At 40.5% G+C, this 288,358-nt stretch overlaps 3 protein-coding genes and 1 long non-coding RNA gene across 7 annotated transcripts in view; 3 read left to right on the top strand and 1 right to left on the bottom strand.

The window, feature by feature from the left end:
* LOC127574111 (myosin regulatory light chain 2, smooth muscle minor isoform) overlaps positions 1-2,046 on the top strand; it is a 13,159-nt gene extending 11,113 nt beyond the window's left edge. Inside the window, exons 4-5 of the mRNA XM_052022800.1 lie at positions 148-309; positions 1,089-2,046. Coding sequence (XP_051878760.1) covers positions 148-309; positions 1,089-1,261 — 335 coding nt within the window. The 3' untranslated portion in view covers positions 1,262-2,046. The remainder of the gene's footprint in view (positions 1-147; positions 310-1,088) is intronic.
* A 50,618-nt stretch (positions 2,047-52,664) lies between these two features.
* On the top strand, positions 52,665-67,676 carry LOC127574177 (homeobox protein AKR-like). The gene is given in 4 exon segments (XM_052022959.1): positions 52,665-52,849; positions 53,101-53,236; positions 53,238-53,318; positions 64,094-67,676. Coding segments are annotated over 4 exon segments (921 nt in total). The 5' UTR covers positions 52,665-52,715; the 3' UTR covers positions 64,664-67,676.
* Positions 67,677-93,459: 25,783 nt separating this feature from the next.
* dlgap1a (discs, large (Drosophila) homolog-associated protein 1a) lies at positions 93,460-254,864 on the bottom strand. Of its 4 annotated transcripts, XM_052022957.1 has the most exons (12): positions 253,908-254,864; positions 231,474-231,688; positions 218,697-218,874; positions 218,362-218,606; positions 159,215-159,240; positions 141,725-142,089; positions 136,926-136,934; positions 136,638-136,723; positions 127,724-128,142; positions 104,980-105,071; positions 104,556-104,708; positions 93,460-93,803 (listed from the first exon to the last, which is right to left on the bottom strand). In XM_052022957.1, exons 1-12 carry the CDS (start codon positions 254,862-254,864, stop codon positions 93,588-93,590), a joined length of 2,961 nt encoding a protein of 986 aa, XP_051878917.1. In that variant the 3' UTR covers positions 93,460-93,587. The 4 variants fall into 4 exon arrangements, with proteins under 4 accessions (XP_051878917.1, XP_051878915.1, XP_051878918.1 ...); XM_052022955.1 differs by lacking the exon at positions 136,926-136,934; XM_052022958.1 differs by lacking the exons at positions 136,926-136,934; positions 159,215-159,240 and adding an exon at positions 102,271-102,276 and having other exon boundaries at positions 218,366-218,606.
* Positions 98,280-105,959, top strand: LOC127574178 (uncharacterized). The gene is made up of 3 exons (XR_007956883.1): positions 98,280-98,312; positions 104,998-105,093; positions 105,939-105,959. It is a non-coding gene; the product is annotated as an uncharacterized LOC127574178 (long non-coding RNA).
* Positions 254,865-288,358: the final 33,494 nt, after the last annotated feature.

Genomic DNA, 288,358 nt, shown 5'->3' with positions numbered 1-288,358 from the left:
TTTTACCAACAATGCTTTAAAGCTCAGTGCGGTCTGGTCTTGCCATCCTTTCCTGATACAAATTCAGTGATTTCCATTAATTTATCATTATGAATGAACTGTTCCTTGTATTTATAATGTAACCGTGAATATCTAAATTTCTTGCAGGGAAGAACCCAACTGATGAATACCTAGAGGCAATGATGAATGAAGCCCCAGGGCCCATCAATTTCACCATGTTCTTGACAATGTTTGGTGAAAAACTGAATGGGACAGACCCTGAAGATGTAATCAGAAATGCCTTTGCATGCTTTGATGAAGAAGGAACAGGTATTATAGGAAAACCATTGAGAAACTGCTGCCTTAGCCTTTTCTATTCTTTAAGAATGGCAGAATTGTTGGATTCCTGTGCCTTCACAGTTGCAAATTCCCCTGAAGCATCCCTTTGAAGTAGACATGAGATGTCAGAAACCCAAGACCCCTACTTAATTCCCAGCAGATCTGGGATGGACAGTTCTAGGAATATGTTCTTTTACATGTGTGTTCTCCTTCTAAGGCTTGTTTCCTGACACACCCACTTTAAGTGTTGGAAATGTTCTGAGTCTCTTCATTCAGGGGTAGATACAAGAGCTCATGAGCCAAATTTTAGTTATGCCACACTGCTGTTCATGGAACGGTACAGGCAAGAGGATCTGGCCACAGTGAAAGTAAAGGGGATATGTAAGCTTTGTAAGAAGTTAAGAATGTTGAGGTAACTTTTAGATAGCATTTTTTGTAAATTTCTGTTCATAATTTCCTAGAACACAATGTTATTTCACCCCATCCATCCTTTCTTAGATATCTGAATAAGAAAGATGAAATAGGTAAGATTTACTGCCATTTCCTGTATCCAAACTTTGCAAAATGCTGTTTTTGTACTGCGCTACTAGAAGCAATTTGAATGCCTTAAGGTTTTTTTTCTTTGAAGAGCGTGATTCTTCGTGCACTCAGTTTTGCATCTGAGGTTAATAACTTTTGAGCGTGTTTGAAAGCACTTTGCAAATTATTCTGCTAATAATGCTCTGAGGAAAAACTAATTTGCTTTGTATTGCTGCAACTTTCTTTTACAGGCTATATCCAGGAAGACTACCTGAGAGATCTGCTGACAACAATGGGGGATCGATTTACTGATGAGGACGTTGATGAACTTTTCCGTGAAGCACCAATTGATAGCAAGAGCAACTTCAATTATATTGAGTTTACCCGCATACTGAAGCATGGTGCTAAAGACAAAGATGACTAAAGAAATGTAAAGCTCCTACTCATTATTTTACTTAGCAAAATTTACACCTATTGGAACATATTGCATGCCTTCCAAAATACTGCTTTTTTCATATTTATATTTTTCCAGTCATGTTGGCACACTTTGCACATATTTGGAGTAAGTGCAAGATAAGTGGCAGGGAACAAAGTATAGAAACGGATCACAAATGAAATGCCTTGTCTGAATTCCTGATACTTTTTTTTAAACTAAAATCTTTTTAAATTGTCATCTTAGTGTGGTTTGCAGGACAATAGGAAGGGAAAAATGTACCACACTCTCGGTATATAATCTGATCAAAATAGTTCAGTTTAAAAAAAACTACTCTTAGGCTAATTTAATGAGGATATGTCCTGTAAAAGGGCAGCTTTTGTATTGGAGATCATGGTATAGTGTGAGAGCACTCAATATGCAAGTTTGAGTATGTTGTCTTGTTTGGTTTAGATGGCTGTTCTTGAAGCTAAATTTGCTGAAAAATTGTCATCTAATCAGTCTGGTATTTTGCAATACTTGATTACTGTAAAGGGTATAAAGTGGAAACTATATCTTGGTATTATGAAAAAAATTATCCAAAGGACAAAACTTCAATTTAATGTTCAGATTTTATTCAGTTTTTTTTCTGTTCTATCTTAAGTAGCACCAAGTATCCTGAGTGACTGCAGATTGGTGTAGAACTGTTTTGCCTTATTCTTGATTGTACTTGCAGTTCAGATTTGAGTGTCCTTGTCAAAGATCTGACTTGAAAATAAAAGAGAAAAAGTACTAAATGTGGGTTTAAATTATTTAATTTTTATAGCTCTTAAAGATTAGAGTCAACCTTAAAGAAAATATTGTCGAGATAAAATTTAGGCATGGGCATGGATTTGGTGTATTTATGCTTTCCTGCAAGCATTAATTTCTCACATTACTGATGGTGGTATAAATGCACTGCAAGACACAACAGAACACTCAGATTCCTAAATTAAGTGGAATTGGCTTGATCTTAGCCAGGATGTGATAAATGCCACAATTGATTCTGGCAGTATGCACCAGTAAAGCAGAACCACCAAGGTCCTTGCACAGTAGTTAAGATCTGAAACTGACTGCTTGTAAACATGGCTTTCAAAAGGGAATTGGAGAGGTAGTTGGAAAAGAATTTGCAAGGCTTGGGACTGATAAGATTGCTCAGTACTATATTTGAAACATGACAGGAGCCAAAAATTGACAGCCAGCTTTATGCCATGGCAATACTGATTTATTATAACCCACTTTTTTCTGTATTTCCAGCTACTGAATCCTTCCTGAATTAATTTGTCAATTCATTTGACTGCGCTTTTATATTTTCACCAAGTACAACAAAATGGTTTTTCAGGAAGGACGTGGTACTTAATGACAGATTAGCAGAGTTACAGATTCAGTCTATATTTCATGCTCTCAATTATAGGTTTTATATGCTCACCAGCAATAATGTGGCATTCTAGAGAACAAAAAAATCAGCATGCTTCATAAAGTTTACAGATATGCCCAATGAAGCCCACTAGTGGATTATTGAAATAAAGGCTGCAGGGTTGGAAAGTGCAACGAACACACAAATGAGGTAATTCTGTATAAATCTTCTCAATTTGAAGAGTTACTACCGATGTTGTGAACATTTTTATCTTGGATTTTTGAAATGTTTGGTAGAATTAAAATGATCACATGAACTAAATTTGTTTGACTTCCCTAGTACAGAATGGAGTTTAAGGTGCAATAAATATTAAAATATTGTACAAAATATGGGGCTGGTCTTTTTATGCTCTGGGGCTATATTTATACAGTAAACCTAGAGATAGTCCTGGACAATGAAATGATGGGGGCAGGGGGAGGAAATGGTACCTTTTGGTTTCATAATCTATCAATTTACACTACTGTGGTGCATTAGTAGATTGTCAAGTTCTTCACTAGCAGTTTCCAAACCTATTATCTCTACTGAAAATGGCAGGGAAGCAGTACCAGTCTCAAACTCTCCAAATTGCATTTCATGCTGAAAAGGCAAAAAAAACATGATGGGTTCCATTTGCTGGATTGATGTGCTGTTGGGAAGATGCAGGCCTGGAATTACTCTGTCATGACTTCAGCAGTTGAGGATGGCTCACCATTGCTTTCATGCATTAAAAGCTGATCTTTGCATTCAAGGGGTAAAAACACATTAAAGGTGGTGATTCTTGCTGGTGAGGAATGGGTTTTAGTTCCTCTGTTCTCCAATCACCCATGCTGCTGCAAACCAAGAAAGTGAATAACTGAAGGCTGTTTCGCTCCAATAAATCAGAGGTACAGAGGGCCACTGAGACCAGCACAAGTGGCCAACACAAGTGCAGTGACTATTTGGTATATCAAGGGCAGCAGAATATGCTTGAGAGGCTAGATGCCCCACTTCTATGATGCTAATACATCATTGGTCAGTATAATTTAGCGATAGCTTCAATCAGCAGGAGAGCAGAGGACACCTCTGTAGTTGAGCTGCAGGCCACGTCATTTGCATGCTGTAACATGCTCTTTTCCAACCTCTGTTGCTGTAAGAAATTAAGTAGGAGGAAAAAGTGCAACATCCCCACTGACTCCTGGGAACTCCTAGTCCATGACTGCTCAAAGTGGAGAAGTAACAATTGGAGTGCACTGTGAACCTTGAGCTCATATTAAGAGTACACCACCTCTCGAGCTACTCGTGCACCTGCCCTTTTGAACTTTCCCTTGCCCCATATATAAATCTGCAGGTTTTATGTTGGCTTATCAGTCGCTTCAAAACCCACAGAACTGGAACGGCAAGTCATCCTCAATCCCAAGTGACTGCCTGAGAAGGAGGGCAGCATAATTTATTAATCTTTTAAAATTCCTTTTATTTAAAGAATTTTCAGTTTTTACCATACATTGAATCTTTCAGGTAGGTGAATGTTTTTTTTAAATTCTAGCCTACTATTTCAACCTATAACATCTGATTCCTGCAGTGTAAAATTAATTCATCTAAATCAGACTAGCTTGTTAGGGTATTACAGAAGGGTGAACTGGGTGGGTGGCATCTGCTGGGTTACAGGTGGGGCAGGAGGTTGTTGGCTTGTGAGGTGGTGTGCTGCTGCTTGCATTTACCCTGCACTTTTGTGAACTCCCGATATGAGGTTTTCAGTGCTATTCCAAAGGCAACTTCTCTGGCATCAATTGAAAATATGTGCATGAAAACAGGATCAAGGACTTTATCTCTGGGGTTAAATAAACCATGGACATTCACTTGGCAGGCTCCTACTCAAGGATAGGGAACTGGAAGGATCAGTTCATACAGAGAATTTTGCATCAAAGGGTATCAACATCTGTTGATAGGTAATGTCTGGTTGGGGGAGGGTGCAATGTGGGAATGGGTTAGTAAATTTGTGGACATTTGCAGAAGTAATTTTTTTTAAAAAGGTATTATAACGTCGTAATATCAGTATGTACATACATTCTTAGTGTAATCTCTTGCTGTATACACCTGTTTCTGGCACTAGGTGTCACCAAAGAAAGTAAAGGACACTACAGTACAAACAAAAAGAAAGTGAAGATGTTAAACCTGAAACAAGGAAAATGCTGTAAATTAACATCAATAAGTTGGTATCTGTAAAGGCTGGAGCAGTGGGTGTTTCAGTTTTAGACATGGTATCCCAGCTAAATGTTTCTGGTATTCTCCATTCTTGTATCCTATTACAGTAATGCGCTGTAAACGTAAGCAAATAACCATTCCCTTGGAGTGTTTGCAGAGCTGCTATTGGAATGTTCAAATAGTTCATGCAGAGTGAGCAATGAATGTCCTACAATTCTCAGGAAGTTACTTTTACCCACTATCTCTCTGCTGTTAGATGGATTTCTTTGTTTCACTGAACATATTCAAAACTTTGATTTCCAGCATCCTCAGTATTCTGCCTTTGCATTGAAAACACTTGTTGTAGCTTGCTGTTGGCTTTATTTTGATAATGCTCCTGTAATGTGCTTAGGACTTTTTTTTACACGGTTAAACTTAAAATCTTTTAAAGTCAAAGTACACAAAACCAGTGCTTGTATGTCTAGCCAGAGTTCCAACCATAAAGTTTGCTAACATTTGTATTTATCTGTTAACCTACCCCCTCTCCTAACTTCCCACACCTAGTCAGTTGCTGGGGGTGTTGGGATGATGTTCCCAGACATTTGACCAATTCACCACTCAATACCCACTAGCTATGATTGCTCAGGCACCATAAGAATACTCAACGTGTGCAAGAAAAGACCTCCACAAACTTGCCCCTGCAGCACAATTCCACCCTCTGATGATAAATGTTCATGGCAAGACCCTGGAAAACATGGATGACTTCTCATATCTCAGGGGCTACCTCTGAATGAAGGCAGACATCAATAATGTACTTCATATCATCTTCAGTACACCAGCACATGGTTAACTAAGGAAAAGGGTATTTGACTATCAATACCACAGACCAAGCCCAAATCTCATGGCAGTAGTGATCCTTGCTCTCTATGGTTTGGGTGCTGTATTACCTACAATGGGCATTTCAAGGTACTGAGAAGATACCACAGACTCCCCACAAATTCCTTCAAATCCAATTGAAATGTATGTGAATCAGCATCTTCTCCCAGGGCAACATCTTAAGCATTGCAAAATGAAATTAGAAATTGCATGAAATAAAAGAAATAGACACTTCCAACAGCCAATTTTTTGTCAGGATTGTTTTCTCTGGAGTGTTAGAGGCTGAGGGGAGACCTGATAGAAGTTTATAAAATTATGAGAGGTGTAGATAGGGTAGATGGTGTTTTTACAAGGATGGAAATGTCAAATAATACGTTTAAGGTGAGGGGGAACGTTTAAAGGAGATTTACAAGGTGGATTTTTACATAGAGAGTGGTAAGTACCAGGAATGTGCTGCCTGCGGTAGGGTGGTGGTGGAGTGTGGAAGCAGATACGTTTAAGAGAGATTTAGAAAGGCACATGAACAGGCAGGGGATGGAGGGATATGAATCATGTGCAGGCAGATGGGATTAGTTTAATTTGGCATCATGGTCAGTGCAGACATCATGGGCTGAAGGGGCTGTTCCAGTGCAGTACTGTTATATGTACTTTGATACATAAAAATACTGAACCTAATTGGTGCAGATTTAATGTAGTGGGATGGCAAGAAAATGCATATTATGGTATAAAATTTTACAATCACAAAGGGTGCAAGCCTTACTGCCTGTGGGAGTGATTCTAATCTTCAGAACTAATGGGAAGCTTTTCAAATTCCCACACCTGCAGTCTAGAACCAAGGTTACCCAACCCTCAGTAGTTGAACTGCAGTATGCAGACAATGTTTATGGTTGTGCATGCTTTGAGGCCGAACTCCAAGCCATCATCACAGCTTTCACTGAAGCATACAAGAGGATGGGACTTAGACTCAACATCTACAAGACAAAGGTCATCCAGCAATCTGTCCTTGAGTCACAACGCTGCCCTCCAACAATAAGCATTCATGAGAAGACCCTGGAAAACATGGACCACCTGCCAAGCCTTGATCGCCACCTCGATGCTAAAGCAAACATCAATGCTGAAATTCACCATCATCTTTTGGGCCCCAGCACCAGCTGGTTAAGCTTGATTAAGGAAAAGAACAATTGAAAATTGAGACCTCAGACCTGGTACAAAACTTGTGGTCTACTGGACAGTAGTGATTCCTGCTCTTCTATGTAATCCTGAGATCTGCACTACCTAGAACAGGCATATTGAGGCACTGAAAAAAAAATTATTAATGCTTGAATTGTGACTGCTCAAAATAGAGTCTGGGAAGGCACTGAGCACCCAAATCTCCACGATGGGTGCATTGCAGAGGCCGTGGACAAAGAATGTAAGAAGTGCACAGCATCCCAAACAGCTCCTTCCACCATCACCTGGTGGTTACACACCCAAAATACTGGAGGAACTCAGCAGGTCAGGTAGCATCTATGGAGGGAAATAAACAGTCGACGTTTCAGGTCAAGGCCCTTCATCAGTCCTGATGAAGGATGTTGACCCAAAACATCAACTGTTTATTTCCGTTCATAGGTGCTGCCTGTTCTGCTGGGTTCCTCCGGCATTTTGTGTGTGTTGCTTCAGATTCCAGCATCTGCAGAATCTCTTATGTCATCTGGTGGTTAGTAAGTTTGCAGATGACAGTGAAGAAGGTTATCAAAAATTACAGAATCTTGATCAACTGGGTAAGTGGGCCAAGGAATGCAAATGGAGTTTTGCTTTTTGCATTTTGGTATTGCATTTTGGAAAGTCAAATCAAAGTAGGACATTCACAGTAAACGGTAAGGCACTGGGGAGTGTTGTAGAACAGAGGGACATTGGAGTTCAGGTACGTGGTTCCCTGAAAGTGGAGTTGCAGATGGACAGGGTGGAAAAGAAGGCTTTTGGCATGCTCGCCTTAATCAGTCAGGGAAGCCGGGAGGTTACGTTGCAGTTGTACAAGGTGCTGGTGAGTCCACACTTGGAGTATTGTGTTCAGTTTTAGTCACCCTGCTATAGGAAAGATGACACTAAACTGGAAAGCATGCAGAAAAGATGTACAAGGATATTGCCAAGACTTGAGGGACTGAGGTTATAGGGAGAGGTTGGACAACTTAGTACTTTTTTCCTTGGAGTATAGGAGACTGAGAGGTGATCTTATAGAGTTGAATAAAATCATGAGGGGAATAGATAGGGTGAATGCACTCAGTCTTTTTCCCAGGGTCAAGAACTAGAGAGCATAGGTTTAAGATGAGAAGGGAAAGATGTAATAGAAACCTAAAGGGCAATTTTTTTTTAACAGAGTGTGGTACGTATATGGAATGAGCTGCCAGTGGAAGTGGTTGAAGCAGGTATAATAACAACTTTTAAAATACAGTTGGACAGGTACATTGACAGGAAAGGTTTAGAAGGTTATAGGCAAATGAGCAAAGTAGCTTGGATGGGCATCTTGGCCAGCATGGACCAGTTGAGCAAAAGCGCCTGTTTCTGTGCTGTATGACTCGGCGACCTGCCCCAACTGTGCAGAGTTTATTGCTCCCACACAGTACCCACAGAACTGGAGAGGAGAGACCCCAAGGACTGCTTGAGAAGAAGGTTGTGAACATAAAGAATCAAAACTCAAATTACAGGCTGGAGTGTGGGTGGGAATTTAAAACGAGCCAAGGGAAAAATCTCATGCTTTTTTAGGGGTGCCCCCATGTGTTGGTAAATAATACAAATGGTTCATTCAAATTCATACAGAAGTGCTTACATATTCAAACTTCTATCATTGTAATTTAATAATATTTTACAAAAAGGCAAATGTTTTTGCCATTAGCTTGATACTCACAAAAAAAACTCATAAAACTGCCCCTTAAGGGAAATCTCCCGCTGAAACTGCCTGATGGAAGAGAATGTGTAATCTGTGCAAGTCCTTGTTCTTTACACTAGGTTCTGGCTGTCACCTTCCAACGGCACTTTATTAAAACTTATTCTCATTAATTAGCAACTCCTTTCTAATAGGAAGTACTTGGATGCTGGGTGTGCCTGGTTTTGAATTGTCATTATTCTGTGGTGATGGTAGGGTTTATAGATTTAAATATTAGAATATAGCCTGAAGAGATAACTAAAAGTTGTTAAATCCTACTTTTCCATTATATAAATATTGTCCTGCTTTCATTTAATATTGTGCAGAAAAAAACAAAATATTGGGAGATTTCACTTGTGTCTTAAGTGCAGCACACCAATAAACTTGTTTGTAAGGGAAAACATTTATGATTTTTCTTAAAAAAACAGTTTTTTTATTTACACAGTAAAAAAACAAACTGCTGGAGTAACAGTGAGTCAGGCAGCATATGTGGACGGTTGACGTTTCGGGTGGACCTGGACTCTATAAGTGGTGCACAATGAAACTAATCTGCCCAAAAGTCTGACTAGAACATAAGTGGTAAGATAAAAAAAGTTAAAACTTAAGGCCCAGAATAAACAGTGACAGATATTCAAACATCTGGTCCATAACACTCACCAGGAATTTATTTCAAATTAGAAAGTGGGATTCTATAAGAAAGAAGCACAATCTGTGGTTAATGAAGGAGGTCAAGGATAATGTTACATTGAAAAGTAGGGCATGTGAAGGATGGTGGTAGGCCAGAGAACTGAAAGGTTTTTTAGGATCTAATAATGAAAGACTAGAAAGCCCATAAAAAGGAAGAAAATTGTTTCTGAGAGAGAACTTGCCTATAATATCAAAACACACCAGTAAGAATTTTCTATGGATATATAAATAGGAAGCAGATGGCCAAGGTAGTTGTGGGACCTCCAGAGAATGGGGCTGGTGAATTAATAACAGGAAACAAAGAAATGGTAGATATATTAAGTCAAATTTTTATATCGGTATTCAGGTCACTGCAAATAAGATAACAAAGAAGATATAGCTAATTTAGGAAAGCTAAATATAATCAAACCTAGTCAATGTGTTTGAAATATTTGCTCAAATTCTTTGAGGATGTGACGGGGGAACCTGTAGATGTAGTAAATTCTTTGAGGATGTGACAGGGGGAACCTGTAGATGTAGTATATTTAGATTTCCAAAAGGCATTTGACAAGGTGCCACATAAGAGGCTGCTGCATAAATAAGACCAACGTATTGGAGGAAGTGTGTTAGCGTGGATTGAAAACTGTTGGAATAAGTGGGTCCATTTCAGTCTAGAGGGATGTAACCAGTGGATTATCCCAGGGATCAGTTCTTTTTAGTATTTATATTCATGACTTTGAAGAAGGAATGAAATGTAAAGTTTCCAAGTTTTCCAGTGATACAAAAATAGTTGGAAGAGCCTATTATGAACATGCAATGGGATATAGATAGATTGAGTGACTGGGCAAAAACCTGGCAAATGGAGTTTAATCTACGGAAATGTGAGGTCATGCGCTTAAGTAAAGGGAATCAAAAACTGGATTATTGTCTAAATGGAGATAGACTGCAAGAGGGTGAAGTTCAGAGGAATCTAAGTATTCTAGTGCATGAACCTAAGGAGATTTGACAGGGTAGGTGTTAAGATGTTTTGACGTGGGAAAATCATCAACAAATTTCAAAATAAGGAGCCAGTCATTTAAAACAGAGGTGCATGGAAATTTCTTCCTTCAGAGGGTTGGAGAATATCCCCTTAATGTGGTGGAGGCCAGATCATTTAATATTTTTAAGTTAGAGATAGAAAAATATTTGAAAGATACTTAAGGACTTAAGAAATTAAGAATTGCGAGGAACTGGCACACATGTGGAGTTGAGGCCAGCATAGATCAGCCATGATCATGAAGAAGAAAAACACCATGATGCTGGAGGAACTCAGCAGGCCAGGCAGCATCCATTGAGAGAAGCATATGGTCAACGTTTTGGGTCAGGACCCTTCTTCAGGACTGAAGATAGGAAAAGGGGAAGCCCAATATATAGGAGGGGAAAGCAGAGCAGTGATAGGTGGACAAAAGAGGTGAGGAGGGGTGGGCACAAGGTGGTGATAGGTAGATGCAGGTAAGAGATAGTGATAGGAAGATGCGGGGGAGGAAGGGAGAGCTGATATATTGGGGGATGGGTCAAAGGTAAGGAGAGAAAGGAAAGAAAAGGGGTAGAAAAAAGAGAGAGAGGGTAGGAAAGGGAAGGAAGAAGAGAAGAAGCGTGGTGGGGGGGCGGGGGGTGGGGAAGGAGGGTGGGGATACTTAAAGTGGGAGAATTTGATGTTCATGCCATTAGGCTGCAAGGTTTCCAAGATGAAAATGAGGTGCTGTTCCTCCAGTTTGCACTTGGAGTTCCCCTGGCAGTGGAGGAGGCTGAGAAACTGACATATCTGTGATGAAGGGGGAGCTGAAGTGACTGACAATGGGAGATGCAGGTCATGGTTACAGACGGAGCGCAGGTGTTCTGCGAAGCGGTCATCTAGTCTGTGTTTGGTCTCGCCAATGTAGAGGAGGCCACACTTGGAACACCAAATGGAGTAGATGATATTAAGAGAAGTGCAGGTGAATCTCTGTCTCACCTGAAAGGACTGTTTGGGTCCCTGGATGGAGGTAGTGTAGGGGGAGGTGTTGCAGTTATGGTGGTGGCATTGGAAAGTTCCCGGGGGGGGAGGGGGGGGCGGGGGGAAGGAAGTGAACTAGGGAGTCGTGGAGAGAGACCGGTCCCTGTGAAGGGCAGAAAGGGGTGGGGAGAGGAAGAAATGCTTGGTAGTGGGGTCCCGTTGGAAGTGGAAGAAGTGGCAGAGAATGTTGTGTTGGATACATAGGCTGGAGGGATAAAATGTGAGGACAAGGGGGACCCTATCCCTGTTGGGTCTGGGAGGGGTGGGGGTGAGAGCGGAGGGGTGGGGGTGAGAGCAGAGGTGCGGAAAATGGCAAAGATAAGAGTCCGAGCTTTCTCGGCCGCAGTCAGGGGAAGTACTGGTTAGAAAAAAAGTTGGACATCTTGGATGTCCTGGAGTGGAAAACCTCATCATGGAAGCAGATGCAGCGGAGGCAGAGACATTGAGAAAAAGGGATAGCATCCTTGCAAGAGACAGGGCGGGAGGAGCTATAATCGAGGTAGCTGTGGGCATCAGTGGGTTTGTAGAAGATATCGGTGGATATGGAATCTCCTGAGATGGAGATGGAAAGATCAAGGAAGGGGAGAGAGGTGTCAGAGATAGTCCAAGTGAATTGGAGCACCGAATGCAGTAGATTATATTAAGAGAGGTGCAGGTGAATCTCTGTCTCACCTGAAAGGACTGTTTGGGCCCCTGGATGAAGGTGAAGGAGGTGGCGTAGGGGCAGGTGTTGCACTTATGGCAGGGGGGCAGTGGAAAGTTCCCGGGGTGGGCTCCGAGTTCCGCCAGCATCATAGTGTTTTTTCATCTGGACTCCAGCATCTGCAGTCCTTTGTTTCTCAGCCATGATCATATTGAATGAATGGACAGGCTTGAGGGGCCTGGTGGCCTGCTCTTTCTCCTATTTTCTTGTGTCCTTGTGAATTTATTATTCACAATGGTGATGCTATTGGCATTCAACTGTTAACTGGAATATGTTTGTACACAGTTAAATATTGGACTTCACCTGAAAGTTGAAGGTTTCTTCTTATGATATTCTGCTTCTCCACACGATGAGCTGATGCAGCCTCCTCAAGTGTAATGAGCAAAATTCCGTGAATTGATAAAACTTTCCTTGTTCAATGCTTATTTTGACTGCAAAGAAACCCTGCAAGTGTGTCATTTTTCCTAACCTGATTAAAGAATTTAGCTACATAATCCAGGATCTGAATAGTCTCAATGCAATGCTCCAACTGTTCCTCTTCAGCCAGCTTCAAGGCTTCATCCACAGGTTTCTTCTCCCACTGGTACAAAAGTACGTGGCTCCAGCTCAACCTGCTTTGAAAATATGAAAATTTTCAAAAGTTTGAAAATTCTCCTTGTGACTACATCAGTTTCCTGCAGCTGCTCTGGTTTTCTCCCACATCCCAAAGAAGTGTAGGTTGGTAGGGAAAGATGTAGGGGTTGGTACTGTAAATTCCCCCAGCATGTAGTCGAGTGGTAGGATCTGGGGGGATTTGGTAGGAATGTGGGAGAATAGGTTAAGTAGAAATTCGTGGAGGAAAGGGATTGCTCTGTGAGTTGACATCAAGTCAATGGGCTGAAATGGCATCTTTCTATATCATAAGGAAATATGAAAATATTGATGTGTAGTGCCGTGATACTCCTGTTCCTCAGCATGGAACAAGTGCAAAGTCTTGTTCAATGATTAGGAGCAGAAGCAGGCTATTTGGCCCCTGGAGGCCTGTTCTGTTTTAATCAAGATTGGTATTGGTTTATTATTGTCACATGTACCGAGGTACAGTGAAAAACTTGTCTTGCATACTGTTCGTACAGATCAATTCATTACACAGTGCAGATACATTGAGTTAGTACAGAGTGCATTGAGGTAGTACAGGGTAAAAACATAACAGAAAACAGAGTAACATGTCACAGCTACAGAGGACGTGCATTGCAAGTAGACAATAAGGTGCAAGGTCAAGCAAGGTAGATTGTGAGGTCAAGAGTCCATCTTATCATATAAGGGAACCGTTCAATAGTCTATCACAGTAGGATAGAAGCTGTGCTTGAGCCTGGTGGTATGTGCCCTCAGACTCCTGTATCTTCTGCCTAATGGAGAAGCAAGAAGTAGAGAATGACCTGGGTGGGTGGAGTCTTTGATTATGCTGCTGCTTCACCAAAGCAGCGAGAGACAGAGTCCATGGAGGGGAGGCTGGTTTCTGTGATGCATTAGGCTGTGTCCACAACTCTCTGCAGTTTCTTGCGGTGCGGGCTGAGCAGTTGCCATACCAAGCCGTGATACATCCAGATAGGATGCTTTCTATGGTGCATCGATAAAAATTGGTGAGTGTCAAAAGGGATATGCCAAATTTCTTTAGCCTCCTGAGGAAGTAGAGGCGGGTGATGAGCTTTCTTGTCCGTGACGTCTACGCTTTTGGACCAGGACAGGCTATTGGTGATGTTCACTCCTAGGAACTTGAAGCTCTCAACCCTCTTGACCCTCAGCACTGTTGATGTAGACAAGTGCATGTACACTGTCCCCTTTCCTGAAGTCAATGACCAGCTCTTTTGTTTTGCTGACACTGAGGGATAGGTTGTTGTCATGACACCATTCCACTAAGCTCTCTATCTCCTTCCTGTACTCCAACTCATCGCTGTTTGAGATACGGCCTACAACGGTGGTATCATCTGCAAACTTGTAGATGGAGTTAGAGCAGAATCTGACCACGCAGTCATGAATATATAGGGAGTAGAGTAGAGGGCTGAGGACGCAGCCTTGTGGATCACCAGTGTTGAGAATAATTGTGCTGGAGGAGTTGCTGCCTATCCTCACTGATTGCGGTCTGTTGGTTAGAAAGTCAAGGATCCAGTTACAGAGGGAGGTGTTGAGTCCCAGGTCTCGGAGTTTGGTGATGAGTTTGCTTGGAATTATAGTATTGAAAGCAGAGCTGTAGTCAATAAACAACAGTCTAACGTAGGTGTCTTTACTATCCATATGCTCCAGAGCTGAGTGTAGGGCCAGGGAGATGGCATCCACTGTAGACCTATTTCGGCGATAGGCGAATTGCAGTGGGTCAAGATTGTCTGGGAGGCTGGAGTTAATGTGTGCCATGACCAACTTCTCAAAGCATTTCATGATGGTGGATGTCAGAGCCACTGGTTGGTAGTCATTGAGGCATGTTACCTCGTTTTTCTTTGGTTACTGGGCTGATAGTGGTCTTCTTGAAACAGATGGGAACCTCAGACTGAAGCAAGGAGAGTTTAAATATGTCTGCAAATACCCCCGCCAGCTAATCAGCACAAGATCTGAGCATTCAGCCAGGGACACCATCTGGGCCAAATGCTTTCCTTGTGTTCACTCTCCGGAAGACTGATCTTATGTCCTCGACGGTGACCATTGGTTCAGTTGCATTGGAGACTGCAGGGTGGTTGCTGACAATCCACCTCCCTTCTGTTCAAAACGCACATGGACTGCGTTAAGCTCATCAGGAAGGGATGTGCTGTTGTTAGCTATGCAGCCTGACCATTTTTTATGGCTGATCTTGTATCTCAATGCTATTTTCCTGCATTGTCCCCATACTCCTTAATTCGTTTAATATCCAGAAATCTGTTGATCTCTGTTTTGAATGAACTCATTGGTAAATTGGTTTATTATTATTGTCACATATACCAAGGTACAGTGAAAAACTTTGTTTTGCATGCCATCCATACAGGTCATTTCATCACATCAGTATATTGATGTAGTACAAAGGACAACCAATAACAGAATACAGAAAATAGTGTTACAGTTACAATAAAAGAGAAAGTGCAGTGCAGGCAGACAATAAGGTCATAGGCATGACGAGGTAGATTGTGAGGTCAAGAGTCCATCTTATTGTATGAGAGGTCCATTCAACAGTCTTATAACAGCGAGATAGAAACTGCCCTTGAGCCTGGTGGTATGTGTTTTCACACTCTTGTATATTCTGCCCAATGGAAGGGGAGAGAAGAGATTGTCTCTGGGGTGAGAGGGGTCTTTGATTATGTTCGCTGCTTTACCGAGGCAGTAAGAGGTGTAGACCGAGTCAATGGGAATATAATTGACTTTGACATCCTTGCAATAGTGGGAAAAAAATCAGCCTGGATTTCCAATATTGACTGCTGTCCCAAGATAAGCTTGCACCATATATGAAAAGATAAGGACTGGATAGGATTCAGGTGTCACTATTCATCATCAAATCATGCTTGGGTAAAATACTACAGAAAGAATGATGTATGCTTAAACAATATTTTCCACATCTCTTTCAGATTTTCACAAAGTGCTTCACAGCAAACAAAATACTGTTGAAGTGCAACCATTGTTGTAAACACTGCAACTAATTTGTGTACAGCAAGTCCCCACAAGCAGCAATATGATAATAACCAGATAATCTCCTTGGCATACTGATTGAAGGACACATTTTAGCCAGGACACCAAGGAAAACTTCCTTGCTCGCTTTGAAATTTTATTGTGGGATCTTTTATGTGCATCTGAAAGAGCAGGGTGGACTTGGTTTTATACCTTCTCCAAAAATAAAATCTCACTCAATACTCCATTGAAGTGCCAGCATAAAGTTGTGTCCTTAAGTTTCTGGAGGGGGAATTGAGCTTGTAAGATGCCTACAAAATAAAACAATGCAAGGAGTTAATGAAATCAGGAGAGATCTGCAATAGAAAATATTGATGGGATTGAGATCTACAAAACGTGGCAACATTTGGATGCTACAGACAGGTAACTATTATTCATGGGTGGATGCTACAATCCCTTCATCCACAGGGCTGCAGATTTAAGCCAGATCTTGCTATAGAGTCAACCCAGAAGTATATGTCCAGACTGACATAAAGGGGTTGAACCCACAACACCATGGCTGAAAATGTGTATCTATTCCAGTGCCCTCTTGGCTTGTCACTTATCCTCTATTATCCATCAAATCCAGCTCATTCAACACTCTGCTACTAGTATTCTAATTTACACCAATTTTCCTGTCCACAGTAACTTGCCAGTACACCAAGGTGTCAAATCCCTTCATAATCTCATCCGTCTCTTTCTCTTTAACTTTCCTGCAGTCCACTTATTCTCTAACAACTCTGCTTTCTTTCAATTTCAGCCAATTTGCTTTGGAACTCTCCCCAACCCACAAACTCCCCTCACCATCCCCTTTACCTTTCTAAGCCTAAAATCTGAAAATCTGTTCCCAATCCTTTTTGCCTCTCCCCTTCTTACTGGACCCTTTAAGAAATCACCTTGATTAGGCCTCTGGGCCATTTATTTTAACGCTTTCCTGAACTCAATATAAATTTTTGTAATAATTACACACCTATACAGCACTTCAGGATGTCTCACAATGTTAACAATGTAATATAAATGCAAATTATTGTTTGTTGAATTACACAGAAATTACAACGTAGAAACAGGAAGTTCAACCCAACAAAGTCTGCTGCTGTTTATCCTTCATATCAGCAGTGATCCTAATCCCATGCAACAATATCCTTTTATCCTTCAGCTTCTATCTAATCTATTCTTAAATGTTGACAATCACTGCTTCAATCACTAACTCCAGTTGTGCATTCCACATCCTCTGTGTTAAAAAAAGTTTTTCTTGCTTCCTGTCCCAAATCTCTTACATTTAGTCATATCTATGTTGCCTTGCTTTAAATCTCTAAATGTCTGGAAACTGTTCCTCTCTACTGAGTCACCAGTGTCAGACTGAATGCATGCTCAAAAGAAAATTAGGGAGGAAAGAATAATGCAGTTTATTTTCTGAAGTTGATTGTGGTCTATTGGGACATGGTCTGTGAGCCACTATTGTAGAGCTGATAAATACCACATTAAATGAACTTTAGGAGACACCACAATCTTCAGAACATCTGTAAACTCTTTTTGAACACTATTAGTAACTACCAAATATGCTTACATCACACATACAATTACATCATTTTGTTGTATGTGTATATAACTCTCCTACAAATCTGTTCACAAATATATTGTACTGCTCACACTTTCTGTAAACTATTTTGCATGTGTACCGGAATTACAAGTTCACTTTGTTGACTGGCATTTTCTCAAGTTTAGAACTTCTTTACTGTGTTTGGGTTTCCGACTTTGTAGATGTAGCTTTTTTTTAATCTGAAGAATGTGTGACATCCTGGCTCAGTTCACTGCTGACTTGTGCTTCCTCTTCAGTGGTTGGTTTCATGTCCACTACTAGAATAAATTCATTATCATATATTTTTTCAGTATGTTCTGGTGCATCTCTAACTGCAATTATTTGGCCAGTGTGGATACTTCTGTCCTTTCCTCCAATTTGAACAAGGTGATATTTATATGGAAGACTTGGAATATCTCACCAATATCTCACATACTTAGGCACGTAAGATCAGTCTTCCGGAGAGTGAACACGAGGAAAGCGCCTGGCCCAGATGGTGTTCCTGGCTGTGTGATCAGATCTTGTGTTGATCAGCTGGCAGAAGTATTTGTGGACATATTTAACCCCTCCCTGCTTCAATCTCAGGTTCCCACCTGTTTTAAGAAGACCACTATCATCCTGGTTCCGAAGAAAAGCAAGATAACGTGCCTCAATGACTACCGACCAGTGGCTCTGACATCCACCGTCATGAAATGCTTTGAGAGGTTGGTCATGGCACGCATCAACTCCAGCCTCCCAGACAATCTTGACCAACTGCAATTCGCCTATCGCCGAAACAGGTCTACAGCGGACGCCATCTCCCTGGCCCTACACTCAGCTCTGGAGCATCTGGACAGTAAAGACACCTACGTTAGACTATTGTTTATTGACTACAGCTCTGCCTTCAGTACAATAATCCCAAGCAAGCTTGTCACCAAAACACGAGACCTAGGACTCAACACCTCCCTCTGTAACTGGATCCTTGACTTTCTAACAAGCAGACCGCAATCAGTGAGGATAGGCAGCAATACCTCCGGCACAATTATTCTCAACACTGGTGCCCCACAAGGCTGTGGCCTCAGCCCTCTACTCTACTCCCTATACACTCATGACTGCGTGGCCAGATTCTGTTCTAACTCCATCTACAAGTTTGCAGATGATACCACCGTTGTAGGCCGTATCTCAAACAGCGATGAGTTGGAGTACAGGAAGGAGATAGAGAGCTTAGTGGAATGGTGTCATGACAACAACCTTTCCGTCAATGTCAACGAAACAAAAGACTTCAGGAAAGGGGGCGGTGTACATGCACCTGTCTACATCAATGGTGCTGAGGTCGAGAGTGTTGAGAGTTTCAACTTCGTGGGAGTGAACATCAGCAACAGCCTGTCCTGGTCAAATCACGTAGATGCCATGGCCAAGAAAGCTCACCAGTGCCTCTACTTCCTCAGGAAGCTAAAGAAATTTGGTTTGTCCCCTTTGACTCTCACCAACTTTTACCGATGCACCATAGAAAGAATCCTATCAGGATGTATCACGACTTGGTACGGCAACTGCTCTGCCCAAGACCGCAAGAAACTGCAGAGAGTTGTGGACACAGCCCAGTGCATCATGGACACCAGCCTCCCCTCCTTGGACTGTCTTTATCTCTTGCTGTCTTGGTGAAGCAGCCAGCATAATCAAAGACCCCACCCATCCGGGACTCGACTCGACTATGACCTCACGATGTACCTTGTTGTGACCTTGCACCTTATTGCACTGCACTTTCTCTGTAGCTGTGACACTTTACTCTGTACTGTTATTGTTTTTACCTGTACTACATCCATGCACTCTGTACTAACTCAATGTAACTGCACTGCATAATGAATTGACCTGTACGATCGGTATGCAAGACAAGCTTTTCACTGCACCTCGGTACAAGTGACAATAATAAACCAATACCAATACCAATGTTGTACTTGCTGCTCTTAGTAGTCTCACTTTGTTGTGTTGCTTCAGCTGCTTCCGTTTGATACTTCCCAAATGAGATGTTAGGAATTTGCTTTTTGACAGACCATACATATTGAGAGTAAATCTAAAATACTTGTCCAGCAAATAAACCTTCTGGCAATATCTTCCATATCCATATTGTCAGTATGGTTTACATGTAATCCAGCTATATTGTCTTCTCAGCACTGGGGATGTATGTCCCCACCCTCCCACCCAAGATATTCAATCTTTGAGAGTTTGCTCATAGAAAAATTTCAGGTCTTCTGCATTGTCTTAGCAATTTCTGCTGCTGTGCCTAGAAAGTTATCATTCATTAGTTCAAGCTAAAAGTTGTGTTCTTGCTACCTAGGTGAGAACCTTCATATGGCAGATTAGATAATCATTTGTGTCTGTGTTTATTTGGAAGACGGAGAGCCAATTGCGTAGCTGCATTCTAGAAGCTGCCATAGATGGAAGGATCGCTTTATATCTGCTACATAATCTACTGTAAGTGCATTATGAGCTGTGTGTAGTACAACGATGGTGTTGTCTCCTTTTCACTAGGACTCCATTCTTCTCCATCTTGCCTAATTCTTCTAAAACCTGCACAAGTATGACACCAGCCAAGGTTTACATTTTACTGGTTTGAGACTTGTTATGAATAAGTTTCTAGCCAGTAATTCCAGTTGTTTTTAAAGCATCTTTAAAGATTTCTTCTTGTTTGTGAAATGGTGTTTTCAAGTGTGATTTTGCAAAAAAAATACTTGAACACTAAATATACCTCTCCAGTTGATCTTTAGTTTCCTTAATCAATCCTTAGTTAGTCACTCTATATATTTATTGGCTATTGGCAGTTCTAATCATTGACTATTATAATAAGCAATACATTTTATTTGATTCAGAACTTTCAGTACCTATCTCTCAACATTGTACTTTTTATCAAAGTTAGTTGGCTGAATTTATTGCTGTAGGTATCTCTACCATGATAGAACAATCCTCTATTAATATTTTATCTCCATTAAATCTTGAAATTTTACTGCTTCCTGTCATTTCCACTGGTAGGAAAAAGCTGTACAAACCTTGTTCTGCTGTATCCAAATCAACTTCAGTGTTATGCAGACTTCCTCTTTGCATTTTTTTGATGGATAAATTTCCATTCTAGAAACCAAATCACATTTCTAGCTCTGCTCTGGTTATCTGTTTTGAGTTTGGGTTTATATGCCGTTAAATTCTGTCCGTTATTCTAACTAATGTAACACTTTGCCTCCTTCAAGGAACAGATCTGCAGTGAATGGCTGCCATTGAATCTGTAGCAAGGATTGGCATCATTTGTACCCTTGTCATGTAGATTTTGATTCAGCTTTCTGACTACAGTATATGATATGGTCAAGTATTATGCCGGTGTGGACAAAGATTTCCATTGAGGTTGCAATTTTGCAAAACAGGATTAATGTAAAATTCTCTGTCTATAACACAAATCTATCCCACTGCACATCATTTAATAATTCACTAGAGCTGTAATACCTGGATAAATCCTCTATTGCAAAAATTTGTTCATTGACCATTTGTAACTTCTGCTATTTCAAATAGTTATGAATTGAAGTAATCCTCCAATTTCTGCACTACCACAGTGTATAATCATCTTCAGCTTTCTGTGGGACTATCAGATTAATAAATATACAATAGGTTTCAGAGCCAATCTATCTCAATGGCATAGTCTTCTTGTGCTCTCGTATGGCAATATTCTTGTAATGCATTTTCTTTATCAACCTGTATCTCTGAAACATGCTTAGCAGTAAAGAACATTTAAATTCTCTCCATATATGATGTGAAAGGCTCACATGCTCAATTCTACATGGCTAGATTATTGATATATCCTGTTGCACTTGAGCTGCCATTTTGTCCTTTTTCCTATCAAATCAATGACCATTTGCACTCAAGGCTACATAACGATTGTTCAATTCTCTTGTGTTTAATTGTTTCATTACTAATGTCTCTTTGTCTCTTATAGGACTACTGACCAACACTGCTTTTGTTACCTACTACTGCCTGAATACAAAACACAGGTTTACTGACTCATTCTACAACAATGAAAACTTCAACATCTCAGTTGTTTTCTCCTCTCCCTCTGAAAAGAATTTTCGTCTTTTGTCTTCAAAGAGCTTCTTCAAGTGCATCAGTTTTTTCTCCTGGACATAATATGCATTGGTTGTTTTGACTATCCTCATCATCTGTTGTGTTGGGAAGTGGTCTGTGAGCCACTGTTCTAGAGCTTTTGATAACTACATTTTTAGGAGACATTAGGAGCTTCAAAACGTGTTAACTCTTTAATGAAGACTAAGAAGTACTATGTGTACTTATGTTACACAAACAATTACATCACACCCACACATGACTTATTTACATAAGTGCATACTACAATGTTTAACAGGCTTGTTGCTGCATGTATTTAGTTTCTTTAAGTAGCTTTACAGTGGAACAAAGAAAGCCAGAAGCTCTTACGTGAAGTGCACAAATGAGCCAGGTTTGGAGAGCTATTCATGTTATTCATCCACAGCAAATGTTGATCTGCGAATATATTGTTGGGTTAAGGCTGCTACTACCTGTGAACTAATTAAACACAGGCACCACACCATACATTGCACAGAGGAGGCCAGGGAGCACACAGACTGCAACTCCTAACACTCTTGTGAAAGGGTCACTTTCCTACTACAACTCCACTCTTCCAGACCATGATCCCAGATATTATGATGCCTCTTCAGTCCCTGCAGTCCATCTATACTATCTGGCCTGAATCTCTGTTTGCGACCACTCCTCTGTACGCACGTTTCTTTTGGCTGCAGGAGAAGCTGAAATTTGAGCTGGTCAGGTCCAAACTTCTACTGCCTGCTCTCTTGTGTTTTTGCCTGAGTCTCTGGTGCTCTTCTATCATCCTCAGTCATGTTTTTCATAATGCTTTTCCAACAGCTCGATTAGTGATTTTAATGCTAACTTCTCTCCTCTCCTTCACTGATCACCACCAGCTGGCTTTAGATTCTCTGAGCAAGAAATATCAATAGAACTGAAAGCCAGTGAAAGCCAAATACATCACTCACTCCTCCAAAATAATTGTGACTGCTGGGTCAACTGCAAGTTCAAGCCTAAGATTGAAAAATAGTTATCGGATAAGATTATCAAAAGATATTAAACAAAGACCAAGGTAAATAGGATTGATGGTACTAATAAGCCATCAGCTAAACTTAAGGACAGAACAGGCTTATGTTCTTCAACTATCCTACCTCCTAAACCTGTGACCTCTGCACAAAGAAGAATAAGAGCAACAGATGCATTGGAACACCACCACCTGCCATTTCCTATTGAAGTCATACAGCATCCTGATTTGGAAACATGTTACCTTCCCTTCATCATCACTGAATGTAAATCCTGAGGCTCATTACCCAACAGCGCAGTGGGAGTACCTTCATCAGACATCTCTCATAAGCAATATTTTTTTAAAATTTGAATATTTGACCAGCTTGTGTTTCAGATCCCTGAGCAAGGAACCTCTGTCTGAATCCCCAGCGGCGAGAGCAATGCCAACATTTTGCTCTACTCTCCTGATTCTGTGCACAGCTTCTGACTTGGGTTCCTAAGCCAATGTATGGGTTATACAACCCTGCTGCCTCTCTTGCCCTGCTTCAGACCAGACTCAGAAGGCACTACTGAAATTCACTTGCATTGGCATTGGGTGGTGCTGAATCAGATATGGCTGCGAAGCTTTTAGTGGTCAAATAACATACAAGTCCTCATGCATCAATGATGACCATTCGTCAAATACAAAGTGCTCCCAATGACAATAAGTGGAAAGCCAACTTCAAGTCAAATGTTTTCAGAAAATGGGGGAAGAGTTAGTACAAGACTGGCAGCTTAATGTTCCGGGGGTCCTGTGTTTCAGACGAGATAGAGGGGGAGGGATGAAAGGGGAAGAGTGGTATTACTAGTCAGGGAAAGTATCACAGCTGTGCGTAGACTTGGCAGGCCGGAGAGCTCGTCTACAGAGGATAATTGGGTGGAGCTGAGGAATGGGAAAGGTGTGAGCACACTAATAGGGTTGTATTATAGACCGTCCAATAGTCAGAGAGAATTGGAGGAGCAAATCTGTAGAGAGGCAGCAGACCGATGCAAGAAACAAAGTTGAAATAGTGGATTTTAACTTTCCACATATTGACTGGGACTCCCAGACTGTGAAAGGGCTGGATGGCTTGGAGTTTGTCAAATGTGTTCAGGAAAGTTTTCTAAATCAATATATAGAGGTACCAACGAGAGAGAATGCAATACTTGATCTCCTATTAGGGAACCAGACAGGTCAGGTGACAGAAGTACGTGTAGTGAACATTTTGGGTCCAGTGACCATAATGTCATTAGTTTCAAGTTAATTATGGATAAGGATAGATCTGGTCCTCGAGTGGAGGTTCTAAATTGGAGAAAGGCCAATTTTGTAGAAATGAGAAAGGATCTAGGAAGAGTGATCGGGGAAAGTTGTTTGCTGGCAAGGATGTGTTCAGTAAGTGGAAAGCCTTCAAAGGCAAAATTTTGAGAGTGCAGAGTTTGCATGTTCCTCCCAGGATTAAAGGCAAAGTTACCAGGCATAGGGAACCTTGGTTTTCAAGGGATATTGGCGATCTGGTTAAGAAAAAGAGAGAGGTGTATAGCAGATATAGGCAACTAGAACAAATGATGGTACTTGTAGAGTATAGAAAATGTAAGAAAATACTAAGGTAGGAAATCAGGAAGGCAAAAAAGAAGACATGAGGTTGCTCTGGCACATAATGTGAAGGTAAACCTGAAGGGTTTCTACAAGTATATTAAGAGTAAAAGGATAGTAAGGGACAAATTGGTCCCCTAGAAGATCAGAGTGGTCGGCTAGTGTGTGGAGCCTCAGGAGATGGGAGAGATCTTAAACAGTTTGTTTTGCATCAGTATTTACTCAGGAAACTGGCATAGTGCATATGGAAGGAAGGGAAACAAGCAGTAGTGTCATGGAACATATAGAGATTAAAGAGGAGGAGGTGCTTGCTGCCTTACAGCGAAGAAAGGTAGATAAATCCCCTGGGCCTGACATGATATTTCCTCGGACATTGAGAGAGACTGGTGTAGAACTTACAGGGTCCTTGGCAGATATATTTAAAATGTCATAGTCACGGGTGCGGTGCCAGAGGACTGGAGGGTAACTCATATTGTTCCATTGCTTAAAAAAGGCTCTAAAATTAAACCAGGTAATTACAGGCTGGTGAGGCCTGACATCAGTAGCAGGTAAATTATTGAAGAGGTTCTGAGAGATCGGGTATACAAAGCATTAAGGATAGTCAGCATGGCTTTGTGCGTCGGGTACGATTGTGTTTAACGAATCTTGTAGAGTGTTTTTTGAGGAGGTTACCAAGAAAGTAGATGAAGGAAAGGCTGTGGATATTGTATACATGGACTTTAGTAAGGCCTTTGACAAGGTCCCACATGGGAGGTTAGTTCAGAAGGTCAGACACTTGGTATCCATGGAGAGGTTGGTAAACTGGATTCGAATATGGCTGTGTGGGAGGAAAACAGAGTGGTAGTGGATGATTGTTTCTCAGACTGGAGGCCTGTGACTAGTGGTGTGCCTCAGGGATCTGTGCTGGGACCATTGCTGTTTGTTGTCTATATGAATGATCTAGATGATAATGTGGTAAATTGGATCAGCAAGTTTGCTGATGACACTAAGATGGGAGGCGTTGTGGACAGCGAGGAAGGCTTTCAAAGCTTGCAGAGGGATCTGGACCAACTGGAAAAATGGGCCAGAAAATGGCAGATGGAATTTAATGCAGACAAGTGTGAGGTGTTGCATTTTGGAAGGACAACTCAAGGTAGGACATACACAGTAAATGGTAGAGCATTGAGGAGTGTGGAGGAACAAAGGGATCTGGGAGTTCAGATACATAATTCCCTGCAAGTGGCGTCACAGGTAGACAGGGTCGTAAAGAAGGCTTTTGGCCATCCTGGCATTCATAAATCAAAGTATTGAGTATAGGAGTTGGGATGTTATGGTGAGGTATGTATAAGACATTGGTGAGGCCAAATTTGGAATATTATGTGCAGTTCTGGTCACCTAACTATAGGAAGGATATCAGTAAGATTGAAAGAGTGCAAGAAGATTACTAGAATGTTGCCGGGTTGTCAGGAGTTGAGCTTACAGGGAAAGATTGAACAGGTTAGGACTTTATTCCTTGGAGCGCAGAAGAATGAGGGGAGATTTGATAGAGGTTGATGAAATTATGAGAGGTATAGACAGAGTAATGCAAGTAGGCTTCTTTCCATCTAGATTAGGAGAGATAAATACGAGAGGACATGGCTTTAGGGTGAAAGGGGAAAGATTTAGGGGGAACATTAGGGCGAACTTCTTCACACAGAGAGTGGTGGGAGTGTGGAATGAGCTACCATCTGATGAGGTAATGTGGGCTCACTCTTAAGTTTTAAGAATAAATTGGATAGATACATGGACGGGAGAGGTCTGGAGGGTTATGGACTGGGTGCAAGTCAGTGGGACTAGCGGAATAAAGTTTTGGCACAGACTAGAAGGGCCAAATGGCCTGTTTCTGTGCTGTAGTGTTCTATGGTTCTATGGTTCTAAGAAAATACAACTGAAATATTAACCTGCACAATATCAGTAGCTGGCTGTATTTCTTGACCAGCTGGGCTAAAAGGGCCCCAAATTTCCGCATCAGTTGAGTTGCTTCATTGTTCTCATCAGGAGTGGTAGTGGGAGCAGAATCACAAGAATCACAAGACAAAAGGAGCAGAAGTAGGCCATTCGGCCCATCGAGTCTGCTCCATGAACTAATCTAAAACTATTCCTATCTAGCCCCAATTTCCGGCCTTATCCCCACATCCCTTGATACCTTGACTAATTAGATACCTATCAATATCCTCCTTAAATGCCCCCCATGATTGGGCCTCCACAGCTGTATGTGGCAAAGAATTCCATAAATTCACTACTGTCTGGCTAAAGAAATTTCTCCTTATTTCTGTTTTAAACTGGTACCCTTTAATTCTAAGACTGTGCCCTCTAGTCCTGGATCACCCACCAAGGGAAACAGCTTAGCCACATCTACTCTGTCCAGTCCTTTCAACATTCTAAATGTTTCTATGCGGTCCCCTCTCATTCTTCTGTACTCCAGTGAGTACAGTCCAAGTGCCGACAAACGCTCATCGTATGTAAGCCCTTTCATTCCGGGAATCATCCTCGTAAATCTTTTCTGAACCCTCTCCAACCTCAGTACATCCTTCCTGAGATAAGGGGCCCAAAACTGCACACAGTACTCCAAATGAGGCCTCACCAGTGCCCCATAGAGCCTCAGCAACACTTCCTTACTTTTGTACGTTATACCTCTCGAAATGAATGCCAACATAGCATTCGTTTTTTTAACCGCCGATCCGAACTGGTGGTTAACCTTTAGGGTATCCTGCACGAGGACCCCCAAGTCCCTTTGTACTTCTGTACTTTGAATTTTCTCCCCATCTAGATAATAATTTGCCCGTTTATTTCTTTTTCCAAAGTGTACCACGGCACATTTCTCAACATTGAATCTCATCTGCCATTTCTTTGCCCATACTCCTAAACTATCTAAGTCTCTCTGCAACCTTCCTGCTTCTTCAATACTCCCTACTCCTCCACCTATCTTGGTGTCGTCTGCAAACTTAGCCACAAAACCATTAACTCCATAATCCGAATCATTGATGTACAATGTAAAAAGAAGTGGCCCCAACACTGACCCCTGTGGAACACCACTAGTAACCGGTAGCCAACCAGAACAGGATCCCTTTATTCCCACCCTTTGCTTTCTGCCTACCAACCAATGCTCCACCCATTCCAATATCCTACCTGTAATTCCATGAGCTCTCGTTAATCAGCCTCTTGTGCAGCACCTTGTCGAAGGCCTTTTGAAAGTCTAAATACACAACATCCACAACCTCTCCCTTATCCACCCTACCTGAGATTTCCCCAAAAAACTCCAATAGGTTGGTCAAGCAGGATCTTCCCTTCATGAAACCATGCTGGCTTGGACCTACCTTGCCTTGCACCTCTAGGTATTCCATAACCTCATCCTTGAGGATCGATTCCAATAACTTTCCAACCACCGATGTCAGACTGGTAGGTCTGTAATTTCCTTTATGCTGCCTCCCAACTTTCTTATACAGTGGAACTACATTCGCGACCCTCCAGTCCTCCGGAACCATGCCGGAGCCTATTGATACCTGGAAAATTATCACCAATGCCTCTGCAATCTCTAAAGCCACCTCCTTCAGAACCTGAGGGTGCACTTCATCCGTTCCGGGAGACTTATCTGTCTTTAGTCCATTTAGCTTCCCGAGCACCTTCCCTCTAGTAATCTTGACTGAATTCAGTTCTATCCCCTGAGACCCCTGACTATCATGTATATTGCTGATGTCCTCCACAGTGAAGACGGATGCAAAATACTCATTTAGTTCCTCTGCCATCTCTTTGTTATCCATTATAATCTCTCCCGCACCATTTTCAATTGGTCCTATATACCGTGTCTCTCTTTTACTCTTCATATATTTAAAAAAACTCTTAGTATCCTTTTGAATGTTATCTGTCAACCTCCTTTCATAATTCATCTTTCTTTCCTAATGACCTTCTTAGTTTCTTTCTGTAAGTTTTTAAAAGTTTCCCAGTCTTCTGTTTTCCCACTAATTTTTGCTTCCTTGTATGCCCTCCCTTTTGCTTATATTTTAGCCTTAACCTCTCTCGTTATCCACATTTGTGCCATTTTTCCATTCATAACCTTTTTTCTCGGAATATATCTATCCTGCATTTTCTTTATTTCTTGTAGGAATTCCATCCATTTCTGCTCTGCCGTCCCATCAACTAGCTTACTTTTCCAATCAATTTGAGCCAGTTCATCTCTCATGCCACTGTAATTTCCTTTGTTCCACTGAAATATTGATGAACCTGATATCAGCTTCTCCTTTTCAAATTTGAAACTGAACTCAATCATATTGTGATCACTAGTTCCTAATGGTTCCTTTACCTTCAGTCCCCTAATCACCTCTGGTTCGTTACACAGCACCCAATCCAAAACAGCCAATCCCCTGGTGGGCTCATCAACAAGTTGCTCCAAAAAGCCATCCTGTAGACATTCCACAAACAATTGGCCTTAAATGTTCTAAGGCTTCTGATTGTATTTCAGTGCCACATCGATCCTTGGTGAAGATAAGATGCTATTTGACTACTAAATCAAATGGTTTGGCAACAATCATAGTCTGGATTTATGCCTAATAATTGACCTTTTGACTGAGGTACCAGAGTCAGCCAGCTGCTGTGGAAATGGAATAGGAACAAACTAAGAAGAAAAGATACAAATCCACAAAAGTCTATTTTGATCTATCTGATCCCAAGTTCAGATATAGAATGAACAATCTGTTTCCTATATAGCACAATTCATTTGCCTGCCAATTGACCATCTGATTTCCCACTAAAATTACTCGAGTATTGACCTCAATTTATTCTAATCCAAATTTTCAATGCCCTCTGAAGAAGGTATGTCAGCACTGCCTACTTAGAGTCATAGGGTCATAAAGCTATACAGCACAGAAACAGGCCCTTCAGCCCAACTCGTCCGTGCCGACTAAGTTGCCTAACAGAGCCAGTCTCATTTGCCTCTGTTTGCCCCATATTTCTCTAAACCGTTCCTATCCGTGTACCTGTCCAAATGCCTTTTAATGTCATAATTGGGCCTGCCTCTAGCACTTCCTCTGGCAGGTCATACCATATACACCCTCTGTGTGAAAAAGTTGCCCCCAGCTCCCTTTTGAATCTTTCCCCTCACTTTAAACCTATGCCCTCTAGTTTTAGACTCCCTACACTGGGGAAAAGACTTTGGCTAGTCATTTTACCTGTTCCCCTCATGATTTTATAAATCTCTGTAAGGTCCCCCTCAGCTTCCTATGCTCCAGGGAAGAAATGTCCAAGCCTATCCAGCCTCTCCTCATATCCCAAGCCCTCCAGTCACAGTACCATTTCTGTAGATCTTTTTTTGCACCCTGTCCAGTTTAATGACATTCTTCCCATAGCAGGTTGACCTCAACTGCATCCAGTACTCCAAATATGGCCTTACTGATGTCTTGTACAGGTGTAACATGATGTCCCAACTGCTGTACTCAGTATTCTGACTGAAGATGACAAGCATGCTAAGTGCCTTCTTCACCACCCTGTCTACCTTTGTCACCACTTTCAACTATGTACCCGCATCCCTAGGTCTCTCTGTTCTACAATGCTCCCCAGGACCCTACCAATTACTGTGTAAGACCTGCCCTGGTTTGTCTTACCAAAATGCAGTGCTTCACCTTTATCCAAATTAAACTCTATCTGCCATTCCTCGGCCCACTGGTCCAGTTGATCAAGATCCAGTTGTAACCTTAAATAACCTTCTTCACTATCCACTATACCACCAATTTTAGTGATATCTGCAAACTTACTAATCACGCCACCTACACTCTCAACCAAATCACTAATATAAATGATGAAAAGACAGTGGATCCAGGACCGACCCTTAAGACATACCACTGGTCGTAGTCATCCAGTCTGAAAAAAAAACCTCTATTTCCTACCATTAAGCCAATTTTGTATCCAGTTGGCTAGCTTGCTCAGGGGGCCATGTGATCTAACTTTCCAGACTAACCTACTATGTGGTACCTTATCGAAGTCCTTGCTAAAGTCCATGTATACAATATCTACTACACTTCCCTCATCTATCTTCGTGGTCACCTCTTCAAAATACTCCACTGAATTCATGAGACACCATTTCTCATGCACAAAGCTATGCTGACAATCCTCAATCGGTCTCTGCCTTACATATTCTACTTCTTTCAATCTCCATTCTCATATTCATGCTAAAGAATTTCTCAGCCTTAAAGATCTTGGTTAACTTAGTGAGATATCCTGCAGGTTTTCTCTTTTCTAATGCAAACTCTGCTTCTGTAATCTCTTCATCTTGTTCAGGTGTATGGTACTAACATTGAATTGATCATTATTTAATGCACTATTTTTCATTTCTATGGACCTTTCCCATTATAAAGTGACTACACTTGCAAATAATGATCCAGATGGGATGAACAAAGTTTCTAAGTGGCACAGAGTCATATTAGAATGAAATACATTTTGTTCCTAGATCCTTTTTTGTTGATTTCCCATTACTGGATAGACACCAACAACACACAAAAAAAAGCATTTTCTTCATACAACACACACAAAATGCTGGAGGAACTCAGCAGGTCAGGCAGCATCTATGGAGGGAAATGAACAGATGACGTTTTGGGCCAAGACCCTTCTTCATACTTTATCTTGTAGATGAACAAAATTTAATTTCTTGTTCCAATATTTGTATATAGTCATAGAGCACTACAGCACAGATACAGGCACTTCAGCCCAACGAGTCCATGCCGACTATGTTGTCCACCAAGCTAGTCCCCATTTTTGGCATTTGTTCCACAGCCCTCCAGGCCCTTCCCCTCCATGTAGCTATTCAAGTGCTTCTTAAGTGATACTATTGTACCCCCTCAACCATTTCCTCTGGCAGCTCACTCCATATACTCACCATCCTCGGTGTGAAAAATTTGCCCCTCAGGTCCCTTTTAAATCTTTCCCCTCTCACCCTAAATCTACGCCCCCTAGTTCCTCGGACTCCCCTACTCTAGGAAAAAGACTGTTACCATCCACCTTATCTATGTTTCTCATAATGTTAACATTTCTTTAAGGTTGTCCTTCATTCTCCTATGTTCCAAGGAATAAAGACCTAGCCTGACCAATCTCTCCCTATAACTCAGGCCCTCTAGTCTTGGCAACATCCTCGTAAATCTTTTCTGCACTCTTTCCAGTTTAACCATGCCCTTCTATAACAGGGTGACCAAAATGTACACAGTACTCCAAGTGCGGCCTCACCAACAACTTATACAACTGCAACATAACATCCCAACTCTTATACTCAATATGGGTGGAGGCCTGATGAAGGTCAGCGTGCTAAACGCCTTTTTCACCACCCTGTCTACCTGTGATGCCACTTTCAATGAACTATGCACTTGTACTCCTAGGTCCCTCTGTTCCATTGTACTCCTAGGTCCCTCTGTTCCATTACACTCCCTAGTGCCCTACTATTCATTGTATAATTCCTACACTGGTTTGACTTTCCAAAATGCATCACCTCATACTTATCTGTATTGAAATCCATTTGCCTCTCCTAAGCCCACTTCCCTAACCGATCAATACCCCCCTGTAATCTATGATAACCTTCACTATCAACAACACCTCCTAGTTTTGTGTCTTCTGCAAATTTGCCAAACAAGCCTTGTGCATTCACATCCAAATCATTTGTATAAATAATGAATAACAAGGGTCCCAATACCGATCCCTGCAACACACCACTAGTCACCGGTCTCCATTCCGAGAAACAACCTTCAACCACCACCCTCTGTTTCCCACCTCCTAGCCAATTTTGAATCCACTGAACTAGCTCTCCCTGGATTCCATGGGACCTAACCTTCCAGACCAGCCTGCCATGTGGGACCCTGTCGAAGGCCTTGCTAAGTGCAAATAGACAACATCCACCGCCCTACCCTCATCTACCTTTTCAGTTACATCTTCAAAGAACTCCAAAAGATTCATCAAAAACAACTTCCCACACACAAAGCCATGCTGACTCCTCCTAATCAGACTCTGTCTATCCAAATGCTGGTAGATCCTGTCCCTCAGAATTCCCTCCAGTATCTTACCCACCACTGATGTCAGGCTGAACAGCCTGTAGTTCCCTGGCTTGTCCCTGCTACCCCTCTTATAAAACGGAACAACATTAACTACCTTCCAGTCTTCAGGAACTTCACCAGTGGCTAATGATGAAGCAGATATCTCCACAAGGGCCCCTGCAATTTCTTCTATAGCCTCTAGCCTCCCACAAAGTCCAAGAATGCACTCAGTCCAGCCCTGAGAATTTATCCACCTTAATGCGCTGTAAGGCTGCAAGTACCTCCTCCCTGGTAATATGAATGTTCTTCAAAACACCTCCACTTGTTTCCCTTATCTCTTGAGCAAGCTTGATTTTCTCCTCAGTAAAGACTGAGGAGAAATATTTATTAAAAATCCCACCCATCTCCTGTGGTTCAAGGCCTAGGTGGCCCTGCTGATCTCTAAGGGGACCTATGTTTTCCCTAGCCACCCTTTTACTCTTAATATATCAATAGAACCTCTTGGGATTTTCCTTAACCTTACCTGCCAGATCCATCTCATACCGTCTCTTTGCCCTCCTGATTTCCCTCATAAGTGTATTCTTAATCTTTTTATAGTCATCGAGGGATTCGCTTGTCCCCGACCTCCTAAACCCAATGTATGCTTCCTTCTTTTTCTTGACTAGAGCCATTTTAATTCTCCTTATTTTAATGTGGTTATCAAAAAGGACAGGGACAGGTCAGTAATAAAGGTCCTACATTGGGGGAAGATCAATTTTATTAACGTAAGGAAAAACCTGGCAAAGGTAGATTGGGAGCATCTACTTGCAGTTAAGTTTACATCTGCAAATGGGAAGCAATCAAAGGAGAAATAGCAAGAGTTCAGAGCCAATGTGTGCCTGTGAGGGTAAAAACCAGGGGTAACAGTTTAAAGAAACCCAGGATATTGAGGAATATTGAGGACTGGATAAAGAGATAAAAGGAAGCATTTGACAGGTATAGGGAACTAATGACGGGGGATGCCCATCAAGAGTATAAAAGTTGTAGGGAGATGCATAAAAGGAAATTAGGAAGGCTAGGAGGGGTTACAAAAATATCACTGGCAGACAGGATTAACGTAAATCCAAAGGCATTCTATATTAAGGGCAAAAGAATAACCAGGGAAAAAGTAGGGCCCATTAGGGGCAATCTGTGCATAGAGCCATAAAGTGTAGGTGAGGTCCTAAGTGAATACCTTTTTATCGGTATTCACAAAGGAAACAGACTTTGTAGTTGGAGGATTCAGTGAAGGGGTAGGTGAAATTCTGGTGCAGTCTCTATAAATAAAGAGGAGGTACTCAATGCCTTAGTGGGCTTAAAGATGGATAAATCCTCAGGACCAAATGGGATTTATCACATACTGCTGTGGGAGGTAAGGGAAGAGATTGTTGGGGCTCTGGTTGAGATTTTTAAATCTTTGCTGGACACAAATGGGATATCAGATGACTGGAGGACAACAAACATGTGTTCCCCTTTTCAATAAAGGCAGCAGGGAAAAGGCTGGTAACAACAGACCTGTGAGCCTAACAGCAGTGATAGGGAAAATACTGGAAAAAATTCTGAGGAAGAGGATTAATGATCACAAAGAAAGGCAGGGACTAATCAGAAACAACCAACACGGCCCTGTCAAGGGCAAACCCTGTCTGACTAATTTAGTTGAATTCTTTGAAGAGGTAACTAAGTGTAATGATGAGGGCAGGGAATTAGGTGTGATTTATATGGACTTGAGTAAGACATTTAGCAAGGTCCTATATGACAGGATTGATGCAATGTTCGTACCCAAAACATCAACCATCCCTTTGTCTGCACAGATACTGCTTGACCCACTGAGTTCCACCAGCAGTTTGTTTTTCTGGATCCCAAATTGGCTTGGTAATAGGGGTGATGGTAAAGGGTTGTTTTTGTGATCAGATGCCTGTTATTAGTGGTCTCCCACAAGGATTGGTGCTGGGATCCTTGCTGTATGTAATATATGTGAATGACTTGGATGTGGATGGCATGATCAGTAAGTTTGCAGATGCCATGAAGATTGGTGAAGTTGTCGGCAGTGTGAAAGGTAGTCTTAGGCTGCAGAGAGATATTAAAGTGTTGGTGAAATGGGCTGAAAAATAGCAGATGGCATTTAATCCAGACAAATGTGATGTGATACATTTGGGAGCACTAATGAGGCTAGGAAATAAACCATGAATGGTAGGGTCTTAGGGAGTATTGAGGAATAGAGGGACCTTGGAGTACATGTCCATAGATCTTTGAAGGTTGCAACACAGGTTGATAACATGGTTAGGAAGGCATATGGGATACTGGCCTTCATTAATCAGGGCAATAAATACAGAAATAGGAAGGATATACTCCAACTTATTACAACCTGGTTGGACCTCAGCTGGAGTACTGCAGTACTGCATCCAGTTCTGGCCACCCTGCTATAGGAAGGATGTGATAGCGCCGGAGAGGATTCAGAGGAGATTCACTGGGATGTTGGCTGTGATGGAACAGTTCAGTAATGAGGAAAAACTGGAGAAGCTAGGTCTGGTGTCCCTGGAGCAGAAGAGGTTAAGAGAAGACATGATTGAAGTATATAACATTATGATGGATATAGATAGGTTAAAGTGAGGTGAATCCAAAGGCACCTCACCAAAAGTGAGGTGGGTGGTGATGGGGTGAGGGGAAGGGTTGAGATACTCCAAAGGGACCAAATGGATTGAATGACCTGTATCAATAGTAATTTGTATAATCACATAGGAGGTCATCCCAGTGAGGCATGGTAAAGGCATTAATAGCATGAAAGAATTTTTAAATGACTCAAAGGGTTCAATGGCTTGCTGAAAGTTTGCATGAACAATGATATGAGAAAATGTTGGAATCAGAAAAAAAAACTGAAATGTGGGAGGTCTTAATGAAAACAGAAAATGCTTTCAAAACATAATGCTGGTTAGGCCCAAAAATAGAAAATAGGAATCAGGTTTTCCTTGCAATTGGAATGGACTTGAAGATTAATAGAGGAAAAGGATAGCAGATGACAGAAAATCAGATAGAACACCATGATATCAGGTCTCCTGCACAAAGAAATTTACTCTGGGGCTTGCTCTGGAGATGGGTGTGTCCATTACTCACACTGAACCTGATTTAGCGAAAGAGAATGGATCTGAAGGAATAGAATCATCAGTCAGAATTTCCACTGCTTTTTTTCCTCTACCACCAACTAACAGGTGCTCAAGATGTCATGGGCTGTCATGTCAAAGGTAACTTAAGTGAGATAAGCATTTCCTGACCCAGGAATCCTGTGGGATGAGGCTGCTGGGTGTGACTTCTCTCACTGCAGAGTGGAATTGTGCATTTTTGATCTCTGCATCTCAAATGGAAAAAAACTGAAGCAATGTATGAAGCTTAAGCAATAGCTCATAAATTCAAGGCATTTAATCCCATGAAATTTACACAAATTCTTGTTTTGGTTTCCTTCCTTCCTAGGCTGACTGACATTGTCTTAATCTGGTCCCACATTCATAAGTGTGTTATTTAAAACATTTTATAGCTTATAGTCCTTCACCTTGTGCCAGCTGAGACGTAGTGTCTTGTTACTTGATGATTTTCAACTAGAAGGTCATAATTAAAAAGTATGTCTGATATACAAGAACAAGATATTCCTGCAGTTTGAAAACATTTTATGGGATGTGAGCAACAAAACTTGTTTTCTGTTTGATAATTCCCTCAAAGTGTAAATGGTGTTTTAATCTGAAAGGCATTTATATGAACATACTGTGTTATTGAGGGGACAGTGTCCATTCTATTTTGTCTGTGAATTGGTAAGCACAGCATGTGGTCTCAGATCATGAAAACTGCAAGGCTAGAGCGAGCAGTCTAACATTATCGTGTTGACAGGCAGCAAATTCAAATATATGAGACAGTGCTTTTAGCCTAAATTGATGAACAATTAACCATACTTTCAAGAGTGTTTTCAATAGAACAAACCATCGAGGACAGAATCTTCAGTAACAGAACTGTTAGGGCTATACTTCAGAAACAACCAACTACATTTCTTCAGAATTTTTGTCCAGTACTTGCATTCCTTAAGAGCTCTAAATAATCTCTTTTCTGTAGCAGGCAACCATTTCAAGGACAGCCCTTCCATGCTGTGTAGGGGAGTTCTTGGCTGTAAATGAATGATCTGACTGAAGGGGTACTCTTCACCACCATGCTTTTTGTCCATGCAGATGATCAGATGTTTTGTCAGATTAGATGCCAGGTGACATTTGCCCTCCCTTTTTATGTGTGAGCCCCAAAGTTCCAGAAAACTATCCAGCTGTGTATGACATTATAATTAAGATTTGAATGATTTGATTTTTATTTCTATTTCATTCTGGGGGTGTTTTTCACATTTTAGCAAACTCAGTTTTTTGGTTATTTAAAATAATTTTAAAAATGTGTCAACTTTTGGTTTCTATAATAAATTGGATTAAATTGGTAATAAGAGTGCCCAGGCATTCAAAGTCATTGACTGCCCCCTTTTTATTTCACCTTCGCCCCCCCCCACCCCATAATGCCAATGACTAGTAGATTTATTACATATTCACAAACAAATGTGATCAGCCAGTAGCCTATGCATCTTAGGCAGTCCCTCAGAGCTGAGGATAACTTCTTTGCATTCCGGTTCTGAGGTTACTGATGAGGTCTATCTGAGACTTGCAGACACGTCCACAGGTGGGTCAGGAGGTGCTTGATGGGATGGATGGGGTGGGTAACTTTGGTTTACTCTGGGCTTTCGATGCATGGCCTTGAGGTTCTCAGTGCCAACCCAAATGCTCCTTCTCCACTTTGAACAGTCACAGGCCCGGAATTCCTAAGAGTCAGTGGGGATGTTATATTTTTTCAAGGAGGCTTTGTGAACATCCATGAATCTTTTCCTCCACCCACTTGATAATCTCCTCATATGACAGAGCTCAGAATAGTGAGTCTTTTATTTTGGGAGGTTTAGTGTTGAACATGAATTGACCAAAGGAGCTGACAGAGTGTAATTAGGGCCTCAGTGCTGGGGATGTTGGCCTGTAAGAGGACTGTGAAGTTGGCTGGCTTATCCAGCCAGTGGATTTGAAGGATTTGCAGCGACAATGTTGGTGGTCCCTCTCACAGTGCTTGGAAGTGCCTGCTGTAGGTCATCTACATTTCAAAAGGATGTAGGAGAATACAGGAGGATAGAAATCAATGCTACCCAGTGCATTCAATAAGTTCAATTTATTGATCATAATACTTGCATTTTTTAAAGCCATATTCTTAAAATGCATGGTTGATCTTAGAAAATATTTTGCCAACACTGTGTTTAATTGGTGTAAAGAAAAACGCTAAATTTTTCTAAATAGGTCTATGGTGTGTATTTTTTTCTATAATTCCTGACATACAGATACAGCCACTTCCACTAAGCAAGACATTTACCTGTAACCATAATGCTCTGCATAACAGAGACACAAAAGACTGGGGATTCCAGATGAAGGTTCTCAGCCTGAAATTCTGGCTGTGCAGTTCCCTCTACAGAGGCTGCTTGAACCACTGAGTTCCTCCAATAGTTTGTTTTATGGTCTACATAATACAGTTTATAGAGGCTTTACCTTTAAGCCACCTGAACTTCTTGGAAGCTAACATTGTTTAAATCCAATACAACAATATGGCAACAGTCAAGATAATTCATTGCAATATGCAAACAGTTTTGAGTCACTTCTGTTGAGACACAGTTTGATGTATATATATGTTCATTTCCCACTCCATTTTCATAACCTTTGTCATTTTTGGTAATCTTAACTAACTCCTATTATTTTTTAAAGCATGCAGTTTAGCAATGGACTGAGGAAAGTAATTAAAAAATGGAAGGAGCTTCTAATTCATTAGGAAATGGAACAGAATTAGAATGAATCTAGACAGATTATGGAAATAAACAAGAATGCAGAAATGTGTGCATATGTATTTCAAGCAAGACAATATTGAGCTGACAGTAGATTTTGTAGTTTTAAATACTTGCCCACATTTCTGATAATGTGCTCTGTTGTAGATGAACCAAAACTCCTGTTTAGAACAGTTCCCTTTAGTGATGTAATTTTGGAGTTCCTGGCTTACCTGTGATAACTTTATTTCACTCTTCTGCATTCACACTTAAATAGAGCCTTCTTAACTAGTTAACTGAAGTGGCATTCAACTTGGAAATGAGTGTAAACGAGATTTAGGCCTTGTTACAACTGCAAAGATTTCTTGGCAGTCAAGTCTCTAATTTTACCTTTGCATTCCTGCTGAAGTTGAATTTCACCCTCGATGACAGCAGAGAACGGAGAAGGAACATTGTAATTTTAAAAATGTTGAACTGTGAATCTATCTGTGTGTTCTGATGGTTTGAGTAGGCTTAAAAAATTACATAGTTCTATTTAGAGAAGGGCCAAAAATTCTCCCAGTATCTTGGTGAACATTTTTGCCTTTAAATTAATGCCTCCAAAGCAATCCAGTTTGTTTAAATTATTTGCTGCTTGTGGACACATTTGCTTACAAAACAACACTGATTGTACTTTAAAGTTAATTCACAGGCAATGAAGCAATTTGGTGATACCCTGATAAAGGGTGCAATGTTTACAACAAGTTCCAAAGATCCTGCAGAATACAGAAGAGATGGCTCAGGGTTAATCTTATTGATGTCTTTAAGAGGTTAAAGAATATAGACAAGGCGATGATTGTAAATGATTTAATTATCAAATCTGAGAATTAAAATAACTGGTAAAAGATATTCTAAGAAATGTACAAATGACATCATGAGGTGTGACAATTTTTGAATATCAGAATGATGAATGTATCACAATGGTTTTTACTCATTCCTTGCATTCATGTTTTTACAATCCTGCAAGCATTTCCTTTGGCGATATTTTATTATGTAGAAGGTGCATATATAAGTTGTTGTTATTTCCACACATAGTAATCACGTTCCAAATATCACACCAAATCTAATTTGATTCAGTCAAAGTAAAATTGACTTTATCTTTCCTATGGTGTCACCTTGAAGTCAAGGTAAAGCAAATATCATTTGGTGTCCCATTTCAGTCCCAACATGTGAAGCACAGAAGGATGGAGAAGCAATCAAGATCTAATATTAAAGTGTTTACAAGAGTCAAGGACCTTTTCTCTGCACTTCATATACAGCCAGAAATGCAAGATGTGTTTTTCTATTTGAGATTAGCATTTCTTCGTGCACCTGTGCTCAACAACAACTTGCCTAAGAACTCTGGTGTGCTCTAGGTGGGGGGGGCGCGGCAGACATTTCAGTCGTTGATTCTCCACTGAAAATTCATTTGCACCCAAGAAGACTACAATAGGTCCAACTGGGCCGTGTCTGTGCCATGACCAGAAGCTGTTGGGTTGGAGGGCAGCTGCTAATGGGAGGGGACATAGGAACCCTGTAGTTTGGAATGTGTTTTACAGAGTTAATCAGGTCCAGCGGTTGGGGGTGGGGGGGGGGGGGGGTGAAGGCAAATAGAGGCCTGATACTTTGGAGAAAGGAAGGGATGGGTGGGGGACAGCAGAAGGAGGGGCAGGTTTTGAAAGACAGCTGTTTGGAAGTGGTGGGGGGAGAGGGGAAGAGGACAGAAAATGTAACTGAGAGACCTTCAGTTTGCAAGAGGTGTAGATGAAATGTCAGCAGTTTCATTGGGGAAGATCACGGGTCGGGGAAGTGGACAGGGTGATTGGGACCTGAGACTCATATGATCACCAGGTCAGGGCTGGCCTGAAGATTGGGTGCGGTGAACTGACATCAGTGCATGGAAGGGGTGAGGACCTGAAAAATAACACAGTAACCAGTCCGATGTTGTGCTGGGAGACTGTGTTGTTGTAGTATTCCCACAACCGGCACCCAAAGAACAACATGATTCATATTTACCTGCCATTTTCCAAAAGGAACCTTGCACAGGGAATGATATTATGCCACACGTCACTACAACAAAAATCACATCAAGGCATTTTCTGTCCTCTTCACCACCGCCCCCCCCCCCCCCCACACCCCTGCCCCACCACTCCCTCACTACTCCCAAACAGGATGACTCATGCCCAGAAGCACCAGGTCAAATTACCACAGCAACATGAAACAATGGCTGTTATCATGTTTCACTCCAGGCAAAAATTATTAATTCTTAGTTGCATAGTGCAAAAAAAATGTGTAATTGAATTTCTAGGCAACTGAGTCACCTTTTCACAAATTGATGTGTCACTGACCCTGGCTTCATCTCTGGCAGCACTAGTGTTATCTAATTTGTAAACACAGGCACAGAATATTTATTTAAAATAGAAAACTAAAACACTTCTAGATCTGGAATTTTCCATATTGTAAGCTTCTAATTTTGACAACACTGTTAGGCTATAGAATGGAATTGGGACCAGGCAATTTTTTACAAAGTACAATCGAACAAAATATCACTCAGTTCCTTCCACTTTCAAATAATGGAATGGAGTCTGGTCTGAAGCCCACCTTTTCTGCTAAGGAGTTGTGTGTGCAGGCAACAGCAGGCCACAGCCTCTCTGTTCACATGAAGACAGGATTAAGCTGCCATATCTATCACTTCAGGATCAGACCTGGGTTGTGTGTATTCCTTATAAAGGAGAAAGAAGAAAATGATGTGAATGATAAAGGGAAGACCATAGAGGGAGAATTTTACAGAGATGGGGGGAGTTGATGGGAACGTGGGAAGAATAAAATGGATTAGTGTTAGATTAGAGGTGCTTGACGGTTGGTGTGGACCTGAAGAGCTGAAGAGCCTGTTTCCATGCTGTCTGACTCTGTGATTAGGATAGAAAAATACTGTAGAACAGAAGCAATGCATATCTCCAGGCACAGAATAGAGATGAAATATACACAAAACAATAAATCTTAGAAAGAAGTAGAAAGACTAAAAATAGACAAATGTTAAAATGTAAAGAGAAACTAATAAAGATGTTGTAAATGGGCAAATTGGTTATTAAATTGGGAAGCAACTTGATCAGGGAAAAAGTATTTCTGCTAGTTGGTAAATTCAATTAAGTTGGAAGGGAATATCAATTTTGGGAAAAGCCTGTTGACATTCAGATAAAGGAAAGAGAAGAGATAAATTTTGAATATATGACTTAAGCATGAATAGGGTTAAGAGAAAACTATATGTCGTGTTCAAAATACTGACATTAAATGTCAGATTAGACAAAGAATAGCTTCATAGAAATTTACAGCACAGATGTAATCATTTGATCCCCCCCCCCCCCGCCCATGTCTAAGCAATCCAAGACTAAGCCCATTACTTTGGGTCTCACATTATTGCCTTCTGTCTTCCTTTGCATCAAATATTTGTTTACTTTCCTGTTAAAACTTATTGGCTTCTGCCTCAGACATTCCCTATGGCAAAATGTTCCATATTTTTGCTACATAAACACCAAATAAAAAACTTTCTCCTGACTTTTCTCCTCTTCAGAAGATCTCTAAATTGACCAGCCTTTTTTAGGTATGTAACCTCAGGGAAAATATGTTTGTCAGTTGATCTTATTCCTATCAAAATCTACCATCAGCTTTAAAACTTTCATTAAATTGGCTTTGCTCTAAGAAAATAGCCCCAGTGTCTCACAAACATAATTTCACTCTTTATGGATGCACCACAGGAAGAATCCTGTCTGGATGCATCATGGCTTGGTATGGCAACTGCTCTGCCCAGGACCGCAAGAAACGGTGGAGAGTTGTGACCACAGCTCAGTGCGTCACAGAAACCAACCTCCCCTCCATGGACTCTGTCTTTACCTCTCGCTGCCATTGGTGAAGCAGCCAGCATAATCAAAGACCCCCACCCACCCAGGCTATTCTCTCTTCTCCCCTCTCCCATCAGGCGGAAGATACAGGAGCCTGAGGGCACATACCACCAGACTCAAGGACAGCTTCTATACCACTGTTATAAGCCTATTGAATGGTTCCCTTTTACGATGAGATGGACTCTTGACCTCACAATCTACCTTGTTGTGACCTTGCACCTTATTGTCTATTTGTGCTGCACTTCCTCTGTAACTGTGACACTTTACTCTGTATTCTGTTATTGTTTTTACTCTGTACTACCTCCATGCACTGTGTAATGAATTGATTTGTACAAACGGTATGCAAGACAAGTTTTTCACTGTACCCCCGGTACAAGTGACAATAATAAACCAATTCCAATACCAATACCGATACCAAATGCTTTTAGAGAAATCCGAAGGGCAAGTTTTTCACACAGAGGGTGGTGGTTATATGTAATGAGCTGCCGGAAAAAGTGGTAGAAGCATTTGGACACGTACTTGGGTAGGAAAGGAGCAGAGAGATATGGGGTTAATGCTGGCAAATGGGATAAATGTAGATGGGCATTACAGTCACCCTGGATGAATTGGGCAGAAGGGCCCCCTTCTGTGCTATACAAGCTCCATGACTCTAAATGGAATATTTCCAGTAGAGGAATCTAGAACAAGACATGTAGGGGTGAAACTTGCCTTGGTCCCTCACATTAAACATGTACAAGAATATTAACAACCACTTGTATTCATCTCGCACACAGTTTCAACAAAGTCAGAACTGATGAGGGATCATGGACCTGAAAATTAACTCTGTCTCTCTCCACAGAAGCTGCCTGACCTGCTGAGTATTTCCAACATTTTCTGTTTTTATTTCTGGTTTCTTGCATCTGCAGGTTTTTTTTTTGCTTTTGTAAACATTTGGAATTCTCTGTAACCTCAAAAGGCTGCAAAGGCTCAGTCACCAAGTACACTTTGGACTCTAATGAAATCAGAAGATATGAAGATCAGGCAGTAAAGTGGATCTGAGTTATAGGATCAGGCAATACAGAATTAAATGGCACAGCCAACTGGACCTTTCCTGCTTCTCTTTCTTCCACAGAGGAAAAGACATGATTGCAATGAAGGATGAATAGGTCCCATGAACAGACTGCATTCTCTTCACTAGTTCCTATGAAGTGGAGCCATCATGTGAGTTTAGGAATGCCTTGTATTAGATCTTCATCTGAAACAGGAAACAATGCAGTTCCTAGGAGCAGGTAGTCTGGGTATTTTAAAAAACAGACAATAATAGAAATACTCAGGTAGTTTCAGTAGATGAGAAAAAAAAAGGGTAAAACAGAGTTAACATCCTTTTGCAAAAACTCTGAAATATTAAGGACAAGATTTCATAATAGGGAAAGTTGGGGAGAAAATATCAAAAGGAAAAGTCTGTGGTCAAGTGGAAGGCAGAGGAGATTAAATGATGAAAAAGTTTATGGAGCAGATCAGAGGAAGTGGCAATGGGCCAGGGGACGGCACAATAGATTGAAGTGGAGGAGGTGTAAATAGCAAATCTATCATCATCACTAAAGTAAAAACAAAATATGCAGAATGCTGGCTCGCTGAAGTAAAAAGTTCTGGAAATTCTCAGCAGATGAGGTATTACTTGGGATGAAAGGAAGAGCTATTTAGTAATAACCTATTGCCAGATGATTCTGAAGAAAAGACATCAGTGTAAATGATTACTCTCTTCACAAGCACTGCCTGGCATGCAGAGTATTTGCAGAAATTTTGTTTTTCAATTCCAGCATCTGAAATCCAAAAAATAATGAGAGCTGTGATCATGAGCTGTAGGTTTTCAAAGTAGCATTAGTTCAGAATTTTGCATAGTATTTAACTGAAAGATGAAATGCTGTGCCTAGAGCTTTTACTGACCTTCATTGGAATAGCATAGGATGACAAGTACAAAGATCATAGACAATTAAACTCAGGTTCACTCATTTGGACTGGGAAGATGCATTCAATAATGCATTCACCCAAACTGTTTTTGGTCTTCCCACATCAGAGGGGACACATAGCGAACAGCAAACACACTCGAGTAAACTGAAAGAAACACAAAGAAAATGCTGTCATAACTGGAAAGATTGTTTGTGATCCAGTAAAGTGGGAAGCAAAGAGGTGAAAAGACAAGTGTTGTGTCTACCATTGCCCTGAAAGGTGATGAGGGAAAGCATTTGACTATTTTAACTGCATTAGTTTTCACAGCAGAAGATACAACAAATATCCCTTTAATACTGAATAATACAGGAGGATTCACATACCGTCATCATCACTAGTGTTAGCCACACTAATGGGGCTAAAAGCTGATGCATTTAGACTACTGTGAAAAAATTTGCTCCACCTATTAAGGGAAAAATATAGAGCACAAGGGACTGCAGATGTTGGAATCTGCAGCAAAAAAAAACAAACTACGGAGCAACTCAGTGGTCAAGCGGCATTTGAGGAGGGAAAGGATGGTTGATAATTCGGGTCCTGACCCTGCATCAGGACTGAAAGTGTAGAGGGATGATAGCCAGTATAAAGAGTTGAGAGGGAGGGGTGAGGCAGGGGCTAGGTAGGTGGTGGGTAGAACCAGGCGATGATGGGCAGATGGAGGAGGGGAGGGGGGAGGTAGAGACAAGAGGCTGGTAGGTGATAAGTGGAACCAGATAATGGAAGGATGATGGGCAGGTGGAACCAGATGGGGGAGGAGAAGGGAAGGGTAGGCTGAGGTAGAAGAAACCCAGATGGATAGGCGCGTGGGTGATAGGCAGATGGAAATAGGAATGATGAATAAAGGGAGAGAGAACCTAGGTGGACTGGTAGGAGTGGGAAAGCAATACAAGGGTTATGGGTTACTTGAAACTGGAAAACTTAATGTTCATATGATTGGGTTGTAGGCTATCTAAGTGGAATATGAGTTGTTGTTCTTCTAGTTTGCATTTGGCCTCAGTGTGGCAGTGGAGAAGGCTGAGAACAGATGAGTGTGGGAATGGGCAAGGGAGTTGAAATGCCATGCAACTAGAAGCTCAAGATGATTGTTGTAGACAGAGTGCAGGAGCTGCACAAAATGGTCGCCTAGCCTATACTTGGTGTTGCCAATGTAGAGGAGGCCTCATCGAGAGCACCAAGTGCAGTAGATGAGGTTGGAGGAGGAGCAGTTGCAAGGGAAAAATATAATTTCATTGGAGATGTTTCAGAGAAGGTTAACTAGGATGATCCCAGGTTTGAAGGGATTATTCTATGAGAAGAAGTCAAACAGGTAAGGATTCTGTTCATTGGAGTTTAGAAGAATGACAGGCAATCTTATTAAAACATAAAGGATTCTTAGGGGGCTAGAGGATAAGTTCTGAGAGAATGAGTGAGTCCAGAACCAGAAGGCATGGTCTCTGATGAAGAGGCATCCATTTAAGACTTGAATGATGAAGAATCTCTTCTCTCAGAGGTTTGCAAGTCCTTAGAACTCCTTGTCACAGAAACCTGTGGGGGTAGAATCCTTGGGTATACTCAAGGCTGAAATAGATAGATCTCTAATCAATCAAAGAATCAGGGGTGATGAGGACAAGGCAGGAATGTTGATCAGCCATGATCCTACTGAGTGGTAGAGAAGGCTCAAGGGGCTGAATAGCTTCCTGTTCCCATTTCTTATGGGTCTATGTTGGAGATTATTGGAGGATTGCTAGGGGCCAGTTTCTTTGGAATGATAAAAGGAGAGAAGGTGAACTTGCAGGTGGCATTGTGTACAACAATTGGAAATAAAGAGGATGAGCTGACGAATATTAAAACTGCTCATCCATCAGGTAAAGACAACCCTACTGTAGTTCTGGAAGAAAACTGGAAACAGCAATAACCACTGTTGAAGGTCCTGCTACACTAGTAGTGGGGAGCCTTCATTTGAGGGAGAAGAGAACATATGGGAAGCACTTGTGAGGAAGCTGATATCATAAAAGCAAGTACAACGGAAAGGGAGGATTTGGGGAAATGGAATAGAGACCATACAGGAAGGAGAGGAAGAGAAAATATAATTATGGTAGCTCTGACAGTCAGTGGGTTGATCACACAGAATGATTATAGACTATCTTGTGAAGCAGAGATAAATAGTTCATGGGGCAGAGAAATATGAACATGAACCATGTGAATGAGAAGGAGGGGTGGAACTGGAATGTTAAATTCTTGAGTTTTTTTTAGTTCACAAGTGTTATTGTCTGTTTGCTTTCTGAGCGAGAAATTATATGAAGCATTATAGAAAGTCTAACCTGAAAATTTAAAATATCCCATTGTCTTGAAAATAAAACAAATAATCAATGTTATATTTATGGCATGTCATCTCATTTAATTTTGATCTCAATTTTTGTTTTTGAGTTCAAGCAACTTTTATGTGACTAAACTGTACAGCATGTATGATGTCATTACATAACTTGCATACCTAAAGGTTTACTTAACTGATAATATCCATCCTCCCACTCATGGGAAAATGAGTGGAGAGGTTTGTTGTATCACGGGCAAAGTAAACTGGTTGAAGGACATAGGGAGTCACTGCATGCTTATAAAGGTCTTTCACAAAATCCCTACTGACAGTTATACCATCTGCCTTCCTCAGATATTCGTTACTCTTTTATGTCTGCTACGTGATAACATGCAAGACATGATCCTAACTTTGGGTCCAACACAAACCCAATCATAGTACAGACTGGGGTTAACCAAGGCTTTGTTATCTCACAATCCTCTTTTCAATCATCCTTGTTACAATACTCAGCTCAGCTTCAACAAGCTTCCCTACTGGTTGGAGTTGACCTACAGGGTGAACGGAAATCTGTTCAATCTTTGTTATTTCAGCTCTAGGCAAAACTTCAACTATTAATTTACAATGCACGGATGATTCTTGCATATGTGGACATAGGAAGACTGACCTCGAAGTTATTGTTGATTTCCTCACTGAAGTGTATAAAAGAATGGACCTTAGACTAAACAATCACAAAACAAAGATCCTTTACCAACCTGCTCCCACCTTCTTACAACCAAAATCCAGGATGAGATTCTGGAAGAATAGGATCTCTTTCCCAGCCAACATAATCAAAGACCCCTCCCACCCTCGACATTCTCTCTTCTCCCCCTCCCATAGGACAGAAGATACAGAAGTCTGAAAGCATGTCCCACCAGGCTCAAGGACAGCTTCTATCCCGCTGTTATAAGACTTATTGAATAGACCTCTTGTACGATAAGATGGACTCTTGACCTCACAATCTACCTCATCATGACCTTGTGCCATATTGTCTGCTTGCAGTGCACCTTCTCTGTAAATGTAACACTACATAAGCATTCTGTTTGCTTTCCCCTTATACTACCTCAATGTACTCATGTGGTGAAATGATCTGCATGGATATCATGCAAAACAAAGTTTTTCACTATACCTCAGTACATGTGACAGTAATAAACCAATTACCAATTAGCAATTACCTCAGGAGCCTCTTCCCAGTGAATGCACCTCCAATGCACCCACATTCCTTTGGCCAACTGAGAAAACAACAGCAGAGTCCTGAAACAATCACTGTACTCTGAGGTTTGTCACAGCAAGAAATTTCCAGGAGTACAGATTAAACATAATCAAAAATATTCTCGAAGTCTCCTTGAAAAAAGATAACATCCTCACCAGTTTATAGGCACCCCTGGCCTGTGATTGCCTGAAATGTACCATCCACGAAGGCACCAAGTGCCTTGATTTTCTATAGGAGTATTCAGAGGTCATGCAAAACAGTGGAAGGAAGTCACAACATTCCAAACAACCCATTCACCTGCCCCAGCGAGCAATACCTGTGGCAGTCTGTTGATCCCACATAGGAGTCATCAGTCCACAGAACTGGAGGGGAAGCAAATTCTCCTCAATCCTGAGGGAATGTCTAAAGAGAAAGTGTCTAACACTATTGTTGAAATGGGCACTTGTTCTAAAATTCCAGCATTTCATATCACAGCCTATGGTGTTAACAGTGGGAATTCATTTAGTCTGAAGTTAAGGTGAGATAAGATTTAAAATGAAGTTAAGGTAAGATAAGATAAGATCTTAAGGTAAACCTGCTTACTTCTGAAAGGCAGGCATAAGTGGCAGTCCAAGCAATTCCTCAGCTATTCTGCCTAACTGGGTATTTCCAGCATATGTTTTTGGTTCAGATATTCAGCTTTGTTTTCTCACCTCTCTTTTGAACTCATTTGTCTTCTTCTATTCACATCTCCAGACAGATTACCTGCAAATAGCAACCTTTCAACACCCTCTGTCAGTCAGCACCACTATCATTTGCATCATTTAATCTCCCATGGTGTCCTCTCTATCAAACTTTTTATTTGTCCTCTTCACACCTCTCCCTCCATTGCAATTTACAACATCTCCTAACTTTTCCACGTTCTAATGAAAGAGCATTGACCTGAAATGTTAGCTCTGTTTCTCTCCCTTCAGACACTGCCTGACCTGCACTGTTTTTTTTTTCGCTTTTTGCTCTCTGACAATGAACTTCTAATTATGCATTTAGATGACTAACATCTAATTCAGAAATGTATAAAAACTGATGAATGGACAGCATCCAAAGGTCATTATTGCCTAACTCTATCCCCGACCCTCATGCCATCGTACTCTTCCTATTCTATTTTATATGCCTTCATTTATAGGTTTCCTCCTTCCCTGAATCACCACTATGGTTTCCCTTTTTTTAAGAAACAGAAGCAGGAGTAATCTCATGCCTGCTCTGTCATTCAATAAGATTGTGACTGATCCTGTATCTAAGGTCTAGATTGTTGCCAATCATCATATCCTTTGATTCCTATGGGTGTGTAATGTTTTGTGTCAGATCTGAGGTCTTGATCTTAAAATACCCTTTTCCTCCATCAACCAAAGGCCATGCTGGCATATTGAAAGTGATGATGAATTCCATCATTGATGTCGGCCTTTTGCAGAGGGGTAGCTCCTGACATATGGGAAAGTAGTCCATATTTTTCATGGTCTTGCCTTGAATCTTTATTGTCAGAGGGTAGTTTGTGCACCAGAATCAGGTTGGTAAAGGACTTTTGCCTTAGGATGTTGAGTACGAGATCCTAAGAGTACAAGATTCTCTCACATGCTTCAGTGAATGAGCTGATGATGACTCGGAATTTGCTCTCCAACCATGTGCAAATTGTCTGCTGAGGTTCAGGTGTCCTTGGTTTTGGACTGTAGTTGCCATAGACTGAAAAGTTTCCCATTAGCCATGAAGACTCACTCCACACCTGCAAGAAGTTTTCTGGAGGTGAGGTCCAACATTTCCCTGTGAAAGATTGAATAAGATGTGTACGGAATGGAGAAGCAGGCTTGAGGGGCCGATTGGACTAGTCCTGTTCCTGCTACTTTTGCTCTTTATTCATGTTGGATTAGGGACAGGATCTATAGCAATTTTTTTTAGTTGAACATACATACTCACCTAAACACATAAACCAACTGAAAATATCCAAATCAAAATCATCTAATTTAAATCTGGGGATTTCAAGTTTATATAATTTATGCCTTTATGCCATGCCGTGTTTTACCCACTTCTGCTGAATGTTTGAAACTTTTAACCATTTGTCAGGGGACGTTTAAATAAGCAACACCTCGGTTGATGCAATTGGAGTAACAGTAATACGTTAACAGTTCTCATTCTGCCTAAGAATTACTGATGAAGGTGTGACAATTGTTGAAAACAACCTAATTTTCAGAGAACAATAGGATCAAGCACCCCATTGTCGGCTTCTTTGTGGCATTCTCAACACTCACAACCGGTTTTGTATGGGGCAAGATAACGAGGAACTATCCAGGAGCTATTCAATCACAAATGACATGAACTGGTAAATGCAAATAGGTTTTTGTTCGCATCAAGCTGTTTGGCACTGACAGTTATGGTTAAAATTGGATTTTGCCTTTTGTCTCTCTCCTCGTCCGATTTGGACTTTTTTTTGGGGTGCATCCAGTTTCACAAAATCTCAACATCTCATCTTGGAAAAGGCTCAGGAAAACCCTAAAATATTCTGCTCTTGATTAACTTTTAAAAGGAGACAATAAATGAGATTTCCTGAGTTTAAAAATACACCAGATCCCATTGCTGAAGATGTGGACTCGGGAATATTTTAATAGCAAACAGACGAATTCACCTCTTTTCCATGTGGTGCAATGATTGAGCATCGGTTCCATGCATAGTGCAGTATTGGCCCATTAGCACATTTCCAAGATCCTTTACTCCGAAAATTATGGCAACATTTGTGAAATTACATCCGCTATTTTTACTTTAATGATCGGCCAAATGCATCGGTTAAAAAACAAGTTTGGAAACGATTTTGATTAACTCGCAGATCAATGGACCACAAAGCACAATGTCGAGCCAGTGCAACATGTGGAAACAAAAGAGTGGGCAAGTGCGGAAGTGAAGCAAACATGTGCTGTATAAACTTTAAAACATTTTCTTTACAAAAAAAATAAAACAATAGGAGCTGCTTTATCAAGGAGCATCGGCGGCGCTGCCAAGTTTAATATTTAACCCCATCCACTTAAAATAAAACTTAAAAAAATTCTTTTCCCTGCTCAATGGGGGAGTTTGGCCAACCGTCATCTAAGCGTCTCGCTACACTGCCCTCGCCGGATATTAACCAGCGAAGCACAAAGAAACAACAAGCACTTCAATTATGAACAGTTTCATTTGATTTACTTGTAACGAGCTCCAGAAACGACCAACTACCCCCCTCCCCGTGTCAAATTTCGTCTATAAGGAAAACAAAACTTTTCCAAGAAGTACTAAAAAACAAGTCTGGATTGGATTGCAACACAGTATGCAAATAGTAACTTTTTTTTGAATGGGGTTGTGCTGATGTCAGAGAGGAGATTTTGCTCTCTTTTGCACCGCCACAGCCTTAGTTTTGGGGGCGGATCCAGGGCCGAAGCAGCAGCTGTCAGAGAGAGCTGTCAGCTCCCGTGGAGGCAGTCAGCACGGCGAGCCGAGCCGAGCGGAGCCGAGTGCTTCCGAGCGCCAGGTAGCAGCGATGTGTTTACCTTTTGTTTGACTCCTCCAGCAAGCAACACACTGGGGTAGAGCGAGCAGGAGCACCCACCGTCCGCGCACGTCGACACTCAAAAGAAGTTGGCTTTTCTCTATAGTAAAAAAACGATATTTTTTTTCCCTGCATCGCTCCCTGTTTTTAAACTTGGAAACTTGTTGGAAAAGATTGTTTTGATTTATTGGCTGTTTTCCTCCTCCCCACCCCCTGGTTTGCCTGGAGATGACACTTGTGGAACAGGATGAAAGCTAAGAAAGGTAGGTGAAAGTCGTGTTACTTCGTGCACGCTGCTGGCACGTTGTCAAGTCGTGTTCATTTCCTTCTTGAACCATTCCGTCGTCTATCCGGGCTTTTTTTTTGTTATTTAATTCAACATTTTAATTATCTTTTCTTTTGGAAGTTGAGGTATGGAGGGGCTGGCGGTGTAATCGATCAGTTACCGAGAGAGAATTAGGAAATGTGCCTTTTGGAAGGAGGAGGGTGGTGAGAGTTTAAATGCTTTGTTTGGGGTTTCACCTCGTGGAAAAAAAACTTTTTCCTGTGACAAAGCTTGCACTATCAATGAAAAGTTTCACATGACGATGTTCAACCTGGACTGATTAATCGTGTTTCCCCTGTACCGTGATACTCTTTTTTTTAAAAAAAAGTTATAAGTGCAATGGATCCCAGGGGCTTTTGAGCTTTGCAGGTTAGGGGAATTTCCTATCGATTGGAAGGCAGAGTGAGCTCATACAACACTCGGTGATGCATTTCTTTTCCGAAATGAGTCGAAGGCCAAGCATAGAAACAACTTTCAGAAAAATCCCTATTGTACGTGGGCGGTATCTGGGAAATGATTTACAAGGACGGTTATTTTCTGTTAGTCTGCAAAGCCTCCGCTTATTAAACACTCAACCGTGCATAACGTACTTTTGTTTTCCCGGTCCATTTACTCAATTAAAGTCAGTACTTCGAATTTCAAAGGACAAGACTGCGGCAGATTCAGTCACGATTTTGTAAAGTATGTTTAGAATTGTGTGGGATCGGATACATTACATGTATATTGTTTTGTATATTGGTTCCTGAAGTTTTTTTTTGTTATCCTGTTCTGAATATATGTCGGAATGTAAAGCTTTTCACTCCCCCTCCCCTCCTCTTGAACTATAGCCAAGTAAAAGAATGTTTGTGACAGGTCCCAGTGTGCACTATCTTTGCTGTCTGTTTCAGTGGTATTTTGTAAGCAAAACTATCATTTAGGTAACGGGGGGGGGGGGGGGCGGAAAGGGGGCTTTAAAATCCTTTTTAACAAAGAATGCTGAGAGTTTATTTTTCCTTTGTGTTGAAATTTTTTGAATTATTTCTCTCTTAATCGTTTTTACTGCTACAGTACTCTTAAGACTTAACGAGGATAGTGTCCCAAGTCAGGATGGATGTTAGGTACTATTCGAATTCGTGTTTCCATTTAGTGTGACATAAGTTAGCAACACGTGTTTGGCGAGGCCACAATGTTTGATTTTGATTTTCAAAACTGATCAGGTAGAATGTGTAAAATGGAACACATATTATCCCAAGGATAACTCTGTCCCTGGTGTGCCCGTTCCTTTGGGACTTGGTGCTAAGGCAGCATGGAGAAGCACGAGTTATTTTGGAAATTTCTGTTCTTTTGTTCTGGATCAAGCAGATAATGGCTGCTGTAAGCGCTAGGAAAGAGCATGTATCACTTTACAAACTGACAGTCCGATCGGGTTCAATTCAAACTCAGCCAACCAGAGGTTTCCCTGAACGGGGGCCGAGCTTCAGAGGATTTGTTGCTTAATTGAAAAGTCTCGGAGGTTCACGGGGTAGTTTGAGGACAGTGAGGGCCCGCTCATGCTTTATTTAACCATTCCCGTCTCTCAGCCATGAACAGTTCGAGCATGTTGGAGTCTCTAGACGATACCTCCAGGCAATTACATAATTTGTTTTTGTTTTCGAAAACTTGTATTTTCCCAATTCAAAAGCACCGGGCAACGTGTGGATCAGCTCTCTTCCCTTGGTAAGTAATAGGACCCGGTCTAGGAGGCTGTGGTGTTAGATCAGTCATTTTCAGTCAAAATTCGCAGGAATTAAAATGTAGACTATTTTTATGTACAATAACAACGGGCTATCTAACTCCCGACTCTGATTCAAGGAGGCACTGAATGTGTTAAGGGTATACGTGTCGGGGCACTGCTGCAAGGCGGGTTTCTATTGATCTGATTCTCCTCTCATGCCAGCGTGCCATTTTAACACCTTACTTCTTCGCAGCAATGGGGCCGGTGTGCGGCAGCGAACTGATGAAGATGAGAGTCTGGAGGTCCCTCTTGACCTCTCTCATTCAGGGAAGCGGCGGAGACGGGGGAACTTGCCTAAGGAGTCTGTACGGATTCTGAGGGATTGGTTGTTACGAGCATCGCTATAAGGCGTATCCGTCTGAACAGGAGAAAACCCAACTGTCGAGGCAGGCACAGCTATCTGTACTGCAGGTGAGTGAGTCAAAACACTTCCCGAGCTGCAAAAGACATCGGCCAGGATTAACATGTCTGCAATATCTAGTTCTTGTTAGTTCCCCTTTCACCCCCCCCCAATGCTGGAACTGCCATTCTACAAATTGTTGATGTCAGCTGCTCCTAGTGATTGTAGAATTGCGGTATGGGTCTCTGTTAAATAATGCAGTCGGGCGATGTGTTTGTATGCGTTTGAGGACTTTGAATTAAGTGGTACAAATCAAATCAACAAATTTTGCAGTTCTACCTGGAACACTCAAGAAGTATTTGTCTATTATCATCCTGGATTTTTAACTTGTTTGTCTCTTTTAGCTGATAAGCTATTTAATTATATGCTCCAGCCAATGAGTAGTCGAGTATCGCCTCATACTTGAGTGCTCAGTGCAGGGCCAGCTTTACCATGGTCTATACAGGATATGAAACTTGTAGAATCCAGACATGTACGGGCTCAACTTTACAGGGCAGCATAACTAAATGAGGGTTATGGAGGCTGGGGTAGTGTGTGTGGAGGGCAGGGCTGATTGGGTGAAGTCAATGTGCCATCTGTTTTTTTTTAAAAACACATTTGTTCTTGCATTAATTGCTGAGCTGATTCTTAAAAAACTGGGTCTCAATACAGATAAGTGTGAAGTGATGCATTTTGGAAAGTCAAACGTGGTAGGACTTGTACTATGAATGGTAGGGCACTAGGGAGTGTAATGGAACAAGAGGGACCTAGGAGTACAAGTGCATAGTTTGTTGAAAGTGGCATCACAGGTAGACAGGGTGGTGAAAAAGGCATTTGGGATGCTGGCCTTCAGTCAGGGTATTGAATAAAGGAGTTGGGACGTTATGCTGCAGTTGTACAAGTTGTTGGTGAGGCTGCAATTGGAGTACTGTGTATAGTTTTGGTCGCCCTGTTATAGGAAAGACATGGTAATCTGGAAAGAGTACAGAAAAGATTTAAAAGGATGTTGCCAGGACTAGAGGGCTTGAGTTGTAGGGAGAGGTTGGCCAGGCTAGGTCTTTATTCCTTGGAACATAGGAGAATGAGGGGTGACCTTGTAGAACTTTATAAAATCCTTTCTCCAGGGTAGGGGAGTCCAAAGCAAGGGGGCACAGATTTGGGGTGAGAGGGGAAAGATTTAAGACAGACCTGAGGGGCAACTTTTTCACACAGAGGGTGGTGAGTATATGGAACAAGCTGCCAGAGGAAGTGGTTGAGGCAGGTACAATGGTATCATTTAAGTAGCATTTGGATGGGTACATGGAGGGGTGGGGCTTAAAGGGATATGGGCCAAACAAAGGAAATTGGGACTAGCTGAGTTAGCACCATGTTGGCATGGACTCATTGGGCCGAAAGGCCTGTATCTGTGCTGTATTACTCCTTGACTAATTGGAGTGGGCTGCCTTTTGAAGCACCAGGTTGTGTGGTGACTTGGGGGGGGTGGGTGTGTGGGGCAGAGTATCTGGTAAGAGTTTGAGGATGTTGGCTAAATGACACCGATGGTTGTATGGTCCATATCGGATTGGTTAGTAAAAGGGAAGCCTGCTGGCTATGAATTTATGATGTTGCTGCACTTGAGCTAGTGGAAGTTGCCGAGCTGGGAGATGCAGTCAAAGTGAGCATTGTAAGCTACTGCAGTGACACTCTGTCAATGATGGAGTAAGTGGTTCCTGACTCCAGTGCCAATTAAGCAGATTTTCTTCCTGAAGGGTGTGGAGTATCTTGTGAACTGCTGCAATTACAACCAGATGCAACCCTTCTGATTTGGCTCCCCTTTGAGTTTTTTTTTCATATTTCCTTTACAGCATTTTTAAAAAAAAGGCAGTTTGGCCCATCATATCTATGCTGGCTCACAAAGCAACCCCATTCCCTCATTAATTTTCCCAGCAACCTATTTACCCATCTCTTCTCCCCTCCCCATCATTTCTATCATCTACCTTCATATCCTATCACTTACCTCCAAACTAGGGGCAATTTCAAGTGGTCAATTAATCTATCAACCTGCCACATCTTTGGAATGTGAAAGGAAACTGAAGTGCCCAGGGAAACCTATGCAGTCACTAGGCGAATGTCTAAACTCCACACAGGTAGCACCCAAGGCCAGAATTGAACCCAGGTCTCTGGAGCTGTGAGGCAATAGTGTCAGTAGCTTTGTGGATTATACAGAGGCAGTGGTGTGTAGGACCTGAGATGCCAGCTAGAAACAACCTAGACAATGTTCATTGAACAAGTCCCATCAACATTGAAGCAAGGACGAAGCTGCAGCGTTGACATAACTTGTTCGATACTAAGTGATTGACTTCTGCTCATTCACATTGGATATTGATGTTGAGGGCAAGTAACAAAGAATGTGCTGTTGAAGATTGTGGGCAAGTACTTTCACCTTTGAAGGTATAGTGGCTTCTTGGGGGGAAATTAAATCCAAGAATTGTTTGGCACAGAAGGTGTCCAATTGGCCATCAACTATGTGCCAGCCTTTTTTTTAGAGCAATTCAGTTAGTCTCTAACACCCCTCCCCCCCCCCCCCACCCCCCCCCCCCCCCATTTCCACATAGCTCAGCAGATTATCTTCTGTCATATTTTTCAAAAAAATCTTTGAAGTCCTGATGACTCCATTCCACCACTTAAAAGCAGTGAGTTCCAGATCATAATTACTGATTTATTTTTTGTTTTTGCTCATATACTCCAAATCTTGTGTGTTGCTCTGAATCTGTGTCCCTTGGTCTTTGAGTCATTGAACAATGGGAGCTGATTCTCTCCGTCAAATCTCCTTTTTTAACCTTTTTTGCTTCAAGAACAACTTTAGCTTTTCCAGTCTGAGGATGTAACAGAAATCCATCATCCATGGACTCATTATTATGTATTTGTTGCACCCATATATATAATGATCTTTGAATCCTTTCTAGAGTGTGGTGAGTTGAATTGGATATGAGCTCTAATTGTGGCCTAACCAGTTTTACAAGGATCCATGTAACTTACCTGCTTTTGTACACCATACCTAAGAGTCTGAGTATTACCACTTTCTTAAAATGTCCTGCCACTGTCAAATATTTGTGCATTCATATCCTCTGGTCTCTATATCCCTGCTCGTCCTTTAAAACCATTCCACTTTGACTATGTTGTTTCTCATTCTATTGTCTGACAATATCTATTGGATTGCATTTCTCTCTATTAAATTTAACCTGCCATTTTGTGTCCATTCTGCCCTCCTTGCATTCTATTAACTGTCCCTCTCACTGTATGCTACACCCATTTGAGGAAATTTGCCAGTTCTATTCGTACTTATAAGTAATTCCAGACCTAGTAATGTCGTTGAATCTTTATCTGGCTTTTGAAAATGGCTTAGCAAGCCACTAAATTTAGGGGTCAAGCAGGGAGGGGATGGACAATAAATTCCTGCTTTGTCAGTGATAGAAATAAACTACATTGTGATCATAAAATCTGGATAAGTTGTAATACTGAAATCAAATTCTTTTCATACCACTCTACCTTTTTGAAAACAATCCTCAAATCCTACCAATAACACAGTAGGTCTCCTAAAGAACTCCCATAAATAGAAATTGGAGATTCTGTGTACTTAGAGGTGTTGCAGGAGGCTACAGCAATATTTCCATTGATTTATTACCTATAACACAACATTCCTATGATGGTGCCTTGGATTGTTTTCATTATCCAACGAAATAATTAACCCAAGGTCAGTTAGGTGATATATTGATGAAGAAAAGTTTGTAGGAAATGGGTAGGACTTGAGGATTGTTTTTAAGAAGGTGGAGTGGTATGAAAAGATTTTGAGCAGTCGAGTTCATGTCCTCAGCAGTTAATGGCAGACCAATTACATTAGAGGGTGATTAAGACCACAATTAGAGGAGTAGAGAGATTTTGGAGGGTGATGGGGCTGGATGAGATTATTGAGATGGGGAAAGGGAAAACCCTGGTGAAAACTGAAAACCAGGATGAGAATTTTAAATTAAGATGGTATATTAGACTAGAATTGGAGTGGGTTGGTGAGCACAGGTGATGTGTAAATGGAATTTGTGTAATTTTTGAAAGCCACAATATTGGTGAGTTGTATTAGTGTCATAGAATATAAGTATCTAGTTTTAGGCCATTGAGATGCAGGATGAATATGTAGGTGAATACTACTAGTATGGTGATCAGATGTAATTATTCCCAGTTATCAGTGCATGGTAAAAGATCTTTAGTATATTTGTTATTCATTTAGTATTATTCTATCCAGAATGTTTCACAGATCCATTTACTAATGTGACAGTGGGCCACAGCTTCACTTCAGACTTGTTTCAGTATTCTTGTGCACCTTGTCCAAACTTTTGCACAGGTATAATCAAATGAGCCCTGTATCCTTTTTCAGCTGCCAGAATTGCTGGGCAACAATTTTGGCCTGTGCTCTTCAGCTGCAACCTGAAAGTGGCCCTCCAAGCAAAACTTGGGCACCACTGACCTACATTGTGTGCAAGTAATATTCCTTCACACTTCCCAGGCCCATCTTTGTAAACCTTAAACTTCAAAGTAGATTTCCCACTTTAAGAGTGAGCATTTTGAGCACAATTATACTCAAAATTGCACTTGTTTTCCAAATTGAAATCATGCTCTAGTTTCCACTCATTTTACATATTACTAAAAACAATCTGCTTTGGCCCTATGTAGTCATGTTGCTTTTTAGAACAGTAATTTGATATTTAAATACCTTTGATATAATTTCCATAATGACAACTTGTGTAGTGAGGCAACTTTCTAGGGTGCATCAAAGGAGTGTAATGGGTGGCTGAAAGTTTGGTTTAAGAGAAGTCTTGAGGACTGCCTTTGAGAAAGAGTTGGGGATAAGCAGAGGCTGTTATAACGAGTTTTCTATTAGATAGGACCTAAATGGCTGTGGGTAAGTTTAAGCAGTGATAGGCACAAAAAGTCCATTGGAAGAATATTCCTGGAACATTGATGGATCAATCGGTGTGAGGCCCAGGGGGAGGCAAGGCTATGAAGTTGATCTTCAAGGACCATAAACTGAAGCTGGAGAATATGGGCAGGTACAAAAAGAATGACAAAACCTCTTCCCCATTAGCAATGCATGTGAATCTCTAGTGCTTGAAATATCACGAAGGTCTTTCTGCATGATGCTGAAAGAACACTGCTGGGTTTTGAATGGTAGAACAGTGCAAGCAACTTCAAAATTACAGGATGTAATAGTTACCCTGATGTGTGGTTCAGCTTTGGTACCCTCAATGGAGAAAGAATTTCGTGTGGGGGTGAGCTGAGATGCTGGAGGTTAATATTACACTGAAGATTAAAGTTCAAGCTGTATCTGAGAACACCAGCATTGAAGCAGTATAAACAGACAGGCAGCTGTGGTGCCTGGCACTGTGGCAATCTGGTCTGGTTTTATTAATATAGCAAAGAATAAATTCTTTCCAAAAACGTCCTTAACCACCTGTGTGTAACCTGACTTTAAATCATTTTTGAAAGAAAAAAACTATGTAGAGCCAAACCTATTATGAGAATTGGTTGATCTGAATAGGTCAGTTCAATTTTTTTCTTTGTCTGCTTTACTGAAAATGAGCTACCAAGAAGTTCAATGCCTTCCTGTACGTGAAAGACACAGTTGATCAAAATGCAGAGCCTTATGTAAGCATACAAGTATAAGCATGAGTAGACCATTGGCCCCTCTTGGACTTTATTTTGCTGGCATGACTTTTTTACTTTTGCCACCACTTACCTGCACCAACCCAGTATCCTTGGATTCGCCCTTTTAAACCCTCTGATCACCAGTACCTTTCAGTCTCTCAAATTGCCTCCTGCCAAATTGGATGACCTTGCATCTATTTCCATCTGCCTTATCCTTTCAGTTAGAGTCAGAGAGGAATACAGCATGGATACAGGCCCTTTGGCCTAGCCAGTTCTGGCCAACCACTGTCCCCCATGAAGTTGTCTTGCATCCTCCTCTCAACTTGCATTGCCACTTAGCTTTGCATCATTATTGAAAATAGAGATATTATGCCTGGACCCGTGATACAAGTCAGCCACACTGATTGTGAGAAGTGGGCCCCCAGTACTGATCCCCATAAAACTCCACTAATGATGGCCTACCAATCTAAAATTGACCTGTTTCTGTCTTTATTGTTTTGTATTTAATTAGCCAATCCTTCTCTACCCTCCAATTCCATGTGCTCTTGTGCAGCATTTTATCAAAGGCCTTTTTGAAAGTCCAATACAACATATCCACTGGTTCTCCCTATGTATTCTGTAATTGCAACCTAAAAAATTGATTTGTCAAACATGGACTGCCCTTTTGTGAATCCATGTTGACTGTCCAATTTTATAATTTTCTAAGTGTCCTGTTACCACTATCTTAACAAATTAATGCATTTCCCTACTACTAATATCAGTTAACTGGTCTGTAGATTTCCCCGTTTTCTCTCTCCCTTCCTTTCTTAAATAATAGATTGACATTTGTTTATTTGTTACATTCTATGTACTGTAACACTCTGAACCTAAAATTAGTATTTCCTGCAATGTTAACTTGAGTGCTGCCCACATTAGATCAAAAACAGCTTGTTCTAAATTTATCTGAGGTCTGCTGCTTTTTTGTACAATTTTAGTACAACAAAATAAAGATAGAATACCTACTCTGTAACTTTTCTCTAGAAAAGGCTGTCTAGGTGCGCCATTCCTACGCACTTTGAACATCACCAATTACTTTTGCATTTAACAGTTCTTTTGTATGTGAGCTTCGATAGAGAGAGAAAAGCTTGCAACTGTTCTATTGTGAGAGAGCATCAGAGCTGAAAACTTGTCTTTGCATAGCATGCGTGTGTATATGTGAGGGCTTGAGCCAGTTTTACCTGTCAGTCCCTGTGGCCAGTTTTACTGCCCTGGTGTAGTTCCACCTGTAATTAACTGGTTGTTCACAGACTTGATTCAAAGATTGCAAAATCCTCTAGTGATCAGTTTTCAACTAGGTAAATTTAACCATTGAGTTGATGGAGACACATTTATTGAATATGCATTCTCTATTTTGGTGAGTGGAGAAGTGAGGTGAAAAATATAGTGCTCTAGATATTTACAAGAAGATGAACTTCTTTGGTCTGGTTTGGGGAGTAGTCTATTGCAGGAAATGATGGCTTTAAATTCAGCCATGCACAGCCAGAAACAACTTGGAAGCATTGTGATACTGCTTTATGGTATAATTGTGTCCCTCAAGCACAAAAAGGCATTTAAATTACTTGATAGTGAACAAACACTTCTGCAGTCTGTGACTGGATGGAGAAGATGTTTTAACATTTCGGTGTTTTTGAGTTTGGTGTGTGGTGACTTCAACTGGGTTTGTTTTTGATGCATTGAATGCAGTAGTAAAATTTGAATTGAACACATGTTGCTCACTGATTGATAAAGAGCAATTTGGGTTATCTCTAGGCATTGTAACACTGATGCGGTGCACTCAGTGTGACAGCAGTGCTGCTATGTTGCAGTGACTGCGGGTGATGTTATAAATAAATAATTACTTGCCTCCTGTTCCTACAGGGTCCTAAGAGTAGGGTGTAACAAACAAAAGCCTCTTTCATTAGATCTTCCAATGGGGACGAGTATACTAATTCCATAAAGAGGGGCAGTTGATCCATGAAGGTCAAAGATCTCTGCTTGAGCATTGCTGTTACTGAGCAGATCCCCTGTCCCAGGACTCCCTCCATCCCCAAATCAAGTACCAGATTAAGTGTGTCCAATTAGAAGAGTTCAAGGAAAAGCAGTTTAGATTTAATTGCTGAAGCTATCAAAGCAGACAAAAAGAGGGAAAACATTTTTTTTCCCCTTGTGTCATACTGAAACGTGGTGGTGCTGAGAGCAAAATATGGATTTTATTATGGAGCCTTCCATTGAACTAAATGTTCCTAATGCCTGCTCAAAACCATTCTCTGTAACTCAGGTGGATTCTTTGTGTAAAGATGTCAGTTTCTAGGCATTTTAAACCTCCCATTTATCATCCACACTAGACTATGTATAATTTGTTAGGCTGGTTGCTATGTAGAGTAATCTCATTCTGAGTTTCTATACCAAGCACTCTACATGGTCATACAGAAACAGGTCCTTCAGTCCCCTGAGTCCATGCTGGTCATCAAACACTATTAATATTTTTTCCTGCACATTCCCATCAGCTCTTCCCAGACTGTGAACCTGCATATCTTTGGGATGTGTGAGAAAGCACACACATAGTCACGGAGAAGGCGCTAAACTCCTCACAGATAACACTGGAGGTCAGGAGTGAACCCAGGTCACTGAGCTGTGAGGCAGCACTGCCATGAGCTATGCACTGTGCTGCTGGTATAACTCTAGAGTGTTAGCTGATACATCTGAGAGACAGCAGATATTTTCAGCAGGAGAGTATGAAACCATTTTGATGATATTAAAATACAAAACATGGATTTTCTTGAGTCTTTAGCTTGTGTATTACAATACAAATATTCTGCTGAATATCTGCTCTTTTTTGGTTTCTAAGTGGAGTAATGCTTCATGTGATTATGGACTTTTACAAAAAAAAATCAGCATTTGCTAAAATTTAGTTGGATTATGTAAACTTAATGACCTTAAAACACATTTAGTACATTGTGCCTATGCTGGCTTTTTGAAAGTGATTTAATTTTCCTTAAGTCTCTACTGAAATATTAAAAAAATGGATCTTCATACTGGGAAATAGAACTTACTATTCAAGAATCAAAATATTCCTTGGTCTAGTTTAATGCACTGAAATGTGGGTTGAAGTACATGAAGCAACAATGTGGCTTAGTCGCTGATACACGGATGCAGCAGTTTTTGCTTCCCATGCCAGACATCCAAACTTGATTTGAACATAGAACAGTACAGTACAATACAGGCCCTTTGGCCCACAATGTTGTGCTGACCGTTAAACCTCACCTAAGACTATCTAACCCCTCCCTCCCACATATCCCTCTATTTTAAATTCCTCCATATGCTTATCTAGTAATCTCTTGAATTTGACCAATGTACCTGCCTCCACCACTGCCCCAGGCAGCGCATTCCATGCCCCAACCACTCTCTGGGTAAAAAAAACCTTCCTCTATCTCCCTTGAACTTCCCACCCATTACTTTAAAGCCATGTCCTCTTGTATTGAGCATTGGTGCCCTGGGAAAGAGGTGCTGGCTGTCCACTCTGCCTATTCCTCTTAATATTTTATACACCTCTATCATGTCTCCTCTCATCCTCCTCCTCTCCAAAGAGTAAAGCCCTAGCTCCCTTAGTCTCTCCTCATAATGCATGCCCTCTAAACCAGGCAGCATCCTGGTAAATCTCCTCTGCACCCTTTCCAACGCTTCCACATCCTTCCCATAATGAGGTGATCAGAACTGGACACAGTACCACAGTGTGGCCTAACCAGAGCTTTGTAGAGCTGAATCATTACCTCACGGCTCTTAAACTCGATCCCACAACTTATGAAAGCTATCACTCCATAAGCTTTCTTAACTACCCTATCCACATGTGAGGCAACTTTCAGGGATCTGTGGATATGAATCCCCAGATCCCTCTGCTCCTCAACACTACCCAGAATCCTACCATTAACCTTGTACTCCACCTTGGAGTTTGTCCTTCCAAAGTGTACCACCTCACACTTCTCCAGATTGAACTCCATCTGCCACTTGTCCAGCCCAGCTCTGTATCCTATCAGTGTCCCTCTGCAATCTTTGACACTCCGCTACGCCATCCACCACACCACCAACCTTTGTTGTCTGCAAATTTGCCAATACACCCTTCTACCCCTCATTTGTGTAAGAGTGTTTCTGGAGGTGAGAAAGGCCATCTTTTTGCTAGATGAGAAATGGTCAGAAAGACTGTTGCGCCATTCATATTTATATTTCAAGATTGCAATCATGCCCTAAGTTACTGACGTGGAAGTTCCCTGTATCAGAAAGTTTTCTACGAGCAGGCTGTTCTGTCATAAGGCTAGAACTTTGGTCTAAGGCCTCCAGTGGCCCTGACAGGATGGGACTGAAAATGGATGCAGCACCTGGAAATAGAGACTTTGACAGTTTTGTTTATCTTGTAACATTTGTGCCTTGGGCTGGGCTGCATTAAACTGTTTCTATATTAAAATGTGGTATCGGCTTGATGGCTGAATTTAAGATCTGAGTTGTACCTCAGTTTGTTTTCATAATGGGATAAGAAATAATTGCACACAGTGGGTAGGGAAAGTAATGCTTCAAGAAAGTGAACTTTGGAGGTTGGGTTAAAACATGAGATCCAGTTATGAAAAAACAGACTTGTTGGTCAGGCAGCATCTGTGGAAAGAAACGGAATTATTGATTTAGCTGCTGAGTGTTCCCAGCAATTTTTGTTTTTTATTTCAGATTTCCAGCATCTGTAGTTTATTTGATTTTTATGTTCTCTGACTTGATCCCTTGCGAGTTTGGATTTCCAAATTTACTTCTTTAATGGATTGAAAAGGTTTAGAGGGATATGGGCCAAACATGGGAAAATGGTACTAGCTTAGATGGGAATCTTGGTTGGCATGGGACCAGTTGGCCGACGGGCCTGTTTCTGTGCTCTGACTCTAAAGTGTTTATCTGTTTACAAGGAAGTAGCTTGGCAGATTGAAAATGAATATAATGTTACAAGAAGCATTATGTTCATTTGTTTATGGTTTTCATATTAGATTTTTGGATATGTTTTTGGTGTGCTGCACTTTTGATGGCCTCTTGTTGTGGAGTTAAGTTGTACACAACCTGATTATCCTCTGCTGCATTCCAGGTCTGTAACTGGTTCATTAATGCACGCCGCAGACTGCTGCCAGATATGCTGAGGAAGGATGGCAAAGATCCCAATAACTTCACTATCTCTCGTCGTGGGAGTAAGAGCATGGAGCATACCCACGTTCAGACGTCGGTGACATCAAGCAGTTTTGTCCCAGACCTTGACGAAAGATCATTTGGATCCACAAGCTCCTGCCCAGATAATGGGGAGACCTCTCCATGTAGCACCTCTTCTGCAGGAGCATTCCTGCCAAGACCTTCAGTCATATGCCACACTACCGTCTCGACACCGAATGATGTGCCTTTACACTACTGCCCACCTACCGGCATAGAGGGAATGTCTAAAATGGATCTTTTGTCAAGTGCAGGCTTGGTGAATACCAATCCTGGATGCTCCAAAGATGCTGTTCAAATTGGGTCAAACCCACCCCACCAGAGTGGACTATTTAACACTCCTCCACCCACTCCTCCGGATCTCAATTCAAGATTTCAGTGGCTTCAGCTGCTGGTGGATGTTGCGCTGAAACGAGCTGCGGAAATGGAATCCCAGTCCAAGCCAATGGCTTAGATCCTACCCATTCTGGCTGTCAAACTGACCTGAGGGAAGAAGAACACTACAGGAAAAGCTTGTTCCATATGGAAAAACAGATGCTTTATGCAGCATGATGCCTTCTTATTTGCACAAGGGAATCCCAAAACTTGGCTTCCTATCACAGAATTGTCTTAACAAATTGCTCACATGGAGACTGATGAACTCATGACTACTATAGATAGATAAATCTTTGTTTTGTAGTTGTTGATAATGTGAGAATTTCCCATGATTATGTGATTCTTTACTTTCAGTCTGTGCAATATTTAGATATACAGAGCTGCCTTATCACTCTTTATCATTCCTGCATGGAAAAATGATGTGGCTCGTGCATTGTTTAGAATAAGTTTTTTTTATATAATTATGTATTGTCACTGGGGCTTGTTTCTAAACTGAGTTTTGATTATTCCTTCAGTCTTTATTTCAGTGTAAGGCAATCGACCATGGACCTGGGGAACAGAACTTTATTGGTCTGCAGCAACTGCTTGTTGTGCAGACTTTTTTTTGTCTTTTCAGATTCCAGTAGTCACAGCAGAACCTGCACACAGGCATTCCTTACTCCTGCAACATTGCTTTACTTGTGGCTCCCATTCATTGGTGTGGTGCTGTTTTATGGCTGCCATACTTGCCCAACTGTAAGGCTACATCTGCACAAGAAGAGATGACCAATGGAGAGGGTGAGACCAGAACCAGCCCAGAATGTTTTGGGTCCCTGATCACCAATATTTTGTGTTTTATGGCTGGCCTGGCTAAACTCTAAATTTAGCACAAGTCTTGAATGTACATCACCTGCATTGATTAATTTGGTTTTGCTTGTGTGTTTAGTGGCACTGAACCAGATGTCTGGGTCAGCCCTCCAATAATGATGCAGTTGCTGTACCTTCCTGGAATATTGCCTTTAAGACTGGTATTGTGAGGTCTGGATGATTTGTTAATGGAGCTTGTGTATTGTCAGTTTGTCATCTTCCATTGTTCAATGTCTTGAGATATTCGAATGCAGGGTGGAGATGTTTGAAAGTCATCTATGATGGCTGTGCCATTGTGCGTTCTAAATTTTCTAGCTTGTAACTCATCAAGTTGAGACTGACTTTTAAGTGAAGGATGTTTTGTTTCTAAAACTGCTGTTACATAATTGAGGTTCCAAGAGGCCTTTCCTAAACTCCTGTTATGATATGCTGTTTACTTGAGTTATGGTGGGAGCATGGGAGAAGCTGTGCAGAACATCAGGACAAAAGTTTAAATATATCACCTAAATTTGCTAGGAGGCTTAGACTAGTGAATATATTATTTAGCCATCCCGGTGCCGGTTTTGGTTTCTGTCAGCCTGACAATGCACCTTATCCCAAAGACCAGGCCCTGTTGCATTCAGATTCCTCCTCCAGTTTTGCAGTACTGCTGGGTCCCCAACATGAAGCCCTGCTAATAATATTCACCAAATTCTTTTTAAAAATACTAAACTTAACTGCTGACCCTCTAGTTATTGGAGAAAAGCCTTTCTTCTAGGCTAAATCCCAGAAGCAGAAATAATGTACTCTGCAATGCCATTATTTAGAGGATGGTGGGATACAAAAGAAAACAAAACAAGACTTGGAAATTGTAGAGTATTCTTGTTTCAATGGCTAGTTTTTTTTAAAATCACAACATTGAGCCCTGGATGAAGGTCTTTCAGCTGAATTTTGTGATTTCCTTTTAGCTGAAGAGCATTTAAGATTATTTAAACTGTTGTCATTTCCTTCTCCCTTACCTCCAATATATATTTTACTCAGTTAGTATTTCTTGTACTCCTATACACTTTTCTATATTCTGAGCAGGTAAATGCATGAATTGTGATGCTTTTGATTTTGCTAACTCTTGCATTTAAGAGCTGGTAAAATAGTAAAACTAATGTAAACTTTCTTCAGGTAGTACTGTGCATTGGAGAAAGGATTATGATATTTTGCATAGGTTGGAGATTTTTCATATGAAGCATGTTCATGCAAATTGGCCCCTGTTCCACTTTTGACACAACTATCAAGTTATGGGAATGAGGCTACAGAGGTCCTAAGGTTGCTTGAGGATTCATGTAGTCGGGTGAGAACCCCCTTCTTTACTAAAAGTAGGAGCAACAATTGAAGCATTTCTTTCATTTGCCTGTGGGCTGCTGCTAAAATTTGCAGCAGGAGTTGGTCCACCTCCCTCATCTTCATCCCCACTACCATAGTGCCAGTGCTGGAATTGTACCCTACCTCTTGAGGATGTATCCTGTAGTTTGTTTTCTTGAGGTCCTAATGTGGTGGGCTGGGTTCAGTCAAAGATCCAGCTGTAGATTCTGAAACTGACTTTTAAAAAAGGAATCCGGTCTCCATATCTGTACCTCCTAAAGAATCATGAACAGTATGTATGGGATGCAGTCTTAATTCTGTGACTTTTTTTTTGTATAATTTATTATACCAGTGATGCTGAAGTCCTGACATGCTGTTAATGATTGACATTTGAAAGGCAGCTGAATTAACACACTGTAAAAATGACAGTCTCTGAAGCGGTCCTAATTTGAATTTCATTGCTGGTGTAATTCAATTCACATCTTTTTATAGTTGGTTGTCAATACTGTGTGGAAGTATATTTCCTGATGAAAATTAATCATAAATCTGTAACTTTTTAAAAAAAAAAGTAGAGTGTCCTACTTTTAATCTAGATATTATTTTTAACCCTTCAACCTAGAAGGTATTTGTACAGTTTTCATCACTGATCATCTGAAATTGTGAAAAATGAGTGTAGACTGTACTATATGAACCTGGTCCATTTTGCATTGATGTTTTGCCTTATTGACGAATCAGGATGCAAAGGCCTGTAAAGACTGACTAAAGCTGCAGTATTCCTCTTTGCCTTGCCACTGGATTCTGCAGGCAGGGTTCTTCTCACTTCCTAATTACAAGGTGGGGGCATCAGAATGCAGTTTCACAATGTACCCAATTTTGATTTAAAAATAATAAATTACTTTATTCCTTCCTAATTGTTTCATTTTTTTCTCTATAATGGAGGACTTTATTGCTTTTGGGAGAAGCTGAGTGGAAGGGGCTCTGACCAATAATAACAGGGATGAAGATGGATGGCGACACGGTAGCGTAGCAGCTAGTGCGACGCTATTACAGTGCCAGCGATCGGGGTTTGATTCCCGTTGCTGTCTGTACGTTCTCCCGTGTCTGCGTGGGTTTCTTCCGGGTGCTCCGGTTTCCTCCCACATTGCAAAGATGTACGGGTAGGTTAATTGGGTTTAAAATGGGCAGCGTGGACTTGTTGGACCAGAAGGGCCTGTTACCACGCTGTAAATAAAACTTTTTTAAAAAATGACCTAAACTAGCAAGTGGAGTGCACTGATCAAATATGCAATGGGTGGTTTGACACAAAGTACAGTTGTAATGAGTTCATGTTGGGAGTGTTCCAGTATATTGTGGTCAACATCACACCTCATCAAATAATCCCAGTTTGTTTGGAATTTAAATTATCTAAGCAGTGTTCCGATATTACTGCTGATCGACTTTGTTATAAAGGTGGGGGGGGGGGGGGTGGTTTCAGTATAAATTGGGACTTAATCTGGTTTCTGTACTAAATTACGATGATAGTAAATAATAATCTACAAGGTGGCCTTGAAATGAGAGATGTTGAGAATATAACTGGATGATGAGTGTTATGGGTTATTAGTAGGATGCACATCAATGGATCTTAAAGCACTTTCATCCCTGACTTAAATTGGTGTAGCAATCTTATTAACATGAACAATTTGTACTTGTATACACCTGTAATGCAGGAATTACCTTGTGCATTCACGGACTGGAGCTAAAAGATCTGTCATCCTTGCTTAGTTACAGACGTTGGTGTACAAAGGTGCTCTTTTCTGAGCTAAATAAACATAGAATAGGCCATTTGGCCTTTTTGATCCTGCTCTGTCATATCAATTTGATCATGTTTGATTATCTAATGCTATATTCCTACTCTCTCCCCATACTGTTTGATGTCTTTTACATTTAGAAGTGAATCTACCTCCTTAAATATATTCAATGATTTTGTCTCTACAACCCTTTTGTGGTAAGAAAATCCATGGGCTCACGTTCCTCCTTGGATATGAAATTTCTCATTTCATCCAAAATCTTCATAATCTGAAACTGATTCCATGTTCTAGACACTCTAGCCAAGGGGAACATCCCACATCCAGCCTATCTAACTATGTCAGAATTTAGTAAGTTTCAATTGGATCTCTTTTCATTCTTTAAAACTCCAATACAAACCTAGTTGCTTTAATCTCTTGTATGGCAGTCCTGCCATCCAATGAATTAGTCAACATAGGGAAAGTTCCAAGTGTGGCCCTGATGTACCTATCTTTAATTGAATTAGCATTAGGGCTTTTTACATTTGGCCTCTGACTGTTAGTTGGGGGAGAAGATAATCTGCCAGGATCCTGACATGAAAAATCTTGCTGTGTTAAAATGTGAATAATGACCACATGGTTGTGGAAATCAATGGTCATCAGTGCCCATGGAACCAAAGTGGAATGTGGAGCCCTGTTGCCCAGTTTTACGTAAAGGTTGTTCCTCCCCACTTGAAGTAAGAGCATATTCAGCTATTCAATATGCAGCAAAAAACAAACTGCTGGAGCAATTCAGCAGGTCAGGCAGCATCAGTAGAGGGAAATGGGCGGTCAATACTTTGGGTCAAGACTCTTTATCTGGATTTTTGCCTTGTGAACACAGCATCTCTAATTTTAAAGCTTCTTACTGAGGATATTTTTACAATAAGATCCACAACTGCAGGACTCTGATTCACTGTACAATGCATTGGACTCTGATTCACTGTACAGTGTATCAGATCATCAAACCACATCCCACATGATAAATATGAGATTTGATTGACTCATGCCACTGTTTCTTGGTCAAATGGATTCATGGCACTGTTGATGAGACCAATCCTTGCTTGCTTAATATTTGCATATTATCAGCAACAATTAGGTCATCCTTGTATGATTAGGGTTTTTATTGTTAAAGGAAACTGCCCCAAAGCAAATTCAAAGTTTCTGTGTCTGTACTTGGTAATGGTTTCATAATTGGAGTACAATGCAGGCTGTATTCTCAAAGCTGAATCAAATTGCTTTATTAGTAGAAAGTGTTGCCAATACTTCATGAGGGTCAATGTACAGCAGTCAATTCAATCATTGACTTATCTGTAGTAAATACAAGTCCTAGGATTGCATCCAGACCTAGATCATTGGATATCATAACAACAACCTCTTTCTTGCTGTGCACTATAGAATCTGAGCATCACAAAGACTGATTGCATAGAGAAGCAGGATGGTTGGCAGAGATTACTTCAAAACTGTTCTTTAAGAAGGAGCTTAATCTGTTTTGGGAAAGAGGGAATATCCTACTGCTGGGTCACCTTCCACAAAACCTGTATGTTAAATATGCAGATATGATTTCTTCAAATGAAAGCCAACAAGTGTAATCTGCAACTGCTAATGAAGCCCAAATGAAAAATAGAACAAAGCTGATATTTGCAATGAGAAACTGTTCCCCAGGGAATTAAGATTTAAAGCATCTCCTAAAAGTTTAAGGTGCTGCTAAATTTGAATTGTAGAAGATGTGGTGAAAGAACCTGCTGGGGTACTGCTGAATTTGGTTAAATCTGCCATCCACAAGCAGTGGTTGTATTTGGTGAGCAGTCTGCTTCTGGCTGTTTGCCCATGTTTTGATTACATAACCCTGAAGTGCAAGGTGATAATGTTTGGTCACTGGGCAATTGATGAAGAAAACATCATTTGGACTGCTGAAATTAACTAACTATTTTAATGTCTTTTATTTTACTTTTACCTGAAATCTGATCTCTCGTAAGTGAGCTGACTACAAAAGTGCCCCTTGGCAGATCAGTCGCTGTGTTCCAGTGATTCACTCCACAAATAAAGAAGGTGACGACACTCACCTTCTGGAGTTATATGAAGGCTGGTCAGTTGGACAAAGAAGTGAAGGGTAACCTGCACTTTTGGAGTATTTGCCCTGGGACATAGAAGAGATGGAAAGGAAAATAAATAAGAATTTGAATGAATGATGTTAGCTGTGGTTCAGTTGATAATACCTCACTTCTAGGTCAAAAGGTCATCTCAGGTCTCACTCTTGAGGGATAGATAATGCACCGAGAAAAGCTTATGAAATAATGCTTGATGTTTTGTGTGCATTTAAAGCTGAGCGGGCGTTGGCTAAAGCCACATCAACAAAGCATCTTTGACAGTGCAGCATTCCCTCGGTGTTGTACACAAGTGTCAAACTAATGAATGTACTAAGGTGTTCATGGCTGAATGTGAACCCATAACCTGAGCCAGAGACAAGATTACTGCCACTAAACCTAGGGTAACACCTTGTATTTCATACATGTTTGCTATTTAAGACTTGCTAGATTGCTCTGCTATTCATCTCTGGAGGCATTGCAGCTGAACATCAATCACGAACTACCATGTGTTTTTTGGCAGCAGTTACTGAACAGTTTTCTGACAGGGAATCCTGGGTGATTTCCCACCCCCCCTCCCCCGCCCATCTTCTCCCAGGGGTACTGAAGCCTCTTGTTGAGGCATTAATGATGCTCCACTTGAGATCAGCTGATTTTGCACAGACTGCTGATCAGACCTGGAACATTCTGATCTGTGTCATTTGGCTGAACACTTGATAAACCCAAGCGAGACAGAGGGAAGTTTTTTTTGTGGTTTAGTGACTTGGCAACCAATATAGTTTATAATTTTCCTTCAACTCTTCTGAATGAATTGTTTTGTGTTAAAGCATCATTCCATGTGTGCCCCACATTTTCTTACCCAAAGTAGCCATCGTTCTCAAGAGATGAGGAAGTCCAGCACCTATCGCCATTGGTTGGCACAAATGTATGCATGTTTTTGTGTCTACAATAAACACTAAGATCGAGAACAAATGGTCTGGCTGATAACTACAAAAGATAAGTCTTGAGTAAATTGTATCCTGTTTCAGTTCACATGAACTTGCTAGTTTGTGAAGTTACTTTATTTGTACCACTCAGCCTAGCTGCTTCCTATATCTAATCTCTTTCAAATAGAGTTGTATTAATGCTGTTCATTCAGCTTCTTGATGTGCCATTATAAATTCAATTTAATGTGAAACACAAATGTATTTCCAATCTGTGTAGGTGAACACTGTCAGACTTTAGAACTGTAAACAGTAACAGTCATCTGTTTTATTTTTCAACCCATGTGCAGTTTGGAACTATAAATATTTATTACAGGCAGTATCATGAGTCTTGTATTTATTCCCTTATCAAGGCTTGCAGGTGAAGAGTGGTAAATGAGAAAGGCACCTGAGATATAAATTGTATTCATTGACATAATCTTAATCCCAGAGCCATTAATGTTCCTTTTATTAGAAAAAAAACATTGAGCTTCTTGAATTAACATTAGCATGATGTTCAGTGTGAAAATGAGGCATACAGTATCAGTTCTGATCTCTGGTCCATGCTGTGTTAGTTGATCTCAGTTGTGATAATAACTATAGTCATGCTTACTATCTCTAAACTATAACTGATCCCACTACTAAATGGTATCCAGTTATCTCATTTGGAAGGTGCATATTTGTAGACGTCATATGAGAACAAGACTAGGGTCAATGCAACACCACCTTATAGTTGAAAGGGCTCTAGGTATTCTCAAGGCTCATATTTCTAAAAATGTGTACGTGGCAGATGGGTGATGATACATGAAGCTTAAGGATATCCCTCCACAGGTGAATAGTATAGCAGGGATTGTAAAGGGCTTTGCTTTCACACAAATACCAAGTGGAAAATACAAAATGTCACCCTTAGTTTATTGGTATTAATTTCACCTCTGATTCAGTGAAATGGTTGTCTCATAAAACCTCATGGGGGTGCTGAAGCATAGTTAAGTTAGGGAATTGTACACAGAGGCCTGGATATTGAGCTTGAATCTCACCACAGTCACGAGGGAATTTAAGTCCAAATAAAAAGCTGTAATAATAATGGTGACCATGAAACCATTGCAATGTCATTAAAAACTCATTTGGTTCACTGATATCCTTCAGAGATATTAATGAACTAAATCAGTTATAGATAGACAATCTTTGCCATATGGTCTATACACAAGTCCAGTTAAACTCTCAGGCTTCCTGAACTGATCCAGCAGACCACCAAGTCCAAACCCAGTTTGGTTTGGACAATAAAATACTGGTCTTGGCAGCAAGATTCCACCTCTGGTGATTTACTGAAAACAGAATAAAGAAATGTATGCAACAGACTTCAGTGGCTATGTATGAAAGGAGGAGAAAGTACTGGAAGAAAAAATACTGTAGCTAACTATAGAAAAGGAAATGTGTATCAATGAGGGTATAATGATATAAAGGCAGTTGCATTATATGTCCATCCTGACAGTGGAGAGCCACACTCTCAAGGGAGACTGAAGTGAAATGAGACTATTTTATATGGAGAGATCTACAATATACTGCCTGAAAGAGACAGTAGAGGAAGGAGATTCAAGAGCAACTCCTTAAAAGGAATTAAATAAATATTTGATCTTAGGAAATTGCAGGACAATGGGGAAAAGTGTAGGGGAGTGCCACTAATTTGATAGTCCTTTCAAAAACTATGGACCTAAAGACCTCATTTTGAGCTATATGCTTCTGTAATGCTAAAACAACAGGAAAGGTTGTTCAGTGTTTTCAAATATATTAATAAGAATGTTTTCTTGATTTGGGGAGTAAACGTACTTCCTTTGATGGTACAGAGCATGGAGGACCTTACACCAGTGCATTTGAATTGAGAGCAGGAATCCTGGCTGATTCTCCCCTCCCTAGCCCAAGGGTGCTGCAGTTATTTGCAGTTTCTTTCTTGCTGGCAGACTGAGAAAATAGCTGAAGTTCCTTTTATGTTGCAGAATGTATCTGACCTTGTAGTTCTCATGCCTGGGGCTGCACTCCCGATTGAAAACATTTGGACCCAGAGAGAACCACATGCTTCTGCAAAATAAAGATGGGAAGTCATTCTCATGCATTTGTGCTTGCATTTTACTATGGAGCCCAGCAAGTACATCTGGAAACTGGCACCTGAGGTCAGGTTTAAAGGAAGGTGATAAGTGACATGATGAGATCACTTCTCTAAAACAACAATGAAAAAGAAAGACATTATTATGAAGAGGTGGGATAGAATCTGTCATTTAATACACACTGTTCCTGGTGTTTCTTTCAAATCTTAGCCTCTTTAGCATCTCTGGGATATAATTTTAGATGATTATAAGAAAGATTTACAAAACGTGCACAATATTTATTGCTCAACTGCTTTGAGAATGGATTGAAATTGCCCTTATAAAAAGTTGTTAATACCATGGTTTAATGCCATGTTGTGTTACTTGAAGCCTTAATTATTTTTTTCTGGAAATGTATCATTTTACAGTAGCAGGTGCCACTGTAAGTTACTGGTACACACTAGTTTCTGGGTGGATTTCAGAGTGCTGGCAATACTAAATCAGCAGCATATGAAAAGTTGCAATGTGAGCTCGCAATCATAGATTATGACTCCACAATGATGGAGTAAGACTGCTACTTGGTTATAGAAAAAGTCCAAGGATTCAGCCAGACTGAAGAAACAAAGGGACTTGCATTTACCTGATGTCTTTCATGTCCTGAAGTATCGGGCTGCAGCTTGTGTTAAAATCTCATGTGGGGCTTGAACTCGTGAAGAGTAGTGCCACTGAACCAGAATAGTAGTCTATAGTATCCAGCCTTGCTTGGGAAATACTTTATGCTTCAAAAAACAAGATACTGGAGGAACTCAGTGGGTCAGGCAGCATCAATGGAGGGAAATAGACAGTTGATGTTTAAGTTTAAGACTCTTCATCTGGACTGAAAGATAGAGGGGAGAAGACCAGCATAAGAGGGTGGAGGGAAGGGATGGAGCAAGAGCTGGCACGTGACAGGTGGATCCAGGTGAGGAGAGCAGATGGAGGAGGGGAGAGTGGAAATAGCGACAGAAGGTGATAGGAGGAGGCAACAAAGTACTGAAGATGATGGAGTCCGATAGGAGAGGAAGGTGGGGCATGGGATTGTGAAGGAGATGGGGAGGGCAGATGGGAACAGTGGGGGAGGGAACCGGTGGAAGGAGTGTGTGGGTGATAGGCAGATAGAGTGGGTGGAGGAGGGGAAAGAGGGTGATGGGGCTGGGGTGATCGAAGGAAAACTTGGGTAGTTCAGGAGGAGAGAAAAAAAGGGAAAGGGGGAGCAGTTAACGGGATGTTGGAGAATTCAATGTTCATGCCGTCGGGTTGAAGACTACCCAGGTGGAATTTTTTTGCTCCAGGCTCCAGAATCTGCAGTCTCTTGTGTCTCCAATTGTTTATGCTTGATGGTCAAAAGCACTGGACGATCATGTCTGGCAGGTTTTGCATTTTGTTGACCCTCAGATCCTTCAGGTCACAGGCTCCAGCCACGGCTATAACAACAGTACAGTTTCCATTTAAGCAGCACCTATAAAAGGCTATGGAGAAAATCTGATGTGTTCCAGGGTGGAAATTGAAATAAAAGTTGTTCAGCAGAGCTAAACAAGTGTGCATAAGAATAATAGTTGCCAACTGAATACACCTCTACACATTGGCTTCCATTGATTGAATGAAACTGAATGTGGGGAGGATGGTACAACTAGTGGCTGATATTCTCCCACCTGTTCAGTAATTTCTCCTTTGTATGCTTTTTTTAAAGCACTCCTCCACCCACGAATTAATTTATCCAGGATTTGTTGTATTGGCTTTGTTAGCTCAATTATACTCGCGAATCAGCTAACATGACTCTAAATTTAAGCCACCTTACTTCAATAAAAAATCATGAACTATTAAACCAACAAAGCTAAACAATACTTTTGTACTTATCAAATACATAAGAGCAACATACTCAAGGGAGGTCTCCATTTTCCCATATGTTTAGGGTCCTCGGTGAGTAAGAACTGCTATGTTGCCTGTTTATAGGTCTTTACGGAGAAGAGTTCAGCCAGAAATTCCCATTGGTTTGGTAATTTTCATGAATTACCAGAAACTGGGTCAAATTCAGTGAAGTCCCAGGATGAAATCACTATTTGAGATGCTGATAAGCAATGCAACTTGAAGCCCATTTGGCAGATTTGCTGAATTATAAATAGAGCAGTCGAGCCATGCAGATCAGAGGGTCCCAGATCTAATCCCTTGGACCATGACAAGTTAACTAAACTCTACCGTGACAACAGTTGAGATTCTATAGTTGGTGTTAGTAACACTAGTGTACAGGATGAACTTTAGTCACGGTCCCACTCTTGTGAGCTAACCAATGTCTTTTTTGGATCTATGATCTTGGTAAGTGAGAACACAGCTATAAAATATGAAGAGCAGCCATCTGAATGAAGGACCAGAGGTTGGCTAATGTACCTGAAATTGTTCTCTGGTAAGAGTCAGTAGAAAGGGCCAAGTAAAAGAATGAATAAATGGGACAAAGAGCTTAAAATGTTGATTTAGATTCATTTACTAGATCAGTGGGTCTTTCTGACTCTGAATGCTGAGGTGCAACATGAACAGCAAAGTAAAGAAATATATTTTAAAATGCCATAGAAGTTGTTAAAAAAGGATTAGCTCTAAAGTCAGGACTATTCACATGTTAATACATGCAGGAAACTAATACAAAACTATTTAGGAAGTATGGTAATTTAAATTAGCTGTTTAAACCGGAAATGCATTAGCACAGAAACATTCCCAAACTTCACTGAAGTTTGCTTGAAAGCAGAGCAAAAGAAAAAGCATGACTTATGTATTGGGCAGCATCTTTTGTGCTTCCAGGGGTTACTTCCAAGTTCAGCATATAGAATATTTTGCTTTTGCAAATGTTATATTAAATTAGGATGTGATTTGGTACCACAATTTAACTTCATGAAATATTATTTAAAGATTAGTATAAAATAATAACCTATGATCTATAGAATCATGCTGTAAGTTCCTAGTTATATCTATGATCAAACATACTAGCTATTTAGCCATTTTAGAAATCTATTATGTGTATGTGTGAAGCTACCAATTGTTAATACCTCAGGATGTTTGGCTGAACATGTGTAAAGCCAGAAAAAATATACGATGGAGAAAAGAACAGAAGGATATTCTAATATAGTTAAATGAAGTGGGGTGAGAGGATCAAGTAAAACAAAAACATCATTACAGACAAATTGGGCTCAATGTGAGTTATCCATCCTCTATGTAAACGTGTATTATCTGAACAATCATGAGAAGGAAGTGTGCAGGGCGAAGTGCTTCATAATTCAATAAAAATGTTATGACAATTTTAATTCCACGACTAAATAGGAGCAAAGGGCAAGTGTGCATTTTCTGACCTGTATGTCTGAGTTAAGCTTTTCTGAGAATGCTATAGCTGTTTGTTTACAGTAATATTCTCAGAGGGGAAAAACAGAAGTGAAGCTTGAATCCTCTTCACAACATTTCTGTCCACATCTAAAATGACACCAGGTTTGCAACAAAGCTCTGTGGGCTCCAAGGTTTACCTTCCTGTGTTCTGAGAGTAAGCTAAATGAAGAGAATGTGTTTTCAACCATTTTAATGAAATGCTGACATTTCTGAACACATTATAGCTTATAAAATCAAGACTATGTATTACTTAATCCTTGTGTACTTGCAGATTCTCTGAAGCAGATAATGAGCCACTTGAACCTCATTAAAAAGTCAAAAAATCTGACTGTAGAGTATGTAACTGACAGTCAAAAATTACATAAAGGTGGGCGGGAATTGGTTGAAACAAAACAGAAGGCTCCCATCATAGGTCTCTGACCAAAAGCGCAATATACACATCTTGTCGTAGATATGCGACAGATTTCTATTTCTCATTAATGATTTATTTTCCAAATCTGATAAAAGACAAATTAACATTCTTGGGTTTTTTTTGCCATTGTTATTCAATCAAAATAACGCACAGATTTACGCCGTGACTGGGCAATTAATCCAAAGGCGGATGCTGGAAATGTGAAATAAAAACAGAGAATGCTGGAAGTACTCAGTAGGTCAGGTAGCATCTGTGGAAAGAGAGCAAGAAACAATGCGCTGGAGGAACTCAGCCGGTCCAGCAGCATCTGTGGCGGGGAAGGGAACTGGGAAGAAACAGAATCATCGGGTCAATGTCATCCAGTCAATTAATCTGTGCTCCGGATTGGCACCTCCACTATTCCCCACTTACATTCTCGACGATTTTTCACAAGCAGTAATGTTAGTGCTCACTTTCAAGTTTTTCAAGAGCACGGGATGTTCCGACCCTGAGAGTGAGGAACAATAGAAAATATTAATAATGAACAGCATATTGCCCTCCCAACATCCCTCCAGGTTCAATCCAGTACTGAAGTGATGCTTCATTTGGTTGGAATGTTTCTCTGGGTCTCGCTGGTGATATGGTAGTGTGGACATTGGTATGTGTGTACAGTGGCCGTACATCAGGGGGTCTGGGTGAGCAAGTTTTCTCGGGGTCAATGGTGGTTGACGGGATTCTTTTACGCTATTTAGAAGCCGGTCCATGCCGATTGAGCGCAGGTTTCATTTTCAGATTCTAACTGTGAGTTGTAGCAAACACTTATCTCCCCTTTGATACCATTGGACATCTGTAGAATGGACTGGTTTGGAATGGTTCTATTTCACAGCAGGCAGTTGTTAATTTGGTTTGATTGAGATAAAGCGCCTGTGGCAACTGGAGTCAAAAACAACTTAAAATGCACAGAAACAAGTGAGCGCGGTGTTCTGAGCCACATTCTCTGAATTCCACTGAGTATAAAGTGAAGGATGGGCGAAATTGCAAAACCGTTGAGACTCGGTTCAGCTTTTAGCATCACAAAAGCAACGGGATAATAACAAAGAGACTTGTGGTTTTGCAGGTTTGCTGGTGAATAGACAGCAGTAATGTGACTCTCGCACTGCTGGGAGCTACCATCAACAAGCGCGTCTCTCGCTATTGTTGAAGATCACAAAATACACCTTCCCCACTCAACCCTTCTGTGAAGGACGGAGACTGGGGTGTTGGAAACAGCTTTCCTTCAGGGAGGGGCGGGGTCAGGCGGGAAAGCCCCTAAATATTGTAAATATGGGACCGATGTGGCATCGGTGCTGTTTTTTTATATAACAAGGTAACACTAATGAATGATCTGTGCAAGAATGTAAAGGCTTGCACTGTTTTATAATTGTATATAGTTTGTCTTTTATTATGAATAAAGTTTATTTTGATATTAAAAAAATACAGGTATACTTCACCTCCACTCGCCTCTAGCAGGCTTGGCAAAGTGCAAAGCGATGCATGCTGCGAAAGCCCAGTCATGTTTAAGGGGTCTCCGATCTTAAATGCAATCAGTTGTCAAATATGTTCTACAGAATGGCCAGTCAGGCGAAGGACTACAATATCTTTACCCATGGGTTAACAGAAAGGGTGCAGGGATGTACATTGGTCACAGACAGCCGTAGACACTAAGATATTCAGGGAGGGTAGGAATCTGAGGGAGAAATGCAGCACTGATTTGAAAGACAAGATTGTTTTCTTCTTTAATTTAGCAACTCTGACAAATAATGGTCAGCAATTCACCCTGGCAACCGAACCCATTGAAGGTTCCCACTCCAGTGGGCTGGTTTATGCAGGGTTATGATCAAATGTAATGGCTTAAAACATTTCACTTCCATTCACAATGAGTAATGATGTGGCTTACAGTAATTGGTTTACTATTGTCACCTCTACCAAGGTACAATGAAAAACTCTGTTTTGAATGCCACCCACACAGATTATTTCACCACAGCAGTACATTGAGGTAGTACAAGGGAAAAGCAGTAACAGAATGTAGAATATAGTGTTACAGTTATAGAAAAATACAGAGAAGTAATTGACCTACCAGGATTCAGGAAGTACCTGAATCCATGTCATGGAAGTGTCTGGACAATCCTCTTACACCTGATACATCAGCTGTCACAATAATAACTGATTTGTCATCTTGGTTTTGGGAGTGAGGACAGAAACAGGTTTGGTTGTCTTCTATTAGTTCATTCTTGTTCTGTACCCTATGTTTCTCTTACCACTGACTCAGGAAAAGCAGAAGATGTAGGAAACACTCAGCAGGTCAGACAGCATCTGTGGAAAGAAGTAACAGTTTATGTTTCAGTTCAAAAACGCTTCTTCAGAATCTTTTCACAGATGCTGCATCACCTGTTGATTATTTCCAATATCTTCTGGTTTTATCTCAGACTTTAATTGGTGCTGTAAGACTATCAAATCATGTTGTCCAGTGGAAATTCGCCAGTCATCCAGCAGAAGGAACTATCCACAAGGGGTCTGTCAGAGGGCTTTATCTCTGTTTCTCTTTCCACAGATGCTGCCTGACTTGCTGTGTGTTTCTGACATTTTCTGTTTTTATTTCACATTGTGGGAGAATGGCGGGTGGGAGTGGTTGTTATTGGCCATTGTGAGAGTGTGGATTGCGGAGAAATAAGTAGAGAAGGAGGATTGTTTTGAGAGCTGGCATAGAGCTACAGGGCTGAATGGCCTCCTGTAGATCATTAAGAAATATAGGAAATTTTCCAGCTCCTGCAGTTTTTTAGTTTTTATTATCCACAATCCAAGCAAGGTCCATTAGTTCACGCTGTGGCATAGACTCAAGAGAGCTGCAACTTATGCATTGAAAAATAGGCTGCGTAATATCACCCAAGCTTACAAGATTTTATATGAAATAAGGTATTTGATTTGGTAAAAAATGCCTCTCACTTCTGTTCTGGACCCTCCTCCAGGAGCATTTGCTCATTCAAGTACCTATCCAGATGCCAATTAAATGTTGTTACTGTTCCTGCCTCCACCACCTCCTCTGACAGCTCATTCCAGATACCAGCTTTACCAACCTTTCTAACTTAATGACATCCTTCCTGTAGTGTAGTGACCAGAACTGTACACAATACTCCAAGTGTAGCCTATCCAGCGTTTTGTACAATGTTAACATGATGTCCCAACTCTTGCACTCAGTTCCTCAGCTGATGAAGGCAAGCATGCCATATGCCTTCTTCACCACTCTGTCTACCTGTGTCACCACTTTCAGGGAACTATCTACTTGTACCCCCTAGGTCTCATTGTTCAACAACACTCCCCAGAGCCCTGTCATTTACTGTGTAAGCCCTGCCCTGGTTTAACTTCCCAAAAAGCATCACTTTACACTTGTCTGAGTTAAATTCCTTCTGCTATTCCCTTGCCCACTTTCCCAGTGGATCTACATCCTATTGTAACCTTAGATAACCTTCTTCATTGCCCACCACACCACCAATTTTGGTGTCATCCACATATTTATTTATCATGGTACCTACATTCTCATCTAAATTGTTAGAATAGATGACAAACAACAGGATCCAGCTCCGATCTGTGCAGTACACCGCCGATCACAGGCCTCCAGTTCTGGAAGACAACCCTCCACTCTGCCTCCTACAATTGAGCCAATTTTGTATTGTGTTTGGCTAGCTCACCCTGAATCTTGTGCCTTCCAGCCTTCCAGACCAGCCTACCATGTGGAACCTTGTCAAAGTCCATGAAGACAACGTCCACCTCTCTGCCCTCTTCAGCCTTCTTAGTTACCTCTTCAAAAATCTCAGTCAAATCCATGAGACATGATTTCCCACGCACAAAGCCATGTTGACTATTCCTAACCAGTCCTTGCCTTCCCAAATGCAAATAAATCCTGTCTCTTAAACTGAGCTGCTGTAGGAAATCAGCAGGTCAGGCAACATCTGTGAAGGGAAATGGACAGTCGATGGTTGGGGTTGAGCCCCTACACCTGGACCCTGCGTCTCGACCTGAATCATTGACTGTCCATTTCCCTCCACAGATACTGCCAAAACTGCTGAGTTCCTCCAGCAGCTCATTTTTTACTGCAGATTCCAACATCTGCAGTCTCTTGTGTCTCTTGTCTCTCAGAATCCCTTCCAAAATCTTCCCCATCACTGACCTAAGGCTCACCGGCCTGTAGTTTAGCCATCTCCCATCTTCCAGTACCTCACCCATAGCTAACAAAGATACAGAAGTCTCTGCCAGGGCCTTAGTGATCTCCTCCCTTGCTTCCAGTAGAAGGTTTGTGGTGCTGTGGATAGTGTAGAAGGTTGCTGTAGATTACAACAGGACATTGATAGGATGCAGACCTGGGCTGAGAAGTGGCAGATGGAGTTCAACTCGCAAAAGTGTAAAGTGATACACTTTGGAAGATCGAATTTGAAGGCAGAATACAAGGTTAATGGCAGGTCTCTTAGCAGTGTGGACGAACAGAGGGATGTTGGGGTCCATGTCCATACATCCCTGAAGGTTGCCATGCAGGTTAATCTGGTTGTTAAGAAGGCGTGTGGTGTGTTGGCCTTCATTAGTCGGGCTAATGAGTTCAAGAGCCGTGAGGTAATGTTGTAGCTCTATAGAACTCTGGTTGGACCACACTTGGAGTATTGTGTTCAGTTCTGGTCACCTCATTATAGGAAGGATGTGGAAGCTTCAGAGAGGATGCAGAGGAGATTTACCAGCAAAGGAGGATGAGAGGTGACTTGAATGAGGTGTACAAGATGAAAAGAGGCATAGATCAAGTGGACAGTCAGAAACTTTTTTCCAGGGTGAAAATGACTAACACGAGGGGGTATAATTTTAAGGTGATTGGACGAAGGTATAAGGGGGATGTCAGAGGTAAGTTTTTTGCACAAAGAGTGGTAGGTGCATGGAATGCACTGCGGCAGAGGTGGTGGAGGCAGGTACATTCGGGACAGTAAAGATACTCTTAGATAGGCACATGAATGAAAGCAAAATGGAGGGCCATGTGGGAGAGAAAGGTTAGAGAGATCTTAGAGTAGGAAAAAATGTCAGCACAACATCGTGGGCTGAAGGGCCTGTACTGTGCTGTAATGTTCTATGTTCTATATCTGGTTAGGTCCCGGGGATTTATCCGTCTTTATGTATTTTAAGACCTCCAACACTTCCTTCTTTGCAATGTTGATATGCTCCAGGCTATCACTGTTCCTTCCCTGAATTCACTCGCTTCCGTGTCCTTCTCCATAGTAAATACAGGTGAGAAATATTAATTTAAGACACCACGCATCTCCTGTGGCTTCACACATAGATCATCACACTGATCCTTAAGGGGATGTAGACTCTCCCTAGCTACCCTTTTATTTTCATATATTTATCGATCTTTTAGGGTTCTCCTTTATCTTACCTGCCAGGAATATCTCGTGGCCCCATTTTGCCCTCCTAATTTCCTTCTTAAGTGTACTCTTACATCCCTTATATGCCTCAAGCTGCATATACCTGACATATGCCTCCATTTTCCTGACCAGACCCTCAATATCCCTCTTCTTCCAGGGTTCTCTAATCTTGCCAGCCTTGCCTTTTAACATGCTGGCCCTGAACTTTTGAAAGCCTCCCACTTGCCAGATGTCCCTTTAAGTGCAAACAGCCTCTCCCAATCAACTTTTGAGAGTTCCTGTCTGATGTCATGGAAATTAACCTTCCCCCAATTTAGGATTTTAACTTGAGGACCAGTCCTATCTTTTTCCATGACTATTTTGAAACTAAGAGAATTATGGTTACTGGTCCCAAAGTGCTCTCTCACTGATATAGAACATAGAACAGTACAGCACAATACAGGCGCTTTGGCCCACAATGTTGTGCCGACCTTTAAACCTCGCTTAAGACTATCTAACCCCTTCCTCCCACATATCCGTCTATTTTAATTTCCTCCATATGCTTATCTGGTAATCTCTTGAATTTGACCAATGTACCTGCCTCCACCACTGGAGCCCTCCAATCTGAATGCACTCCCTCCACCACAACCCTCTGCTTTCCACAGGCAAGCCAATTATGAATCCACATGGCCAGACTTCCCTGGATCCCATGCCCTCTGACCTCCTGAAGAAGCCTACTATGTGGAACCTTGTCAAATGCCTTACTAAAATCCATGTAGACTACATCTACTGCACTACCCTCATGAATCTGCCTGGTCACCTTCTCAAAGAACACTATCAGGCTGTGAGACATGATCTTCTCTTCACAAAGCCATGCTGGCTGTCCCTGATCAGTCCATGATTCTCTAAATGCCCACAGGTCCTCTCTCTAAGAATCCTTTCCAACAGTTTGCCCACCACAGATGTAAGGCTCACTGCTCTATAATTCCCTGGACTATCCCTACTACCTTTTTTGATAAGGGGACAACATTTGCCACCCTCTAATCCTCTGGTACCTTTCCCATGGACAACGAGGACTCAAAGATCCTAGCCAAAGGCTCAGCAATCTCCTCCCTCGCCTCACGGAGCAGCCTGGGGAATATTCCGTCAGGCCCTGGGGACTTATCTGTCCTAATATTTTCTAACAGCTCCAACACATCCTCTCTCTTGATATCAACATGCTCTAGAACATTAACCTTACCAACACTGTCCTCAGTGTCATCAAGGCCCCACTCCTTGGTGAATACTGAAGAGAAGTATTCATTGAGGACCTCACCCGCTTCCACAGCTTCCAGGCACATCTTCCCACCTTTATCCCTAATCGGTCCTACCTTTACTCTCGTCATCCTTCTGCTCTTCACATAAGTGAAAAATGCCTTGGGGTTTTCCTTAACCCTACTCACCAAAGCCTTTTCATGTCCCCTTCTTGCTCTCCTCAGCCCCTTCTTAAGTTCCTTCCCTGCTACTCTCTAGTCCTCAAGAGACCTATCTGATCCTTGCTGCCTAAACCTTATGTATGTTGCCTTCTTCCTCCTAACTAGTTGTTCCACCTCTCTCATCACCCTGCCATTCCTTCTCTGCCTTACCGGGAAAAATTTATCTCTAACATCCTGCAAGAGATCCCTGAACATCGACCACATCTCTATAGTACATTTGCCTTCAAAAATGTCATCCCAATTTACACTCGCAAGTTCTAGCCTTCTAGCCTCATAATTTGCCCTTCCCCAATTAAATATCTTCCTGTCCTCTCTGCTTCTACCCTTGTCCATGACAATGCTAAAGGTTAGGGAGCGGTGATCACTGTCCCCCAAATGCTCACCCACCGAGAGATCTGTCACCTGACCCAGTTCATGACCTAATACTAGATCTAATATGGCATTCCCTCTAGTCGGCCTGTCAACATACTGTGACAGGAATCCATCCTGGACACACTTAACAACCTCTGCCCTGTCTAAACCTTTGGTACTAAGCAGGTGCCAATCAATATTTGGGAAGTTGAAGTCTCCCATGATAACAACCCTGTTATTTTTGCACCTTTCCAAAATCTGCCTCCCAATCTGCTCCTCAATATCCTTGCTGCTACCAGGGGGCCTATAGAATACTCCCAGTAGAGTAACTTCTCTTTTCTTGTTCCTAACTTCCACCCATACTGACTCTAGCGAGGATCCTGCTACATTATCCACCCTTTCCGCAGCTGTAATAATATCCCTGACCAGTAATCCCGCCCCTCCTCCTCTTCTGCCCCTCTCCCTATCCCTTTTAAAACACTGAAATCTGTGAATATTCAGTATCCATTCCTGCCCTGGTGACAGCCAAGTCTCTGCAAGAGCCACAATATCATAGTCCCATGTATTTATCCAAGCTCTCAGTTCATCACCCTTATTCCTGATGCTTCTTGCATTTAAGTAAATGCACTTTAGCCCATCCACCTTACTACTTTTCTACCCTATACTCTGCTTCTCCTTCCTCGAAGCCTCTCTCTATGTTAGATCTGGCTTTACTCCATGCACTTCTTCCACTGACCTATCCCTCTGGTTCCCTTCCCCTTACAAACTAGTTTAAACCCTCCCAAACCACACTAGCAAACCTGTCTGCAAGGATATTGGTCTCCCTTGAGTTCAGGTGTAACCCATCCAATCGATACAGGTCCCACCTTCCCCAGAAGAGATCCGAATGATCCAAAAATCTAAAACCTTTCCCCCTGCACCAAGTCCTCAGCCACGCATTCACCTGCCATCTCCTCCTTACCTTCACTATCATGTGGCACTGGCAGTAATCCTGAGATTGCTGACCTTGAGGTCCTGTTCTTCTGCCTTCTGCTTAGCTCCCTAAACTCACTTTTCAGGACCTCATCCCTCTTCCTACCTATGTCGTTGGTACCAACATGTACCACGACTTCTAGCTGCTTTCCCTCCCGCACAAGAATGCTGTGGACCTGGTCAGAGACATCCTGGACTCTGGCACCTGGGAGGCAACATACCATCCAGGATTCTCGCTCATGTCCACAGAACCTCCTGTCTGTTCCCCTGACTATCGAGTCCCCTATTGCTATTGCCCTCCTCTTCTCCTCCCTTCCCTTCTGAACAGCAGGACCAGTCCCATTGCCAGAGACCTGGCTACTGCCGTTTGATCCCTGTAGGTCATCCCCCTCAACAGCATCCAAAGCGGAATACCTGTTTTTGAGGGGAAAAGCCTCCGGGGTCCTCTGCACTATCTGCCTGTTCCCTTTCTCTCCCCTGACAGTCACCCATCTATCTGCCTCCTGGACCCTAGAAGTACCTGCTCTAATGGTGGGGGGGGGGGGGGGGGGGTGACTGCCTCCCAATGCACAGCATCTACATAACTGTCTCCCTCCCTGATGCTTCGCAGTGTTTGAAGCTGCGACTCATCAGTTCTGAGCCAAAGTTCCTCCAGCCTCAAGCACTTACTGCAGATGTGGTCACCATGCACCACAGCAGGGTCCACTAGCTCCCACATCATGCAGCTGCAGCACATCACCTTGCCCTCCATCTGAAGTATTTTTTCTTACCTAGCTGTAGTCTGCTTAAAATATTATAACAATAACAGTAAACCATACCTTTACTTACCAGCTACTCATCAGTGTCACCACTGACACTTCAGTTACTTGCCCAGCCTCATTTCCTGACAGCAGGTCAAGTGTAACCCCTTCTTGCATTGTTTTCTCTGGAGTGTCGGAGGCTGAGGGGAGACCTGATAGAAGTTTATAAAATTATGAGAGGCATAGATAGGGTAGATAGTCTCTTTCCCAGGGTAGAAATGTCAAATACTAGAGGGAATAACTTTGAGGTGAGAGGGGAATGTCTAAAGGAGATGTGTGGGGCAGGTTTTTACACAGAGAGTTGTAGGTGCCTGGAACACACTGCTGGGTTGTGGTGGAAGTAGACACAATGGTGATGTTTAAGATGCATTTACACAGGCACATGAACATTTAGGGATGGAAGGGGATGGATCATGTGCAGGCAGATGGGATTAGTTGAATTTGGCATTGTGGATGGCACAGACATTGTGGGCTGAAGGGCCTGTTCCTGTGCTGTTCTATGTTCTCTAATAGGACCATCTACATCTTGCTTCAGAAAACTATCCTAGGTACATTTTAATTCCTTAGCACTAACTTTCTAGTTTTGAGCATCTTTTTCTGGAAATATTTTTACACCTTCTTAGGCAGTCCCTTGGGGTCAAGGATGACTTACTTCCATTGTAGTTCTTTGAGTTCTGAGGTGACTGATAAGAACACGGTACGGCACGGTAGTGTAGTGGTTAGCATGACGCTATTACAGCGCCAGCGATCGGGGTACGATTCCCGTTGCTTTCTGTAAGGAGTTTGTATGTTCTCCCATATCTGCGTGGGTTTCCTCTGGGTGGTCCGGTTTCCTCCCACATTGCAAAGACGTACAGGTAGGTTAATTGGGTTTAAAATGGGTGGCGCGGGCTCGTTGGGCCAGAAGGGCCCGTTACCACGTTGTAAATAAAATTTTAAAAATTATTAACAACATTGGAACTGCAGAATCTTCCACAGATGGGGCAGAGGGTTCCTGCTGGCTGGTTCACCATAATTCTTGATATTCAAACACACTTTCCCTCAATCTGCCGGGACATTGAAGGTGATGGTGAATTTCATCAGTTTGTGAGGTAGTGCGATTCTCCTACCATTTACAGTGGGCTTCTGTGTGCTTCTGATGCATGGGCTTAAGGTTCTCAGCACTATCCCTAATGCTCCTACTCCACTTTGAGCAGTCATGGGCCAGATGTTCCAGAGAGTCAATGGAGAGATTACATTTTCTCAAGGAGGTTTTGAGCACATCCTTGTATCTTTTTGTCTCATAATCTCTTCCTGTGACAGAATAGAGTGTCTGTTCAGGAGTCTGATGTCAGGGATGTGATTGACCTGTCCTGCCCAACTGAGCCAATTGGGCATAATTAGGTGCTCAATACTGTGGATGTTGGCCTGGGAGAGGACACTAACATCAGTTTGCTTGCAAAGATAGTGTTTATGGTATCTTGCCAGTGTCTTGAGGTGCCTTCTGTAGGTAGTTCTGGTGTTACAAGCATAAAGGAAGGTGGGGATCTTTACTGGCTATTTTGCCATGAGTTTTGTTCCATCTTCAAACATGTTTTTCCTCCATTGACAAAAGGCTGTGCCGGTGCATTGAAGGTGTTGGTGAATTTCATCACTGATGTCTGCCTTAGCTGAGAAGAAGCTCCTGACATAATAGAAGTGGTCCACATTGTCCTAGGTCTTGCTGTGAATCTTTATTGTTGGAGGGAGAGTTGTAGAACAAGGTAAGGTTGGTAGAGGACCTCGGTCTTGCAGATGGTGTGTGTAGGGCCCATCCTCTCATCTGCTTCAGTGAACAAGTCAAGGATGTTCTGGAGCTTAGCCTCCAAGTGCAATCAGTCACATCGTCTGCATACTGGTTCTGGAGTGGTATTGGTTCTGGAGTGTAGTCACCCAATGTTGAACAGATTCTCATTAGTTCTTAAGGGTAGCTCCGGTCCCATGGGAATTCAGCTGCTCGCAGAGGTTCATCTCCATCTTATATTTGCTTCATGATGGCATGTAAGCATATCACTAACCAATAGGTTTACAATAGAGCCAATCTCAATGAAGACAGGTGCCAAACAATATTGTATCATTGCCCTAATGATTTTTTTCAGTATTTCTCACCAGAATGTTGCACTTCATCTCCAACAAACTTCTTTATACCTTCCCTATTGAATATTCATTATTTTAGATGCCAGTATCAGCTGGGAAGAGATATCTACTCATGTTTGGCCTTTTCTGATCAGTAGTTTGGAGGTCACGAATAGTGCAAAATGGGATATAGAATCATAGAGTCATAGAGAGTCAGGCCCTTCAACCCACTGGTCCATGCCGACCAAGATTCCCATCTAAGCAAGTACCATTTGCCCACGTTTAGCCCATTTCCCTCTTAAACCTTTCCTATCCATGTACCTATCTATGGTATATGGATGGGAAAGGATATAAGCATGGAACATAGAAGAGTACAGCACAGGAACAGGCTTTTCGGCCCACGATGTCTGCACCGAACGCAATGCTGAATTAAACTAAATCCCTTCTGCCTGATCCATATCCCTCTACATTCATGTGTCTATCTAAAAGCCTCTAAACACCACTATCTACTTTCACCACTCCTCCAGCAACCCTTTCCAGGCACCTACCACTCTCTGTGTAAAAACAAAACTTGCACTGCACATGTCCTTTAAATTTCCCCCCTCATCTTAAATGCATGTCCTCTAGTACTTGACATTTCTACTCTGGGAAAAAGATTTTGACTATCCACCCTATCTATGCCTCAATTTTATAAACTTCTATCAGGTCTCCCCTCAGCCTCAGACATTCCAGAGAAAATAACCCAAGTTTGTCTAACCTCCCCTTGTATCTCATACCTTTTAATCCAGGCAGCATCCTGGTAAACCTCCTCTGTACCCTTACCAAAGCCTCCACATCCTTCCTGTAATGGGGCGACCAGAATTGCACACGATTCTCCAAGTGCAGCCTAACCAAAGTTTTACATAGCTGCAACATGACTTCCTTGCTCTTATACACAATTCCCTGATCAATGAAGGGCAAGCATACCATATGCCTTCTTTACCACCTTATCTGTTTGAGTGGCCACTTTCAGTGAGCTATGGACTTGGACCTACAGGATCCCTCTGTACATCAATGCTGTTAAGGGTCCTGCCATTAACTGTATACTTTCCCCTTACATTTGACCTCCCAAAATGCAACACCTCACATTTGCCCAGATTAAACTCCATCTGCCATTTCTCTGCCCATATTTGTAACTGATCTGTATTCTGCTGTATCCTTTGACAGCCCTCTACACTGCTTGCAATTCCGCCAATCTTTGTGCCAGCTGCAGACTTACTAATCCAACGATCTACATTTTCATCCAAGTCACTTATATACATCAGAAACAACAGAGGCCCCAGCAGTGAACCCTATGGAACTCCACTGGTCACGGACCTCCAGCCAGAGTAACACCCTTCCACCACTACTCTCTGTGTTTTATGGATAAGCCAATTCTGAATCCAAAGCTACCAAGTCACCATGGATCCCATGAATTTTAATCTTCTGGATCTATAGGGTCAGCCCTCAGCCTCCTTCACTCCAGAGAAAACAGTCCCAGCCTATCCAGTCTCTCTTATAACTCGGGAAGCACTGTTTCAGGTAAGTTCAGTTTTAAGGAGGTTGAAAAGGGGGAGGCTGAAATAGTATTGGAATAGTAAGTTATTAGAGTTAATTTAGAAGTAGTAAAGGTTTGGGTGGGGTTTTCAGCAGCCCAAGGTAGGAGAGGTGATGGTGCAGGAAAAGTTGTGTGGTTTCCTGGAGGTGGAAATAGGCAATCTTTCTGGAGTGGATACGCAGGTAAAAGCTCATCCCTGGTCCAAAGATAAAAATAAGATTGCCAACAATTGCACTGAACCTCAACAGTTGCTGCGGAGGGGAATGGAGTTGGTGACAAGGGTACAATGTTCCTAGTTGGGTGCAAAGACAATGCCTGAAGGCATCCCAATATTTAGTTAGAGGAACTTCCTGCTTACCTGAAATTACCCGAGAGTGCAGCAAATTAGTGACAAAAATTTCAATCAGCACTTTTCAGAGAGTAATTTTAAACCTATAAACATAGAATGAAATCTCAGTTTAGATTGCTCCAGTGAGCTGGTGGCAACAGAAGTGAAAAATTGCTGCTAATCTTTCTGATTTAGGAAAAGGAGAAGTAATCAGGAACCTTCGCTGCTGAAATTATGCACAGTGGCAACACTCCCTTCTTGGCTGAGGACAATGCTGACATTTGTTTTCAAAGCTCAGTTTGGAATAATGCCCAATGAAGTGAGATACCAGAAGTTCTTGCCACTGTTGAAGCCATTATAAAGAAGGGATCACCAGTTCATGCATCCATGGGGTCTCAGTGCACAGATTATATATCAGAAACCTTCATACCTTACTGAGTCTTTTTATTGCTTTCCTCTGTCATCTATCCAAGAATATATGTGTGGATATAAGCAGGGGCCTTCGTTGTCTTCCCATTTCCAGTTAAATGACCTGACGATGATCACTGTCTAAGACAGGTCACTTATTGAGGGATTTAAAGACTGGTTCCTGCAGTATACCCCAGCAGGAGTTTGTATTTTCTGAACATGCCATAAGATTAGAATGGTAAAGAATTTCAGATAACACATTGCACAGAAATGTGATTTTAATTAAGTACTTTTTTTATATAATGACAAACATTCAGTTATTTACAGAAACTTTATTTTAATAATTAAACTTTTTCAATGCACCAACTATTTTGAAATTTGAGTGGAATCCACTTCAGGCTTCTCCAGTAATTTGCTTTCTATTCAACATCCTATTGGGAAATTGAATTGTTGGTTATTCAACATCCTAGTGGGAAACACCCCTTACAGAGAAATCCCTTTTGTCATTGATATGTTAAGGAGTCATTTACATTTAAACAACAAATACAAATGAGGTAACAAAAAGTTAACAACTTTCAAATAAACAATATAGTATAATCTAGCGTAATATTACAACATTCATAGTAAAATCTAACCAGTAACAGGTTACTTCATAGGGAGTTTTATTGGAACAAATTTTTCATAATTTTCATTAAACAGCCAGTTGCCACCAGGTTTTAATCTACATTGCACAAATGATTAATTTTTTTTTCTTTTCACACTTTGTGGGAAATAACGTTGTTCACAGTTATTGACTTTCACAAGCAGTCTATGTATTCCAGTAGAACAGTTCTACAGATACATATTTGTATAAAAAGGAATGCAGGGTGACATCCACATTTAGCCCCTTTCAGCTCAGGTGAATACAAAGGTGTGAGAGAGGGTAAAGCCTATTATCCAGGCCACATGTTTAGAGAAGAAACAAATGCTCTCACTATGTCAAAGATATAGTAAGTACCAATTCCAAATAAAATGCTTGGCTTTGCTTTCTGTTAAATTCACAGCAAAGGTTCACCACTGAAGAACATAGCCTTTGAAATTTCAAATTAATACCAGGTGTTTAAATAGTGATATAGCGGCATGCGCATTTAACAAATAATACTGAGGAAAGATTGTGCGGAATTGGAGCTGGTGGTAGTGAGCACAGGAGGACTGAGAAAAATTTTACTGCCTCGACAAAAACATACATTTGCTTCATTAAAAGCAATTCATTTTCATCAGACATAATAGGCACAGATTAATGCATTTAGGCAAATGCATTGGCAGCCCAGATCTCCAACTCATTTAAAATACAATATATGCTGGAAAATGGGGGAGCTCAGCTCACTGACAAATTACATTACATGTATCTGATAACTTTATTCTAACAAGACATCATTAGACACATTTCAATCAAAAACATGTACAAACAATAACAGTGAGTAAGAAGATTAGGTATTGTGGATCAAAGGGAAATTGATAAAGGACACACCTAAAAAATATCACACTTGTGAAAATCAGACTAGTTTGTCCTCAAGGTACAGCTTATCATTTCAACAAAAAAATCACTAGCCCTTACCTACTGAATTTCAGAAGCATCATAGTCATGACTGGCTCTACCTTTCAACATTTTATGTATTCATTACATCACCCTAAAAGTTCAATTACAAAGACATCATTTTCCATATGCTCATCCCAAACTATTGTCTATTAAATAGTGGCAGTAAGAAGCACTCCAGTGTCATGAGTGAATTTGCACAGTAACAGGGAACACAAAGATTCGGAAGCCCATTTTAAACATGCCTTTCATTTACTCTATCTCTGGTATTGCCTGCAAGTATCACAAGTTTGTCATGTGAAGAATTTCCACTTTCCAAGCTGTTACAAACCTTTGTAACTAATTGCTTTAGCATAAGGATGATCCATGGGACTCCTTTAAATTTTGCCATTAGTGATTTTAATTTATGTCTAATGCATCATTGCGACCCTCGAAAGTGAATGCATGTAAGCTTCTGAAGGTTATGCACTTCAATAGCAAAACGATGCCAGTGGTTCTTGCCTTTTATACATGGAGCTGTTAGCACGTATATGTTCACTGCTGTCAAGATCCAGTTACAAGTGAGTTGTTGAGAGTTATGTCCTCCATCTATCCATCTACTCTGAAATAAACAACCTTGATCCTATATCCCAACGTCTAAATTAGGAAGACACAAATGTCCTTTCATCATTATTGAAGTTTCTATTGCTGTGCACATATGATCTTTAATTTTTTTTCCCTTCATTTACTTAAACTATTGTCAGTACTTGAAATGTAACTGCATACGTGGATGAGTTAATGGAGCTAGAACACTGGAAAGGAGTTTCAAAAAGCAACTGCAACAACAATTAGAGTGAAGCCATGCAAATGACATGGCAATTAGCAAATATTTTACGTAGCTAAACATTAATGGTAGAATATGCTAAAACAGTTTACAATTTTTTACCTGGGTTTATTAAGAATGCCACACCTGCTCATAATTGTCCTGATTTTTAATGTTCCTTCAGAGGGTTAAAGGGATACATGCACTAGGATGTATCCCTCATGAACCTGTAACACAAATATGTTACAAACCACCAGTTCTGTGATTTAAAGTTATCACCATTCCTCTCCAGTGTAGCTTATAGTCTGGTCTGGGCCTCTGGGATATAGATCTCAATACTGTCCGCACTCTCCGTGGCAGAGTTCTGTCTTACTGATGCAGCTCGTTTGGCAGCCATCAGACGCTTCCGTGCCTCCTGCCTTTGTTTCTCTGTGGCCTCAAGTGATTTTTCACGTTTCAGGGGTACCTGACCCTTTGGGGGTTTCTTTGGCACGGGAGGGGGAACTCTTTTCTCCTGCAGAAATAAATATGAGTGATTTAGAAGCTTGTTTTTTCAGTTAGGTGTGGCAAAGCACAACTATGCTGTTTCATACAATTAGCAGATGTCCACAGCACCTGGCAACATTGTTGCTGTAGTTTCTTAAGGAAACACGTCAAATCAGTATCAAAATTACTCAAGTGTTATAGAGCAATAATCCACACCACCACATCACCAAATCACACAGCAATGATCTTTTACATTACATGCCCAGCTACGCAGTGTCAATGTGATATCTTGAGACAGGGAGGAAGAATAAAGATGGAATGTTCTTATGATTCTGCATGCTTGCATTCAGCTCTGGGTTCTTGGTAAGCAATAGTTAAATCAGAAAAAAAACGTTTTATAGATAAACAAACAAACAAACAAACAAACAAACCAGAGTGTTACCCGATTGGACGACTTATCATGTTTCCTCAGCATTTAAGGCATTGTCCTTCGCTTATTGACAGCTGTTTTGCTTCAGAGTGAGTAAAGTGTAGATTCAAGCCCCTAGGTATTTGGGTACAAAATTCAGTGTGGTACACTTTGATAGCTTGCTATTATGGGGAAGAAGTGCTGCACTGTTGTGGATGACAAATTAAATCAAAGACACATTTGTCTCAGAGAGCCTGTGGCACTACTGGAAGAAGAACATAGTTCTCCTGATAATCAACTCACATTTTACAAGCAATGTATATGGCTATTTTCAGATGATTGCCATATTGGTAAAGATAGTGCTGCATGCAATACTCTTATGAAGTGTAAGTTTGCAGATTTGATGCCAATGTTGTCAAACTGGACTTCAAAGTTGCAGCTAATGCCATGTGTTTAACTTGCATGGAGATCTCACTGTTAGCAGTTAGTAGGCATCTCACCTGTCCTACCGAGAAGGTTGAGAGCTTCAAGTTCCTAGGAGTGAACATTACCAATAGCCTGTCCTGGTCCAACCACGTAGACACCATGACCAAGAAAGCTCACCAGCACCTCTAGTTTCTCAGGAGGCTAAAGAAATTTGGCATGTCCCCTTTGACACTTACCAACTTTTATTGATGCACCATAGAAAGCATCCTATCTGGATGCATCATGGCTTGGTATGGCAACTGCTCTGCCCAGGACTGCAAGAAACTGCAGAGGGTTGTGGACACAGCCCAGTGCATCACGGAAACCAGCCTCCCCTCCATGGACTCTGTCTATACATCTTGCTGCCTTGGTGAAGCAGCCAGCATAATCAAAGACCCCACCCATCCAGGTCACTCTCTCTTCTCTCCTCTCCCATCAGGCAGAAGATACAGGAGCCTGAGGGCACATACCACCAGGCTCAAGGACAGCTTCTATCCCACTTATGATAAGACTATTGAATGTTTCCCTTATATGATGAGATGGACTCTTGACCTCACAATCTAACTTGTTGTGACCTGCAATGCACTTCCCTGTAGTTGTGACTCTGTACTCTGTTATTGTTTTTTTACCTGTACTACCTCAATGCACTCTGTACTAACTCAATGTATCTGCAATGTGTAATGAATTGATTTGTACGAACGGTATGCAAGACAAGTTTTTCACTGTACCTCGGTACAAGTGACAATAATAAACCATTACCAATACCTTGACACACTGAAGAGTGTCTGTTCCAATAGAGTCGGCTACCTGCTGCTTTAATTAGACTATTGTAGTTTTACAACCCAATGGTGTGAGCTTTAGAGACCCCACAGTATGATGTGCCCCTGGTGTAATGGACCCGACAGGTCAGTCCAGTGTGGCATAGATGCCACTTCAAATGTCAACGATTTCTATTACTCACCTAGCAAGGCATCCAACCACCTTAGGAGTGCAGAACTGAGGCAACCATTCAGGAAGTTATTGAACCTGTAATTTAGTTTATCCCTATGACAACTGGCTTTACCCAATGAGAGATATTCCTTTTGTCTTAACCTTCCCTCTGCTGCCATTCTGCATCTTACAACTAACTTGTTTTCTCTCTTTCTCAGTTCTGACAAAGGGTCCTTGACCTGAAATATTGACGCTGTTTCTCTTTCCACAGATGCTGCCTGATCTGCTGGGCATTTCCATCATTCTCTGTTATCTACTTAATATCTCCTTATGGTGTTTGCTACATTAAAGTGTGTATGAATGGAAATTGTTGCTGGTGGCAGCAAGTGTGAGGTTGAGTGATGGGTGCTTTCTTTCTTGTTGAGAGAGTGTGCTTAACCAAGAGGCGAAAGGCATAAGGGGTTAATTCAGAGCTGTACGCTTACACCACCTGTAGTTTACAAATCAGAAGAGATGGTGGGCTAACATGAGAACTGAGGATCAGGTATGAGCATACTAACATCTTGGATAGTCTTTGTGCCACCATTAGTCATAGATGCTATATTGACACTCCCATGATGGCCAGCATTCCCACTCTCTCTCCTTTGAGTTGGAAGAGGGGGCACGGGCGAGCCATTGAAGCTGCACTAGGCCCTGCTGCTGGTCTTATTTACTATGGGCCACTTTGAACTGTAAGACAGAGAGACGTATGTAACCGAGTCTCACACGATGTGTCGGGGGTGGTGCTCCTGGCCTGGCTATACAGCTGGGAGTGTGTACAAACAATAAAATGTGAACAGGCTTGATCATTTTGTGAGAGATTGGAAGAATATCTGAATGTTAGCCCATGCCAGAGAGTTTTGTTAGAAGTTCCACACACAAAATGCTGGAGAAACTCAGCAGGTCAGGCAGCATCTACGGAGGGAAATAAACAGTCAATGTTTTGGGCTGAGATCCTTCATCAGGACTGGAAAGGAAGAGGGCAGAAGCCAGAATAAGAAGATGGGGAGGGGGAGGAGTACACACAGGCAGGTGATAGGTGAGTTTCGGTGAGAGGGGGAAGGTAGGAGGGTGGGGAACGTCCAAGATGTGAGAGGATGAGAGGTGAATAGGTAGAAGAGGCAAAGGGCTGCAGGAGAAGGAATCTGGTAGGAGTGGGCAGTAGACCATGGAATAAAGGGAAGGAGGTGGGGAATAGATGGGCAGGTCATGCAGGCAGGGGGGTGGGGGGAAGAGAAGGGGTGAGGGGGCTACAGGGAAGACAAAGGGGGGGAAGGGGAGGGGTTACCAGAAGTTAGAGAAATTCCTCTGTTAGAAGTTCCCCTAGTCTGTGAGGTAACTCTGCAGTGAGGGGGGGGGGCAAGGGGAGATGGGATTAATGGGGCCAATAACCTTCTTGCAGCAAGGTACCCATGTGCCCACTTCTCACATTCTCCTCAATTTCTTCACTCCTATTGCTTTCTCACTGTGAGCCGAGAGGACTTCCTGGCCCTTGTGGTAGAGGACCTCTTCCATCCTCACCCCTCATCCACCATTGCCTTCAGAATCATGTTTGAATTTCTGGTTTCCCATTCTCATCTATGTTCAGGAAGTTCTCCATCAAGCTCCTTACACCTGAGGAATGATTTCCATCATCTTTCAGAGGCATCTCTGGTTTTAATCCTCCATGGCTAGGATGAAATGCTGGCCACTCATAAAGTTAGCCCCATCCTTAATCACTGCAGATAGCAAAAGTGGTTGGTTGCTGAACTCAGTTTGGGAGGTCATAGCGCAAATTTTGTATTGATCAAGATCTAATGGACCTCGAACTGAGCTTGATCCCAGTGCACATTTTCCAGCCCTATTCAGTTTAGGTCCTGTCATGGCTTTGATCCTTGTAAGATCTTTCTATACCTAAAATGCTGTATTTCTCTACAGTAGTGAGTATATTTCAGTTAGGGTAACTGAGGTTGGGAGAAAAGCTGTATAAATACACATTTTTTCTTTCCTTTATGGAACTGTTGCTTTAGAGCTGAAACTCTATAACACCAAAATTATTTGTGGAAATTTACTTACCTCCCATTTCCTAATTTGGTGTAGTTCAATGGGTACTGCCAACTCTCTAGTTTCTTGCTCAACTGTTAACCTAGACAGTAAGTTTTGGCAGGCTACTTGAGCATTGGGCAGGTGGGGTGAGTCACAGCTCAACCTAATTTTGTCTCCTTCATGTTTTCAACCAAACTTGTTCCTGCACTAGCAACTGGATCATATACAATCTTGGTTAGAATACAACACTGACCAACTCTTCGCCCCTCTGAGACTATGATGACATTCAAATAAAAATACAAAAAAAAATTGCTGAGATACTCAGCAGGCCAGACAGCATCTGTGGACTGTGAACTCTAAAGTTAACAATTCAGTGAAAAGTTAACTCTTCTTCATTCTGTTCAGGTACTGGCTTACTTTGCAGAACATTAATGAGATTTCAGCATCCTTCTCCCCATTCTTAACAAATTCGCAAAGCCTGAGTTGTATGCCAGGGTCTGGGAACACAAACATTGTTAATAATCAATGCAAAACAATGCATGAGTGTTAGCACTGAGAGACAAATGCCATACTGACTTCCCTTGGTTTTGGCACAGAGCATTCTTTTGAAGTCAGATCCAAAAGAACAAAGGGAATTTTCTGCTTTGCAAACACATATGCCAACTTGGGGTGAGTAATTTACTTAAAAGTATATTCAGAGTTATTTGGTCATACCATCTCCTTCTCAAGATATAGCTAATTGGCCATAGATCTCAAATTTTGAAATGCTAATATTTCATTCCTCTAATCTGCAGTGTGGGGACATCTAAACTGCTCAGTTTAATACCATTATTCACTAGCCATGTTTCACAAGCATCAAATTCTGTCCTGGCCTTGGTTGAAAAAATATGATATAAAAATAAATATTATTTTAACCTTTGTTAAAGCAGGTTACTTTCATTTTCTTCCATTCCTCTATCCAGGGACATATATGGGGAACCCATCAGGGAGATGGTCCCTCCAATTATCATTGAGCACATTAAGGACATATGCATACGTAGGAACATGTATCATATGCATCTGTTAATATGTCCCTTCAAAATTCCATTTCCTATCCACCCCTCATTGTTGCCACACTACAGTTCATGCCAGAATACCATTTCATTTGAAATGGTAGCAATCAGCTACTTCATCTTATTCCAATATCAAAGCATGAATATTTATTGGTGTTGGGAAATAAAAACAGAATATGCTGGAAATACTTCAGCAGGCCAGGCAGCATTCATGGAGATGAAAGGAGTCAGTGTTTCAGGTCGATGATCTTTCATCAGAACAGAGGAAACTTAGAAGTCAAACACGTTTTAAGTTGCAGTGAAGGGGAAGGGGTGGAGAGAAGAAAGGGGAGGTTCTGTTGTAGGGCCCAAGAGAAGCTGAATGACACAAATGGTAGTGGTGTAATATGGGGAGCAATGAAGTAGCTACTTGGTTATTCACAATTTATATTAATAACTTAAATGGCAGAGTGCATTATATATGTTTACTGATGTTAAGCCAGATGCAAAAAATGAGCTGACAGTTATGCAATGTGTAAGAAGGTGGATGGAATGTTGTAAAACATGTAACTCTGAAAATATGAAACAAAGTGGTGGAAAACAAGTAAATGTTGATGCACAGAGGAATCTTGACGTGTGGATTCATGAAGTCCAAGAAGTAAACATGCAAGTACAGTAAGCAAATTGGAAGTTGAGTAGTATATTGGTCATTTTTGCAAGGGTTTGAGAGTACAAAAGTAAGAAAAGCTTGTACAGGGGTTTGCTGAAACAGGCTACCCCTGTATTATGGCAGGGAGGGGGAGGGCAGGGTGGATTCCAAGAAAACAGTCTGTTTCATGATTTTCTGTAATGTGAAGCTACGTCATCTGCGCATGTATTAAAAACAAGAGTTGGAAAAAGATTGTGTTTATTTATTGACATTTTTTAACATAAATTCTGTGAGAGTGAATTTTATTTCCTAGCTCAAACTTTTGGATGCATAATGAGAGGGTTGTCTGTACACTTGAGTACTGCATGCAGTTTTGGTCTCCTTTAATAAGGAAGGTACATTTGCCTTGTAATTGGTGCAGCATAAATTCACATTGATAGATGTGAGTTAAAAGAGGGTCGGGGATATGAGAATGGGCAGGAAAATACATGAGGTACATGATCAGCTATGATTCTATAGAATGGAGGATTAGCTTCTGACTTTCTCCTGTTTCTATGTAGAACATAGAACAGTACAGCACAGGAACAGGCCCTTTGGCCCACGATGTCTGTGCTGAACATAATGCCAAATTAAACCAAATCTCTTCTGCCTGTACATGATCCATTTTGCCCATTCCTGCATATTCATGTGTTAATCTAACAGCCTCTTAAACACCACTATTGTATCTGCTTCCACCACTACCCCTGGCAGCCCGTTCCAGGCACCTACCTCTCCTTGTGTAAAAAACTTGCCCCGCACATCTCCTTTAAACTTTCCCCCTCTTACCTTAAATGCATGTCCTTTAGTATTTGATATTTCTACCCTGGGAAAAGATTCTGACTGTCTACCCTATCTACGCCTTTCATCATTTTATGAACTTCTATCAGGTCTCCCTTCAACCTTTGATGCTCCAGAGAAAACAACCCAAGTTTGTCCAACCTCTCTTTATAGCTCACAGAGCAAGAGCCCAAGAATATATTTTGCTAAAGGCAGTCATAGGAGGGTCAGAAATGTGAGGTTTTGAACTCAGTTAAGAGAAAACTAGACTATTATCTAAAAGGAGAAAGATTGCAGATGAGTGAAATACAGAAGGATCTAGATGTTCTTGTGCATGAATCACAAGAAGTTAGTAGGCAGGTACAGTAAGTGGTCAGGAAGGCAAATGGTTTATTGACCTTTATTGCAAGAGAGTAGTGGTTCAGAATTAGTGAGGTATTGTTACAATTGTACAGGGTACTGGTGAGGCCACACCTGGAGTACTGTCCACAATTCTCGGCTCCCTATATAAGAAAGGATATACTGGCATTGAAGACAGTCCAAAAGAGGTTTACTAGACCAATTCCTGGGATGAGAGGGTTGTTCTGTCTAAGTGGCTGAAGAAATTAGACCTCTTCTTTCGAATTTCAAATGTAGGGTAATCTTATTGAAACAAGTAAGGGACATGGCAGGGTATATGTTGAGATACTTCCACTAGTGGAAAGGGTACATAGCTATAAGATTGGAGGGGCAGTCATTTAAAACTGAGGCAAGTAGGAACTACTTCTTGCAGAGGGTAGTAAATCTCTGGAATTAAAAAAATACTCACAGGTTGTGGAGGCCAGATCATTGAGGGTATTTAAAGAGGAAGTAGATACATTTTTGCAATTCAGGGAACAGGAGGCAATTGGGATACATGTGGCCCTGTGATGGCTGGTCAGGCTTGAGGGGTCCTGCTACTCTTTTCTTATGTTCATATGTTATCTTCAATTGCAGCATCTCACTCACTCCATAGCTAACTCAGCACAAATGAAGAATGAACCTGGGAACCTTTTGGTCCACATGTTGCACTGTCACAGAAATTACAACAATTACTACTGTTAAGTAGTTACATTTCTGTTATTTTGTATTCTGTGAGGCATAGGACATCAAAAAGTGCCAAAGTAATCCAACATTTACATGGATAGGCACAACTCAATTAGTTTTAAACAATTTAGAAATTAGATCAATTAATGCCTGTTTTTCTCTGTGCAAACTTTGCAAAAATTGATTTAACCTAACTCATAACTGTCATGGAACAGTTGCAGTACAACTTGGAGCACGTTCACTACTTTCTTTGTCTCTTTTGTTACTTAAAGGTTTACTCTGCTAATAGGGTAGCCTGAGTAGGCATCTTCTTAATGCAAGCTGCTCGAACACCTCCCAAACTCCACGGACTGTGCTGAAAAAACAAGGAGTGCTCTCTCCAGCAATGAACTTACATACTCATTCAATGGTTGTCTCAGTTATGACTCTGCTGACAGCAATCTGTTACTGGAAACAATACAGCAATGGCTGGCCCCACATGGTGAGTTGGGGACCTCAGAGCATGAGACGAAGCCATGCCCATCTGTGAAGTGCCTACTCTCAGAAGCCTCAATGCAAAACAAGTGACCCTCTCTACACTCCAATTATTACCACTAACATAGCACCCCAACAATCAGGCAGGGAAGCCCAGATGACACATAATTATCATTCACATGCTTCTTCACGGGACCACCCTCACCGTTCATAAGACATCCATGAATGAATTCTTGATCCAATTCCTGAACTGGCTTGCTCTAGTTGTTTTCCATGTGGTGTGCAACTCATTCTGACATACCGTGTGAGGATATGACATTTATTTCTGCACTGCTTGAATGAGTGGGGATTCTCACATCTGGAGGAGACAGATGGAGCCATCATATGCAGGCTTTTCAAGTGGTAGTCCTGGTGGGTCTCCTGGATCTCCTGTTGCATAGGACCAATATCCTGGCTTCTATCTCATTGACCATATTTCCTCACTATGAATCTCGAAATTCTCGGAAGAGAAAGTCTCTCTTTTCTCCACGTCTGCCATTGTGTGTGTTGTTGCTATCTGGTTGCCATGGGGAGTGTGCCTTTAAATTCTGACATCCTTCTCAAATTAGTATGCAGCAAACTGTAGGAAGTTGCCTTCAACTGAATGTGATCTTATGGGAACCACTTAGGTCCTGTTTTTTAGTTTATCCTTTGGGGTATTTATACTTTAATACTTCAGTGGGAGGCTTTTAAAAGTGAGATATCAAGAGTCCAGGGGCAGCATGTTCCTGTTAGGGTGAAGGGTAAACCTGGCAAGTTTAGGGAACCCTAGCTGATGATAGATATTGAGGCTCTAGTCAAGAAAAAGTAAGCATACATTGGGTTTAGGAGGTCAGGGATAAGTGAATTCCTTGATGACTATAAAAAGGTTAAGAATACACTTATGAGGGAAATTAGGAGGGCAAAGAGAGGGTATGAGATGGATCTGGCAGGTAAGGTTAAGGAAAATCCCAAGAGGTTCTATAAATATATTGAGTAAAAGAGTGGCTAAGGAGAGATTAGATCTCCTTAGAGATCAGCAGGGCCATCTATGTCTCAAGCCACAGGAGATGGGTGGGATTTTTAATGAATATTTTTCCTTGGTGTTTACAGACGAGAAAATCATGGTTGCTCAAGAGATAAGGGGAACAAGTAGGGATGTTTTGGAGAACATTCATTTTACCAGGGAGGAGAAATTTGCAATCTAACATTGCACTAAGGTGGATAAATTTCCAGGGCCTGACCAAGTGCATCCTCGGACCTTATGGGAGGCTAGAGGAGAAATTGCAGAGGCCCTTGTGGAGATACTTGCTTCATTGTTAGCCACTGGTGACATTCCTGAAGACTGGAATGTGGCTAACGTTGTTCCGTTGTTTAAGAAGGGTAGCAAGGACAAGCCAGGAAACTACGGGCCAGTCAGCCTGACATCAGTGCTGAGGAAGATGCTGGTCAGAATTCTGAGGGACAGGATCTACCAGCATTTGGGTAGACAGAGTCTGATTAAAAGGAGTCAGCATGGCTTTGTGTATGGGAAATTGTTTATGATGAGCCTTTTAGAGTTCTTTGAAGAGGTAACCAAAAGGGTAGGTGAGGGTAGGGCAGTGGGTGTTGTCTACTTGGACTTTAGCAAGGCCTTCAACAAGGTCCTACATTGGCAGGCTGGTCAGGAAGGTTAGGTCCCATGGAATCCAGGGAGAGCAGGTTTGGTGGATTCAAAATTGGTTCAGAGGTGGGAAACAGAGGGTAATGTTTGAAGGCTGTTTCTTGGAATGGAGGCCAGTGACTAGTGGTGTGCTGCAGGGGTTGGTGTTGGGACCCTTGTTATTCATTATTTATATAAATGATTTGGATGTGAATGCACAAGGCTTGATTGGCAAGTTTGCAGAAGACACAAAATTAGGAGGTGTTGTTGATAGTGAAGAATGTTTTAATAGATTACAGGGAGATCTTGATCAGTTAGGGAAATGGGCCAAGGAGTGGCAAATGGATTTCAATACAGATATGTGTGAGGTGATGCATTTTGGAAAGTCAAACCAGCATAGGACTTATACAATAAATGGTAGGGCACTAGGGAGTGTAATGGAACAGAGGGACCTAGGAGTACAAGTGCACAGTTTGTTGAAAGTGGCCACATAGGTAGACAGGGTGGTGAAAAAGGTGTTTAGCATGCTGGCCTTCATCAGCCAGGGCATTGAGTATAGGAGTTGGGACATTATGTTGCAGTTGTACAAGTCATTGGTAAGGCCACACTTGGGAGTATTGTGGACAATTTTTGTCACCCTGTTATAGGAAAGGCGTGGTTAAACTGGAAAGAGTGCAGAAAAGATTTATGGGCATGTTGGCAGGACTAGAGGGTCTGAGTTAAAGGGAGAGGTTGGCCAGGCTAGGTCTTTATTCCTTGGAACAGAGGAGAATGAGGGGTGACCTTAAAAAAATGTTTAAAATCATGAGAGGCATAGATAAGGTGGACGATAACAGTCTTTTCCCCAGGGTATGGGAGTCCAAAATGAAGGGGCGTCAATTTAGGGTGAGAGGAGAAAGGTTTAAAATGGACCTGAGGGCAACTTTTTCACGCAGAGGGTGGTGAGTATATGGAACGAGCTGCCAGAAGAAGTGGTTGAGGCAGGTACAATAGTATCATTTAAGAAGCAATTGGATAGGTACCTGGAGCAGAGTGACATGGAGGGCTATAGGCCAAATGCAGGAAATTGGGACTAGCTATGTGGACAACATAGTTGGCATGGACTTGTTGGGCTGAAGGGCCTGTATCTGTGCAGTATTGCTCTATGATTCTAACTTGAAAAGCAATGCAAACTAGAGAATTGCATTGTTTTTGTATTTCTGGAATATCTGGGATACCTTCTTTTCAGGCAGTTCCACCTGCTTCCAACTGTTTGCCTTGAGTTGATGCAGCTCATCAAATTTCATACTGACGTTCTCAATAGACAACTGTAGCATGTCCCAAAATCCTGCCAAGTCTTGGGAGGTCAGTCGAGGGCATGCATTTGGATTCTGTGAACAGCAGGAAAAGAATGTGTAAGCTTTGTATTTGTTTTTTTCCAGGAACTCATGCACAGAGATATACGCACTTTTGTGTTTAGTAGATCCTTGGTTTCTCAGGTTTTCTAATTTTTGTTAAAATATACAAGTAATACACTTCAAAAACAGAATAATAAATTATTTGGGTACGTTACTGTCTGTGGATACAAGCTAGTGCTCTCATGGTTACAGTGACTTGGCCAAAAGATGTGAAGGAATGCAGAATAAAGCAGTATTCACATACCATGTTTTCTTCACACAGCCCACTGAATTGTTGGAACTTCTGGGACATCAAGAGCTGAGCACTTCCAACTGCACTTCGGATTTTCCCCAAAACTATAGTAAAGCAATAGGAAGAGTAAGTGATGTTACGTGAACTTCAAACAAATTGTATTACATCATAAACTTTTAGTCAATACATAAACCATTGATGCACGACGTTCCTCTGTCCCAACAATATGAAAACTCGCATGATTAAATGATTAACTGCTTTGGATTGCTAAAAAGCATTGAAGTAACATCAAATAAATCATTATAATTCTCATTTTCGGTGCCTAAAATCAATTATATTTTCTATCAAATAAATAGCTGGAGAGCTTGTGTGTGGTGCATACTATTCTGTTAAACTGAGTGTAATTCCAAATTCTCAGGCAAATTACTAATTTACAGCTAATCCTATCTTCACTCCAGCAACAATGGTAATCAGAAAGAGCTAATTTTCCTTCCACATATCAGGAAGGTCCTGAGACCAAGTGGAGTTCCTGTACAGCATCCTTAACAGAGATCAGCTGATGATCAGGATTTTTTTCCTACTTAGCTCAGCTACCTGCTGGATAAACTTTCTGAACAATTGAAGTGCCATTTTTCTTCAAGTAGTTATTGAGAAAATGTGCAAGGACCTGGACGTCATGTGGTTATACACATCAATGACTTCTACCGCCGAGCTTGTGGGAAGCCATCGAAAATATGTCTCTTAGGAAAACAGGCCCTCACTTGTTTCAGCAGGTGGCAAAATATGACATCAGGCAGTTCTAGGTGTGGATAGTGAGAACAGTCCTCCCTATCAGGCACTGCCAGAATGTCAGTGCCATCCCAAGGTGACTGTGCTTAAGGTGAGATTATCAATGATTCTATTTCTGAATGTGCATTTTCCAAAAGGTTTGGAAAGAGATGAAGTAGTTTCTTGTGATTCATTCCGAACAGCTGGTTAACACGTGGAGTTACATAGCGTCTTCCCAGGGACACACACTGAGACAAACACCAATTCTTTCTGAAATTTGCCAGTCTTCTAGTGCAAGGCACTGCCTATGATGAATGCTTCGGACCAACACATTCCAAGGTCCAGGACTAGGTGCCAAGGGACATGCTGAAGTTCAGTGCAGCTGCTGCAAAGGCTCTATAAGGTAAGGCTGGTTTAAGGCCTTCCCGCCACTGGAACCTAGAAACTCTCAGACAATTCAAGGAATGTGTGTAAAGGAAAACGGATGTCATGCTGAAGTAATGTAAATAACTTGAGATTTTTGTACTTAGAAGGGCAACATATGAATGTGTTTATTATACATATTTTCAAATTTTACAAATACAGTCATTTTTTTGAAATTAAAAGAAAAAATTCTATGCTCAGTGAAAAAATTTAGCTTGATTCACCCCTCCGGCTTGGGATTCCAGCTAGACGAAGATGAAGAGTTAATCTCTCCATATATTATTACACCTCTAACGTCAGAGCAGAAACGTGCAAAGAAATCATATATTTGAAATTCACATGAAACAAGAGGCAACTTCATGACATCTGGTGAGAGTTTTCAATAACAATGGAAAACCAGGAAGAAAGCACAGTGAGTTGGATTCTCTGATTTCAACTGGATTGACTGATGCCCTATTTCCTGATTGGTTTCATGTTTCCAAACCATGAAGCACAAGCACACAACATAATGGTTAACATGTCTTATTTAGAAAGCCAATTCAAAAGTGAAATGTGGAGAAGCCAGGAGGGATCCCTGACAGCAAGGCCTGCACCCAAATTCAGAGACTCTTCCTTGGATTATTGCTGGGTGCCATTAGGGTTTGGAGGATCATACTTTTCCTAGCAATGGGAGGCAGTAACCTGCTGCTGACGAATATAGTATCATAGCAAATGGAGGACACAGGAGGCCATTTGGCCCATTGAGTTAGTGCTGTTTGAAAGAGTGCTCTCCAGCCTCACCCCACATGGTCCACTGACCTGCAGATCCATGGCTTTTCAAGTACATGTTTAAATGTGATACAGGCAGTCTCCAGGTTACGACAGGGTGTCATTCCTGAGAACTGTCCATAACCCAAATTTTTAGTAAGTCAGAAATGAACAGAAACAGTGTGTGGGAGAGGATCACAGAAACAGCTGTGATGGGAGAGAGAGCAGACACAGGAAGAGCAGCCGCCAGCTGGCCTCACTGACTCAGTGAGTGAGCGAGTGAGTCTGCTCAGTGCTCCCAGCTCCGCTTGACTCAACCCAGCCCCTGATTGTTGTGGCTTGGGTGGGGGAGGGTGGCGGCTGGGGCAGTGGGGAGAGAAGGCACGTAGAAATGACATTCCCACCTGGCAGAAGATGCCTGCAGCACTACAGCAACTGGCAAATCCATCCCATCCCAAACATCATTCATATGTACGGGGTGTCATAACTTGGGGAGGGCCTGTATTTGTTTCTGTTTCTATCACTCTTTCGGGCAGTTACTTTCAAACACTTACCACTCTGGTAATCCTTCAACTAATTAATTCAAAACTATGCCCTTTGGTTTTTGATTCCTCCAGTAAGGGATGTAGATCCTTTCTATCTACTCTATCTAGGCCTCTCATAACTTTATACATCACAATAAAGTCACCCATCAGTCACCTCCGGTCCAAGTAAAACAACTCCTGCTTTTACAATCTTTCCTCATTGCTACTATTTTCCACTCTCAACAATGGCTTTGTAAGTCTCTGCATCCTCTATAGCGCAGTCATACCTTTCCTGTTTGCAGCACTGAAACTGTGGTCTAAGAAGTGTTTTATACAGTTCTAGTATCACTTCCTGGTCATATTCTGTACCTCAGACTAAAATGGGATAGCATTCTGTACATTTTATTTACCACCTTGCTTGCCTTGCTATCTCTAATGACTTGTAAGAGGTTCTTTTGTTTCTTCACACCATTCAATATCACCAATTTATTACTTATTTCCCTTGCTTATTGCACGTCCTGAAATGCATTACTTTACGTTTCTCTTACCATTTACCATTTATTGGCCTATCTGACAAGCTAATATATCTATTGTTGTATTCTAAAGCTTTCCTCTCCTTGGTGGACCACATGGCTAATGTTAGCATCATCTACAAACTTCTTAAGTTGGATGGGGCTATTAAGATATTGAGAAAGATCATAAGGCATAAGTGCAGGGTGATGGGTGCTGAAGGGTGCGATTACTGTTGGGTGCATTTGGGGTGGGGTCAGAGGTCCCAAAGGATGTGCAGGTAAAGAACTTACAGGGAACCAACCTGCGGATGATTCAAAGCACTGGGCTCAAATCTACATAGGTAGACCACCTTTAGCTTAAGATAAAGCTAAATGATCCACTCTTAGCGTAAGTGGCATTCAATTTTTATTTCACTCCACATGCCTGTATGTATGAACATGCCATTCACGTCGAGGATTCAAGCACAATTTGGCTGTCATCATGAATGGTGCAGTAAGTACCCCATTGTGTATAGGAATCAGGTCTTTGATAAATTCTATTGCATAGTGCACAAAAAAAACGCTAATGTAATAAATTCCTAGGATATTATTATTCGGACTCTTGCGGTTACGATTTCTCTTCCTGCAAGACATTTTTGAAAAGAAAGTATCAATCAACATTGGTTGATGCTTCAGTGAAAGCAACAGTTGGGTTCCACTGGAGTTGATTAGCAATTTTCAGAAAAGGGTCTTGTGGGTTTACAGCGGGTGTTCCTTTCACATGCTCAGAAAGGCAGGTTAAAATTGTGGACATCAGGATCGATGTGGGATGTTAGTGGGTGAATCTCACCAGCAATTTTAACATTTCTAATGAGCACTCCTTCTGTGTCAGTGATTGCTGTTTCCTATTATACTGCATACTGTGGCACTAACATAAATCAGCAGTGCAGCTTTGTCTCTGCCATGTGGCACACAGTACCACATCTTATATGAAGTGACTGAACCAAGGCAACAGTTGGGAAGCTGCAGCTGTTATTTGATTGTAGTGGTAAAAATAAACTAATGCCTTCATTCCTGGTTGCTATTGAAGGGATACTGATGATAACATGTATGTATGTCATTGAATTTGGATAGGATGTGGTTCTGCTGTGGCCTTTAATGGGACTCTTATCTTCCAAACGGATACAGCTGGTAGACCTAGGCAAATCTAGTGCAGATGGGGGGACCACCCGGGAATGCAGGCTAGGATTTTGTCCACAGCACAAAGACTGTCTTCCTAAATTTATTTTTTATTTTCAAAGTACCTCATAGCAGCTGAAATTTTCTCCCCAAACCTTGCTGTGTTTCAATTTCAAATGTCCCTCAAGTCACCTTCCCAATTCCTTCTTCACTTGTGTTCAGGTCTGATCTCGAATGGGAAATGCCTTTGGTTTTTTTGCTACACTTAAGATCTTGTAAATGTTATGGTTATCATTTCCTTCTTCAAAAGCTTACCAACTTATTCCTCCAGGCTACTGTCCCATCACTAATATCTTCTTCCTCTGTACGGTCAAAAACAACTCCCATTTATGTCCCAGCTTTCACATATGAAAACTTCCCAAGGTGCTTCATGGGGGTGTCGTCAAATAAAAATGGACGCTTAGCCACATAAATATTAGAAGAGCTAACCAAAAGTTTGTTCTAAGGGATAGGTTTTACAGAAAATCTTGAATAGAAAACAGAGTTAGAGGGGCACATTGAGATTTTGGGACAGAATTCCAGGGCTCAGGGCCTTTGTGGCTGAAGGCATGGCTGTCAATGTGGAGCAATTACATTGAGGGATGTTCAAGAGGCCTGAATTTAAAAGAACAGATATATTTATTGGTGGTAATAGGGCAGAAGTGGATTACAGACATACAGAACAGCGCACAGTGGAGGGATTTGAAAATACGGATGAATTTTAAAATAGGGGAGTTGTTTAAACAATAAGTCATTTTGAAACAGAAAGCAGAAGTGTGATCAGTACTTTGTGAGAATCACAACATGAGTTTGAATGACATTTTTAATAAGTGTGGAAAGAGTCTCATCAGCTGACCAGGAGTGAGTTGGAATTGTCAAGTCTGGAGGTCACAAAGGCAGAAATATCCTGGATTCTGCACAGTGACAATCACAATGCACTGGGTAGGGTTACACATATGCTATACGTTCAGGCAACAGAAACCCCTGTGGTGACACCAACTCTTCATTAAGACTTGGTATCCTTAAAGTGATGTGATTGGAAATAAGGCACTCAACACTATCACCAAATTCCTCATCCAATATAAAACTGCCATTTAATATAAAGGAAGTAAGACTTTACAACATTGGCACAATTTCTCATAGAACCTACCCTAAGCTGAACAGAGACAAGTGGTGAGAAACTATGTGATGTCTGGGAAGCACATTAATTTCACACTCTATGGTGGGCCAACAATTGATTTATTTTAAAGGTCCGGCAGCATTTGCAGAGAAGGTTGGACCTCAAGCTGGCTCTCAATCAGCTGCTAGAGAAGGTCAGGCTTGTCACAGGAGGAGAGTGGAGAGGGTTAGCTTGGCAATTAGATGCAGTGGTTTAAAGCTGTGACCTAATGATCATGGAGTGTGGTTTGAGAGGCTTGGACTAGTAATTGAGTGGAAGCGTGGTAGGTGAGTGTTTACAGTGGTGAGGGCTAGGTTAGCAAATCAGGAATTGTGGCACAGAAATCTGCCACCTTTACTCAATCTGGCCTATAATGTGACTCAGATATGTAGCAATCTATTGAACTCTTAACTGCTCTCTGGAATGGTCAAGCAAGCCATTTAGTTGTATCAAGACCAATACCTTTAAATGTAATAAGAGTAAAATCAGACCTACCACTTGGCATTGACTGAGGCACAAGATTCATAGTCACTTCCAGACCAGTGAACATTGCAGAATTTCCTTACAAGCATCTGGGAATTATTGCTTATATTAGGAGCTGACCGAAAGATTGGTCAAGCAACAGCCTGACATAGCTGCATTGGTAAATTGGTTTATTATTGTCACATGAACCAAGGTACAGTGAAAAACTTTGTCTTGCATGCCATCCATACAGATAATTTCATTATCTGTGAGGTAGTGAGCTGTCACTTTGAGTAGTACAAAGGAAACAGAATGCAGAATAAAGTGTTACAGTTCCAGAGAAAGTGCAGTGCAGGCAGACAATAAGGTGCAAAGTCATAACGAGGTAGACTGTGAGGTCCAGAGCCCATCTTATCGTACTCGGGGACCGTTAAATAGTCTTATAACAGCAGGATAGAAGCTGTCCTTGAGCCTGGTGATACATGCTTTCAGGCTTTTGTATCTTCTGCCCAATGGGAGGGGGGAGAAGAGAGAATGTACGGAGTGGGTGGGATCTTTGATTATGTTGGCTGCTTTACCGAGGCAGTGAGAGGTATAGAGTCCATGGAAGGGAGGCTGGTTTCCATGATGTACTGAGCTGTGTTCACAACTTTCTGCAGTTTCTTGCTGTCTTGGGCAGAGCAGCTGCCATACCAAACAGTGATGCATCCGGATAGGATGCTTTCTATGGTGCATATGTAAAAATTGGTGAGGGTTAAAAAGAGAATGCCAAATTTCTTTAGCCTCCTGAGGAAGTAGAGGCGCTGGAGAGCTTTCTTGGCTGTGGTGTCTACGTGGTTGGACCAGGACAGGCTACTGGTAACGTTCACTCCTAGGAACTTGAAACTCTCAACCCTCTCGACCTCAGCGTTGTTGATGTATACAGGAGCATGTGCACCACCCCACTTCCTTTAGTCAATGACCAGCTCTTTAGTTTTGCTGTCATTGAGAGAAAGGTTGTTGTCATGACACCATGCCACTAGGCTCTCTCTCGTTCTCTCTCTCTCTCTCTCTCTCTCTCTCTCCCTCCTCCATGTACTCCGACTCATCAAATTTGAGATACGGCCCACTATGGTGGTGTCACCTGCAAACTTGGAGATGGAGTTAAAACAGAATCTAGCTATGCAGTCATGAGTGTATAGGGTGTAAAGTAGGGAGCTGAGGACGTAGCCTTCTGGGGCATCACTATTGAGGATAGTTGTGGCCGAGGTGTTGCTGCCTCTCCTCACTGATTTTGGTCCATTGTTCAGGAAGTCATCATCCCTTACATCCAAATCTACAAACTCCTCTATCTCTATTCCTTGGTACAACCTACCCTATTGGCAGGAGAGAGAAGTGATGACACAAGGGCAGACAGGGGAGAAGGAGTTCGACTGGGAGTCCTCAACAGATTCCATAAAGTCCCATTGTATTAGGTTACATATGGGCTAGTAAACCTTGCTGACTAACACCTAGTAGCCTCCATAAACCGAAAAATTAATGCTTCTCTATTTTGAAAAATGCTTGGAAGAAGCACTGAGGGTATTAAGGACTGAATACAGGATCTACAGCAGGTGGTAAGTGAACAACACAAGGGCTTAACTTACTTGACCTCATCTTCACCAATCTATCCATTGTAGATACAATTGTATAATGGCCACATTCAAAAGGGTGATGATTATATGGTCCTTGTGAAGACAAAGTTCCATCTTCACACTAAGGATGCTTATCATCATGTTGTGTGGCATTACCATTGTGCTCAATTGGATAAACACAGAGCACATCCAGAAACTGAGCACCATGAAGACCACCAGCTGGACCAGAATTGCATTCTACTATAATCTGCAACCTCATGGACTATCATGTCCCTTTCTTTATCACTGCTGTAAACCAAAGAACCAGCTTAAACTCTTCTTAATTTACTGTTTAATTTGGGAGCAGGTGTAACAAACTGGTTAAATCCAGCTAGAATCAGATATTTTTCCTATCTAATCTCTTAATTGATGAATATTATTTAGAGAAGGAACATTTTTATTTTCTCCTTTTCTGTACTTCATACTAGTTGCTGGTGCAATTGACAAGGTACCAAAAATATGTACAATTCAGCTCAGACACGACCTACATCGCAGCAATGACTTACAATGCAAAAGAAAAGTACTCTGGATATTAAGCGCTTTGGGACATGTTGAGGTAATGAAAGTCAAAGTAGAAAAATTATTAGCATTGGAGACTATTTTCCTTCGTTCCTACATACCTTATGTTTCAGACTGTGAAAGAAAAAAACTAAAATTTCAACTGAAAACAAAATATTGATGCAGAGCACCAAGGACTAATGAATAATATTTGAACCAATTTAGTTCTTTTGATTTTTAGCAAATATGTGTGGATGCAGAAAATAATCTACTAGGAACACTTTTAGATGGTACTAAAGGCAGCAAGGGGTGGGATTTTCTTTGGAATTACTGCCCATTTTCGAGTGGCTATGAGAAAAGAGTGTACTCTTTCAGTCTAGTGACTGAAATACACCTTATAAACTCTAACTTACTTTAAGATGCTTTAGAATTATCTGGTGCCACAAGTAAATAGGGTCAAATGGATTTGTCTAATCTGTCTGACCAATCTCTTCTATTTTCTCCTGATACCGCAAATAATTGACAGCTTCATAAATTAGGTATAGAGTATTCAGAAAGAATACATGAGATTGAAAGAACTAAGATGAAAAATTTGTTTGTCTTGCTAAAAGATTAGTTTTCATGAGATTCTTTGCTATATTTTTTGGGTGTTGAATCAAAACATTTGTAATTATCTAGAACACTATGCAAAATGTAAAGGTGTGGATTTCCTTCCAGCAATACTTGTTTTTTGCGTTCATGGGGGAAGATGATGCATACAAGGGCCCAGATCAGAAGTGTTTGGAGTTAGGCAGCAGAGAAGCATGTCTCCACTGGAACTTCTACAGCAATGCTCCAAAAGGAGTGCCTCATGAGGAATGACATTATCCCATTTGATCCTCACACAGAAATCACATCAGGCCCGCAAGCATGACTGTCAACTGGAAATGTCTGGTTAAATTTCCAGTGTGATGTGAAAGAGCCTGGATATGGTTGCTATTGTATTTCATTTCAGAAAAAAATCAACTTTCAGATACCTAGTGCTGAAAAAAAAGTTAGGTATTTGAATGCAGTCATTGTTAATTGAAGGTTTTCATTGAGTTCATACCTAGTCCAGAAGAGAACATAAATAACCTTGTAAGTTGCCAAGATTCCAAAGGCTGCTCCTACCTAAAATTATATTGATTTCAGTTTTCAAAATTTTACTAGACCCAGCATTGATAGTTTTTTGGGGAGAGTTCTAGATTTCCAGTAATATTTTTGTAAAACTGTGCTTCTTGGTTTCATTCATAAATGGCCCAATTCTAACTTCAGTATCACACTTCCTCTGGTTTTAAACACAACTTACCCGAAGAAATAGGTTTTCCCTGTATTTACGTTGCTCATTTAAAAAAAAATATACTACATTCATTCAGATAATCAAAAGAGTGTGAAAGTGCCTTTTTGAACAACTGAAATTTTTGGGAAACTATTGACGTAAGATGATATCTGATTTCCTGAATCAGTAAGTCCTTGATTGGAGGACTTATTCTAGTAAAGGATTTTTATTTCATTCCACATTATGAAATGTTTATGCTGCTAAGGACGGCACAATGGTGCAGCTGCTAGAGCTGTTGTCTCACAGCTTCAGTGACCCCCACTGCTGACCTCTGTGACCGCTTGGCTTTCCCCCGGGTGCTCTGGTTTCATCCAGCTACTGTAAATTGCCCTTTGTGTGTAGGTGAGTGTAGTGATGGTGGTAGAATCTGGGGCAGTTGATGGGAATGTGGGGAGAATAAAATGGGATTAGTGTAGGATTAGTGTAAATGAATGATTGATGGTCAGTATTAACGATGGACTGAAGGGCCTGTTTCTGTGCTGTATGGAACTGAATCTAAAAGAATGTCACTGGATGGAAGAAAGGGGAGGCTGTTAGATAAGATACAAAATAGTCTGTTGTGAAATTTCTTTTTGAAAGCTCTTTGCAGCATGATAATTGTGCATTATCCTCTGGTCAAATCCTGATTTATGCTTTGTATCAAATTAGCTAACTTCACTGTCACTGGTTGCTGATTGTCATTGGCTGCAGAAGTGACGCCATCTCCAATTGAATAGAGGGACAACAATGGTCCAGATGCACATCAAGAATGGCCACTTAAATGACAGCTGAGGCCTAGAAACTAAACCCAGCAAGAACTGGCATCTTCGTAACAGAGAATAGCATAGAATCTCAATTTTTTGCTATTACTAAAGATATCTTTGATTGTGATAGAAAGTGTGGTGGTACCAAATGAAAGGAGCATTGTATGCTGCATGAGTTAGATGAAGTAATGCAAAGGTAAAAGAGTTTAAAGATAGAACATAAGAATAGAATAGGAATAATGATTAGGCTCAAAAATGTTCTATTTTTTAGATGATGTGGCCTCATTTGCTCTATTAGATTAATTATTTTGTTTCTCTGTAAAATATTACATCAGAAGTTTAACTGAGCAGAAATATATACCATTACATTTATAAGTTGAGTCAATTGTTGGCAAGTTCAATTATTGTCAGTGACCCTGTTAGAACTGATTTATATTCAGCAGGTGATTGATGTATTCTTCAAAAGACAAGTTATTCACAATCAATTATTTGGAATTTTAATGTATTTTAATATTATTTCCTTCTTGCCATGTTCTTGCTGTGGCTGTATATGTAGACTTTATAACCCACATGATATTGAAGTTGCAGATCTGCAGATTTCTGTTTTTGGGTTCTTTAGGGTTCCCATAATTTATGGGTGGCACAGTGACATAGTAGGTAGAGCTGTACAGTGCCAGAGACCCAGGTTCAACCCTGGGTGCTGTCTCCGTGGAGTTTGCACATTTTTTCTGTGACTAGGTGGGTTTCCTCTGGATGCTCCGGTTTCCTCCCACTTTCTAAAGATGTGCACATTAATAGGGTAATTGGCCATGGTTAATTGCCCACAGTATGTAGATGAGTGGTAGAATCCAGGGGTGGGGTGGGTGTGGGAAGAGTTGATGAGAATGTGGGCAGAATAAGAATGAAATTAATGTAGGATTAGTGTAAAAGGGTGGTCGACACAAACTTGATGGGCCAGAGGGCCTGTTTCTATGTTGTATCTTTTTATGACTCCATCTATGATTCTATAACATTCTCATGGATTACAAATGCTTGCTGTATTGGATCTTAGTGCAACTATGTTACAGCTGGGAATGTGTAAAACATATCTGTTTTCCAGGACATAATCCATTCCATAAAGGTGCCTGGTATACATCTCACTCAACATTAGATCAAGCAATTTTCAAGAGCCTCTGGGGTCTCTCTAAATGAAGCACATGTTTTAGGCCTGTATTGCCATGTTAGCTGCTCTTGAGCTAAATAAGGACTGTCTGCTGCCACATTTGTCCCCATCCTGTTGTCCCACTGCTACCACTGCTAAAATAAATCCCTTGGTAATAAATGAGCTGACTTCAGAACTACAATAGGTGCAAATACTCGCTAACAAATAGTGAATACAGCCTAAAACTCAGTTGAAGGGAACTTTGGGCCTCTTGGTTAAGTCATGGATAACCCAAGCCCCATGAGCATTGGGCAATAAAGCAGGATGGGCAATTACCAATTTTCACCCTTATTTCACTCTGAGCTTTTTGGAAGATTTTATTGTCAGCATACTAGCCAAGGAACTGGAATAGAAAAACCCTTCTTCTCTATGCATAAGTTGCATTTATGAATTGTTTTGTACATGGTCTTAAGTATGTGCAGCTTTTTCTTGCAGAAGTCCCACCCAGCAGGAAAATGAACCAAGCATTACCTGATTCACCCTAATTACTTCCCTGTCACATCTCATGCATGTTGTGATGTCATCAACATGGGTGATGTGTGCTGCTGCTGCCACGCAGCTCAAGTGAGCTGGGCTTTGTCTTGACCTCTGGTGCTGACTGTGTTGAGTTTGCATGTCCTCCCTGTGATCACGCTGGTTTTTCCTGAGTGTTCCAGTTTCCTCCCACATCCCAAAGAGATGTTGGTTGGTAGGTTAATTGGTAACTGTAAATTACCCCACATAGAATTGTGGGGGGAGAGGGATGGGTAAGTTGAATGACACATGACAGAGAATAGGTTACAGGGTGGGGGGGGGGGAATGGGATTGATGGGAATACTCCAAAAGCTGGCATGACTTGATGGGCTGAATAGCCTCCATCTCTGCCATGAGAAAAGATGAAACAGAAATTGAATCAAAAACTTGTGACATGACCTTTGTTTATCACACACAATGAAGCAAAGAGCTTATCATGTCAGGAACCATTTGTGATTTAAAGGGCCCATGCTGGGATTTTATAAGAACTGATTGCCTTTCTGATGAAGGCTCCTGGATCTTCATGTTTCCAGCATTTTCTCTTTTTATGCCCAATATTGGTTTGCATTGCTCCCTCTTGCAGATAGACAGCACTGATAAAGATCACCTTTATCCTTATTAGAGCTGTGATGCCACTAGCTACTGCAATCCATGAACCTGGTGATCACTGGTGGAAGCCCGATTGTAGCACAGGACCTGATCGTGACACTCCACAGTGTGGGACGGCCTCATCAACTCCATGGTGCCATTTAACACCTGCTCCCCTTGATTTAATACCCCATATCTATTTCCACAATTCCCAGCAATTTCCCTCAATCCTATTGCAGCTTGTGTAGCAGCCATGGAGAGTTCACTTTAATAGTGCTTATGTTTCCACTGGGCAGTATGGGAATGAGGTGGCAGCTGCGAGCTCAGCAAACAGCTGCATATCTCAATATGAAAACCGAGTTCTACTGATTCTGAAAGGGAGAATAACTACATTCGTTATCAATTAAAATGAGGATGTCCCAATTTTGGGATTTTTTTGGTGGATAAAATCCAGTTTCTGGGCAATCATTCTTTAAATGATCTCAGGAACTGGCTATAATGATATATTTACATAAATGAAATGTAAGTCACATATGCAGCATCACAAGTTTAAATGTGATATCAGAATCAGGTTTATTATCACTGACATATGTCACGAAATTTGTTGTTTTATGGCAGCAGTGCAGTGCAAGACATAAAAATTACGGAGTTACAAAAATAAATAAATAGTGCAAAAGAGGAATAATGAGGTAGTGTTCATGGGTTCATGGACTGTTCGGAAATATGATGGTGGAGGGGAATAACCTGTTCCTGAAACATTGAATATGGGTCTTCAGGCTCCTGTATCTCCTCCCCGATTGTAGTAACATGAAGAGGACATGTCCTGGGTGGTGAGGGTCCTTAATGATGCGTGCCACCTGCTTGATGCACAGCTTCTTGAAGATGTCCTTGATGGCGGGCAAGATTATGCCCATAATGTTACTGGCTGAGTCTACAACCCTCTGCAGTCTCTTGTGATCCTGTGCATTGGAGCCTCCATACCGGGCAGTGATGCAACCAGTCAGAATGCTCTTCATTGTACATCTATAGAAATTTGCAAGAAGTCCTTGGTGACATACCAAATCTCTTCAAACTCCTGATGAAGTAGACCCACCGGCGTGCCGTCTTTGTGATTGCGTCAATGTTTTGGGCCCAAGATAGATCCTCTGAGATGTTGATGCCCAGGAACTTAAAGCTATTCACCCTTTCCACTGCTGACCTCTCAATGAGGGCTGGTGTGTGTTCTCCAGACTTCCCTGAAGTCCACAATCAATTCCTTGGTCTTGCTGACATTGAGTGTGAGGTTGTTGTTGCAACACCACTCAACCAGCCGATCTATGTCACTTCTGTATGCCTCCTAGTCACCATCTGAGGTTCCGCCAACAACAGTGGTGTCATTGGTGAATTTATAGATGGCGTTTGAGCTGTGCCTAGCCACACAGTCATGAGTGTAGAGAGAGTGGAGCAATGGGCTAAGCACGCATCCTTGAGGTGCGCCTGTATTGCTTGTCAGTGAGGAGGAGGTGTTACTACTGATCTGCACTGACTGTGGTCTCCCGATAAGGAAGTTGAGGATCCATTTGCAGAGGGAGGTACAGAGGCCCAGGTTTTGAAGCTTGTTGATTAGTACTGAGCTGTAATCAACAAACAGCAGCCTAACATACGTTTTGCTGTTGTCTAATAAATATCATAAGTAAAAGACCTGGGAGTAGATTTTTTATTGGTTATCTCCCAATCACTGTTGTAATGCCTTTGCAAACCTCACAGACAATGTTTTCCCTGCTTTCTGCCAAAGCTACAGTGAAAGATTGGGAGCACCTCCATGGAAATTCTACCCCTTGACTTTAACAAAACATACATAAGAGCAGTGAATATAGAGCATGCCTCTCCTAACAATTTTCAACTGGCTTGTTTTCAATTCTGTTTCACCTCAGACCATCCTGTGGTTCCCAACTTAATGTGTCCTGGTCGTTCCTTCTCTCTCATTTCTCACTGGCTTAAATAATCCATTATATTTTGAACTGTCAGTAATGCACTCTAATGCATTTTTGTTTCCTTTGTCTATTCCAGTTTAGAATTAAATGATCCATACATTGGTGCCATCATTCACACTATCAAAATATTACCTTTCCAACTAAATTGCTGTATCAATGCTGTGTGGAAGTCAGAGATGGAATCCATTTTCTAGGAACCTGAAATTCGGAACTGGATAGCCATCTTAGAATTTTCCCAATTTCAGACCATAAGTACAGATAACCCCTGCGTTATGGGGGGGTGGGGGTGGGGGGGGTGGTTTGTGTTCCAAGAAAATTGTATGTTTCATGACTTTCCATACTGTGAAGCTGTGTCATCTGCTCGTGTCAAGAAACACGAGTTAAAATAAATACATTTTGTGTTTATTTATTTACTTTTCTTCCCCACATAAACTCTTGAGAGCAAATTTTATTCCATATCTCAAATTTCTGGACAGTGATTTGTGAATTCTGTTAGGCCATATTTCTGTAACCTGAACGGCCAATACACAGGGGCCGACTGTAGATAAGAAAATAAGAAAACAGGAGCAGGTATAAGCCATTCGGCCCCTCAAGCCTGCCCCACCATTCAGATATAATCATGCCTGACTTTCCTTAGACCTCCTCTTCTCTATTGTGCCAATTCCTCATAGCTGTTAATTCCTTGATCTTTTAATAATTATCTACATCCTCTTTAAAGACCTCCAAACGATCTAACCTCCACAACCTTCCAGGTAACAGAGTTCCAGTGATTCACCACGTTTTGTGAGAAGTAATATTTATACAGAGCCGTTTTGGCTCCTAACCAGCTATAACAACTGCAACTTACTGGAATTTTCCTTATACTTTATTGATAATTTTAAAGATAAATTGTAGAGAGTGTATGCTACTGCACACTCTACTCAACTTGGGAGATACAACTTGCCTCCCATTTGGGTGTACAGTTATCAATCAGTTGGCCAACAGGTAACTGATAAACATGGTATACAGGAACTCACTACAAAGTTCCCGGGTTTACACTATAAAACATGCAATCAAATGCTACAGCAGGAAAGGAAAGAGTTCATAACAATGTGAACAAGAATAAAGAATAAATAGGCAATTAAAATGTGTAAAGAGCTACATTTAGACATGTCTAACTACAAAACTTCCATCTCAACACTTTAATTTGACATCAAGAAATAATATTTAATAATGTCTGCCATGATCAACTTTCATTGGAAAACAGTTTGCATAGCATTAGTAACCTCTGAGAAAACTTTTCCAATATATTCCTAGTTTTTCCTCAGAACTAGCTCCATGCCTGAGCGAGTAATATATAGCAGTGGTTAAATGAAGAAGTACATCTCAATGAGTAAATTTACATCCTGGTCTGCTACTTAGACATGGTGACAAAATTCATATTTTTTTTAACTTGACTGATTGTGCAATGGGATTGGTAGGACTGGGAAAGAAATGGTGTGGAATTTTCATTCTGCTGATTACAAGTTTGTGACTGTCCCCTATCCCCCCTACCCTCCTTTCCACTTACTGAAAAATCTGAGACTTTAGGACTGGACATAAATGATAACATTCACTATCTAGCTTCAGAGCCAAGAAAGAACAAACTATTGCAGGTCTGTATATTAAACAAAACTGTATAAATTCCCATTTATACAGTTTTGTTTAATAAAAAGATAAAAGTAACCAAAACCGTATGTGACAGTACTTGAAGATTTAATCTATTACAAGGAGCCACCAGCAACTAACTAACATAAACATCAGCAACCTTGTTAATCAAGCTGTAGAGAGTACAATTTCTGTGAAAAAGCTATGCTGTAGGCTTGGCACATAATCACACTAATAGCGAGTTTTGACTTTGTTTTCATTAAAATGTTTTAAGTACAGTGAGCTATACCATTTTGATCACTATCCTAGCATATATGTATATTTGCGATTGAGCCCCGGTTATAAGTTAGTGGGGTTTGTACATTTTCGAAACTATCCTGTCTTGTGTTCTTCTCCTGAGTTTGGGCTCAGTAGGTTGGCTGCAGGGATCAAAGCACAGCACAACATGTACTTCATTTTTTTTCCACTTGTCCAAATCTGTCATTCATTTATTTTCCCAATGTGCCAGATTGTCATGTCCATCTAAGTGAGTAAAATCAAAAATCAATATCAGTTCAATCGTAATTGAGAGGCTTTTTTTGGTTGAAGACTGAATAAAGATTTTTGTGCATTAGCTTTTTAAAATTGCTCTACAATTCTACAAAGTTAACCCCCCATTCAGATTGCACTTTGTAAAGGAGATGATTAATGCTGCCAAGATTAACGATTGCATTGTCATTTCTTGTACCCCAAGTGCTTACTCTTTTTTTTAATGGGTTATACAGTGAGCCATTCAGCATGTGATACTGCCTTATCTTGGATTCTGCATTGAAAGGTAGGGAGCAGTCAGCAAGTACTGGGCTGCAGGAAGATGATATAGAGTTCTTATATATCATGTTGCAAAAACTTTAGCACAGATGTGACTAAAATTAATCACCCTTTTGCCTTTTGTTTCTAGTAGTCTGTGATGTATGTACATTATCTAAGCTATAAATGGAGGATTTGCTTTTCTGCTTGGAGGATTTATTGCACTAATAATGATTATTAACATATTTATTATAAATGTTAAAGCAAAATCTTGCCCTGCACAATTTATCCTCTATGAATACTACTTGCATGTGATGTACACCATTGAATAAAATGCTACTTAGTCAGCTAGGTGTCCAGTACATCTTCCTTCCAATTAGCTCCTAAAACCACTGGAGTGGATAAATTGGGATTAAAGTTTTGGGAGATGGAGGCTGGTGATTTGGGGACAGGGAGGCTGAAGATTTTACAGGAGGACTGGCCATACAGCATTGGAGGAAGAGTGATTGAGATGACTACTATTATTGAAGGATGGGGGGGTGTGGTGGAATGGGGAGATCGATGATGGGGAACAATATATGTTGCTTTTCTTAGGGCTCTGTTTCTTAATTATACTTTAAAACTCAGATCTGTAGTTTACATTTTCAGACTACAGACTGCCAAGTGATACAATGTGTGTTTAATACACAAAATATTCTTCTTATTAGGCAGACTGTCAGAAGAAAGGATAACTTGCTTCCAGTTGAATTTTGTGGGTTGTGGGGTGAGTGAAGAGGCCATTGTGAGAACCACAGATTATTCCACAGATGAGTCATGAGGTACCTGACAGGGTGGGTAGTTTGTGAAGTGGTGCGTTCTTTCTGGTGTTTATACAGGGTTTTTCTATACTCCCACAATGCATAGACTCATGGTTCTGAAAACCATCCCAAATGTTCTCCACTTTGAGTAGTCATGGGCCAAGGATGTCCACAATCAGTGGGGATGTTCCCATTTTTCAATAAGGCTTTGTAACCACATCTGGTGGACTGTCTCCTCATTGAAGGAAGGATGTTAATTGTTTGAAAACAGTTCAGGGAAGATTCACTGAACAATACGTGAAATGGGCAGAATGTCTTATAAGGAAAGTTGGACGGGTTAAGAATGGGAGGGGACTTGATGGAAACATGATGGTCTTGACAGAGTGGACGTGGAGAGGATGCTTCCTCCTGTATCTGAATTCAGAAGTGGCAGTCTGGGTATGCCGAGCCCCAAAAAATTTGGTCCACTAGCCTTCATTCATTTCCTTGAAGTTGCATTTACTGACTGTATTTTGAAGCCTTGTAAAGAAGTCATCAATAGGGTCACCCAGTTCCTGCCTCAGGCTTTGGGACTCACTTATGTGGATCTGGTGATTCAGCCTCAGCTTGAAGTATGTGCTGGACTCACTTACCTCCCAGCTGCTGAAAAAATAGAACTCTTCCTCTCCCATCCACGAAAGGGTTCAGCTGACCCTTTTCACTACTCATGCCTTTCAAGAAACTGTTGCATGTCAGTTTATATCTTTGCTTAAATTTTGCAAAAGCCCCAACAACATCCTTAGCCTCCCAGTTCATCAGAGGTGGAGCAGTGCAGTCATCGAGCCATCTTTTACATACTTCATCTACCTAATCATGCAGGTTAATGTTTTTTTAAAATCAAATTTAGTATTCACATCATTCACTTGCAGTTAAATTTTACTCATTTCACTACTTCCACCATGTTGTGTCTTTTTGTTCTCTGACTGCAGTTTCTTAACTATATTTTAAGATTCAAATTTGTCACTATGTATGTTGAGTGATACAACGTGCACCTTCTGCATAGAATACAGTGCACCAGTTGAGTGACGAGGTACAGAAAGAACAAATCTGTGCCAATACCAATTTTGATCGATTTTCATTCTTGCAGTAATATCACCAACAACATCATGAGGACAGTTTTGTAAATGCATGATGAAGGAACCAATAATATGCAGGGAGGGGTTATGGGGGGTGGGGTGGGGAGGGCTGCAAATAAAGGGATGGATTGGAGATCAAGGTGCTTGCGTGGGATAGTGGACTGCAGTGCTGGGGAAACAATGACGTTAGGTAGGGTTCTCACTTTCCTAAAGGTCTCCCACTGCAGGAGTAAGTCTATGTTTTCTTGGAAGTGTTCCAGGATGGGCGGCCCAGAACAACTTGTTCCAAGTTACTCTGTAACAATCCAAAAGGACTAATACAAGAAGAATGACTTCATCCCATGTGACCATGACACTGAAATCATATTTTGTCCATGAGCACGGGGGTTGCAAGGGTGACTTATGGCCATAACTGCCCAGCTGAATTTCACAGTTGGCTTGATTTGATCTTGGGATGGTTGCAGAAGCAATGAACCCAGAGTGAAATTGATTTTCAATTACACAGCACTGAAAATAATCAGCAGAATGTGATTCATTTCCTAAATGGATGTTTCTAATGATGTGTTAGAAACATCATAACTTGCCTTTTTTTCTTTACTAATGTTACTTGATCTCCTCTAACTATTTAGTGCTATCTATTTTTATTTGGGATTTCCAGCATTTGTTGTTAATTCATACACCCTGATAGCTAGCCAAGTACTTGATATAACAAGAAGGTCATTAAAGCCAAGAATCAATTTGTTATTTTCTGAAATCCTTCTAATCCTAGGTCTGATTGCCCATCTCACCGCCATATACTCTTGCTTGTACAAACCACAATATGCAGCATACCTTTGATTGTATATTCAACAAGCATTATGAAGGAATGAGCCAACATCATCTCAATTTGTCTGCTGGTGTGCTGGATTGAGTTTTTTATGGCAAGTGTTGAAAATAAGAATGTTGCATAGTGTAGTTTGTACAAGCAAGTATATGTAGAAGTAAGATAGGTATCAGGCCTGAGAATAACAAATTGATGGAAAATGATAGGAAAGATTCAAGCGTTTAGATTAAAGCCTCAGAGGGCTGTAATTTGATTGTGGAATTACAAGTTAATTGTATGTAAATTAATATACAAGTGTGCCTGATGATGAAAACAATTGGACCATTAAATTTACACCACAGTACTCCAAAGAAAATATTCACAGTTTAACCACAACCATTGACATTCTTAATGAGTTAACAATAAAATAATATTATACTCAGATTCAACATCTACATTTTCACTATCATCACAAAGAAAATAACAGTTCAGGTAATTCTGAGAAAAATTACACCTGCAAATAATATATAATTTTGACCAACGTTATAGCAATTTGGAATTTGAGCATGGAGTGGTTGAAAGGGATGAGAGATGTCATTGACTAAATGCATTTATGGATTTGTTATGTTGCCAATACAACATTTCAGTGATAGTTAGACATGATTGAAGATATCAATGAACACAATGGGAAAAATGAAAGATGCTCCCAGTGCTTCAGAGCAGATGAGGAAGCATGAGGAACTTCTGGATGCCTCTACAGCTCTTCACAGGATGGATTATTTTTGATAAATGTGAGAAGAATGTTGTTGAGTGGATGTTGAGGAGGAGTTGGAGGTAAGGAGAGAAAAATTGGAGAAGTCTTAAAGTGGCTTGTTCCTCAAATATTTGGGGAATATGGTTTTAGCCCAAGTTCATCCCGAAGTATCTATATGAGGCACTGCCTCAAGAAGGCAACATCTTTTATCAAAGATCACCACCATCCAGGCCATGCTGTCTTCTTGCAGCTACCATTGGGCAGGAGGTACAGAAGCCTGAAGTCCTACACCACCAGCTTCAAGAAAGCTACTTCCCTTCAACCATTCAGTTCTTGAACCAACCTGTAAAACCCTGATTACTACCTCAGTATAGTAACACTATGATCACTTTGCTCTACAATGAACTTTGGTTTTATTGTTCTAATGGTGTTCTTTCTTGTATAATGTTTGTGTAATTTGTTTTTCTTGTGAACATTGTGTGTTTGATGCTGTGTGCCTGTGATGCTGCTGCAAGTAACTTTTTCACTGCACCTATGCATACATGCACTTGTGCATATGACAATAAACTTGACTTTGACAGAATGATTACGAAGAATATAAGTGACCAATGCCATGGTTAAAACTCTATGCTCCCAATCCTGGTTCAGGTCAGCCTGTACTCCCTCATACTTCCCCTCCCTTCAATTTTTGCTCTGATTCAAATAATGTCAAATGCAATGAAAGTAACAGAGAGAAAAGGTAGAGTATAACAGCTAGAAAATCACAGAGAAAAGAGTAATGAGGAGCACTATAAAGCAGCTCCTCAAAACAACTCATTGCTAATGATGGAGATAGTTTCATTTTGAATTAGAAAATAGACGAACAATTCATCCTCATCTATTATACTTAACATGCACATCTACTAGTGACTGTGTACATTTTTATGCTTCATGGGTGTATTCAATTAAATATATAAAATCAAAATCAGACCAAAATACAAACAATGGGAGATGAAAGCTTTCTCATCTTATTGTTTACAACAGAATGGTGGCAACAAGCCAAGTCCAATGAATAAACAAGTAAACCTGATTTGGGAAGTAATCAGTTCAGGGATAGAAGAGTAACAGAAAGTCATTCTCTATCCAGTAACAGGCAGCTGTTATGCTTTATTATTGAGCAGCTCCAACGCTTTGGGATTGCTTGCACACCATGGAATTGTGAGTATTTTACAACTGATAACTCAGCCTAGGTATCTGAAGACAGCATAGATTCCAGAAATTCCATCTTTTATTACGATATAGAAGGAGGCCAATTGGACCATTGAGTCTATGATCATTGAGTCTATGACCATCGAGTCACAGAGCAATTCCAATCCCCCACTAATTTTCTCTGTAACCTATTCTCCCTACATCTTGTCCCCAATCTACTCTCCCCAGATTTGACCACTTAGCTATACTTTGGGACAATGTACAGTATCCAAGTCTTTGGGACAGCTTCTTGCTTCCAACCCAGCCAATAAAAGAATTAACTAATGAAATCTCCCCCCAATTTGTCAGTTTGCTGGTGGAGGTAAACATAGGACACGCACCTAGGAACTCTGATGCACCCAAATGGGTGCATGGAAGGGCACAGCAAGAGGGCACCAGCAATTATTTCAGCCAATGGCCTCTGCTGAAAACCTTTGTCATTTACTTTTAAGTTTCTGCTAATGCAACATCTCACTGGCTACCTGTTTAAAATGCATTTTTGAAAATTGAACACCAAGAAATATGTAAACTTTTAATCTTTTAGAATCATAGACTGCTGGAGGACAGAAACAGAATGTTTAGCTCATCATGCGACTCCTACTTGGATCTTTCCTTCTTCATCCCTACAATGTTAATTAAACATATTTAAGCAGAACCCATAAATGAAACAATTTAAATTTAGGGGTTTTGTGTAAAATTTCCTCCAATCTTGAATAAATGGTTACTTCTACCCTTATGAGTTTCTCAAAATGAGAAAACAATCATTGCCAGAGCCCCCATGAACTTCATGCTGAAGGACAATATAATAGTAGCATTTCATTTTGGAGCTGGACTGTAGTAGTTATAAGGGCTCTAATTTGCATATGCAAATAAGCTTTCCTTAGGAATTGGTAAAATTGCCTTATGTTTGTCCTTAATATGGCAGATGCCAGATTTCCAGTTGGAATTGAACACCTGCTCCTTATTCACCATTTTAGGGCCTTAGGAGGTCAAGTGGCATCTGAAAAAGTTCACTACATTGTCCAACTAAACCTTCAAAGTGTTAATTGCCTTTGGTTTTCTTTTCACGTCACAATTTAGAGAACAGATTTTTGTATATCCAGTTTTCCCAGAATGTTGTTTTCACCCATTGAACTGAGCCCAACCCCAACCATTTTCTCTTGCCTTCACTTTGGTGGAAGTTAGGCAGTGGAATGGGCAAACCAATGGGGAAATTCACCCATGGATAAACAAGTCAACATTAGGTAAATGTTACATAATAAGCAGTTTTATGTTTGTTTCCCATGTAGGCTAGAGTTTGTTACCACTTGTGGATTTTCTACATAGACTTACTTTCTTCAGGAAGGGTATTTTCTTGTTCTTCCTTTTCCATCTGTTGACACCAGGCATCCATGCGCTCCTTTTCAGCTTGAAGCAATTTCATAAACCATCGTCCGTCCCTTTGACACACCGACCTCTGGCCTGCTTCTACTTCAGCCTCTGATGTAGAGTTGATCCAGGGTTCAGGGGGTGGCAGAAAAGAAGGATCAAAATTTGAGTCAAAGGCATTCTCTTGTGCACTGGCCTGCAAGTGGTTGCCCTCTGGTCCAAGAAAGCTAGGTGTGGATGTGCTTGCATCTTTGGAGTGCTGCCTTAGTAATGGACTTGAAACTACTTCCTGGGGTCCCATTGAACTTTCAGAATTCTCCTTATAATCCAGATCAGCCTGTACTGCTGCTGTCACACTGTTTGACCGTGTAAATCTTCGAAAACTACAAGAGAATAATAATTGTTATAACAAAACAGTTTGAGGGAAATTTGTTGCAATTTCATGTAGCTGTAAGATAAAAATGTACCATAGATGATAACAGCATTCTAGTCCTAAGATGATTCAGTGGTTCAATGCACTGGCAATGTTGAGCTACACAAGGTAGGAACATCCCAGATTATTGGATTCTCAGTTGCTGCAGAGGTAAGTACTATTGCTCACATTGGTCAAACAACTGGTCATCTAGACTCCTGTTTTTGACTGTTTTCCTCCAATATGGAATGGATGTGGAAAAGGCAGGGTGAGGCTTAGTTGTGATGCCAACCCACTGTATCTCAAGGGGAGGAATGGGGTAGTGTCTCGAGCAGGGGTTTAACTGCCCTACTTCCCCTGCTCAGGATAGAAATAGGAGCCACCCTAGTGTACCAGCCCAGCACCATATATCCTGCTTGATATGGGGTAGTGTTTGATGTAGATGATGATCTCAATGAAATGTACAAAATACTTAAGGGGTTTGACACGGTAGATGTGGTGTTGATGCTGGAGTGTCTGGAATAAGTGGTTAAGGAGTCAGTCATTCAAAATAGAGATGAGAAAAACATAGAACAGTACTGCACAGGAACAGGCCCTTCAGCCCATGATGTCTGTGCCAAACATTATGCCAAATTAGACTAAATCTCTCCTGCCTGCACATGATCCATATCCCTCCGTTCTCTACATATTCACGTATCTATCTAAATGCCACTATCATATCTGCTTCCACCACTACCTCTGGCAGCCCGTTCCAGGCACCTACCATTCACTGTGTAAAACACTTACCCCACACATTTCCTTTAACCATAGAACAGTACAGCACAATACAGGCCCTTCGGCCCACCATGTTGTGCCACGCCTAATACTATCTAACCCCTTCCTCCCACATATCCCCCTATTTTAAATTCCTCCATATGCTTATCTAACAATCTCTTGAATTTGACTAATGTACCTGCCTCCACCACTACCCCAGGCAGCGCATTCCATGCCCCAACGACTCTCTGGGTAAAAAACCTCCCTCTGATATCTCCCTTGAACTTCCCACCCATTACTTTAAAGCCATGCCCTCTTGTATTGAGCATTGGTGCCCTGGGAAAGAGGCGTTGGCTGTCTACTCTATCTATTCCTCTTAATATTTTGTATACCTCTATCATGTCTTCCCTCATCCTCCTCCTCTCCAAAGAGTAAAGCCCTAGCACCCTTAGTCTTTCCTCATAATCCATACTCTCCAAACCAGACAACATCCTGGTACATCTCCTCTGCACCCTTTCCAACGCTTCCACATCCTTCCTATAATGAGGCAGCCAGAACTGGACACAATACTCCAAGTGTGGTCTAACCAGAGTTTTGTAGAGCTGCATCATTACCTCGCGTCTCTTAAAATCAATTCCACGATTTATGAAAGCTAACATCCCATAAGCTTCCTTAACTACCCTATCCACCTGTGAGGCAACTTTCAGTGATCTGTGGCTATGAACCCCCAGATCCCTCTGCTCCTCCACACTACCCAGAATCCTGCCAGTCACCTTGTACTCCACCTTGGAGTTTGTCCTTCCAAAGTGTACCACCTCACACTTCTCCGGATTGAACTCCATCTGCCACTTGTCAGCCCAGCTCTGTATCCTATCAATATCCCTCTGCAAGCTTCGACAGTCCTCCACACTATCCACAACACCACCGACCTTTGTGTCATCTGCAAACTTGCTAACCACCCTTCTACCCCCTCATCCAAGTCATTAATAAATATCACGAAAAGTAGAGGTCCCAGAACTGATCCTTCTGGGACACCGCTAGTCACAACCCTCCAATCTGAAGGCACTCCCTCCACCACAACCCTCTGCTTTCTACAGGCAAGCCAATTCTGAATCCACACGGCCAAGACTCCATGGATCCCATGCCCTCTGACCTTCTGAAGAAGCCTACCATGTGGAACCTTGTCAAATGCCTTACTAAAATCCATGTAGACCATATCCACTACACTACCCTCATCAATCTTCCTGATCACCTCCTCAAAGAATCCTATCAGGCTTCTGAGACATGATCTTCCCTTCACAAATCCATGCTGGCTGTCCCTAATCAGTCCATGATTCTCTAAATGCTCATAGATCCTACCTCTAAGAATCCTTTCCAAGAGCTTGCCCACCACAGACGTAAGGCTCACTGGTCTGTAATTCCCTGGACTATCCCTACTACCTTTTTTGAATAAGGGGACAACACTTGCCACCCTCCATTCCTCTGGTACCATTCCCATGGACAACGAGGACTCAAAGATCCTAGCCAATGGTTCAGTAATCTCCTCCCTCACCTCTTGGAGCAGCCTGTGGAATATTCTGTCAGGCCCTAGGGACTTATCTGTCCTAATATTTTCTAACAGCTCCAACACATTCTCTCTCTTGATATCTACATGCTCTAGAACATTAACCTTACCAACACTGTCCTCAGCGTCATCAAGACCCCTCTCCTTGGTGAATACTGAAGAGAAGTATTCATTGAGAACTTCACCCACTTCCACAGCTTCCAGGCACATCTTCCCACCTTTGTCTCTAATCGGTCCTACCTTCACTCTTGTCATCCTTCTGCCCTTCACATAAGTGAAAAAAGCCTTGGGATTTTCCTTAACCCTACTCACCAAAGCCTTTTCATGACCCCTTCTTGCTCTCCTCAGCCCCTTCTTAAGTTCATTCCTTGCTACCCTATATTCCTCATGAGCCCTATTTGATCCTTGCTGCCTACACTTTATGTATGCTGCCTTCTTCCTCCTAACTAGTTGTTGTTCCACCTCTCTTGTCACCCATGGTTCCTTCACCCTGCCATTCTTTATCTGCCTCCCCGGGACAAATTTATCCCTAACATCCTGCAAGAGATCCCTGAACAACGACCACATCCCCATAGTACATTTTGCTTCAAAACCTTACCCTCTCTCACCTTAAATGCACGTCTTCTAATATTTGACATTTCTATCCTGGGAAAAAGATTGTGACCACGTACTATATCTATGCCTCTCATCAGTTCTATCAGGTCTCCTCTCTGTCTCCTATGCTCCAGAGAAAATAACCCAAATTTGTCCAACCTGTTCTAATAGGTCATACCCTCTAATCCAGGCAGCATCCTCGTAAATCTCTTCTGTACTCTTTCCAAAGCCTCCACATCCTTCCTGTAATGGTGTGACCAGAAATGCACACAATATTCCAAGTTTTTGTTCAGCCAGAAGGCAGCAAATCTTTGGAATTCTGTATGCAAGAGGGTAACGGAAGTGTGAGACAGAGATTGATAATGTTTTTTGGATATGAAGGGAATCAAAGGTCATGGGGTGCGAAAGTAGAAGATCAGTTATGATATGTGAAAGGCAGAGCAGGGAAGAGGGCCAATTGGCCTATTGCTGCTTCAGTTTTTTATGTTGTTATGTTCATTCCATGTGAGCAGATATTTTTCCTGAGTAGGGAGGTTTGGGTGAGATAATGAGCTGAAATTCTTTGTAGTTTGAACATTTGTGAAACTAAACCTGAGGAGCAATTAAGAAATGTATTGATTCAGCTGAGTATGTTAGACAGTAGGAGACAGTAATGAAGAATAGCGGTAGTTCTAATGTGAGCTCATAAGTAATATTGTAAAAACATCACAGATGCTGGGTAGAGAAGGGTGCTGCAGCAGGGCAAGAAGAGAGAAAGTTATAATAGCTTGGTTGATTAGTTAGTTAGGTGTTGCTTATTGAAGGTCTGCAGTTGGGACTAGGGGAGGAATCACACAGCCATCATAAATTATTAGAACATAGAATGTAGAACAGTGCAGCACTGGAAAAGGCCCTTCGGCCCACGATGTTGTGCCAAACTAACTACATTAGTAATCAAATGCCTAACCAAACTAATCCCTTCTGCCTACACAGTGTTCATCTCCCTCCATTTTCTGCACATTCATGTGCCTATCTAAGAGCCTCTTGAATGCTTCTATCGTACTTGCCTCCACCACCATCCCTGGCAGCATATTCCAAAAGACAGAACAATTATTGGCCAGCATGTACTTTTATAAGCTGGACATTTGATCTGGATTTCCAACCTGTTCCTTCAGCTTCATGTAGAGTTAAGAAATTTCTTTTATTATGTGAAAATATACATTTTAATGCTTACCTTTTTTATTACAACATTCCACTTTGGGAAAAACTTAATTTTGGTCTAACAATAGTATGCCTTGGGCAAAAAGACCAATGAGGTTCAACCAGAGACATTGTAACACAATTGGTGGGTGACATACAGCTAATTTTATATAAGATTTAAAAATAAATTAATCATTTACCACACTACTGCATTGCAACTGGTGCTCATGACAAATGTCACTTATAGAATAGATTTTTGCATTGCCTTTGGAATTCTTAAGGATGTTGAAGTGAAATATTGCAATTTTTGTCAATAAAATCAGAATCCAAATATGTGTAGCCTATTTTCGGTAAGGTATAATTCAGTGGAGGAAGTCAAGAGGAGCTGTCAAGAGAAGACTTGTTAAGAGAAGACAAGTCATATCCAACCATAAGAAATTATAAATTCAAACATGACATCACAATGGGCCAAGACATCTTTCACACATAGCAAATCATTTACACTGAAAAACAAACAGAACTATTCTAATAAAGCAACAGTTATTATAATTATTATTTTGAAACATAAAACCAAATTGTAATAAATCTGGCAATTAAAAGTATTGCACTTTAGTCAGTCAGGGTTGCATGATTAAAATTGCTGCAAAATTATTTTAAAGCCAATTATTACACTGGGTATCTATAACCATATGAAATAATGATTACTTGGAATGTTTTCAGAAACAAAAGGATAAGAATTGAAAGGAACATGAAAAATCAAAACATTGATTTACATGTAAATGTTCAACCTATTCAATTTTATGGCATTTCAGATGCAGGTAAGAATGGAAATTTATCATATGGTGCCTGCTTATTGCCAAGCAAATATAACATCCAAAAGAACCTCATCTTTGTACAGCACAATTAAAACTGTATTTTGTTTTGTTTATCAGCTCTCTGTTGTCCCATACCCAGCACACAGATGGTGGAATTGTTGTATAAAAGCATTTAATGGGGCTGTAGAGTGAGCAACAGACATAATATGGAGAGAACAATTTGTACAAAGACAAAAAACTTGTAGTGACTGTATCAGAAATTTATCACCTTTCAACTTTTTTTTAATAAATTCAAGTCACTAAACTAAAAGTTATATCCGCCAATAAAATTGCATCAAATTACATTTTACATATTATAAATGCTCCATGAGTAATGGCAATTATGGCTGTTTCATTTGCTATGTCTCAAATCTCTTTTAATCAGCACTCTCTCATCAGGAAAATATATACCATTTAACTATTTAATATGTTTCACAATGTACGTACAATAAAGAATATGAAAATGTTACAGATCAACTTCATGTTTAATTATATAAATTCTGTTTATGTAAATAAATGTGAAAAATCACAAAGTGAGCTCTGTCAAATGAGAATGAGGCAAATGCTAAACTGTAACCTCGAGTTAACTTTCTATTACTCCCCCTGTGAACTTTTCACCAGACATAAATATTCTCCCTGGAATACTGCTTCTATCTTACAGATGGATAGATTGAAAGCATGGAGCTCTTTTACAACTATCTGCAGTGTAAATACAGGGGCTCCTCAAATTATGAATGACCTGATATGGAAATCTGATTTTATGCAAATTCTCCCATACATTTTTAAAGCATTTTCCTAGCTGGTAATTATAATACCGGCCCTCCTTGGGTTATGAATGCCCGACTTACGGACACCCATAAATATGAACGAATGTTTAGAAGACTGGCGGGATGGATGGGGATGGATTTGCTGGCTGCTGCAGGCTGCAGGCATCTTCTGCAGGGTGGGAATTGAGCATGTCTGTGTGCCTCCTCTCCCTCCTACCCCCAAGCTGCAACATTCAGGGGTCGAATCGAGCTGAGTGGAGCTGGGAGTGCCGAGCGGACTCATTCACAGAGTCAGTGAGGCTGGCTAGCGGTCACTCTTCCCATGCCTGCTCAATCTCCTCTGCTGTTTCTGTGATCCTCTCCCACACCCTGTTTTTGCTCATTTCCCATTTACGAAAAAGTTGGGTTAAGAACAGTTCCCGGGAATGGAACCCTATTGTAACCGGGGACTTCCTGTAATAAAATGTTTCATGGTATTCATTAAGAACTGGATACGGTACATACGGTATTCCATTAGTTTAATTATGGATAGTATTAGGGTGATTATTCAATGAAATGAATGAATTAAAACATGTGTACGTAGAGCAATACATTATGGGTAGCTATAGAAAACAAATGTTTCTGAATTACGGAGAAATCGGCTTAAAGACAGTTCTCAAGATCCCTTACATAACCTGAAAACTGCCTGTACCAGGCAGGCATTTGCTACCGCACATTCTTCTGACAGGTTTGCAGAATGGGGTGGACTTAGAGTGACACCACAATAACTCCTGTGATGCCTCAGTGTGAATACAGACCATGTGGTATGGTGAGTCATAGCAGGTGGGAGCTAATCAATTCAGTCTAGCACCTCCCTCAAGTTTTATCCGCTGGTCCTGGGTGGCACAATAAATGTGCATGCTTTTCAATTGTGCCTAAAGCTTTGGGTATTGGTGGCCACTTCAATATTAGTCTAGCTCACCCATCTGGGTCCACTAGAATTTCTCTGCGCTCCTATACAAACAGATGTTCTGCTTGTTTTTGCCCATAGCTTCAGCAGCAGCAGGGCAGTCACATCTGCAATGAACAACATAAATGGTGAGAACAGAAGGCGATAAATTATCAATGAAATCCTGTGACCTGATTCGTTTACTAAGTGATCCAATTGAATAACATTTCTTTGCAGTATGCAGAAAGATTGTCCAAGATGTTTAATTTGCATTCACTTGCATGTAAATGTAATGGCCTAGAAATTCCAGTGTTTTTAAGGATGTTCTAGACAGTTGTAGCAGCTGTGTGCCAATGCTTCTGCTTCTGCAACCAATGAAAGTGAAAAGGCATTGTAATTTTACAGAGACAAAAAGGTGTCACCTGGAACTCTGTCCAGGGGAGGTCAGAAATTAAGGGTTTCCAAGGTGGACAGGGGTTGGTGGTGGTGGAACTCAAAGCCTTGCCTGGGGCTCATGGACACAGTCAGAAGGAGAAGTAAGTGGGATCATTGTGTAGGGGCAACTGGGAGTGTTATGGCAGCAATTTGGTGGATGGGAAAGGGTTTGAGGAAGGCATTGAATGAAAGGTTAGATGGAGTGGGTGCTGGCATGATGGGGGCGGGGCAGGGGGGGTTGATATTAAAAGATAAAAGGTAAGCTTGGAACTTACCTTAGCTGGGCACCAATCTGGCAATGTACAATGAGGGCATTGTCCTTGAAGTGCCCAATGATGGTTATTGCTAATTTCCCCCACAATGCTTCAAAATGGCTGCTGCATGGGGAGTGACATAACTTAGTGCATATCTGACTTAGAAGTACAAGCAGGAAGCATACCGGGAAACTATTCAGCTGAATGTCCAGAATGATAGCAAATGACCCAGAGAAGGTCACTTTTGCATTTCACTCTGTGCTAAGTACATTTTCAATTGTTTTCTGCGGAACTGAACAGCACCTACTACATAATCTAATTTCGAGGCATATTTATTCTTAAACAGCTTTAATGTGTGAGAACTTAACAAAAAAAAACTTGCCTGACTGGAAATGTTTCATTGTAAACAAATTTTGTTAATAAGCAACTGTGTGGCTTAGCACTAGAAGGTCACAACATCCATAATCTTACCCTCTGCAGTTGAGCTCATTGTGAGCATCTAGTTTTAGTTCTTTCAGCATGTAGTTGGAATATTTTAGATTTAAAGTATGGTTTTATATTGTTTGTTTCAAATCAAAAATTATGAAGACAGAAAAATTAAACTGCTGTAGTAATATGGGAAGATGAATAAAATAAGCAGACAATCTAGAGGAAAACAGCAATCATGCAGTTAAAATTCTTGTTTAGCTTTTTTATTCAAAGAGCAACCATACACCAAATATGCTGCGGTGTATTATGGTTCATCGGTTAAAAACACTTAACAAATTAATTAAAACAGTGGCATCTTTAGAAAACTGTTCCCCAGTTTCAAAACATCTATTTTGTTTTCAATCACATTTAACATCACTTTCATGTGTAGAATTCCACAAAGTGGCTGAGACATTTCACAGAATGAGTATGGATAAAATAAAATGCTAGAGGTAAACATTCTGAGATAATTTAACAAACTGGATGATATACTTTCCTGGATGTATGCGTTGTGATGAAGCAAATGACGTTCCTCATCCATTGTTATAACTGGATACTACCCACAGAGCTATCAAGGACCATTGGAGCTCAGAGATTCATTTTGTAATCAGGAAGTTTAATTTCCAGTATGTGAATTAAATTGTGTGAAACATTACAGAAACTGACTTACCACTTCTCTGTCTCCACTTGAATTCCTACTGACTGGAATTTGTTTGTATGTGTATCTGCTAAAGTTAATTGTTCTGGGCCATCAACCTAGAAGAAGAAAAAAAGAGAATAAAAGAGAAAGAAGAATGCTGTCTGTCATTCGACTTCGATTAAACCTACACTTTGGAAAATATGTGCATATTCTTGAGACTAATTTGCACTATTTCAGAAAAAAATGTTTTTTTGTTGATTTGGGACAAGGAAGAAAAGTGTTGCAACACAACCAACACATAAATAAGCAAACAAAAACATCGTTCACCTCAATATACAATTTAAATTAGTATTGATAGTACGGCTTCAAAGGGATGGGTTTTAAAAACTGTAAATGCGTGCCTTTTAAGTGGTTGAAATACAATAGTAAAATATATGTTAGGAATTTAAGGTGGTAAGGGAAAACTAGGTTTGATTTATCACTGTGATCTTTGGCAAATAATGTAACAATTAAGCTATATATGTGCAACATGTACAATTGATCAGGAGCACATTCAACAGTTAGCTTTATATTAACATTTACAGGAGAACATGACTTTGTTGTAAGGAATCTCAACTGCAAAGTAAATATCCCAGATGATTATGACTTCATTCACATACAAAAGCTAATTGCCTTGGAATGAATCCAGGATTGTGTACATGGAGACCTGAAGTCATTCTAAAATATCCAGACAGCCAAAAGCTTGCTGTGGTGATGTAATATTTCAGATTGTTCATGCCCTATTTAACTGAACAAATGACAGAACTTTGAATGTATTGAATAGACCCCACTTAGCACATCCAAACATCTCCTTGGTCACTGATCATGCAAAGTCACAGCTACGTTCGTGTTATCTACGTAAGCAAATCTACATCTCAAACAAAAGCACTGAACTAGTACAAAAATGTGGCAGGACTTTTCAGTTAGTGTGCAATTCTAAGCACTTTGATTCAAATGCTGGAGTTTAAAAGTGATGTATCATGGCAAGCCTTAAATCACCATGCTACTGGCTCCAGAATACTGTTTAAAATATTTAAAGGTGTGGAGAACGAGCAAGGGAAATGGATTAGAGTTAAGTGGCTTAGTTGAATAGTCAGCATGAGGGCAAAATCTTGAAATATCCTATTAAATAGTTTCAATATATGATCTGGAGTAGTTTAAGAATGCCTACCTCTGGGTTTTCAATGAAGCACAAAGATGTCTACAAAATGAGAATAAATATTTTAAAACTTTATAAAAGCTAGATTACCTGAACAGTTTCCTTCTATGCTAAAATTTCTATGATTTATATTTAAACATGGAGTAAATTCATCAGATAGCATTTACGTCAATATAGTATATTCCTCTATTGGGTAATGGAACCACAGAAATAGTCTTATATAAACATAGATTCAAGATCCTGACTGTATACAGTGGCATGCAAAAGTCTGGGCACCCCTGGTCAAAATTTCTGTTACTGTGAATAGTTAAGTGAGTAGAAGATGAACTGATCTCCAAAAGTCATAAAGTTAAAGATGAAACATTCTTTTCAACATTTTAAGCAAGATTAGTATATTATTTTTGTTTTGTACAATTTTAGAGTGAAAAAAGGAAAGAAGTACCATGCAAAAGTTTGGGCACCCCAAGAGATTTGAGCTCTCAGATAACTTTTACCAAGGTCTCAGACCTTCAATAGCTTGTTAGGGCTATGGCTTGTTCACAGTCATCGTTTGGAAAGGCCAGGTGATGCAAATTTCAAAGCTTTATAAATAACCTGACTCCTCAAGCCTTGTCCCAACAATCAGCAGCCATGGGCTCCTCTAAGCAGCTGCCTAGCACTCTGAAAATTAAAATAAATGATGCCCACAAAGCAGGAGAAGGCTATAAGAAGATAGTGAAGCGTTTTCAGGTAGCCGTTTCCTCAGTTCGTAATGTAATTAAGAAATGGCAGTTAACAGGAACGGTGGAGGTCAAGTTGAGGTCTGGAAGACCAAGAAAACTTTCCGAGAGAACTGCTCGTAGGATTGCTAGAAAAGCAAATCAAAACCTCCGTTTGACTGCAAAAGACGTTCAGGAAGATTTAGCAGACTCTGGAGTGGTGGTGCACTGTTCCACTGTGCAGCGACACCTGCACAAATATGACCTTCATGGAAGAGTCGTAAGAAGGAAACCTTTCCTGCATCCTCACCACAAAATTCAGCGTCAGAAGTTTGCAAAGGAACATCTAAACAAGCCTGATGCATTTTGGAAACAAGTCCTGTGGACTGATGAAGTTAAAATAGAACTTTTTGGTCGCAATGAGCAAAGGTATGTTTGGAGAAAAAAGGGTGCAGAATTTCATGAAAAGAACACCTCTCCAACTGTTAAGCACGGGGGTGGATCGATCATGCATTGGGCTTGTGTTGCAGCCAGTGGCACAGGGAACATTTCACTGGTAGAGGGAAGAATGAATTCAATTAAATACCAGCAAATTCTGGAAGCAAACATCACACCATCTGTAAAAAAGCTGAAGGTGAAAAGAGGATGGTTTCCACAACAGGATAACGATCCTAAACACCCTTAAAATCCACAATGGACCACCTCAAGAGGCACAAGCTGAAGGCTTTGCCATGGCCCTCACAGCCCCCGACCTAAACATCATCGAAAATCTGTGGACAGACCTCAAAAGAGCAGTGCATGCAAGACGGCCCAAGAATCTCACAGAACCAGAAGCCTTTTGCAAGGAAGAATGGGTGAAAATCCCCCAAACAAGAATTGAAAGACTCTTAGCTGGCTACAGAAAGCGTTTACAAGCTGTGATACTTGCCAAAGGGGGTGTTACTAAGTACTGACCATGCAGGGTGCCCAAAATTTTGCTTCGGGCCCTTTTCCTTTTTTGTTATTTTGAAACTGTAAAAGATGGAAATAAAAAAGTAATCTTGCTTAAAATATTAAAGAAATGTGTCATCTTTAACTTTATGCCTTTTGGAAATCAGGTCATCTTTTACTCGCTTAGCTATTCACAGTAACAGAACTTTTGACCAAGGGTGCCCAAACTTTTGCATGCCACTGTAAAGGCTAGATTTTCTGCACGATTGGCTCTGAACGCATGAGTAACCTAGCATGTCTTTCCTCGTTCCTTTGACTGAGTGACTGGAATCTTCATTGAGGTTATCTGGAGAAGGTTTGATGAGTTCATGCTAGGCTACAGGCTGAGGCATATGATGGTGGTGTTGGGGGTTGGCGGGGGGGAAGTGGGGTGATCATGTTCAAGAAAGGAAACAAATTCAGTTGGAGTAATTAGAGTGGGGGTTCCCTGCTGCCAGTTTAGAGCCAAGCAAGAATTCTCCTCAGCTAGCTCTTTCTAGATGCTAAAGAGGTATAATGTGCTTACCATGAGGCCCACAGACATGATCTTCATCAACCACTGAAAAGCTCTCTTTTGGCCTCACCTAAATTTTTGACTCCAATGACTGAAAGGGATGGAAAATCCTTTTAAATGTGTCTCTTCTCAGAAACTTATTACCATTCAATATCTGCTACAAGATTACATGAATGCTATGATCCTAACCAATAGGTACATTACAGACCTAATGCCGGTGCAGAATGGGATGTGACATAATGTGTCTTCACTCCATCTCTCTTCACAATCTTTCTTGCTACATTTTGTACCTCATCCCAATAAGCTTCGAGCTGAAGGGGAGTAGTTTATGGAATGAGCAGTAAACTGTTCAATCTTTATCATCATTATGTCAGACCAAGTTCGCCCTAATCTCAGTCATCAATTTATGACACACAGATGATGCTTACTCATGTGCACACTCAAAAACTGAGCTCCAGGTCATTGTTGACTCCTTCACTGAAGCATATGAAACAGTAGATATCTGGAAAATAATAGTCCTCCAGCAACCTGTCTCCTTATCTCAGAAGCCACCTCTCATCAAAGGCAGCCACTGATGATGAAGTTTGCCAATGCACTGGCTTAGACTTTGGCTGACTGAGGAAAAGCTCAAAATCCAGCATCAAGCTCATATTAATACCAAGCAGCTCCTCTGAGCTTCAGAGTCATGGATGACCTGCAGTAGGCACCCAAAGCATTGGTTAGTACCCACTACTGCTCTTTCTTCAAGATCCTGCAAATCAATTGGGAAGATAGCCTAACCAACATCAGCATTGTCTATCAGGTCAATGTTATGTTAGTGCTAAAATACTGGCCCCAATTTTAATGTAACCCATCCAAATAGAATGGGATGTGTTCAGAATCTATACTATTTGATTATATGGTTAGCTGAGTTAATAGGACCACACATTTTGGCAGGTTATAAAATGGGCAGGCAGTTCAAGCATGTTTCATTTTTAATGGGTGAATCAGATTAAAATTGGGGCTATAACCTTCTAACCATAAACTCACAATCAGCAAAGGCATTTTCTCAGAGAAGGGGTGCTTTCTACCTTTATTGTCTAAGAGCTGCACAGCTCATTCCACTCTGATATAAAGCAAGAGATCTTCATAGTCTTTTAGGCATCAAAGCCTTACATTTGTGTGGGTCCTAAAAATTAGGTTGCTTTTAAGTTGTTATATAGCTTGTAAAATGTCTTCATACTTATATCAATCAATCACACTCTCAGGCTTCCAATGTTCTTGGTATGTAAAGTAGGAAGAAGGGAAGCGTGCTAAAATGCAAGAGCCCAATTTGAAGATAAAGGTACCTCACAACATAGTGATGATACAATTTACAGAACCTTGAAGTTTATGAAAATCACTACAATGATTTATTTTATACGTCTTGGGGTCACAACAGATGTTAGTGGGATGTGATGGTGTCAAGTATGCTTTTATTTTCTGGGTGCCTCTACTTCAGGAGCCAGTGACCTGAGCTCTGAGGTAACCATCCAAGTTGACCTGAAGTCACTTCAAATATAAATGCAGCTCACAAACTAAGACAGGTGACATTATTAAATTAGATGTTATTCTCATTATTAGTATAGTAAAAAATGCTTCAGGATACTTGTATTAAATTCTTCTCTCTACTGTTTTAATGCTAATGCTAATCCATTTAAAAGTAACACCATCTCCAGTAACTTCTAGACAATAATACAAGTACAAATGGATACTCCACCTGTATTCCAACAGAAGAACATTTGCTTTTTCTCAACACATCCCCTTTCGATTCCTCTGCTGGCTGGATTCCTTTGTCGTTTGCTGGTGTGTTGTCAATGTACTGTTGACTGTTAGATGGTCCATGAACCTGTGCATTTGCAGCTTCAATAGCAGCAGTTAAGGCTTTGACACTATCCAAACTTTCGGTGGAGTTACTTAATCCTGACTGGCTGTTTAGATCACCCCTCTGGGTATGGCCATCCAAATATGCATCTTGAGCAGATTCTGTGCTGCTCTGCGCAGTGATTGAGATGAATGGTTTAATTGTGGTCCGTGGTGGAACTGGAGGAGGATTTTTCTTATATGTAGTAATACACGATGACACTGGTTAAACAGACAAAAGCAAAATGTCAAATATCTCTTCGAAGCTCCATCAGTAACTGTAATAATACTTAATGTCTTCATTAAGAAGTGGAAGATTAGTTAACTTATGTGATGATGCATCATCATGCCACTCAGACATAACTGAGACAAAAGTAAATAGCTCTTCCCTCTTGCTTAATAAAAAGATTCCTGAAACTTTTTAAAGGTAACTAAAATTGTTTCACATGCCTCTTTTTATTCTTGATGCAAAAAAAGCTTGTAAATATGTGATTTCCCATATTAACGTCCTTTCCACCTTAAACATATGATGCAGAAATACTTAGGGCTACACATGACATCACTATGTGCAACATTGTAGTAGGTAGTGGAAATATTCAAGTGAAAATCAGAAAGCTCTGGATAAAGATACTTTAAATCTAAAATCTAAATCATATGGGCTGCAGGTGCTAAGTGGTTGTCCCACTTTAGCTTGTTGGGCTGCATGTCAACCAAATTTTCTGTGCAGTAACCCATTTTCTCAGTGTAACTCTCAAGCGGGTTATAGACATGAGATATAGTTGTTACGAGCTATACCAAGGATCATTTCAGTCATAAGCCGACCAACTGCAAGCTTTAGTTGTGTCCAACACTAAACTGGTATTATACTTGTTCCTTTGTGCTCTCTGCAACTGTCAAGGAACAAGGTCAGGAGATTCAGGGAACAGTGAGAGATAAGCAGTTATCCCAGGAATGGCCAACAACAGTCTAATTTTAATACTTGAAAAGTAAGTATTGCAATGAGGAATGATGTCATTTGATGTGTGTCTGGTGCTGAATACAAGTCAGAGATGCAAGTACCTATGCTGAAAAGTGTCCAGTTAAATTTCCAGAGTAATGCAAAACAACCTGGAAATAACAGTTACCAGGTTCCATTCCATCCAAAGTGTATTTTTAAAAGCTCTGTGTGTTATCCTTGATAGTTTTTATCCTTCAGTCAACACAACTGAAAATATATCATCTGGTCCTTATTACTGCTGGTTCTGTAGGGGGCTGATGCTCTGTTATTGAATGAAAGGATATTGACCTAAGTAGTGGAGGGTGGGGGGAAGCTCTGGCTCTTCCAAGTCCCACAAAAAGTAACCTCTACCAGGTATGGCATTAAAATGCCTTTTGGCATCTATGTACATCATTGAACCTTGATTTATATGTATTCCTGGAGTACCAATCAGGCGGAGGGAGTTAAAATCCCCCTTGAAGTATCAGTTAATTAACTTCCACTATTACAGTTTAATTTCCCACGGTATGACACATGAACTTTGCATTTGATCATACAGAGACTTTTTTTTAAACAGGAAATCCTGAGACTACTAGTAGTCTCCCGAAGTGCTTCTTGATAGGTCTGTAGGGGGCTGTTACTCTATTATTGAAGTGGTGTGGTGTCTCATTTGTTTTTCCACTGCAAGGCGCTCATTATAGTTCTCCAAGAGCTGGCAGCTACAGAGGAACTGCACATTTGTTGTCAGCTGCAAATTAGAAATTTGAAGGGCAAATAAATTGTAATTTTTAGTTAATGGAACATGGAATATTGAATTATATTATTGTAGCTTTTACATGGACAGTTCTACCCTGATCATGGAGGAAAGGGGAGGTATTTCTGGAGTTAGCATGCATAAATGGTCTGAGGCACTTTCACAAATGACACAGAAGGACTGATTTTAACTTATGACAAGGTCAGGATGCAATGGTGGGGAGCTAGAAGGAGGCAAGCTCCTTCCCCACGGCTAGGTCGGTATGAGGCCTGGACTACCTTAAATCACAGCCTCATTTTAATGTTGCAGTTCTGTCTCCTCCTGAAACTGGAAGGTGTGACAAGGCCAAATAGCCTGGAATATTATTCTGTTAAACCCAGCATGTGGGAACGGAAACATTGGAGCCGAGGTAGGCTATATGGCCTTTCGAGCCTGCTCTGCCATTCACTTCGATCATGGTTGATCATCTATCTCCCAATACCATATTCCCCCTAGTTAGTGATGTAGAAATTTATTCCCTTCTTAAAAATATTCAGTGACTTGCCTCTATAGCATTCTGTGGTAGAAAACGGAAGGAATTTGTCTTCATCTCAGTCCTAAATCTCTAGCCCAGTAAGCTGAGACAGTGACCCACATGTTCTAGACATCCCAGCCAGGCCAAACATCCTCCTGCATTAAGTCCACCTGGCCCTGTCAGAATTTTGTAAGCTTCATTTAGATCCTCTCTCACTCTTTTAAGATTTAGTGAAGAGTACACCAAACTTACTGGACTTAATCTGTTCTGGGTGTTGGTTCAAGTTCAGCAGCCTGGAACGTGTATTAGGTCTGGCCCGGTGGGCTGGAATGGATATTGGGTAAAACCAAATGAGATCAAATGGGTGTTGGGTGAGAAGCAAGAACATGCCAGGAACTCCAAGGATTTAGTCTACATGGGTTGTGGCATCAATATGCTGAAGGTTCTGTATGTAAAACAGGCCCCCACATCGCATCGCAACCCGCTCCCCAACCCTATACTTGATCTAACCTCAGCTAAGAAAACAGGAGGAGGGAATGTGGCATTGCCTTAACATCTTACCCACACCATTCCTGCTAACTCATCATGCGTGCCAATAGGATTAAAAATGAGTCTGTTGTAACTGATTTTTAAGGGACTCTATTTATGACGCTGAAAATTAGAAGCATACCTGATCATGCTGGCCACACACAGACATGGTTGTGTGTTATTCAATAATGCATACAAAGCCTCAATTCGTTTCTTGGCCCCAGAGCTACGATGAACAGCTGCAGTCTGAGGCAAGTTATTACAGGTCTTTGTATTGTGTGAGCTGTTACTCCCTTCAGATAAGCTCAGATATATGCAGCATGTCTGTAAACCACCCCAGGCATTTTCTAACCAGAAACCATGAGGGTTGCCTCACCTTGCTCAAAACAAAGCTGCAGACATCCAAACCTGTCAAATTCCCCCAATTCCTGGTGACAGCTAATTCCAGTGTGCCTCATGTACATATATTTTTCTCCATCACTGAAAATGAATTAACTTATCTCCATTAATTATGGTTGGTTTAAAATTTCCTTCCCAACATCAAATGCAAAAAATACTACAAAAAGTAAAAAAAAACTGCAGATGCTGGACCTAAAATAAAAACAGAAAATGCTGGAGATATTCAGCATGTCAGGCAGCATGCTGTCTGTTTCACTAGAGTGAAAATTTCAGTTTAATGACCTTCCATCAGAACAGTTTCTGATGATCTGTTGAGGTATAGCCCCTTACACACTCATGACTGTGTGGCCAGCTTCTAACTCCATTTACAAGTTTGTTGGTCTCAAACAATGACAAGACGGAAACAGCAAGACATAGAGAGCCTAATGACTCTGTTAAGACAATAATTTCTCTCTGTCAGCAAAATAAAAGAGCTGGTCATTGACTTCAGGAAGTGGGGCAGAATACACGCCCCTGTCTCTATCAATGGTGCTGAGGTGGAGATGGTTGAAACCCTCAAGTTCCTAGGTGTAAATATCACCAACAATTTGTTGTGGTCCAGCCATAAGATTCTATGGCCAAGAAAGCACACCAGCACATCTACTTTCTAAGAAGAGACATATCCGTCTATCAAAAGACACACCGGAGATCATCTTCATTATGCATCAACTTCAAGAAGAATTCAGGGATTCAGGGAGCAGGATCAGCTGCCATCTGAAGTCTTTTTTGGAACTTACAAATAACCGTTCAACTTTATCAACAACTGAAGGGGGGGGGGTGCGGTTTGCTGTGGAGAACCCTTCTCAAACTTGTCTGCTGTTAGAGATTCATTTGTACTTTATATCAGTTACATGATGACAAGCTAGCCATGATTCTAATCAAAAGGCCCACCACAAACCTAATCCCAGTGCAAAATGGGGTCAAGCATAGCTGTGTCACTGCTCTAACTTTTTTTCAATCTGTCTTGCCACACTTTTGTTCCTCAACTCCAAGAAGCTTCCTGACGGAGTGGATTTAGCTCACAGGACAAAGAGGAAAATGTTCAAACCACATCCCTTCCACATCAGAACCAAAGTCACACCAGCCTTAGCCATTGAACCACAATATGCCAATGATGCTTGCAGGTTGCCAGCACATGTCCAGACGCTGAACTCCAAATTATTGTCAACTTATTTACTGAAGTATGTGAGAGAATGGGTATTATGCTAAACATCTGCAAAGCAGATTATCTACCAATTTAGCCCTGCTCTACAATACCACCCACTGACGGTAAAGGTTCACAATGAGGCCCTGGAAAATGTGGACCACTTCCAATATCTTTGAAGCCACAATTCAGCCAAGGCAGACATCAGTGCTGAAATTCAGTACTGCCTCCAATGCACCAGCAGAGTCTTTAGCCAAGAGAAGAGAAGTGTATTAAGATAAAGACCTCACACTTGGCAGAAAGATCATGGTCTACCAGGCAGCAGTAATCCCCCCTTCTGTACACTTCAGAGACATGGGCTTCTAAGCACTGGGGAGATACCATCAATGCTGTCTAATCCTCTAAATGTAGGGGGATAAAATAATGTCAGCTTCCTTTCCCAGGCCAACAGTTCCAGTACTGAGGAGTTAATTACATTTAGTCAACTCTTTCGGGTGAGCCATATTGTTCACATGCCTGACACCACACTCCTGGGAAAGACAAGATTCTTAAAACACTTGTCCTGTGGCTGTACTTTGTTGTTAAATTGCAGCATTGCTTCATATAGTATGACTGACACTGCAAAATTGCCTTAGTGATTTGCTCACAGATCTTTTAATAAGATAAAAAGAGAACTTAGAGACCCAAGTAAATAAACTTCATATATGCCTGTGAGTGTATCATGCTATTCATCAGAGATGAGATCTTTGTTGTGGCAAAGCATTACTGGGGGGGGAGGGGGGAGTGGAGGAAATGATTCAGGTATGCTCTCAAAGCCTCTATAAAAAGATGTATCAACCTTGTTGACCTGTGGAAATCATTGGTTCATGAACACTCAGAATGGAAAGGGGAGATCAGGGAACACACAAAAGCTCAGTGAAAATTCACCAGTTCCTGTTCTACCCATCAAGCATCTCCTGCCCCACCTGTGGATCCCACATTGGCCTCATCAGCTGCCTCAGAACAGGAAGTGGCAGTCATTCTGGACACAGAGGGACTGCGTAAAAAGGATTCTGGAGATTAGTATCGAGCTGGAGAGATATAGAAGTAACAAACATCATCTTATAACCCCCACTTTCTTCTTCTTCTTCTTCTTCTTCTTCTTCTTCTTCTTCTTCTTCTTCTTCAAGCAGTCCATGTGGGAATCTCCTGATTATTATAACTACTTTACCAATTATCAACGAATTTTCCTGAGGATAACCTGAAACTGGCAATCATTTTTCCTTAAACTGGACTTGGCAAAATTGATTTATTTATTCTCAAGATAAAACCTGGAATATAGGCAGATGAATCTGGCAAGAAGAATACTAGGTGAAATCCATGCAGATTTTGGTTTTGAACTTAGTTCTAAAGTGATGCTGTGAAAAATCTCTGCACCCCATGCTTTAATTACAGTAAAACATCAATGAACTTAAACTTTGTTCTTTTGACATGCAAACAAAATTTACTCTGACCTCTGATGGAGTAGTATGATTCACTCACAGGCATATGTAAAGTTTATTTATTTTGACCTCCAAATTTTATTTATATCTTATTAAAACATCTGTTAGAAAAGCATTAAGGGAATTTTGCAGCGTCAGTCTTATTAAACAATGCAACGATGGAATAGGGTGCAGCCACAGGACAAGTCTTTCAAGAATTTGACTCGTGGCTTCTCAGAGCACAGAAAGAAGTGTAGAATTTGTATCAAACATTTCAATGGTATGCTCCAGCAGTTAAGACGACGAAACAGTAATGCTTTTCATCAGTTTCAGTTTGGTTTCTGCCAGATGCACAATACAACTTAGAAACACCAATGACCCTAAACTTCCAGACAGCCTTGATAGCATATACCAAAGCTGACAAATTACACAAGAATGCATTAGGACTACCACTCCCATCATGAGTCACAGAGCAGGAAATAACTTGGGGGGCAGAAAGTCAGGATTTGTTTTGAAACTCTTCAATGGATCTGCTACCCACATGTTTTCAGAAACGCAGGTGGTGAAAAAATTCCCACTCCTGCAATGAACAGTAGTTTATAACAGATACTAAGCAGGTTAACCATTATGCCGTTGTTCAGCAACCCTGTCCTAGACTTTCCCTCCTTCCATTTTATCAGCTCACTTCTCTAATCTGCAGAGGGTTGTTTGTAGAACAAACATCAAGGGAGCCGCTAACGCCGGAGGATAAGTTATACAGCTGCTTTTGAAACATATCAATTACTCAGCCACTAGGCAAGAAAAATCAGCTGCACTGCAATTAAAAATTGCCAAACTAAAGCCAAGGTAAAAGCTTAACAAAACGCCTGACTGCCTTTTGTTTTGACTTGTAGAAGAAAGCAGCAAAACATCTCTATAAGTCATTATGTATTGTGGAGTACACTGACCTATTTTAATTTAAAATGTGAATGTATATGCAATGTGCAGGACAAAGGAACTTTAAACAAACTGTGGTGAGTGCCATACATAGTATCATCGTGTGGCATTGAACAAAACTTTTGTAATTATGCAGTAAGTCAATGTTATTGATGACAGCAATATAAACTATGAAAGTTATCAACATCACGCTGTTCCTCATTCACTTTATAGATGTACAACCCTTTTCATTTATCTGTTATTTTATGTGATATCAACTAACACCGCATAAGATTTTTAGCAGTTTTCTTTTTCCCTTATGGAACCACGGCTGATGCAATGGGCAGCTTGCTTGCAGATTAAGGCCTAACAATTCTTCTGTGCTTAAAATCACATGTTACAACAGGCTGTTTGGAGGGTTGGTTTGGGGTGGGTGGGGGGAGGGGATGATATCTGTTTTTTGTGCTGTTTTCAGACACTAACATTCTGCTGCACATAAGGCCCAATGTGTTGCATACAGAAGAACAGCTTGTAAATGTGTACACTTGTGTATGAAGGCTCTGCAATCTCCCACCATTCTAAAAACTGTAGAATTGCAAATGGAGACACAAGAGACTGCAGATGCTGGAAATTAGAGCAACACACAAAAAGTTGGAGGAACTCAGTGGGTCAGGCAGCACCTATGGAGGGAAAAAGACAGTCGACGTTTCGGGTTGAGACCCTTCATCAGGGCTGGAAAGAAAGAGGGGAGACAGCCAGTATAAAAAGGTTGGGGGGGGGGGTGGGAAGGAGTGGAGCAAGAGCTGGCAGGTGATTGGTGGATCCAGGTGAGGAGGGGTGATAGGCAGGAGGGGGAGAGTGGGCATGATATAAGAAGTAGGGAGGTGATAGGTAAAAGTGACAAATGGTTTAAGAAGATGGAATCAGATAGGAGAAGACAGAATAAAGGGAAGGAGGAGAGGAGGCGAACCGGTGGGAGGAATGTGGATGATAGGCAGATCAAGAAGGTGGGGATGGGGAAAGACAGGGGGTGATGGGGACCAGTGGGATAAGGGAAAAAGGGGTGACAGAGGGGAGTGGTTACCAGAAGTTGGAGAAATTGATGTTCATGCCATCAGGCTGGAGACTGCCAAGGAGGAAAATGAGGTGCTGTTCCTCTAATCTGCATCTAGTCTCAACTTGGCGGTAGAGGAGGCCGTGGACAGACATGTCAGTGTGGGAATGCGAAGTGGAATTAAAATGGCTGACCACCGGGAGACCCCAGCTGGCATGGCGGACTCGAGGAAGCAATCCCCCAATCTGTGTTGGGTCTCATCGATATAGAAGAGGCTGCACTGGAGCACCGGATGCAGAGGGCAGACGTGCTGGAAATAGAAGAGATGAGGGTGAGGGCTGCATCAATAGCAGAGGGGGGAACCCCGTTTTCTGAAAAAGGACATCTCAGATATTCTGGAGTGGAAAGCCTCATCATGAGAACAGGTGCGGCAGAGACAGAAGAACAGTTACATCGACCATACCTCTTCCCACCCTGTCACTTGCAAGGATGCTATTCCCTTCTTTCAGTTCCTGCGTCTCCACCGCATCTGTTCTCATGATGAGGCTTTCCATTCCAGGACATCCTAGATGTCCTCCTTTTTCAGAAAATGGGGTTTCTCCCCCACTGCTATCGATGCAGCCCTCACCCGTATCTCTTCAATTTCCCGTACATCTGCTCTCGCCCATCTCCCCAAACATAACATGATTGTGTTCGCCTAGTCTTCACCTACCACTCCATGAGCCTGTTAATCTAACATATCATTCTCTGCAACTTCTGCCATCTCCAATGGGATCCCACCACCATGCACATCTTCCCCTCCCCTCTTCGCTTTCTGCTGGGATCGCTCTCTCCATGACTCCCTTATCCGCTCATCCCTCCCCACCGACCCCCCTCCAGGCACTTATCCCTGCAACCGCACTATGTGTTATACTTGCCCCATGTTATATCAAAACATGTTACAGCAAACCATACATCATTCTGCTGTTTATCAATTACAGCTCAGCGTTCAACACCATCATCCCCTCAGTACTAATCAACAAGCTTCAAAACCTGGGCTTCTGTACCTCCCTCTGCAACTGGATCCTCAACTTCCTTATTGGGAGACCACAGTCAGTGCAGATCAGTAGTAACATCTCCTCCTCGCTTACCATCAACACAGGCGCACCTCAAGGATTCATGCTTAGCCCACTGCTCTACTCTCTCTACACTCATGACTGTGTGGATAGGCACAGCTCAAACGCTATCTATAAATTCGCCAATGACACCACTGTTGTTTGCAGAATCTCAGATGGCGATGAGGAGGCGTACAGAAGTGCGTTAGATCGGTTGGTTGAGTGGTGTTGCAACAACTCCTTGCATTCAGCATCAACAAGACCAAGGAGCATTCTGACTGGTTGCATCACTGCTGGTATGGAGGCTCCAATGTGCAGGATAGAAAGAGGCTGCAGAGGGTTGTAGACTCAGCCAGCTCCATCATGGGCACAACCCTCCCTACCATCGAGGACATCTTCAAGAGGTGGTGCCACAAGAAGGCAGCATCCATCACTAAGGACCCTCACCACCCGGAACAAGCCCTCTTCACGTTACTACCATTGGGGAGGAGGTACAGGAGCCTGAAGACCCACAATGTATGTTTCAAGAACAGCTTCTTCCCCTCCGCCATCAGATTTGTGAACGGTCCATGAACCCATGAACACTACCTCATTATTTCTCTTTTGCACTATTTATTTATTTTTTTAACTCATAGTAATTTTTATGTCTGGCACTGTACTGCTGCTGCAAAACAACAAATTTCACAACATACATCACTGAAAAAAACCTGATTCTGATCTCCTCCCTCACCACCATTCAGGGCCCTGAACAGTCCTTCCAGATGAGGCAATCCTTTACATGTGAATCCATCACTGTCATTTATTGTTTATTGCATCCGGTGCTCCCAGCACGGCCTCCTCTACACAGATTCGGGGATGGCTTCAGCGAGCACTTTCGGTCCATCTGCTGTACCAGCCGGGATGTCCTGGTGACCATCTATTTTAATTCCACTTCGCATTCCCACACTGACATATCTGTCCATGGCATCCTCTACTGCCAAGTTGAGGCCAAATGCAGATCAGATGAACAGCACCTCATATTGCGCTCTGGTAGTCTCCAGCCTGATGGTATGAACATAGATTTCTCTAACTTCCGGTAACCACTACCCTCTGTCTCCCTTTTATCTCTTATCCCACCGAACCCGAGCACCATATCCCTTCCCCCTCCCCCCCACCCTCTCGCTCTGCCCATCACCCATATATTCCTCCCACCGGTTCCCCTCCCCACCTCCTTCCCTTCATTCCATGGTCCACTATCCTCTCCTATCCAATTCCATTTTCTTCAGCCCTTTGTCACTTCCACCTATCACCTCCTAGCTTCTTACATCATTCCCACTCCCCCCCTCACCTGGATCTGCCTGTCACTCACCAGCTCTTGCTCTGCCCCTTCCCCCCATCTTTTTATACTGCGCATCCCCTTCTTTCTTTCCAGTCCTCATGAAGGGTCTCGATCCAAAACGTCAACTGTCCATTTCACCTCCATAAATGCTGCCTGACCCACTGAGTTCCTCCAGCTTTTTGAGAATTGCAGAGGAAGTGTGTTGGCATGCAGACTGGGGAAAGGGAAAGATTGGAAAAAGGGTAAGACCAGGGGGATTGGGGGGAGGATACCCAGGTGGGAAATGATCAGTGAGCTGGGAAGACAATTTATGGTGTCGGGGATGTGCTTGGGAAGACCAGTAAGCATGAAAAGTTAATGAAGATTAATGAGTTGGATTTCCTGACAAGAGCCCAGATAAAGTCAGATTCTTTATCTAATGCCAAAGCAGGCTTCAGTCCTCTGGTTAAGACCTATTTCAGTGTTTGAGGCATATGCTGTTTCTAATAAGATTTCATGCAAGTAATGTCAAAAGGGAATTGTAGGCTGATTAACTCTGAATACCCACGCCGTTTCCACAAAATCCACTAAATATACTGGCTGGATAAGTAAAGCAATGTCAGTGTCCTCTCCCAGTGTTGAGACCGTAATCAAATTCAGTTGGCTAAGGTGGTGAAGACATTTTGTTCGCGTGTCCAATACCAGACTCCTGAAACAGACTCTCTATTCCAAACTCTGTCACAAGAGATTACCAGGTGGACTGAGAAAAAGATTCAAGGATATTCTTAAAGACTCCTTGAAAAATATGTAACATCCCCAATGACTCATGGGAATCTCTGGCCTATGAATTCTCTAAATGGTGAAGGCATATTTGAGATGGCATTGAGAACTTTGAGTTCCTGTATCAAGAGCACACCGAAGGCCAGTGTAAATGACAGTAAGGACTGCACTACCCCCCAAAGTGGAAGAATCTGCAGCTCCCACATTAGCCTCACCAGACACTTCAGTACTCACAGACCTGGAGTGGAAGCAACTCATCCTCAATAATGAAGAAATATACCCTCAATACATATTGAAAATTACAGAAGTGTGTTAATAGTGGACAAAGCACCCGATGATATTGGCACAAGTAATAGAAACTGTAAGTTTGGCTTCTGAGTTTAATTTGGGCACGTGTGTGACATGCGGGGGATGGAGCAAGTGTCAGGCTTACATGATGGTGCCACTTGAGTGTTTAATTCCCGAGCATGTTGGTAATAGTTAATCTGTGGAAATTACTCCCTGGCTGGTTGGCAGGAGAAGGGTTGTAGGCTTTCCCTTAATAACTGGCATCCTTCTTTTGTTTATAGGAAGGTGACACCTGAATCTCAAAGCTCTGCAGTTGATGAGAATCAACATTTGTCTTCCTTTTCTGTCATGCTTCTGATCAGTTGTACTCTGTGGCTCACCTGGTGCATGTTGTTGAACTGACTGATTAGGTCTCCTGAGACAGGTGCAACTACGCTGATGCTTCCTTTAGATGATCAATGCTTGATCAAGGGTGCTGAAAGACAATGGTTGGGACAGTTATAGAGTCATACAGCATGGAAGCAGGCCACTTGGCCCACCATGTCCATGCTGACCAGTAGACATCCACCTACAGTAATTCCACTTTCCAGCACTTGGCCCCTAGCCTCTATGCCAAGACAACTCAACTGCTCATTTGGATACCTCTTAAATGTGGTAAGTGACTTCGTTTCCACCATTCTTGCAGGCAGTGTATTCCAGGTACTCACCACTCTCTATGTGAAAAAGGTCCCCTTCAGATCACCTCTAAATCTCTTACACCTTACTGTAAGTCTATGTCCTCTAGATTTACCTACTTCTGATAATAGGAAAACAATCCCTCTCAGGTGTCATACTGCTAACATGTGCTTCCTATAATGTGGTGATCAGAACTGCACACAGGTACAGCTGAAGTCTGACCAACATTTTATAAAATTGGAGCATAGCCTCCTGGCTCTTGTAATCTATGTCCTGAGTAATGAAGGCCAGTATGCCATATACCTTCTTAACCACATTATCTACCTGCACTGCCATCTTCAAGGTTCCTCTGTCCTGCAACACTCCCTAGGATCCTACCATTCATGGTGTATGTTGTAGCCTCAATAGTACTCCCAAAATGAATCAGCCTAAAGCATTGTTACAAGTGGGATTTGTGAAAACAGAAAACACTGGAAACATTCAGCAGGTTGGGCAGCATTTGTGAAAAGAGAAACCGTTACTATTTCAGTTGGAAGACCCTGACAAAGGGTCTTTGGCCAAAAATGTCAACTCTGTTTTGTTTTTTAAAGATGCTGCCCAACCATTTGAATGTCTCCACGATTTTCTGTTCTTATTTCAGATTTCCAACATCTGCAGTTTTTGCTCTTCAGACTTGTGGAAACATTGGGTCCAATACACTCTACTATTGTTTGCAATGAAATTGTTTGCATGTACTTGAAAAAGGGAAAAAAAATTAACTGTTTAAAGACAATACCAGTCTTCAGCTTCAGTGTGCTTTCCAGACTATACATTTATTCAATCCCTCAATTTTTTAAAAACTAGAATGTCAAGGAAGATCTGTTCAAAGAACCAGATGCTGTAAAACTACAAAAGCTTCAGTACATTTTTGTTCCTGTCTGGTCTCGTTCATCTTGTCTGGGAAGCAGATAATTAGAGTTGAAATGCTGAAAGAGTGAAGAGATAGAGACTGAGAGAAACTGAAAGTGTCAGTTGTTTTGCACCTAGATAATGCTGGAAGCTTACTTTGTGGATTCACTTTTACAAAATCAAATCGAGAATAGTTTCCATTTAAAATGGCAGTAAAGATGTGCTCTACTATAATACATGTATGTAAAGCCCTGATAAACCGCAATGCCTAGAAGTTAAGTTAAATTTATGAGCAAAATAAAATGCAAATGTAAATTGGTGACCTGTGTGGATCAAGATACTTGAGAGATTTATTCTGGGTTTGGCTGCACATGGAAAGCATTCTGCAAGCAATGGCATCTGACAATGCACAACACATGTCTGCCTGCCAATTTTGACAGTTTGGAATAACCTTTCTGGTCTGCAGGTGACTCATGCAGATGCAGTTTTCTAACAGGCCTATGAAACTCCCTGAGAACACCCCAGCTTGGTGTTAGAAACTAAGTCAAGTACTCCCCTTTATGTCACTGGGGAAGACCTTTTGTTACTCTAAAATCAGGATCGCTTGCCCCTGTGCCCTGCTGTTTTCTGTTGTATGATGAAGTGTTCCAGTGAAGTGTTCCTCTATGAACCTGGCTCAGCACAAGCAGCTGACTGGATTCAAGACCACTTTGACAGCCAGTGAGTCTCTGGATGCACCGCAGCCACTCCATGTGCCGTTAATGGTGCAAAGTATATTCCAGCCCATAATGTTTTCTTATCACTAGCATGCTAAAAAAAAAGGTAGAATGCATACTTTGCCAAACGGTCTTGACAAAATATATTGCTGCCCTGTTCTTGGAGTGGTTTACACATAGCCTACTTCCTCCTTAGTTGTACCCTTCTCAGAAGTAAAGACTAATCCCGAAGATGCAAGCATCTCAATGTAGTATCTATTCTGTGAAATTCTGCAGTAGCCTCAGTCATAAATTATCATTTCTACAAGAGAACTTTCTGCCCAATGATTTCTTTCTTGGTGAACGAAAGACTTGGCCATTTAAATATTATCACAACCTTTGAAGAACTGCACCAACATATGGAAGCATGTTTCCACCAACAGTCCCAACCCAGCCTATTGGCTCATATGAAAATTTTTGGAAACTCCCAAAATCACATCCTACTAAGAGTAATTTTGGTGGACAATCTGAAATAAAAGCAGAAAATGCTGGAAATATTAAGCAAGTCAGAGAGTGTCTGTGCAGAGTGAATCTGAGTTAAGAGTTCAAGTATTAAGATGTTAACCCCATTTTAACTCTGCTTGTCACTTATCAAGGGTTTCTTCTTTCTTTACACAGACAAATGCCAGAAAGGTATAAAGCTTCCCTGTTTCTGTCTCCATTCCAGCAATCCTTGAAAAAATTGTGGGGCTGCACATAAGGTCAGGCATAGTCAGAGGATCAACGGAATGGGAAGGAAGGAGAGGCTTGTAGAGTTTATGGAAATGTGGTGAGATTAACCTTTGAGGGGTGTAGATGAGAAAAAGGTTCTAAGTTCATCATCTTGGTGCAGATTCAGAAAGGGTATGTCATTAACTGTAGTAGTGTCAGTAAAAGTAGTCAAATCAGGGGATTTGAGGAGTTAAAATTTATAGAAGGCAGGGATATGGAAAGCAAACAAAAAACAGATGCTGAAAATCTTAAATAAAACCAGAAAATGCTGGAAATACTGAGTAGGTCAGGCAGCAACATGTCGGAGAAATCTTTGTCAGTCCTTTAAAAAAAATTAAAAATTTTCATTTAAAATTTTATTTACAGCGTGGTAACAGGCCCTTCCGGCCCGACTAGTCCGCGCCGCCCATTTTAAACCCAATTAACCCACCCGTACGTCTTTGCAATGTGGGAGTAAACCGGAGCACCCGGAGGAAACCCACGCAGACATGGGAGAATGTACAAACTCCTTACAGACAGTGACGGGAATCAAAACCCGATCGCTGGTGCTGTAAGGGATTAACGTGGAGCTGGACGGTTGGGGGGGGGGGGTGGAAATTCTGATGAAGGGTCTCTGACATGAAATGTTAAGTCTGTTTCTCCTTCTATGTATGCTGCCTAATTTACTGAATATTTTCAGCATTTTCTGTTTTTATTTCAGATTTCCAGCATCTGCAGTTTTAGTTATCTTCATCTGGTGTGGAATGTTACATCATCAGAACAGATTCAACGGAAGCAGAGATGGGTCAGTGAGCAGGAAATCTAAAAATGGCGTAGATTTACATATTTGGAGGTGTAAGACACTTTCTCTTGATGAGTCATGTATATCTGTCTCCTCTTCCACATTCTTTCTTTCTGCCTCAGCTTCTGCAAGACAAATTATTACTGTATAATAATCCTTTTAAAGTTGATGTAGCAATGGTTGTGTGATCTAGGTCAAGTATTTTTGACAAATATTCATGCAGAAACTGTGCCTATTCACATTCCTCGCTGTGTTTCTCTATCAGTGACTGCTAAATATGCTGCTGGCTCAGTTGCTGAAATTCTATACTTAACCTGGGTTTTGCATTTCTGTGGGAAAGAAATGTTCTGAAACATGAACTAAAGCATTTCTCATTTGTTAGTGAAAGAGAGTAGAATAGAAATTTGGCTCATTCAAGAAGTTTGTGTACCAACACACATTTCACAACTGGAAAAGCATTACACCTAAGTGTTTGATCATCATCACCCTGGAATGACATGGTCTTACTCCAACAGGATTGATTTCAGAGTCCTGCTATTCTTACCTACATTCCCCTACCTCATGGAACTGAACTAATCCCCACCAACTTCTCAACCTGATTTTCAAACAATCTTTCTGTCCCATCCACCCCTCCATTCCCAATCACACTTTGCTTCCTAATACCCAAGAACAGAGCTGGTTGCTCCCTTTACAAACTTGAAATCCCGGTCCCTTCCCCTTGCTCCAATCCCATACCCACTCACAATGTGCCATTCACCTATCTCTTGATCCCAGCCTGCTGCATGGGCCAGTGCTGCACTGAAGATAAAAATGAAGTTAAGGTTTGTATTATACAACACTTTTCATAACTCAAGATGTCCCAAAGTGTTTCGTGGCTAAAGAAGAGATGGCTGGTCAATTAAAGAGAAAATCAACAGATCCTCAGTCATACACCCTGTCATAGAAAACAGAATGTATGCAGATATGTGAATGGTGGACTATACTCAGCCCTCGTTTCCTGAGCTTTGTATAACTACAACCAACACACCAGATCTATCATGACCTTCCAGGTGCTGGTTTGAAGTTGCAGTAACTTGTGGACATGCAGGAAGTAGGCTGGGTAAGTGAATGAAAATGATGATTGTGATAGTTTGGTGGCACTTTAATATACTCCTCTACTAGAATCTTGCTCCATTCCAGACAGGATTGAGGTATTTTCTAGCACTCTAGACCCTCCCTAAGATTTGAAAATCACACGAATCAGTAAACAGTAAGAAAGAAGTGAAAACTGACAACTATCACAACAGCACTCAAGCAACTCGTGGGTGAGAGTGATGAATAAGTGTCATTCAATATGTCCCTTTGAAGCGAGATGAGAAATTTGAAACCTTATTCAGTGCTCCCTATAGTCTGGAAACTAATTAAGAAGTGTGGTGCAATCCTGATGAGAACTGGACATTAAATATCTCTGGATGTGAAACAACATTTTGAGCTTAGATTAATTGTTTTGAAACTGATGAAGGACTTGTCGGTTACAATCATTTGACCGTCAACCAAGTTTGCAACAGGGTAGTTTCATCTGTGGGAGTGCATCAACAAAACTTTGTTGACAGTCAATGAAATGTAAGAGCTTGTAATACACAAGACAAACAGGTTTATGACAGGAAATGACATTTGTTTATCTGAAAAAGATCATTATAGCTGATTGGCCAAAATAATCAATAAAAAATTACCTTAGCAGAGACAATTAACAAAAAAGATCAAAGGTAATTGTAAATTGACTGACTATTGGCTTTATCAGGAGAGAAAGAAACATGTTTAATTAGCATTTATACTACACATCTGTACATTGAAATTCTGATCAAACCAAAGTCCTATATCAAAGTCAGAAAGTGGAGCACACACTAGTTCTTCCTTTGCCTATATTTTTTAGAATAACATTATCTATATTTTTATGTTAGTTATTTTTCAGTGCAAGGAAGGGAGACTTTAGGTGAATTTTTCACAACCCTCCATAGAAAGGGTATATAGTAGCTATTTGTGATAAGTGTTGATGTTAGTTGTGGAGAAATGCCAGTGAGAATTCCACACCTATTGCTGCTGCTGGTAAACATTTTTCAAAAATCTAAAGGAACTACACTGGATAATATTAGAAAATGTGAATATGAAATGCAAGGTTAACCCATGTGCCCCCACCCCACCCCTCCCAACTACCCCTTGACCTGGTGGAGGCATGCATAAAATTTGTGCTGCCTGCTCATTTTTATGATTTTAGTGATCAGCCAGAACATTTGTGAGTGGCTAGTACTAATTCACATTGGCTTGCACTGCTTAATGACAACCTGCATCTCTTCAAGGGGATGTACAGCAGATAGTAGGAGTCACTCCAGAGGTCACTGCAGCTTCCTGCAAAAGATGAAACAAAATGGGAGAAAGAGCAGGCTTGAACGGACAGCTCAGTACGGTCCCGGATAGATATCCTCTTCACATCAAAGACAGTCACAGTCAGATCCACCGACGTCACACTGGTGTTCTTCTCTGACCACTGCCTCCTTCAAACCGCCTGTCACCTACAGGAGGACCTGAAGGCAGGCAGGGGGACGTGGAAGTTGAATGACAAGCTGCTAACCCCAGAGAACATCTAGGAACTAAAGTGGGATTACACAGATTGGAGAACCGTGAAGCCCCTCTTTGACTCCCCGATTCACTGGGAGAACATCAAGAGGTTCTTCTTCCTCAAAGGTATTCAGAAAGCTAGACAGAGTCAGAGGGAACTGCACCAACTCCAGATACACTTGCAGCAACTTCTCCTTCTGCAGTCAAAGGGGGTGGATGTGAGAAAGGAACTCCGAGAGGTGAAGAGTTGCAAGTTGCGTTCTTTGCCTCCGAATCCTCAAAGATCACCTTCTGATCCAGGGTCCACTTTGTGGAGCAGGATTAGACGTGCTCATGCTTCTTCTTCTGAAAGGTTCACAGTGGGAGCTCTGTGATTCATGGTCTTAAGGAAGAGGATGGCTCAGTAACATCCTCACAGACAGACATACTGAGGACTTGCAGATCCTTTTATGCCAATCTGTATGACAGTAAGACCATGGACAGCACAGCCTCCCAAAACTTCCTGTCCTCTATCTCAGAGGTGCTAGATGACAGCAAGTGGGTCGGTCTGGATCAACCACTGTCCCTAGAGGACCTGACTGGCTCCAACTTTTCTCTTGGCAGGAATAAAACTCCTGGAAATGACAGCTTGCCAGCAGAGTTGTACTCGGCACTGTGGGACTGGATGGGCCCGGACCTGCTGGAAGTATATAACGCTATGCTTCTGGCTGGCAGAATGGCAGACTCCATGAGGAAGGGCATTATTACCCTCATTAACAAGCAGAAGGGGGAGAAGGAGGACATTAGGAACTGGAGACCCATCTCACTGTTGAATATGGACGATCAGGACCTGTCTAAGGCCATGGGTTTTAAGTCTGTTCTGGGACATGTGATCCACCCAGACCAAACCTGTGCTGTGCCTGGCAGGAAAATCTCTAACGGCTTTGTGCTGTCGCCTACACGCAGGACAGTGGAGTGGATGCCTGCCTGGTCAGCTTGGACCAGGAGAAGGCCTTTGACAGGATATCCCACATGTACATGTGGGACGTGCTCTCCAAAACGGGTTTTGGGAAGGGAATCAGAAATTGGATCCAACTGCTCTACACTGATATCTGTAGTTCATTCAAACCAATGGATGGGAGACAGATAGTTTCCCCATCAAGTCTGGAGTCAGGCAGGGTTGTCCACTCTCCCCTGACTTGTTTGTGTGCCGCGTAGAACCCTTTGCTGAATCCATCAGGAAGGATCAGAGCATGAGAGGGGTGACATTGCCAGGCACTGGAGGCACACAAGTCTAAACCTCCCTGTACATGGACAACGTCGCCGTCTTCTGCTTGGATCCATGGCCAGTTTGCAGATTGATCAGCATCTGCGACCAGTTCGAGTTGGCATCAGGGGCCAGAGTCAACGGCAGAAAGAGTGAGGCCATGCTCATTGGTAACTGGCCCGACTGATCCAACGTCCCCTTCACCATCAGGTCTGACTACCTGAAGGTGCTGGGGATCTGGTTCAAAGGAGCTGAGGCATGTAATAAGAATTGGCTGGAGCAGATTGGGAAGGTAAATCAAAAATTGGGTTTGTTGAAATTGCATTCTCTGTCAATAACTGGGAAGAACTTGGTCATCAGGTGCAATATGCTCTCAGGGCTGCTGTACTTGGCGCAGGTGTAGCCTGTTCCTTGCTCCTCTGGCTTGGCAATCACCCGAGACATATTCCAGTTTATCTAGGGGTCTGAGAGAGAGCGAGTCCTACAGGTCACACTGCACAACTCTCCTGAGAATAGGGGCAAAAGTGTACCTAATGTTGCCCTCATCCTGCTAACCACCTTCGTGTGTGGCTGTATCAGTCGGTGTGTGGACCCCAAGTACTTGGGCATCAAGTGTCATGACGTGCTGAGGTTCTACCTGTCCCTGGTGTTGTGGAAGATAGGCCTGGCCCCTCTACTGTGCAATGCCCCTTCAGCTGGATGTTACCACACTACCTCTCCTTGTGGAAGAGTTCTTTCAAGCAAACACCTTTGACCACAAGTCCATCAGACAATGGTCAGTGTGGAATGTACTTCAGACACTGTGCGACAAGGACACTATGGATTCTGTGGTTTATTCCTGGAGCAAACAGTCCAAACCAAATGGCAGAATGCCTCATCGCCAGATCTGACTAACAAGCACCAAGACCTCGATTGGCTGGCAGTGAGATGTGCCCTCCCAGTCAGAGCTTTCCTCTACAGATGACATATCACCCCCAATGTACGTCGCCCTCAGGATGGCTGTGGTGGGGAAGAAACTGTCAACCACCTCTTTGCAGATTGTGGATTTGCTAAGAGGGTGTGGAGAAGGACGCAAGGGTCTGTGTCCTGGGGTCACACATCGAGACAGACACCAAGTGCTGCTGGAAAGTCATTAACTCGGTGAAGGATGCCCTTAGGTCTGCCCGAAACTTGTTGGTCTTCCAGCACAGTGAGATGTCCATAAGGGAATACTACAGACTGGCACAGTCCAGGCTGCAGGAGTATCTGCTGAGGAATGCACTGAAGCTCGGTGCAGCCAATGCTAAGGCTCTATGGGGAAGGACCAAAGCCTAGGCTCCTTCTGCTACAGCACATGGAGGGGCTGAGTAGGGTGGGGAACCTTGAACAATGAAAGGTGTACCACCTCGGGCAGCCACATAAGTGGCAATGATGTTATGTTTGTATGTCTTTCTTTCTCTCCTTAAGTTTTACACTACTGAACGTAACAACCATAAAAGTTAAGCTTTTGTATTTTGCTCTATGTACTTCCTTTGTAAATATATATATTTTTCTTATTTTTATTATGAATAAAGTTTATTTTTGAAATTGAAACAAGCCTCCTGATTTCCAGAACAGCACAGGAGGACTTGGTTGACGGGTTGTAATGAGGAGGAGAGAGATCCTGTCTGGGAGAGGGGTGGGCAGGCGACCTTCTAAAACTGTAGGAGGAAACAGATGTGGAGGTAAATGCAAGGGCTACAATTCTAAAATCTGGATGCAGCCCATTAAAAGTTTAATGACCTCACACTTCTGATCAAGGTTTGTGTACAGACATTCCATCAACTGCATGTAGAGTATTGTGTGCATTTCTGGTCACCACACTACAGGAAGGACATGATTGCATTGGAGAGAGTGCAGAGGCGATTCTCTTGGATGTTGCCTGGATTGGAGGACTTTAGTTATGGGGAGAGAATGGATAGGTTGGGTTTGTTTTTCCTCAAGCAATGGAAGTTGAGGGGTGACCTAACAGAGGTATATAAAATTATAAGTGGCATAAGAGGTAGATGGTCTGAATCTTTTTCCCACGGTTGGGGCATCAACAACAAGATGGCATTAGTTTAAGGTGAAAGCAAGGAGTTTTAGCAGAGATTTGAGGAGAAACTTTGTAACTTGTGGTAATACCTGGAACTCACTGCCGGAGGACGAGGTGGAATCAGATACAATCACTACATTTAAGACACATTTAGACAGGCACTTAAATAAGCAAGGCATAGATGGATATGGACCTGGGGGTGTGGGGTGGCAGATAGGATTAATGTAGATGGGCAATAAGATCACCTTGAACATGGTGAGCCAAAGGGCCCATTTCTGTACTGTTCTGTGCTATGACTCTCTATGACCACCTTTGGTGGATAGGCCAAGCTGCTGAGCACCCTTCTCCCTTTCTCCTCCTCCCCCATTATCTCGCAGGTTGCTCTGCCCTGCATATCCCATTATCATTCTCCCTTTTATGCTGTACTCCAAAGGGAATGGTAAATAAATTATTCACATCTGGGAGTGAGTTTTGCTGAAGCATTGAAATAAAAACCATCCTGTCTTCTGTCACAGCACTTCCTGTGAGAAACTGAAACACCAACTAGTACTTTACTCCACTCAAAATAAACAAATAGATGAATAACTAACATACAAGTAATTATTAATCCCTTCAAATAACAAAATTGTTTGGTCCTTCCTGCTGCTAAACATTGGAATTATCCATGTGAGTTTAACACATTTGTTAGCAGACTCAGTTTGGTAGTGGTAGTATCAAAACAGCAATGGCCACATATTGAACATGATCTACCTCCTGTGTGTACTTCTAGCATTCAAAACTATTGCATACAAGTCATGTTATGCATTAAAGACAAAAATGCCACAAATTGGCACCCAATAGGTAATATACAATCAGATTTTGTTGTGCATGAGTTCAAAATCGAAATTTCTGTTGGATTCTTTCCCAGCTTCTTCTGCTTTGTTAGAGCCGTGTGTGTGTGTGTGTGTGTGTGTGTGTGTGTGTGTGTGTGTGTGTGTGTGTGTGTGTGTGTGTGTGTGTGTGTGTGTGTGTGTGTATATTTGGGTGGGGTGACTGAAGGTTCACGGTTCAGCCAATGTTGTGCCCTTTCTGGTAAAAAGCACTGTCCTATGTATGTCACTGACACTATCTCTATAATACAGATGGGGTCAGAGCCTCCATTTACATGGACAAAGGGTGGTCTTTGCAGCCTTCCAGCAGTGAAACATCTCACCAGGAATTTCAGGACCTTAGTTTTTATGAATTCATTGCAATAACGCAATGACTCCACCTCAAAATTACTTCACTGGTTGTCAAGCACATTGAAGCCCCTGAGGTTTTAAGGCTCTATTTAGATACGAGTTTCCTTTCTTTCTTTCTGTTGGGCAAATTTCATTATTTACAAAAAATCTTAGTGCACATTCAGGATGCCATATCATTTCTTAACATCTTATGGTTTTACAGTAAATGAAAGGCTATTTTGTTACTTTGAAACATTGTTGATTCCACAGGCCCAGTAGTGTAACATAAATGAAATCATTACACATAAATGGCTCAAACTCTGCACAACCAGCAATAGCAGAGGTCCCAACTTTGGTGGTCTTGGGATCCACAACTGTCTTCTCATCTGAACCAGCTCTGTGCACCTGGATGCGTTAGCTGCAAATGTGCGGGGATATGGCAGTGATGGAACGTTCAGCCCCACCAAATGTGCTGAAAGCCAAATTAGCCTTAAGTGCCGGGAAATTACTCCTTGCTTTCTTTTTTATATTTATACTCATAGTGTGCCACCCTACAGTGTTCTTGAAAGATGCATGAAAGTGAGAGCTTCAACTACAAGGTTTACAGACAGCATTGTTTGGTTCCTCTGTGTAATGCCACACTAACGTTGATGGAAATTGCGACATGCCCTTTCCTACTGATGTGCTGCAAGATGATGGAGGTGTGATCTTTGCAGGCAGCTGTTAAAAGGGTTAGCCAAAATACCAGCAACACTCTTCTAGTAGTGGGGAGGACTGCTTCTAAACAAATGGATATTGCACTGATAGGAGGATTGGGGTGGTGGAACAAGATCTGAAAAAGCCGGTGAAGAATAGCATCTGCAAGAAGCATGTTCTTTGTGCAAGGGCCATGGGCTGCAGTCCAGTGTTCCCGACAAGAGGTTCAAGAGAGGTCACTTGCAGCATGAATGCAGTCTATGAATGCCTGCATTTTGGTGAAGCATGCAAAGGGCAAATACCTGTGCTGTTATCCTGCTCTTGTGGCCTGAAGGAAAAATAGATGGTCTTCTTTCCTTGAATATGGAGCTTTTCTCCCTGATATTGAGTGAACAGTAAAATGTGAGATGTGGCAGAGACCAGCAGTGGCAGACTAGCATGGTCCTCAGGCTAGGAAACTAATAGTGACTACCACCCTGACACCCAATTGCCCATTAGGCAGTACAATTTTACTGTTTCTGGGGTTAATAAAGCTGGTTCTTTTGTGAGTAAATGCCCTTTTTTTAGATCAGTGAAGTTGAAAATCTCAATTGCAGACAAATATTGTGTGCTGCACTACAGTGATAGGAGTTTTACACCAGAACTAAAATGCTAAAGAGAAGAAAAGTCCTGCTGAAAAGTGGGTAGAAAAAATTCCTGACTGGTGCTAAGATACATATACATAACTACGAACTATTTAAAGTATAGAATTACCAAAAGATATAAATACAAAATATTGAATATTTCTTTCAGACAATCCCTTGGGATTGAGGATGCTCGAGTCTGTGGATCCCACATTGGCCTCATTCAGGTGTGTTTCAAATGAAGAGACTTGAGGATCTCTGTGTAATCCTGGATATTCCTCTTCCATTTTGAGAAGTCTTGAGCAGAGTATCTGTTTCAGGGGTTTGGTGTTGGGCATGGAAACAATGTGACTTGTCAGAGCCAGCTGAGTGTATCTGGACCCTCAATGCCAGTGAAGTTGGCCCAGAGAGAACATTATTGCTTCCCTTTTCTGGAAGTGGATTTGGAGCATTTTGCAGAGGTAGCATTGGTGGAACTTTTCTAGTGCTTTGACTCTGTTGAAGATTGTCCTGTATTGGAAGCATCCGGGAGGCAAGGATCACTTCTGCCTGGTGGAATGTGAACCATGTGCCAGATTTGAGGTCTTGATCTTCAAACACACATTTCCTCAGAAAGCCAAAGGCTGCAATAGAGATGGTGAATTTCATTGTTGACACCTGTCTTGCTGAGAGATGGCTCACAAGATATGGAAAGCAGACAACTGAAAAACATGGCTTTGGGAGCAGATGGCATTCTTGATGAAGTCCCAAAAACATGATGGAGAGTAACTTCAGACACAAACTCAGGCTTACCTCCCACATCTGGGAGGAAGACATGCCAGGGGACGCCAGTGACATTGTAATTGGTACCATCTTCAAAAAAGGAGGAACAATCAGACTGCTGTAACTAGAGAAATTCCCTGTTGTCTACCACAGGGAAAGTCATTGCTAAGGTCCACCCCAACTACTTCCTCCCAGTGGCTGAAGAACAGCTTCCCAGAATTGCAGCATGGATTCCATCCACTTAAAGGTGCAATGGACATTATGTTCACCAATGTTATAACTCCTAAGGTAATGTAGGGAGCAGCATCAAGCATTATAGCGAGCTGTTTTTGACCTCACAAAAGTCTCATATTGCATCAATTGAGAGCCAGTTCTCAAATTTGGCTGCCCTGCAGAAATTTGTTTCCATCCTATATCGGCTACATGACCACATGCAATCTATGACTTTAACCAACAGGCCCAAAACGGACCAATTTAGGGCAGACTGAAGGCAAGTACGACTGCATCATCTCAATCTCACTCACTTCAGAGCTGCACCTCCCTTCTAAAATGGTTCCAGCTTATCTACAGGATAATTGGCAAGCGCCTCAATGTATTTTGCCTCCAATTCAGAACTAAGGTCATACTAACCTCAGTTGATGCTTGTATGTATGTGTGTTCAAAGGCTGAGCTGCAAGACATCATTGGGAGGGGAGGGAGAAAGTGGAGCCCGCTGGGAGGGTGATCGCCTTCACTCAACTCCCCCTACCTGGCTCCACCTGCCTCTTCTCTTGTCTGCCTCCATCTCTCACCCACCTGCTTCTGTCTCCCAACTCCACCCCTCCCCCTCCGCTTCCCCTCCCTGACTCGATCTGCCCTTCACCTCTCCTCGATCTGCCAATCACCTCTGGCTCCTGTCTCACCACTCGCCCTCTCCTCTTTATACTGGCTTTCTCCCCTCTCCACTCTCAGTCCTGATGCAGGGTTTTGAACTGAAATGTCGACAATTCCTTTCAACCCACAGATGCTGCTCAACCCGCTGAGTTCCTCCAGCAGTTGTTGTTACTCCACTTTCCAGCATCTGCAGTCTCTTGTGTCTCTAAGACATCATTGATTTGTTCACAGAAGCATTGGAGAGAATTGGCCTTACACTGTCCATGCATAAAATAAAGATCCAACTTGCATCTGCTGTACACCACTACCCCCAACAATAGAAGTCTACAACGAGACTCTGGAGATCCTTCAAAGGAGCCCATTGTCTAATTTAGCTTCACAAACTTCAGTCACAATTGTCCCAAAGAATGTACTCAGTAGGTGAGACATGGGGGTTGCAAAAGGCTGCTGTAGCCAGAAGATAAACAGGGAAATTGTCTCATAATTTCACAGACTGTACACTGGCTATGAGAAAGAAACATCTCCCACTCATACAATATAGCCTGCAATGGCCATGGCATCTTATCAGTGTTCAGTCGAGGCAAAATTTATGATTAACTAGAAATGCTATTAAAACAAATTCTTCTTCTTCATGCATCATTGTGAGTGATCATTGTGAGTGTGTTTGTGTGCATTTGTGTGTGTTTGTGTGTGTGTGGCGGGGGGAACAAGGGAAAATTAGTCTTGGACTGCAGTGTAAATCATTAACTTCAATGGAAAATAAATTTGATTGTCAAACAAGCTGCCAATTTATTGTAATCCATTTTATGCAACTGCTTAAATTCAGTTTCACCACTGAGATATTTTTGAAAGAGAACAAATTACACAAAGCCTGTACAACCTTGCAATGAATTACAGAGGCATTTAGGTAAGGTAGGAAGCAGGTTTGATCTATACTTTATACAGCATTATAATTGGCTTCAGTAACCTTGGATTAGTGAAGGGAATACCAGATCTTGATAACCATCTAGTGGCTCCTGGTGAAGTCTTTGGACACTGGACATGACAGACTTGAGTTTGTTTATGGCACTCTCTCCTCATTTAAACACTTGACTGACCTTCAACCCAAGACAGAGTTTCTCAATACTTTTTTGTAATGACATAATTCAGAGATAATATGTCTTTTCTCACTCATTCCCCATTCTGATTATAAATATTAAATAAAAATGTATGCTGCCCAGTCCTTGCTTCCCAGCCTCAAGAGACCAGACTCCCAGGTTGAAAAACTAGTATCTATGATATTCTGCTTTCTGTTTAGGATTGAACTAGTTGGAGAACGCAACACACCTGTATCTCAAACAGTGATGAGTCGGAGTACAGGAAGGAGATAGAGAGCTTAGTGGAATGGTGTCATGACAACAAAACAAAAGAGCTGGTCCTTGACTTCAGAAAAGGGGGCAGTGTACATGCACCTGTCTACATCAACGGTGCTGGGGTCGAGAAGGTTGAGAGCTTCAAGTTCCTGGGAGTGAACCTCACCAACAGCTTGTTCTGGTCAAATCATGTAGATGCCATAACCAAGAAAGCTCACCGGTGTCTCTACTTCCTCAGGAGGCTAAAGAAATTCGGTTTGTCCCCTTTGACACTCACCAACTTTTACCGATGCACCATAGAAAGCATCCTATCTGGATGCATCACTGCTTGGTACGGCAACTGCTCTGCCCAGGACCACAAGAAACTGCAGAGAGTTGTGGACACAGCCCAGCGCATCACGGACACCAGCCTCCCCTCCTTGGACTCTTGTCTTTACCTATTGCTGTCTTGGTGAAGCAGCCAGCATAATCAAAGACCCCACCCACCCGGGTCATTCTCTCTTCTCTCCTCTTCCATCAGGTTGAAGATAAAGGAGCCTGAGGGCACATATCACCAGACTGAAGGACAGCTTCTACGCCACTGTGATAAGACTATTGAACGGTTCCCTTATACGACGAGATGGACTATGACCTCATGATCTATCTTGTTGTGCCCTTGCACCTTATTGCACTGCACTTTCTCTGTAGCTGTGACCCTCTAATCTGTACTGTTATTGTTTTTACCTGTACTACATCAATGCACTCTGTACTACCTCAATGCACTCTGTAATAACCCAACGTAACTGCACTGTGTAATGAATTGACTTGTACGATTAGTATGCAAGACAAGTTTTTCACGGTACCTCGGTACGAGTGACAATAATAAACCAATACCAATAAACCACAGTCAGGTCTTCTGTGATCTATCCATTTTCACACCTAATCGAACATTTTGCAAAACTGCTGAAGGACTTTCTTTTAACCTGCCCATGTAAAACAAGTTTTAAAGTTTTAAACTGCAGAATCCTTGTGCAACACAGCACATGTTAGGGATTATTCTGGAGCTATGAAATTATGGATAGCAGATATGAATTAAAATGAGAACTAGTCTTCAGGAATTAAAATCTGTTCACAATTTAACTTCAACTGATACTTTAAGGCTATTGAAACCAATCATTGGGTGTGGGACATTCTGATTCTGCCCCATTGAAACTATGCAGGGGAAGATAATAGATGAATGTTCATGTTAATTTGTGGTCATTGAAAATGGAAGGCTTTAAGTGGTCATCTCCTGCATTAACACATTGTTAAACGTGTATTCCTGCCACTTAATGCACAGTTCAGGACAGGTCTGTTTTGTCACTTAATATTCTGGGTAGTTGTATACTCAGGGAGCCAACCTTCTACATTGTAACAAAAGAGGTACAGTACATTTTGGGTGTGTGGAGTTTGTGCTCAGAAGCTTTTGGACCAGCCACCAGTATTTGCATATTCAAAGGGGTTCTGTTGGTTGGGATGTGCTCCCATTGTAAGTATATAATTCTGCAAAGTTATCAATGTTCAAAATGTTAAAGTTAAGTAGCTATTACAGCCATTGAAACATCATTTATTGTTATCGTTAAGTTTAGAATGTATAAAACATTGTGTCGGGAGAGGAGAACTAGATTCTCTACAGAAGATTTGCTATGTTGAATAAAGACTTTTATATCAATAGCTTCAGTGTCTTTCCGGTGACTCAGTTCAGTCAGTCACACAGCATATATATATTGTTTTATTAGATTTTCCAAGTTTCACTGGTTGGGCTTTGAAATTGCACCAGCAAATCTCCATCTTCATGACTGAAAGACTCTTTACTAAGACCAGGGATCTCAACAAAATAATGCCAATGGAGGTTGATTGAAAAGAATCAGAAACTGAAATCACTACATTCAAAAATACCAAACTCCTCAAAATAAAATGAGCTTACTTTTGCACAAAACAGAAAAATTACAATTTGTGTGAGGTGTTGAGTATTCATAACCCAGGAGGGCATCACATTTGCAAATAAACAAAGGAGAGGAGGGAGAACTGATGACAATAAAGTCAAAACAATTGGCAGTTTAATAGAAGGTAGGACTGATAACCTATCAAATTATGAGTCAACAAGTAAAGGTAAAAGCTATCAAAATTCACTGAAAAATAAATTGGGATTTTGTGAAAAGGGGAACTCCATCTTAAATTACATTGAATTGTTAACTTTTGAAAAGAAAACCTGCCACCTGGTGAACTGAAAGGAGCATGTGAAGTTTTATTTCATTTCAGTATATGCTTTAGCAGCAGCTTAGCACTAAAGAAACATGTAACAGCACATTGTGAGCGTTCATGCAGTGTAAGAACAATCTAATATTGCATCGTACTACTCCGCTCCCTCCTGCAGCATTTATTTTCCTGATCTGAATATTTTATCATGGAAGTTTCAACATCATGGATATAGAAGTTGGGGTGTCTTTTGTTGCAGTTGTACAAGACATTGGCAAGGCCACATTGAGAATACTATGTTAAGTTTTGATCACCCTGTTAATGGAAAGATACCATTAAGCTCGAATGAGTGCAGATGAGGATATTGCTGGAACTCAAGGGACTGAGTTATGGAGAGAAGTTCAGCAGGTCGGGACTTTATTCACTGGAGCGTTGGAGAATGAGGAGAGATCTTATAGTGGTGTATAAAATCATGAAGGGCATAGATAGGGTCAATGCGCATAGTATTTTTCCCAGGGTTGGGGAATCAAGAACTAGAGGGCATAGGTTTAAGGTGAGAGGTGAAATATTTAATAGGAACCTGAGGGGCAACATTTTCATGCAGAGGGTGGTCAGTATATGGAATGAGCTGCCAGAAGAAGTGGTTGAGTCAGGTACACTGACAACATTTAAAAGGCACATGGATAGGAAAGGTTTAGAGGGATATGGGCCAAATGCAGACAAAGGGGACTAGCTTAGATGGGAAGCTTGGTTGATATGGATCTGTCGGACCGAAGGGATCATCGGATTTCTGAACGGTCCATGAACACTACTTTGTTATTCCTCTTTTGTACTATTTATTTATTTTTGTAACTTATAGTAATTTTTTATGTCTTGCACTATACTGCTGGCACAAAACAACAAATTTTCACAACATGCCAGTGATAATAAACCTGATTCTGATTCCGTGATGTATGACTCTATCATGTTTGTTAATGATTTAAATTATGTGATAAAAGCTACATATCCTAGTCTGCCAGTGACAACAAAGGTGCATTGCCATTGTAAGGTGCAGAAAGGATAAAATAATGGAGATATTAACAAAGTGCGCAAAATGGTGGCAAATAGATTCTAATTGTAAGCAGATATGAGGCCACTCATTTGGACCAAATGGGATCGTACATTAAAAATCTTGAAAATCAGGAAGAGCAGGGTTCCAGTGAAACTGGGATCCATAAAATCCTTTTTATGTCTCTCTGCATCTTTCTTGAAGCCTATGACAAATACCTGGTCTTATACTGTCAACATACTTGGTTATATTACATTTGGACCCCTCACCTAAGCCTTTGAATAGCTGAGGACCAAATATTAATTCCTGTTACACACCATTTGTAATAAACTGTCCTGCAGAAAATTATCCATTGAGTTTCAGTCTCAGTTTTCTGTCAATTAATCAGTTCTCAGTGCACGTTGATATATATCCCATGAACTGCAATCTTGTGAAACAATCATTTGTGCGGCACCTTATTGAATGCCTTCTGTAAAGCTTTTGACAAGGTCCCTCATGGTAGGCCAATCCAGAAGATTAAGGCACATGAGATCCATGGAGACTTGGTAGATTCAATTTAAAATTGGCTTGGCTATAAAAGGCAATTGGCTTGGCTATAAAAGAGGATAGTGATGGAGGGGTGCTATTCTGACTGGAGATCTGTAACCAGTGGTGTTCCACAAGGATCAGTGTTGGGACCTCTGTTGTTTGTGATATATAATTTGGACAAAATATAGGTGGGCTGATTAGCAAGTTTGCAGATCACACAAAAATTGGTGGAGTCGTGGATAGTGAGGAAGGTTGTCAAAGGATTCAGAGGGATATAGAACAGTTGGAAATGTGGGCAGAGCAATGGCAAATGGAAATGAGGTGGAAAGTCAAATGTCAGAGGAAAGTATACAATAAATAGCAGGACTCTGGAGCATCGATGTACAGAGGAATCTTGGGATGCAACTCCCTAGCTCCTGAAAATGACAGCACAAGTAGATTGGGTGATAAAGAAGGCATACAGTATACTTGCTTGGGATGTTGAGTATAAAAGTCAGGAAGTCATGTTGCAGCTGTATAAAACTTGGTTAGGCCACATTTGCAGTACTGTGTGCATTTCTGGTCACCGCATTACAGGAAGGATGTGGAGACTTTGGAGAAGGTGAAGACGAGGTTCACCAGGATATTGCCTGGATTAGAGACTATTAGTTATAAGGAGTGGTTGGACAAAATTGGATTGTTTTTTCTGGAGCATCAGAGGCTGAGGGGCAAACTGATCAAAATTATGAAAGGCATAGATAGGATAGATAGTCAGAATCGTTTACCAGGATGGAAATGTCAAATACCAGAGGGCATAGTTTGAAGGTGGAAGGGGGCAAATTTAAAGGAGATTAATGTGGCAAGTTTTTTTTACAAAGAGAGTGGCCTGGAACATGTTGCCAGGAGAGGTGGAGTAAGCAGATACGATAGCAATTTAAGAGGCATTTAGGCAGGCAAATGAATAGGCAGGGAATGGAGGGATATAGACGATGTGCAGGGATTAGTTTAAATTGGCATCATGGTCAGCACAGACATGATGGGTCATATGGCTTGTTCCGGTGCTGTACTGTTCTATGTTCACTACCTCAAAATCCCACATGCTGAAAATGCAACATATTTTTGACAATATCTCTATCTAATTTTGCTTTTTATCATATTATTCAGTCTAATTAATCAGTCAATTAATGGTATACTTTCACATTTTTAAAGCTAATTAATTTATCTAGTTTGCATTATTAATTTATGTTGTACTTCTAGTCCTACCTACATACTGTCTAGGCTTATACAAACAATATGTGTAAAAAGTCAAAAAAGAGAAAAAAAAACCTTTACTCTTCTTCACCACTCTTTCTAAACTCTTTCTAAAGTTTCCAACTGGAAACAAAACTGACTTGGTGATAGGAGGCTGAGGGTTCTAGTGAAAGGTTATTTTTCAGATCGGAGGCCTGTGACCAGTGGTGTGCTGCATGGATCAGTCCTTTGTTGTTTGTCATAGATACTAATCATGGCACCTTCTAATAAGAATCTAGGTGCCATGATTAGTAAGCTTCCAGTGGCACCAAAATTGGTGGGGTGGTGGACAGTGAAGAAGGTTGTCTAAGGTTACAAAAGGTTTAGATCAACTGGGAAAGTGGGTAAGGGAATGGTAAACGGAATTTAACTCAGACAAATGTGAAGTAATGCCTTTTGGGAAGTTAAACCTGGGCAGGCCAAATACAGAGAATAAAAGGGTTGTGCGGAGTGTTGTTGAACAGAGAGACCTTGGGGTACTAGTACATAGCTCCTAGAAAACTGGAACATAGGTAGACGGAGTAGTGTAAAAGGCGTATGGCATGCTTGCCTTCACTGACTGAGGAAATGACTACAAGAGTTCAGATGTCATGTTAAAGCTGCACATAACATTGGTTAGGCCAGACTTGGAGAATCGTGTGTAATTCTGGTCGCCACACTATAGGAAGGATTTTAAATTAGAGAGGGTGCAGGAAAGATTCACGAGGATGTTGCCTGGATTGAGTTATCAGAAGAGGTTGGATAGGCTAGGTCCTTTTTGCCTGGAGTGATGGAGGCTACGAGGTGACATGAAAGAGGTATATAAAATTATGAGAGGCATAGATAGGGTAGATAGCCAGTGTCTGTTTCCCGTGATAGGGGTGTCTAAAACTAGGGGCATAGTTTTAAAGTGAGTGAGAGGAGGTTTAAAGAGGATCCAAGGTGAAAATTTTTCACACAAAGAATACCTGGAATGAGCTGCCAGAGGAGATGGTGGAGGCAGGAACAGTAACGACAGTTAAGAGGCAGGTACTTGAATGAGCAGGGCATTGAGGAATTATTCAGCAAGTAGGGTTAGTATAAATAGGCACGATGGTCAGCATAGACATGGTGGGCTGAAGGGCCCATTTCTACACTGTACAACTCTAGGATTCTTAAATACTGTCAATTAACTAGTTATTGGAGACAACTTGGGAACTCCCTTTGTGATGGGCTTCCTATAAAAGTTCTGACAGCACTGCTATCGCTTTGTTTATTATACAAAGTTTACTATTAAATCTCATTGGAAGCTAGATCCATTTTTCTTTTGTAGGAAAGTGAAGGATACTAATTTCCCTCAGTTAATTAGCTGATCCTTAGCTATCACATCACTTCTACATTCTAGTATCAGTCGCATTCTTTGACACTTGCTTAAACTACATTAGTAATACAGAGAACAGGAATTTCGTATGTTATTAATATTATACAACACTATTTCAATCCCACATTCTAGTCACAACTTGATGTTTGATATGAAGTAATTTAATGCATTAGTGTACAAGATAAATGCTAAAACAACCCATACAGTGACTATACTAAATGTATTTCATTGGATATAAGGTGCTCTGGGACTTTCTCAGGTCATAAAAGGCACTGAGCTAGAAATTCTATTGTGTAACACATAAATCTTTGATCCCCAAGGTAAAATTTCATTTAAATTCTGATAGCTAAATGCTGTTGGGTATTCCGCACTCACATAATATTCTTCCTAAATTCAATTGTGGTCATCCATGAGTATTATGCCTGGAGCATTTGAAAGATGTCAATCTACATGCAACACACAATTTATGTTACGCTTGTGATTTTCTGCTGTGAATACTATGAAATGCATAGACTTCTCCTGTGCTGTTCTTAAGAGGCTCAAATCTAGCTGGCTCAATACCATACAATCTGCAGTGAAGGTTTCAGCTGGCTGGGTTGTTCTTCCTTCCAGTAAGTTCATATCTTTTTTCCTGGATTCTGTGGGGGCAAGAGGTTTGGGGTGGGAATGGGTTCCTCAGCACTTCATGGATGTCGATTGCTGATAGCTAATAACCCATTGATCAATGAAGGTGTATGGTACCCATGCCCATTCCCTCCCTCCCCCACTGCTCAAAGGCAAATTTGTCTTAACCCCAGTAGTTCAAGAAATGCTTCCTGTTGGGAACCACTGCTGTGAGAGCTGCAGGAGATCATAGAGGAAACTTTCTGTATGCAGTTTCTAAACACAAGGACTGGGATTGCTAATTTAAATAGACACACTATTTAAGCATTTACTTTGTACACTAGTATATTAGAATACCACCCCCCGAAACTTCACACTAAACTGGTACAATTCCATCAGTCTACTATATAAATGCAATCATGACTTTTATTTCTTTTTAGGCAAGGGCACATTATCATAGAATTGTACAGCACAGAAACAGGCGCTTCTGCACTGAACATCAAGCACCATTTACTCTAATCCTACACTAATCCCATTTTATTTTCCCCACATTTCCAACAACTCCCCCAGATTCAACCACTCACCTACACACGAGGGGCATTTTACAGTGGTCAATTTACTGACCCACCTACAAGTCTTTCTTTGTGATGTGGGATGAAACCATAGCACCTGGAGGGAATCCATCTGGTCACAGAGAAAACGTGTGAACTCCATACAGATAGCACCTAAACCCAGGACTGAACCTGGGCCATTGGAACTGTGAGGCAACAGTTCTATTAGCTGTGTGACATTGCTGGCCTAAAAACAAAATATAAAATAACAGCAAAAGGTCTTCTGAAAAATCTTATAGCAATTTGACATCAGTGCCTTTTAGCAAATGCAGAATGAGTTGGGGAGTAGAGGTGGGAGGGACTGGAACCAAAAGCCTTGATCCAACTGGGGTAGTTGGACGAGTGTCAAGCAAACCTTGTGTTGCAAACCCTCCAAGATGCTTCCCACTTAACCTTAGAGATCCATGCAAGATATTGCTCCCAATTGACTTGGGTTGTCCTGGTCAAAGAATTAGAAACAAATTTATTAATAGATATTTTTGTAAACTCCATCAGACTTCCAGTACTTATCTAGCAGTCCTTAAACTTCAGCTCTGCTAAATTTGTACCTAAGCTGTCTAGAATCAGGTATATCGAAGGCAAGAGCATATGTTCCGCGTCAGGGAGACAGAAGCACTATTTTTCAATAGCTGTGCCAAGAAGCTGTTAAATTTCTTGAGGAGCTTCAACATTCATAATTACAGGGATATGATTTAACCACAAAAAAAAATTCCAAATTATCCTCTTTTTTTTACTTGCCATTTATGATTGTTCATCTGTGAATTTAATGTTTATCTCAAATGGTCTTTGGCTTAAAAAATGCTATAAATGGTAAAATGATAAAATTAATACTGAAAAAGAAGAAATGCTGGAAACATTCAGCAGATCAGGCGGCATCTATGGAAAGAAAAACAGAGTTAACGTTTCAGTTCAGAGAACCTTTTTCTAACTGTTTTCCTTTCCATGGTTTCTGCCTGATCGGTTGAGAGTTTGCAGCATTTTCTGTTTTTATTTCAAATTCCATTATCTGGAGTTTTTTGACTTTCATAATACTCAATAAGGTTTTGATCGCAGTACAGGCAGCAGTCAGTCTACAATCTTTAGGATAAAACAACAGAAGATTAGCTAATACAGTAGTCTAATTTCAGACCATACCCAATTTGTTCCTGTCAGGCAGATGACACAGGGTAAGGGCATAACTGGACAAAATTATGATATGCAAGCATAAAATGCTGTTAACAATCTTACAGGTCTTAGCCACTTCTCCCTCTAAATATTTCTTGATGATTTTCAGCATTTTCTATTTTTATTTCAGATTCCCTGCATTCAGTATTTTGTTTTAGTGTTATATTGTGATGTTCCTTCCAATTAAATAATCTGATATAATTTTTGTATACGTACAGCATGGTCTCACCCACATCAAACTCCTCCACATAATTGATTATAATGATACTAAGTAAGGGTTAGAAACTGGTCCAGAAAAAGGAGAGATTCCCCCCTTTTTCTCACATACTACCAGATTAAGTTTTATGTTCACCGGATGATCTGAGTTCATTGTTTTATCCAAATGACACCAGGAAAAAGCACAGGTCTCCTGCCTGGTGGAAATTGACCATAGCAATGTCACCTTGGGCTCATAGCTGGTTGGCCAAAGCTGCTCCATGAGTGAAATCACTTGTGATTCCCATTTAGAATGCTAATGGAGAAACACAAGGCTCGAATCTCCATTTCTAGACAACACTGGCTGGAAAAAGTACAAATGTGAGTTTCTCCTCATTATTGAAATAAGAGTTTTTTTTAAATGAGATTACATCACTGTTTTTCACCATAATGCAACATAGAAAGAATGAAGGTCAGAAGCCTTTTAATACTGATAGTCAAACGAATGAAACAGAATATTACTATGCTGTCCAAACAGAAATTATGCAAACAGGTCAGACTTTTTAAAAATAGCAAGTATGTCAAGTACCATGCCTTGAAGTCCAATTAAATACTCATGGGAGTCTGTCATTGAAATACTGGGCTTTTGATCAAACAACATCACTAAGCAGCAAAAATTTTTAACAGCTCCTTTATTAGAGCTTCTGTGGAGCCAATGGCCTGTCCTAACATGCCTATTGCTTGTGTATTCTGTAACCTGTACTTTTAAACACCGCTTCCTCCTTACTCACATGAAGTCTGAGAAGTATTGTTTGTTTAGAAGCTAAAAAGTGTATTTAAAAGTATTTACATAGCAAATACCAATAGAACCACTTTTATATCGACATGCAGCCAGATGCACCAGGTTTGCCTTAAGGTACCTGGTGCTATTAAAATAACATATTAGAAGAGAGAAAAATATTTGGTCCGGTCCTCAAATGAGCTTCAGCGGCTACACTGATTCTCTAACAGCCTCAATTGTTAAGCCTTTCTAGTAGCTCAAAGATGAAGATTCCCTTCCAAAGCTTTGGGATCAGTGATCCAACCTGTGTTGGTTTATTGGCTGGTATCAGCCACCACAGCTTTGTTTGAGGTGAAGCATCCCTTGGTTTATGAGGATTACAAGAACAAATCAGCCATTGTTCATACTTCTTATTTCTGCATAGCAATCCTTCGGATGAATTTGTTGACTACACAATTGGTTTAGAAATGGTTATAATGACATCTATGGTTGGATGTTTTCTAGAAGATACTATAAAAATTTGTACATGAACAAATCCTCTCTCACATGATGAATCAGTGCTCATCCATTTAAATAACACCTGGAACAATTGCAGAGAGTAGCAAGGGCACAAAAGGTACTCTGGATGCAAGATTTCAATGTTCATCATGAAGGCTGGCTAGGTAATATCACTATTTATTGAGTGGGCCAACTCCTGAAGACATAACTGCAGATTGAATCTCCAGCTGGTGGTGAGTGGACCAACACAAGGAATAAACATAATCAATGCCATCCTCACCAATCTACCAATTTCAGATAATTTCATCAATGACAGCATCAGTAGGAAAGACCACAACACAGACCTTGTGGAGGCCAAACTCCTGTCTTGGCAATGAGTACGTGCTTCTTTGTGTTGTGTAACATTACTATCTTGTTAAAGGGAATAGGTATAGAACAGATCTGGCAACTCAAATTTGAGTATCCAAGATGCACTGTAGACCATCAACAGGAACGAGATTGTACTCCACACAATCTTTAACTCCATGGCCATTTCATCTGACAAAGGTCAAAGTTCTACAAGTTCTACATTTCTGCCACGTCTTGTTGTGAACGGTGGTGAATGATTAAACAGCTAATGGAAGGGTCATCTCCATAAACATCCCCATCCTCAACAATGGCAAGGTCCAGCAAGTGAGTGTCAAAGACTGGACTGAAGCTTTTGTAACCAGCTTTGGTCAAAAGTGCAGGGTGGATGAGCCATCTTGGTTTCTTCCTGAGATCCCAGCACTACAGAAGCCATTATTCAACCAAGTTGTTTCTTCCAGCCTTGCTGTCTCATCCAAACCATCAGTAGGTCAGAAGTCATTCAATTTCATTTGCAAGACCTAGACAATATTCAGGCATGAATCTGAGAAGTAGCAGGTAACATTCATGTCAAACAATTTCCAGGCAATGACCATCTCCAACAGGAGAGAGTCCCCTATCATCAGCGTCCTGAGGATCACCATTGACCAGATGCTCAAGTGGACCAGCCAATTACTGTGGCTACAAAGGCTAGGTATCTTACAATGATGATTCATTTGCTAACAAACAAAGCCTTTCTACCACTTAAAAGGCACAAGTCTGCAGTTTGATAGTGTGGAAACATCTCTATTTCCATCCTGTTAAATCCCTTCATACTATTAGAGATCTCTTCTGTGCCTTTAGAGTGCCTCAGACTATTCAATCTTTCATGGTAATTACAACTTCTCATTTTTGGAATCATCCTTGTAAGTTTGTTTTGCAGCTTCTCAGGCTTCTCCTGTCCTTTATTCTAAATTGGAGCCAGAGTTGTGCAGAACAGTCTAGCCAATGTTCAAGATGTTTAATACAACTAATCTGCTTTTCAATTCTATCCTGTAGATATGTGAGCCAGTGGTTTGTTTGAACTTTTATGGCCATATTCACCTGTGTTAATTTCAATGATTTGCAAACATGTATCCAAAATCTCTTTCCTCCATTACAACAACTGGTGGTTGAAATTCATCTTCAGTTTGTTAAACAGGCAGTGAAGCATCAGCTGTTCATTGTACATCTTTCATGATTGTATGTCTTTTCATTGAAGTTGATCAACCCATAAATTGTTAAGTGAATTCAATGGCAGCTGACACTCCAGTGCCCATTTAGGACTCAATCAAAGATAAGTTTTTGTCACAGTGTTGAACCTTATTTCCAGAGGAGTGTGCTGCCCTCTTTATTCATCCTCATAAAAAGGGCCATTCTGAATTATCTATAACTATCAGCTGTCATGAACAACTGTTTTCTTAGGTTTAGTAAATGGATAACTTGCCTATAAAGATGTTTATCAATGTGAATTTCAAGAGAAAATAATATCTTTTAGTAATCGACTCCCTTTGGATTAGTAAAGAGCTGAAGCTCTAACTTTCCTTTCTAAAATGTAGCTATTCAGAAATGACTTGTGTAGAACAACTGAGGCATTAAACTTAAATGTGAACTGCCTCGGACAACTCAGATGCTCCAATTGCTCCCTCTGCTGTTGAAACTCATACATAGCAAAATACTTCTCCAAATTTGCAAATCTCTCACATTCAAACAAAAAAACTCAAGAGTTTCACGCACACACCTAAACAACTGAAGAACTGAACTACTGCCCCTGTTTGTTAAGGCAGTCCAAATCTACAAGGATCCAGTCGCAATCCAATGCTGAATGATCAAGGGACAGTATTTGCTGAGCTCTGATAAACACTTCTCTCCAGTTGTTCCCTGGAGGAGCTGGAAGTGAAGGAGGGAATGGGCAGCGATGGGCTGGAGATGGGCAGCTGAGGGTGCCAAAACAGCATGGGGGAGGGGAGGGGGAGGGAAGGAGGATTCTCTCCACCTCCAGCCTTACTTCTCCTTGAATGAGAGCTCTTTTTACTTTGATTCTGTGCTGCAGTGCCAGATCAATCACCAGTGCTGGCGGAATCATTCCTTATGCCTGATCCTGCATCAGGAAACTGGCCACAGTGCATCGTGAGGACCCACTACCACCCTAGCAGGTCGAAACACCCTGGCAGGTCAGTAGTCTGAGGGAAATAAACACTTATGTACAAAACTAAATTAGCACTGCCTAGAACTGACTTGATATCTCCAGGTGAAGTCTTGTGCATTGACTTTGTACCATAAAACTTCCACACGTACCAAAGGTGCTAAAAGTGGTTACGCACATAAAATTTGTAAGAACATGCCCTCTAAGCTGTCTGGTTTCATAAATAGCACATGTCCCATTTTTCTTATTTTTTTTAGATTTATTTTCTCTCCAGTGTCACCGCTGTTGTTAGTGATGTCACTCCTACCAATATCTTTTATATGTTTACTTTCTCAAATTTTCACCCTTAGTAGATCTAATTCCTGATCCTCTGGGTCAAGATCATTACTCACTACTGCTCTTATGAAACTTTGATAATTTTCTGCAAAGGCATGTTTCCTGTTTTTTTTCCGATTCTAACATAATGCTTTACTGTTCAAGTTTTCACCAAACAGGAAAGAATGACTTCAATTCTGTATGAAGATACGTAAAATTATCACAAAACAAAGTTTCCAACTTCTTCAAACGAAGCTCCAAATGTATGTACATATAGAGCTGCAAGCATTTAATTATAGACATAACAATTATCATGTCAGTAAGTGCTAGAGAAATTCACTATTTATTTTGTATCTTTCCATTTGTCTTCTACACTTCATTTCCCTTCTTTTTTGCAAGGGTATGAAGAGTCATATTTTTTCTTTATATAGTTCAGTCTTTCTGAATCATTACACCTGCTAATTTCCTTTATTATTTTAAGCATCTTAATCACACTATCTTTAAACCAATTGGCAGGTAATATTATCCAAATTAACTAAGATCATAATCAAGTGTCTCAATCTAAAATACAAGTGTTCTTCAAGAATAATATATCCAACCAAGACTGGGTTGTCCAAAATTGAAAGCACATCTTACACATCTTTTACTGTGCCACATTGGAAAATTACAGCTTTCCAATGCACTGAGTGGAAGCCAATATTCAGGTTAAAAAAGCATATTAGTTTTCCTTTCCCAAATTATTTCATTGCTCTCCACTGGTACAGGTATGGATGTGAGGATGTGGTATGAAGCTCCATATGACAAGATAGCCTACTAACAGCCACTGTACAAAATCATAATATGACCAGTTACTTGGGTAATGTATAAAAAGCTGAAAGTGCTCATTAAATCATACTGGTGCAGGAATTACTGTAAAACTTAGAACATAAAAGGGTGACTTTTTTTAAAATAGCAAATAAATCACATAAAGTGCTTTTTACTATGAAAGCTGAAAGCTCTTAAAACAATTTTTTACAGATATCATGAAAGCTACCACTGGGTTTCTTTAAGTTTTTAAATAACAAGCATCCTTCTGGTAGTTTGCATTATCTTACAGTATTAATTTGGGAGACACCAAGTCTGACAGAGAATTCCATTGTGGGCAGCATGGATTGACTGCAGTACACTTGGGTTTACCTCCAGCTGTCATTACTAATCTAATTCAGAGTCCCTGGTAAGAAAAGGTCAGCTGTGTCTGCCTGTCATCTTAAGCAAGAGAGCAACATACTTTTTTCTACAAAAACATTTTTTAGTGTTCATTACAGTTATGAATAACATTTCATTACAACAATCAACAATGATAAATATAATGAATGTTCTAACTTTTACTACTAACAAGATTTCTGAATTCCTTTTCCTCCCCCCACAATTTATTTTTGTAATTCATAGTAATTTACGATTTGCATTGTGCTGCTCCCACAAAACAAATTTCATGTCATATGTCAGTGATAATAAATCTGATTCAGAGTCAAGATAAGAAAGAAATGTTTTCTTAGAATTTTAATCATTATGAACACGTAATAACTTTATAAAAAGTCCATGCAACAAATCAATGTAGCCTTGACTACATGCTTGGTGCCATCAAGCAGTGATTTGGATTCACTTCCTTCATGTACAGTCAAAATTCTGCGTTTGTGAATAAACCATGTCATTGATTTTCCTTGAAAATTTTCCTGCTATATCACTGTAATTTTGCTCACATCGAGGCTGCAATCCCATTCATACACATGAATTTGTCTTCCACAGTATTTTGAAATTATGTGGTGCAGTGATTGATAATTTGAGGAAATCTAAGGTTAATGCAACTGTGCATCCATATTGGAAATTACATCTGTGTATGTACAGTTTGCAGCACTGTTGCTTTTTAACCATATTTAGATTTATGCAAGCAAAGAAAATGGAGCAAATTTATTTAGAGCTTTTTCTACTTTAATATTATAACTTTGGAGGTAACCTTGTTTCCTACAGCATATCAAAACCGTGTAAAAAATACAATCTACATCATAAGTAAACATTATAAAAACTAACTTAAACAATGAATGGGGAGAAACAAGTAGAGTTGCTTCTTTCATGCCCAGTTAATACCTTTGACATGATTTTCTCTTTCTCTCAATTAAGCATCTATGCAAGTTTCCTTTATGCAGCAAGAAGCAGCTTCCAATCCACTCAGTGGCTCTCCCTTACTGGTTTGTATTAAATGCAAAATTCCTAAGAATGCCAACTGAGGGTGAGTTGATTAATAATTTCTTGACAAAGTAGATAATTATCTGGTTAGGAAAAGAACAGGAATTTATGTAAATAATGGACATATGATACAGAATCGACTAACAGATCTCGTGTTATTGGGTTGACAATGAGTGAGTGTGAGAAACGTTGTCTGGTGGGCCAAAATGCCATGGAGTCAAACAAATCAAAAGAATTCTTGGGGTAATATTTGTCTTTATTTACATAACTGACCTGAGCAAAAGTTATGGTGAAGAAACTATAATAAGAAGATAAGAAACAGAAGTAGGAGCAGGCCATTTGGCTTTTCCTGCTTGATCCACTATTCAATAAAATCATGGCTGGTTTTGTACCTCAGCGACACTCTCCTGCACTAACCCCATATCTCTTGATTCCTTTAATATCCAAAAGTGTATCAATCTCTATCTTGAATATACCCAGCAATGAAGCTTCCACACTCCTCTTGGGAGAAAATTCCAAAGATTCACTACCCCTACGGGTGAAGACATTTCTTTTCATCTCTGCCCTGAATGACCAACCCTTTGTTTTGAGACTGTAACCCCTGGTTCTAGAACCCCCAGCCAGGGAAATCATCAACACCATATCTACCCTGTCAAGCCCCGTAAAGAGTTTTGTACATTTCAATGAAATCACCTTTCATTTTTCTAAATGCAAGATAGTATAGGCAAACTCCTCATAAGACAATGAAGAAGAAAAAAATAAGAAACAGGAGCAGAGCAGTCTCTAGGGCCTGCTCACCCACTCAGTAAGACCATGGCTGATCCAACCTTGGCTTCAGCACTATTTTCCTGCTGTCTCTGCATTCTCATTGATTTCAATGTAGCTTAAATGTTTGTTAGTCTCTGCCTTCAGAATGTACAATGAATTCACTTCCTCAGCTCTCTGGGGTAGAAGATTCCAGAGATGCATGGCACTCCAAGAGAAGAAATTCCTCCTCATCTTTACATCATTTTGAAACTGTTCTTTCTAGTTCTGGATGCTCTCATGAACGGAAACATCCCATCAACATCCACCCTGTTAACACCCCCTCTGAATTTTATATATTTGAATAAGATCACCTCTCGTTCTTCTAAGCTCTAATGAGGATATGTCCAACCTGCTCAATGTTTCTTCATACATCAACCCTTATATCCTTGGAATCAAACTAGTGAACCTTTTCTTCACTGCCTCTAAGGCAAGCTCATTAACCTAAAATATGGATATCAAAACTTCTGTAGAACTCCAGGTACAGTCTTATCAATACACTGTAAAACTGTATCAAAACTTCCCCACTTTTACATTCCATGCCTATCGCAATAGCCAGTATTTCATTAGCCTTCCCAACTACCTTTGTGTTAACTGTTAGCCTACATGCACTAGAGCCCCCAGATACTTTGCAATGCAACATTTTGTACTTTCTTTCCACTTAAGTAATCATTTGCTTCCTCATTCATCCTTCCAAAATGGATAATTACATACGTTTCCTCATTATATTCCATCTGCCAAAGTCTTGCCCACTTAACCCATCTATAGTCCTTTGTAGGTTCTTTGTGTCCTTCTCACAACTTGCTAACCCACCTATCTTTTTTATCTTTAGCAAATTTTGCAGCAGCACACTAAGTCATTTCATCCAAGTCATCATTACAGATTAGAAACAATTGAAGTCCCAACATGATTCTAGTGGCTCCCCACCAGTTACTGTTTGCCAGTCCAAAAATACCTATTTCTCCCAACATACTGTTTTCTGTTAGTTAGTACTCCCCTATCCATGCCAATATTATACTCAACCTGGTCCACTCTTACCTTTTAATGCAGCACTTCTGGAAACTCAGTTTAGTGAACTGCATTCGCTAGTCTCCTCCACACTGGAGAAACCAAATGCGAACTGGGTGAAAGCTTAGCAGAACATTTTTGTTCCATCCAGAAGAGTTATCCTGAGTTTCCATCTGACTATCGCCTTAATTCTCCATCCCAATCTGGCCTCTCTGACTTTGGCCTCTTGTACTGTTCTAACAAAACCCAAAAGTTCCAACAAAGTCCAGATAAACGGTCTTGACCCAAAATATTAACTGTCCATTTCCCTGCATAGATGTTGGCTGACCTGATGAGTTCCTCCAGCATCTTGTGTTGCTCCAGATTCCAGCATTTGCAATCTCTTTTGTCTCCAAAGCCCAATATAACCTCAAGGAGCAGCATCCCATTTTCTAACAAGGACTTACCCAGCTTTTTCAATTTGTCGGAACTAATCAGTTCTGATTAAAAAAATCATGTTTTCTCTGTCCACAAATGCTCTATCACCAGGTGAGTACTTCCAACATTCTCTGTTTATATTTTAGATTTCTGGGCATCCATGGGTTTTGCTTTTCTACTTCACTCTGTTTATCTTCCACCCTTCTGTATTAAATTTCTCTCTCTAGTTTTCAAACTTTCTTCAGACGCTTTGCTCTTCAGATATTGAGAGCTGAGAATTTTTCAAAATCTCTGCCATTTTATAGTCGTTATATATGAATTTATTTTGTGTGTCCCTTTGTAATCCTTTTCCTATTTGACTTTTCTGTCGTTAGTTATATGCCTGTAGAATGCTTTAATTTAATTTTTAAACTTTTCTTGCTTTCCTAATTCTATTTGTGACTTCTTTCCTAATCATCATATAATCCTTTTTGTCTTCCTATCTTCCATTGTCCATGTACTTAGAGTATGTCGTTTTCTTTAGTTTCCGTTTTAAGCTTTTCTCTTTATGGCGTTTCACTCGTGTGAATTGATTCTTGTTTTATTAAGGGAATATATTTCTCCTGAACATGATTAAACATATTTTAATATTTCCAATGCAGCTCCATTTCTTTGTCTTTTTCTCCCAAGTTACCCTTCCTAAACGTATTGTCACCCTCTCAAAACAGCTCGTTTTCCCCAATCTATTGTCTTTGCATTACTTACGCTTTTTTCAATAATTATATTTAAATCTGATTATGTTCTATTAAATGTTTGATTTAAAACGTGTGAACGTGTGTGCTCACGCCCCTGATGTATACCAGAAAGATTTATTCCACATTCATTCATTTTCCTCAAATGCTTTATCTTGGAATGAAATGTACAGATCGTAATGAGGAACTGTATTCTTTGAGCTTGTCTTTGTGTGCAGCATGGTCAATCTTATCAGTCTTGCACCTACATTCACAATTATCCATATTCCTTTTAGTTCTAAAAAAAAATTGAGCTCATCATTTGATTCATCAGCGGATTTCACTGCTTTCTTGTAAATCCATTTACTTAGTACATTTCCAGAAGGACGAGAAAACTGTACTTACGCATTCCACTGCCACGTTTCCCAATCACCTTACATTTTCATTCAACCTCTGACAGTAAATTTTCTCCAGCGCCACCACCAATACCCACGCGGTCTTCATTTACCATTTAATATCTACAGTCATTGGAATAATACAACTTCAAAGCTATTCACCACTACAAGGAAGAGAATACAAAGATATATGGGATTCCCACCTGGATTAATGACTCTTGCCATCAGGGAACTGACAGATTATAAAATGTATTTTCCCTCTGCGCTGTTTTTTTATTGGGGGGGGGGTGGTGGTTGTAGGGGATGCAACTCTGCACAGAGTTCACACACACGCAAACCCTGGGGAGGAGGAGGAGGCACGAGCCGCTCAAGCTGGGACAATGTTGCCGCTGATTCACGCTACAGCCAATCACCGTTACCCAGCCGGGATGACAAGCGCGTTGCCCGGCGACCGCACAGTCTGTCGCCAGGTAACGGCGTGGTGGAGTCACGTGGCCACCCGGGACCGCGAAGAAGCGCTGAGTGCGAGGGAGAGATGTGCTTGCAAGGGAGGAGGCAGCGGGAGGTTTTTGCTCTGTGTTAGGACAAGTAGCATATTGGATTCATTTACAACTTAGAGGAAGGGATATTTTACCTTTGAGTTTTATTTTTCGTTAAAGTTTGTTCTCTCTAAATCCATTCTTTTGTGCTTCTTTGCCAATTTAATCTGGTTTTTGAGCTGTAGCTTTCATTGTACCTCTCCACTTCCCAGTTATTCATTTGTTCCCTTTTCTTCAGCTGCTGCCTGATCGATGCTTGGGTGTGGTTAGTTTCCTAATGCCAGCCTTCAGTTAGAACTGGAATCTGGATTAAACCATGGCAGGGTTAATAACAGAAAATGCTGAAGTTACTCAGCTGGTTAGGCAACATCTATTGGAAAGAAAGGCAGAATTATGATTTCAGGTCAAAGAGCTTTCACCATAAAAAAAATGGGCCTTAAACAACTCTTGGATACCCCAATACATGTTCTAATTAGAAAATGCTCATTGCTCTTGCACTTAAAGATTAACTCTTTGGACCTTGCACATTATTGTCTACCTGCACTGCACTTCCTCTGTAGCTGTGACACTTCCTCGTACTGTTATTGTTTTTACCGGTACGACCTCAATGCACTCTGTACTAACTCAAAGTAACTGCACTGTTTAATGAATTGACCTGTATGATTAGTATGCAAGACAAGTTTTTCACTGCACCTCAGTACAACTGACAATAATAAATCAATACCAATTGTCTGAGGTCTTCTTAAAAGTACTGATACTTGATGAGTTCCTGGGACTTACAATTACTCACATGACATACCTTATGGACTTGGCTAGTTGTTAGCATTCTAGTCTGACTCAGCCCCCAGCTTTTCATCCTTATTGGCTTCTGCATAACTCAGGGCAGAGTCACTCTCTAATTTTAATGTGTCTGCAGCTGTTATTATATGATTTATGTATACATTCCATTCACCATCTTTGCATTGTAGCTTCTGGTACCACAGTTTCTAACAACTGCCAAGTTCCCAATCATGCTGCTTCTGAGATGATCTGACTTCAGCCTCAATCTAACATTTTTGTACTTTACCCTTGCTTTCATGGACTCCTTATAGGAAAATTACCTTAAAGTATGTCTGCCTGCCTTCTCTTGGAGCAGATATTTAATGGAATATGGCTTCAATGATTTTCTTTAAACTATCTCTTCCAAATTTGGGCAAACTCAGCAGAGTCTAGTTTGAGGCCTCCTGTGGATTGAGAGCTCAGCTGGTGTGAACCTTGTGATTGAGTTGAATATATTTGAATGAAATGCCTACTAACTTGTGAACAGTTCATTCAAATGTCAATTATGTGGACTATTAATACTTATTTATGTACTTTCACCACTCTTTCATCTACTCCATTTGATGCCAGATGATGGGAGAATAGAAAGTGTGTTGAATGCCATTATACTTAAAATGTTCAAACACATGTGATGTAAATCCCTTCCCATTATGGGACACCATGTGTTCTGGTGTGCTGTGGGCATTGGAGCTCATCCATTGCTTTCTGTGTTGTTGCTGCACTGGCTTGACTTGCTACCATTTGGAATGCCAATCTATTTTTAAAAAAACTCTGCCTTTTTTTGGCAATAATCAATGTGTTCTAGCTGAAAGGGTCTGGTTGGTGATTTCCAGGATCTCATGGAAAGTAACAACATAATTACTTCCCAAACTCCCTATCCTCCGCATATTTAGCTGGAATTTATAACATTCAGCAATTTCTAGCTGTTTGGAACTGTAGTAGTCCCCAATGACATCGCTCTGTGTAATGTCTCAAGCTTTCAGTTGGGCTTTGAGGTTTGATGCTTATTGTATTGGACCCATCTCAATAAATGATATTGCCTAATTTTTCCATGGACCTTTGTATTTGACACTTGGGCATTCTCCTTCATTCCTCCACTTCCAAATATTCTTAGTTTGAAAGAACATCCCTGGGCTTTGAGGTTTGATGCTTATTGTATTGGACCCATCTCAATAAATGATATTGCCTAATTTTTCCATGGACCTTTGTATTTGACACTTGGGCATTCTCCTTCATTCCTCCACTTCCAAATATTCTTAGTTTGAAAGAACATCCCTGCTCCCTCATGTGCCTCACAAATGATCTTGCAGCTCCCTGCACAGGCTTTGGCATCATCACTGTCATTTTGTCTGCAGTTTCCTGTCAAAAAAGATAATAACTTTTTACAGTCTACCCCAGTGCCACCTCAGTTGTCACTTGAATTCATTGCCATGTGCTGCAGAGTGTCTGTTTCTGTCCCTAGCCTCTCTTAGTGCATTTGTCAACCAGTGCTGCACTCTCACCAATATCATAAAGACACTGAGATCAGTTCTGATGGGATTAACTCATCTCCTCTCTCCATGGACGCTGCCTGACATACTGAGAATCTCCAACGTTTTCTGTTTTTATTTTAAAAATACGCTGCTTCTGGAGAGCTTGCGTTAGAGCTGTTATCAAGTTTTCTTGCAAAATTTGGTCCGCAATTGCCGTAATTGGAAACAAAGAAGAACATTCCTAAAGCTCCACGTGCATTGTAGATGACACCCTTGTTGCATTGTTGCATATTCACTATGCTGTTAGGTGAAGACTTCTCCCTAGTAACACAGAGGCTTGGACAGGCAGTGTTGAAGATGAATGTTGACTATTATACAGTATATACAGGCTATTTACAGGTATGAATTCTCTCTCTACAGCCTTCTGTTCTTTACTTTGTCTATACCTGATATGTTTGCTAACTAAAGGTGGTGGTAGATTATGTATCAGTAAAGATGTCATACTATCTCCTTAAAATTGTTAAAGAAATGTACACATGTATATAACATTGAGTGTCTATTGAGATTGGTAAATTGGAGTAGAATTAAAAGAATTGATAGTGACAAATATTTAAAGAAATAATTCATAATTCATAACAATTAAATGTTGCCTAAAAGAATAAAATCTCCACAGAAAAACCATGACTAACAAGAGAAGTTAAAGGCTGTGCTAAATTAAAGAAAGGTTTATAATGTTGGCAAAATGAGTAATAAGGCTGAGGATTGGAAAGATTTTAGGTTTCAGCAAAGGATCACCAGGAAATGGTAAAGATAGCAAATAGAAAATAGGATTAAATTTAGCAAAGCACAGGTTGAAAAAACTTATCTGGAAAATGATAAGATAAGGTCTTTATCAGTCACGTAATGTACATTGAAACACACTGTGAAATACATCTTTCGTGTAGAGTGTTCTGGGGGCAGCCCGCAAGTGTTGCCATGCTTCTGGTGCCAACATGCCCACAACTTCCTAACCCGTACACCTTTGCAATGTAGGTGAAAACCGGAGCACCCGGAGGAAACCCATGCAGACACAGGGAGAACGTACAAACTCCTTACAGACAGTGGCCAGAATTGAACCAGGGTCACTGACGCTGTAATAGCATTACACTAACCGCTACACTAAAAGTAATTAGTAATAACAAATGAGTTCCTTGCAGGCAAAAATGAGAAAGAAATTATAATGGAGAATAAGGAAATTACCAAAATTAAACCAAATATTTTGTATTCCCAATAGAAGACACAAAAATCATTGCAAAAATAATTAGGTAAAAAAAACGGATGAATCCATTTAACATAATCTCAGGCTTTTAAAAGAGATGGGTGCAAAATTATTTGATACATTTGCTTTGAACTGGGGATAACATCCCTGCTTTTCTTCAAAATGGTGCCATGGGATCTTTTACATCCATCAGCAACTCCAGTTCTGCAGACCATTGAACACCAAGTGCAGAATTTGGTGACTGGGGAAATTTTAATAGTTGTCAGGGTTGAGCTCCTGCTAAGATTTAGTTAGATTTTGTATTTAGCATTTAACTTAACTTTAACCTTAACTTGCCGTCTCTTTCACAATGTTAGTGGTACTGCTTCAATACTAAATGTGGAATTTGGTGAGTGAGAAAATTCAGTGAGATGAGGAAAAATGTGGTGTTCTGGTATTTTAAAACAAGGAGTATTCTGAGAGAGAATATGGGACACAGAGACCAGGGACCTGAGGTCTGGAACATTAACCTAAATAAATAAATAAATAAATAAATAAATAATACTGACTTCAAAAAAGGGAATAGGTTTTTCTAGATCATGGTGGGCAGCCGAGACCTGTTGCTTGCATTTCCTGCATCAGGGCAGGCACGGTAATATAGCAGTTAGCACAACACTATTACAGCGCCAGCAACTTGGGTTTAATTCCGGCCACTGTCTGTAAGGAGTTTGTACATTCTCCCCGTGTCTGCATGGATTTCCTCCGGGTGCTCTGGTTTCCTCTCACATTCCAAAGACCTACGGGTTAGGAAGTTGTGGGCATGCTATGTTGGCGCTGGAAGTGTGGCGACACTTGCGGGCTGCCCCCAGAACACTCTATGCAAAAGATGTATTTCACTGTGTGTTTCGATGTACATGTGACTATTAAAGATATCTTATGTGGGAACTCCAGGACATGTCATGTGAGCTGGGGAACCATGTGTTTGAAGTGTCTCTAGCTGCTTGAGCTTGACCTCAAACCCCAGGTTGTCAATTTTGAGGGCCATTTGGAATCACAGGGAGGCTGAGAGTTTCTTGGATCTAACATTCCAGGAGAAGCCATTCCACAGACAGAGGAACATTGTGGATGTGTCCCTGTAGGCAGACGAGAGAACATTAGCAACACATTACCACAGATATAGTCACTTAATCTGATTTTAACTGTCCCTTAACTGTCACATTATTTCACCCTGTCAGAGAAATTTCCTTTGCTCCATCCATCATCCTCCCGCACCTTTTCTGCTAGCTAAACTGACCTTTTTCTCTCTTACTCAGTTCTGATGAAGAGTCCAGAACCTGAAATGTTAACTATTGCTCTTTCCACAGATGCTGCCTGTCCAGCATTTTGTTTTTAATTTAAGAATAACGGTAGATGGTTGATTTTGTTTGGACTGGAGCATGGAAGCCAGCAATATTAATTTAATTGTGGAGTGTTAAACCTTTATAAAATTTTGGTTAAGAATATCAAGTTCTGGTGACCATACTTTAGGAAGGATGTAAAGGTCCTGAAAAGAATGCAGAGGAAATTTACCAGTATTGTTCTAGTGATGAGGAATTTTAGTTACAATATTAGGTTGAAGAAGCTGGAGTTGGTCTCCAGGAGAGAGAGAGACAAGATTTGCTGAGCTAAACAAGATTATGGTAGGTTCAGATAAACTAGACAAAGGAAAGCTGAGTGTACACAGACAAAAGGACACACATTTAAGGATTTGGGCAAGAGACACAAAGGGCAAACAAGGTAGAACTTTGATATGCTTTGAATACTAATAACCTGGAACTTGTTGTTTGTGAGAATTTTGGAGGTAGATACAATCAATGGTTTGCAAGGACCTGGTCTGGGTCATGTGTTGAATGGGCATCTGACAGGGCCACCTTTTAATGCCTTATTTGAAATACATCATTTCCAACACTGGAACACTCCATCAGTATTAAGATGAAGTATCAGCTTAGATTGGTGTGCACAAGAATCCGAACCCACAAACTTTTGACTTGGACCTATGTGTGATAGGTGCTGATACTATTGTGCTTACTTTAGCTCCATCAAATTTATGCTACAAAGCACTTATGACACAGAATTCCCCTTTGAACAAGATTTTTTTTTGTTCCCAGACATAACTCTTATATTTAGTGGTAGCACTGACCAAGTGGAATATCATTTCATATATGGCAGTAGTCCACAACATGTTATCTAAAATAACTATCCTTTATGCGTGCACTGAGAAAACTCGGCTTTGGAGAAATTGCCATTAAGTCCTGTACAGTGACATCTGTATAGGCACTTTGCAGCACGAAGCACCAAACAGCAATCAAGACTGGCATACACTGGCTAAGATATTTCCCTTGATACCCATGGCAGCTGGCAACTGGTTGCTGTGCTGCTGTTTCTCCAGCTATGACAGTTCAAATCATAGATCAATGATCAAGTCCGAGGCTTTGCTACTTTGAAAAACTGAACAACACATCTGGCAAGATCAGATTCAGTTTTATTGTTGTTCATAAAGTAATAAATGATCATGTCCAGCAATAATTCTGAGTAATGTAAGCATCCTTTATGTTATGCACCAAGAATAAGTGTAATATTGGTCTTATAAATCATTTTTAAAATTATCTTCTGGTTAAGCCATTTCTCTTTCTCCACTCCTGTACTTCAAAAATCATTTATTTAGTAAAAAGAATTACATGGAGAATGTAAATATATATAATGCACAGCAAAAAAATGGTCATAGTGCCTCAACATATTTCATCAAGCTTTCTCCTACCATTCCTGCCAGAATTATAGGGATAAATCTTTAAATTGCATTACAAATTTCTTCTGAGTACCTGAGTGTCAAAATGACAACAAACAAAACAGGTTTAATTAGACACCCATTGTTAACTAAATTATCTTGTTTTTCAGGTGGTATATACAGGGGTAACATAATTGACAAATTTTATAATCTCTTTTATGATGCCAGCACCAAATGCACACAGCTTTAACAGCAGTAATCCAATGTAAATGAGTTGGCACTGCTGCTTCTTATGCAAAATTCCTGCATTTGTTACATGCAAAAGAGAAATGTTAGTAGCAGAAAGAATGTGTTGAAAGAAAAAACAAAAGAAAACATTGTTTAATAGTAGACTTCTAATTAAGCTTGGGTGTTTGCTTTATTCTGTGAGCCAAATATAGGACGTGTGCCTTTCAACTCACCTCTACACTGCATTCCAGCAACTGAATGGAAGGCAATTCACTGCTTTTGATCAACTGATAAGGCAAAGTTGTTTGTGACTGTCATTATTATGCAAACTGTCCTACAATGTAAAAACAGATGTGAGGTACCAAGATATGAAGGGTGATTTTAATGTGTCCCCGGAAAGAAATCAAACATATAAGACAATTAAGTGGATAAAACCAACCATAAATTTAGAGATTCCAGACATTATGGGTTCCAATGATGTAACAGGAGTACTTTCACAAAACTACAGGTACTGCAGTACGTGGGGTACTAGTATATACAACAAAATACATTACTGCGTTCTCGATGGTCAAACACCAAATTACCCACTGCAGTTTCATTTGCCAGCATTAAATTAAATACTGCATTGTAAATCATCAAGCGTTAATGATATATTGCACTCTGTCTTAGTCCATGTTTACCTCCCAAAATCTCACTCACTTCCCATTGGCTCCGATATGGATTTACTTTTCTGACCAGGTGCAGAGGATACACTAGAACTCATTCCATGATCATTTGGCTTCCGTCCCATATCCCAAAGAAATGCTGTTAGATTAATTGGCTGCTATAAATTACCACTTAATGTTGGTTCAAGGCAAAAAGAATCGAAGGGAAGTTGGGCATGGGTGAGAGAGATAAGTTGTGTGGTAAGGAGAAGGGGAGTGGAGACTAAGAGGACTGATGTCATGGGAGCACTCCTGATGAACCAAATACCTTCTTCAGTGTTATTATAAGATAAGATAAAATGTGTCCCCAGGAGCAAGCATGATAATTGAATCAGCTCTAAAAGAATATCATCATACCAATATATATATTGAGAGAGAGAGAGAGAGAGATGTATTACTGACTAGAATTATTTTGCCATCTATGTGCAATAAGGATAAATATTCCTTAGAACATGTTCTATGTTCCAAGGATAAACATAGGATAAATATAGAATACTACAGTATTTAAATGGTGTAGTGGCTGTCCATGGGTTTTGAACACCTGACTTATGGACGCCTCTACATACAAACGAGCTCCCATAATATTATTAAATTTAAAAGTTCGATGTACGTACATACTTTCGTTCCTATGAATGGCATAACTAGTTTCCTTACTTTCTCTACTTTTAGTAATTGTTCTTCTTTATCAGTCTCATGTGCTTTTGCTGCCATTCATTACAATACGATGGAGGTATGGTTACCACATTGAGTGATTTTTGTGTATTTTCTGACTTACAGACAAAATTGACAGACGTCTGTAAAAACAGAACTCGTTCATTATCCGGAGATGGCCTGTAAAATATGGGAAAACGTGAAATTGTTCACTTTGGATGGAATGATGAAGCAAATTATCATTTAACTGGAAACAGTGCAGAATGCCACAGCACAAAGGAATTTGGGGGTCCTCATACAAAAAGCACAGAGATCAATAAAAGCAGATCAAAATAAAATAAAATAAATAAAATAAAATCAAAAAAAGCAGATGATCAATAAGGTTAATGGAATGCTTTCAATTCAAGGGAGTTGGAGTACGAAAGTAAGAAACTCCCACTACAACTGTGCAAGGCACCAGTGAGATCACATCCAGATTGCTGGGTACAATTTTGGAGGCAGTTCAGAGAAGGTTCACTTGGATAATCCCAAGTGTTTTATGAGGGAAGGTTGATCAAATTGTGTCTTTTCATTGGGGTATTTTTTGATGAGGGGTGTTTGACTGAAACAGATAAGATTCTATGGGGCATGGGAAAATGTGTTTTAGGTCAGAGGGTATAGTCTCAGAATAAGGGGGCACCCATTTAAGATGGAGAGGAAGAAGAATTTTTTTCTCTCAAAGGGTTATGAGTCTTTGCAAGTCGTCGCTCAGAAAGCAGTGGAGGTTGAATCCTTGAATATATTCAGAACAGAGGTAGATAGATTTTTATTCAGTGAGGGGGTCAAGGGTGAGAGGAGTGGGCAGGAAAGTGGACAAGAAAAATTAGATTAATTCTAGAATTATTAAATGGCAGAGTAAGCTTGGGGGACTGAATTTCCTATTCTTTTATCTATTTCTTATGGTCTTTTTGTTTCTGCCAGCAAGGACATCTGCGTCACCTGTGTGATAATAGATACCAGTGATGGTTGGACTGACCATTGTCTAATTAATTCTGTTACGAGATAAGGGGGCAGTCATTTAAAACCGGTGCATAGAACTTCTTTCACAAGGATGGTGAATGTATGGAATTCTGTACCTTGGAGAGTTGTGGAGGCTAGGTTATTGGAGGTACTTAAAGAAGAGGTGGATAAATTTTTGAAAGATCAGGGAATTGAAGGCTGTGAGGAACAGGCAAAAGGTGGCGATGAGGCCTGGGGCATATTGGGCATCATCATATTGAAAGGTGGAGCAGGCTTGAGGGGCTTTGTGGCCTATTCCTGCTCCTATTTTCCTATGTTCTTCCCTTTTTTACGTTATGCCTAAGAACCAGGTCCCAAAACAATGGCAACAGCAGAAACATTGTCTCAAGAAAATCTTGAAATTCTTATGGACCCCCACAAAGATAGTCTCACAGACAACCTTATGGCCCTCAACCAAAAGGAGCCACCAAGTTCCCACAGCATCTGAACTACCATGAAGTCCACCATCATTAATACCAGTAAAGGTCATCTTACTTCTTAACTAGAAAACGCCAGATAGATTTGATGAAAATTGGTGGCACATATTGTTGTAATAAGTAAGTAATGATCATCAGCAGCTAATTAACTTCAAGTGTAAGGGTTCATTGGATTGGAAACACCACCACACCTCAAGGGAAAATGAACAGCTCTGCAGACACCTGAGGTCTGAGATCCATTAGAAAACCCTTGAGTCACTGATATGAATATCAGTGATTCAGCCTCATATTCAACCTCTCACTTCTGCGTTCTGAGGTTCCCACCTGCTTTAAAAAGGCATCTATTGTAGCGGTGCCAAGAAGGGTGTGGTGAGCTGCCTCAATGACTACCATCAACTGTAATAGAACATAGAACAGTACAGCACAGAACAAGCTTTTCGGCCCACAATGTTGTGCCGACATAGCTAATCCTTTCTACCTATAGAATGCCCATATCCCTCTATTTTCCTCTCATTCATGTGCCCATCCAGGGCCCTCTTCAAAGTCCCCAATGAATTTCAGGCAATGCATTCCAGGCAATGCATTCCAGGCATCCACCACTCTCTGAGTAAAAAAAATGTGTACCCCTGACGTCTGTTCTGATCCTATCCCTTCTCACCTTAGATGCATGCCCTCTGGTGTTGGATCACTCAAATGAAATGCTTTGAAAGGTTGCTCATGGCGCAAATCAACTCTTGCCTCAGATGACCTGGATCTGCTCCACTTTGCCTACCACTACAAGTCAACACTTAATGCGATTTCTCTGGCTCTTCACTTTGCTCCAGACCATCTGGACAACAGGAACTCATACGTCAGGCTGCTGTTCATCGACTACAGCTCAGCGTTCAACACAATCATCCCGTCCAAACTCATCATCAAGCTTCAAGACCTGGGCCTCTGTACCTACCTCTGCAACTGAATACTTGACTTCCTTATTGGCAGACCTCAATCCATGAGGATTGGTAACAACATCTCCTCTTCATTGATCATCGACACAGCTGCATCTCAAGGCTGCATGCTTAGTCCACTGCTCTACTCTCCATAAACACATGACTGTGTGGCTAAACACAGCTCTAGTGCCATCTTCAAATTCACCGATGACACTACTATTGTTGGATGAATCACAGGTGACGATGAGTCAGCTTACTGGAGTGAGATAGGATACCTGATTGAGTGGTGCTGCAACAACAACCTCTTGCTCAACATCAGCAAAACTAAACAGCTGATTGTTGACTTCAGGAAGGGGAAAGAGGGCGAACATGTGCCAATCTACATTGGGGGATTGGCAGTGGAGAGAGTCAGCAGCTTTAAATTCCTGGGCGTTAACATATCGGATGACCTGTCCTGTCCCAACACTTAGATGCAATCATAAGTAAAGCGCACCAGCATCTTTACTTTCTTAGGAAGTTAAGGAGGTTCCGCTTGTTACCGAACACTCTAGCAAACTTCTACAGATGTACTGTTGAAAGTATCCTGACTAGTTGCATCATGGTCTGGTATGGCAATACGAATGTGCAGCAATGTAAGAAGCTGCAGAGAATAGTGGACTCTGCCCGATACATCACGGACACATCCCTCCCCACCATCAGTAGTATCTACAGGAGGCGCTGCCTCAAGAAGGCAACATCCATCATCAAAGATTCCCACCATCTGGGCCATGCCTTTTTTTGCAGCTACCATCGAGCAAGAGGTACAGATGCCTGAAGTCCCACACCGCCAGGTTCAAGAACAGCTATTTCCCTTCAACCATTTGGTTCTTGAACCAACTGGCAAAACCCTAACCACCACTGCAGTTTAGCAACACTGTGACCACTCTGATCACTGCACTAAAGTGGATTTCTGTTTTGTTCTAATTGTGTTTTTCACTTGTAAAAATTGTGTATAATTTATGTTTTTCTTATGAATGTTGCTTATATGATGCTATGTGTCTGTGATGCTACTGCAAGTAAGTTTTTCATTGCACCTGTGCGTACATGTAGGATAGGAAGTTGTTTGGACATGATTTTGTTGGACATGATTTTTCTTATTCCAATGAATTCTTCAGCACTGTCAAGACCATATACTACTTAAATGCCCAAGGGACCACCATTCTGAGAGCCAAGAATGGAGGAGATCTTTGCAGAGACAGGGAGACAATCAGCACATGCTGGAAGGGGACAAATCTTATTGGAGTAGCTGCAAAATTGCTTTATGCCATGGAGGAAGTCATTGCCAGGGTCCTCCTCAGCTACCTTCCAATGATCAAATCACATAGTGTAATTATTCATGTAGAAGCAGGTTGGACACAATCATCACAAAAGTGCAGGGAGCAATTTGAACCACAGTGTATGGTCTTTGAGTCTGTCAATTAAGACAAGGCACTGTGGAGTTAAATTTGGCTGCCCATTGAAACTTCCTTCCATCTTGTATCTGCTACATAGTTGCTTGCAAGCCATGATCTTAACCAGCAGGTCGATAACAGATCCAAACTCGGTGCAGACTGGTGTCAAGCAAAGCTACATCATTGTTCCAACACTTGCTGCATTACTGTACCTCGTCATTAAGGTGGGAAGCAATGCTACAGGACAAATGGGAAACTGCTTGACTTGCATCCCCTCCAGAACCAAGTTCACTCAACCTCTGTCACTAAGCTACAGTATACACTTGCACACATTTGGCGGCCTGGCTCCAAATGACTGCTGATTTATTTACTGAAATGTACAAGAGAATGGAGGCAGATGAAAAATAAACATAGACTTGAAATAGCTTAGCCGTTTAAAGTTGAAGGACTGAAGTCCTGCAATGCTTATGTAGTTCATCTCACCTACATTCAAAACAATTTCATCACATTGCTACTGCAGTTATTGTTGAAAATGAAAAATAAGTTCAAAATCTTCAGTGAAGTAATCCAATTCCCTCAGGTTCTGAAAGATATAACATTTAGCAGCATAAAATGATAATTTAGTTTGTCATTGAAAATATGAAGCTGGATATTTGATTTACACTTCCAATTTAGCTCTTTTGCTAAAGTTGGTATTAATCATGAAATGTATTTAAAATCTGGTTTGTCAAGAAGATAAGGTATTACAGTTGGTATATGCTATATTGATGTATGTTCCTCTGACAGAAAAAGAGTGCAAGTTTTACCTGAAAATCATTTCTGATAGACTAATTTTGCCTGCCCTCTCTTGACTGCCTAAAATATTGCATGCAATTAAGATTGCCAATGGTTTCATAATAGAATTCTTTTCAATATATTTGTAGGAGACTACCATAGCAATTCTCTAGTTAGCTTTCATTTCTCAATTTAATATTTCTCCTGCCTACATTTTATCTTCGTTTTCAGTATATATTTTGCTGATTTCTTTGCAGTTGCAGACTGTATCTGTTCCCTCTCCTCTGATACATTCCCATTCTGCTATTATTTTAACCTGATATAACTCTTCAGCTCCTTTTACTAGTCCCCACTATTCATTTGTGAATCAAAACAATGGACAGTGTAATGCAACCAAAATCTGACTTCACCTGACATTCACAAATGCAGAACTTTTTAGGAAGCATCACTGAATAGAAGTGGAAACCTTTCCTTTTTCCTCCCTCTCTAGTCAGAAGCACTGAGATCATTTGAAGCTCCCCCATCACAAGCTGGGAATGAAATATGCAACCATCCAGTTTGCATGGTTTAGCACAATGACATATCATGAATTATTTTTGTCCATAATATATAATGGAACTCAATTCTTTTGCTCTGCCGTATGAAGTTGAAAACCAGATTAAACAGCAGAATTTGGCCTAGCAATACACAAAAAAGTCCTGATGAAGGGTCTCGGCCCAAAACATCAACCCAGTCCTGATGAAAGGTCTCAGCCTGAAATGTCGACAGTTTATTTCCCTCCATGGATGCTGCCTGACCTGCTGAGTTCCTCCAGCACTTTTTTTTGTGTATTGCTCCAGATATATCTGCAGAATTTCTTGTGGCTCAGAATTTGGCCCAGTTTGTTTAGTTGCACTAAAATCCCAGATCCTCATTTTGCACTGCTGCTGATCTCATACCAGCTGCAAATTAATGGAGGGAAAACTTTGCAATTCATGAAGTAATTCAGGTCATTTGAAGGAGCTCTCCAGGGCAATGTGGATAATGGCAGTGAGGTCATGAACCACTAATTTCTAATTCTGGGCACCACATCTTGTGGAGTTATGTCAATGCCTTAAGGAAGTGGAGGAGAGACATGCTAAAATGGTACCAGGAATGTGGGACTTCAATAATATAAACAGACTTGAAGCGCCAGGGTTCTTAGAGCAGTAAAGGTTAAAGGGAGAGTTAGTAGACTTGTTGAAAATCATGAAGAACTATGACTGAGAAAATGAGAAATAGTTTCCAGTTGCAGAACTGTTTGGAGCTGGAAGCCACAGATTTTAGGTAATTTTCAAGGGAAATTAAAACAAGATGAGAAATAATTTTGATTAAGTAGGGGAAATAATGCTAAGATATGAAAAATTTACATAATTGGATAATCTATCAATGCTGGCACTGCATGATGGGCAAAAGATCCAAATGTTATTAATTGTGTTTGTCATTGAAGCAGGAATATGTTAGTGGAATTTACCACTAAAGTGGTTAGCAGTTGTAATGTACTTGTAGCTTTATGGTGCACATTCTCACTGATTATCCCTTAAGTAATATTTGAACATTACAAGCTGGAGAGCAATTGAAATGCATACTTAGGATGATGTTAAGATGTTCAAAAAGTTTCCAGGGTCTGCATTAGCAAACTTTTCAGTCAAGCCAGAAGTTATTGTGCACATAATTTGGATTTTATTTCTGTAGAAGGTGCTGAGCTCCAATCATCTTGAATCCCTTAGTGATGAACCAACGCTTCTGTCCATCAAGACCTTGAAGTAGCTGGGGTGCAATGGCCAAACCACATTAAAAGCACAGGTAACTCCACTCCTCAGAACTGGAGTAGAAGCAACTCCTTTTCATAGCCAGGAAGAAGAAAAGAATTTGGGAGGATTAAATCACTTATGACTTCCATTCCTGATGATTATCTGTTGACCTCTGGAGAATATTAAACATGTGTATACTTAATTAGCAATTGGCCAACTTAAAGCAAGAAATTATTTCCTTTGAATATTAGTACAATGTGTAATCTAAAATGGATTCTTCAAACTATTCCGACATACAGTACAAATGAAATCCGTCACAGTCAACCAAATGTCTAAGCACCTCCATGAAAAATACCTACCTGAGCTGCTGGTATTCATAGGCACAGTGGAGCAGCAGTAAGAGGTGCTGCCCCATAGCTCCAGCAACCTGGGTTTGATCCTGACCTTGATGCTGTCTATGTGGAGTTTGCATATTCTCCCCGTGACCAGAAAGGTATATTGCCCTATTGTATTATTACCCCTAGTGTAGATGGGTGGCTGGAAAATTTGGGTGGGGGGAGTTGATGGAATGTGAGAGAGAACGTGTTACAGGGAGATGTGGGGGAATGGGACTGATGTGAATGCTCTGAAAGCTGGCATAGATTGAGCAGGTTGAATAGTCTCCACTGTCATAAGAAAAAATGAAATATGAGATACACAGGGCATTTCATTTGTGTTTTCTTGTCCATAATGTTTGTAATATCAAAACCACTTAGCTGTACCTTCTCTGTTCTGCTGTTTCTGTTCCACTTCACTACGTCTACTTCCTTCTTCAGGCCATTGAACATTTCTATGTTGGCTTTTCATAATTCCACAGTTTTGCATATCTGCTTGCAGTTTCTAAAGATAACACTTTCTCTTGTAGTGGCTCAACTCAGGCTAAACTCCCAGATTACACAAACAATCCAACCTCTGACAAGTGAGGCCTTTCAGTCTCCAAAACTGCAATTATATTTTCATCAACCAGCTCTTCTGACACTATATATTAATATCCTTCTCTCTGTAAAATGCTGAAGGATAGCCAGCATATTAAACTAATGAAGTGCTTTATTAAACAAAAGAATTTACAGAGAGGGACATGCCTTTCTTTGTTGTATGCCTACTCCCAGACGAGCAACTGGTTCAAGGAGTACACATCTAATAATACATAAATTACATATACTACAGGGCATATATCTATCACAAAACTATTTTAGTTTTGATTCAACAGGCGAGGTCCCAGAGGACTGGAGAGTAGCAAATGTGCCTTTTGTTCTAGAAGGTAAACGGTGATAATCCAGGTAACTATAAACCAGTGAGCCTTACATTAGCGGTAGGGAAGCTACTGGAGAGGATATTGAGGGATAGGATTTATGTGCATTTGGAAAGGCATAACCTGCTTAGGGACAGTCAGCATAGCTTTGTGTGGGGCAGGTCATGCCTTACAAAATTGATTGAGTTTGAGTGACAAAGGTGCTTGATGAGGGTAAGGCAGTGGACATTATCTACATGGACTTCAGTAAGGCACTTGATAAGGTCCTCATGGTAGGTTGATCCAGAAGATAAATATGCATGGGATCCAGGGCAAATTGCAAGTTTGGCTTCGGAACTGGCTTGCCCATAGAAGACAGAGAGTAGGGGTGGAAGGCTGTTATTCTGGATGGAGGTCTGTGACCAGTGGTGTTCCGCAAGGATCGGTGCTGGTGATATATATCAATGATTTGGATGAAAATGTAGATTGGTGGATTAGCAAATTTGCAGATGACACCAAGATTGGTGGAGTTGTGGACAGTGTAAAGGACTATCAAAGAATGCAGCAGGAGATAGATCAGCAGCAGATATGGGCAGAGAAGTGGCAGATGGAGTTTAATCCGAGCAGATGTAAGCTGTTGCACTTTGGGAGGTCAAATGAAAGGAGATAGTATACAGTTAATGGTAGGCCCCTTAATAGCATTGAGGTACAGAGGGATCTTGGGGTCCAGGTCCATAGTTCACTGAAAGTAGCTACACAAGTGGATAAAGTGGAAAAGAAGACGTATGGCATACTTGCCTTCATTGGTGGGGGTGTTGAATGTAAGAACAAGGAAGTCATACTGCAGCTATATAAAAATTTAGTCAGACTGCACTTGGAGTATTGCATGCAGTTCTGGTCGCCCCATTACAGGAAGGATGTGGAGACTGTGGAGAGGGTGCAGAAGAGGTTTACCAGGATGCTGTCTGGATTAGAGGGTATGAGCTGTAATGAAAGGTTGGACAAACTTGGGCTGTTCTCCCAAGAGCTCGAAGGCTGAGGGGAGACCTGATAGAGGTTTTTTAAATTATGAGAGGCATAAATGGGGTAAACAGTCAGAATCTTTCCCCCAGGGTAGAAATGTCAAACACCAGAGGACATGCTTTTAAGGTTAGATGGGGTAAGTTTAAAGGTGACGTGAGGAGCAAGATTTTTACACAGAGAGTGGTAGGTCCCTGGATTAGGTTACCAGGGTAGTAGAGGAAGCAGGCAGTTTGGTGGAGTTTAAGAGGTTTTTAGATAGACACATGAATATGAAGGGAATGGAGGGATATGGATGATACACAGAAGAAGGACATTTAGTATAAATTGGCATCGAGATTGGCACAACATCCTGGGCCAAATGGCCTATCCAGTGCTGTACTCCTCTATGTTCTATGTTCTATTTATAGGTATGCTATTAATGTACACATAGTTACAACTTTATTTCTATCATATCTATAAAATGCAGCTAATAAAAGGTGACAGATGGGTTGAAATTGCAGTGCATTTTTAGCCACAGAAGAAACGAAACAGGAAAACATTTACATTTAATATGCATACTATTTGTTGTAGAGCTCCACGCTGACATTCAAATGCATTCTTCTTGGTACATTTAAATTCATTTGGTTTGAATTTTCTAATTATTTAGTATACTAACATCTGACAGGTGTGACTCTGTAACATGAATATGAATGAATGGTGTAACTTGAAAGCTCTAGCATTCTATGACTCATGCATAAAAAGACGCTCCAGTTCAATTGTTAAACTTTACAATCAAGAAACTTTGTGGGAACAATTGTATCATCATGTTACACAGATCAAAATATAAGAATACCAATCTAGGTATTTCTGTATTCAAAAGAAATAGAGCTTTAACAATATGACACTGGGTTTCTTGTTTTTATTTTTTATTCCATGTTTCTTTTTCTGGTCTCTCCTGAAGATATTCTTGCTTTGGGCACAATATTATTATTAAAATTATATTTTCCTGATGACACAGAAGGAGGACATTCATCCCATTGAGTTTATGCTGGATTTCAGAGCACAACCATCATCCAATTTCCCCATTTATCTCCCTGCAACCTCTTATCTCCCACATACTAATCAATACCCCCTGATTTTCCTGCTACCCACCTACACTAGGGACAAATTACAGTAGAGGAGAATCTGCAACCTCCACAAAGGTATTGCCCATGGTGCACAAAAGATGACAGTGAAATGTAATGGATAAAATGAGTTCTGCAAAGACAGATTCAGCCACATTCAGAGTACCAACTGAATGAAACGTAGATGATGGCAAATGAGGTTAATCCTATGGCAGGAGCACATGCCATGTCATGATCTTGGTGCAAAGGCACACAGTAACATTTCAACTTGGCTTGGAGCAACTTAAAATGTTCTCCTGAAGCAAGACATCAATCCAGGGGTGGTGTAATTAAAACGCATATAACAAGAATCTTTGAAGCTAGCTGAGAAATGCTCTCTGCAGGTGGTAACCACTAAGAATCAAGAGATCCATGTCATAGTGGTATAGTACAACAGGTTGTGATAAAAAAATAATTGAGCTGAAAAGTTAACTTCCCTGCTCTACCTGCTGAGTGTTTCCAGCATTTTCTGTTTCTATTTCAGATTTCCACCATCCACATTTTTTTGTGCCTTTCAAGTACAGCACATCAGATAGGATTGATAAAGATACACCAATGCAGGATCCTAAATATGGCCAAAGGAAGACAGTATACTGCTGCAACAGAGAAGCCAAAGAGCTGCCACACCCAGGAGGCATCAATGTAGGATGCAGCCTATATCAGACTGATACCAGACATTGGCAGAAAGCAGTGATAACTCAATACATACAGCAGCTCACATCATATGTGGACTTGACAGAACAACAGGTGTTGGGCCAGATTTGGTAGAAATGTCATAGTTAATTTATCAAACTTTTTCACACTCCTTTTTGTTATTGCAGTGTAATTCAGAAGGCCTAATATAAAGTTGAATTCAAGAAGACAGTTAAGTATTACTTGGAGATGATTTATCCAGTGTTTCTGCAAAGTTAAGCTGCTAGATTCAACATTGATAGGTTGCAGAAATAGCTGACACATACGTGATATGAGTGATGTGCTAGAAATTAGCATTTAGAAATTAGCGGCATGGTAGCATAGCGGTTAGCGCAATGCTGTTACAGTGCCAGCGATCGGGGTTCGATTCCCATCGTTGTCTGTAAGGAGTTTGTACGTTCTCCAGTGTCTGCGTGGGTTTCCTCCGGGTGCTCCGGTTTCCTCCCACATTCTAAAAGACGTACGGGTAGGTTAATTTGGGGGTTTGAAATGGGCGGCGCGGACTCGTTGGGTCGGAAGGGCCTGTTGCCACGCTGTAAATAAAATTTAAAATTTAATTTAAAAAAATAATTAATTGAATTTATGTCCTGGATGTTAATGTATAGGTTATGTTGAAGGAGGGTGAAGATTTAGAAGGGAAACCGGAAGTTCTAGTTTCACCATACAGTATGGAATCTTAACTCAAAAATTGGTGACTTTTGTCCTTGATGTCAGGTGCTGAAACTGATAGATTATTGGAAAACAAGGGAATTGAGGATCAGGCAGAGTATGAACTTGAAGTACATAAAAAACTATATTCTCACTGAACAGTAAAACAGAATTGAGGGAACTATAAGGACAACTTCTGCTCTTTTTAAAAGTTCTTTACAGGTTCTGTGCACTGAAATCAGCCCAACTGTCAGACTTGGAATCCATTTGGGAAAGAGTAACCTGTAACAGGTTAAGGGAGTGTATAGGCCTGATCAGATTCCAACACCTGGTGAGGGAAGAATGGGTCTGCAAACCCAACTTGTTGTATGAGACTGACAGGGTGGGGTAGGACTGGTTGGATTTAGTGGAAGAGCACTTTTCCTCCCCCTAACCACTCCAAGACTGCTGTAATGAGAATTGTCTTCAAAGGTGAAAGGCTTCCTGATACTACCAGAAAATCTTAGACCTATGACATAAATAGAATCAGAGCTTACCAACTTTATTAAAATACTAAAATGATCAATGCATCTTCTAGGAGAGGTTGGCTTCCTGCCCTGTCCCACTTCTGTTTAGTAACGTGGGGTATATTGGACTTGGCTTGAAAGTTTTGAATCTTTTTGTTTGATTCAACCTTAAGCCTTTTGCGTGAGTTTTTCTGCAATAGAATGCAAGCACACAAGCAAGGATGTAGACTAATCAAGAGATCATTCCTTGAAAGTAAAGTTGACATTTACCAAAGGTAAAAACTAGGCAGCCTATTTTCAAGTCAACGGAAACAATAATCAGCAGCTCTGTCAAACTGGTCACCAATTCATTTTGCTTTTTTTAATGATTATATTCAGCCTCTTAGTTTATTCTGCCATTTTTAATATGTGAATATGCTGCATTCATGCTTTCAGAGAAACAAAGCTAACACAATTATGACTAGTTATGAGGAAGTTGCCTCTTCTTGAGGAGATAGCTTCAGCAATGCTGGAGTGTGACCATGAATCCAACAAATTTACTTTTTCATTCAAATTGTTGAACTTTTTAAAATGTTCTCACCCAGAAACAAAGAGATAAATATTAGTATCTACCAACATGTCTGAAGCTTGCTATCCCACAATAGAATTCCCTTGGTGAGCGTAATCCAAGCATTACTCCAGGGTTTGTCCTTTAATGGATCTTCTAAGTCACAACCTCTTCTATAGTTATAACACATTCCAAACCCAGTGCATATAGAGATGCAGGAATTATTTTTACAAAGTGAAATATAAATAAACTTGTTATTGTAATCAGGCACAATAAATGTGTTCTAATAAACTAGATCTATCCTGGAGTCATGTACAAGAAGTACAATACCAGGTTTTATAATTACTTGCTGCTAATCAGTTGTATCGAAAGGATTATTCATGCAGGGCCAATTTAAAGCATTATTACAAAAGATAAACAGATATTAAAAATGATAATAACTGCAACCTTATAATACTTATCTGACATATATATGTGGAATTCTAATAACATAAATGATTTGGGCAGAGAGGTGACTTTGACCCTCATAATTCTATTATTATCCTGGAAAGAGAATGACATACTGGAAAACACATTTTGATATTCTTAAGTAGTGATTTACTTCATCATATTTTATTTGAGCCAAGCATAAGTCTGGAGGCCAAGGATATGTGTGCAAACTGGGACTGATAACACTGGCATTTATGCATATAGTGTTAGTTAGGTGTTTTGACTACCTCCATTAATAACTGAAGAAATTACATTTCTAACAGAGATGACTAATTTGGTTTCAGTTCAAATCTGAGGAGTGTATTACATTCACTTCATTTTATCTAAAGGATCCATTCAGGGGAACTGGGTCTTAAAATTTCAGATGTTACATTGTTCAGAAAGCTAAGGGATGAATTGGAGGTTGGCAGGAAACCATTGTCAGGCACAGCATGAGGAACATGCACTTGATCTCACCCACAAAACATTGTCAGATTTGTACCTAAATACATCCAGCAAATGGGAGTAAAATTCCCAACACATGAGGGTGCTGTAAAGCAGAATATTCCCTTACGGAACAGGCAGGAGAACCATTGCACCTTAATGAACCACAGGGAAACTATATATAAAGTTAAAATTACAGAATTTTTTTGTCCTCTTCCAACCTAAATTTATTTGCCTCCAGGTTTTATAATTACTTTCTGCTACTTGGGATGTAGTTAGTCCAAACAATGTTATGGGGCAGCAGTTTTATTATTTCCAGCAGTCTCTTTGTCTGTATGCATGATTTTCCCACCTCTCAAAATGTACGGTTAAAATGGCAACAGACACAGATTCTTCAGTTTTAAGAATGCTACTATTTTAATCAACAAATGCTCATTATAATTGAGCAAGGTTGAAGTTGAGGCCTCTAGTCTTCGACTGATGTCATGGGAGACAGTGGAGACCTGATGACGTAGATCTGGAGATCTCATTTTATTTCCTATAGCGATAATGTTTGGTAAATGAAAGAATATAATGATAGGTTTGAACATAATGACTCACTATCACCATGGTTCTGCAGTTATTGAAAGCTAAAGTTGGCAACAACATGATTTCATCTATCTGGCGGACAGCTGGTAGATGTTGCAGTGTTTCAAATGGGAACAAAATGGGACTATTACTTATTTAGGAATAAAAATGTAAATGGAAGAAGGAATCTGATAGTCTGATTTAAAATAAATGAAGCTTTCTCAATAATGTTTTTCCCTTCATTCATTTTTGAGATTTGGGTGTTTGTAGCAAGGCTAGCATTTGTATTCCCTCTCTAATTGCCCTTGAGAAGTGTCACCTTCTTGAATCACTGAGTTTTTCAGAAGGCACTCCCACAAGATCCACTTGGGTAAGGAGAACCAGAACTGAGAGCAAGCAACAATGAAAGACCGGTGATATAGTTACAAGTTGGGATAGTGTCAGATCTGAAAGGGGAATTTGCAGGTGATGGTGCTCCCATATTCCGGTTGCCCTTGTCATCCTTGGTGGAAGAACTTGCCAGTTATGGGGATGCTGTTGGAGTAGCCTGGGTGAGTAATTGCAGTGCATTTTGTGTTTGGTACACACTACAGCCACTGTACACCAGTGCTGGAGGGAACAAGTGTAAAACATGGAGTTCCGATCAAGTGGGCTGAATGGTGTGGGGCTCTTTGAGAGTTGTTAGCACTGCATTTATCCAGGCAAGTGGAGAGTATTCTATCATGTTCTTGACTTGTGCTTTGTAAATGGTAATAAAGCCTTAGGGTCTCAGAAGTTGACCCATTCACTGCATGACACCCAGCTTCTGATCTGCTCTTGTTGGTGCAGCTTTTAGGTGACTGGTTCTATTGAGTTTCTGGTCAACGGTGGCCCTCAGGATATTGATAGTGGGAAACTCAGCGATGGTAATGCCATTGACTGATAAGGGTAGGTAGTTAGACTTTCTCTTGGTGGTGGTCATTGTCTGGCACTTTCATGGTACACTTTTTACTCAATGTTTATCAGCACATGCTTGAATGTTGTCCAGGTGTTGCTACATGCAGGCATGGGCTGATTCATTTGCTGAGGAGTTGTGAATGGAATTGAATTTCATACTATCACTAGCAAACATCCCCATTTATGAGGGAAGGAAGGCCATTGATGAAGTGACTGAAGATCTTTGGGCCGAGCCTTGGACACTGTCCTGAGGAACTTCTGCAGTCTTGTTCTGGAGCTGGGATGATTGAACTCTGATAATCGCAACCATCTAGTTTTGTGCGATGTATGGCTCCATCCACTGGAGTGTTTTCCCTTTGATGTCTATTTGATTTCATTTTTACCAGCACTGTGACGTAAAGGGCAGTCACTCTTATTTCACCTCTAGATTTCAGCTCTTTGGTCCATGTTTGGACCAAGGCTGTGATGAGGTCAGGCAGAGCAGTCCTGGTGAAATTCAGGGTGGACATCAATGAAGAAGTTTTTGGTGAGTAAGTGCCACTTGACAGCACTGTCAATGATGGCTTCCATCACTTCCCATCGCTGATTGGGTGGTAATTAGCTGGACTGGATTTGTCCTGCTTTTTGTGAATAGCACATAACTAGGCAATGTTCCACTTTGTCAGGTAGTTGCCAGTGTTGTAACGGCACTGGAACAGCTTAGTTAAAGGCGCAGCTAACTCTGGAGCATGCATTTTCAGTACTATAGCCAGGATGTTGCCTGGTTCCATAGCCTTTGTTGTATCCATTGCTCTCAGTCATTTTTTGATATCATGTTGTGAAAGGAATTGTCTAGAGACTGGTTTCTGTGCTGGGATCTCAGAGGAAGCCAAGGTGGGTTGCCTATTCTGCACTTCTGGCTGAATGTTAAGGATGGGAATGTCCTTATAGCCTCCTCACATTATCTGTTTAATCGTTCACCCATGTTTATGACTTGATGTTGTAAGACTGCAGAGCTCTGTTCTGATCTGTTGGCTGTGAGATCACTTAGCTCTCTCAACTGTTTTTGCTGCTTAACATGCAAGAAATCCTGCTTTGTATCTTTATTAGGCTGGCAACTGGTCATCTTTAGATCTTCCTTTTGCTGCTCCTGACAAGCCCTTCTGCATTCCTCATTGAACCAGGATTGATCACCTGACTTGATTGTAATGGTAGAGTGAGGATTATCTGGGGTTTGAGGTTACAGATTACAGGTTGTGGTAATGCTGATGATGATCACACTGCCTTATGGATGCCCAATTTTAGATTTATCCCATTTAGCACATTTGCAGTGCCCAACATGTCGTTGGTGTGAAAATGGACTTTGCTTCCAAAAGGACCGAGCTGTAGTCATTTCCACCAATGCTATCCTGGACAGCTGCATGTGCAAGAAGTAGATTGATGAGGATGAGGTCAAATAGGTTTATCCCTCATGCATTCACTCACAACTGGCTACAGATCCTGTCTAGCAGCTCTGTCCTTCAGAACTTAGCCTGCTTGGTTTGTGGAGATTCTACCAAACCTCTCTTCACCTACAGTACATTCTGTGTCCTTGGTCCTTTCAGTCCTTCTTCCAAGTGTTGTTCAACATGAAGGAACACTGATTCATCAGCTTGGTGATGGTGGGTACAGTAAATCATGTTTAGATATATTGATAGATTAATAATGAATCATAAAGATAAGGTAATTTGCCACTTTGTTAATCACATGCGTGATTGGATTTAGAATATGGTACACAGTTTGTCATCTCATTAAAGTATTGTGAAGCTGTTATCAGAACAGCCTTAGCAAGTAGCACCAGTGCATTTTATAGCTGGTACATCTTGCAGTTGCAATGCAGCAATGGTGGACTAAGTAAATGCTTGAGGTGATAGATGGAGTGCAATCTAGTGGACTGCTTTTCCAAAATGCTTTTGAACTTATTCCACATTGTTAGAGCCGCACTTATCCAGAGAAGCACACAATATTTTATCAAACTCCTGACATATCTTGTAGATAGAGAAAGGCTTTGAGGAGGGTGGAGGTGAGTCACTCACCACACAATGCCCATCCTTTGACCTGCTTTGGTGGCTACAGTATTTAAATTATGGTCAAGAATTTCTTTCAGGATATTAATTGTGGGAGACTCAACTTCAAATCCAACAACTTCTACAACCTAAAAGGAAAATGGCAACCTAAAAGGAATATGGAAAAACTGTCACTTGACCTGGAGATGTATCAATATTCCTCCATCATCATTGGATCTCAATCTTAGAACTCCTTTCCCAATAGCAACTAGGGTGAAGGCCTGTTTATCACCACTTTCCCAAGGACGGGCAATAAATGTCGACCTTGACAGTGATATCCAGATCACATACAAGAAAACCTTTCTTACTTTAGATTGATAATACATCTCTCTAAAATCCTTGTTTCTACATTAAAGACACTACAGAAATGCACATTTTGTTGTTGTGATATAAGAAACACTGAATTCCCAAGGAAAAAAATACTTCTATAAAATCTGAATGAACTGAATTGTTTCCATTCACATTTCTATAAAATCCAAAGTAATTAAAATATTTTCCATATTCCAGCTGCCTGGAATTCCAATGGATCAAATCTTTTGTATTGGTTGACATTCTTTTGAATACCTGTGAAGTAAAACCTCCTCATTCTCCCTATTCCACAGAATGACTCCAAGCACAACAATTAGCCTTGATCTAGGATTAAAATCATCCAAGGTTATCATTTTAAACATTGCACTGAATGCAGCTAGACCAGTGTTTAAATTCTGTGAATTGATTCAAACAAGTTACAAAGGATCTTGATGATGCTGATGATTTCTTGGCAACATTATTCATTTATCAAGAACCAGCTGTATGAGGAGGATTCTAGGCATTGTAATTCACTGAGACAGGAGATAAATAGAATTTAGACAAACCTGATTTTAAAGAAGAATTATCGGGAACTAACACTATCTGGTCTCTTACAGTTCAAGGGATCATAACAGTACAGGAGAGAGCGCTCTTTTGACGCAATGGCTACAGCTTCTGTTGATCTATTTATGGAGATTATATACAGTATGTTGTAGCTGAGCTCAAGCATACCATAGCAGGATTCAAAGAGGTCACCAACATTCTTTGAGTTTGTAACAACATGCCTCTCTCTTACCAACAAAAACTGCCTCATTCCCTCTTGATAAGCAAAATACACAAAATGAAAGAAAATTTCATCCTCAGCTCCATTTGGTCTGATGGACTGATGTTGCATATCTACCACATCTCATTTGTGTCATCTCATCTTATGGTTTATACAGCGGAATACATTCTTTAAATCAAACACATCACATTGAATTTCTTTTTCAAAGCGTCCACTGACTGCAGACTTGCAAAAGTGGTTCTGGGCCTTATTCCACAAGATTATTCAGCACAATTGATGCATGAAATTGTTTCTCTGGAGGTTAAAAAGATGTCAGGAAAAGTTACCAATTCTTCTATTCCACTGTATTGTCTCACATAAACACACTTCTACACAGAGTAACTGCAACAAAAACAAAAGCATATATTTATATAGCACTTTTCTCAAAACAAAATGTCCCAAGGCATTTCACAGGAGTGCCATCAAATAATGAGACACATAAGGAGACGTTAGGCCAGATGCCCAAAAAGACAGATTTAAAGGATAATCTTAAAAATGAAATGCCAGTCAAGAGATAGAGAGGTTTAGCAAATGAATTCTGGAGCTTAGGCACACCATCAATTGCAGAAAATTAAATGTGGGAATAATAAGAAGGCCAGAACTATAGAAATGTAGATATCTCAGAGGAGATTATAGAGATAGTGAAGAGGCAGATTACAGAGACGTTAGGACAGAGTCAATGTAGTTCAGCACAGGTGATGGGTGACTAGGACTTAGTGGGAGTTGGGACACTGACAACACCTACTTGGATATTTTGAAATTTGCAGTTAGTAGACTGAGCTAAAATGGTTAGGAGTGCATTAGAATAATCCAGTCTAAAGGTAGTAATCTGCAGATAAATGTTTAAGTAGCAGACAAACTGAGGCTGGGAATGACTTAGGTGACATGAGCAAAATAGAAATAGTTGTTCTTCATGATATCAGGGATATTTGATATGAAGCTTATCTTGGGTTCAAACATGATACAAAGTCATGCTGTCTGGTTCAGTTTGAAGGGAGGTGGATGGAGTCAATGACTAAGGAACAGAATTTGTGGCAGGAATTAAAAATAGTAGCTTGGAAATAGTTTCAATTTTTGCCCTTTTTATGCATAGATCATACAAACAATGATTTAATCAAGATTGTTCCAGCAATCATTTCCAGGTGAAGTCACAATCATTGCAAAATTGAACTAGGCATTTCTGTGCACTATTAATGTTTATTCTGTGCCTTACATTTTTCCAGCATTAGACGTGCACTTATGTCATCATTATTCGCACAATGTTTATTTCTGCTTCTATAGACATAAATTGGAGCTCAATTGTGCAGCCTACAATTGTTGTGGTACAGTCTCAGCACAGCTACTATAATATTCCTATTATTTAAAGAGGCACTCTACTGACAATAGGAGTCCTGACTGGGCACCTACAGAACACACTGCAAGCTGCTTGGTCACCTTTCAAAGATTTCAGAGTATGCAACAATTAACAGGGAGTGCCTTCTTCAGAAGTTAGTTGATGACACACTTAATTCATAGATGCCTCAGTGGTGACCTCATTGGCAATACTCCATTAGCAGCCTTTCTTAGTGAGGCATGGTTACAACACCAATAGTTGCCATACTTGAGTCACCTATCTCTGTACAATGATGGATGTGATCTGCCCAAAGTGAGACTACATTTGAACAGTGCTGTGGTGTGTTTTGAATTCCAAAAGCTACAAATAAAAAACAAATAATACAAAAATCACAAGTCATAGTATTTGGGTCTGAATTTTAACACTGCTGTAGTTTTCTCATTTCACAGCCTTTTTGATGGGTTTCAGAATCCTGGCACTACTTTGCAATATCCAGGTATGGCCACTGTTGCCTTCACTTTGGGTCCACAGAGGCATCCTTGATCCTTACCCACAAGAAGTTCTTGCCCTAGATAGCCAGCTTTAGAATACTGTCCAAGGGTATTTGGAATGGAATGGCGGCTGTGGGGGAACCTGAGAGGCCATGGAGGATGGAGGGTGATGAATTGGTCTTCTTACAAAGGGGAATATCAGTGTGTGTGTGTGTGTGTGTGTGTGTGTGTGTGTGTGTGTGTGTGTGTGTGTGTGTGTGTGTGTGTGTGTGTGTATCTGTGTGTGTGTATCTGTGTGTGTGTATCTGTGTGTGTGTGTCTGGGTGTGAGCATGTAAGAGGACTATTTATGATGGTCTTGACCTCACTTTGACACATCTACTAAAGTCATGGAATATTTTCTGGCTTTGGTTCAGGGATTGTCACTCCTGGGTGACACTATCCAAGTCAGCTCCTGCCATGTTCTTCTAGTGGTAGCCCTGGAAGGCTTCCTGACTTCTTGCCTGGCACACAGAATATCCCTCCAGTCTCCATGTGCTGTACCAACTTTTCAGTATCCTGTTGCACAGCCCTTTCCCTATCCCTTGTAGCTCTGCCCCTTCCATTATAGCCATTGCTGTTGTCTGTCTACCTTGCAGAGTGTGCCTTCAAGAGCTGACATGTTTCTGCCATTGGCATACAGCAACATATTGGCAGAAACATATTGTCCTATTGTGAGGCATACGTCCCATGTTAGCTCTTAATTTTGGGTATATGCCACCTTCATGCTGGTACCAATTTCTATTTGGTCAGCTTCTCTATTTTTCTCAGGGGACCTGCTATAGCATTAACTTGACAATGCTAGTTTAGAAATCAAAAAAGGGGTAAAATCCAACTTTTAGTCTAATGTCTCCAATACTAATTAATTGGAGGAAATGTTTGCTTATCTGGTAATAGACTTTAGCCTGACCAATTAAAAGCAGCAGAGGTGTCAAGAGAACCAGTGAGTGTTGCCAGCTGTGTGAAACTGTGTGTTTTCGGATGATTTTGCTGGGGAAGGAGCAAAATGCAGTTGCAGGATAGGAAAAGACTAAGGAGAAATCTTTGGGATACACCCTAATAAAGAAGTTTACAGATGTCAGAAAAGACATCGGGTAGATACAGGTGCCTGAGGACACGTACCACCAGACTTAAGGACAGCTTCTACTCCACTGTGATAAGACTATTGAACGGTTCCTTTATACAATGAGATGGACTATGACCTCATGATCTACCTTGTTGTGGCTTTGCACCTTATTGCACTGCACTTTCTCTGTAGCTGTGACACTTTACTCTGTACTGTTACTGTTTTTACCTGTACTACATCAATGCACTCTGTACTAACTCAATGTAACTGCACTGTGTAATGAATTGACCTGTACAATCGGTTAGTAAGACAAGCTTTTCACTGTACCTCAGTACAAGTGACAATAATAAACCAATACCAGTACCAATAGAAACCATTGCAGTAGATGCACTGGATTTGTCTGAACAGATAAGAGCGGAACCGGATGTGTGTGGTCCCACTCAGCTGGAGCATAGCAGAGAGATGTTGAAAGGATATGGTATGGTTGAGCATTTCCAAGGCTGCAGGCAGGTCAAAAAGAAAAGGAGGAAAGACTACCTTTGTCACAATATATTGGACATCCTCTGTGACTTTGCAGGTGACTATTTTGGGATTTTTGTGGGGAAGTGATCCAAGCAAGGCATAGTTGGAAAGATGAGCACAACCTTGCAAGAATTTTGGAGATGAAAGAGAGCTTGGGGATAAAAAAAATGTTACAGGTATATTGTGGTCCAGAAGGATGCCGCAGATGAAAGGATATAAAGTGTGGCAAATTAAAATGATACACTTTTCAATGGAAAATTGTCAGTTCAAATTGTATTATACAGAGCACTGATGGATCAATGTAATGTTATTTTTGACATGGGACTGCAAATAGTGAGCTGAAGATATTATCTTCCCTTTATAACGTCCTTTATCTTGAGAAACACAGATCAACAATCATCTATTTTTCAAAATTGCAAACTACTGACTTGACAAATGCAACCAGCTAAAATAAGAAAACGATGGTACCCTGAGCAACTTGACAGACTAAAATACCTATAGATTTGTGAATCTTCTGTATCAGTGATGAATGATGAAGCAAAGAGAGCCCTCTTTATGTCTTCATTAGGTCATACAAAAGTGGATGTATGGAAGGGAAATGAGTATACATTGAATGATGGTAAATTCTTGGCATGGAGTGATGCAAAATAAGAGTACAGGTTGAAATGTTCTCCTTGGCATTATTGGACCATGCTTCTATTGTATGAAGTTCCACACTGGAAATATACTGTACATCATTGAACTTATACTTTGTATTATGAAACCTTTTATGACAGAATGTTACCCATTTAACTGTCATTAACACAACTCCACACGTAATTATAAATAATCTGGATTAGTTATGTTTTAATTTTCTTTGTACTTCATTCTTGTCTGATTAAGGCAACTTCAAAAGTATGGAAAGTCACAAAGTCTGAAAATTTCTGAGCCAAACATAAAAATTTAACAAACAATTCCATTAATAATTAAATGCAATAATTGAAAATAAAATTTCAGTGCAAAATCACCCACAAGCACAGGCATTAGCACCTTCCTGACAGTGCATAACATCATTAAGGATTGAAACAATGCTATTTAGATATTCACTGGAGAAAAAGTATATCTTTGGATTAGAAGGGGGTAATTCCCTGAATCTGTGAATAGTTGAACACGAATCCTTCACAGTCATTTGTTAATATTACAGCAGGTAATAATAAACTCTTTTGACATTCAGAGATACTGCAGTGAAGATGAACTGAGAACATTTTCCAATTTTCATTAACTGGTAGAGAGACTTATCAAACCAGACGTGTGGAATATTTTGTGCAATAGCCAAGTTTTCCAGCCATTCATGTCCAGCAGCAAAAGTTTGGAAAATTGCCAGATTTGTGGAGCCCTATTAAGTGAATTGTCATAAAAGTGTACTAGTTCCTAAGCTGAGTCAGGAGTCCAGAGTTTTTTTCCTTTAGTTAAAATTAAGAGAATATTGATATTTTCCCATAATTAGGACTAATCAATCTACTAATGAAATTTTGAGAAAAAAAATGGAACAGTTTTTTTGTTTTTGTTTAGAGATTACATTGTATTATGGATTTCCAATTATGGAGAAACGCACTGATTAATGAAGAAAAACAGCATGGTTTTCATTATTCTCCCCACCCCAATACAGAAAAACAGGCACACACACTCACCACATACTTTAGGGGTAACATGATACAGCAGATGTGGTGGGAGATGACCCAAGAACCTACCAGTACTGCTTTGGATTGTCCTCACTGTTGTGGTGGTTCGAGGTGGTGATGCTGACCTAAGTGACAAACTTTCATCATCCTGTGAGCAGCCACGTTCGATGGCCCTCACATAGCTGTGGCTTCGCATACGGAAACACCCTGGCATGGGCAGATCCAGTGCCTCAACCGCCTGCGACTCCAATTCACTAAATACTGATTCGCAAACAGATTCGAATTGTCCATTAACTTCCACTTCACTCACCTGCAGAACAGAGATCACGCCAAGTACCCTTTAGTTCAGAGTAAGCCAGGTAACTTAAAACTTTATTCTAAATTACCATCCTTAGTCTACCTGGCTGATGGTGCTCATAGCTCTCATGTAACTCTCGTTGCGAGAACGGAATTTAGGCGAGGCGAGAAGCACCGCGGGGTCCAAACTATCCAAACTTCGGTTAATTGAAACTTCACTGACTGCCCGTAAGTAACTGTGGCTTCGTATCTGAAGTTTAGGAGAATGTTCGTTTGATATCCTAAGGGGATAAAAAAAAGGAAGACTTTGCATTATGTGTGGGTGGGAGAAACAAAGATCAACTAAGAAAACCATGAGATACAGTCCACTGAAAAAAAAGTACATGTTTTTCTTTATTAATTATGAGCACAGATCAGAATTTTGCAATATTTTAATTTAATAGCAATACAGAAATGATCAAGATTGTTCAGTGCTTCTCAGTTGTTCATTAACACTTAAACAGTTTTAATTAGAAAACCTATTTTACTTTAGCTGGACATTGTACTTCATTTATGGCGATTGGCAATGTCCAATGCTCTCTACCGACCCTAGGCATATCTGGATTCATTTTCTGCATCCTGTTCCCCAACCAGCTCTATATCCGGTTCTAGAACCAAACATCTATTTTCTCCATTCCCAAGGTCAAGTTTATGTGTGACCAGTATTGTGATTTGAAGAACTATTGTCCATCAATGCCATGGTCACAACAATGGTACCCACAAGAATTTTGTGGTTGTTCTTACTCCCACTCAGACCACTCTAATCTGATATGAACATTAGGCACTACAGTAGGCAGAAGCTGTAATGTGGCAGTCACTAACATCTCCTACCTCCATGGTTCTATTTATTTCAACCATGTGGTTAAGAAGGCATATGGTGTATTGTCCTTCATCAATCGGGGAATTGAACTTAGGATCTGAGAGCTTTGTTGCAGCTATATAGGTCCCTGGTCAGACCCCACTTGGAGCACTGTGCTCTGTTCTGGTCACCTCACTACAGGAAAAATGTGGAAGCCATAGGAAGGGTGCAGAGGAGATTTACAAGGATGCTGCCTGGATTGGGGAGCATGCCTTATGAAAGCAAGTTGAGGGAACTCGGCCTTTTCTCCTTGGAGCGACGGAGGATGAGGTGGGACCTGATAGAGGTATATAAGATGATGAGAGGTATTGATCGGGTAGATAGTCAGAGGCTTTTCCCCAGGGCTGAAATGGTGGCCACAAGAGGACACAGGTTTAAGGTGCTGGGGAGTAGGTATAGAGGAGATGTCAGGGGTGAGTTTTTTTACTCAGAGAGTGGTGAGTGCGTGGAATGGGCTGCCGGCAACAGTGGTGGAGGCAGATACAATAGGGTCTTTTAAGAGGCTGTTGGATAGGTACATGGAGTTGAGAAAAATAGAGGGCTATAGGTAAGCCTAGTAATTTCTAAGGTAGGGACATGTTCGGCACAGCTTTGTGGGCTGAAGGGCCTGGATTGTGCTGTATTTTTTCTGTGTTTCTATGTTTCTATATCTTAACTAAGGACTATTGGTCTGTACATGCCAAGATTATCAAGAGTGCTGAAAGGTGCTGTGAGTAATTAGTACTTAATCGCAAGAAGAATGTTGCATTTAGAAACTGATGACATCTCCAAGTTCCCAAAGCATACTGATTATTTTAACCAGGACATAATGACCAAGGACAGTAGTCATATAAAAGCATATTCCCCAGATAATCCTATTGAAGGAATTAAAAAAAAAATGTTAACTGCCGACTATAAAAAGTAACAGTGCAGAAATTGGATTGGAAAACCCAAAAATCCAACAGTATATGAGGCTGCTCTTTATGCATGTTATATACGAAAATATTTTGCATTGATTTTGAAGCATCAACACCAATTTCTAGCAGAATTGCTGCTCATTATCACTGAACATGCCAAACTGATTTCCACTTGCTACTCATCACAAATAGGTAGCATTCATAACGATAGCAGCATCAGTGCACCTCAGTGCAAGGTACCAAATCCTATGGTCCTGATGGTTGCTGTGGCAGTTAACCACTTGCAGAACATGGACTGATTAGGCTGTTCCATTGTGCGATGGACACCGCCTCACACTATTGTGCTACTTAACCCTTCACACTATTTCCTCTTCCCCCCTTGATTCCCTCATGCCTCAAGACACCTTTCATTACTCCCTCCCTAGCCAGTTTCACTCTTCTCCATGGTAGCCTGTGTGGCTGCTATGGAGAGTTCACTTTAACAGAGCCAACCAACTTTTCAGCAGGCAGTCTGTGAATGAGATGGCAGCTGTGAACAAATCCCCGATTTGGCATCAGGGCAAAACCCAGCACCCATTTAGCACACAGAAAATTGTTGACTTCCAGTTTTTAAGCTGAGTAATTTTGTGCAGATGTTTCACATGGCTCTTTTGTAAAGTGTGCCCACAGAAATTCATAACATGGAATCGAATTAGTAAATGCTTAGACAGATTAATCTGGAACATGCACCAATTTTGAATGGGAATTATTTTAAAAGAGAAGATGAATTTGGAAAGATGAATTTTTTAAGAAAAATTGTTTGGAGCTGATTAGATACTATAACAATGAATGCATTTGGAGGGAGAGGTGAAAGAGATTGATTTAATTAGTCTATTTCAGGTATGTTAATCTTGTTTCATGTTACAACAATTTGAGGCCAAATATTTTTCTTTTAGACTTCATTCTCAATATCTTTCTCTCTTTCATCTACTAATTCTTTCTTTAAAAAATCTGTTATGATATGAATTTTATAAAATAATGAAAGCTATGCCATCTGTGGACAATCTAAAGCAAATCTTCTACAACTGTTGTTTCTACAAAATCTATGTAAAAAATCATGATGAATAACAGATATGAGTAATTGCCGATTCAGTTTACTATCTACTGGTTATTAAAGCAAAAAGCTAATTTCCCTGTTAATATTGTTGCAAATGACAAAATCTGTTTTGCTCATTCCCATCACAGTGGGAAAGCTGGGGGTGGTTAGATGACTCAGTTGCAGTGGGATGAGGAAGATTGCAAGAGGCTAAAAGATGTAAAAGACTCAAAAAGAGTAATACTGTGGTTAGCAGAGTTGCTGTCAAATTTTATCTCATAAAAATACTGTGACGCACTCAGTGATGCTTTACTATATTAAAGGTGCTACATAAATGCAAAATGTTGCTATTGGAGCAATGTGGCTATCAACCTTTACTGGGCAAATGAGGATACCATGATCTCACTTGGAACTAAATAGCAAGATGAATTGTTGGTCACCCCATTCCATGGAGCACCAACCTTCCACAGAGTGCAAACCCCAGCCCATTGCCAACACCCGCTCGATGGAATAATCAATGTGGCAGATGAACTATTATTGGTGTGTGAGGATTTTTTGCAAACACATCTATAAGGAAACGCCAGGATAGAAGGCTCAGGAGAGAAAGGATAGCCAGCTACAAGCAGGTGAAAGAAAACTAGAACCACAATCCTTCTCTCTCCCTAGCAGCAGTCAAGGCTTTGGAGATAGTTTGGGATCTGTAAGTTTTCATATCATCCCTGATATAGTACATCAAGGTCTTCAAAATGAAATTCTTGGAGCTGGACAGCAATTACCTTAAGCAGGTTCCACAGGATATAATATCTGCAAATTTAATGAAGGAATGTTATGTTAACAAGAATGTTGTGACTAATAGAAATTCAAAAGCCATAGAAAATGACTTTTGTGAAGTCCTGAGGATGAGTGGCACTAATTTTCATCATCTACCTAAGCATGGATTGGGATTGTTGGGCGGCAATGTTCTTGGAAGTGAGCAAATAGTGGCTGACAACTACTTAACATGAACCCACTGAGAGAACAGACTTTTGGTGATGACTCCATGAACTGTTTAGTTGAGTGAAGCGAGACTGCTTGATTGGTGGGTAGCATTATCTGCTGAGTTTTAAGCTTAACTTTTTGAATTCTCTTCAGCCACACGTCCTCAATATACAATGCATTACTGTTTTGAAAGACACTGATTGGAACTGGATTTGTTACCATTGTAATATCTCTTGGGAATGAGTTTGTAGTAACATTGCAAAACCACCCACTAGAATCGAGGAGGCCACTATTGAAGGTCCATAACCTGATTCAAGAACATGACCAAGAAAGGTTAGCTTTACATTCTGTTTTTGTTGCAATCACTTGGGCACTGTGTCCACCATTGCAACAACAAATACCATGTAGGGACTGAGAGGAGAGACAGTCTGAACCATTCAGACCACAACAATATGCAGCAAAGGATGGAAGGGATGGAGACAGTACCAGAGCCCTATTTGTTTTATGTGTATGGTGGTGAATTATATCCCCAGAAGGCCTTCATAATGCAGGTTGGCAATAACTACAAATAATATACCTTCTAAGACATAAACATAGGAACTTTCTTTGAAAGTCATGGACTTGCAGCAGTGGTAAGTTAGTTGTCTGCCAACACTTGCTGTGCATGTGTCTATTTCACTGTAGGCCAGCAAGCTAGATTCTAAGGCAAAGATGTCAATCATAGAAGCTCCTAAAGTATGCACTTCAGGTATTAATAATTTCAATGATCACTTCGCCAGATAGGCTTCCTACACAACTAATCTCATATCCAGTAGCTCAACTGTCATTTATTATAATTGTCTCTGTAACTGGAATATGAATATATTGCATCACATACTGCCAAAACACCAACTATTAACATTAAACCTAGAGTGAAAAAGTTGCCCCTCAGGTTCCGATTAAATCCCTCCCCTCTCAGCTTAAACCTATGCCTTCTAGTTTTCGATACCCCAGCCCTGGGAAAAAAAACTGTGTGCACTCACCCTATCTATGACTCATACATTATTTTAACACAAGTTAATAATGCATGAGCTATAATCGATATAATTGTACAACTATTTGCTACATTACTTGACAGCATGAACTGAGACACCACAGTTTCTACTCTGGCTGTTCCCTCTCTATCTTTGTACCTCTCCATTTATACTGTCTTGCATTCAGATTTCACAATGGACTTTCCTTTTTCCTGTTGTCCCTTTTGAAGTCACAAAGAAATTTTTGACTTTCCCTCTCTTGCTTCTCTCCATTGCTCACAAACTTAGTCATCACACTCCAGCTACACTCTATCGGCTTCATATTTCTCCGAAGATCTTTGGAGCTTTTGAATGGTCTCCATGTTGCAATGCAATGTTGATTTAACACATCCAATTCTACCAACAATTGATTCAAACCATTCAGTAATTCTGTACACAGCAAATCGTTGTAGACTCTGAGATCTTTCCCAAAAGTTACCACATTCTGCAGCGGTATTGTCTGTGCCAGGCTCAGTTGAAATTAGATCATTAAAGCATCCTTTCCTTTGTCTTTCACTCTCCACTCTTGCTGTAGATTTTTGTAATTGAATAGACATGGTCCTGAAATAGGTCTATTATACCATTCAAACAAATTATGGATTCTTCCTCTGAATTGATTACAATCAAAGGTTGTGACTACTCCCATTGCTCTGAGAATCCTAAGTGACTGTTCATTTAATCCCCTAGATTATAAACAATCTAGATTCTAGGTTGCTCATAATAATGAACAATCTTCCACTCTGGGACGTCCTACCCAAGACCCCTGGATCTGGACTTCCCGACCATTAGTAACATCTTCCCTGCATCTAATCTGTCGAATCCCATCAAGATTTTATGTTTTAATCAGGTCTCCTCTCATTCTTCTAAACTCTAGCATATATAAACTGGAAACACATGTAACCAATGGGCAAGACTTTGGTGGAGCAGGACATCTTGTAGTGCTGCATTTAGTTAGATTTGTTTCCGCATTTTAAGTTCTAAATGTTTTCATCCACAAAGTTGTAACAGATTTGGAAGGCAATAGGGCACCTGAGACCATGATGAATAATGGGGCAAACAATATGTATATATAATTAATGAGTTTACGGGGTCAGGAAGTATAAAGAGGAAAAACAAAGAGGAGAATTAATTAAGTGAGTTTAATGTATGTTACAGAAATAGAAATAAAAAGAAGCAGTGAAAGATTTGGTTAGGCAGAAGAGAAAAGACAAAATATTAATGTAATATGTTTAGAATCTCAAGCAACTATATGATGGAATGAGTCTCCCCAATTATAGTTGCTTACTTTCTTAGTAAAAAATAGGAGTCATTAGCCTTTATTAAGGCTCTGAAAGGTACTGCCAGTGTTAATTACAGTATTAATTAAGCACTTGACTTAATTTTCTGTGGCGTGTTTAATGGAAAACTAATATACAAATGCAGGAACTTCATGAAAATGTCAGGGATGTTAAATATGTGACACTGTTTTCACTAAGCTATTGGCCAATAATTTGTAATAGTTTGTATTTCATAAATGATTTCTTCCTTGCAATAAGTTATTGGTGCAATTTATTCAATAATATTTGGCTGGCTCCAGCTTGACCTGGCCTGTGCATCCAACACTAACTACATGACCATATTTTGCATTTGCGTGGCTCCCTAAGGTGCTGCCATGATCACTGCTTCAGTTGATCCACAAGGTGGAATGGGCCACGACCAGTGATTGGGCTGCAGTCACAGAAGTTGAGGACCTGCCCACAAACATGATGAACAAGGACTTTGGAAAATGGTTGGACAAAAATTATATAATGAAAAGCATTAAACAAAAAGTTAAAACAAGTATATTTATATAGGTAGAGTGTGTTCTGGTCTAATGGTTTGCATTGCTTGGTCAGCAAACACTAGCTCAGTATTGAAACCTAAATAAGCCTTGTTTTTCTACAAGGAACTAACTTCAGCTTAAGCAATAAACAGTCTGCTGGAGGAACTCAGCGGGCTGAGCAGCATCTGTCGAAGGAATTGTCGACGTTTTGGATCAAAGCCCTGCAATCGGGAGCCTGTCAGGTTCCGACCCGAAACACTTGCTTTCCTCCTACAGATGCTGCTCGACCTGTTGAGTTCCAACAGGAGATTATTTGTTGCTCCATATTTCAGCATCTGCAGTCTCTTGTGTTTCTAACTTCAGCTTAATATTTGCAGCTACCGCTTTAGCAGATTTTAAATGTCCTGCTTTGATTTATTTTTTTCATTCATTGCCAATGGCCTCAGTTATTAAGAATGCACTTTTAAAATAATTGCTAGTCTTTAAATCCCTCTTCTCTACATGCTTAATTTTTTCTAGCTCTCAAACCTTTACGATATTCTTCACTCTGACTCTGGATTCATATTATTCCAGAAGTACAGATGTTTACAACACAGAAGAAAATCACCTGGTCCATTATGTTTGTGATTATTCAAACGTATTCAAACAGTATAAAACTAATTTACTTCACATACTCTTGCGATAGCTCAGTATCTCTTTGGGCTCAAATATTTATCCAATATACCCTATTTCTTTATATCCAATATAGATTCTATTATCTGTCTCAGCCTGTGGCTGGGCCAAAGCATTCCATGTTTTAACAATTCCATATGCAAAGGAATCCTTCTGAACCTTTCTCTCATTATCGTGTGAGTTTCAAATTAATTGGCCATATCAGGTTTCCTCATCGCTATGGCTTTCCATGCCTGGTATCACCTGGTGAATCTATATCTTCAATGGCTTTGAAGTCTTTTCTCTAATAAGGTGCCCAGAATTGCATGCAGTAACTGGAGAATTACATGAGTAACTTTTATGTATTGTAACTATGGACTGAAAATGGCAGTGAACTTTTATGAGGCACTGAAAATGGTTACTTATTTTTTATATCTTGTAAAACTATCTAAGTTGCAGCCTATGAAAAGAAAACATATGGCCTTTTGTCAAGCCAGTATGTGATTCTCTGCTTCCACTAACCCCCAATCCTAGAAAAGCCCAGGATTAGTTCAAATGTTTTGTGGAGAATTCTGAATGAGAATCAGATAAGAAGAGTTTTTATTCAATCTTTTACTGAGTGATAGCATATCCTTTTCATATTGGGTGCTTCTGAGTTATGAACTTAGTATAAGACCACCACGCATCTTAGAGACTGGTGCATATTGATCTTAGATTCAACCTCTGGTTCATTGTTCCATTCTGCATCCAGGGCAGCAATTGGAGAGCAGGTTTCAAAATGTTGTTGTATAAATCCAGCACACTTTAAAAAATCTGTTCATTTACAATGATATTCCTTTAAACAGCCCTACGTTTGGGGAGGTTTTTAAGATGATGTACATTTATTCCCATAGTTTACTTCTCTATGCATGATAATAATGTATAATGTTCCCACGCAGAAGCTAAGCAGTCTAACACAACGGAGAAGAAAGTAAAAAAAACAGTGGGTTTCTAAATTTCAAACACAAATGAACTAAAATCTTTGTTAGTAAATGAGTTGATAAGAATAATATGAAGTGAATTGAGCAACTCTCTAGTGTGGAGGAGGCCTAAACTTATACTTATTTTCTAATACCCTAGAGCAGAGGTTTTCAACCTGTGGTCCGCGGACCCACGGTGGGTTGCCAGGGGGTCCGCGAGCAAGCCAAGAAAAAAATGGAAAAGCGACCTGTTACAAAGACGTAGCTTACTTGCTTGCTCCAGTTTCCACTATTCAGAAAATTGGCCATATCTATTCTACCTGTTATAGGCGACAATCTTAGAGACTTAGGCGGTGTTCCCTTCTGGTAAGCTGAAACTTAATATTTGATTTGTGTAGTCAGAGTAGTCAGTAGTGTTCACTGCTCACTACTATTCTGTTGTGCACTGTAGTGTTAGCAAGACTGAGTGACGTTGTTGGTGTGCCTTAATAATATTGCTTACTTACCGTGCATTTACGCCACAGTGACGTCACTGTTAAACGAAAAGTGCGCAAGCGTGTAAATTTTAGATTAGTTTTGATAATTTTGTTTATCAGTAATAGTAATTAAACTGTCTAGCGTGTATTGCTGAGTATGGAGAAATTTCTGAAGAGAAAAGCTGACCAGAAACGGGAAGATTCTGACGATGAAGGGGATAAGGGTGACCGAAAGAGAAAACAATGCAAGTATGATCCAGAATACATTTCATATGGCTTCATTGCAGTGGGGACAAATGCGGACCCACCTCTCTGTGTTGTGTGTTTGCAAACACTGTCCAACGATGCAATGAAACCAGCGAAATTGAAGCACCATTTAACAACAGTGCATCCAGATATTGCCAGTCAGCTGCAGGAATATTTTGAGCGGCAAAAGGAGCTGTACCTCAAGCAGAAAGGCAAAATGACATCCTGCGCCACTGTAAATGAGAAGGCTCTTTGCACATCATATTTGGTAGCATTACGAATAGCACGTTCCAGAAAGCCTCACACAATTGGAGAAGAGCTTATACTGCCTGCAGCAGTAGATATGTGCGAAGTTGTACTGGGAAAAGAATCCAGTCAAAAACTGAAAGCCATTCCACTGTCTGATAACACAGTAAGCAGAAGAATTGGCGATATAGCAGAAGATATACAGCACCAGCTGATAGCATGTCTTCAGCAAGTCAGACTTGCGATTCAGCTTGATGAAAGTACTGATGTTGCCAGTGCTGCACAGTTGTTGGTTTATGTTCGATATTGCTGGGAAGGAGAAGCTTTGGAAGACTTTTTGTTTTGCAAGGTGCTCCCAGGGTGTACAACCGGTGAAGAACTTTTCCGTGTGCTTGCCACTTTTTTTGGACAATCGGCATTGACATGGACACAGTGTATTGGAGTATGCACGGATGGTGCTGTTGCAATGACGGGATGGAAGTTGGGTCTAGTCGCAAGAGTGAAAGAAGTAGTTCCACATGTAGCAGCAACCCACTGCATGACTCACCGTGAGGCTTTTGCTGCAAAGGATATGGATGAAAGTATTGCGGATGTGTTTTCCACGTGCATTAAAATCGTCAACTTTATCAAAGCCAGGCCGCTCAATCATCGTTTGTCTGAAAACATATGCTGTGAAATGGAAGCCGAGTATAAGCATTTGTTGCTACATACAGAAGTCAGATGGCTGTCACGAGGCTGTGTTGTGCAGCGTGTATATGAATTGCGAGATGAACTGCTCATTTTTCTAAATGAGCATAACGGATCATTGGCACAGTTCTTGACAGATGAGACGTGGGTTGCCAGATTAGCTTATCTTGCAGATATTTTCAACATTTTGAACAGCTTAAATCTATCATTGCAAGGACCTGGCTCAACTGTTCTGAAAACGCATGACAAGATCAATGTCTTCCAGAAAAAACTCCGTATCTGGAAGGGAAGATGCGAGAAAGGCGTCTATGATATGTTTCCGTTGCTGGCTGACTTTCTGACCGTGAATGAGACTAAGACAAGAGGCCATTGTGAGCACTGTTTTGAATCATATTCAACAGCTGTCACATTATTTCCATGAGTATTTCGGCGACGATGACACGAGCATGTTTGATTGGATTCAAAATCCGTTTGAATGCATGCTTACTGATTTAACTGGACGTGAACAAGAAGAATTGGCTGAACTGTCATCTGACAGGACTTTGCGCTTGCAGTTCAACCGAATGTCACTGTTGTCGTTCTGGATAGCATGTTCCCAGGAGTATCCACTGCTGTCCAGCAAAGCCGACAATGTTCTGTTACCATTTGCAACCACTTACTTGTGTGAAATAGTATTTTCTGCAGTCACTGCCATGAAAACCAAATACAGATCAAGACTGAATATTGAGGATGACATACGTGTACGTTAGTTGCACATACCACCATGTTTGGACAAACTCTGCAGTGCAAAACAGGCACAACCTTCACATTGGACTGAACACTGAAAGACACCGCTGGTAATTATCAGTGATTGAAATAGTCACTATTTCAATAGGGCCTATGTGCAGTAATTTAAGTGTTGTATGCATGAATTATCGATTGTTTGATTTTGTGGGCTTTGGGGGTCCGCCATCTAACAAGGACATGTTCTGGGGGGCCGCAGCATGAAAAAGGTTGAAAACCACTGTCTTAGTGTACTCACTGTAATGTGGTATCGACTTACCCACTAAATCTTTATCCTTGCTTGTTACAGTGAAATCAAAATGATCAGTTTGTGAAGTTTCAGCATGTTTAACTTATGCTTTAAATCTAGGTAGTGTGGTTTTTTGGGGAGCTACAGGTGACATTAGAGTTCCAAAATGGTATTCAATATGAGTATGCAGTGATCATGCAAAATGAAATGCAGTGCAAAGTTTTCAAGATGACTGTATTGGACATAACTGGAACAATTTAATTGTACATTGTGATCCCCATCCCTGTTTTGTTTGTTTATGTATATTTGCTCCATTCAGTTTTTAGAAGCATGGAACTGACAAGCCATTTCAACGTGGCTTATTCCCATGTCAATATCGCTAACTCTTACGTACTTCTAGTATGATCTGGCATGCCACTTAATTGTAGCAAACCACCACAGAATGCCCACAATTACAGGCAACCCCTGGCTTATGGCTGTTTGGGTTGCAGAAATTTGCCTTTACAGAATTCACAAATTACTACCCAAAAATTGGAGATACGGAACTTACATTGCACTTATGGAATTTATGTGGGGTAGAAATAAATAACCACAAAACATGAAAGAAACAATAAATATTACCAGTTTTTATTTTAGTACTCAATACTGTGGGGCAATAAGATCTGGATATAATGTCACAGTGTTGATTGGGTTGGCAGTCACAGCCAAGTCCCTCCTTCGCTACACTCTCTCCAGTCGAAAGACATGTGAACAGATGCCCCAGAGTGCAATGCTGCCATGCTCTTCACCTGTGAGGCAGTTACTCTGATATGCTGCATTGTGGGGAGCTGCAGAAACCATGGTCAGCTCCTTAAAGTATTCCCATAGCATTTACTCCATTTCCACCAAGACACTACACTTTAACCCATTACCTCACTGAACTCTTTCTACACTACCCTTCTCCCATGAACCGCAGTCCTCAAGCATCATCCCTTTCCCTGATACTCTTCTTAAGCCCTTTCCTAATCCCTGAGCCTTGCACCTCAGAGTAAATGTGTCGAGATGTAGAGCATGACAGCACTGCACTCTGAGACGTCTGTTCACATGTCCTCAGACTGGAGAGGGTGCGGCAAAGGAGGGTCTTGGCTGTGACTGCCAAACCAATCAACGTGGTGATGTCACATCCAAATCTTATTGCCCCACAGTATTAAGTGACTAAAAATAAAAATTGACAAAGTTTGTTGTTTCCTCCGCATCAGCCTTATCCATCCCTTGAGCCGAATGTTGGCCTCAGCTGTTAAATCATGGCAGTAGGTCACTTTGTCACTGTCAATAAAATGGCTTAATATAAGATATCTTTATTAGTCACATGTACATTGAAACACACAGTGAAATGCATCTTATTTTGGGTAGTGTTCTGGGGGCAGCCCACAAGTGTCGCCATGCTTCCAGCGCCAACATAGCATGTCCACAACTTCCTAAGCCTTTAGAATGTGAGAGGAAACATGGTGGGCCGAAGGGCCTGTTTTGTGCTGTATGGTTCTATGGAAACCGGAGCACCCAGAGGAAACTCACGCAGACACGGGGAGAATGTACAAACTACAGTGGCCCGAATTGAACCCGGGTCGCTGGCACTGTAATAGTGTTACACTAACCGTTACACTACTGTGCCTGCCTAATATGAGAGAAGAACATCTTTTAGGAATGCAGCCCCGATTATAACATGGGATCCAAAGGGACAAAAGGGTTCACATTACAGAAAATCATGAAGCAGACATTTTCTTGAAATGCAACACTTCCATAACATGAGGGTTACCCGTACCTTCTCTGGGCGAGCAGGGATCAGCACTAAGTACCAGTCTTGCCACATCACAAGATAAGGATGCCAATAACTTTGGTATTTTAATCTAGCGCTGTTACTTACTTGAGTGTGCTGAGCTCTGTTAGGGATGGTTGGGTGGCCTTGAGATAGCTCTCTCGTCGTGCAGCAATCTTTGGAGAAGGTTTGGGACTGGTGTCTGAGTCTCCACTATCGTCATCCCCCATTGCTTTAATGTAACTGCCACTGCGCATTCGCCGACAAGGAATTTCATCTTCTTTGCCTTGTGGTGAATAGCCACTCCATTCATCTTGAGGAACCTAGTGAAATATCATACAGAAATGAGATATGTTGCTTCTTGGGACTGGCAGACAAAGATTTGGAAATATTGAACAATGAGAACAATAAGTGATGTTATAAATCATTTTGATTACATTATATTTCACATATGGTGAAATCAGACATGGAAGAAAGAATGTCCATCTTGACCTACCTGAGATTGCAATTTAAAACATGACTATTTGATATTGATAATCAATGTTCAGTATATTTCTGACTAATATTTAATTAAGGAATTAACTAAACCTGACAATAAACACTTTCAGCAAGTCCCAGACTTGCTGACCATGCTCTGCCTGTGGTTTCTTAGCTGTGCTTTGACTTTTGACTCCACATGGTGTCTAGTGGCAGATTTTGAAGTTGCTGAGTTCCTGGCACTTACACCAGTGCTGCCTGCTGAACCGTTGCCACATTTGATCTGGGCTGTGAGCAGCAAAAGCCCATTCATTTGAATTAAGAAGAACAGTCGCAATGAAGAAGGGGAAGTATAATGTAATTTAACATTTTTAAAACTTCATACTGCTTGATTTGTTTTGAATAATTGAAAAATATGTTTTGGTGGCTCCAAACATTTTAATACTTTAATTTTCAAAACTGTGTTTGTAATGATTTTTAGACCATAAGATATAGGAGCAGAATCAGGCCATTCTGCCCATCAAGTCTGCTCCTCCATTCAATTATGGCTGATTTTTTTTCTCAAACCCATTCTCCTGCTTTCTCTCCATGACCCTTAATTCCCTTACCAATCAAGAACCTATCAATTTCTGCCTTAAATGCACCCAATGACTTGGCATCCACAGCCCTCTGTGGCAATGAATCCATAGATTCATGACTCCCCAGCTGAAGAAATTCCTCCTTATCTCAATTCTAAAGGGATGTCCCTTTATTCTGAGGTTATGCCCTCAGATCCTAGACTTTCCTACTCATGGAAACAACTTCTCCATATCCACTCTATCCAGGCATTTCAATATTTGGTAGGTTTCAATGAGATCCCCCCCTTCACCCTTCTAAACTCCAGCAAGTACAGGCCCAGAGCCATCAAACACTTCATTCCTGGGATCATTCTTGTGAATCTCCTCTGGACCTTCTCCTTAGATACAGGGTCCAAAATTGCTCACAATTTTCCAAATGTAGTCTGACCAATGTCTTATGAAGCCTTAGCAGTACATCCTTGCTGTTATTTTCTAGTCATCTCAAAATGAATGCTACATTGCATTTGCTTTCCTTACTACCAACTCAACCTGCAAGTTAACCTTGAATGTTTCTGAATGTTAGGGACTTCTAGAAGCACTCACATTTTTTCTTTCCAGTCCTGATGAAGAGTCTTGGCCTGAAATGTTGACTGTTCATTTCCCTCCATAGATGCTGCCTGACCTGCTGAGTTCCTCCAGCAATTTTTGTGTGTTGCTCCAGATTTCCAGCATCTGCAGTCTTTCTTGTGTCTCCACTCACATTCTTTGATAAGTTTGCCAGCTGTCAAAATATTTATGGTCATTTCATGGCTGGGATTTATTCTGGCTGACCAATGTCACAGCATGTTGTGGCATAGGGCTTTGCCATTCAGTATCCAGGGCTTACTTACTAGGAAGACAACACTGGGAGATGTGCAAAAGATTTTCTGGACCTCAGCACATGTGAGGGTGGCTTACTGCTGTCAGCAGGTTCCAGCTCTGTATTACTTTGAGGTAGGTTTCAATGTCTAGTAATCTACATTTTGTGTTTTAAAGAATGAATTTAGTGGAATATCTCAGAATCAGAGACTCACATGATGGTTACAGCACCAAAGGAGGCTATTCAGCCCATTCCATCTGTACTAGCATTATGCAAGAACAATTTTGCTTGTCCCACTTCCCAGCCCTCTCCTCACAGCTCTGCAAACTCTTTCCATTTAAATATTTATTGAGCTTCTTTTTGAATAGTATAATTTAATCTGCTTCCACCACTGCCCCTGGCATTGCATTCCAGATCCTAACTACTCACTGTGTAAAAATGTTTTCTTTCATGTCACTTTTGGCATTTTTGCCAATCACCTTCATTCTGTACACCTGTACATCAAATCCTCTGGCAATGGGAATAGCTTTTCTCTCTCTACTCTGTCCTTCATAATTTTAAGGATTTTTTTGAGGTCTCCTCACAACCTTTTCTATTCCAAGAAGAAAAACTCAACGTCTCTAGTCTATTTACATGATTAAAACCCCTCATCCTAAGAATCATTTTGGTAAACCTCTTCTACATCCTCGATATTTAGACAGATGAAATTGGCCTTCGCACATATCTGCAACCTACCTGAAAATCTGCTCTTCAATATATTTCCCAGTGTTTGGTAGACCATAGAATAGTCTCTGTCGTATAACCCACCTCTTTGGTTTCTTAGTTTTAAACAGATAGATTCTGTTCTTGATATTTCAGGGTATTCTCTCTCTCTCTCTCTCTCTCTCTCTCTCTCTCTCTCTCTCTCTCTCTCTCTCTCTCGCAGTGGAATGATCTCCTCCTTTCTTTCCTATCCTCTCTTTTCTAAACACCTTATTATCTGGGAATATTCAGAGCTAATTCTTGCCCTTTTTTTTATCCAGTTCTCTATTACTACCAAAACATTATAATTGCACATGGCTAATTATGCCTGCAGCTCACCTACACTTCTTGTATTTGCATACATTCACTCTAAACCAATCTGACAGCTTTGTGCACTCTACTCTGTTCAGCCTGGTTTAACCTGGTGCACATACAATGTCCAGACTTCCCAGATAATTGACTCTGCCACTGAACTTCATGAGGAGTTCAACATCAGAGCATAGTTAAAATAACAGCAATGGGAACCTCTCAGGTGATTTTCAGAAGTGTTCTGGATCATTATTCTTGCCTTTTCTTCAAAAATATTGTGCAGCACACTCCTAAAAGTTATAAAGGTAGATCCATGGATTCTTGTTTGTCATTTGTTGCAATATTTTACTACATTAACCAACATACTCCAGGAGCAGATGGTTCATAATACAAGCAATGGATTGAGGGCAACACCTCCATTTAATACATCACTGAAGCAGAAATTTCTGATGTCCCATAGGCTCAGTAAAGCTTTACACTGGCAGCTTAAAAGGGTTACAAAGGACGACTGACATTCACCAAACAAAAAGCTGACTAGTTTTTCAACATATTTGAATATTGCCTTCAGAGCAACTTAATAGCAACTGCCTTGTTTTAGAAGTACACTTTATGGTTCAAATAATAGCAATATTAAGATGGAAAGGAAGTACAAAAGTAAACACTCAGAAAAGTATCATTTTACTAATTTGGCAAAGCAATTGTAAATAATTACATCCTTTTATTAAGTAGTAGTTAGTTCGTGGTGTCAGCTTTCCCAAGGTGGGATTGAAACTTCTATCCTATCTATGCTTCTTATAATTTTATTATTATAATTACAGTTTTATAACTATCAGCCTCAGCCTTCTTCACCGCTCTATCTACCTGAGTTGGCACTTTCATGGAATTATGGCATTCAACCTCAAGGTCCCTCTGTTCATCATCATTCCTTAGCGTTCTAGCATTTATTGTTATATCCCATCCCCATGTGCCTTCCCAAAATGGCTCACCTCGCACTTGTTGGGATTAACCTCCATCTGCAAATGCTCCATCCAACTGATCTATATCCTGCTGTAGCCTTAGACGGCCTTCCTGGCTATCCACAACATCAACAACTATTGTGTCATCTACAAATTCACTGATCATACCTACTATATTCACATCCAAGACATTAATATATATCATAAACAAGGGTCCCAGCACTGATCCCTGTGTACACCACTGGTCATGGACTTCCAATCAGAAAAACATCCTTTCACCACCACATTCTACTTCCTATTGCCAAGCCAGTTTTGGATCCAATTTGTCATCTCACCTTGGATCCCATGTGCCCTAACCTTTTGGACCATCTTACTTTGTGAGATATTGTCAAATGCCTTACTTGAGTCCATATAGACAATGTCTACCTTCTTAGTTACCTCCTTAAAAAAACCAAGTCAAATTAATGAGACAGGATTTCCCCCTCACAAAGTCATGTTGACTGTCCCTAATCAGCCCCCGCCTTTCTAAACGTACATAAATCCTATCCCTTAGGAATTTCTCTAGTAATTTCCCACTTCTAAGATAAGGCTCAATTAAAGATTAGTAAAGAGCATGCAAAATGTATTATTCAAAATATTAATGGCAAGAAAGCTAATTAATATAACATTTTTAGTTACTTGAAATTGTGTTCATGATGTACTAGTTGTTGATCATAGAATCATAGAATCAGGTATACAGCGCAATACAGGCCCTTCGGCCCATAATGTTGCGCCAACCTTTAAACCTCACCTAAGACTACCTAACCCCTTCCTCCCACATATCCCTCTATTTTAAATTCCTGCATATGCTTATCTAGCAATCTCTTGAATTTGACCAATGTACCTGCCTCCACCACCTCCCCAGGCAGCGCATTCCACGCCCCAACCACTCCCTGGGTAAAAAACCTTACTCTGATATCTCCCTTGAACTTCCCACCCATTACTTTAAAGCCATGTTCTCTTGTATTGAGCATTGGTGCCCTGGGAAAGAGGCGCCGGCTGTCTATTCTTCTTAATATTTTGTATACCTCTATCATGCCTCCTCTCATCCTCCTTCTCTCCAAAGAGTAAAGTCCTAGCTCCCTTAGTCTCTCCTCAAAATGCATACTCTCTAAACCAGGCAGCATCCTGGTAAATCTCCTCTGCACCCTTTCCAATGCTTCCACATCCTTCCTATAATGATCTTTGATTGATAGGGACATTCTATCTCCTAATTAATGAATTGTGTTAGCAATAATTATATGACATTTTCAAAGCTTTATAAAGATGATGTGTTAATATATATAAATTATCCATAATATTCAGTAAGTTAATACAAGTGTCAATAAATTTGCAAAGCATAATTTATATAATGCTGATTCTGATTGTTTGGTGATTATACCTGACTATTGTGATAATAGAACTTGGTTGAAGTTGTACAAACATCAAAGGCTCAGCTTTGATTTCAAAAGCACATCACTCTGGGTACAAACGTATGAGCGTCAGAGGCCTGACATGATAGAAGTAATTGATATTTGGTAATTGTACCAAGATACAGTGAAAAGCTTTTGTTTGCAATGCCATCCAGACAGATCATTCCATAGATAAGTACACTGAGGTGGTACAAAAGGAAATAAAAAGTAGAATGCAGAATATAGTGTTACAGTTAAAGAGAAAATGCAGTGTAGGTAGACAAATAAAGTGCAATATGATGAGGCAGATTGAGAGGTCAAGAGTTCATCTTTAGCATATGAGGTTTGTTCACGAGACTTACAACAGCAGAATAGAAGCTGTCCTCGACTCTGATGGTACATGTTCTCAAGTTTATGTATCTTCTGCCCAATAGGAGGGGGGAGAAGAGAGAATGACTGGGGTGGGAGGGGTCCTTGATTATGCTGGCTGCTTTCCAAAGACAGCGGAAGTGTAGACAGAGTCAATGGAGGGGAGGCTGGTTTGCATGATGGACTTGGCTGCATTCACAAATCTCTGCAGTTTCTTGCAGTCTTGGGCAGAACAGTTGCCACACTGACCTGTGATATATTTGGATAGGATGCATCTATAAAAATCAGTGAGAGTCATCGGGGGCATGCTGAATCTCCTTACCCTTCTGAGGAAGTAGAAGAGCTGGTGTACTTTCTTGGCCATAGTGTCCACGTGGCTAGACCAGGACAAATTGTTGGTGATATTTACACCTAGGAACTTGAAGTTCTCAACCATCTCCATCTCAGCACCATTGATATAGACAGGGGTGTGAACTTCACTCCACTTCTTGAAATCAATGACCAGCTCTACTATATAAAATTATGAGAGGCTTCGATAGGATAGATAGTAGGAGTCTTTTTCCCCAGTATAGGGGAGTCTAAAATTTGAGGACATTAGAGGGGAAAAGTTTAAAGGATATTTACAAGACAAGTTATTTTACACAGAGAGTGGTGGATGCCTGGAACGTGCTGCCAGGAAAAGTGGTGGAAGCAATACAATAGTAACTTTTAAGAAGCATTTAGCCATGAACAGGCATGAGGATAGAGGGATATATACCATATACAGGCAAATGTGATTGACATGATGGTCGGCACACACATGGTGGGCCAAAGGGTCTGTTCCTGTACTGTAATGCTCTACGTTCTATATTCAACAAACCAAATTGAATTCAAAACCTGGAATTATAGAAATTTATGGCATAGGTTAGGTGTGTCCATTTGGTTCATTGTATTCATGCTGATTAAAATCTATATTTCCATAGACTTATCGGTAATGGGTTTCAAGAGCTCAACTGTATACTTAAATGTTGAGAGGTTTCTGCCTCCATCACCCTTTCAGGCAGTGAATTTCAGACCTCCTGTAACTCATTGAGTGAAATAATCTCAACTCCCCTATAATCTTTCTATGAATCAACATATCTTTGCCTGTTGTGCTGAGGAAAATATATATTTCCTCTTCTCTCTGTCTAGGCCTCTAATGATCTTTTGACAATTAAATCTCTCTTCAGTGTCTTTTGTTTCAAAGAAAATAAGCTCTCCTCATTCCTCTAATCCTCCAGCCCATGCAACGTCCTCGTAAATTTCCTCTACATGCTCCCCAGTGCTATCATATTCTACCTGTTGTGCAATGACCAGAACTGCACAGTAGCAAGGACCTAACTAGTGTCCATGCAGTTCCAGTATGATCTCCCTGTAATTTGCATTCTATGCCTTGGCTGATAAAGGCAAGGCTACAATTGTTTCATTAACCACTTTATCCATCTGTCAGACTACATTCAGGAATCACGGAAATGCACTCCAGGATCCTTCTGTTCACCCACACTTCTTAGTATCCGACTCTTTATCAATTCTTTGCCTTCCCAAGCACATTATTTCATACCTCATTGCATTTCATTCTGATTGCCAATTTTGTACCTACCTATCTTCCTTTTTCTAAATTTATTCATTTCTTGGGAACTGGACATCATTGGCAGGGCCAGCAAATATTGCCAATCAACTTCTTGAGTGACTACAGTCATTCTGGCGAAGGTCCTCTGGCAGTGCCTCTGGGGAAGGAGTTTCAGGATTTAGTCCCAGTAGTGTGAAGTAGTGGTATATTTCCAAGTCAGGAAGGGAATTTGGAGGGGAGCCCACAGGTGGTGGTGTGTTCCCAAGAGCCTGTCCTTTTTTTGTGGCAGAGGTAGTAGGTTTAGGAAGTGGAGTTGGAGTAGCCTTGGAGAGTAACTGCATTGCATTTTGTTGATGGTACACAATGAGGGCACAAGTCCTCAGGTTATGGAACAGATGAATCTTCAGAGCGTTGGGTGGGGTGCAATCATGTGGGGCTGCTTTGTCAAAGATGATGTCAAGATTCTTGTGTGTTGTTGGACCTGCACTCATCCATGTAAGTGGGGAGTATTCCATTACACTCCTGACTTGTGTCTTGTGGAAAGGCTTTGGGTGTCAGGAGGTATGTCACTTACTGTATGATTTATAGTCTCATGGTATTTATGTGGTTGATCTAGTTGAGTTTCTGGTTAATAGTGACACCGGGATATTGACAGTGGAGAACTTGATAATGGTAATGTCATTGAATGCCAAGGGTTCTTGATTAGACTCTCTTCTTTTGGAGGTGGTCAATGTCTGCCACTTTTGACATGGCATTTCATCTAATTTGGTGTGCTGCATTTGGCTCTCAGGAAATGCTCTCCTCCATTTTCAAGAAAACAAATTGTGATCGGATTGACCATTTTGCAGAACGGTTCCATTCAGTCAGCAAATGACCTTCAGTTTCCAGATGTTTGTCATGTTAATTATCCCACTCACACTCTGACCTCTTTAGTCCCACACTCTTCCAACGATGTTCAATGTACACTCATGGAACAGCACCCCATCTTCCAACTGGCCACATTACAACTTTCCTGACTCAATAGATTTCAACAATTTCAGATGATCAGCAATTCCAGCCTTGTATCTCATATCTTTCCTCTTCGGGTAATTTCACATATCTCTTGCCTCATCTACTTTACACCTCTCCAAGCTTCACTTTTGTTATTTACTTCCCTTTACCACCATCTTTCAGCCAATCATGATCACTCAACTCATTTAACCTCTCCTAGTCTGCACCCTTTCACAGGCCTTTACTTTTTTTCTCTTCGTTTCCACCCCCCCCCCCCCCCCACCTCCCCACTGTCCCTTCCCTTCTCCTTCTCTGCAGCTTAAAACATACAAGCATTTTCTGGTTTTATTTCAAATCCCAGAACCACATGGCTAATTTGATTAGCAGCCTATCCATCACACTAAACATTTTCATCCCTCTTTTCCTCATTTTGACCACTGGGTGTACATTCCACAAATGCCACTGTACTAACTTGCCAGGGCTTCTTTGATGGCATCTCCAAAACCTGCAGGCTCTGTCACCAAGAAAGACAAAAAGAGACAGTGCAGAGGAATACAAGCACTTCCGAGCTTCCTGCCAAGTTACACAGTTTCCTGATTTAGAAAATTATCACAGTTTCTTATTTGCTGGGTCTAAATCCTGAGACTCCTTACCCAACAACATTGTGGGGTATCTTCCACAGAAGGACTGCACTGATTCAAGAATGCCCTCATTGCCACCTTCTCAGGGTAATTAGGGATGGGTAATAAATGCTTGCCTGGACATTAATGCCCACATCTCAACAGTAATAACAAAAGATAAAATTCTAAGTAGAAAATTGTAAAGTGGTTCATTTTGGTAAGAAGACTGTGAACAAGTGATATGAACCAAATGGTGCTATTTTAAATCAGGTGCAGCAGCTGACAGTCCTCAGCCATTCTGTCCAGAATTTTTGAGGTACTGAAATGACAAATAGATTCTCAGTTTTTGTAATAAATAAACAGAAGTCAAAGGCAAGGAAGTTATGCTACAACTTTATAAAACATGGTTTAATTCCAGTGAGAGTATTGGGTTCATTTCTGAGCACCACATTTTAGGAATGATGTCTAGAATTCATACAGGATGTGGAAGAGATTTACTAGGATAGTAGGAGGAATGAAAATCTTCAGTTAAATATAGCGACTGGAAAAGCTTGTATTGTGCTCTTTAGAGTGGAGAAGATTGAGGGGTTTAATAAAGGTGCTCCAAACTTTGATGTGTTTTGATGGAACTAATCAGGAGATACAGTTCCCAGTGGCAGAAAAATCTGTAACAAAGGACAAGAGTTTTAAGGTGATTGGTAAAAGAACAGAGGCACCAAGAGGAAACATTTTAACACAGTGAGTTGTTGTGCTTTGCCTGACAGGTTAGTGAAAGCACATTCAATAGAAAGATTCCAAAAAAAAAATTGGATAAATACTGGAAGAGAAATTCTAGAAGGCAATTGGGAAAGACCAAGGGAATGGAATGAATTGGCTGTCTCTATTAAAGACTCGGGACAGATGTGATGAATTGTATGACATTCTTCTATGCACTATTCCTCGATTTGATTGACTCAACTGTGGCTGACTTTGTACAGTCCTGCAGCACTAAATGTAGGGAGAGTTGGAAGGGAGTTTTGTGTTGTTTCTTATTACAAGGAACCAAGTATGAATATATTTACATTAGTGCTGTGTGTTTCTTGCTCAGCTGAGGGAGAAGTCTGATTTCAGATGGCTCCGAATGAATCTATTTTCTCTTGGTTGTACACTACTCGCTGATGTAGCTACCACCTTTATTGGCCTGTGGTTTTGCTGTCAGCATGACACTCAGTCATTATGGAATCATTCAGTCATAATGACACAGACACAGAAAAAAATATTCAGCCCATTGCGTCTGTGCTAGCTTTCTGTAGAGGAATTCTGTCAGCATTTCTCCCTTACCCTATTTCTGTAGCCACTGGAAGTTTATATCCTTCAAGTTCTACCCAATTTCCTTTAGAAATTACTTCCTCCACACTTGTATACAGTGAGTTTCAAATCATCACCAATCGCTGTGCAAAAAAGTTGTTCCTCACACCCCTCCATCTTTTATCCAAGACCTTAAATCTGAGCCATTGAGTCCTTGTACCATTTGCTAATGGAAGCATAATGCATTTTTTTGCCTACTTTATGTGAACCTGTCATGATGTTTTACACTTCTGCAAAATCTTCCCTCCAGCTCCTTTACTCCAAGGAGATCAACCCCAGCTTCTCCAACCTAACTTTAAAAGACTCATCCCTGGAATCATTTTGGTAAATCTCCTTTCTAACTTCTCAAGGATTTCCACAACTTTCCAAAACTGTGATGGTATGAACTGGGTGCAATAATTTACTTATGGTCTAACCAAATCTTTATAAAGGTTCAGTACAACTTTCTGGTTTTGTACTCAATACCTCTAGTTATGAAGCCCAAGAGCCTATATGCTTTGCTAACTACTCCCTCTATGTGTCCTGTATCTTCAAAAATCTATGCACATAAATCTTGCAGGTTCCTCTGTTCCCTTACACATTATTTAGATTTCTGAAATTTAATCTATACTGCCTCACCCAATTCCTTCAGGCAAATGCATCATCTTACACTTACCTTTACTTCCTCTACTTCCTCAGGAGGCTAAAGAAATTTGGTTTGTCCCCTTTGACTCTCACCATGCACCATAGGAAGCATCCTATCAGGATGTATCACGGCTTGGTATGGCAACTGCTCTGCCCAAGACCGTAAGAAGCTGCAGAGAATTGTGGACACAGCCCAGTGCATTACGGACACCAGTCTCCCCTCCTTGGACTCTGTCTTTACCCCTTGTTGTCTTGGTGTAGCAGCCAGCATTATCAAAGACCTCACCCACCCGGGACATTCTCTCTTCTCTCCTCTTCCATCGGGTAGAAGATACAGGAGCCTGAGGGCACGTACCACCAGACTTAAGGACAGCTTCTACCCCACAGTGATAAGACTATTGAACAGTTCCCTTATACAATGAGATGAACTATGACCTATGACCTCATGACCTCACGATCTACCTTGTTGTGACCTTGCATCTTATTGCACTGCACTTTCTCTGTAGCTGTGACACTTTACTCTGTACTGTTATTGTTTTTTTTTACCTGTACTACATCAATGCACTCTGTACTAACTTGATGTAACTGCACTGTGTAATGAATTGACCTGTAAGATCGGTTTGTAAGACAAGTTTTTCACTGTACCTCGGTACAAGTGACAATAATAAACCAATACCAATACCAATACCAGTAAATACCATCTGCAAGTGTTTACCCATTCTGTTAGTCTATCTTGAGCTGTTGCAGTCAGTTAGTATTGTAGTAACTGTTTGCCACAACTCCAAGTCTGATATCTTTGCAAATCTTGAAATTTTACTGTATTCCAATACCCAAGACATATATATGTACTGTATATATAAAATACAGAGGTCCTAGCATGGGGAACACTACTGTCTTCTAATCCAGATAAGAAAAACATTTACCATGAGTCACTGTTTCTGTCCTTAAGGTTTTTATAAATCCTCTTATTCTACAATTCTTAGTTTAGATTAGTCAAATACAAATGTCCCTTTACAACTCTGCACAGGATCTCCTAAATTAACTCATATCTATCCAAGTTTCTGTTAATTTTTTTCTTTCATTATTGTTTCTAAAAATTTACCTGCCACCACTGTTAAACAGGCCGTAGTTACTTGAAGATCCTCCCACCCCTTCTTGAATAAGAGCATTATATTTGCCATTATCCAGTCCTTTGCAATCTCCCTGTATCTGAAGAAGACTGAAATATTATGACAAGTCCTTTCTCCATCTTCCTTTCCATTTTCTATTAGCAACCCAGAATGCAAGCCATCCAGACTATCCACTCTATCTGAAATAAAAACAGAACATGCTGGAAACACTTAACAGGCCAGGTGGCATTGTTACTAAATTTCAGACCTTTTATCATCTAATTCTGACCTGAAACTTTAATTCTTTTTCTTTTTCTTGTTTCCTGACCTGCATATTGTTTCCACCATTTTCTTTTCTTATTCCAGATTCCTGGCATTTGCAATTTTTTTGATTTTCATTTTTTTAAATTCACTCTGATTAATGCCATGATTTCCAGACTATCAATTCCACCCCCACCAACTCACTGCCCCCACCATTTCCACTTCTACCAGTAGTCTCTTCCTCAGTGAGTGCCAATATAAAGTATTCATTCAGAATTCTAGTCTTGTCATGTGCTTTTAATAACCTTTTTTTTGTCCCTAAATGACCCACTCTTCCTCTTACCTACTTACTATTTACCCTCAAATTCTCTATTTACCAACCTTATATCCCTCTTCACTTCTCTCAACTTATTGTATTTAACCTGGTTCTCATTTGAACAATTCGCCTGAAATGTATCATGCATCTTGATTTTTGCCTTTGGCATATTTTCTATCTTCTTTGTCATTGAAGGAACTCTGGTTTGTTTTTTTCTACATTTTCCTCTTTGGGGAATGTAGCTACCCTGCATTTGAAATGTATTCTCCTTAATCAATCCCACTGCTTAATTGAAGTTTTTCCTTTAAATAGCAGTTTCCTACACTTTTGTTGTGCCCTGTGCCTTCCACTATTCACAGCTGAGAAGTTGCCGGACTAATCTCCTTCCAGGCCACCATCCATACTATTTTGTGCCGAAAGACATGTGTTTGATTTTCTAGCCTCTCTCTCATTTTGGGGGTACTTTAACCTTTGTGCTATAGCTGAGATCTGGAGCAAAGCAGATGAAAAGTCATGAAAGCAAACCAGAAGGTAAATCCAATAAATAGAAACCTTATTTCTTTGGAAGTAATCAAGTAAAATGTTGCTTTCAATTTTTGTGTTTGTATTTCTTTTCATTGTCTACCTAGGGTTTTGCCAACATGGAGATGACAGGCACATTGTCTAGCATAAGTCTATAGCCAATTTTCTCAGCAAATGGCCTACAAGGGACATTAGGTACTAACTTGTTTTAATATATCCCTCTGATTTTATATTTCTACTGTACAAAGTGTAAACAGTTTTGTATATTTTTATAAGGAGTGACTGGACCTATGCACAATCTACTTCACACCATCTATCTGAGCAACAATAAGAAGAAGGACTTACACCTATACCAGTGGGAGTAGCATACTTTAATGTAGCTTACGATTTAGTAAATGAGGTGGTGTATAAGAGCGATTTGGATGCACAGAGTCCAATTAAAGGCAATGAAACGTATTCTTATTGAGAAGAATTAGAAGAGGGCACCAATTTACAGGTCTTGTGTTTTCATAAACTGGGGCACTTGTGTGCTGACTATATCTTTTTTGATAGACTTCAAGGCCTCTAGCATCTTGAAGCCCTGGTGGAGATTTCATTCTCTGCTTCTGGCTTCTATTCATATCCTGTGCTGCCTATTTATGTATCAGTTAAAGTTTAGAAACCTGTTTTTTGGATCCGAAATTTAAGAATTGAGTTGTTGTTTTAATACTGGGGCAATAATGTGTCTAGTTCATCACCAATAACTTGCATTGGTGTACACCTTTCACTTAGTTGCTCGGTGTAGTCAGTATTGTAATATAGGATATCTAGAGGGTAACTTGTGCAGGCCAAGCTTCCACAACAGCAATTTGAAATGTCAAGATAATCTTCCTTCAAAACAGCAGTATAGAAACTTTTATATCCATCTTAGGGAATAGACAGGCCTTCAATTTAATAGCTCACCCAAAAGACCCATCTCCAACAGTGTATCTTCCTTCCATCTTGTACCAGAGTGCTAGCTTATGATTCAACTCTCTAGTCTCTGGAGCAGCATTTGGACTCACAATCTATTGAGCCTGAGGCAAGAGATTGATAATTGAGGCACAGCTGACACTGAGCCATATACAAAGCCATTGGGCCAAAATTTACGATAGGAATCATGGTAAAGCCAAGAGCATTCACTGTCATTATGGAGAGTATCTGACAGCAACTTCTGGAGCATATACATGTGTGATTGAATGTGGAAATTTTGAAGATGCTGTCAGTAATTTTCTTCTCTTGCATTTGATGTGCTAATGCAGCCTTCTCCCAAGTCAACAACTAATGAGGACGTCAAGTATTTATAAATTATTTTTGACTGTTTTCAAAGCTGAAATCAAAGAAATGAGATACTGAAAATATTTTGCATCATTGAATCTTATATCTTATGATAGAAAAAGTCACAATTACTGTTAACTACCTCTCAGACACTGAAAAAAACATTAATTTATATGTGTGGTGTCTAATACCTTCTGATTTCAAACCTCTTTGCATTTTACTATTATGTTCTGACCAATATTTATTGCTTGATATTTTATTTTCTAGTGATATTTCAGCTATTATTTTATCAAAATGCATATGTTGCAATATTTACTGTTTTTAAGACGTAATTATTTGCTTAAATGTTAGGCTTGCTGCATGTGAGGAATTCTCATTTGATTGGCTGTTTAGCTTGACGATAACACTTGCTGAAGGTCAGAGATCGCTGTTAGTAATGCCAGAATGAAATTAACTGGAGAAAGGGGAAGGTCCACACCACAAAGATCCTTATGGGCAGTTTTTCCTTGAGGTTAGTATTGAGTGAGTCTCATTCCCACAGATAAGATCATACTGGTTAATGGGATAGGTAAACAAGGCATTGGTTAAGGAAGTACGTTTTAAAGAAGAGGCAAGTCTAGAAAGGCAGAGAGTTTTAGGGAGGAACTTTAGAGCAGGGTCTTGAAGATGAAGATATGGTCATTGCTGATGGAGATTTGGAATTAAGATGATGTGAAAGGTGCTGGAATTGGCAGAGCATAGATTTCCAAACTAATAGCATTTGTACCCACTTTGAGGATGAAATTAGTGAAATACCCCTGTGGAAAATGAATCACAAAAGGAAGAGCATTTTTCACACTGCAGATGTAAAGTACTGAAAAGTGCACGAATGTGACTTGTTTTGTGCACAAGAATTGTTGACAAAATGGAATTATAATAGATGCAGGAGCATGAGCCACAGATATTAATGTTCTTTTTGTGCAGAGGTAAATGATAGCATGAGTCCTTTTAATACTCCCACCCTCCAATTATAGATCATCCACCACACTCTGGCTACCTAACCTTCCATTTATCACAAGCAGGGAAACAGCGTCCTGCTAATATAATTACAAACTTGATCTCGCATCCTGCTGAATTTTGGGCGGTGACCCCAAGCAGGCCATGGATGTAATGGGTGGGAGGGGCGGGGTTGCACAGGAGGAACAGGGACCTAAGTGGAGCACTGAAACAGAAAATCCCATTTTCAGTGCTGGAGTGAGGTAGTTATTTGCCAGTGATTAAATGTAAGCGTTGATGTACAGTATCATTCTGTCAGGGGAATAATTCCGCTTGGCAAATGTATTCTCATGTAATAGATGTAATTGAAGTCAACGTACAGCAGGATTCTAAATTGTCAACCTTTATAAAAACAATTCCATGTTGACCTTTTCATTTCCACTGACTATGACGAACTCATTATCGGTTACTGAAATTCCACCTGCAGTCAGGCACCACAGAAATTGTTTATATTTCTTTATGTATGCACATAACATTTTTCCATTAGTACTGGTATGAATGGATAAGGTAATCATAATTCTTTGCTTGTGTTTGTCAGCTTAATGCAAGTTGGTGCCACAAGGAGCAGTAAGAAAGAAAAAGATATAATAAAACAGAACAGGCAAACCTGAGCCTCATCTCCTAATTCCAGAAGCAATTACAGAGATCAGCTGATGTTTCCAGGTCAATAATTTACAGCTTATTTTTCACACCTGGCAAATTTCACACACAAGTTTCACTAATTGTTTTTTTTCAATACAAACGTATGTAAGAATTCTATGGTATTTCAATTTATTTTTGGTCTGTTGACCACAAAAAGGAAAAGTGAATGCAGCCATAGGTAACAATAAGCTCATCTTTATGGATTGATGCCCTTGGAGCTATTACTGCTGGATTTATCTCCTTGACATTGGATGTGGAACAAATATACTTTGCTATGCTGGATAACCTTATTTTATGAAATAAATGTGCAATTTCACATTTTTAGATGATCAGAATTAGGGTGCGAACTTCAAAGCAGCATTTTAGTGTATTCAAGGATAACGTCACAGCATGTTAAATCCTTCCATTCTCACCCTTCACGAGTGGGTCAATATACAACCTACAGTTCAATTTACTCAAAAAGAAAAGCAACATTCTTAATTTGTCTTTAAGTTAGTTTTTTACTTGAAAAACTAACTAACTACTTATAGCCAAACAATTTGAAGAGAAAATTCAACAGTTCAGTATTATTCATCATTTGAAATCATTGTGCTTTCATCTACAGTGTACATATAATGACATGATTTTGACATCAGCAAAAGTAAGCAAGGGAATGTTTTCTTTTAAGTTCTGGCACTAACATGTTAGTTTTATATGTGTGCTGTTATTTTAAGCTGAAGTGTACACGATTGGTGGAATATAATTGTGTTACAGGCATACTATAAGACGTTATTGCGTGGGATGCCATTAATGCATTCACTGCACTCAAGCAGAAACGTCATGCAAACTATGTGGAATTGAGTCTGAAACTCAAGTATGCAATCAGAGGTGAAAAATAGAAGAGGATTCACTGAAGGGCTCAGTGTGGGTTACTGATAAATAGACCACAAGAAATCACAACAGAAATCTCATGAACTGCAGTCTTGAAGAGAAATTCAAAGTATAATAATCCTTTTAGGAGTTTTACTCCTCCATCAAAAGCCACAAAGATTGGGTTTATTACTTCCTGGGGTATTGCTTGCATTTATATTTTCCTCTATATCCAACCAAATTGAATTATGAAATTTGATTCACAAGGGTGTACTTTCCAGCAATCCACCAAGCCTGAGTAAGTTATCTGTTTAACACCTGTTTCTTATGGAAGTGATTGGCGAGACCTTATAGTAAAAAGAACAATAGTTTCCTGCAGTTTTCTGAATGAAGGAGTTATGCCAGTTATTTATATACATGTTAGGCTGGTTTTGATTATATTTATATATTTCCACAGTTGAACTCAAAAAAGAAGATATTGACAAAGAATTGCGGCTTTAATGAGTATTAAGCATAACACATGTGAAATTAACAGCAACAATGGGAGTTCCATGCATGGGTAGGTTTGGCAGCAGTTCTAAAGCTGCAGCCAGTAATTCAGCCATCCTTCACAAGTTACACCATTGTGTAACCTTCTCTTGTGCAACCAAGGTCAATCAGTTCAATTGATGAAGGCTGAAAGTATTTATGATTTAATCTTGTTTCAAACTATCATGACTATGTTAAACTTTGTTTCATGAGCACCAAGTGAATATTTAATGGTGTACAGAACTTAGTAAGTTCTGTGGCTATACAAAGTTATTTCAATGTGCTTGGATTGAATTTCCCTCATAAGTATTTCAAAACAGAATTGTTTTTGAAATCATAAAATTACTTATTCCAGTTCTAAAAAAAATATAACTATGATACTTCATATATTACCTTAATTATTTGTGTGTGCTCCAATCTTTATTTAGTTTTCTGTAAAAGTGTTTAAAAAGTTAATATTGTATATTTACTTTGTGAGTTACAGCCAGCTGTTAGACTACTGTAGGGTGCCAGCGATCAGCTAGATCTGACACCTGGCAGCAATCAATTACAAAGGTTGCGAATTCTTTGTTGGTGGTTTTCTTGGAAGTCGGTTGTACTTTCTCACTGACTGCAAAATCCATGCCAGAATGAATGGGTAGCAATTTTTTGCAGGATGAAAAATGTAATATGCAATTTAACTTGTGAGGGTTATTGTTATATAGAGCTGATGTGTCATCTACTGAGATCATTGACATCAAGCTATGGGATATAATTAGCAAATATTATATTTCTTCATTGACAATGAAGCAAATCCAGTCAACTTAATTGATTTGAATTTTCGGAAGATATTTAACACACTTTTGCTGGATTTTTAAACAAGGTTCTGTTATTGCAATTATTAGTATCTACTAGGTGGATGGAGAATTAGTTTGATAATCAGAAAGAAAAGATGAGGACAAACAACAAGAAAATATTTTCCAGAGCCAGTGAGCAGTCAAATGCTATAGAACACAGTTGTAGGCGTGTAGGCACTTAGTTGTCAATTTTCTGCTGTTCATGCCTTTTATGACTTACCAAGTATCTTTCTGTTGAAAAGATACTTGGTAAGTCATAAATATTAAGCAGATAAAATCAGATTGATTTAAATAAATTAAGCAGATGGCTCAGAAAAGGCAGTTAGGTTTCAATGCAGATAAATGTAGGAAGCATCTAATGAAGTACACTATTTCAAGTGATTGGGTTAAATCCAACTCCATCAGGATATGACAAGCACTGTGATGAAGTAGTAATTATTATTGTTCATTTACCAATGATTTCCATCAATCTAAATGGTTCTGGTACATCATAGGAAGAAAAATATAGAAATAACGAATGAACCTTGTGAAAGATTAAAAGGTAAGACAGTGGAGGTATAAAATATTTCAAACTTTAAAATGACTTGTTCCACAATATTTTCACTTAAAAATAATGATAAAGCAATAGATCCATTGGGATAGTGTCATAATGAAATGATCATCGGGAATGTGAATGCAGGAAGTTTTGTAAAATGTCAATCTCAAGAAATAGGCATGAACAGGGAGACAATTTTGGAAATTCTGTGAAGCTCAGAAGATACAATAGTGATTTGAGAGCAGTGTAGTCTTCAGAAAAGATCAGAAGTATGAACTGAGTTTCATAGACTCATTTGTCAGCATAACTATCAGAGAAAAAGCAGTGGACTCTAGTATAAATGAAACCATTCAATGTCGTTCAGTAAAAATTAAGGCACTGGGGATTTACAATATGAGATGAAAGGTCAAGTAGATATTCCAGAGGCAAGCTTAATTTACCTTGCAGCTTGGTGGAATTTTTCTCAGTTATTCATAGTGTGAGTAGAGTCTTCCAACAGAATAGATTGTCTGTGGCTAGAATGAACTTTCTGTTGGCCCAGTGTTCAATGTACTCTTATGTGAATGGCATTGATTTCTGAAAGACTTAAAAAAATTGTCCTATGCTTTGAGGGTGCCAGTGTTGACTGCGACTAGTTTTTTTTAATTTAAAGGTTAAATATTAGTAAGAATAATAATATTGGATAACAATAACCAGTATTAGTTCACCCTGTTCCATGTATGAGACACTTGCTGGGAAGTTTATTAATAACAATGTTAATAAAGGTGTAAGGCTGGAATTTTTCAAATTTGATTTAAACAAAATTTCATAAACAAATGCCCCGACTAATGAAGGCCAGTATCCCATATACCATTCTAACCACATTGTCTATCTATGTTCCCACCTTCAAAGATCTGTGGACTTGTTCTCCAAGGTCTCTCTTTTCATCAATCCTACCATTCATGGTGTATGTCCTAGCTTCATTAGTACTCCCAAAATACACCATCTCACATTTGTCTGGTTTAAACTCCATCTGCCATTTTCCAGCCCACTTTACGAACACATTGATATCTCTCTGCAGCCAAAGACTGCCTTCTCACTATCAACAATTCTGCCAATCTTCATCATCTGCAAACTTACTGATCATGCCTCCCACAGCCATCTCCAAGTTATTCACGTGTATTAAAAACAGCAAAGGTCGCAGCATTGATCTTTGTGGGACACCGCTAGTTACAGGCATCCAATCACAAAAACACCCTTCTACCATCACCTTATGTCTCCTATTGCCAAGCCAGTTTTGGATCCAACCTGCCCTGGATTCCATGGGCCCTAACCCTTTGAATCAGTCTCCAATGAGGGACCTTGTCAAAGGCCTTACTAAGTTTTATGTAAATTACATCTACTGCCCTGCCCTCACCGATACACTTTGTTAGCTCTTAAAAGAATTCAATAAAATTAGTCAGGCAAGATCTGCCCTTGATAAAACTGTATTGGCTGTCTCTGATTAGTCCCAGCCTTTCCATTAATCCTCTCCCAAAGATTTTTTTTCCAGTATCTTCCCTATCACTGATGTCAGGCTTATAGGTCCATTGTTAACAGGCTTTTCCCTATGGCCTTTCTTGAAAAGAGGCACCACATTGGCTGTCCTCCAGTCATCTTGTACCTTGCGTTTGTCCAGCAAAGATTTAAAAATCTAAGCCACAGCCTCAGCGATCTCTTCCCTTGCTTCCCATTGCAGCTTGGAATAAATCCTGGGACTTTATCCACCTTTAAGCCCGCTAAGGCATTGAGTATTTCTGCCTTATTTATGGAGTCCTGAACTAGACTTTCACCTACCCCTTCAATAAATTCTCCAATAATGAACTCTGTTTCCTTTGTGAGCCACTACAAAGAGAATATTTCATTTGCTATGTTCTCACCCGTTCACATAGAAACTGAAGCTTCTTTGTACCCTCTTCACAATCCACAATGGTATCTAGCTCATCTATTATCAGCAAAATTGGATATACTTCATACCTTAATCATTGGAATAGATTGTCTGCAGCTCAACACCAATCCCCATGGCATTCCACTAGTCACAGCCTCTTAAATTGACATTTTTCCTACTCTACCCTCCATCCATTACCCAATCCTTAGTTACCGTCAGTATATTACCCCCAACTGCACATACTTTTATTTTGTTCAATAATCTCTTGTGTTTCATCTTAAGAAAGAACTTCTGGAAGTCCAAGTACACAGCATCCACTGGTTCTCCCTTATCTATTCTGCTTGTTAAAGCGCAAAAACCTCGAATAGATTTGCCAAACATGATTTCTCTTTCATTAATCCATATTGATCCTGCCCTGTTATTACCCCTTGATAACTGATTTGACATTTTCTGTATTAATGTCGGGCTAACTGGTCTATTGATCCCTGTTTCCTATTTCCCTCGTTTCCTAAATTGTGTGATTACATTTGCTACCTTTGCTTCCTTCCAATGTGTGAGAATTGTTCTAAAATGAATGGAATTTTGGAAGATGACATTCAATGCATCCATTACTGTCACAGCCAACTCTTTCAATACTTGGAGATGAGGATCATCAGCTTCTGGGAATTTATTGGCTTTCAGCTCCAATCATTTTGCCAATATTTCTTGGAACAAATTCTAATTTGTTTGGCTCCTCATTCACTCTAGACCTGTTGTTCTGCACTAATTCTGAAAGGTTTTCTGTGAAGACAGACACAAAATATTTGCCTATTTTTTCTGCCATTTCCTTATTCTCCTACATAATTTATTTCCCAATAAACAATGTACAAATGGAAATTGAGGGAATAGGAAAATAACGAATGTGAATTGTCATGTTTTCCTTAAACTCACCTTGATTTTATTACAGTTGTGAGAATATAGTTTGAAGATAGCAAAACTTAATTTGTGTATATTAAGAAGTCGTGTTTAAAAATACACAATTGTGATGTATTTACATTTTTAAGATCTAGCAGATACTAATGCCATAAAAAACATTTTAAAATGGATGAATAAAAACAATCACAATGAAATACCAAATATTGTGACTTCTTATCTATAAACACTAAAACTTGGGGTATAAAGTAGAAGTAGCATAAATGCATGAAGCCCTCTTCTTCTGGATTCTTGCATGAATTTGAACCATGTCAATATGCTTAGTGAGCTATTGATTGATGTACTTTGTGGGCAGTGCAAGTAAGCAAAGACATTTCCACTCAACAATATTTTGATGTAAAAATTGAATAAACCAGTTGCATTTAAGCTGCCTGGAAAAAATTATTGCTGCAACTCCATTCTTTCATTTTGGTTGTCTCAAGGTTTTCAGGAAATTCTATTGTACAGAGAATATCTAAGATTATAGATGAACTAAGAGCAATTCAAAAGTAAACTATATTTAATACTGAAAACAAAGTGAAGCTGAATAAGGATTTAATTGTAGATCAGTTAGTTCTCTTCACTAAGTCTCCCAATTTTGTATATCATGAAAGCCTCACAACCAAAGGTGCTAGGATGCATTATCATATAACTTGTGCCAAAGTGTTGTGTTTATAGACAAATGAGATATTATTTGCCCAAGACGTTTTGTGAAATCAGTATCTCCTTAAAACCTCTTTTCAATGCATTAAAAAGTAGAATCTTTACTGTTCTGCTGTACTAATATTGTTGTGTTCACAAAACATGACCCCTGTGTTCCAAACGTTCAACTTATAAATGAGGTTTGCAACTGTAGTCTGTCCTGACATACATTGTTTTGAATGCATACCTGGAGATACTGGCATGAACGTTCTTGCTGGCATGTTTCTGATTTCATGAGAGTTTTATTATCAAGATTCAGCGAGGATTTCTGATAAACTTCATGGGCTCGGCTCACAGTTAAAGTTGAAGACCACGAGCTCTTCTTCATGATCTGTGCATCAACATTCAGTGGAATATTTACACAAGTTGTACACTTCATGTCATTATTGCTCCGGGAGGTTTTTAAGGTCTGCTCACTGATGGTATTATAAGCTTCCATGAAGTACTGAGATGTTGAACGGTCAGGACATCGACCCATGGTCATCACATTTGTTGGTCCATGATAAAGGCATACATCACCATCCAAGTTATCGTCTGAGCTCCACCAACCTGAAATGTTAGATTTGTTCTTCAATTCCGACTTCCTGTCTTTGCTCTTGCTGCGTTTTCCACGTTTCACAGCATGTACCTCATCGGAATTTGCTTTATTGCCATTCATGTTTCCCTTGGAAGGACCTTCCAGAGAATGGGACTTGGTAAACAACTTTTGCACTGAATGGACCAGATGGCGTATCCTTCCTGGACTTTCACTTCGGTGTTCCAGGGCTGTCCGTTTATACTGCAAGGTGTGGAAGCCATCTCGACGGATTGGGAGCTGTCTTTCAAACTGGTCCAGGAGGTTGGCAGGAATCCGATTAATTTTATTGGATGTGGGTGCAGGCACCAGTGCACATTCATCCTTGAGATCATGATGTGAACTATAATGTCTTCTGGGAAAAGTGCTGCTGGACATTTGGTCATTGAGTGGAACCGTGCAGTCTGAGTGAAAAGAGTTCCGCTGGGTGTAATAGGAATGATCCCCAGGGTGGGAGTCAACTGGATTGATTACGTATGGCTTCCTTTCCTGTTGGTGGGAAAGTGCATCATATGAAAGGTCACAGTTGGCTGCATGAAGGTGGCCTCGGCTGCTCGATAACCCTTTCATTATTGTGACTCAGTCTTTCCCCAAGTCATTTAATAGCTGTAGTTATTATCAAGAGATGTCTTGAGAAAGCCCTAAAAATTATAAAGTGAAACAATTAGTCAGTAACATGGTGGTACTACAATAAAAAAACCATTGAATTCCTGAAAACATTTTCCATTCCCTAAACCCTTATGCACGTATGAAAAACTGATAAGAGATGCAATTAGAAAATCTCCAACAGTTGATTATCAGCTGTATTCAATCACTTTTCTTTGACAAAGTTCAGATCATTTTGTTAAGCAAGTTTCAGACAACTATTAAAAAGTAAGATCTCATTTATGTTGAGATCAGTGGTTGGTTTTTGTACATTTGAAAAGTAACTCTTCATTTTTGAAGTGACTCATATGTCATTAATTTTCCTGTGCACTGAAAATCCTGGGAAAACATTGCATGGATTAGACATAATTTTACCATCACGCTAAAGAGAAAATGGCATGTTTCATGCTTAAAGATCCATTGCAGAAAGATGTCAATGGGCAGGTTAGGTGGGCTCAATAGTGGCAAATAGAATTATATCCCATGGGCAAGGAAGCTGATGGAACAAATGATAAATTACAAGGTAATAAAAAGTGTAAGAGAATAGATGGATCTTGGAGTACATCTCCAAAGATCCCCAAAATCTTCAGCACACATAAATAAGGTAGTTAAGAAGACACGTGGGATATTTAGCTTAATTTGCCAAGATTGAACATAAGAGCAGGGAGTTAATGACAGAACTGCATAAAACCCTATTAGATGACTGCTAATATACTGTGCACAGTTCTAGTCACCAGTTGCTGCAAGAATTTGACGGCATTTGAGAGAGTGCAGAGGAGATTGACAAGGAAGTTGCTGGTGCTGTAGAATTAAAGTTATGAGGAGAGACTGATCAGGCTGAGGTTGTTTGCTTTACAATCAAGGGTCCAATTGAGATGTATGAAGCTGGACAGAAAGACCCTTGGCCAAGAGGTCAATGACTAAGTTCAGGATTTAAGTGAATTGGCGGAGGAATGGAGAGAATTGAGGGAAAAAAATGTCACCCAAAAAAGAGGGGGGAATCTGGAACTCAAGGGTGATGGCAGCAGAAACAGTCAACACATTTAAAAGGAAGCCAGATGAAAACTTGAAGAACCATATTCTATGACACTACAGATCAAGATCTAGAAAGTGGGAGTGACTTTAGTAGCTCCATTTTTGACTAGCATTGTCAAAGTGGACTGATTTGCTTCCTTCTGTGCAATAAACATTGATGATTCTATGTAGCAGCAGCGCTGGCATCTACCATCCATTATATAATTTGCTTACACTACATATTTCCAGCAGCTATTAGTTAGGCATCCTCATCAATATAGGATTCACCAAGGCAACAACCACAAGTCACGCATGACAGCTACCTGTTAGCTCCAGAGCTGATCTTGGTAGCTTTCATCTTTTACAATCTTTGTTTTGATTTTAAGAGAATTCTCTGGAGATCGCTACCCAGAGAGTTATGAAAGCTAGATCATTAGAAGTATTTAAACTGGAGGTAAATAATTTTTTTGAAAGATCAAGGGATTGCGGGCAATGGGGATGGGCAGAGAGGATTGGTTGAGGTGTCAAGTAGATCAGGCATGATCATGTTAAATGGCAGGGTGGCTTGAAAAACCAGGTGGCTTACTCTTGCTCTTGTAAGTTGATGGATTCAACTTGCATGAATGAAGAAGCACAATGTTAGCATGTTTCCTGAGATAAATCCTACATATGAAAAGCCTTGCCGCATTTCATGTAGACATATGCAGTGACAAGTAGAAATAAGGACAGTTTAATACAAACCACATTATTCTCAGAAATATTACTGACCAATGCGATGAGCTACACAAATCTATTTTACTTACCTTTAAAAAGCCTTGATTAGGAACACCTATCCGACCTTCTGACATTTTACACAATTACAGGATACTTGTGTAACTTATCACTGTGGTGTAACTACTTTATAATAACATGTGACTCTGCAATAGGAAAATAACATCTGTTTCATAAAGATACTGTTCTTTTAATGTTTTCTAATCTGATTGAGATAATGAAGTGTCACTAACATCAGAATCCAGCATGCACAAAACTGGTATCACTTGGAAATAGCAGCTGAACTCCATTTGGTAACCATGACAATACTCATGAAACTCACATCAGAAGAATATTCCCCATTGTGTCGTTTGCTCATTTCATGGTGCATACAGTGCCTTTGATGGAAGTTCTGAGCAAGAATGCCAAATTTTTAGTATAACATTTGTAACAAGATTTATGTTGCCATGTCTATTCAAACATATGTCTGGTGTCTGGTTCATTCTGACCTGATCCTTCAAATGTAATTGATTCATGCTCACATTAAGCACAACATGGCCAACATCACTGTTCCATGTGCTAATTCATGATAACCTGTGACTTAGGCCTGCATGGAATTTTCCAAAGTTGTATAGATTCAGGAACCAGTTCCTTATACTGGAAAATTGCATTTGTCACTCCATTATTTAAAAGACGGGAGTTTAGGCATGTTGACCTAACATGTTGTTGAATTCATTATTGAGGATAAGCTGACCTAAAAACTGAAAAACTCATCTGATCAGATATGGATTTGTAAAGAGTAGTTTTAAGGCCTGTGTCGGATCCGGTTATTTTCGAATCCACAGGTTCTTTCAGGAGTTCAGGAATGAGTTGAAAACAACTTGGTGCTTCAAAGTTTTATTGGAAAAGTTTAAAACAAAGAAACAGTCACAGAGCACATGGCACTAGCTTTGATGAGCTGAGACAAAGGGAACAAAAGGTGAGCTCAGGCCAGGGGAGACGAGCAAGAGAGAGATTAACAAAAAATGACACCTTTTATACCTGAGATTAGAGATGCTCTTCAAACTTTCTGCACAAGCTAATTTCTCCCAGACAGAATGCACTAATAGACATTTCCTTGGATCACAGTGTGGTTAGGTCGAGCTTTGCCCTCTCCCTAGTATATTGCTTAAGGAAACTTTCCTGAACGCACTTAACAAATTCCACCTCAGCTAAACCTTTAGCAGTATGGCAGTCCCAGTGTACGTCAGGAAAGTTAAACTCCCCTACTATGACAACCCTATTGGTCTTGCAACTCTCTACAATCTCCCTACATATTTGTTCTCCTAATTCCTGTTGACTATCTTGGGGGACCTATAGTACAATCCCAAGAATGTGATCATCCCCTTCTTCTTTCTCAGCTCCATCCACAAAACCTCACTGGATAATCCTTCAGAAATTTCATCTCGGACCACTGCTGTGACATCCCCTTCATCAAAAATACAACTCTCCTCCTCTCTTTCCTCTACCTCTATCCCATCTAACGCACCTGTACCTCGGAACATTAAGTCGCCAGTCCTGTCCCTCCCTTAGCCATGTTTCTGAATGGCTATAATATTCCAGTCCCATGTAGGTATCCATGCCCTAAATTCATCCGCCTTACCTGTCAGACCTCTTACACTGAAATAAATGCAATTTAATCCACTAGGCTTTCATCACTCCCTACCATTCCCCTGCCTGTCATGCCTCTTCAACTTACTGTCACTGACTTCTGCATCACTTTCCAGCCTTTCATTTGCCTCCCTGCTGTTTAGGATCTCACCGCCCCTGCCAAATTAGTTTAATCCCACCCTAGTAGCACCAGCAAATCTGCCTGCCAGGATATTGGTCTCCTCCAGTTCAGGTGCAACCTGTCCCCCTTGTACAGGTCACCTCTGCCCCAGAAGAGATCCCAATAATCCAAAAATCCCTGCTCCCTACACCAACTTTTCAGCCACGCATTCATTTACCATATCCCCCTATTCTTCCCCTCACTAGCAAGTGGAACTGGAAATAATCCCGAGATTACCACCCTCGAGGTCCTGCTTTTTAACACCTTCCCTGGCTCCCTATATTCACTCTGCAAGGCCTCATCCCTTTCTCTGCCTATGCCATTTATGCCAACATGCACAATGACTTCTGGCTGCTCCCCCTCCCCCTTGAGAATGTTCTGCAGCTGCTCTGAGACATCCTGGACCCTGCCACCAGGGAGGAAACGCACCATTCCGGAGTCCCTTTTGCGGCCACAGAATCCCTTGTTCCCGCCCCCCCCCACAACTATCAAGTTCCCTATCATTATAGTCCTGTCTGCTTTCACCATTCCTCGCTGAGCCTCAGAGCCAGTCCTTGTGCCACAGACCAGGCTCCTGCTGCCTTCTCCTGAATGGTTGCAGCACTATGTGATAGCACTAAAAGTGGGTGAAGAGATATTTCAAATGAATCGGTTGAATCAATGTAGAATTAATACAAATATCTGGAAGCTAAGAATACAAAAAAAAGATCTTAAGATATCATTGCAAATGTTATTCATTGTATCCTGATTTACTTTTGTGAGCCCCATGTGCTATGTTGCAATGGGCAAATATATGATGATAACTTAATCTAAACTCTTTGCTCAAATTACAAGGAATGTAATTTTGCCTTACCAGGGTCTCAATAATGGTAATGGCTAACATAAGTTAGAGTTAGCTGGTAAAAGGAAACACACACACACACACACACACACACACACACACACACACACACACACACACACACACACACACACACACACACACACACACGCACCTTCTTTCTGTTTCTCCTCTTCCTGATTTGTATTGCTTGTCTCAGCTCAGCTACAACAAATGTTGAGATTTCATGAAGGTGAATACAGCAGACCACTGCAGATCTGGGTATTCAGTCTATCAGAGGCTGCACTCATCTATATGGTCTGTGAAGGGAATAAAAGGAAATGGGGTTAATGCAAGAAAGTGGAGCTGAGGTAAAGGATTAGCCACGATAATGCTGAATGTCAAAGCAGGCATGTGAGGCTAAAGGGCCCACTCCTGCTTCTCTTTCTTATTTTCTTACTTGTTTAACCCTATCCAAACGCAACTCATGTGGCAGCACAAATTTTGTCGCCGACCCGTTTGTCATGTGTGCATCAGTTGAGCATGAAAGTCCAGTGCCAGGCCATCAGTGGATAGCATTTGTGGCCCATGACCACTCTTTGCTTTAGTTGTGGTGGCTCAGATTCAGATGAATAGCAGATTATTGCCAAATGAAGTCACTGATTACAGAGATATTGACCTCTATAACAGACTGTGCATGGTCATACACAAATGGAGATTGTAATCTCTTCCATACACAGTTAATGGCATCCTGAACCATGTAAAAACCTAAAATCCTCAATTAGCCTGTTCTTCCTGCAGCTGTCTGGGAGTGGAATGAAATCCTTTCAGTTCTCTCAGGCAAGTGTTAGCAACATCTCTTACGCAACAGTGGATGATATACTGCAGGTTTCCATGCTGAGATGGAGCAGTTCAGTTGAGAGGAGAGAATGGAGAAGCTAAGTCTGTTCTCCCTGAAATAAGAGGAGGTTAAGTGGGGACATGATTGAGGTATGTAAAGTTATGACAGATATGGTTAGGTTACACTGCAGGAAACTTTTCCGTATATCAGAGGTAGATAAAACTAGAGGACATACGTTTAGGGTAAAGGGGAAGAGATTTCGAGGAGATTTGAGGGCGACCTTCTTCACCCAGTGAGTGGTAAGTACCTGGAATGCACACCCAGGTAGTGGCCAAAGCTGGGTTGCTGACAGCATTTAAGAAGTATCTAGATGAGCTCTTGAATCACTTAGGCAGAGGAGGCTATGGACGAAGTATCGGGTGATGGGATTACTATGGAAGGTGCCCGCTGCGGTTTGGAGAGGTTAGGCCAAATCACCTGTTTCCATGCTGTATAATTCTATAAGGGTTTCATTCGGGACCCTCAGCACAGCTTTGTGCGTGGGAAGTCATATCTGACAAATCTCTTGGAGTTCTTTGAGGAGGTAACCAAGAGGGTAGATGAGGGTAGGGCAGTGGATGTTGTCTATATGGACTTTAGTAAGGCCTTTGACAAAGTTCCTCATGGCAAGCTAGTCTGGAAGGTTAGACCACATGGGGAGAGAGCGGATTGGATTCATAGTTGGCTCAGTGGTAGGAAGCAGAAGGTGTTGGTCAAGGGTTGTTTCTCAGACTGGTGTGCCACAGGGGTTGATGCTGGGACCTATGTTGTTTGTAATTTATATAAATGATTTGGTTGTGAATGTACAAGGCACCATCAGTAAGTTTGTAGATGTGGTGTTGCAGGTGGTGTAGAAGGTTATGAAGAATTACAGAGTATGATCAGTTAGGTATGTGGGCTAAGGATTGGCAACTGGCTTTCAATCCCGATAAATGTGAGGTATTGCATTTTGGGAGATCAAAGCAGGAGTGTAATCAAGAAGAAAATTAGGATGGCAAAGAGAGGGCATGAGATGGCTTTGGCAGAGAAGATTAAGGAAAATTCAAAGAGATTTTATAAATATAATAAGTGAAAAAGAGTAACTAGAGAGAGAATAGGGCCCCGCAAAGACCAAAGGGGACATCTTTGTGTGGAGCTACAGGAGATGGGCAAAGTCCTTAATGAATATTTCTCCTCTGTTTTTACTGTGGAGAAAGACATGAAGACTTCAGAAATAGGAAAGGTGAATGGGGAGGTCCTGGGGATAGTCCGCATTATAGTAGAGGTGCTGGAGGTCTTAAAAGGTATGAATTTAAAATCCTTTTAAAAGTTATAAAAGGACAAATCTCCAGGGCCTGACCAGGTATATCCAAGAACACTGTGGGATGCAATAGAAGAAACTGGGGGAGCCCTGGCTGAGATACTTGCATCATAGTTAGCCATGGGTGAGGTGTCGGTAGACAGGAGGGTAGCGAATGTTGTGCCTTTATTTAAGAAGGGTCGCAAAGAAAAACCTATAGACCAGTAAGTCTAACATCTGTGGTAGGTAAGTTACTGGAGAGGATTCTGAGGTATAAGATATATGTACCTCTGGAAAGACAGGAGCTGATTAGGGGTAGTCAGCATGATTTTGTATGCTGGAGATCATGTCTTATGAACTTAATTAAGTTTTTTGATGATTTGACCAAGAAAGTTGATGTGAGGGCAGGGTGGTAGATACGGTTTATATGGACTTCAGTAAGGCCTTTGATAAAGTTCCATATGGTAGGCTGCTCTGGAGTGGTTAGATCACATGGAATCCAGGCAGAGCTGGCTAATTGGATACACAATTGGCTTGATGATAGAAAGCGGACTGGAGGCCCGTGACTAGTGGTGTGCCCCAGGGGTCAGTGCTGGGCCCATTGTTGTTTGTCATCTATATCAATGATTTGGATAAGAATGTATAGGGCATAGTTAGTAAGTTTGCAGATGACACTAAAATAGGTGGTCTGGTGGACAATGAAGAAGGTTATCAAAAATTACAGGAAGACCTTGATCAGCTGAGTAAGTGGGCCGAGGAATGGCAAATAGAGTTTAATTTGGATAAGTGGGAGCTGTTGTATTTTGGAAAGTCAAATCCAGGTAGAACTTTCACAGTGAACGGCAGGGCCCTGGGGAGTGTTGTAGGACAGAGGGACCTTGGAGTACAAGTACATGGTTCACTGGAAGTGGAGTCACAGGTAGACAGGCTCGCGAAGAAGGCTTTTGGCATGCTGGCCTTCATAAATCAGGGCACTGAGTATAAAATTTGGGAGGTCATGGTGCAGTTGTACAGGATGCTGGTGAAGCTGCACGGAGTATTGTGTTCAGTTTTGGTCACCCTGCTATAGGAAAGATGTTATTAAACTGGAAAGAGTGCAGAAAATATTTACAAGGATGTTGCCAAGACTTGAGAGATTTGAATTATAGGGACAGGTTGGACAGGCTAGGACTTTATTCCTTAGAGAGTAGGAGACTAAGAGGTGATCTTATAGAGGTGTATAAAATCATAAGGGGCATGCACTGAGTCTTTTTCCCAGCGTTGGGGAATCAAGAACTAGAAGGCATAGATAGGTATAAGGTGAGAAGGGAAAGATTTAATAGGAACTTGAGGGGCAACTTTTTTACACAAAAGGGTGGTATGTATGTGGAATGAGCTGCCAGTGGGTGTGGTTGAGGCGGGTACAATAACAACTTTTAAAAGACAGTTGGACAGGTACATGGATTGGAAAGGTTTAGATGGTTATGGGCCAAACACTGGCAAATGGGACTAGCTTGGATGGGGCATCTTGGTTGAAGTGGATCGGTTGGACCGTAGAGCCTGTTTGTGCACTGCATAACTCTATGATTATGACATTATCAGGAAGTTTGCAGGAATTAACCAGGAAGTTACCTGATATAAACAAACCACATTAGTTTCTTCTTTCTGAAGCTCACTAATTGGCTTTGATAAAACATAGCAAAAGACTGAAAGAAATCCTGGCAGGACTCTGTGATGGTGAAACAATTATTGTACCTTCATTAGCAGGGCTCTTATTTATTGCATAGATTTTATCTCCAAGGTACCAGTTTCACACAGTTAAGCCTGACATTTCCCTAAAAAGCATGGACAGAGCCTTTAATAAAAGATGCAGAAGTAATTTGAAAAAGAGTGTTAAACTCAGCACTAACACCAAAGGTAAAAGATTATCTGCTCCTGTCACAAATGAAGACAGAGAAATACCAGGTCAAGTCAAATGCTGCTATGAGAATTATAAAGGTATTTATCACAATTTGGCTCCAAAGGTCACAATAATGATTTTGACTACAAAAAAATCATACTTACAAAAGCTGCTCTTACACATAATGTAGTTCCTTCATAAGTGGTATCTTTTCATGAACATCCTCACTTTAATGAATTAAAAAGATCTAACTGATGATTCCATTAAATATTAAATTACTTTGCCAAAGTACCTTATCTCTGGAAGTTGAGCATAACAGTTCAAAGAATACTTTCTTGGACCCTTTGGTTCAAGAGTCTACTGATTTTTTAATGCATTACACAGAAAAAAATCAAATGCGTGAAAAATTAAGCCATTTCATGTTTTAATCTTGGTACCTCAAATGAATTACATGGGGTTCCTTGCATTTTGCAATCTTGGCATACAGTTAATGAGATTGGTGCATTGGTACTGGTGAGTCATCAAAAGAGCAGAAATGGTAGAATCGCCTCTATTCTATTTTAGTATTCAAAGCCTGACAGCACTTAACAGTTATAAACTATAATTCAAAAATGAATTGCTTTTTCATGGCAAATTTTCATGACCTCAGGACGTTCCAAAACATTTTACAACCAATGAAGATCTCAAGGGTCCTTCTCAACCACCTTCCTTTGCCTGAAGAGCTATCTTCAGAATCACAGAGTGGATTCAAGCCATCTAGAGTTATAGTGGACATGATCTTTACCATGTGATAACCTAAAGAGAACTGCAAGAAGCAGTGTAAGCTATTATAGACGAACTTTCATTGACCTCACACAAGATTTTGACTCCATCAATCAAGAGAGACTGTAAAATATCCTTCTCAAATTTAACTACCATCAGAAATTAGTCTCCATCCTTCATGGTGGCATGAAGGTCACAATCTTAACTGATGATCTTACAACTGACCCAATCTAGAACTGTACAGCACAGTACAGGTCTTTGGCCCACGATTTTGTGCTGACCTATATAAACCTACTCCATGATCAATCTAACACTTCCCTCCTGCACAGCCCATAACCCTCCATTTTTCTTACATCCATGTGCCTATCAAACAGTCTCTTAAATGTCCCTATTGTATCAGCCTCTACCACCACCCCTGGCAGTGCGATCCAGGCACCCACCACTCTGTGTGAAAAAACATCTAAAATTCACAAAGAGCAGGGGTCCCAGAACAGATCCCTGCAGAACACTACTAGTTACTGACCCCCAGGCAGAATACTTTCCATCTACTACCACCCTCTGCCTTCTGTGGGCAAGCCAATTCTGAATCCATGCAGCCAAGTCTCCATGGATCCCATGCCTCATGACTTTCTGGATGAGCCTGCCATGGGGAACTATGTCAAGCACCTTACTAAAGTCCAGATACACCACATCCACCACTCTACCTTCATCAATTTGCTTTGTCACCTCCTTAAAAAACTCAATTAGGCTCGTGAGGCATGACCTGACCCTCACAAAGCCATGCTGACTATCCCTAAAAAGACCATGCTTCTCCAAATGCTTGTAAATCCTGTCCCTTAGAATCCTCTCCAATAGCTTGCCTACCACTGATGTAAGACTCACTGGTCTATAATTCCCAGGATTATCCCTATTACCTTTCTTGAACAAGGGAACAACATTTGCCATCCTCCAGTCCTCTGGCACCACTCTCATAGCCAGGGAGGATGCAAATATCATCGTCAACCCCCCAGCAATCTCTTCCCTGAGTTCCTGTAGTAACCTGGGGTACATCCTATCCAGCCCCGGGGACTTACCTATCCTAATATTTTTCAGAAGCTCCAACAATACCTCTTTTTTAACCTCAACATGCTCCAGCACATTAGCCTGTTCTAAGCTGACCTCACATTCGTCAAAGTCCTTCTCTCTAGTGAACACTGAAGCAAAGTATTCATTAAGGACCTCCACTACCTCCTCCGCCTCCAGTCACATATTTCCCCCTTTATCCCTGAGTGGTCCTACCCTCACTCTAGTCATCCTCCTGTTCTTCACGTACGTGTAAAACACCTTGGGGTTTTCCTTAATTCTACTCTCCAAGGCCTTCTCATGTCCCTTTCTAGCTCTCCTAAGTCCCTTCTTCAGCTCCTTCCTGGCTTCCTTATAATTATAAGATATCTTTATTAGTCACATGTATATTGAAACACACAGTGTAATGCATCTTTTGCTTAGAGTGTTCTGGGGGCAGCACGCAAGTGTCGCCACGCTTCGGGCGCCAACATAGCATGCCCACAACTTCCTAACCCATACGTTTTTGGAATGTGGGAGGAAACCAGAGCACCCGGAGGAAACCCACTCAGACACAGGGAGAATGTACAAACTCCTTACAGACAGCAGCTGGAATTGAACCTGGGTCACTGGCACTGTAAAGCATTACGCTAACTGCTACACTACCATGCCTGCCCCTCAATTCTCAAGACCCTGCCTGATTTTTGCTTCCTGAAGCTTAAGTGTGCTTCCTTTTTCCTCTTGACTAAACGTTTCACCTCTCTTGTCAACCATGATTCTTTTACCCTATCATGCTTTCCCTGTCTCAGTGGGATAAACCTAACTAGAACCCCATGCGTGTTCCCTAAACAGCCTCCATGTTTCTGCTGTGTATTTGCCTTAGAGCATCTGTTCCCAATTTATGGTCCCGAGTTCCTGCCTAATACCAGCGTAATTAGCCCTCCCCCAAATAAAAACTGTCTCATATTGTCTGCTCCTATCCTTATCCATGGTTATGCTAAGGGTCAGAGAGTTGTGGTCACTGTCTTCAAAGTGCTTGCCCACCGAAAGGTCTGTCACCTGATCAGATTCATTGCCTAGTACTAGATCCAGTACAGCTTCTCCTCTAGTCAGATTATCCTGTCCACATAGCCAGCATAATCAAAGACCCCACCCACCCGGGTCATACTCTCTTCTCTCCTCTTCCATCAGGTATAAGATACAGGAGCCTGAGGGCACATACCACCAGGCTTAAGGACAGCTTCTATCCCACTGTGATAAGACCATTGAATGGTTCCCTTATATGATAAGATGGACTCTAACTTCATGATCTACCTTGTGACCTTACACCTTATTGTCTACCTGCACTGCACTTTCTCTGTAGCTGTGACACTTTACTCTGTACTGTTATTGTTTTTACCTGTACTACCTCAATGTAACTGTAATGAGTTGACCTGTACGATTGGTATGCAAGACAAGTTTTTCACTGTATCTCGGTACAAGTGACAATAATAAACCAATACCAATACCAATACTGCGTCAGGAATCCTCCCTGGACACACCTAACAAAATCTGCCCCATCTAAACCTTTTGCACTAAGGAGGTGCCAATCAATATTAGGAAAGTTGAAGTCACCCATGACAACAACAGTTATTTTTGCACCCTTCCAAAATTTGCCTACTTATCTGCTCCTCAGCGTCCTGGTGATTACTGGGGCGGGCTCATAGAATACTCTCAATAAAACGTTTGCTCCCTTCCTGTTTCCGACTTCCACCCACACTGACTCAGTAGCTGATTCCTCCACGACGTTGTCCCTTTCTGCAGCTGTGATACTATCCCTGATTAGCAATGCCACTTACCCCTCCCCCCCCCATCTTTAGCTCCTTCCCTATCCCTTTTGAAACATCTAAACCCTGGAACCTCAAGCAGCCAATCCTGCCCTTGCGACAGCCAAGTCTCTGTAATGGCCACAACATCATAATTCCATGTACTGATCTAGATCTAAATCTCTAGGCTGATTGGTGGCAAGAAACATTGCATCATCACCTCAAAATTTTACTTAATCTTTCCTGCTACCATATTATGTCTCATCTCCAATGAGCTTCTTGCTGAGAGGGGCTAATCTACAGAACAAATAAAATCCATTTAAGCTATACTATCATCATATTAGAATCAAGATCACTCCAATCTTGGCCATGCAGCTGCAGTGTGCAGACGATGCCTGAGTGTGAGCACACTTGGAGACTGAACATCAATGCATACTGGAGAATTGGCCTTACACTCAGCATTCACAAACTGAAAGACCACACTGCATAAGACTGTCCCCTGACACAATGAGACCATGGAGAATGAGGATCATTTCCCATATTTCAAAGGACATATTTGAGTGAAGGCTTCCTATCACTATGCTATATGATTAAGCTAGAGAGGGTGTAGAAAAGATTCAGTAGAATGTTGCTGGGACTGGAGGGTTTGAGTTACAAGGAGGGATTTGGATAGGCTAGGACTGTTTTCCCTGATGGAGGTTGATAAAAATATTAGGGCTTAGACAGGCTAGATAGTCATAGACTTTTTTTCAGGGTAGGGGAGTCTAAAATGAGAGGGCATAGGTTTAAGGTGAGAGGGGAAAGATTTAAATGGGATCTGAAATGGGATCTGAGGGGCAAGTTTTTAACAGAGAGGGTGGTGGGTGTATGGTACGAGCTTCCAGAGGAGGTGGTAGAGGCAGTCACAATTCAATGTTTAAAAGATCTTTGAATTGGTACATAGATAGGAAAGGTTTAGAGGGATATGAGCCAAATGCAGGCAAATGGGATTAGTGTAGAGAGGCGAGTTGAGCTGAAGGGCTTGTTTCCATGCTGTATAACTCTATGAATCTAAGGCAGATATCAATGATGAAATTCTCTATTATCTTCATTGCATTAGCACAGCCTTTGACTGTCTGAGGAAAAGAGTGTTTGGGATCAAAACCTTAAACTTGGCACAAGGTTCATGGTTTTGCAGGCCAGAGTAATCCCCACCCTCTCCAGTAGGCACTTCAAGGTACGGTTCAGGTACCACCTACACTGTCTTTGCGTAATCTTCCACATCCACTGGTAGGACAGGTAATTTAATGTCATTGAGCTCTCCCAGGCCAAAGTCCTGTTACCAAGGCTTTAACTCAATTGATCCAATGGTCAGGCTATCTTGTTTGTATGCTTGACACTGAACTCCCAAAGAAGGCATTCTATCTGAGTTTTATCATGGCATGCAACAGAGGAACTGATTTAAGGATGTTCTCAAAACAGTGTAACATATCCAAGCATGCATTGGAGTGCCTGGTCCATGACCACACAAAATAGAGAAGGAGAATTCAGGATGGCACTGAGAACCTTGAGCCCCTTTATCAAGAATGTGCAGAAGGCCAGAATAAACTGTAGAATCTACCTGCCTAGGCAAAGACACTAGTCAAGCAACTCCTGCACCAACTGTGAGAGAGTCTGTGGGTCTCAACGTGGATTTATCCACCACCTCAGACCCCACAGAACTGGAATGGAAACAAGCGCTCCTCAACTTCAAGACAGTGTCTAAGAGGAAGGTAAGTTTTGTAAGTGTAGTCGGAATTGCAGTGTAGGAAACTGAGCGCCCAGTTTATGTAAAACAAAGTTCCACACACAACAATAAATTAATGATCAGATAATCTGTTTTAGTAATGTTAATTAGAAGAAAACTATTGGTGCAATGAGAACCTTTTCTGACAGGGCAAGTGAGGCCTTACTTTAGCTCTCATTCAAAGGAGAGCATCTCCAGTAGTTTAGTGCTCCCTCAGTACTCAGTGTCAGGCTGGATTCTGTGTTGAAATGTCTTGGAGGGGGATCTTGAACCCATCTCCTTCTTTCAGAGGCATGATTGCTACCACATGAGCCACAACATAGGCAAAGGTCAATCAGGGTAACAATCCTGTTCATAAAAGCAGAGTGACAGAACAATTATTGAAAAATTGCAACTGGGTATGGTTACCTGGTCAAAAGTGAATGAAGAATTGTTAACTGCTGAAAATATATTCAGCAACAGCAGAAATAATTTAGTTTTTCCAGTTTTGTGGAAAAATAAGAAAAGACTTCATTTGATGAGAGCTAATGTGGCACATTTTTGCTCATCCATGGAACAGTCTGAATGCTTCCATCGCCACCTTTGCAAATTACAGATTAAAATAATTATAATTGCTTAGGTTGTAATTTATGCTGTCTTTCATTACTTAAAATAATATAAAACAAAATATATATGGGAATATTAAACAAAGAATATTGATCTATATTTAATGATAAGAATAGAAAATGTCAGAATACTTGACAGATCAGGCAGCACCTATGAAGAGGTAAACTAAGGATTAATGTATCAGGTCATTGACCTTTCATCAGATCTGTATTTAATTCTGTGTCTAGGAATGTCTTCCAGCCAATAACCTACAAGAGGTGGGTTTCCTAAGGAAGCAACACTTCTGATTAATCAGGTTTGCCAGCTGTTTTGGAGCTGGCCTGACTCTGTCAGACAGTTTTGTTTAGAGCATGAAAATATCGAGGATTTTGTACTGGTAAATTCATACACAAAGATATTTTCCTTGTGGAACAACATACCTTGTGAAGGTTTAATTTTGTCACTGTAAAGCTCTTTACCATAAATGAACACAGTAGCCTTCTAGGAATATATGATTCATACTTTCAGTTCTAGATTCCCCCACAAGAGGAAACATTCTCTTCACATCCACCCTGTCAAAACCCCTCAGGGTCTTATATGTTTCAATCGAGTCCCCTCTTAAGTTCCCTCTTACTCTTCTTAACTTGAGCAGATACAATATGACTTGTTCTGTATTTATGTTTTTAAATATTTTTGATTTTGCAAAGGATTGCTTATCTCAAGAACAATGTACCACTCATACTGGGACTCCGAAAAGAGAAGCAGACTGTGCTGACAAATGCTCAGCATGTTATGCAGCCTCGCAGCGTCCGTGCATAGTGAAGGGACTGGATTCATGCTTGTGATGATGCTATATCAGTTCTCTATTTACTTCTCTATTTATTTAAAATATGTTCCTAATTTCAGCAATATTGTGGGGGAAGGTAACACTGTAAAAGCATAAGAAACAGGAACAGGAGGAGGCTATTTGGCCCTTTGAATTTGCTCAAGCATTAATCAAGGTCATGCCTGATCTCCTTTCTCAATACTTATTTTCCTGCACTATCCCTACATCCTTTGATTTCCTTAATATCCAGAAAGCTTTCATCTTCTGTTTTGAATGAACTCAATGCCTGAACCTCCATAGCCCTCCAGTGTAGAGAATTCTAAAGATTATTTTTCCTGTAAACAGCAATAAAAATCAGAAGGGATTTAGTGTAGATTTCAATAGAATATTACCAGGACTTCAAGGGTCAGCTTACATAGACCATATTTGTATTCGCTGTGGGGGTGATATAACTGAGTGTTATGTGATTGTGAAGGCAGTGATAATTGAGTGAAAGTTTTTCCATGGCGGGAGAAGGAAAGGCCCATTCTACTACAAGGGTGTAAATAATATAGGACCAAGGGAGGTGGATGGAATTTGATGAAAAATTCAGTCATGATCTCACTGAAAGAGAGAACACATTCAAAAGCCCGAAAGGCATATTCCTATTCCATATCGCTAAAGAAAAATATTGTTAAAATAAAAGCAGAAGGTATGCCTTTTAAATGGAAACTCAATTTTGTCTACATACAAAATTACTCCCCAATCTTGCTCCAGCTCCCCCTTACCCTTGCTTGAAGACTATACCTGATCCCACATAGGCCTGGCTTCAAAAATGGAACAGCACACTCACTCATAATTTGACTTAAGGGACTTATGCTAAAAATATTTCCCCATTTGCGGAGTCTAAAATGAGAGAATATCATGTTAAAAGTAGAGCCAGGCCTTTCAGGAGTGAAGTTAGGAAGCAATTCAACATAGAAAGGGTGGTGTAAGTTTTCATCTCTCTTCCACAAATGGCAATTAGTATTAGGTCAAATATTAATTTTAACTTTTCTCCTGATAACCAGAATTATTAAATGGTTTGGAACATGTAGAGTTGCCACAAATCAACCACAATCTCATTAAATGCAAAACAATCTTGAAAAAGTTAAATGACCTGGTGCTGTTCATATATTCTAATGATGTAGCAAACTTCCACAAACATCAATAAGATAATGGTCTATAATCTCTTTTAAACTCTGTTCATCGTGGGATAAACATTGTCCTAGATAATAAGTACCTCCTCTGCTCTTCTTTCCCACAGTGTCATAGGATCTTTACATCAACTTGAGAGTGCAGGCAGGGCTCAGTTTAATGTCTAATGGTAAGAGACTGTTTTGGTACATATCAACCAAGATTTTTGTGTTAAATGGAACTTAAACCCATAATATTTTGATTCAAGAGGAGAGAGTGCTATCAACTGAGCCATGATTAACACATGAATTGAGCTTGCTGATACATACAATGGAAATATAGAAACTATGCTAACATTAGAAATTGATACCTCTTTGTGACCAAGTTACACAAGTGATTCATGAAGATAACAGTACACATGGTTCAAATCAGAGGTTGAAAAATGTAATCACATAAGTATGAATCACTGCTTAAAAAGATACCAGAAATAATATTTAATAGGCTTGATCTTATTTTTAGCAGAACATTCCCCCGTCTTCTATGCACTTGAATGTAATGACTCACACTAAGCAAATGGCAGAATTCCAATATCTTATCACAGTTATGTGAGCCATGATGGTGGGTGTGAGGGTAATTTTGTTTATCAAAGTTAAACCCAATCTTCTCCTTACCTGATGTCAATATATGCCCTTTTAGGCAGATGTTGATTATAACAAGAAAAGTTGATTGTTTAGCCCTTCTTAACCTAAAGTATTGCCATCTATTGTAGACCCCTTGCCATTTCCGCACATGGGATCAGGTAACTGATTGCCAGCTTTCAGGTCAGAAATTTAATGGGCAGTGCATTTATTAGAAAACAATATAAAGATCTTTTCTTGTATCTGCACTTTAAAACTAACTTACTTTGGATGTTCTGAGATCAGAAATGTCATTATAAAAATGCACTGCTGTCTGGCTTTCTTCTTTGCCAAACCATTCCATGATTTTATTTACCCTATGTCACAATTGTTAATCCTTGCAATATGCAATTCTTATATGAAAAATCACAAGTATGATCTTCCCTTTCTCTTTTCCTCTTCCAAAGAAATTACAGTTATAACTGCACCCCTGTTGTCTCTCAGTTTTACTTCAGGAATTTGATCACCAAAATTTACACGATAACTCCTGAGCAATAAATGTGGAGTGTGACAGTGCCAGAGGTGCTATCTTTTGGATGAGATGGCAAATCAAAGTGCACTTAAGAAGCCTCAAAAGATCCTATGTCACTGTTGTCTTGTCTAATAAATCCCCAGTCAATATTACTAAAATAAATTTTCTGTCCTTATACAGCTGTGGTTGGAAGTTTTTTCTTCATAAATTGGCTGTTGTATTTCCTACATTACAACAATGACTATACTCCAGAAATACTTAATTGGTACTGAAGAGCTTGGGATGCCCTGAAGGGGTATGTCAGAAAAATGTAGAAAATTTACCCTTGATTTTTCTTTCAATTTACTTTCAGCAGTGTTGAAGAAATTACTTTTGACTGAAGTGCAATTGGGGTAGTTATGCAAAAATGCACTAGAAATTATACTGGTGAGATCAGAATTCATCTTTTTGATAAAAATTATTTACAGAATCACAAACACAAAAGCTTCCTTGAACCACTGCGATTAACTGTAAATGGAATGTTATCAATTGCTTTTTTGCTCTTTCTGTTCAATGATGTTTTCTGAGTGATAGCCTGCTCCACCTTAATTATTGCAGTTGAAAATGTTTTTCTCACAAAACATTAGTGGAGTATCTACTTTGCATTTGAGGAAACTGATTGAACACCAATGAAAATAACATAAAATACGACACTGACATGTACTGTATTGGTGTAGACTAGGCAGTGTTTCAGTAAATTAAATGTGTTTTTGATATGGATAAATGTTCGAAACATATTTACTGGGGCTTATGAACCAATGTAAATTAAAACAATTTAAATCATAGTCATACAGCATGGAAATAGGCCCTTCGGCCCAATTTGTCCATCCCAACTATGGTGCCTTACTGAACTAGTCTCACTTGCCTGCATTTGGTCCATATCCCTCTAAACCTTTCCTATCCACGTACTTGTCCAAAAGTCTTTTAAACATTGTAATTGTACCCACCTCAACCACTTCCTCTGGCAGCTTGTTCCATATACCCATGACCCTCTGTGAGAAAAAGTTGCCCCTCAGTTTCCCTTTAAATTGTTCCCCCCTTACCTTAAACGTATGTCCTCCAGTTTTAGACTCCCCTGCTCTGGGAAAAAGACTGTGACTATCCATCTTATCAATGCCCCCCATGATTTTATAAACCTCTATAAGGTCACGTCTGAGCCTGCTTCACTCCAGGGAAAACATTTCCAGTCTATCTAGTCTCTTCTTATAACTCAAGCCCCCCAGTCCTGGCAGCATCCTTGTGAGTCTTTTCTGGACTCTTTCCAGCTTAATAACATTCTTCCTACAATACGGCAACCAAAACTGCACACAATACTCCAGGTGTGGTCTCACCAACACCTTGCACAGCTATAACATGCGTTCCAACTCTTGTACTCACTGTCCCGTCCGATGAAGGTAAGCGTGCCATATGCCTTCTTCACTACCTTGTCCACCTATGTCACTACTTTCAGGGAACTATGTACCTGTCTCCTTCGGTCTCTCAGTTCTACAACGTACCCCAGGGCCCTGCCATTCACTGTGTATGTCCTGCCCTAGTTTAGCTTCTCAAAATACATCACTTCTCACTTGTCTGAGATAAATTCTATCTGTCATTCCTTGGCCCACTTTCCCAGTTGAGGGTCCCTGTAATTTCTTCCCTTCCTTCCCAAAACGTTCTAGCATACACTTGATTAGACCAGGGGATGTATCTACTTTTATGTGCCTCAAGTCCACCAACGCCTCACCTTTTGTAATGTTGCTCTGTTTCAGGACAGCACTGTTTCCTTCCCTGAATTCCCTAGCTCCCATGACCTTCTCCATGGTAAATACAGATAAGCAGTATTCATTTAAGACCTCGCCCATCTCCTGTGGCTTCACACATTGACAACCACATTGGTTCTTAATGATCCTATTCTCTCCCTAGATACCCTTTTGCTCTTAAATACATAATCTCTTAGAATTCTCCTTTACCTCATTTTCCATGGATATCTCATGTCTCCTTTTTACCCTCCTGATTTCCTTCTTAAGTGTGCTCCTAAATCCCTTATACTCCTCAAGGGATTTTCCCTGTTCAGAACTTCTCATCAGCCAGGGTTACCTAATCCTGCCAGCCTTGCTCTTCACTCTAACAGGAACACGTTGGCCCTGAACTCTCCCTAATTCACTTTTGAGTTCTCCTAATCAGAGTAATCTTTGAAAATTCACTATGTGAAACTGAAGGTGTGGTCCATTTTGTAGAGGGATCCTGATATCAGATCTTTCATCTTTGAACTGATATTATAGATTGTAGAAAAGGTGAATGTGAAAAGGTTTTGTGTATGTAATCTACAAAGTGCACTGCAGTTACTCACTCAGGTTACTCTGAAAGCACCTCCCAAAACTGTAACCTTTTCCCCCAAGAAAGGCAAGGACAGCAAATACATGGGAATGCCTGTCACCATCCTAACTTGGTAATATATTGCTTGATCTAAATCCTGGAATTCCCTGTCCAATAGCACTGTGGGAGTACCTTCACCAGAAAGGCTGCAGTGGTTTAAGAAGGTAGCTCAACAAAAAATTCGCAAGGGCATTATAGAAGGGCAATAAATAGTGCACCTGCCAATGATACCCAAATTGCAAAAATGAATTACAAAAATTACAATTGTCCAATTTTTTTTGGCTAATTAGACTATCCTAACCACACTGCATTGCAATGCTGATGTAAATGAGCAGATAAACATGCCCTTATTGTTTTTATTCTGAAAGATTTCAGAACAATCTGGGATAATTTACAACCCCATGTGAAATGCACAAATGTGACAAGAATTAAATTAGTTTGATTACTGTTCTGGCAATGTTGCTTTAAAGATCTCCTGCAAAGCCTTCGTGTGTTGGGATAAAAGAATGAGCAGGAAGATAAAGATGAATTTCTATCTCCCTTTTTTGCTTGGACAGAATACAAAGGCAACATTAATGTAGATAAACCCTACACCTTAGTGAAGGTTAGACCTGTTACAGAGCCCTACAATTAATCTGACTTGAAAATATCCCCCTTGCAGTCCTGCCTGCAGGAAGAATGGCTAATTCTACCAACATTAATGGGGCTGGGTTGCTTTACAGGTGGCTGTACAGGTGGCCATACAGTAAGAGAGGGCTTGTGCTCTTCAAATCCAAAAATTGACCAAAATTACAGTATCCTAGTATGCTTTCAGAGAAGCAAGGCTCTGTGAATACACAAGCTGTGAGAACAGTGATACATTCATTGAGAGAAAGAGAGACATGTGTTTGACATGCTTGGTTTATGATTGTCCACGGAGCTATAGTATTCACAGTACTATCTTAAAATAAAGGCTCAGTGTCTGTGCTTTGTCTTAAGAAGCTTTTAGAAATAATGACATGTAGGAGTTATCTGCTAACATATAACATTGGGGTAGCAGATACACTAACGTTTTTAAAGCCTTTATTCCCCAGGTAAATGTATGATGAATGTTTAATTAATTGAACTGTCCTCAGACCCAAAATTTTAAATAAAATGTACCCATTATAACTATGGGAATTGTTATATACATACCTGGAATGTAATTCAAAATTATGACTTGGTAACATTAAAAATTGTCAGATTGTCAGTAGATTGAGCCCTGAGATATTTGTGAAATTATGCAAGGTTCAGCTCATAGCAAGGAGGGGAAGGGAGAAAGGAAAGGATAGCCTAGAGTCAGCTGTTATATTAAGACTACTGTAATTTCTCAGCCTGTAAAGTTATTTCACAGAAGAATAAGGAATTTTGCTTTTTGGTCATTTACTAAAGATCCTTGGTTAAGACTTTTGTATTGCCAATGTTAATTCAATTGATGGCCAATTGTAAACAGAGGTAGGCAGGGAGAGACATCAGTACTAAACTCTCATTATTTTTGCTGGGTCAGAAACCTGGGACACTCTAACCATTAGCTCTATGAGTGTACTTTCACCACATGGAATAGAATGCTAAAGAAAAAGGTTTGCCATCACCTTTTCAAGGACGTTAGGGATGGGCAACAAATGTGAGTCTTGCCAGAGACATCCACATTCCATAAATGAATAAAGAGCATTTTTTTGCTTTTGAGCCATTTAGAACTTACCCGTACCCATATTTTGTTTCTAAGTGCATCCCATTATTACTTGAGTTTGTCCCACATAATCATTCTTTTTGTCATTTAATTACCCATGGTGTTACAGGCCTGTCCCTTCTGTTCTTTTTCTGTCCCTTTGCCCTATCATGTATTTTGTTGAAAACATTCAGTATGTGATATATTCCCATCCTAATGGAAGGTCACTTCTTTCCACAGATGCTGATTGACTTGCTGTGTACTCTCAGGATTTTTTCTTTAGTTTTGTATGTTACATGCTCTGAAACAATCATTTAATCAAGGGTTCAGATGAAATCACAAAACTCGAGAGTGAAACTTGAATGGTTTTTAATCAGTTTGTGAATCCAAGATTTGATTGCACCAGAACAGTTCTTATTTGTTCATAATTCATTTAAGAGATGGTTGTCATAATTTGTGTTACTGACTATGCTAAGGTTAACTGTTAATCAATCCTTTGACACTGATACGTGATGATATTCATGTTGTAGCATTACTGAGTCATTACTGCAAATTTAAGAAATAACTTATATTTGACTGAGGATTTCTCTGCCAATTATTTACAAGTTTTAATTACTTCCCTCAGAATAACCTCCCATGGCAACAACAAATTCAGATTAAATTATTGATGATCATTGCACGTTTTACTGATTAATTTTAAATTGGTGGTGAACTGAGAAAGGAGAAAGGAAATGACCTTTACCAAGATGTAGAGAGCTACGAAGAGTACTTCTATTTTTATTCAAACACAGTATGAAAATTTCTCGGAGCTAAAGCGGTTGAGAAGAGATTTGATAGAGGCGTACGTGATCATAGTTGGTTAGCTAAAGTAAGAGGGAGGCTGTTCCCATTAACAAGAACCAGAAGGCACATATTTAAAATTTTGATCAAAGCTAATAAAGGGATGTGAGGAAAAAATTTTTTCTGCAGAGAGTACTTATAATCTGGAACTCACTGCCTGTAGGGGTGATAGAAGTAGAATCTATCCAGGCTTTCAAAAGGGAATTGAATGGCATTGAAGAGAGATTCTTTACCACTTGCAAAGTGGAAAGAATGGCCCTCAAGCTCTGTATAAAGCCACGTACCACGTTGTTGTTGAATCCCTTATTTTCTGCTTTCTGGTAGTATCCTGGGAAAGAGAAAGGGAATAGGACTAATGGGAATACTCTGTCCAGAAACATAATAGATTCAATGGCCAAATGGCTTCATCCTATGCCTTAACGATTCCATGACTCTAAATGGTAATTTCAAAATCTTGAAGGTTATACTCAGATTAGACTTCTTGTAATGTTACAATAGGGCAGCAGTGGAAAAAAACAAACTGAGCACATTAAAATGTCTGACGCAGAAAATTGGCTAAATGCATTTAATACATAAGATTAAATAATTGGCAGTGGATTTAAATGCAATTATCTTAATGATAAGAGACAATGAGATGTATTTCGTGCCATTCATCCTCTCGAGCCTATTCTACCATTTAATGAGATCATAACTGATATCCCTATCTCTGATCTTTCTCCATACTTCTCAACACCTGTACATATTATGAATAAATTGTCAAATACGGATTAAACAATAACAATAGATTTAGCATCAATTACATTTGCAGAAGAGAATTCCAAATTTTTATTGCTCTCTGCATGTTGAATTTGATTTTGAGACAATGGACTCTAATCCTGGACTTTACAACCCTGCCATTTCCCTTTAATATCTCAAAAATTCAATCTAATCACCTTTCTCTTATAAATTAAAAGCAATACAGCACAAGTTTATTTAATGGATTAAAAACAATCTAAAAGAACTGGGGAGAGAAGTGGTAATGCTAATTCCTGGCACTGTGAGGATGTTCAGAATTGCTACATGTTCTAAAGGTTGTGCTGATGTTATTGAAGAGAGAAGCAATTGTTTGGTAAAACAGCTTCAAGAGTTAATAACAACATACCAAGAAATTATTGCACTTCCTCACTGCTCTAATGTTGTGGGCTTAATTGTAACAATGGAGAGCAACATTTGAAAGTATCTTCACAGCAGAAACAGCAATTCTATTGAGATGGGAGCATTTAAATGAGATATCGCTCCTCTCCTCAATTTGTCAAGGGGAAATATGCTGCACCTCAGTGAGTGAGGTAGGCTCTTGGTGCAGGGATCCCTCATGGGTACACAGCCAGTGGAGTGGTTTACATCTCAGAGATTACCTGTCTCTCTCTTCCACCTTCCCAGACTACTGGATCTTTCTTTATCTGATATTTTTAAATATTGCAGCCCCTGCCATTCTGCTTGAACAACTTACTCTCCTTTGGATTTTTTACTTGCTCCTTTACCAGCCATTTAGCCTTGTGCTGTTAATCGACTGCTCATGTTATCACCACAGCTCTCCATCCAGTCAGATTTTCCTGCCCTGCCTCAACTCTCACAACACTCACACTGCATCTACACTTCATTAAAAACTGTTAGGCCTGAGAAAACATCCCCACTGGTGCTGTCTGTACTATTAAGTGGCAGCAGTGGGCGGTACACCACTTCCAAAATTTGGTTCCAGTGAAATACAACATGCTGCCATGCCCTTGTAGCGCATTTAGTGCAAGTGGCCAGGAATGAATTCATAGGCTTTGATCTCTAACCTCTTTCAGTCCTAACTGAGGATCAGGAAAATGAAATATTAAGCATGTTTCTCTCCCTACAAGTGGTGCAGATATTTTCCAGCACTTTCTGTTTTTATTTAAATATATTTTAATACTTTTAAAATTTGCATTTGATGGTTTAACTTGACAAATCTGTCCTGCATTATCTCTGAATAAAATCATCTTTTTGAGTAGATTCCGTTTCTCTATGATTCACTCTTGTATAAGTCGTGATGCAGCTTTGCATGGTTTACTGAGCTGGAAAACTGATTAGAAGGGTCAGGATATAAGGATTTTACTGTTCAGCATAATGCTCATATGAAATTACTACCATACTGGAGTTCAAATAAATAACCAAATAGATTTGAAATGCAATGATTTTTTTTCAGATGAAAAGTAATCCTAGAATCGGATGAGACTTAATTTTTCTAAAAACAAGTGTCCTGTAAATAAACTGGGAATGATACTTAATTCAATTCTGACTTAGTTATTGTGAAAATGTGCACTAACCACTTTTTCCGTCAGAGAATGAATAATGGGAGCAAAATGCAGGAAATGAGGAATAAGGTTTAAATTTTGGAGACATGAAGCTAAAATTGTAGCCCTCAAGAACAGGAATTGGTATTGCGATGTGCATTGCACCTGTTGCTTTTGATGCAGGTCGCACGTTAACTTCATGCTGGCTACAATCAACCACCTCTAAATTTGCTTTTTAAATGCTTTACTTCTCAGCAGTGGTCCAACATTGTGAGTGGCTTGCATCATTTTTTACTAGTCTGTATAACATAAAAATCTGCATCCCTTAAAGGAGATATGTCTTGTGGCTGCCGCATGTAGTGGCAGGTATATGGAAACCAATGTTCAAGGTGACATTGAATTCATTGTTCATTGAACATTGTTCAACATGGATGTGAATCTATGCCACTACACTAGAGACTATGATGGAGGAGGAGGGGAGAAGGACGAATGAGATCTATCTGCAGCAGACTGGGAGATAAACTGTACCAGTAAGAACAGAGTGCCCTTTACTCCATGACAGGCATGAAGTCTCAAGGACCTAGATGGTGTGCTAATGAAAGGTAAGTGACCACATTTACAGCTGGTGGTGGAACAGCGAGACAATTGTGAAGGTGCTGTCTGATTTCTACTGACTGTTGCTGAGTGCTTTCCAGAATTTCTGAAGAAATTTATCTTGATTTCAAGGCTTCTGTACAAACTTATTCCCAGATGTAGATACAATTGGAGGCAATTTCCTTACAATACTGTGTGATTGGAAAGTTGAGTAGAGTGCACACAGAACAGGAAAATGAGAAGAAGGAAGAGGGAGCTGGGTGGGGGTGGGGGTGGGGTAGGTGAGATCTGGGAGGGAAAGGGCTCACAGCAAGAGGCCTTATCCATCTAGTGTGTTCAGGAATCAATGCTTCTTATGGGATCTCAGTAAGAGGCAATGTGTGCTCTGTGGCATTGATTGCAGATACAACACTTTGTACTGCAACCAGTATGAATTACACATTTTCAGCATAGAGCTAGTGTGTGGCAATAGGTGGCACTTCATGCAGGTCAATACTCTGTACCCTGTCATTAGTCAGGAGGCCTTCATTGTGTGGCAGTCCACAGTGCCATCTGCCCTTGAGTCAGAACAACAAATGGAAAGGTAACAATAACAGACAGCAGCTAATTGGTGACCACATGACTCATGACTCCAGCATGTGACCAAAGTGACATGGGCAATGTGCATACAGTGAAAGTTATTCTGTCACAATAAATGTGATGGTACACACAACCATAAATGTGATGGTACACACAACCAGCATGCTGAAACAACGATCCCACTGCCTGGATAACTGTTGAAAACCCTGCAGTAACTGGCTGAATGGGGGTCAAGATTCAAGGTTGTTTGCTGCGTGCTGGACAACCTTGCCATTATAGATATTGCACTTGCCACCAGCTATAAAGTCATCAGTTGTAGAACAACACAAGGAAGAGGTCAAGGAGGGGGGAAGGGAAGAGACAACTCAGATCATCCTTTTCTGTTCAAGCAGTTTTTGAACAACCTTTGGATAAATAGGACCCCTTTTCCCACTCATTGGAAGCCCACACCTTCCTTTTTCTTTTTGTTGATCTTTACAAGATCCACAAGGCTAGATCACAAAAATAAAACATCAAACCAGATTTGCATATCAAAGCGTGCGATATTTTACTAAAGCAATACCTAATGACGCATGTTTTCCTTTTGTGCTTGTTTTTCATATCCCTTTACTTGCCCTGGTGCCCCCATGCAGTACTTCCCATTTGGCTCCAGTGTGGCCAGCTGACCTCCAGGTGAGGAGACTGCAAGATAACCTTAAGCAGCTATGGGCCTACAGCTCATGGCAATTGACTGTATCTTCTTAGCATGAGTGGCAAATATATGGGTGGGTGGCTTTCAAACATCTGAAAGGGCACTGGCAGACTGGCAGAGTCTCATTTGTCTTCTTAAGGTGGTAGTGGACCTGTGCTCACCTTCGACAATATTACTGACCTGTTGCTGGGCACATTGCTGGGCTGCTGCATACGCCCATTCGACCGTAGTATCCCGAGACATGATGGCAGCACTCTGAACGTGGCAGCAATAAGAGCATTTGTGAGTGCAACCTGAGATTCAACTACATCACCCAGAAACTAGCCGACTTCTGCAATTAAGTTGGCTCTGGGAACTGTAGCACTTGACCTCCAGAGCTATCTGTGCTGTGCAGAGTTTGTACAATCTCCCTGTGACCATGTGAGTTTCCCCTGAGTTCTCTGAATTTCTCCCACACCCCAGAGAAGTGCTGTTCAGTAGGTTAATTGGCTAGAGTAAATTACCACTTGTATGTGTGGATGGTAGATGAAAGTGATGGGCATGTGAGAGAGAGTGGGTTACAGGGAAATAAGTTTGGGAAAGGAACTGATGGGAACGGAACTGATGGGAACGCTCTGAGAGCTGACATAAAGTCAATGGGCTAAATGGCTTCCTTCTATGTTGTATGTTCACTTTCATACAATGATTCATAGCTGGAGAGGAGATGTCTAGGTGACCCAGTTCAAGGGTGAACTTACGTCCAAGCTGGAAAGAATGGGTCTCAGGTTTTGTACAAGGTCTCATAACCAGGTTGTTGCTGAATCCCTATTTCCTGCTTTCTGACAGGCTTTCCAATGTACTAAGCACTTCATTGTGCATATCAATCAGCATGCTGTTGATGACCTGTTGAGGTTCTTCTGTTGTAATAACACAGAGGAAATACGATTGAAGGTAATTCTAAGCAATGTACCCAGATCAACATATTTGCAAGATGTCTTGTAAGACATTGTGAAAAAATTCTAATCACGTCAAAGTCCAAGATGAAGTGAATGATATACTCACCTATCCCCTGTCTGCGTGTACTCCTCCCCCTCCTCCTCCCCCTCCCCTCACCTTCTTATTCTGGCTTCTGCCCTCTTCTTTTTCAGTCCTGATGAAGGGTCTCGGCCCGAAACGTCGACTGTTCATTTCCCTCCATAGATGCTGCCTGACCTGCTGAGTTCCTCCAGCACTTTTTGTGTATTGCTCCAGATTCCAGCACCTGCAGAATTTCTTGTGTCTCTGAATGAAACACTAGCATTTTCCTGAAGTTTGTCAAGAATTAAACCTAAAACATTAATGATATGGGAACTGTAAGATAGTTTTTTTAGAATTGACCATAATGAATCTTTGCCTCATCTGGAAGGGCAGTTTAGGTCCCTGGATGTTGCTGACGGAGGACGCAGGAGCAGGTGCTGCATCTCCTATAGTTGCAGGGAAAAGTGCTAGGTGTCAGGAAGGGGTGAGTGGGGAAGGATGAGTGAACCACTGTGTCAGGGAGAGAGTTGTCCCCATGTAAGGTGGAAAGGTGTGGGGAGGGAATAGATCTCTCCACTCTCAGTCTCGATTCAGGGTCTCAATGATTCCTCTTACCCCTACAGATGCTGCTCGATCTGCTGAACCTCTCTAGCAGTTTGTGTTTTGCTCCATATTCCAGCATTTGCAGTCTCTTGTGTCTTTGTAATTCACAGAGGAAAACATTCACAGTAGAGTAAAATTTCACCTACAGCATTCCATTTAAGTTTGGTTATGGCACTGTTTCATCAATAATTTTGTAAACTCATCAATTATGCAATTTTACAGCTATGCTGTATATTGGCATATACCATGTCGTAAAAAAAATCTGACTTTTGGGGAGGCATTTTATCCCTTTTGGGAATGGGAAACAGAGCCTCAGTAAAATTACGCTCACCCTTAGATGGTAATTTCTATTTTATGTCATTTAAATGTTAAATGCAGTAATAAGCTAAATAGAAACACACTGTTCATTTTTGAAAGAACATCTAACACACAGTTCGCTGAAATGTTCAGCCCTTAAGAATAATGCCATTTTGACATTTAAATACTTGAAAGCAGATTCAACTCTTCAGCTAGTCCTAGGGTTCTCTTGACCAAATGAATTAATAAAACATAGGTGGAAATATTCCACTTAAACACTGGGAAAATGATGATTCAGAGGAAATACATACAGATTAAATATTAAAGAAAAACACCTGACATTTATCACCATTGCAATGTCATTTTTGATAATATAAAAGCCACAGAAATATGCGTTGTCAGCAAAAATATGGATAGAAAATATAATGTTTTAGATTTAAAAGCTGATTTGTCTGCATTTAGATAATCTCCACTTTGTTCATTCATATTCCCTTTAGAAAGCACAACAGACTAAAAATAAATGCAATTTATTATAGTCAATCTGCATTTCCCACCATTCCTAAGCAATAAATTTGAGGTGTTATATTTGCATCTTGAAATCTGGCCTACATTATACAAATAATAACAACACAGCTGGTCATGACATTTTAAACCACTTTTAAATTGCATCACTTCAAAGTAAATCCTTCCTAGAGCGCATTTTACAGAATGTGCCTAAAGTACCTTGCATCAGGCTATATTCACCCAGCCAATGACTGATTTGTTCAAACTTAAATCTACAAGCCCCACATTATAAGACCCTCACAAAAGTATAATGGTTTATGCATTTGATTGTTCTGCTATCATTTACATACCTTACCTAATTGTAATGCATCTGAGTTAAGGGAGTAATTTTATTCCTATTTCCAGAAAATTGAACTGAAAATAGCCTCACAGTCTAGGATTGGGTAGATTCTCTAGTCACAATTGAAAAGGTAAGTATGGAACCACCTGACGAGAGTCTCAGCGAGTTGAGAGTTGCAAATGTAGTCAGAGCTGTCAAAAGACTGCAGGAGCTTGAGAAAGATGAGAGAAGCCTCAAACCACAATTGTACAGCACTTTTTTGTTTGATGTTATGCAGTTGAAGGTAGGTTTTTTTTTCTGAAATTAAAAAGGATAATGATAATTCCTGCATCAGTTCCAGACAATGGAAATTCAAGTGGGCATTTTGAGAGTGAGTTACTCTTGCACTCCTGAAGTAATTTTTGCTTTGGGGTACCTGAGATGATGTCACTTTTAAAAGAATGCTTTTGGAGTATTGCAGAGGAACTTGGATTACTGGACTAGAATACTTGCCAACTGACTCATAGAGTTGTACAGCACAGAAACAGGCCCTTTGGCCCACAATGTGATATATTCATGAGGAAGAGGTATTGGAAGCATGTAGGAGGAAATGAGCCTTGAGAGATTCAAGGAGATCACTTTGACTGAAATTAATATAATGAGATTAGAGAGGTTAGGAGCAGCCATGAATTTGGGAAGGAAATGTTTATCTGGATAGATAATTTCTGGGAGGACAAACGGTCATTAAAATTTGATGAAAAATGCAGAGTTGAGAGATTGGCATCATGAAAGGATTTTGCTCAGTGTGGAGAGTGAGGGGTGAGAGCAGTAGGAGGAACACAGTGGCAGGGCCTTGGTGAATTTTAAAGAAGGTGCAAGAAGGAGGAACAAAGTGAAATGCTTGAAGGAGGATGTAGGGAAGAAGGGGAAGGTGCAAATGTGATTTGGAGATAAGGGCATCAATATTAACCAACTAGCTTGGGTTGAAGACAGTGGAAAATACAGCAGAATGGGGAGGCTTTTGTAAGACTGTTTCACTAGTGAGTCTGTCAAAAGCCTGATGTCAGTCAAGCATGCATAAGAAAGTAGAGGATGCCAAAGGGCTAATTCAAAATAAATGAACTCATATGGAGAGAAGAGTAAAGAGGATTAATGCTTGCTAGTGCACTGGCAAATTGCAGGAGAGAAGTGGTGGATCTGGTGAGAAAGGTGAGGAAAGGGGTTGGTGAGATCAGCCCACAGCAGGCACACTGGATAGGACAATCAGCAAGAGAGGAGAATTAAACAAATGGGGTTGTTGCTTATAAAGTAGCAATCACAGGTACATCAGTTAAATTACTGAACTAGTTACCAAGAGGCCTAGCTAACAGTCCAGCAAACCGGATGCAAATCCCAATTTGGCAACTATGGAATTAATGTTCAGGGTCTAATCTGAAATATAAAAAAATACTCTTAGGAATTGGATTGTTGCAGAACCCAATATGGTTCACTAATAGGGTTCAGGGGAGGAAACCAGGCATCTTTATCTCATCTAGACTATATGTGACTCCAGATCTAGTGTTGCAGTCGACTCTTAAATGGCCTACCAAGCCATTCAGTTCAAGGGCAATAAGGGATATGCAATGAATGCTGGTGTTGTCAGCCACACTAGATTCTGAAAAATGAACTCAAAAAATGTATCCCAAAGGGCTCTTCAAAATTTGGAAAGAGAGGCAGAGTAATAACCAAAGGAAAAGTCAAACGGAGTGGTAGCATGAAAATAGATAGATACAGCTCCAGTAATAGATTGGAGGTTCTAAATGCTTGAGCTCTTTTTTTTAAGAATACTTGTCAAATGAATAATTAGTGTCATAAAAGGGGCGGCATGGTAGCGTAGTGATTAGCGCGACGCTATTACAGCGCTAGCGATCGGGGTTCGATTCCCGTCGCTATCTGTAAGGAGTTTGTACGTTTTCCTGTGTCTGCGTGGGTTTCCTCCCACATTTTAAAGACGTACGGGTAGGTTAATTTGGGTTTAAAATGGGTGGCGCGGACTCGTTGGGCCAGAAGGGCCTGTTACCACGCTGTAAAATAAAGTAAAATAAAAAATAAATTAAAAAAATAAAATAAAATAATACATTTAAAAAGTCTTTGCATTGTGTTTGTCTTATTTATTTCTTGCTTTTGTTCCCCTCTAAATAATAGAGAATTAAAAACTATAATTGAAGATAGGCAGGTCCTAGGAAATGTCAAGTACAGAATTATTACTTTCACTATTTTATGTACATTTGTTCTCACCTTTGAATGAATTGTATCACACTAAGAAAGAGAAATTTATCTTCTTTGAAGTTACACAGTGTAATACAACATACTTAATACTTAGAGATGTTTGCATAGCTGTGAAATGAATGTGGAATATTAGAAATTACAAGAGTTCTTAATTCATTTTGTCAGCAGATTTAAGCCTGAATGGCCCTAGAAGACAGGGGAAGAGTGCAATGGTATTGCGCAATAAGTTATCCATGTAATCCAATAAACTGAGAATGGAAGCCAAAGTTATATGTCTTCATTGAGGAGTTAATCAAGCACTTAGAGACGGAAGGCTGATCCTTCAGGAATATCCCTTCAGGTTCAAAGACTGTCAGAAGGTTTGATTTTAATGGTAGATTTTATGCCATTTTCTAGTCAATAATTAGCCAGCTACTGCAAGGGTAGGTGTTATATAGATCATATTTTACAATATTCCATTACATTGTGTATCCTTGTTACTCTACTGGAGTTTGCACTTCTGGTTATTTTTACATTGAAACCTTGGAAAAGATTATTTGATATGACATTTCAAATGCCTTCATTTATTTTTATTTAATTTCAGTTCATGCAGATATCAATACAATTAGTTAAGAGAGAATTATTTATATTATCTATAAATATTTCATCAGAATTTCTTATTACTCACCTTGTACTTTGCAATCTATACAGGTTTTATAAGATGAATTTCCCCTTTGCAGTTTCACTAAATTCTAATTGCAGTGCATTTCTTTTCATTGTTCCATACGAAATTATTTCGGAGTTCAGGCATGCTGCCAAATTTGACTCCAAAATGTCCTTTGACATGTTTTAGTTAACGACCCTCTTGCATTAAATCACTGATACAACAATGGTTTGAATCCACTCAGTTTGTAGTGGTTCAAGATAGACAACGGAACAAAAATCAGGCAGTTTCTGAAATGCTTAGGTAATCTTGTCCACCAGATAACTGCCCAATATTTGCACATATTCTGGATTAATTTTACAGTAAACTCTACACAAATCAAAAGTGAAAGAAGCCATTTAAATTTCTGGTATGGCTACTGCAAACTGGGATGAGATTCAGGTGTGAAAGTGAACAATTCCTAAAAGAATGCCAAAAGCTTGCAGTGAGGTGAGAAGTATTTATAAGGATAAATTTTCACACTCCCTGCCCAGGCAGTGTTCTGGCAGAGTGGAATTTTCATCCAGGAAGCACCCAACCATTTTCTATTTTGATAACTGTAATTAAGAATGAGTGTCTCCACAGCTTGCCATAGTCATGTAAGTAGAAATCTACCCCAAAATGAAAGAAAAACTTATGCTATTTATTGTTGGAAGGATAAATTGTAGCTTTGGGGTTGATATTTGTCCTTTGTTGTAAATGCTAATCAGACGTTGCAGCAGTATACTGTAAGTGCAGTGAACACTGCATCTGACATTCAGAGTTGAATTTCAGGAGTGGAGTTCAAAATGTAAATGTTATTACATTATGGGTTTAGCATGTATAACAGAGGATGAATTTTTTGGAAAAGAAATATCGGTTTCTTTTGATATTTATGCATGATCTGTGGACATTGCCAGCAAGGTCACCATCCCTAATTTCCTCTGAGAAGGTAGAGTTCGATTTTCTTTTGAATAGTTGGTATCCAGCACTGAAGGCAACCCCTTAATGTTGTTGGGTAGGGAGTCAAGGATTTCCTTAATTTATTCATTTTTGTGATGTGGATTATTAGCAAGGCTAGCATTTATTGATAATCCTTCATTGACCTTAAGAAGATGATGCCAAGCTACCTTTTTGAACCATTGGTGTCCTTCTAGTTCAGATACTCT

The sequence above is a fragment of the Pristis pectinata genome, chromosome 9 (genome assembly GCF_009764475.1).
Source record: "Pristis pectinata isolate sPriPec2 chromosome 9, sPriPec2.1.pri, whole genome shotgun sequence".
Taxonomy (NCBI): domain Eukaryota; kingdom Metazoa; phylum Chordata; class Chondrichthyes; order Rhinopristiformes; family Pristidae; genus Pristis; species Pristis pectinata.
This window is presented reverse-complemented; position numbering and strand designations above follow the sequence as displayed.

Excerpts from the sequence above, each read along its gene's own strand:
- dlgap1a (XM_052022957.1), bottom strand. The coding sequence starts at position 254,864 with ATGAAAGGGTTATCGAGCAGCCGAGGCCACCTTCATGCAGCCAACTGT. Across the intron at positions 128,143-136,637 it reads CAAGTGGAGACAGAGAAGTG|TTTTCGAAGATTTACACGGT; the intron begins GTAAGTCAGTTT and ends ATTCTCTTGTAG. Across the intron at positions 93,804-104,555 it reads TGGAACTGCCTGAAAAGAAG|GAGAAAAGAGTTCCCCCTCC; the intron begins GTATCCCAGATA and ends TTATTTCTGCAG.